Source organism: Pseudophryne corroboree, chromosome 3 (assembly GCF_028390025.1).
Source record: "Pseudophryne corroboree isolate aPseCor3 chromosome 3, aPseCor3.hap2, whole genome shotgun sequence".
Classification (NCBI taxonomy): Eukaryota; Metazoa; Chordata; class Amphibia; order Anura; family Myobatrachidae; genus Pseudophryne; species Pseudophryne corroboree.
Window position 1 is genome coordinate 610,425,649 of NC_086446.1, and position 288,358 is coordinate 610,714,006.

The following is a 288,358-nucleotide window of genomic DNA, read 5'->3' on the forward strand; positions in this document are numbered from 1 at the left end:
AGTACTTTATCAATGCTTGATAAATCTTGGCTTAAGATAGGCATGTTCAGTATATAATTTGCATCAAAAACAATAGTTACATACTATAGTACAGTGGTTTACAAACATAGGCCCAGATTTATCAAGCCTTGGAGAGTGATAAATAGCACGGTGATAAAGTGCCAGCCAACCAGCTCCTAACTGTCATTTCTCTTACGTCCTAGAGGATGCTGGGGACTCCAAAAGGATCATGGGGTATAGACGGGATCCGCAGGAGCTTGGGCACACTGAAAAGACTTTGACTGGGTGTGAACTGGCTCCTCCCTCTATACCCCTCCTCCAGACCTCAGTTAGACTTTGTGCCCAGGACTGACTGGACACTCACTAGGGGAGCTCTCCTGAGTTTCTGTAGAAAGACTTTGGTAGGTTTTTTATTTTCAGGGAGACCTGCTGGCCACAGGCTCCCTGCAGCGAGGGACTGAGGGGAGAGAAGTCAGAGCTACCTCTACTTAGTTAAGGGCTCTGCTTCTTAGGCTACTGGACACCATTAGCTCCAGAGGGTTCGATCACTTGGTGCGCCTAGCTGCTTGTTCCCGGAGCCGCGCCGTCACCCCCCTCACAGAAGCCAGAAGAAAGAAGCCGGGTGAGTATGCAGAAGGCAGAAGACTTCAGTGACGGCAGAAGACTTTAGTAACGAGGTACAGCGCAGCGCTCCATGCTCCCACACACTTCACCAACGGCACTCTCAGGGCGCTGGGGGGGAGCGCCCTGGGCAGCATGTTACTGGGTCTGGGACGCTGGCAGAAGGCTTTACGGTGCTTCGGCACCGGTTTTTTCGTACCCCCGCCGGCATTTTCAATTTTAGCGTGCTGAAGCGCGCCGGGAAGGGGCGGGGCTTAGCCGCACAGCTCACCAGCGCCATTTTCTCTCATCCGCGCCGCTGCATGAGACGCTGGCCCGGGACCTCCACGCTCCATTACAAGTAACAGTTTTTTGGTGCATAATTATTGTTCTTATTAGCAGCGCTGTCAACATATATTTTTTGGTGGGATATATGGGCGCTGGGGTGTGAGCTGGCATACTCCCTCTGTGTTTCTCTATCCAGGCTTCCTCGTGGGTCTGTCCCCTAGCTGAGGCAGTGTGTGTGTGTCTGTGTGTCGATAATCCATGTCGGCATGTCTGAGGCGGAGTGTTATTCCCCGGAGGAGGTTGCTGGGGGAACAGATGTGGGTCTGGAGTTGGCTCTGTCGGCGCAGCCGACACCTGATTTACTCACAATGTTAAGTACACTTAATACAAATGTGGCCTCTTTGTCTAAAAGGTTAGATAAATCGGAGTCTCCGACACGGGTGTGGAGGAAATCCATGGAGGATGCTTTGTCTCGGGTGCAGACCCCATCAGGGTCGCAAAAGCGGCCGTTTACCCAGTTGGTAGATAGGGATACTGACACGGATTCTGATTCCGATGTCGACTTCACTGAGGCTGCTTTACACCCGCGGTTAGTTAAGAGTATTCAGTACATGATTGTGGCTATAAAAGATGTTTTACATATTTCTGACGAACCTGCGGTGCAGGAAATAAGGATTTGTTTGTTCAAAGGGAAAAAACCTGAGGTGAAGTTTCACCCCTCTCATGAAATGAATACTCTTTGTGAAAAGGCTTGGGAGTCGCCGGACAAGAGGTGGCAGTTTCCCAAGAGAATTTACATGGAGTATCCTTTCCCCTCTGATGACAGGGAAAAATGGGAGTCGTCTCCGAATGTCGACAAGGATCTATCTCGTTTGTCTAAGAAGGTGGCACTTCCGTCTCCTGACACGGCAGCTCTCAAGGATCCGGCGGATCGCAAGCTGGAGACGTCTCTGAAGTCCATTTTCGCTAATACGGGTGCTTTGCTCAGACCTGCTGTGGCGTCGGTTTGGGTGAGTAGTGCTATTGCTAAATGGGCTGAGAATTTAGCTGCTGATATGGATACCCTTGATAAAGATAATGTTCTTTTGACTCTTGGTTATATCAAGGATGCTGCAGATTACCTGAAGGATGCGGCGAGGGATGTTGGTCTCTTGGGATCAAGAGCCAATGCCATGGCGATCTCGACCAGGAGGGCGCTGTGGATCCATCAATGGAATGCTGATGCCGACTCCAAGAGAGCTATGGAAGCTCTCCCCTTCAAAGGTAATGTCTTGTTTTGGTGACGGCTTGGCTGACCTGGTGTCTACCGCGACTGCGGGTAAGTCGTCTTTTCTTCCTTATGTTCCCACACAACAGAAAAAGGCACCGCATCAGCAGATGCAGTCCTTTTGTCCAAACAAATACAAGCGTGAAAAAGGTTCGTCCTTCCTCGCTTCAAAGGGTAGAGGAAGGGGAAGAAAGTCGCCTGCAGTCTCAGGCGCCCAGGACCAAAAGTCCTCCCCTGCCTCTACCAAGTCCACCACATGACGCTGGGGCTTCCCTGGGGGAGTCCGGACCGGTGGGGGGCCGTCTGCGGATCTTCAGTCAGGTCTGGGTTCAATCAGGCCTGGATCCTTGGGTCCTAGAGATAGTATCTCAGGGATACAAGCTGGAGTTCCAGGAGGTGCCCCCTCACCGGTTTTTCATTTTGGCCCTACCAATGTCTCTTCCGGACAGGGAGGTGGTGAAGGCAGCAATACAAAAGCTGTGTCAACAGAGGGTCATTGTTCCCGTCCCAACAGGGGGAGGGGTTCTACTCGAGCCTCTTTGTGGTACCGAAACCGGACGGTCCGGTCAGACCGATTCTGAACCTAAAATCCCTCAATCCATACTTGAAAATTTTCAAGTTCAAGATGGAATCTCTTCGAGCTGTGATTTCCAGCCTGGAAGGGGGAGATTTTATGGCGTCAGTCGACATAAAGGATGCCTACTTACACGTCCCGATATATCCTCCGCATCAAGCTTTCCTCAGGTTTGCGATACAGGATTCTCATTACCAATTTCAGACGTTGCCGTTTGGGCTTTCCACGGCCCCCGAGGATTTTCACCAAAGTCATGGCAGAAATGATGGTTCTCCTTCGCAAGCAAGGGGTTACAATTATCCCGTACTTGGACGATCTCCTGATAAAGGCGAGGTCCAAGGAACGGTTGCTGAGAAATATCAATTTGTCTCTGTCGGTTCTGCGACAACACGGTTGGCTACTAAATTTGCCAAAGTCTCAGTTGATCCCGACCACTCAGCTGCCCTTTCTGGGCATGATTCTGGACACGGACTTACGGAGAGTGTTTCTTCCGGAAGACAAAGCTCTGGAACTGCAGACGATGGTCAGGGAGCTTCTGAGGCCGACAAGTGTGTCGATTCATCAATGTACTCGGGTTCTGGGGAAAATGGTTGCGACGTACGAAGCCATTCCGTTTGGCAGGTTTCATGCCCGGGTGTTTCAGTGGGATCTGCTGAGCAAATGGTCCGGGTCTCACCTGCACATGCACCGGAAGATAAGTCTATCTCCCAGGGCCAGGATTTCTCTCCTGTGGTGGCTACAAAGTTCTCACCTCCTAGGAGGGCGCCAACTCGGCATCCTGGATTGGGTCCTGTTGACAACAGATGAAAGTCTCCGAGGCTGGGGCGCAGTCACCCAAGGAAGAAATTTCCAGGGGAAATGGTCGCTCCCGGAATCTTGTCTCCACTTAAATGTTCTTGAGTTAAGAGCCATTTACAACGGCCTGCTACAAGCAAACAGCCTTCTTCAGGGTCGGCCTGTCCTGATACAGCCGGACAACATAACAGCGGTGGCGCATATAAACTGTCAAGGAGGAACAAGGAGCAGGGCGGCTATGGCGGAGGCCACAAGAATCCTTCGCTGGGCGGAACAACACGTGAGCGTTCTGTCAGCAGTCTTCCTTCCGGGGGTGGACAACTGGGAAGCAGACTTCCTCAGCAGACACGATCTCCATCCGGGAGAGTGGGCTCTTCACCAAGAGGTATTTGCAGAAGTGACGAAGCGTTGGGGAATTCCGCTGATCGACATGATGGCGTCTCGCCTCAACAAGAAGCTTCCGAGGTATTGTTTCAGGTCCAGGGACCCTCAAGCCAGTGCAGTGGACGCCCTGGTAACTCCGTGGGTGTTTCAGTCGGTGTATGTGTTCCTTCCACTTCCTGTCATTCCAAAGGTACTGGGAATCATTCGACAGGCAAGGGTTCAAGCGATTCTTGTCGTTCCAGATTGGCCAAGAATGCCTGGTATCCAGATCTTCAGGAATTACTGGTGGAAGATCCTTGGCCGCTCCCTCTAAGAGAGGACCTGTTACTGCAGGGACCATGCGTGTTTCCAGACTTACCGCGGCTGCGTTTGACGGCATGGAAGTTGAGCGCCAAATCTTAGCTCGAAAAGGTATTCCCGGGGAGGTCATTCCCACTCTCCTTAAGGCGAGGAAGGAGGTTACGGTGAAACATTATCACCGTATCTGGAGAAAGTATGTTTCATGGTGTGAGACTAAAACTGCTCCTGCGGAAGAATTTCACTTGGGTCGGTTTCTCCATTTTTTGCAGGCAGGCGTCGATGCAGGCCTGAAATTGGATTCCATCAAAGTGCAGATTTCGGCTTTATCTATTTTCTTTCAGAAGGAATTGGCTGTCCTCCCAGAGGTTCAGACTTTTGTGAAGGGAGTGATGCATATCCATCCTCCGTTTGTGCCCCCTGTGGCACCATGGGATCTTGAAGTGGTCTTACGGTTTCTTATGTCTTCCTGGTTTGAACCTTTGCGTAAGGTTGAGTTAAAGTTTCTCACTTGGAAGGTGGTCATGCTGTTGGCTCTGGCGTCCGCCAGGCGAGTGTCAGAGTTGGCGGCCTTATCTCACAAAAGTCCGTACTTGATTTTCTATTCGGATAGAGCGGAATTGAGGACTCGTCAACAATTTCTGCCGAAGGTGGTTTCTTCGTTTCACATTAACCAACCTATTGTGGTACCTGTGGCTACGGATGCTGTGGCAGTTCCAAAATCTCTTGATGTTGTGAGAGCTTTGAAGCTCTACGTCGCCAGAACGGCAGTTACCAGAAAAACAGAGGCGCTGTTTGTCCTGTATGCTTCCAACAAGATTGGTCATCCTGCTTCGAAGCAGACTATTGCACATTGGATTTGTAGTACGATTCAGCAAGCTCATTCGTCAGCTGGGCTACCGGTGCTGAAATCAGTAAAGGCCCATTCTACCAGGAAGGTGGGCTCTCTTGGGCGGCTGCCCGAGGGGTCTCGGCACTTCAGCTTTGCCGAGCAGCTACGTGGTCGGGTTCAAACACCTTTGCTAAGTTTTACAAGATTGATACCCTAGCTGAGGAGGACCTCATGTTTGCTCAATCGGTGCTGCAGAGTCGTCCGCACTCTCCCGCCGCGTTGGAGCTTTGGTATAGACCCCATGGTCCTTTTGGAGTCCCCAGCATCCTCTTCTAGGACGTAAGAGAAAATAGGATTTTAGTACCTACCGGTAAATCCTTTTCTCCTAGTCCATAGAGGATGCTGGGCGCCCATCCCTGTGCGGACTGTTACTTGCAGTGTATTCTTGCTGGTTGCATTAGTTTACACACGGGTTGTGTATTTGTTGTTTCAGCTTGTTGCTGTAGTTAATTCATACTGTTATCTGGTTTACTGTTACTCCGGTTGTACGGTATGTTGTCGTGTGGGCTGGTATGTTTTTAGCCTTAGTTTAGACAAAAATCCTTTCCTCGAAATGTCCGTCTCTCCTGGGCACAGTTCCTATAACTAAGGTCTGGAGGAGGGGCATAGAGGGAGGAGCCAGTTCACACCCAGTCAAAGTCTTTTCAGTGTGCCCAAGCTCCTGTGGATCCCGTCTATACCCCATGGTCCTTTTGGAGTCCTCAGCATCCTCTACGGACTAGAAGAAAAGGATTTACCGGTAGGTACTAAAATCCTGGAGGTCATTCCGAGTTGTTCGCTCGCAAGCGGATTTTATCAGATTTGCTCATGCTAAGCCGCCGCCTACTGGGAGTGAATCTTAGCATCTTAAAATTGCGACCGATGTATTCGCAATATTGCGATGACACACCTCGTAGCAGTTTCTGAGTAGCTCCAGACTTACTCGGCATCTGCGATCAGTTCAGTGCTTGTCGTTCCTGGTTTGACGTCACAAACACACCCAGCGTTCGCCCAGACACTCCTCCGTTCCTCCGGCCACTCCTGCGTTTTTTCCGGAAACTGTAGCGTTTTTTCCCACACGCCCATAAAACAGCCTGTTTCCGCCCAGTAACACCCATTTCCTGTCAATCACATTACGATCGCCTGAACGATGAAAAAGCCGTGAGTAAAATTACTAAGTGCATAGCAAATTTACTTGGCGCAGTCGCAGTGCGGACATTGCGCATGCGCATTAAGCGGAAAATCGCTGCGATGCGAAGATTTTTACCGAGCGAACAACTCGGAATGAGGGCCCCTATTTTTTCAAAAACAGCCTTGGTACTTTATCACCGTGCTATTTATCACTCTCCAACGCTTGATAAGTGGAGGCCTCAGTCCCCAGGACCCCAAACAAGTCACCTAGCAGGTGCACAGGTGTATTCATTATTCATTGACCCATTTAAAAGATCCACAGGTGGAGCTAATTTTTGCACTTGTAGTTCTGTGAAGAGACCTGGAAAACATGAACTGTTTGGGGTCCTGAGGGCACATAATTGTGTATGGTAGTTAATCTTTAAGGGATGGTATATGAAAGAATTGGGCTCAATTGTGACTCGGACGTCTGGAGATGCTTCTCACAAATCTCAGAGACTGCGCAAGCGCTCACCATGCATGTGATTCTTGACTGAGCATATGAGGGCGGCCGGTGCGCTCTGTGCATGGCTGGAACTTTCCCACAGTTAAATGAGTATAGGCTGTGTGCTCATGTAGCCAGACTTCCATGCTTGTGTAAGGCGTGCGGACACAGATAGGACGCCTGTTTCGGATGGATCTTTTGCACCTAGTTTTGGTTGGGTTTACGTGCCAATACTAATGATTATAGTTGCAGCTGCAGACGGAAAAACAGTGTGGTACTATCTTCCACAGATACTCGCATTAGCAGACGCTTTGGGGGAGATTCAAATGTTTGAAAAGTCAGTTGGGAGTCTGTTTTTTCCTATCTAATAGAAGGAAAAAACAGACACCCAACCGAATTTTCAAACATTTGAATCTCCCCCTTTATGTCTGACTGAGAATCAGGCCCAATATATATTACTAATGATCAGAGGCGTATCTAGGGTAGGGCGAGTGGGGCACGTGCCCTGGGCGCCTTGGCAGGCCCAGGAGAGGGGGGCGCCGCCGCCGGCCAGGGCATCATGCCCCACTCGCCCCCGTCACGCCGAAAGCCGAAATGTGAGGGGAGGAGAGCGCACCGTCTCTCCCTCCCCTCACCGCCGCTGAAAGCCCTAGCAGCGCTGCTGTGTTTGGCCTCCGGCGGCGTTAGCCAATCAGAGCTTGCGAACCGGCTCCTGATTGGCTGCCGGTCCGCGAGCTCTGATTGGCTAGCGAACCGGCGCCACACAGCCGCCGGAGACCTGTCCTGGAGCGGTGAGGGGAAGGAGAGGCGCTCTCCCCTCACATAGAACAAGCGGCGCCGGTGACTCGGTAAGTGACCGGGAGGGAGGAGAGGGGGGCAGAGAGAGAGCACAGTGGGGCATGTAACTGGCACAGTGGGGCATGTAACTGGCACAGTGGGGCATGTAACTGGCACAGTGGGGCATGTATCAGGCACACTGAGGTATGTAACTGGCACAGTGGGGCATGTATCTGGCACAGTGGGGCAATGTAACTGGCACTGTGGGGCATGTATCCGGCACTGTGGGGCATTGTATCTGGCACTGGGGGGCAATGTAACTGGCACTGTGGGGCATTGTATCTGGCACTTCGGGGCAATGCAACTGGCACTGTGGGGCATGTGGTTCCGGTATGAATGGTCGACCATGTTATGGTCGACAGTCATTAGGTCGACCACTATTGGTCGACATTGACATGGTCGACATGGACACATGGTCGACACATGAAATGTCGACACATGAAAAGGTCGACATGCGTTTTTTTACTTTTTTTTGTGTCGTTTTTTGCGTAATGTGACTGGGAACCCCAATTAGTGCACCGCGTCCCCTCGCATGGCTCGCTTCGCTCGCCATGCTTCGGGCATGGTGCCTTCGCTTCGCTCGGCACAGATTACCGTTCCAATCGTAGTCCACGTGGATCGTAAAGTATGGAAAAGTTCCCCAAAAGAAAAAAAAGTTTAAAAAATCGTGTCGACCTTTTCATGTGTCGACCATGTGTCCATGTCGACCTAATGACTGTCGACCATAACATGGTCGACCATCTGAACGGATACCGGGGCATGTATCTGGCACTGTGGGGCATTGTATCTGGCACTGTGGGGCATTGTGTCTGGCACTGGGGGGCATGTATCCGGCACTGTGGGGCATTGTATCTGGCACTGTGGGGCATTGTATCTGGCACTGTGGGGCAATGTATCCGGCACTGTGGGGCAATGTATCCGGCACTGTGGGGCAATGTATCCGGCACTGTGGGGCAATGTATCCGGCACTGTGGGGCATTGTATCCGGCACTGTGGGGCAATGTAACTGGCACTGTGGGGCATTGTATCTGGCACTGTGGGGCAATGTAACTGGCACTGTGGGGCATTGTATCTGGCACTGTGGGGCAATGTAACTGGCACTGTGGGGCATGTATCCGACACTGTGGGGCATTGTATCTGGCACTGGGGGGCAATGCAATTGGCACTGTGGGGCATGTATCCGGCACTGTGGGGCATTGTATCTGGCACTGTGGGGCAATGTATCTGGCACTGTGGGGCAATGTATCTGGCACTGTGGGGCATGTATCTGGCACTGTGGGGCATGTATCTGGCACTGTGGGGCATTGTATCTGGCACTGTGGGGCAATGTAACTGGCACTGTGGGCCATTTTCAGTGGCCACACCCCGTCTGGTGTGTGGCCACGCCCATTTTTTCCCCGACGCACGCGCCTTCGGCACGCGCACATGCTTCTTTTGCTATGTTTTTTTTTTTTGGGGGGGGGGGCATTTTACATCTTGCCCTGGGCTCCAAAAACCCTAGCTACGCCTCTGCTAATGATGTTGGTAGTGGCTTAGGGCAAAGACGTGGAGTACAAAGACTGTTCGCACAGCAGGGAAGAGGATTAGCAGCGTTGTGCATTAGTTTAATGTACAGTATATCCTATTTTCTCTAACGTCCTAGTGGATGCTGGGGACTCCGTAAGGACCATGGGGAATAGACGGGCTCCGCAGGAGACAGGGCACTTTAAGAAAGAATTAGGAATACTGGTGTGCACTGGCTCCTCCCTCTATGTCCCTCCTCCAGACCTCAGTTTGAATCTGTGCCCGGACGAGCTGGGTGCACTTTAGTGAGCTCTCCTGAGCTTGCTGAATAGAAAGTATTTTGTTAGGTTTTTTTTTTATTTTCAGAGAGATCTGCTGGCAACAGACTCTCTGCTACGTGGGACTGAGGGGAGAGAAGCAGACCTACTCACTGTGAATAGGTCATGCTTCTTAGGCTACTTGACACCATTAGCTCCAGGAACGCACCCTTGGTCGTCCGATCCCAGAGCCGCGCCGCCGCCCCCCTCGCAGAGCCAGAAGCCGGCGTGAGAAGCAAGAAGACTTCGAAAGCGGCGGCAGAAGACTCCAGTCTTCATATGAGGTAGCACACAGCACTGCAGCTGTGCGCCATTGCTCCCACATTACACCCGCACACTCCGGTCACTGTAGGGTGCAGGGCGCAGGGGGGGGCGCCCTGGGCAGCAATTAAGTACCTCTTGGCATAAAAGAGCATATATACAGTTGGGCACTGTATATATGCATGAGCCTCCGCCATTATTTTACACAAATCGCGGGACAGAAGCCCGCCACTGAGGGGGCGGGGCTTCTTCCTCAGCACTCACCAGCGCCATTTTCTGTCCACAGCTCCACTGAGAGGAAGCTCCCCAGGCTCTCCCCTGCAGAATCACGGTAGAAAGAGGGTAAAAAGAGAGGGGGGGCACATAAATTTAGCGCAAAATCAGTGTATACAGCAGCTACTGGGTAAACACTAAGTTACTGTGTAATTCCTGGGTCATATAGCGCTGGGGTGTGTGCTGGCATACTCTCTCTCTCTCTCTCTCTCTCTGAAAAAGGGCCTTGTGGGGGTTCTGTCCTCAAATAGAGCATCTCCTGTGTGTGTGGTGTGTCGGTACGCTTGTGTCGACATGTTTGACGAGGAAGGCTATGTGGAAGCAGAGCAGGTGCAGATGAATGTGGTATCGCCGACGACGGCGCCGACACCCGATTGGATGGATATGTGGAAGGTTTTAAATGATAATGTTAATTACTTGCATAAAAGGTTGGATAAAGCTGAAGCCTTGGGACAGTCAGTGTCTCAACCCATGCCTGACCCTACAACGCAGAGGCCGTCATGGTCTCAGAAGCGTCCACTATCCCAAATAGTTGACACAGATATCGACATGGATTCTGACTCCAGTGTCGATGGCGATGATGCAAAGTTGCAGCCTAAAATGGCTAAAGCCATCCGCTACATGATTATAGCAATGAAGGATGTATTACACATCTCAGAGGAAAACCCAGTCCCTGACAAGAGGGTTTATATGTTTGGGGAAAAAAGGCATGAGGTGACTTTTCCCCCTTCACATGAATTAAATGAGTTATGTGAAAAAGCTTGGGAATCTCCAGATAGGAAAGTGCAGATTTCCAAACGGTTGCTTATGGCGTATCCTTTCCCGCCAACGGACAGGTTATGCTGGGAATCCTCCCCTAGGGTAGACAAAGCTTTGACACGCTTATCTAAGAAGGTAGCCCTTCCGTCACAGGATACGGCCACCCTAAAGGATCCTGCGGATAGAAAGCAGGAAGGGATCCTGGAGTCCATTTATACACATTCAGGTACTCTGCTAAGGCCGGCAATTGCGTCGGCCTGGATGTGTAGTGCTGTCGCAGCATGGACAGATACTTTATCTGAGGAACTTGATACCTTGGACAAGGATACTATATTACTGACCTTGGGGCATATAAAAGACGCTGTCCTGTATATGAGAGATGCCCAGAGAGATATTACCCTACTGGGCTCTAGAATAAATGCAATGTCGATTTCGGCCAGAAGGGTCCTGTGTACTCGACAATGGACAGGTGATGCCGACTCAAAACGGCACATGGAGGTTTTACCTCATAAGGGTGAGGAATTGTTTGGGGACGGTCTCTCGGACCTAGTTTCCACAGCTACGGCTGGGAAGTCAATTTTTTTGCCATATATTCCCTCACAACCTAAGAAAGCACCGTATTACCAAATGCAGTCCTTTCGATCACAAAGAGGCAAGAAAGTCCGAGGTGCGTCCTTTCTTGCCAGAGGCAGGGGTAGAGGAAAGAAGCTGCACAATACAGCTAGTTCCCAGGAACAGAAGTCCTCCCCGGCTTCCACTAAATCCACCGCATGACGCTGGGGCTCCACAGGTGGAGCCAGGATCGGTGGGGGCGCGTCTCCGACATTTCAGCCACCAGTGGGTTCGCTCACAGGTGGATCCCTGGGCTATACAGATTGTATCTCAGGGATACAAGCTGGAATTCGAAGTGAGGCCCCCTCACCGTTACCTCAAATCGGCCATGCCAGCTTCCCCCTTGGAGAGGGAAATAGTGTTAGCGGCAAATTCACAAATTATATCTCCAGCAGGTGGTGGTGAAGGTTCCCCTCCTTCAACAGGGAAGGGGTTACTATTCCACAATGTTTGTGGTACCGAAACCGGACGGTTCGGTCAGACCCATTTTGAATTTAAAATCCCTGAACATTTACCTGAAAAGGTTCAAGTTCAAGATGGAATCGTGCAGAGCGGTCATTGCAAGCTGGGAAGAGGGGGATTTTATGGTGTCTCTGGACATAAAGGATGCTTACCTGCATGTCCCCATTTATCCACCTCATCAGGAGTACCTCAGATTCGTGGTACAGGATTGTCATTACCAATTCCAGACGTTGCCGTTTGGTCTCTCCACGGCACCGAGAATATTTACCAAGGTAATGGCGGAAATGATGGTGCTCCTGCGAAAGCAAGGAGTCACAATTATCCCATACTTGGACGATCTCCTCATAAAGGCGAGGTCCAGAGAGCAGTTACTGATCAGCGTAGCACGCTCTCGGGAAGTGTTACAACAGCACGGCTGGATTCTGAATATTCCAAAGTCGCAGCTGATTCCTACGACGCGTCTGCCCTTCCTGGGCATGATTCTGGACACAGAACAGAAGAAGATTTTTCTCCCGACGGAGAAGGCTCAGGAACTCATGACACTGGTCAGAGACCTCTTAAAGCCAAAACGGGTGTCAGTGCATCACTGCACGCGAGTCCTGGGGAAGATGGTGGCATCATACGGGGCCATTCCCTTCGGCAGGTTCCATGCGAGGACCTTTCAATGGGATCTGTTGGACAAGTGGTCCGGATCACATCTACAGATGCATCGGCTGATCACCCTATCCCCCAGGGCCAGGGTGTCTCTTCTGTGGTGGCTGCAGAGTGCTCACCTTCTCGAGGGTCGCAGATTTGGCATTCAGGACTGGGTCCTGGTGACCACGGATGCAAGCCTCCGAGGGTGGGGGGCAGTCACACTGGGAAGAAATTTCCAGGGTCTATAGTCAAGTCAGGAGACTTGCCTTCACATCAATATCCTGGAACTAAGGGCCATATACAACGCTCTAAGTCAAGCGGAGACCCTGCTTCGCGACCAATCGGTGCTGATTCAATCAGACAACATCACCGCAGTGGCTCATGTAAACCGTCAAGGCGGCACAAGGAGCAGGGTGGCGATGGTGGAAGCCACCAGAATTCTTCGCTGGGCAGAGAATCACGTGAGAGCACTGTCAGCAGTGTTCATTCCGGGAGTGGACAACTGGGAAGCAGACTTCCTCAGCAGGCACGACCTCCACCCGGGAGAGTGGGGACTTCATCAAGAAGTCTTCGCGCAGATTGCCAGTCGGTGGGAGCTGCCACAGGTGGACATGATGGCATCCCGCCTCAACAAAAAACTACAGAGGTATTGCGCCAGGTCAAGAGACCCTCAGGCGATAGCTGTAGACGCACTAGTGACACCGTGGGTGTTCCAGTCCTTTTATGTTTTTCCTCCTCTTCCTCTCATACCCAAGGTACTGAGAATCATAAGAAAAAGAGGAGTGAGAACAATACTAATTGTTCCGGATTGGCCAAGAAGGACTTGGTATCCAGAGCTGCAAGAAATGCTCACAGAGGACCCATGGCCTCTGCCTCTAAGGCAGGATCTGTTGCAGCAGGGGTCCTTTCTGTTCCAAGACTTACCGCGGCTGCGTATGACGGCATGGCGGTTGAACGCCGGATCCTAGCAGAAAAAGGGATCCGGATGAAGTTATTCCTACGCTAATAAAGGCTAGGAAAGACGTGACGGCTAAACATTATCACCGTATATGGCGAAAATATGTTGCTTGGTGTGAGGCCAGGAAGGCCCCTACAGAGGAATTCCAGCTGGGCCGTTTCCTTCACTTCCTACAGTCTGGAGTGACTTTGGGCCTAAAATTGGGGTCCATTAAGGTCCAGATTTCAGCTCTATCAATTTTCTTTAAAAAAGAACTGGCTTCTCTGCCTGAAGTTCAGACGTTTGTAAAGGGAGTGCTGCATATTCAGCCCCCGTTTGTGCCTCCAGTGGCACCTTGGGATCTTAACGTGGTGTTGAGTTTCCTGAAATCACACTGGTTTGAGCCACTTAAAACCGTGGAGTTAAAATATCTCACGTGGAAGGTGGTCATGCTATTAGCCTTGGCTTCGGCGAGGCGTGTGTCAGAATTGGCGGCTTTGTCACATAAAAGCCCCTATCTGGTTTTCCATATGGATAGGGCAGAATTGCAGACTCGTCCCAATTTCTGCCAAAAGTGGTGTCATCTTTTCATATGAACCAACCTATTGTGGTGCCTGTGGCTACTTGTGACTTGGAGGATTCCGAGTTACTCTACGTAGTCAGGGCTTTGAAGGTTTATGTAGCCAGAACGGCTAGAATCAGGAAAACTGAGTCGCTGTTTATCCTGTATGCATCCAACAAGCTGGGTGCTCCTGCTTCAAAGCAAACTATTGCTCGCTGGATCTGTAACACGATTCAGCAAGCTCATTCTGCAACTGGCTTGCCGCCTCCAAAATCAGTAAAAGCCCATTCCACAAGGAAGGTGGGCTCTTCTTGGGCGGCTGCCCGAGGGGTCTCAGCATTACAGCTTTGCCGAGCGGCTACTTGGTCGGGTTCAAACACCTTTGCAAAGTTCTACAAGTTTGATACCCTGGCTGAGGAGGACCTTGAGTTTGCTCATTCGGTGCTGCAGAGTCATCCGCACTCTCCCGCCCGTTTGGGTGCTTTGGTATAATCCCCATGGTCCTTACGGAGTCCCCAGCATCCACTAGGACGTTAGAGAAAATAAGATTTTAAACCTATCGGTAAATCTTTTTCTCGTAGTCCGTAGTGGATGCTGGGCGCCCGTCCCAAGTGTGGACTTCTTCTGCAATACTTGTATATAGTTATTGCTTAAATAAGGGAAATTTTATGGTTGCATCAGGTTTATCTGATGCTCTGTTGTTGTTCATACTATTAACTGGGTAAGGTTATCACGAGTTATACGGTGTGATTGGTGTGGCTGGTATGAGTCTTACCCTGGATTCCAAAATCTTTTCCTTGTACTGTCAGCTCTTCCGGGCACAGTTTCCTTAACTGAGGTCTGGAGGAGGGACATAGAGGGAGGAGCCAGTGCACACCAGTATTCCTAATTCTTTCTTAAAGTGCCCTGTCTCCTGCGGAGCCCGTCTATTCCCCATGGTCCTTACGGAGTCCCCAGCATCCACTACGGACTACGAGAAATAGATTTACCGGTAAGTAAAATCTTATTTTTCTTTTGCAATATGTCCTTGAGGCGCAGATCCTAATGATGAAAAGTCTTTGTTGTAGCTTTTGATTCTAATTTATTAAAGATTTCTCATACAAACACTCGGAGGTGGCCATCATCTCACATATGGCTCATCAGTGAAGATCGTGCATAAACACTAGTAATGCGTTCCGCTTCCTCACACTGTTTATGCCAGTCTGTGGATAGTAACCCTTTTACTGTGTTCTATGGCTGATCAGAGCTGCGCTGATGTACTGTCTCTCTAGCAAAACACAGGTTGGATTAATGTTTTGAGATATATCCTATTTTTCTGTTGCTACCCATTTTACATTTATTAAATGTGTAGTTTGTGGCATCTTTACTTTCGCTAGAGTGCAGGAATGTTTTCTTGTTCAGAAATGTTAATAAAATATATTTTATGTTAATGCAATCGAAGTAGCCTGATGACTTACATAGTGGTGATGAAAATGCCGTGTGCTATATTATTACATTCAATTTGTCATTACTTATTAATGTACTCTAATATACATTTGCCATTTATGAAGGAGGCATACAATAGTAAAATAGATTTGGCTTAACGACACCACAGTCCTGATAGTAGCTGAGGCTAACTGGGCAGCAATGATGATGTTACACTGGACTATGGGGGTAATTCAGACCTGATCGTAGCAGCAAACTTGTTAGCAGTTGGGCAACACCATGGGGGTCATTCCGAGTTGTTCGCTCGCAAGTGAATTTTAGCAGATTTGCTCATGCTAAGCCGCCGCCTACTGGGAGTGACTCTTAGCATCTTAAAATTGCGAACGATGTATTCGCAATATTGCGATTACACACCTCGTAGCAGTTTCTGAGTAGCTTCAGACTTACTCGGCATCTGCGATCATTTCACTGCTTGTCGTTCCTGGTTTGACGTCACAAACACACCCAGCGTTCGCCCAGACACTCCTCCGTTTCTCCAGCCACTCCTGCGTTTTTTCCGGAAACGGTAGCGTTTTTTCCCACACGCCCATAAAACGGCCTGTTTCCGCCCAGTAACACCCATTTCCTGTCAATCACATTACGATCGCCAGAACGATGAAAATGCCGTGAGTAAAATTCCTAAGTGCATAGCAAATTTACTTGGCGCAGTCGCAGTGCGGACATTGCGCATGCGCATTAAGCGGAAAATCGCTGCGATGCGAAGATTTTTACCGAGCGAACAACTCGAAATGACCCCCCATGTGCACTGCAGGGGGGGGGGGGGCAGATATAACATTCGCAGAGAGAGTTAGATTTGGGTGGGGTGTGTTCAAACTGAAATCTAAATTGCAGTGTAAAAATAAAGCAGCCAGTATTTACCCTGCACAGAAACAAAATAAGTTTAACCCACCCAAATCTAACTCTCTCTGCAAATGTTATATCTGCCCCCCCCCCCCCCCCCTGCAGTGCACATGGGGGGTAATTCCAAGTTGATCGCAGCAGGAAATTTTTTAGCAATTGGGCAAAACCATGTGCACTGCAGGGGAAGCAGATATAACATGTGTAGAGAGAGTAAGACTTGGATGGGTTATTTTGTTTCTGTGCAGGGTAAATACTGGCTGCTTTATTTTTACACTGCAATTTAGATTGCAGATTGAACACACCACACCCAAATCTAACTCTCTCTGCACTGTGGGCTGATTACCACATGGTGAAAGTGTATTCCAAGAGGCTAATGCTGCAACCGCCATCCACTATCCGGGATCAAGCACCGCGCCGCCGGCTATGGAAGACAGCCGAGACCCGTTAGGACACCGTGCTATTGGCAGCCTCCTGACGAAGTGATACACAAAACGCGTTGGGGTGTGCCCTGCCAGACGATCTTTCTTCCAAGTGTACTGCTTACTCCGACTGGTCCCGTAACACGATGCCCTGATAGATTTTTATAAATAAATAAATATATATATATATATATATATATATATATATAGGAGAATAGGCGGCACTCAGGAGACTGTTCAAACGACTTTCTTTATTGAAGAGACATCCTACAATTGTTTCGGGCGTCAGCCCGTCGTCAGGGATGTACAACACAGTACTAACAAACATTATATACCCTCACAGAGACTTCCCACATATACAATTAAGTTGACTCACCTCACCTGCGCTCCTGCCCTCCGATCAGAACGCCACGCTGACCGCTGCTCTCACACACTGTGCAGCGGCTTCCGTGTAGCGGGCGACGTCATCGGAAGGCGCCCGCAGGGAGGGACAAGTCTACGTACTGAGGTTACCAAGGCAACAACAAAAACAACTTCATGCACGTGAGGCATCTCATCTACGATCTAAGAGAAACATAGATATTATGATGCAACCCAAGTGCATGGGCAGGTATTGACAATACAGATAAAAGATAAAAATACAAAAAACGAAAAACGAACCATGGGACACTATAGACAAACTGAGACCCAACATGTTATAAAATACATATAGGCATCGTTATATATCCAGAACCATCCCAAAAATAATTTCATTGAAAAGGAAACCAGTTATAGTATAATATGAATATTTCTAATATTTTCAATAAAAGCGGACAGCATACCCCAAGTGCCAACAATTAATTAGCCATTAATTATGACGTCCTAATAACGCCCAGCTAGAACTACAAAAAAACTATGTAGTCCATGCTGTTCATTCAACCCTTTCGGGGACAATGTATCCAACCTAAAAATCCACTGACTTTCTAGCTGAAGAAGTCTTTTACCTCTATCACCACCACGGATAGATGGTGGCACATGATCTATTATCTTGCTTCTAATGCTAGCGATATTATGCGACCGTTGGGCACAATGACGAGCCATAGGTTGATCACTAGAACCTGACTCAAGAGCGGCTCTAATTGCAGATCTGTGATTTGCCATTCTTTCTTTAAATTGACATTCTGTCTTGCCCACATAGTGAAGACCACATGGGCAAGACAGAACATACACCACATACCGGGAAGTGCATGTGAGCGGAAAATTAATAGAATATTTTTTACCTGATCTAGGGTGGCAAATAGAATCTCCCACCAGCATAGAGCGACAGGTAACACATCCTATGCACCTGAAACATCCAGGTTTACGTGACAGGAAATGTGGAACAGATTTTACTTTCATTAATTCCGTCACATCAATCTTAACTTAGAGATCTTTCAAATTTTTTCCCTTGGAATATGCTGGCATAATGCGAGTATTATAAAGACTCGAAAGGTCCTTATCAGTGTTTACAATAGGCCAGATTTTCCTGATTTCCTTGTTGGTTTTAAGACTAGCTTCTGTATATCTATTGACCCAAGGTATCCTTTGCTGGTCAACATCTATGGAAGCTTTACCTTTAAGAGAAACCTCCCTAGGGATTTGTATAACCCTCTGTTTAGTAGCCAATAGTAGTTCATTATCATAACCCCTCTGTTTAAACTTAGACACCATACCATCCAGAGCATGGTCAATTTTAGAGGGATCACTTGTGATCCGCCGTGCTCTAAGCATCTGCGAATATGGCAGACCATATTTCAATGAAGGAGGGTGGAAACTATCGGCTTTAAGGACAGTATTACGATCCGTCTCCTTGACATATAGGGATGTACAGATTTGGCCATCACTACATGCAATGTTGACGTCTAGAAAGTTAACATTAGTTGTGCTCAAATCATAAGTAAATTTCACAACACTAGAAGATGTATTATGCCTGTCCAAAAGATCACGTAAACATTCCTGAGAACCACCCCACACAATCAACAAGTCATCTATGTACCTGACGTACATGATGACCTGATGACAAGGCAACATCAAAAACAAAAACAACTTCATGCACGTGAGGCATCTCATCTACGATCTAAGAGAAACATAGATATTATGATGCAACCCAAGTGCATGCAAGTCTTGGATATCCAATGAATTGTTTATTGCATTAAAAACAGCACATCCTGTAGTGCCCCTATTTTATACCTTGCCTAAGCTCCACAAGAATAGTCAGACACCCCCTGGCAGACCAATCATTTCTGCCAGGGGTTCTTTATTTCAAACAATTTCAGTTTATTTGGATGCATTATTAAATCCATGCATCCAGCATACTGTTTCGTATCTTAAAGATACTAATGACTTATTGACACGGTTAAATGCTTTAGATTCACTTCCACCTGGTACAATATTTTGCAGTGCAGATGTTGTTGGGCTATATACCTGTATTCCCCACGATTTGGGGATATCAGCGGTAGCAGCATTAATTGAGAACAATCCCCATTATGTTGGTCCACCTATAGAATTGTTTTTGGAATTATTATCTTGAGTGTTGACCAGAAACTACTTTTTTTTCAACGGTGATTTCTATTTGCAGCGCCTTGGCTGTGCGATGGGGTCCAATGTGGCCCCATCGTACGCCAATGCGTTTATGTGCTGGATTGAAAAACCTCTTCTTTTGGACAATCCCTTCAGTCATCAGGTCATCATGTACGTCAGGTACATAGATGACTTGTTGATTGTGTGGGGTGGTTCTCAGGAATGTTTACGTGATCTTTTGGACAGGCATAATACATCTTCTAGTGTTGTGAAATTTACTTATGATTTGAGCACAACTAATGTTAACTTTCTAGACGTCAACATTGCATGTAGTGATGGCCAAATCTGTACATCCCTATATGTCAAGGAGACGGATCGTAATACTGTCCTTAAAGCCGATAGTTTCCACCCTCCTTCATTGAAATATGGTCTGCCATATTCGCAGATGCTTAGAGCACGGCGGATCACAAGTGATCCCTCTAAAATTGACCATGCTCTGGATGGTATCGTGTCTAAGTTTAAACAGAGGGGTTATGATAATGAACTACTATTGGCTACTAAACAGAGGGTTATACAAATCCCTAGGGAGGTTTCTCTTAAAGGTAAAGCTTCCATAGATGTTGACCAGCAAATGATACCTTGGGTCAATAGATATACAGAAGCTAGTCTTAAAACCAACAAGGAAATCAGGAAAATCTGGCCTATTGTTGTTATGATTCCAGTACTCCTGACCGGAGGAGATCTCATGGCAATGGTCAGAGTACTGGAAGGGAATGCTGGTTATGGGAGCGGGAATAGAAAATAGCCCCTGGCGCCCTAACTCCGTTGTCTCGCCCGTGCTGTAAGAAATCCCCTGCGAGACTATGGTTGCTTGAGCCCATGGCAGCCGCGTTTGAAGGGCGGATTAAGTCTGCCCAACTCCGATGCCCCCTCAGGTCTTAATGGGAGACAAAGGGAAATCCGAGACAGGGTGATAACAAGGGGCCCTCTGACTAAACAACCAGGCCAGGGGCTACAAGCTAACTGACAAAACCTAAAGTATGTGTGGAAACCCGCCAGGGAAAAGGACAACCAAAATCCACTTGTCCAATACTCCTACCCGGCACCGCCGGATACCAGAGTGGACCTGTGGAAGCGGAACCCTCCGCAAAATGCACCAAAACATAAATAATAAATAATAAAGCGGACAAGCCGCAACACACGGCAAGGCCGTGACTCACGAACACCACTGGATGTTATAAGGTGATTAGTCAGGACTCCAGGAATTAGATGACAAACTTCCGAGTTCAGAGCTTCCAATACTGGTATGACCGGATACAGCAAGACTGGAACAGACTCTCAGCAAACAAAGACAGCATGCAGGAAGCTATTACCGGCGTCTGTGAGAAGCCCTGGGAGTGTATTTAACAAGGAGTCCTCCAATCAGCTGCCAAAAGGCTGATTAGAATAAATGCCGTGCAGCTGCCTTGCTGCCCGGCCAGAGAGCAGGAGAAAACATTAACCCTTAAAGCCTAGCAACGGGGAACACGGTCCGCCAGTGGCGTCCCCGTTGCTAGGGTCCGTGCGGCTCAGCGCGCCCGGCGTCCAGCGTTGCCAGGGAGCCAGGGGCTGTTCGCGTACGGCGTCCCTGGTTGCTAGGCGCCGGGCCGCACCGACGAGCGGACCCCGGCGCCTAACAGTACCCCCCCTTGAGGAGGGGTCAAGGAACCCCTAAAGCCAGGCTTCCAAGGAAACTCCCGAAAAAATGCCCTCTTGAGCCTTGGGGCATGAAGATCCTTATCCAGGACCCAGGACCTTTCCTCTGGACCATAACCTCTCCAGTGAACCAGAAAATAGAGCCGGCCCCTGGACAACTTGGAATCGAGAACCTTCTCCACCAGGAACTCCTGTTGCCCCTGTACATCCACTGGAGATCTTCCCTGAGAGATCTTCCGAGGTAATTTATTGGAAGAAATGTATGGCTTCAACAGGGAGCAATGAAACGTATTACCAATCCGAAGAGATTTTGGTAAACGTAACCGGAAAGCAACTGGGTTAACTTTTTTAATGATATGAAATGGTCCAATAAATTTGGGTCCCAACCTAGCTGAAGATTGTTGAAGTCTAATGTTACGAGTCGACAACCATACCCTATCTCCCACCTTAAAACTGCAAGGACGTCGGAGCCGGTCAGAAAAAAATTTCTCTCGAAAGGCCGCTTTTCTGAGAGCAAGGTGCACTTTTTTCCAAATGGCTCTGAGATGGGAGGTTAAGGTTAGCGAGGAAACTGAGGAATGTTGAAAAAAAGAATTAGCTCTGGGGTGAAAACCAAAAACTGAAAAGAATGGAGACACGTTGGTGGAGGAATGACAAGAATTATTGTAAGCAAACTCCGCCAATGGAAGAAACTCGGACCAATCATTCTGGAGTTTAGCTGAATACAAACGCAAATACTGTTTCAATGATTGGTTAACTCGCTCGGTTTGCCCGTTGGACTGTGGGTGATAACCATATGTTAATGATAATCTCATCTTTAATGAAGCACAGAAACACTTCCAGAATTGTGCAATGAATTGTGGACCCCGATCAGAAACAATATCAGTGGGCAACCCATGAAGTCTGAAAACATGGCGGAGAAACAACACTGCCAATCCTTGGGCAGATGGCAGTCGGGGAAGGGCAATGAAATGAGCCATCTTGCTAAAACGGTCTACTACCACCCAAATGACTCTGCACCCAGCTGAAAGGGGAAGGTCCACCACAAAATCCATGGAAATATGAGACCATGGCCTGAGAGGGACATTCAAGGGCATAAGTTGCCCGATAGGCAAGGAACGGGGAACCTTATGCTGTGCACAAACCTGACATGAAGAAACAAACTCCTTAACGTCTTTAGAAAGACCAGGCCACCATACTGAGCGGGAGACTAACTCCAATGTCTTAGAGATCCCCGGATGCCCGGAAACTTTGTTATCATGGAACTCAGTCAAAACAGTTGCTCTCAAGAACTCAGGGACATAAAGACGACCAGCAGGAGTATTTCCAGGAGCTTGGTGTTGAAGCTGTTTTAACTGGGTAAATAAATCTTGTGTGAGGCCTGCCCAAATGACTGAAGATGGAAGTATGGGAGTAACAGGACTGTTATCATGAACCGGAAGAAAACTGCGTGACAGAGCATCTGCCTTGGTATTCTTGGAACCTGGCCTGAAAGTTATAATAAATTTGAAACGAGTAAAGAACAAAGCCCAACGAGCCTGCCGGGCATTCAGCCGCTTAGCTGATTCGATGTATTGCAGATTCTTATGGTCAGTCAATACTGAAATGGTATGTGTTGCTCCCTCAAGCCAATGTCTCCACTCCTCGAAAGCCCATTTAATAGCCAGTAACTCCCGGTTACCAACATCGTAGTTGGATTCAGCGGATGAGAATTTCCTGGACATAAAGGCACAAGGATGTAGTTCCAGAGTGTCCGGATCCTTCTGAGATAGGATAGCCCCCACTCCAACCTCCGAGGCATCAACCTCAACAATGAAGGGCAATTCTGGGTTGGGATGTCTGAGGACTGGAGCTGAGACAAAAGCTTGTTTCAAGGCCTGAAAGGATAACTCGGCTTCATGTGACCAGTTGGTAGGATCCGCTCCCTTCTTAGTCAGTGCAACAATGGGAGCAACCAGGTCGGAAAAAGAATGAATAAATCTTCTATAATAATTCGCAAACCCTAAAAAGCGCTGAATTGCTTTTAAGTTGGTGGGTTGCGCCCAGCTAAGGATGGCTTGGAGCTTCTTAGGTTCCATGCTGAATCCCCGAGGGGAAATAATGTACCCTAAAAAGGATACCTTTGTGACATGAAACTCGCACTTCTCCAGCTTGGCATATAGATGATTTTCACGTAATTTTTGAAGAACCTGACGCACCTGGGTAACATGTTGTTCAATTGATTCAGAATAGATCAGGATGTCGTCTAAGTAAACGACCACGAATCTTCCTAGAAAATCACGGAGCACATCGTTAATGAGATCCTGGAATACTGCCGGAGCGTTAGACAAGCCGAACGGCATCACCAGATACTCGTAGTGACCCGACTGAGTACTGAAAGCCGTCTTCCACTCATCTCCCGACTTGATTCGGATGAGGTTATACGCTCCCCTCAGGTCAATTTTAGAAAAAATCACAGCCGAACGCAGCTGATCAAAGAGGACAGAAATCAGCGGCAGAGGGTAAGTATTTTTAACTGAGATCTTATTCAGGGCTCTAAAGTCAATGCAAGGTCTGAGTGATCCGTCTTTTTTCTCCACAAAGAAGAAGCCTGCACTTAAAGGGGATTTAGATGGCCTGATAAATCCTTTCCCTAGGCTCTCCTTAACATACTCATTCATGGCCGCAGTTTCTGGCCCGGATAATGCATATAACCTTCCCTTTGGCAATGTGGCACCAGGAATTAGCTCAATAGCACAATCATAAGGCCGATGGGGAGGCAGAATGTCTGCATTGCCCTTGGAAAACACATCAACAAAGTCCTGGTATTCCACGGGAATGAGTTCGGGAATGGCAGCAGCTATTCTGACGGGAAACGTAATACATTCCTTATTACAGATGGTACCCCATTGTGAAATCTCCCCCGACTGCCAATCAATGGTGGGATTATGAAAGGCCAAACAAGGGTGACCCAGAACCACAGGAACTGCTGGGACTCCCATCTAAACCATGCATGGTGATAAAGTATGTGCGGAAACCCGCCAGGGAAAAGGACAACCAAAATCCACTTGTCCAATACTCCTACCCGGCACCGCCGGATACCAGAGTGGACCTGTGGAAGCGGAACCCTCCGCAAAATGCACCAAAACATAAATAATAAATAATAAAGCGGACAAGCCACAACACACGGCAAGGCCGTGACTCACGAACACCACTGGATGTTATAAGGTGATTAGTCAGGACTCCAGGAATTAGATGACAAACTTCCGAGTTCAGAGCTTCCAATACTGGTATGACCGGATACAGCAAGACTGGAACAGACTCTCAGCAAACAAAGACAGCATGCAGGAAGCTATTACCGGCGTCTGTGAGAAGCCCTGGGAGTGTATTTAACAAGGAGTCCTCCAATCAGCTGCCAAAAGGCTGATTAGAATAAATGCCGTGCAGCTGCCTTGCTGCCCAGCCAGAGAGCAGGAGAAAACATTAACCCTTAAAGCCTAGCAACGGGGAACACGGTCCGCCAGTGGCGTCCCCGTTGCTAGGGTCCGTGCGGCTCAGCGCGCCCGGCGTCCAGCATTGCCAGGGAGCCGGCGGCTGTTCGCGTACGGCGTCCCTGGTTGCTAGGCGCCGGGCCGCACCGACGAGCGGACCCCGGCGCCTAACAATTGTAAACACTGATAAGGACCTTTCGAGTCTTTATAATACTCGCATTATGCCAGCATATTCCAAGGGAAAAAATTTGAAAGATCTCTTAGTTAAGATTGATGTGACGGAATTAATGAAAGTGATCAAAGAGGACAGAAATCAGCGGCAGAGGGTAAGTATTTTTAACTGAGATCTTATTCAGGGCTCTAAAGTCAATGCAAGGTCTGAGTGATCTGTCTTTTTTCTCCACAAAGAAGAAGCCTGCACTTAAAGGGGATTTAGATGGCCTGATAAATCCTTTCCCTAGGCTCTCCTTGACATACTCATTCATGGCCGCAGTTTCTGGCCCGGATAATGCATATAACCTTCCCTTTGGCAGTGTGGCACCAGGAATTAGCTCAATAGCACAATCATAAGGCCGATGGGGAGGCAGAATGTCTGCATTGCCCTTGGAAAACACATCAACAAAGTCCTGGTATTCCACGGGAATGAGTTCGGGAATGGCAGCAGCTATTCTGACGGGAAACGTAATACATTCCTTATTACAGATGGTACCCCATTGTGAAATCTCCCCCGACTGCCAATCAATGGTGGGATTATGAAAGGCCAAACAAGGGTGACCCAGAACCACAGGAACTGCTGGGCAATGGGTAAGGAAAAACTCGATCTTTTCGGAATGAAGAGCTCCTACCGTAAGTAGTACAGGGGGTGTACAGAGGGAAATAACCCCATTGGACAAGGGACTCCCATCTAAACCATGCATGGTGATACACCTACCCAAGGCTAACTGAGGAATACCTAAGGCCTTGGCCCACGTTAAGTCCATAAAGTTCCCTGCAGCTCCACTGTCAACAAAAGCCGACACCGAGGAACAGAGGCTGCCAAAGGAAACTTTAGCTGGGACTAAAAGGGAGTTCTTCGAGGAGATAAGCTGCAGACCAAAGTGAACCCCCTCACAATTCACTTGGTCGAGGCGTTTTCCTGACTTGATCGGACAATTACGGGCAAAATGTCCCTTACCCCCACAGTACAAACAAAGACCAGAGTTTTGCCTTCTGGCTCTTTCTTCTGGAGACAGCCGGGAGAGACCCATCTGCATGGGCTTCTCTACGTCCTCAGGAATGGAAAATACACATGGAGTAGACCTGACAGGTGCTCCTTTTTCAGCCCTCCGCTCTCTGAGACGACGATCAATCTTAATAGAAAGCTCCATGAGTTTATCGAGAGTCTCAGGAGCGGGATACTGAAGGAGACTGTCTTTTATAGACTCTGATAAGCCGAGGCGAAACTGACTGCGCAGGGCTGGGTCATTCCAGCCACAGTCGTTCGACCAACGGCGAAACTCTGTACAAAAAACTTCTGCAGGATTTCTACCCTGTCTGAGAGTGCGTAACTGACTCTCAGCGGATGCCTCTCTATCAGGGTCATCATACAAAAGCCCTAAAGACCCAAAAAAGGCGTCTACTGATGACAACGCCGGATCCTCTACTTTTAAACCGAATGCCCAGGTCTGAGGATCTCGCTGGAGCAAAGAAATAATAATTCCGACCCGCTGAGATTCAGTACCTGAGGAGATCGGTCTTAAACGAAAATAAAGTTTACAGGATTCTTTAAAATTAAAAAACTCCTTCCTATCACCAGAAAAACGGTCAGGCAAGTGCATTTTTGGTTCAGGGACTACCCTTGGGGAAGTTCGTAAAAGATCTTCCTGCGACTTCACCCGAAGGGAAAGATCCTGAAACATCTGAGTAAGTTCTTGAATCTGGCTGACTAGGAGCTTACCAGGATTTGGCCCTAAACCTGTGGGATTCATGAGGCCGATAACTCTTACAAAACTGAATAAGGAAAAAATTAAACCCAGTTTAATTTTAGGTTTTGGTATGGCCGGTAATAATGTTATGATTCCAGTACTCCTGACCGGAGGAGATCTCATGGCAATGGTCAGAGTACTGGAAGGGAATGCTGGTTATGGGAGCGGGAATAGAAAATAGCCCCTGGCGCCCTAACTCCGTTGTCTCGCCCGTGCTGTCAGAAATCCCCTGCGAGACTATGGTTGCTTGAGCCCATGGCAGCCGCGTTTGAAGGGCGGATTAAGTCTGCCCAACTCCGATGCCCCCTCAGGTCTTAATGGGAGACAAAGGGAAATCCGAGACAGGGTGATAACAAGGGGCCCTCTGACTAAACAACCAGGCCAGGGGCTACAAGCTAACTGACAAAACCTAAAGTATGTGCGGAAACCCGCCAGGGAAAAGGACAACCAAAATCCACTTGTCCAATACTCCTACCCGGCACCGCAGGATACCAGAGTGGACCTGTGGAAGCGGAACCCTCCGCAAAATGCACCAAAACATAAATAATAAATAATAAAGCGGACAAGCCACAACACACGGCAAGGCCGTGACTCACGAACACCACTGGATGTTATAAGGTGATTAGTCAGGACTCCAGGAATTAGATGACAAACTTCCGAGTTCAGAGCTTCCAATACTGGTATGACCGGATACAGCAAGACTGGAACAGACTCTCAGCAAACAAAGACAGCATGCAGGAAGCTATTACCGGCGTCTGTGAGAAGCCCTGGGAGTGTATTTAACAAGGAGTCCTCCAATCAGCTGCCAAAAGGCTGATTAGAATAAATGCCGTGCAGCTGCCTTGCTGCCCGGCCAGAGAGCAGGAGAAAACATTAACCCTTAAAGCCTAGCAACGGGGAACACGGTCCGCCAGTGGCGTCCCCGTTGCTAGGGTCCGTGCGGCTCAGCGCGCCCGGCGTCCAGCATTGCCAGGGAGCCGGCGGCTGTTCGCGTACGGCGTCCCTGGTTGCTAGGCGCCGGGCCGCACCGACGAGCGGACCCCGGCGCCTAACAATTGTAAACACTGATAAGGACCTTTCGAGTCTTTATAATACTCGCATTATGCCAGCATATTCCAAGGGAAAAAATTTGAAAGATCTCTTAGTTAAGATTGATGTGACGGAATTAATGAAAGTAAAATCTGTTCCACATTTCCTGTCACATAAACCTGGATGTTTCAGGTGCATAGGATGTGTTACCTGTCGCTCTATGCTGATGGGAGATTCTATTTGCCACCCTAGATCAGGTAAAAAATATTCTATTAATTTTCCGCTCACATGCACTTCCCGGTATGTGGTGTATGTTCTGTCTTGCCCATGTGGTCTTCACTATGTGGGCAAGACAGAATGTCAATTTAAAGAAAGAATGGCAAATCACAGATCTGCAATTAGAGCCGCTCTTGAGTCAGGTTCTAGTGATCAACCTATGGCTCGTCATTGTGCCCAACGGTCGCATAATATCGCTAGCATTAGAAGCAAGATAATAGATCATGTGCCACCATCTATCCGTGGTGGTGATAGAGGTAAAAGACTTCTTCAGCTAGAAAGTCAGTGGATTTTTAGGTTGGATACATTGTCCCCGAAAGGGTTGAATGAACAGCATGGACTACATAGTTTTTTGTAGTTCTAGCTGGGCGTTATTAGGACGTCATAATTAATGGCTAATTAATTGTTGGCACTTGGGGTATGCTGTCCGCTTTTATTGAAAATATTAGAAATATTCATATTATACTATAACTGGTTTCCTTTTCAATGAAATTATTTTTGGGATGGTTCTGGATATATAACGATGCCTATATGTATTTTATAACATGTTGGGTCTCAGTTTGTCTATAGTGTCCCATGGTTCGTTTTTCGTTTTTTGTATTTTTTGTATTTTTATCTTTTATCTGTATTGTCAATACCTGCCCATGCACTTGGGTTGCATCATAATATCTATGTTTCTCTTAGATCGTAGATGAGATGCCTCACGTGCATGAAGTTGTTTTTGTTTTTGATGTTGCCTTGGTAACCTCAGTACGTAGACTTGTCCCTCCCTGCGGGCGCCTTCCGATGACGTCGCCCGCTACACGGAAGCCGCTGCACAGTGTGTGAGAGCAGCGGTCAGCGTGGCGTTCTGATCGGAGGGCAGGAGCGCAGGTGAGGTGAGTCAACTTAATTGTATATGTGGGAAGTCTCTGTGAGGGTATATAATGTTTGTTAGTACTGTGTTGTACATCCCTGACGACGGGCTGACGCCCGAAACAATTGTAGGATGTCTCTTCAATAAAGAAAGTCGTTTGAACAGTCTCCTGAGTGCCGCCTATTCTCCTATCTACAATTGGAACTCCTTCCTAGGGAGGGCACCGGAGCAGATGTCATGTAAGCAAGGGGAGTGCCGGCTGCCTGGATGATTTATATATATATATGTATATATATATATATATAGAACACGGCAATCTCCCAGCCAAAAGGTTTAGTTCAACTGGGTTTTTTTAGATGCCAAAAGGTTTACTTCAACGTTTCGGAACCCTTAGTCATACGTGTATGCTGTTCCTGACGACGGGACTAAGGGTCCTGAAATGTTGAGGTAAACCTTTTGGCATCTACAAACCCTGCAGTGGCGTGTGTTTTTCTCCATGGCTTGGAGATTACCTTGTTCTCTACAATCATTTACAAGGGCACACAGGTCCATTATAATCTAGTTACCGAGTGCTGATCCAGCTGTTTCTCTTCTCTTTCTCTCTCTCTCTCTCTCTATATATATATATATATATATATATATATATATATACCAAACAAAATCAGGTGGCACTCACAGACTTGTAGCTCAGTGGAAACAAACTTCACCCCGTGAAGATTTTTAATGAAAACAACAGGTAACGTTTCGGGGACGTGTCCCCTTTCTCAGACTGAGTCTGAGGAAGGGGACACGTCCCCGAAACGTTACCTGTTGTTTTCATTAAAAATCTTCACGGGGTGAAGTTTGTTTCCACTGAGCTACAAGTCTGTGAGTGCCACCTGATTTCGTTTGGTACATGTTGGTGGACTGGCATGTCCACAAGGAAGGGCACCACAGCCAGTTTATTTGGAGGAGTGCCGGGGCAGTCCCTGGATAGATAGTGATATATATATATATATATATATATATATATCTATCTATGTATATATATAAAAATAATAAATTTGGCACTAAGCCAGTATATATCACCAAATAATATATAAGTATATGCATATGTTTACACATGTATATGAACAGTTATTAGTCCATAAAATTTACTCCGTGGTGCAGTGCCCAGGAAAATCCACTAGTAAGGGACGGCTAAGCTCCTTGTTGTAGTCCACACCAGCTCTTTTTGTTTTTATTACATTTCATACGTGTGTGTGTGTGTAACACAGGTACTTGAAATAAGGACTCACAGGCATGTATTCCGGTTACAATACAGCGTCTGTACTGGTGGCAATCAGAAAAAATAAAAACACAAACATAAAAAGTCCTATCACTTTTTATGCTCCATCATCAATCCTCTTGCAGCCACACACATGCCATGCTCTCTGGCATAGCCAATATCCATAGTCCTTGGCACTGCAAACTGATCCCTGCTCACTGGCCCCTAATAGGCATCAGCACAATGCACTGTGGGTGTTTGGGAGTTTTAAACCCCTCTCCTGCACCTGACTTCCTGCTGTCTTTGGGTAAACTGGAAGCCCTAGACCTCTTTTTCTCCAGTTGCAGCATGTGCAGGACTTGTTTTCTTCTCCCTTAGAGGGAGCTGGTCCCACCAGAATGTGGGCAATTGTGGTGAGACACAAGACCTGTCACCACTATATATATATATATATATATATATATATATATATATATATATACATACACACACATACATTGCTAGCTATTAATGCAAAATGCTTAACTTTAGGGCAACACCCCATACACTTAGTGAGTGAAAGCAAGGCATGCCTGGGAGAGTAGAGTCTGATTGTTTCATTGGATTCCCTTCTTTGAAGAATGCCTGGTAGAGCTTCCTCCGAGTCCTAACCACCGCTGTGTTCAGCTCGGTGCTGTAGGCTGGACACGACCAGAATCATTCCTGCATAGGCTGCAGTACCAGTGCAGGGTCAGCGAGCAGCTCCATCCTGGGAGGCTCCCTAAGAGAGGGGGGCCTGGGTTACTCACCCCCAGTCGACCCACCCACCTTAATCTGGCTTTGTCCACAAGAATTCTGAAGGTCTCCTGTGGTAACTGGCACCAAGACATTAGCAGAAGATCCTTTAAGTCCTGTAACTTGCGAGGTAGTGTCACAGACTTAAACAACACTATAAGCTATGCACTCCAAATGAGGTGCAGCTCTGTACCTGGTGCTCGCTTGAAAACACCCCAATGAATAGGTAGAAAAGAAAAAATTGGGTAAAGCGCAATCTCTATTAAGGGTAAATGACATATGGTCTTTATCAACTTATCGTGATATGGTACAATATGGTCCAGATTGGTTCCTTAGCCACATAGTATGAATGAGTCAATAAAAAAACTCCTCCGATTTCCAAAGTCTTAAATAGACCATATATTCCACATGAATACGTCTCTTGAATAAATCCAGCAGTGGTGTATGTTCTCGTTATCTTTCATCCCTCTCATATTGTGATACTTTATTCACCCAAATATGCAGAGGGAGACAGAAAATGTCAACATATTGTAACACCGTTGTTAGCCGCGGCAGGTCTCGCCGGCGCCCGGCCGTTGCTTGGCAACGGGGCCGACGCGTCATGTCCGCCGCACCACCTCCTCCCCGCACAGCGCCTGGCAACGGAGGACGCTGTGCGCAGTGAGCCGCCGGGTCCTTGGCAACGGGGACGCCAGAGGCGGACAGCGTTCCCCGTTGCCATGTAATTTGTAATCCACCTGTCAGCTCTGGGTCGTGAAGCAGGGCAGCTGCATGACATCAGTAATTTAGGTTCTCTGCAGCTATTGGAGGGCTCCCTGTTATATTCTCCCTCAGTGCCTGACACAGACGCCGGTGATAGCTTCTGCTGAGCTGCTTCCTGCCTTGGCGTGTTCCTGTCCATAGTCCTGTGGTATTGTCTGTTCCTGATCCAGTTATCCTGTGTCTTGGCGTCCTTTGGTCTGTTGTCGGAATTCTACCTGCCCTCCAGTTCTGTGAACCTGTGTCTTCAGCTTTGGGGTTTCTTGTCCGTCTACCTGTATTCACACCGGTTTCGTGAGTAGCGGACTTGCCGCATCTTACGGCCTTGGCCGTAGCTTCTTGTTATATTTTGCGTGGGTTCTGCGTGTGCTGTTGTCGCCAGTACACAACAGTATTGTGTCGGCGTGTGGACAGCATTGCCTTTGTTGTAGTTCTGGCGGCTGTGCCGCGCATATTTCCTTTGAGTTCTGTAGCACCCCTTACTGGTTATTTCCATCTTTAGTTAGAGGTTCCCCTTGTTATCGCCCCGTCTCAGTTTACGCCTTGTCTCCAACTAAGACCGGGGGGCACTGGAGTTGGGCAGACCTAATCCGCCCTTCAAACGGGGCTGCCGTGGGCCCAAGCATACATAGTCTCGCAGGCGTAGACTGACCACGTAGGCGAGACAACGGAGTCAGGGCTGTGTAGGGGTTGCTGCTGGGCTCCGTTTCCATTGCAGCATTACGTTCCTGTGCTCGGGGCTTGCCCACCCTGAGTACCGAGTACAGTGAACGTAACAACCGTTTATTCAAGAAAACAAATTAAAATCTAGAAGTTGTGCAGCGTACCAGATGCAGTGGTGTATTTTGCACAAGTTTATGGTCAGCAATCAGGTAACCTCCCGGGAACGGAAATCCATCATGAGTGTCCTGGTCTGGGAATTCTGTCCTCCTCCTGTACTTCACTAACGCGTTTTGGCTGCCTGGAACCTTTATCAAGGTGTACTGAGCTACTGGGCTTATGGTTATATTTATCCCCCTTCCTAGTCTCTCATTGGTGGATCCGCTCAGGGGAGTGACTTCCAGTAGTTCTCACTTTAACAAGATCTGATTTGCTCTGTGGGTCTTACTGTTCTCTCTGTATTCACCATTGTTTATCAATCCTGAAAGTTTCATACAAGTGTTCACAGCATTTGTCTCTTAGCTGATGGAGATGCTCGAAGAGGATATGTGGGCAACAGGTATATCCGGAGTGAGGAAGCAGCAGGGCAGGGAGAGGAGATGCTGAAAGAGGTAAGACAGGCTGCCAAGCACAGAGGTCCTTCCTTCTCATCAGCAGTACACACAAGGACATGGGATTTATTCAACAGGTGTATTCATGTGGTGTATAATTATATGTGGGCTATTTGAGACTTTGGAAATTGGAGAAGGAGGTTTTTTTAAATTTTATTTTTATTGAAGCAATGCACATAACATTATCATTGTACAAAGAAAAGACAAGTTTCACCTTATGTTTGAACAATAAAACAGAAGTTATTACACAATGCCATCATCCCAAGAATTTTTTGTTATTGTCAGTCATAAAATATGGGGACAAACAGTAGCAAATCTTGTCCCTCACCACATAATTGAGCCTAAGGATGACATATAAACACAATCTACTTAATTGAATATTTCTTTCTAAATTTCTCAATAAGAAATTTTTGGCCTAGGGGTGCCGTGAAAAAAATTCTGATACTCTAGGGCGCCGTGATTCAAAAAAGTTTGGAAACCACTGAGGTCTTAACTGATGATCTTTTTCCCCAAAAACAGCTAAAAAATTGTTGGGTTTTTTTATGCGTGAATTAGGTGAAGAACATGAATTTATCCTTATCCAAAATGAATTTAGTTTAAAAAAAAACTGTATTTCCACAAAAATAATTTTTCTCAAACATCGGAACATCGGATGGGAAGATCTCTAACATCACAACGTTACTTTTTACACCCTAGACAGCTGCCAGGTACACAGGACGGGGCTGGGGTTGGCTTGGGGGAGTTGGTTTATGCTTTCCCAGTGCCTGCCATTGTCTGCAGCTGCTGGGTGGGGGGTCCTGCCGCGCTGACCGATCAGCAGTGATCGGCTGCACGGCAACACTGAGGGGAGGGTGCGGGGAGGCAGACGGACCTTCCAGGCCGCCACTCCCTCTGAGAGCAGCAGCGGAGGGAAGTTTTCCTTCCCTGCAGCTGCTAACACTATCTGACAGGTCGCATCCTGTGCAACCAGGTCAGATAAAGCACTTGCTGGTATGGTCACATCTGATGCGACCATGCCAGGCAAGTGGCTAAGTATTAACCGTAGAAACTAAACAGCTCATAGATAACGTATAACATTTGTTCCATGAGACTTCACAAAGAACATGAGTCATGATATGTGATATTATAGGCTCAAAATACATCATTAGTTATTAATTGAAACAATGAAAAAGAAAAATAGAATCATTTGTGCTCAATCCCCCCCACACACACACACACAAAGTCGAGAATTATAAGACAATTGGGGGATCACTCTCTATCAATCTGGACATATACCACACAGTGCTGGATAGTGAGCTGTGAATTTGTGATCTAATAACATTAGATAAGGTAGCAATGTGGCCTTCCCATACTACAAAAAATTGTTTCATTTTCTTATCTCTGTCCATTTCCACTCCCACCCATTCCATTCGGAAAAGGTAAAAGAGTTTGGTTTGAAATATGAATAAAGATACTGATTCAGGATGTATCCACACTTTGATGGCTTTACGAGCCGCAGCGCTTATTGCAAGCAGTAATTTTATGCTACCATTAGATATGTTATGACCACTTGGAAAGACACTGAAAAGCACCCACTCTGGGTTTAAAGACAAGTAATTTACTAGGTGTTCAGTTGAGTAGTTACGTATTTGCATCCAAAACCGTCGAATCAAAGGGACTAGCCAAAGACAATGTAAAAGGTCTGCATGTGGTTCACCACACTTCCAACAGTTATGGGAGTTGAGCGGCATGTCAGAAATTGTCTATGTGGGGAAAGGTATGTTCTATGAAGCACATTCAAACACATCTCTTTATATAGTGAAGAGGAGAGTGTCTTACATGATTTAAAATGGACCTGCAGCAGGTTGTCTATCTCCAGGTTAGGAAGGTGTTCTTGCCAACTGGATTCTGCCAATCTGCTGAGGAGAAGCATTCTATAATGGAGCTGGTGTAGTGTTGGGCTAGGAGACATGCTACTGGGTAAGCCGTTAGGACAAGAAATTTATTGGTGGCTTCCTGGAACACGAGTGGCCTTTGTGTCTGGTCATTGACAAAACTTCCAATACTAAGTACACCTCCCAACCTCCAAATATTAAAAGGGTAATGCCAGATACATTTCCTAAAGATGAAATTTAATTTGTTGAATATCTTTAGGTATAAGCATATAGTGTGCGTGGCCGGACCGTGCGGGGAGTGGCCTGCAGCGGCTGCGTGGCATCATACGCAGCCGCTGCGGGCCGGGAAGCGACGAGTAGCTCCCGGCCAGCACGCTAAAGCTGCGCTGGTCGGGAGCTACTCTTGAAGTGCAAAGGCATCGCCGCTGTGCGATGCCTTTGCACTTCTGTGGGGGGGGGGGGGGGACGGCACTGACATGCGGGGCGGACTAGCCCTGTGCTGGGAGTCCCCCCGCATGTCGGTGTGAATGATCGTATACGATCATCTCGGAATGAGGGCCTTAATCCCTTGAAATTGAATGTCATTTTGTAAAAAGACGTAGAAGGGGATCAATAGCCAAATTAAATAGGAGTGCGGAAAGAGGGCAACCCTGATGTGTTCCATGGTGCATAGTAATGGGATTACTGCAGTGGCCATTAACTAGTAGAGAAGTGGTATGGGATGTGTACAAGTATTGAATGGTTTTGATAAATTCTGGATGGAAGTTTCTGCGTTGTAGTACCGAATATAGGTGTGGCTATAGTACCGTGTCAAATGCTTTCGTGGTGTCGAGGCTCAACAAAATATTTTGAGCTTGAGACGACTGAGAAGATATGATAATTGCAGCTACTGCTGCTTGGACTACTTTAATGGAGTGTTTGTTTCAGACAAATCCAAGTTGGTGACATGTCAGAGTATGAAGAAGAATGGCTTGAAGCCTATCAGACAGAATTTTTGCGAATAATTTAATGTCCGTGTTCTGTAATGTAATGGGTCTGTATGAACCTACCAATTGGGGTCTTGATTAGGTTTGGAAGTCAGAATAGTGTGAGCCATTGTAAAGTGTTACATAGTAACATAGCATCTGAGGTTGAAAAAAGACAATTGTCCATCGAGTTCAACCTATTTGTGGTGTCCTATGCAAGATGATTTGACTAAAATTTCTGACTGATGCTGCTGTCAGCCATTGCATTTTATCCCTATTTATAGTAACTATAATGCATGACTATGCACCATACCCCTGGATATCCTTATCCAATAGGAATTTATCTAACCCATTTTTAAAGGTGTTGACAGATTCCGCCATTACAACTCCCTCGGGCAGGGAATTCCAAACACGTATTGTCCTTACCGTGAAAAAGCCTTTACGCCGTATTGTGCGGAATCTCCTCTCCTCTAACCTGAGCCAGTGTCCACGAGTCCTCTGTGTTGATCTAACCAAAAACAGGTCCCGCGCAAGCTCTGTGTATTGTCCCCTTATATATTTGTAGATGTTGATCATATCCCCTCTTAGTCTCCGCTTTTCCAATGTAAACATGCCTAGTCTTTCAAGCCTTTCCTTGTATTCCATCGTCTCCATGCCCTTAATTAGTTTGGTCGCCCTCCTCTGTACCTTTTCAAGCTCCAGGATATCCTTTTTGTAGTACGGTGCCCAGAACTGTACACAGTATTCAAGGTGTGGTCTCACTAGTGATTTATATAACGGGAGTATAATACTCTCGTCCCTAGCATCAATACCCCGTTTTATGCATGCTAATATCTTATTAGCCTTCTTTGCTGCAGTCCTACTTTGGGTACTACTGCTTAGCTTGCTATCTATGAGGACACCTAAGTCCTTTTCCAGTACAGAATCCCCTAATTTTACCCCATTTAGTAGGTAGGTGTAATTTTTGTTCTTGTTACCACAGTGCATTACCTTACACTTGTCTGTGTTGAAGCGCATTCTCCATTTGGCTGCCCATGCTTCTAATTTAACTAAGTCGTTCTGAAGAGACTCGGCATCCTCCTCTGTATTTATAGCCTTACACAATTTGGTATCATCTGCAAAAATTGACACCATGCTCTCTAGACCTTCTGTTAGGTCGTTAATGAAAATATTGAACAATAGCGGTCCTAATACTGAGCCTTGCGGCACACCACTTAGCACTTCAGTCCAAGTTGAAAAAGATCCATTAACCACAACGCGCTGCTTCCTATTATCTAACCAGTTTTTGACCCAAGTGCATATTGTGCTTCCTAGCCCTGATTCTTGTAGCTTGTATATAAGTCTCATGTGTGGTACAGTATCGAACGCTTTGGCAAAGTCTAAAAAGATTACACCCACGTCTTTACCCTGATCTAGGTTTGCGCTTACTGTTTCATAAAAGCCAAGTAAGTTGGTTTGACAGGATCTGTCCTTCATAAACCCATGTTGATTCCTTTTAATGACCTTATTGGTTTCAAGGAACTTCTGAATACTATCTCTTAGAATACCTTCCAATACTTTCCCCACTATAGATGTAAGACTAACTGGTCTATAATTACCTGGTTCAGCTTTACTTCCCTTTTTGAATATAGGCACTACTTCCGCTATACGCCAGTCTTTGGGAACCATACCTGATATAACTGTTGATGAGGAGTATGATGTTGTATAATATCATTGAACAATTCAAGTAAGGTAGGAGCAATATGTGGCTGGAAAATTTAGTAAAATTCATTATAAACACCCCGGGGGCTTGTGTAGCTGAAGCTTTGAAATGGCCTCATTAATTTCTAAGAGTGTTATGGCCCCACTCAAGGATTCAGATTGGGATTGAGTTATTGGGGGTAGATTAATCTCTCGTAATAGTGAATCATGAGCTTTCTTGTCAAAGGGAAGACTTGAATACAAATTGGTAGAGTTGGATTCAAAGTGGTTTAGAATAGTGGGAGAATCCGTGAGTAACTGTCCAGTATATTGATGTCTAAGGGCGGTCACAAAACGACGAGCTGATTGTTTTTTGGACATGGTTGCCAAGAGGTGGCTCGCCTTGTTCCCCCATTGAAAGTATTTAAATCGAGAGAATATTAAGTCCCTCTTAGCTTGGGGCAACAAAAAAGTCATTTAACCACTTGAGTGGTATGCCTGGAATATTTCCGGGCCCAGCTGCGCCGTGCAGACTGGCTACCCCGGAATTTTCTGGGGCATGCCACTGCTCCCTCTCCCTTCTCCTTGCCCTCTGCTCGGCTGGTGGAATTTGAAGAATGACGCGATCGCGTTGCAAAACTCCGCCTGTCATACAAAGGAGGGGGGTGGAGAGGATTTCAGTGCTGGCGAGCTAGTGCCCACCAGCAAATGCTACCCGGGGGATGGCCATCAGTGGGTCATCGATGGTGTAAAACCATCTGGAATGGATCCATTGATGGTTTTACCCATTGATGGTCATCCCTGCTTTATAGTACAAATGCGAACCAGGGTGCTTGGCTTAGTGGGTGTCAGGGGGCGGAGCACAAGCAGCACAACTACTATGGGCATTAAATTTAAGCAGCACTACTACTATGGGCATTACGTATAAACGGCACTGCTACTACTATGTAAAAGCAGCACTACTACTATGGGCATTACATTTAAGCGGCACTGCTACTATGGGCATTACATTTAAGCGGCACTGCTACTATGGGCATTACATTTAAGTGGCACTGCTACTATGGGCATTACATTTAAGCGACACTACTACTATGGGCATTACATTTAAGCGGCACTGCTACTATGGGCATTACATTTAAGTGGCACTGCTACTATGGGCATTACATTTAAGCAGCACTACTACTATGGGCATTACATATAAGCGGCACTACTACTATGGGCATTACATTTAAGCAGCACTACTACTATGGGCATTACGTATAAGCGGCGCTACTGCTATGGGCATTATGTAAAAGCAGCACTACTACTATGCGCATTACGTAAAAACGGCGTTACTACTATGGGCATTACATATAAGCGCCACTACTATTATGGGCATTACGTAAAGGTGGCACTGCTACTATGGGCATTACGTAAAAATGGCGCTACTGCTATGGGCATTACATATAAGCGGCACTACTACTATGGGCATTACGTAAAAGCGGCATTACTACTATGTGCATTTTTACGTAAAAATGGCACTACTGCTATGGGCATTACATTTAAGCAGCACTACTACTATGGGCATTACGTATAAGCGGCGCTACTGCTGTGGGCATTATGTAAAAGCAGCACTACTACTATGGGCATTACGTAAAAACGGCGCTACTACTATGTGCATTGCATATATGCGGCACTACTACTACGGACATTACGTAAAAGTGGCACTACTACTACGGGCAATTATGTAAAAGCGTCACTACTACTATGGGCAATTATGTAAAGGCGGCACTGCTACTAAGGGCATTACGTAAAAACAGCACTACTACTATGGGCATTACGGATATGGGGCACTAATACTGTGGGCATTATGTGTAAATGGCGTTACTACTATGGCCCTACATATAAGGGGTGCTACTACTATGGGCATTACATATAAGGGGTGCTACTACTATGGGCATTATGTATAAGGGGTGCTAATACTATGAGTGTTACATATAAGTGGCGCTGCTACTATGGGCATTATGTGAATAAGCGGTACTACTACTTGTTGTGTAATGTGAATACAATTGTGCTACTGTGTGGCGTAAATGGAAATGGGGGTACTAAAAAAGGGACAGACTAGATGGGCCAAGTGGTTTATCTACCGTCAAATTCTATGTTTCTATTGTGTGGCCACACCCATTCCTTGTGAGACCACACCCCTTTTCCCAGCACATGCTGTCCCTTTGTAAAGTATGGGAGAGCGCAAATTTATTGTTTGCAGGTGGGCGACGAACACCATAGCACCTGCCCTGGGTGGATGGTCAAAATAAGAGAATGCTTAATATTCACCCTTTTCCTGTCCCAGTGAGCAGGGAGTTTTGGGTAAGTATGGCTCAGAATGGGGGGATGTTTAGCATCTAGAGGGAGGGGGGCGAAGCACATTCAAAAAAATAAGACAAAACACAAAAAATACACATTGCTTTACACATTTTCTACATTTTCCAAACAGCATTAGAAACCCGGCAAGTGCCACAGAACATAATGGCACTTGCAGTAAATAATGAAACAGCAAGTACAAGGTAAGTATGAAGATTGAGTAGCTCCAACATGGACATATAACCTTTGAATGAAAAAGGTAGTTAAAGATAAGGATTAGTATTAGGCATTAGATATCAATAATTGGAGGGACTGCCAGGGCCAATCATGTGGTTAACGGGGGTAATTCCAAGTTGATCGCAGCAGGAATTTGGTTAGCAGTTGGGCAAAACCATGTGCACTGCAGGGGAGGCAGATATAACATGTGCAGAGAGAGTTAGATTTTGGTGTGGTGTGTTCAATCTGCAATCTAAATTGCAGTGTAAAAATAAAGCAGCCAGTATTTACCATGCACAGAAACAAAATAACCCACCCAAATCTAACTCTCTCTGCACGTTATATCTGCCCCCTTAGGTGTGCGCAGGGGGGGTGCCTGGTGCGCACAGGCACCCCCTAATGTCTGGCACCCCAATCTCACATGCCTGATGCAGCGATCGCCGAGCAGGCTTATTACTGTCCCCTCTGCGCTGCACCCTGACAGGACTGCATTACTGACCAGACGCCTGGGTTAATCAAGGGTGCCACTGCCACCGGCTTTCAAACTTTCGGCTCCACCTCCATGTACAAAAACAGCGAGATGTGATTACGTCATGCTGCTCGCATGACCACCCGTCACACCCGCCACATGCCCACCTCTCTCCTATGCTATGCCAACGCCAGCCACTGATGAGGCTCAGCATGCAGCTAGCGTTCCTCTTAGGAAGACAAATTCAATACTGGCAGGCGGTCGGCAGCAGCATTGACACGTAACACGTTTTTCCAGCAGCAGCAGTAGTACTAGTCTGTGACTGTCAGTGTCAGTGAGTGAGTGACTTGTAAGTAAGCTGCTGCACTTTGCAGAGAAAAGTGAGGGGGAGCCAGACCAGGCTGAGGAGGAGCAGGGGTGTTTGTTTGGTGCACACCACAACATCTGACAATGTATCTGCTTTATTAGGATTGGTACAAGGGTGGATATTTTATATTGCGTTGACCGTCAATAGATGGTGCTAAACACACCCAAAAGGCGGTGCTAGACACACCCCTCCGACGGTGCACCCCCTAATAAAATGTGCTGCGCACGCTTATGTCTGCCGCCCCCTGCAGTGCACATGGTTTTGCCCAACTGCTAAAAAAATTCCTGCTGCGATCAACTTGGAATTACCCCCAACATGTATTTTGGCTTCATTGGGGTCAGAAAAGAAAAGTATGCAATCATTATCTTGAATTTGCAGTTTTACTAGATACATTAGTGCGAATCATGTGTTATTTTCATGAAGTAGTTTGTAAACACTGGAAAATTCCTCCGTTTCTTTGCAACAGAGGTGAAAAATCTTGAAAAATTAGGATAAGCGTACAATTTACTTCCAGTCGGTAAATCTTACATAACACATGTTCCTTCATGCGAAAGAGATGTTTATTGATTCATTCATCCGATGTAGATAAGGAACCAATGTGGATAAGGAACCAATCTGAACCATATGGTACTGTGATGTCACATTAAGTTGATAAAGATCGTATGTCATTTAACCCCTGGTTTACCCTTAATAGAGGTTGCGTTTTAGCAGATGTTTTGTTTTCTACAAGGGCCTCATGCTAGCCATACATCAGACCAACTTTTCTCCAACACTCCAAACTTCCAACCATCCAACTTGTCTGTGCAACTAAAACAGTGCTCCACACATCTAACTAACTTTTCATCAGTGCTCCACACACTTAACCAACTTTTCATCAGACCAACCAACCTGCCAACTTCTCTCCAACTTGTGATGTCACCGAAGTAGGCGGACAGTGCCTGCCTACTTCTGCATGTTTTGAATAAATAATGTGTTTTTTTTAAAGGAAACAAAAAACTTTTGCATGTTTATTTTAATAAAATTGTGCTATTTTTTAATAAAAGTGGAGGATTTGGCATGAGGGCAGGTAACTGTAAGGATTAGGGGTGTTGGGTGTTCGCAGGGGGTAGAATGCAGGAAGGGGACACTATAGTGCTGCTGCCAGAGCTGCTGCTGGAGGCGGGGGCAGGGGAATCTGTGCTGCCACTCTGAGGTGGGTGCGGGCAGGGGAGACTGTTCTGGGGGATGCAGGCATGGGAGTCTATGCTGCGGTGGGGGATGCGGACAGGTGATTTTTGGTATTCTTGGGGTGGATGCAGGCAGGGAAGGAGCTAGATGTTGCTATATATATATATATATATATGTATGTATATATATAATATATATATATATACAGCAAGATACAAACAGTTCAAACACTGTGCTGTTTCTAGATGTTTCACATCGTTATTTAATACCACATTTGGACTTGATAAAATCACTCCACTCCTTATATCTCACTAGAGTCCAATACAAACAATAAGGAACCGCTGCTCCTCTCAATAAGATCCCGGAATCCTTTGGGTAATATACACCACTCTGCAATTAACACAATTTAAAAAACAAAAAGATAAAAATAAACTAAAAAGCTTTTAAAAACTTTTGTCGGTTTTACATATTGATCTATTGTTGGCAATAGCAGCAAATCTTCACAACAGAGTATCTCTTGTCCAGAAACAATGTTTCACTTTCACATAAATAATCCTGTTGGTCTATAATTAGCAATATCATCATGTCTTCACAATAAAGTATCTATTGACTAGAAACACTGGGGTATATTTACTAAAAATCGTATTTTCACGATTGAGGTTAAAGTTCAATCACGAATGACATCGAAAGTGTAAAGTTGCAACTTTTTGAATTTATTACGACTAATTTACTAAGCTGTCGTATTCTGCATTTTCGTATTTACCGATGTCGATGTCATTCGTATTTTTTTGCAGTGTTTTACGTGAGTGACTTGTAAAACACTGCCGACTTTAACACAATGAATATCGGCCGGATCTGTGAGATCCGTGCTGTGCTTCATTGTGTACCTTTATAAAAAAATAAATCATTGTTAAAATCTTTAAAAAAAATGCGTGGGGTCCCCCCTCCTAAGCAAAACCAGCCTCAGGCTCTTTGAGCCGATCCTGGTTGTAAAAATATGGGGGAAAAAGTGACAGCGGTTCCCCCATATTTAAACAACCAGCACCGGGCTCTGCGCCTGGTCCTGGTTCCAAAAATACGGGGGACAAAAAGCGTAGGGGTCCCCCGTATTTCTGAAACCAGCACCGGGCTCCACTAGCCAGATACATAATGCCACAGCCGGGGGACACTTTTATATTGGTCCCTGCGGCCCTGGCATTACATACCCAACTAGTCACCCCTGGCCGGGGTACCCTGGAGGAGTGGGGACCCCTTCAATCAAGGGGGCCCCCCCTCCAGACACCCAAGGGCCAGGGGTGAAGCCCGAGGCTGTCCCCCCCCATCCAAGGGCTGCGGATGGGGGGCTGATAGCCTTTTTATCAAAATGTGAATATTGTTTTTAGTAGCAGTACTACAAGTCCCAGCAAGCCTCCCCCGCAAGCTGGTACTTGGAGAACCACAAGTACCAGCATGCGGTGGAAAACCGGGCCCGCTGGTACCTGTAGTACTACTACTAAAAAAATACCCCAATAAAAACAGAAGACACACACCTTGAAAGTAAAAGTTTAATACATACATCCACACCTCCATACACACATACTTACCTATGTTCACACGAGGGTCGGTCCTCTTCTCCATGTAGAATCCATGGGGTACCTGTTGGAAAAATTATACTCACAAAATCCAGTGTAGTTCGGTCCTCTTCTCCATGTAGAATCCATGGGGTACCTGTTGGAAAAATTATACTCACAAAATCCAGTGTAGTTCGGTCCTCTTCTTTTCTATTTGTAATCCACGTACTTTGCAAAATAAAAAAACGGATACACGACCACGCACTGAAAGGGGCCCCATGTTTTCACATGGGACCCCTTTCCCCGACTGCCAGGAACCCCCCTGACTTCTGTCTAAGAGGGTTCCTTCAGCCAATCAGGGAGCGCCACGTTGTGGCACCCTCCTGATTGGCTGTGTGCTCCTGTAGTGTATGTCAGGCAGCACACGGCAGTGTTACAATGTAGCGCCTATGCGCTCCATTGTAACCAATGGTGGGAACTTTGTGGTCAGCGGTTGACCGAAAGTAACCTCACCGCTGACCACAAAGTAAAGTAAAAGTTTAATACATACATCCACACCTCCATATATTGTTTTTAGTAGCAGTACTACAAGTCCCAGCAAGCCTCCCCTGCAAGCTGGTACTTGGAGAACCACAAGTACCAGCATGCGGTGGAAAACCGAGCCCGCTGGTACTTGTAGTACTACTACTAAAAAAAATACCCAACAAAAAACAGGACACACACACCGTGACAGTATAAGTTTATTACATACATGCACACCTCCAAACATACATACTTACCTATGTTCACACGAGGCTCGGTCCTCTTCTCCATGTAGAATCCTCGGGGTACCTGTGAAAAAATTATACTCACATAATCCAGTGTTGCTTGTCTTCTTTGTATAATCCACGTACTTGGCAAAACAAAAAAATGGAAACCCGACCACGCACTGAAAGGGGTCCCATGTTTACACATGGGACCCCTTTCCCCGACTGCCAGGACCCCCCCTGACTCCTGTCAAAGAGGGTCCCTTCAGCCAATCAGGGAGCGCCACGTCGTGGCACTCTCCTGATTGGCTGTGTGCTCCAGTGTCTGTGAGGCAGCACACGGCAGAGATACAATGTAGCGCCTATGCGCTCCATTGTATCCAATGGTGGGAACTTTGCGGTCAGCGGTTGACCGAAAGTAACCTCACCGCTGACCTGGATGAAAGATGCAGGGGTGCAGCACTGGATGAAAGATGCAGGGGTCTTTCAGGAGTCCAGAAACTCACTGACCTTTTATACAGACACACTGATTACAAGCAAACAGATCACAGGTGAGGATGGTTACCTTTAGTATCCATTCAAACCCGTTTGTGTCAACTTGTGTGCATGTTATCAGGCCAAAATCTCCAGGGTATGTAAACTTTTGATCAGGGTCATTTGGGTAGTTTCTGTTTTCATTATGATTTAAAAAGAGTAACCACGAGTGAAAGAAAAGTTTGTGAGTTATCATTCATATTCTCTGACAAATGGCCAGAAAATCACAAATTCTGCTAGGGTATGTAAACTTATGAGCACAACTGTATATATATATATATATATATATATACACAGTATTTCTTTTTCAGGGTCCATATTCTCCACATGGATAATAATGGGGTGTAGGTGGTTGGAGAGGACTGGGCACCAAACAGTTAAAGCTTTGAAGTACCAGGATACTTCGGTCCCTCCTCCCCTATACCTCGGCCCCAGCCAAAGGTCAGCCTTTTTCGTTTGGTGCCGGAAAGGAGCCAGAGCTCTATTTTATGTTATTTTTTTCTTAAGTTTTAGTATAATTTTCTTAAGAGCTGGCAGCGCTAGGCATCCTATAGGACACCCGCGTTGTGGCTCAAGCAACCTCCCACCAGTGCCGCAACACTGGTAAGTGGTCCAGTGATTACGGCGGGTGCCACCGGAGCTCCGCTAGCACACTCCTCTGGGAACCCAGGCTGCAGCCGGACCCTGGGGTCATGTAAGGCAATTCCCTGCTTGCAGGGAATTGCGTAGAGTGCAGCCTTTTATCTCTGGTGCGGAGACCACCAGAGACAGCTGATATGGGAGTCTGATTCATCTGCAACCCCACTAGGCCACCAGGGCACATTAGGATGACATTGGAGACACTTAACGTCAGCATAGGGGAGGTGTGCTCTCCCACGATGGCCCCTCCCCTGGCTCAGAGCACGATCACATACAGAGGCTTCCCGCCTCTGAGCTGTTCCTCCCCACTCTCCACCCCCAGTAAGACACTCAGCATCTATTTTTAGGCAAGTCCACAACAACAAGTGCTCTGGAGAGGTCAGGTTCAGTCTCCCTGCATACCTCTCCCAGGGCCGGATTAAGCCTTGGGGGTGCCTGGGGCCAGATGGAAGTGGGGGTATATTTATTTGTGCATACCTCCAAACATGACCCATTCCAGGTCAGGAGGGATATGATGCTCTCTACCTGGACTTACCTGTTAATATATGATTGGTGTCACCTGTGTGGAACTACTTAACTGATAAGAAAGGTAATTCAACACAGGTGATAACTTAAGAAGAACGTCCAGGTAGAGATAATTTTGTCCCTCCTGGAATGGGTCATGTTGGGATGTATGGATTGTGTATTTTAAACTTAAACCAATGGTGTATATTAGATTTAAGCTAATAGTTTAATAATGACTGGGTACTGTTTATAGCTCCACCTAATTAAAAGACAACTGTTTTATAAAATGTTCTTGTAGTAGAACAAAGACAATTTAAACAACCTTAAAATACACATAGAAAATAAAACATATAATGTATCTTGTCACATGCAAGAATAGCAGCAGCCTCTGTACTACTTACACACTGGGACAGCACTCAGGAGGTCTCTCTCTACACCCTCATTAGATAACAGGTTACACAGGACCCAGATACCCAGACAGGGAGGAAGAGAAGATGGGATCACTGTATCACTTACAGCTTTTTCCACACTCCTACCTCTTCTCTGGTCAGAAAGATCTGTAGGTAGCTTATGAAACCTGATATTTCTGTGTCTCTGACTGGACTGCATACTGCCATGCTTGCATTCTAGCTGCTTAGTTCTGCTGCTGCATAAGAGGGAAAGCTAGTAATGTCAGTGTCCTCTGGCTGGGGGCACTCTGACAAAGGAGGACCCAGGGTACAGTATGCCCCATGCCAACCCTTTAATCTAGCTATGACCTCTCCCCAGGGTCAGGTTATACAGCATTGAACCTACTATCCTATTGAGGCTTGAGTAGTTGATTTAGGGCCCATTGCAAATAATTATATGCATTGTGTGTGACTTGTGCTAGCTTTGCTGAGTATACTGTCTCTGACTCTCCACTGTCAGTTATATCCAGATATGCCCCAGATACAGATATGCCCCCAATAGAACCATATACACATATGCCCCCTGTAGTGTCAGATACACATATGCTCCCAGTAGAGCCAGATACACAATGCCCCCAGTAGTTCCAAGAACACATATGCTCTATTAGTGCCAGATACACATATGCCCCCAATAATGCCAGATACACATATGCTCCCAGTAGAGCCATATACACATATACCCCAGTAGTGCCAGATATACATATGCCCCCAGTAGTGCCAGATACACAATGCCCCAGTAGAGCTAGATACACAATGCCCCCAGTAGTGGCAGATACACATATGCCCCAGTAGAGCCAGATACACATATGCCCCCCAATAGTATCAGATATACATATTCCCACACAGTGACTTGAGTCTCACTCACAGTTTGCAGTGCCACTGTACCAGCCCACTGAGCCCAGCAAGGAGGAGAGATGCGGGAAACCGAGCAGGCGAGGATCCGGATTGTCACTGTCTGTCAGTCATGCTAGCTGTACCTGCTACACAGACGCACGGCCCTATGCCGCCCGCCCGTTGCCGCCTAGCTCCCAGGGTCCTCTGCGTGCCATGCCAGCCGCGGGAGCTTTATCGTGCTGTGTTCCAGCAGCGCTGCAAATGGAGGAGGTGCCACTGAGCACATCCTGATGCTTAGCGGCGGACTTTAACCCTCAGTCAGGTGCAGCTTGCCTGACAAGTGCCGCAAAGCTGTTCTCGCTCCCCTCTCCGCCCCAAGGGGGTGCAGGGGCCTGTCCCTCCTAGTACCTTCCTATCTCTATATGCTGTTCGATACCCCCTAGTAAGTTTTCCCGCTGCCTGCGTGGAGTGCAGTAGTGACCCTCCTGGCCTCTCAGGCCCATTGCGCCCAAACTCCTCCGACTTTTGAAGATTCGTATTTTCTTTTATTTTCATGTATTGTTTATTTTGCTCATTTTATGAATGAAAATTTACAAAGGTTGTGGATATTTTGTGGAAATATGTAGGTTTATCCAGGGTGGCCTCTCAGGCACACTGCACCTTCAAATTTCAGTATTTTTTGTTTTACTTACTTTGAGGCTAATAAATTAATTTTTTGGAATCAGATTTCGAATATTCTCTCTTTGTACATCCTAATGAAGGTCACCGATAACTTTAAGAGCGTTAGAATTGAGTTAATTAGGTGCTAATGACGATTTTCTAACAATCGTCTGAACCCGGGAGTCCCAGAGGTGCGCCTGACGGAGGGTTAACAGTTATAGCCGTAAACACTGGCTATATTGTGAGCAGGATTACGGCATACCGGCAGCCAGATTCTTACCAGTACGCCATACCTGAGCGTACCACCACACTTACAGGGCTGGGTACACCCTGATAGTGGCAGCTGCACCTGATTAGACCTGCTGCAGCGGCCAGCGCAGTGTAAAAGGAGGAGGCCACATATAGAGACATCCTTTCGTTTTTTTGTTAGATAAAGCCAGTGGCGCCCTCCAGGGACTGGATGTAAGCCAGTCACATGAATAATTTATTGATGTGATAAAGCTTAACTTGCAATTCGACAATGCTATCTCTATCACTGTCTGTCTGTCTGTCTGTCTATCTTTCATGTAACATTTAGGTTAAAATAAGTTTACCATATACTGTGAGAAATGACCATGTATCTGAATATGAATAAAGAATGTACAAAATTCTAAACGATTCCCATCCTAAGAAAAATGGTACAGTATTTATACTGATATTTTATCTGAGTACATTTCTATATCCAATAACATTAATGTGATATATATATGATTACTAAGTGCAAGGATATGGCTATTTTTTTTACAACAGATAATAACAGCAGACCTATTGGCATTGGATTTTTTTACAATTAATAATGTGCATCTTTGGAATATTAAAAAGATGATCTGCATTCCTAATATAGGGGGTTATTCAGGTTTGTTAGCAAACCAAAAAAACACAGTAATGGGCAAATCCATGCTGCACTGCAGGTGGGGCAGATGTAACGTTCAGAGAGAGTAATACCCCTTTCACACTGACAGTAGCCGGGTCGCACCTGGGAATGTGTACACGGATGCTTTCCAGGTGCGACCCGGCTTGAGACCCCTTCAGACTTGCGGCCCAACCTGGCATATTGGCGGGTTGGTGACATCACCGCTGATGTTACCGGAGGTTGTGTTTGGAGATAATCATCTCCAAGCACCGCCTCCTCCTATGCAGAGAACGGGTGCCTTGACCCGGCATACCCGTTCATGCACCGCATCCTGAGACGATCCCGGATTCAACCCTGGTCGAGACCTGGGATGAAATATCGGGACGCTCATCCCGGGATATTGTTCCTGTACCCTTTCACACTGAGCAATTTTCCAGGTTGATGCCATACTTACCGATATTCTGGCTGCTCTCTGCGGAAGAGAGCAGCCAGGTCGGCTCAGCGGGCAGGCAGGGGAGGCTGTGCTGTAAAGGAGGGGGGGGGCGGAGGCGGGACAGGGGCGGAGCAAGGATGAGATGGGGGCGGAGCAAGGGTGGGGTCACTGTGACACCTCATTTAAGCCACGCCCCCCGCTCTGTAATGCCGCGATCACCGGCATTACACTGCAGGGGGCGTGGCTATGATGACGCGATTCAGCAAGAATCGCGTCATCGACTGCCTGGACCGCCCACTTTACACACTAAGTGGGCGAACAGGCAGGGGGGACCCCGCAAATCGGGAGACTTGCCTGCTCTTCCGGGGGGCCGGGAGGGTCACCCGATTTTCGGGAGCCTCCCGGCCATTCCGGGAGAGTAGGCAAGTATGGTTGATGCCTGTTCATGTGCAATAACCCGGGAATATTTTGTTAGTCTGAAAGGGGTATTAGATTTGTTTGGGTTATTTTGTTTCTGTGCAGGGTAAATACTGGCTTCTTTATTTTCAATTGCAATTAAGATTTCAGTTTGAACACACCCCACCCAAATCTAACTCTCTCTGCACATGTTATATCTGCCCCACCTGCAGTGGAATGTGGTTTTGTCCACTAGCGTGCTTTTTTTGGTATGCTAACAAACCTGAATAACACCAACTAATTAGATGTTTTGCAGTTCAGTAATGATATAATAACATGGCATATATCTTCTCACATGTAAATTAATATTTCCCAATGAATACACTTGTTTGCCATAGACATGTATGCACACTACCCATATACAGATGGCTGATATGTCTGCAGTAGCTGTCTCATTCTGTATATCTGTAGAACTTTACAGTGACCTGGCTCTTACTTCGTGTTACTATAGCAACAAGCCAGTGTTTCCATGGTTAACACCTACACCTACACTAGTTATTGGTTAATTCTCAAAAAGTTATTCAAAATTTGAGTCTCTATTTCTTCCCTAGCAGGTGACTAATATCTCGTTGTGCTACTGTACCTGCACACTAATCTGTGGATTTAGAGTTTAACAAAAAAATGAGAGAATCCTTCTTATACATTGGTCCAATTTATTAATCAATGAAGTCCCAGCAGCAAGAGGTTTAAATGTATTTTTGTTTTCCTAGACATTATAATTATTTATGTTAAAGTGCCATGTCATAAACCTGGTGTGGCAACAAGTATTAGAAAACAATGAGGAGAAAAAGCAGGTACACTATGCCCAATTAATGTTTTCAGAAATTGGAAGGCTGCTAACTAGGGGTTAAACCACTTCCCCCTTAGATAAAATATCTAATACAGCGGTTCTCAAACTGTGGGTTGCAACCCCAAAGTGGGTCTCAACCATCTCAGCATGGGGTCGCGCTGATGAATCCTCAGATCTTTCAGCCAGTGATCCCAGCAGTCTGAAATAAGGTTACAGTGACTGTTACTTCAAACTACTCCAATGACTGGCTGAGAGATCTGAAGAGATCCCAGTGATCATCCTCTCTAATCCCACACCCAGCACAGTGCACAGACTCTCCTGTGATCCCAACCAGTTGTGGTTCTGCACAGGGCCGTCTTTTCGTATGGGCTCAATGGGCTCTTGCCCAAGGGCCCCAGGAGTATAAGGGCCCTAGGTTGATAGCTGAGGATTCCCTCTTTCCAGGGGTACCAGATTTTTGAAAATCGGCCCTATGGAACCGGAGATATCCGACTTGAAAGCAGTGGTCCCAGAGCCGGCCCTAACCAATATGATGCCCTAGGCAAGATTTTGGCTGGTGCCCCCTAGCACCACCGCTGGTTCCACCTCTGACCTTGCACCTCTTTCCCAGCACCATCACCCCTCACCCATAGCAGTCCTCATTTTGGTGTTTGTACCCCCTATATTTTAAATAGGAACAGTTCGCACATTTGGTGCTCAGCCCAAAAAGGGGTGTGTTTTTGCTGGCAAGGGGCATGGCCACACAATAGTAACCCCAATTCCAATTACGCCACACAGTACTGCAACTTTATTCACATTTGATCATGCGATAGTGTCCATATTTCATATTACATCCCACAGTAGTATCACTTTACCTTATAAACGTTACTCCTCACAGTAGAGCCCCTTATTCACATTACATCAAACTGAATTGCTCCTTATTCACGTTACACCACACCATATTGCTCTTTATTCACATTAGACAACACAGTAGTGCCCTTTCTATACGCAACGCCACATAGTAGTGCACCTTATTTACATAGGTGGTCATTCCGAGTTGATCGCTCGCTGCCGTTTTTTCGCAGCACAGCAATTAGGCTAAAATCGGCATTTCTGCGCATGCGCATGGGCCACAGTGCGCACGCGCAAAGTAATTTCACAACAAACTAAGCAATTTTACACAGGTCAGAGCGATGCTTTTCAGTAGCTCTGCTGATCGGTGAGTGATTGACAGGAAAGGGGCGTTTCTGGGAGGTAACTGAGCGTTTTCTGGGAGTGTACTAAAAAACGCAGGCGTGTCAGGTAAAAACGCGGGCGTGCCAGGGGAAACGGGGGAGTGGCTGGACGAACGCAGGGCGTGTATGTGACGTCAAACCAGGAACCAAATAGTCTGCAGTGATCGCAATCTAGGAGTAGGTCTGGAGCTACTCAGAAACTGCAGGGAAATATTTAATAGCAGAACTGCTAACCTTTCGGTCGCAATTCTGCTAAGCTAAGATATACTCCCAGAGGGCGGCGGCTTAGCATTTGCAATGCTGCTAAAAGCAGCTAGCAAGCAATCAGCTCGGAATGAGGGCCATAATGCCACAGAGTAATGCCCCTTACACATATGAGACACATTATTAATGTCCTTATAAACATAATGCACCTTACACATTATGACAACCTTTATTAATGCCCTTTTACACATAATGTCCCTTACACATATGCCGCACATTATTAATGCCCTTATACACATAATGACACACATAGTGCCCCCTACACATTTGCTGCACATTATTAGTGCCCCTATACACATAACACACATACAGTAGTACCCTGTTACACATACTGTATGCTGCACATTTTTAATGCTCTTATACACATAATGACACACATAGTGCCCCCTACTCATTTGCTGCACATTATTAGTGCCCCTATACACATAATGACACACATACAGTAGTACCCTGTTACACATATGCCGCACATTATTACTGCCCTTATACACATAATGACACACATAGTGCCCCTTACACATATGTTGCACATTATTAATGCCCTTATACACATAATGACACACATAGTGCCCCCTACACATTTGCTGCACATTATTAGTGCCCCTATACACATAATGACACACATACAGTAGTACCCTGTTACACATATGCCGCACATTATTACTGCCTTTATACACATAATGACACACATAGTGCCCCTTACACATATGTTGCACATTATTAATGCATTTTTACATGACACACATAATGCTCCTTACACATATTCCAAACACTACTGCACAACCAACCCACTCACATGCACACAGCACTCACACTGCCACTAACACTGTGACCTCTGCCTCTGCTTGGATACAGATGTGTCCTCATAAATCTTGCCTCAATGCTAACGTCGGGCACCTTTTTTATGAAAATGCATCTTATTTGCATTGCTATGTGGCTAGGATGCACAAGCACCTTCTGCTGATTAAAATGATATGCAGCATGCCTATATACTGTGTGAGACTGTGGCTGTATCTGCATATGAAATGCTACACACAGAATATAGGCATGCCGCATATCATTTTAATCAGCAGAAGCTGCTGATGCCCCTAGGCATATCAAATGCCCTAGGCAATTGCCTAGTTTGCCTATGCCTATGGCCGGCTGTGAGTGGTCCCCATCCAAGCCTGTTAATTGCTCTTCCTAGTGTCAAAGTCAAAAATATTACATAGAGAGAACATACAAACTGCACACATTTAAGTCGCTATACTTGCAAATATGCGCAGCGAGCACAGCAATATATGGTAACACACGCATTTACACGGACATGGCACAGAGATGGATTCGACACTTATTTCATACAGTACATAATTATAGTAATATCAAGCACCAGACATCATGGAGATTTAAAATTAGCTAATGAATTAATGTCATGAATGTGTATTATTTGAACCGAACCAGATAAACCCGTCATGTTTACTATTGAAACAAGCAGATTGGTGTGTAGATTAATTTGATACTTGTTATGAAGTTGTGGGACATTGCAGCGGATAGATATGAGTATATGTATAAAAGCTAAAATCATTTTGTTAGAACAATAAATGATACAATGAACAGGGAACTCAAGCCAACCCTTTTGGCAGTTTTCAGGGCTGAACCTGATCAGCATATACATAAGAGAATAGTAACTGAATTGTGCAAGAGAGACCCCTCCCCCAGGAACTAGTCAAACAGGAAAGTAGTTCCTGGCTAGAGAAGAGGTCAGGGTTCAGTTGCTTGTGATCTCAGAGGACAGATGTACTGTAGCTACACTCAGAACTAAGCTAGCACCCAGCAGCATGGCTGGTTCATGCCCAGGACTGACCTCCAAGCGAAAGGCTAAGTATTGAATTCACATGGCTAGATAAGGAAATATAGACAGATGGCTTTAAGGTCAATGGTGCTGGTTTAATTAGGATATTGTAACTTGTTTGGGAATCTGTGATGGTAGCTGGGACATTAGACAACCTGTAGCATAGCATTTGTGGTATTTGTTTGCCTATGGTGATTTAAAATAGATTGTGCTGGTTTGTTATAATATATCTTGTCAATCATGAATACCGCCATGCAGTTACTTGTGAATATGGGTTTTGTAGCAATGGCATGCTGGGATGTGTGGTTACATTGTGATCTGGTGATTCATATAACATGGACTGTAGGCAATAAACGAAGTTTGTTTGGAATGTGAAATTGAATAAGATGGTTCTAGGAAGTTGGATTGGAATGTGAAATTGAATAAGATGGTTCTAGGAAGTTGGATTGGAATGTGGAATATAATTAGTTGGATTGGAATGTGGAATATAATTAGTTGGATTGGAATGTGGAATATAATTAGTTGGTTTGTAGAAGATGGCTGCTGCTGGGTGTTTTCTCCTCCCCCTTTGAACCATGTGTTGCAGTCTTTGGAATCATGGGAGTTTTCCCAAAATGGAGTCTAGCTTCTGTCCCATGCGGTACCATTGTGTTGTTGCTGGGTGTTGTGTATATAGGGACAGTCAGTATGGGTAAGCTCAAGTATTCTCTCCACAAAGATTCTCAGCATTGACTAACTGCGCAGCGATTGTTTCTCACATGTGTGGGTTTCTCTGCAACCATATTGCCTTTATTGTTATTGTAAGCCTCTCTCTCTCTCTCTCTCTCTCTCTCTCTCTCTCTCTCCTTCCCCTTAAAAGTACTTGTGTCTTTTATTGTATTTTATGTGTAGTAACTTGGTTAGATATTCTGTGTTATTTTGGTAGTGTATAACTTGTATTTGTTTATTCTTTTGCAATAGAACGTTCATTTAAGGTGTTAGATCCTAAGACCGGTATTTGATTGATTATTATATTGCACAAAGGTTCTCAGAGCGTCATAGTCGCTCATACAGCTTTTAAGCTAACAAGGTTACACTGCATTACATCTACACATTATCACTGCACAAATGTTTACAGTATAAGTACATTCCTTAAGGTATAGTTAAGGGCGTACCCTTGCGGTACCTTTTGCGCCAATTGCGTACTGTGTCTCTTAACCTTTTAAAGTGTTTTAAATAGGATAAATATTATAGACATTGTCACTAGCCAGATATCTTGGGTTCTGTCTGACTTAAGGGGGTACTGACGGGAGAGATGTGTGCTGAGCGATCTTAACACAGACCGCTCAGCACACATCTCTCCTCCCGCTCAGCACAGCGCGGTGTGCTGAGCGAGGGGACGGATGGACGGGGGGCCGCTCACTTCACACAACGGTGAAGTGAGCGACCCGCTAGATTGAGCCTGCATGCAGGCTCAATCTAGCACCGGCGATAGCGATGCGCGGCCCCTATCGCTGGGGGGCATACAGACGGCAGATCCCTGCTTAAAATCTAAGCAATCTAGTCAGATTGCTTAGATTTTAAACACTGATCTCTCCATGTGTACCCCTCTTTAGAGTTTTTCTGAGGGTATAATCCAAAAGCTGGGACTCTCCCCTTTTGGTGAACAGTGGCACCTTGTCTCTACTATTCCCAGAACCAGAGATATCAGCCTTCCAGCAGCTGGTCCCTGCTCCAGCTCCACATGCCTGGTATGCAGTTTTAGATTTTCGTTTCTGGATTGCTCTGGGTCCTGAACTCTGATCCCCAAGTTCCCAGAACCTTCTGAAAGTTGTGACTCTCTAGTTTTTTATCCCATTCAAAGCTAAGAAATATATTTTCAGAAACTTGAGATACCTGCAGTCAAGCAAGCTGCCCTCCCAGTATTAAGCCCACTCCACTATCCACCCCTCCCCTACATATTAAAAAACCCCTACCACCCTGGAAGTCATGTACCAGGGCCCTTTTATTCAGTCCAATGCCCCCTTCTACAGTTTAGCCCCATCTGTGCAGTAAAGGAGTAATTAGCAGAGATTACTGCTCCAGGTCCTACATGCTGAGCGGAAGATAAAACACCCCCTACAGCCCGCGGGACATCAAAGCTGCTGCTGATATCATCCCCGCCCCTACCCCTACCGCTGTAGGATGTGTAGGGAGCCCAGTGCATTGCTGTGCCCAGGGGCCTACACTGCTGCTAAGACGGCCCTGGTTCTGCAGCTGCTGCAGAAGCTGACAGCCAGCGCTGACAGAGAACCACAGTCAGACTCAAGGGAGAGAGCTGCCAGCGAGCAAGACTCTCTCTGAGTGTGTCAAAAAGTCATAAGTAAGTGCAGCCAGTGTTTGGGGGAGGAATGGAGGTGGAGGATAGAGAAGTAGCAGCATTTCTCTAACGTCCTAGTGGATGCTGGGGACTCTGTAAGGACCATGGGGAATAGACGGGCTCCGCAGGAGACTGGGCACTCTAAGAAAGATTTAGTACTACTGGTGTGCACTGGCTCCTCCCTCTATGCCCCTCCTCCAGACCTCAGTTAGAATCTGTGCCCGGCCAGAGCTGGGTGCTTTTAGTAGGCTCTCCTGAGCTTGCTAATAAGAAAGTATTTTAGTTAGGTTTTTTATTTTCAGAGAGCTTCTGCTGGCAACAGACTCTCTGCTACGAGGGACTGAGGGGAGAGAAGCAAACCTACTAACTGCGGCTAGGTTGCACTTCTTAGGCTACTGGACACCATTAGCTCCAGAGGGTTCGAACACAGGATCTTAACCTTGGTCGTCCGTTCCCGGAGCCGCGCCGCCGTCCCCCTCGCAGAGCCAGAAGACAGAAGCCGGCAGAAGCAAGAAGACATCGAAATCGGCGGCAGAAGACTCCTGTCTTCACATGAGGTAGCACAGAGCACTGCAGCTGTGCGCCATTGCTCCCACACTAACCCACACACTCCGGTCACTGTAGGGTGCAGGGCGCAGGGGGGGGCGCCCTGGGCAGCAATTAAGTACCTCCTGGAAAAAACAGCATATATACAGTTGGACACTGTTATATGCATGAGCCCCCGCCATTAATTTTACACAAAATCGCGGGAGAAGCCCGCCGCTGAGGGGGCCTTCTTCCTCAGCACTCACCAGCGCCATTTTCTCTCCACAGCTCCGCTGAGAGGAAGCTCCCCAGGCTCTCCCCTGCACGATAGAGAGGGTGTAAAAGAGAGGGGGTGGCACATAAATTTGGCTTAAAAACAATATATACAGCAGCTACTGGGTTAACACTAAGTTACTGTGTGATTCCTGGGTCATATAGCGCTGGAGTGAGTGCTGGCATACTCTCTCTCTGTCTCTCCAAAGGGCCTTGTGGGGGAACTGTCTTCAAATAGAGCATCCCTTGTGTGTGTGGTGTGTCGGTACGTGTGTGTCGACATGTCTGAGGTAAAAGGCTCCCCTAAGGAGGAGATAGAGCAAATATGTGTGTGAGACGGTGTCTCCGTCGACAATGCCGACACCTGTTTGGATATGTGTAAGTGCTGAGGTGAATTTATTGCACAAATGATTAGAGAACAGACAGGAAATCTACCCATGTCTGTCCCTGTGTCACAGAGACCTTCAGAGTCTCGCAATGCTCACTATCCAAAATAATAAACACTGATATCGACAGGGAGTTTGACTCCAGTGTCGACTACGATAATGCAAAGTTACAGCCAAGATGGCTGAAAGGTATTCAATATATGATTATTGTAATAAAAGGTGATTTGCATATCACTGATGACTCATTTGTCCCTGACACAAGGGTACACATGTTAAGGGGAAGAAAGCTGAGGTAAATTTCCCTCCTCTCATGAGGAAAAAGAGTAGGAATCTCCAGACAAGAGACTGCAGCTTCCCACAAAAAATTCTCAGGCAGTATCCTTTCCCCACTAGGGCCAGGATGTGTTGGGAATCTTCCCCTAGGGTGTCCTGTTTGCACAGAAGATAGCACTAGCCATTCTCAGGGATCCTGCAGATAGCGTGCACATTCTAGTATACTACTCAGACCGGCAATTGTGTCGGCATGGGTTTATAGCGCTGTGGCAGCGTGGACAGGTACCTTAGCAGAGATTGAGACCCTAGTATGCATATACATATATATATATATATATATATATATATATATATTAAAGATGCTGTCTTAAGTGATTGATAGATAGATAGATAGATAGATAGATAGATAGATAGATAGATAGATAGATAGATAGATAGATAAAACATGCCCAAAGAGACATGAGTATACTGGGTCCTAGAGTCAAAGCTATGTCGATTTCTGCTTGACGTGTCCTGTAGAATATGCAATGGACAGATGATGCCGACTTAAGAGGCATGTGGAAGGCTGAGGATTGTGTGGAGAAGGGTTCTCGGACCTGGTCTACACAGCTATAGCTGGTAATTCTGATATTTTGCCTTATATTCCTGCACAGCCTAGGAAAGCACGACATTATCAAATGCAGCCTTTCGAATAAAGAAACAAGAAAGTCCGAGGTGCGTCCTTTCTTGCCAGAGGCGGGGGCACAGGAAAGAAGCTGCACAACACAGCTAGTTCCCAGGAACAGAAGTCCTCCCCGGCCTCTACAAAAATCCACCGCAAGGCGGAGCTAGGCCCGGTGGGGGCACGCCTTCGTCAGTTCAGCCACAAGTGGGTTCACTCCCTGTTAGATCCCTGGGCAATAGATATTGTGTCTCAGGGATACAAGCTGGACTTTGAGAAGATGCCCCCTCACCGACGGCCCTGCCGGCTTCCCCCCACGAGAGGGAAACAGTGTTAACTGCAATTCATAAATTGTATCTTCAACAGGTGGTGGTCAAGGTTCCCCTCCTTCAACAAGGAGGGGGTTATTATTCGACCATGTTGTAGTCCCGAAACCAGACGGTTCGGTCGGACCCATATTGAATTTAAAATCCCTGAACATATACCTGAAAGGGTTCAAGTTCAAGATGGAATCGCTAAGAGCGGTTATTGCAAGCCTGAAAGGGGGAGATTTTATGGTGACTCGGGACATAAAGGATGCATACCTTCATGTCCCCATTTATTCACCTCATCAGGCGTACCTCAGAATTGCGGTACGGGATGGTCATTACCAATTTCAGACGTTGCCGTTTGGTCTCTCCACGGCCTTGAGAATATTCACCAAGGTAATGGTGGAAATGATGGTGCTCCTGCGGAAGCAAGGTGTCACTATTATCACGTACTTGGACGATCTCATAAAAGCGAGATCAAGAGAGCAGTTGCTGAACAGCGTATCACTTTCTCTGGAAGTGAAACGGCAACACGGCTGGATTCTATATATTCCAAAGTCGCAGTTGGTTCTTACAGCTCATCTGCCTCTCCTAGGCATGATCCTAGACACAGACCAGAAAAAGGTTTATCTCCCGATAGAGAGAGCTCAGAAGCTCGTGACACTGGTCAGGAATCTATTAAAACCAAAACAGGTGTCAGTGCATCACTGCACTTGAGTCCTGGGAAGGAGGGTGGCATCATTCGAGGCCATTCCCTTCGGCAGGTTCCATAGGAGGACCTTCCAATGGGACTTACTGGACAAGTGGCCCGGATCACATCTTCGGATGCATCGGTTAATCACCCTATCCCCCAGAGCCAGGGTGTCTCTCCTGTGGTGACTGCAGAGTGCTCACCTTCTCGAAGGTCGCGATGATAGAAGCCACCAGAATTCTTCGCTGGGCGGAGAATCACGTAAGCGCACTGTCAGCAGTGTTCATTCCGGGAGTGGACAACTGGGAAGCGGACTTCCTCAGCAGGCACGACGTCCACCCGGGAGAGTGGGGACTTCATCAGGAAGTCTTCACGCAGATTGCAAATCGATGGGAACTGCCACAGGTGGACATGATGGCGTCCCGCCTCAACAAAAAGCTAAAAACGTATTGCGCCAGGTCAAGGGACCCTCAGGCGATAGCTGTGGACGCACTAGTAACACCGTGGGTGTTCCAGTCGGTCTATGTGTTTTCTCCTCTTCCTCTCATACCAAAGGTGCTGAGAATTGTAAGAAAAAGAGGAGTGAGAACAATACTCATTGTTCCGGATTGGCCAAGAAGGACTTGGTACCCGGAACTGCAAGAAATGCTCACAGAGGACCCATGGCCTCTGAGTCTCAGACAGGACCTGTTGCAACAAGGGCCCTGTCTGTTTCAAGACTTACCGCGGCTGCGTTTGACGGCATGGCGGTTGAACGCTGGATCCTAGCGGAAAAAGGCATTCCGGATGAAGTTATTCCTACGCTGATAAAGGCTAGGAAGGACGTGACAGCCAGGGCCGTCTTAACAGTAGTGTAGGCCCCTGGGCACAGCAATGCACTGGGCCCCCTACCCATCCTCCAGTGGTAAGGGTTGGGGGTGCTATCGGCGGCAGCTTTGATGTCCCGCGGGCGGTAGGGGTTGTTCTAACTTTCGCTCAGCATGTAGGACCTGGAGCTGTTATTTCTGCTAAATACTCCTTTACTGCACAGATGGGGCTAAACTGTAGAAGGGGGGATTGGGCTGAATGAAGAAGCCCTGGTACATGACTTTCAGGGTGGTAGGAGGTGTTTAATACACAGGGGAGGGGTGTATAGTGGAGTGGGCTTAATATTCATAATTTTCCGGGGGGGGAGGGCAGCTTGCTTGATTGCAGATATCTCAAGTTTCTGAAAATAGATTTCTTAACTTTGAATGGAATAAAAAAACTAGTAACTCCCACCTTTCAGGAGGTACTGGGGACTTGGGGATCAGAGTTCGACAGCCAGAGCAATTTACTAATGAAAATATAAAACTGCATATTACACATGTGGAGCTGTAGCAGGGACAAGTTGCTTGAAGGCTGATATCTCTGGTTCTTGGCTTAGTAGAGATAAGCTGTTAGTGTCCACCAAAAGGGGAGATTCCCAGCTTTTGGAGAATAGCCTCAGAAAAAACTCTAAGTCAGACAGAACCTGAGATATCTGGCTGGGAAGAGCAATTAACAGGCTTGGATGGGGACCACTGCTTTCAAGTTAGATATCTCCCATTCCCCAGAGCCGATTTTAACAAATCTGGCACCCCTGGAAAGAGGGGACCCTCAGCTATCAGACTAAGGCCCCTATACTCCTGGGGCCCTTGGGCAAGAGCCCATTGAGCCCATATAAAAAGACGGCCCTGGATCTTCCGCTAGGCAAGTGAGGCACATGCCTAGGGGCATCACTTTCGTGGGAGGGCACACAAGGCTGATGAGGCCAGGTGATTATTATTATTATTTTTTGTTGTCATTATGACTTTTTTATATTTTATTATGCAATTGATGGGAGTGAGACAATGGGCAGAACATTGTGATCTGGGAGCTAGTAGTGGAGTGAGGTTGGAATTTCTTTGGTGGCCTCCAGGCATCTAGACTGGCTCCAAAATGATGGGCGCAGCAACATAATTGGGAGGGGGGGGGGGGGGGGTTGGAGGCGACGGGCGATAACGTGCCTATGTTGTCAGAATGTCCAGAGGAATGACTGGTGCAATCCTATAAATAGTTAATGTACAATAGAATGAATGTTGCAATGTCAGAACCATGAGCAGATGTAATTTAGACACTCCAGACAACCACTAGCGTAACTAGAGGCTTGGAGGCCCTGGCAAACTCTCAATGTAAGCCTCCTATTTAATTTCTATAAACCCTTAGGTATACATGTTTTCTCATAGCCAAATTATTTCTGTATCGAGCATATTACAAATACATGATACAGCACAGCAAGATAGTGTCCAGGTCGGGCGCTACCCGCTCAGCAAAGGGGTGCAAAGCAGGTAGGCGCCAGGCAGGAGAGATCCTCACCCTGTCTGTATCCCTGGGCTGCGCCTGGGCCCCCTGCTGTTGCCGGCTGCTGTGCCTGGGAGGGAGGCTGGGAGCTGCATGTTGCAATGATAATGGGTGGGAGGGCAGCAGCAGCGCAATGGCAGAGGCAGGCGGGCACAATGTCCTGGCTGCATGAGCCCCCCCCCCCCCCCCCCCCCCCTGCTGGGCCTGCCACGGCACCCAGGGAATGTGTACTGCTCAACCCCCCTTAGTTATACCTCTGCTTTAATGTTACATGTAATATTTGTGACGGCTGTCTGACCCCTTGCATTGGCAGGGTTGTTTCACAGCTGCTGCTGCTGCTCTCTGGACACAGCACTCAGCTTCAGTTGCCCTTCCTGTATAAGCCTTCCCCCAGACTCCCATTGGCTAGTTACACAGGAGTCTGGGCAGTGGCAGATCCAGGGGGGGCACTCGGGCCCCTGCCCCCCCTGTCATTCGTGGCCTCCATCCCCCGTCCCCTCCCGGCGCCGCACAGGGAGATGACGGGCGCCCGCTGACGTTGTGTTACCAGCGGGCGCCTGTCTCCCTGCACAGCGGCAGCCGGAGGCAGGAGCTCAGTACTGAGCTCTGGCTTCCGGCGCTGTCACTGTGCGGCGTGCGCTATGGGAGAGACGTCAGTCATGACGTCTCTCTCATAGTACTGACTGAGGAGTGGACGCCAAGAGGAGGAGGAGGACTGCAGCGGTCTGGAAGCGGGAACGTGGCTCGGTAAGTATGATGTTTTTTTTCTTCCTTAGTGTATCTACTGGGGGCAAACTATGGGGGGACATTACTACTGGGGGGACATCAACAAGGGGCATTACTACTGGGGGGGACATTACTATTGGGGGCAAACTACTGGGGGCATTATTACTGGGGGGCATTACTACTGGGGGGTCATCTATTGGGGGCATTACTACTGGGGGCAGCCACTGGGGGACATTTTTACTGGGGGCCATCTACTGGGGGCATTATTACTGGGGGGCATCTACTGGGGGCATTACTACTAAGGGGTCATCTATTGGGGCAAACTCCTAGGGGGCATTACTACTGGGGGCAAACTACTGGAGGACATTATTACTGGGGGACATCTACTGGGGGCAAACTACTGGGGGACATTATTACTGGGGGGCATCTACTGGGGGCAAACTACTGGGGGACATTATTACTGGGGTCCAACTACAAAGGGGCTAACTACTGGGGGCATACTACAGGAGGGCATTACTACTGGCGGCATAACTACAGGGGCATTACTACTGGCAGCTTAACTACAGGGGCATTACTACTTGGGGGCTAAACTACAGGGGGGCCAAATTACTGGGGGCATAACTACAGGGGCCAAACTACTGGGGGATAACTACAGGGGACAAACTACTGGGGGCATTACTACTGGGGGCTAAACTACAAGGGGGGCATAACTACAGGGGCTAAACTACAATGGGGCAAACTACAGGGGGGCATTACTACTGGTGGCTAAACTACAAGCAGGCAAACTACTGGGGGCATTACCACTGGGAGGCTAAACTAAAGGGGGCAGGGGAAAACTACTGGGGTCATAACTGCAGGGGCATTACCACTGGGAAAAAAGGGGGGCCTGGACTGCACACCCTAATACTAAATAAATTTATTTAATGTGATAGTATTAGGAATGTTAGGGACCCATGTGATGAAGTCACCTGGCCGCGGTACATGGGCCTGCATATTTGCGCAAATGTGTGCTAAGAACTTCAATTATACTCCATGTTAATTGTGAGAGTTTATTAAAATTATTTTTACTATCAGTATTCTTAGTGCTAGGAGTGTGCATCTGCATCTCTCTTCCTCCAGCATAGTATTAGAAGCCTCAGCATGATAGCACCTCTTGAAATCTCTAGTATTAGGGTGTGCAGTCCAGGCCCCCCTTTTTTCCTCTATATTTGTGTATATATTGTACACTGGAAGGCAAGGCTTCCTTCCTCTGGTATTGGCACCCCTCCCATTTACCCTCAGGTGTTTTAATTAGCTAGGTTCCTGCATTTCAGATCACACATTGAAAGGGCACTATTTAGAGGTAAGTCCTGTATAAATTTATTTAATGTGATAGTATTAGGAATGTTAGGGACCCATGTGATGAAGTCACCTGGCCGCGGTACATGGGCCTGCATATTTGCGCAAATGTGTGCTAAGAACTTCAATTATACTCCATGTTAATTGTGAGAGTTTATTAAAATTATTTTTACTATCAGTATTCTTAGTGCTAGGAGTGTGCATCTGCATCTCTCTTCCTCCAGCATAGTATTAGAAGCCTCAGCATGATAGCACCTCTTGAAATCTTTAGTATTAGGGTGTGCAGTCCAGGCCCCCCTTTTTTCCTCTATATTTGTGTATATATTGTACACTGGAAGGCAAGGCTTCCTTCCTCTGGTATTGGCACCCCTCCCATTTACCCTCAGGTGTTTTAATTAGCTAGGTTCCTGCATTTCAGATCACACATTGAAAGGGCACTATTTAGAGGTAAGTCCTGTATAAATTTATTTAATGTGATAGTATTAGGAATGTTAGGGACCCATGTGATGAAGTCACCTGGCTGCGGTACATGGGCCTGCATATTTGCGCAAATGTGTGCTAAGAACTTCAATTATACTCCATGTTAATTGTGAGAGTTTATTAAAATTATTTTTACTATCAGTATTCTTAGTGCTAGGAGTGTGCATCTGCATCTCTCTTCCTCCAGCATTACCACTGGGGGCATAACTACTAGGGCGCTAAATGACTGGGGGCATTATTACAGGCAAAATTACTACTGGGGGCAATACGGGCATTGCATAAGGGGCACCACTACTATGGGGTCTTTATAAGGGGCACTACCAGTACAGTGGACATTGCATAATGAGCGCTACAACTGTGGGCATTGTATAAGAAGCTCCACCTCACATGCACCAAAGCCGCACGCAAATGTACTTGCCCCTTCCATGGTGCCCCCCCCCCCCCCCCCCGTCATTTTCTTCTGGATCTGCCCCTGAGTCTGGGGACATGCTTATGCAGGTAGTAGAAGCTGAGTGCTGCTTCCCGAGTGCTGCGGCGGTTGTGTAAAACACACAATGCTGCCGATATCTAGCATTATCGTATCATTTTATTAGAGGTGACAACTCTAATTGAAGTACAATAGATAGGAACAGTAGGACGTGCTGAGACTGGTACTTGAATTATGCTATAAACTGGAACAGTATGGGACTTTTAATGCACCATTACAAGCAGTAAGCTGGAACTAGTGTTCAGACTTAGAGGTGCACTTGAAGTTAGGAACAGCAAGACGTTCTGAATAGGTCTTATACAGTAGCAATGGGAGCCGTACTGTGGAGCCAAACACTGAGTATGGCAGTCATAGAGGACATACAGGATCATAATAAGTTGTACTGGCAACGGATGATGCACCTGGTGGGATTTAAATAGGACATGCTGGCTGCTGGTTGGTCGCAGGGGGTCATATGTAGCAAGGCTGGTTGTGGACTGGATAGACTGTGATCAGTAGACCTTGAACAAGATGGTGGCGTGCATGTCTCACTGGCGCCAGGGTAGATGCTAGATCCAAGTGGCCTAAAGGACCTATGATGTCAGGGGGAGGAGCCACATCACCAGGGGGAGGAGCTAGGCCAGCGGGATAGTTCCTCTACTATCAACACCACCAACTACTACTTTAGTAACCCAGTGGCGAGCGGCGCGAAGAGTGGAGAGCGAAGCAAGCCCGCGAGGGTACATTTCGGGTACGGTGTTTGCCTGTGGCCCCTCCCCCTGGGGACGTGGTTCCGCCCCTGGTGACATCAGAGGTCCCTAACCCAACTTGGATTTAGAACCAACCCTGGCACCAGCTCCTAATGCAGTGCTTCTATAAAATCTATCCTGCAGACAGGTGAATGATGAATGTTATGAAACACCAATGTTTAGTACAGATGTGGGCTCTGTTGGGCTAATTTGTGGCATGCATTGGTTGTATAACTCTTTTGCTGTGCTATTTGCATTTTGCTATTTCTTATAGTAATAGGTGCAACACACAGCTATTGCTAGTAAACATCTGTGCGTGGAGTGTGCAAGGGCTACATGGCCACATTGTATCAAAAACTATATGTGTATCACAATGCCCAACTATAATAACAAACCCAGCTCGATGGGCCATTCCTTCCTGCCACCCTATAATAGAAACCTGCAAATGTGTACTTCACCTGTTACCCATCTTACATGACTTGTAGCTCACTATTACATTATGGGTGTTCCCTCAGAGTATTAGTGATTATACTAAACACATGTATCCATTACAAACAGAACTAGGTATAAACATTGTATCTGGTAATACAATTGTATCCATGTGGCAGATACAGCGGCACAGGTATCAGTTGTTGGCGACTCCTTGTTCAGCACACTGGACAGCAACCATGCTTTGTCAGCGTAGAGACACCTCGCTATACCAGAGCTTTTCTCTGGCTACTGCGCAAATATGCTATTCTTCAAGCTGCTGCGCACAATGGCGTGCCTAGCTGCGATGTTACAAGGAGGCACTGCGCATGTGTGATTCGCACTGTCAGTCTCTGGGCGGAATCCTCGTACACAGAAGGAAGGTGGCGGCCGGCTGGCATCTTGCTGAGTGAGGTGAGCTTATCAGCCGGTGGTGCTGGGGATCCTGGGCATTACCAGTCATCAGGGGACGAGTAATGTCGCTGTACTTCCAAGCCGTCTTGGGGTGCACGGTAACTGCAGACAGTATGGAAGCACAATTGCATTTCTTGTAGAAGAACTATAACCATCCCCGGTATGTGGAAGGGCTTTATCAACAAGGGGCCATTGCGAACGGTAGAAGGGCGGGTAATTGCCACAAGCGGAAATTCTGTGTCCCGGTGACTTCAGGAGTGGCCTAGGGGTGGCTCTTATACAGGAGGTCTCATGTAATTCTGTTAGAATGGAAGGAAATGCTGGAACCCCACCCAGCTAACTACTACTGTAATATTATAGGAAAGCTAGAAGTTTATCATTCATATTTTATGTTTAATTTAAACCATAGGAACTATAAATCAGGCTTTCATGCTCTCAGTGGTGTTGGAATAGTTTATTTCTCTAAATGTAATCATTAATAATAATATAATAATAATTATAATAATTATAATAATTTTATTTATATAGCGCTCTTTCTCCAATAAGACTCAAGGCTCTTAACAGATACATAGCATAATATAGTACAGGAAATAATAAAGTACAGAACAGCTTTTCATAAAATACAGAAGCATGAAGATACTAAAGAGACATTATGGAAATGTTTGAGTAAACTTGGTGATTACAGTCATATTAGTATCATAGTAAGGAATTGATACTAGTACAATTAGCCATAAGTAACAGACAGATAGCTGCTGATGCAGCTCATGTGCTGGATACTAAGTGAATTTACATGGGGTTATCAGCACTTTCGCAATACATTTAGCAACTCACTATTGTGACAATTACTTGAATACAATTGTATCTTCCTGCAACAGGCAGACAACTGCCCAGGCAGCTCATGTGCTGGATTCTATGTGTGACAATTCTTTAAATACAATTGTATCTTTCTGTAACAGAGAGCTGCTGATGCAGCTCATGTGCTGGATTCTATGTGAATTTTCAGGGTGCTATCAGCAGTTTCGCAATACATTCAGCAATTCACTATTGTGATAATTATTTGAATAATTTAGCATCTTCCTGTAGCAGACAGACAGCTGCTCAGGCAATTTATGTGCTGGATTCCATGTGAAATTTCATGTTCCCCGAGTTAACATATCGTATACCTGCAATATATCTAGAACTCATTTCATTTGTATTTTTCTGAATATTCTTATATTACCTATTCAGGTTTTATTATTGCTTTGATTCATATGGGATACCTGCAATATATCCAGAACTCATTTCAATTCATGATTATTTGATATCTTTAATGTGTTTTCAGAAATTGATGTAAAGGTTATTTCCTTACCGTATATTCAATTACATGACATACCTTAGTAATTAGGACATACCATTCCTCTTACTGCTCCACCACAATTCCTATGTGGAGAAGTTTGTATGTGTTCCCGCCACTATAAATTTTCTGTGTGGGGTAGCATGCGGGGGGATGCCCAGCACAGGGTAAGTCCGCCCCACATGCTGGGCCCTCCCCCCACCCCCCGCTAACATGCGAGTGCGAGTGATCGCATGTTAAGGGAAGACCTCTGACTGCGCCTGCTTTGTCTGGACTGCGCCCCCCCCCCCCCATGACACAGCGCTGCCTCAAAAATTTCATGTTGACGCCCCTTCCCACCCCGCAAATGCCTATGCCTGTCAGTCTGCCGTCGAATCTCACTGTGTGCGCACGCGCAGTGCGGCTTCTGCGCGTGCGCACACTCCAGAAGGGCTTCAGTGTGTGACGTTCCATGCTGAATTAGACCCTTAGACCCAACCATCGGTCGCACCATTTGAAAGTTGTATTGGCCCCATGTTAGGTGCAGATTGTCCATCAGAATGTAGCCTCCAGTGTGGGCGATTATGAATCATGTGAATAAAGGAAGATTTTAAAAACATTTCTAAGGCCGTGTGTCTCAATCGCAACTGCGACTCTGTGCGCATACGTAGTGGAAAAAATCATTTCTCATACGTCCTAGAGGTTGCTGGGGACTCCGTAAGGACCATGGGGTATAGACGGGATCCGCAGGAGACATGGGCACACTATAAGACTTTGAATGGGTGTGAACTGGCTCCTCCCTCCATGCCCCTCCTCCAGACCCCAGTTAGATTCTGTGCCCAGGAGAGACTGGACACACACTAGGGAGCTCTACTGAGTTTCTCTGAAAGACTTAATGTTAGGTTTTTTATTTTCAGAAAGACCTGCTGGCTACAGGCTCTCTGCTTCGTGGGACTGAGGGGAGAGAAGTCAGACCTACTTCTTCTGAGTTAAGTGCTCTGCTTCTTAGGCTACTGGACACCATTAGCTCCAGAGGGTTCGATCACTTGGTGCGCCTAGCTGCTTGTTCCCGGAGCCGCGCTGTCAACCCCCTCACAGAAGCCAGAAGAAAGAAGCCGGGTGAGTATTAGAAGAACAGAAGACTTCAGTGACGGCAGAAGACTTCAGAGTCTCAGAGGTACCGCTCAACGGTCGCGCTGCGCGCCATTGCTCCCACACACCAACGGCACTACAAGGGTGCAGGGCGCAGGGGGGGTGCACTGGGCAGCAACATACCTCTCCATTGAGCCTGGCTAAACATGTATACAGTGCATAGGCACTGTATACGGACCCCCGCCAGTATAAAACGCTAAAATAATAGCGGGGCTGAAGCGCGCCGAGAAGGCGCGTGGCTTAGGCCTCACACCATGATACAGCGCCATTTTCTCCACAGTTCCCGCCAAAGCACTGTGTACAGCTAGCAGTGTAAACGAAGGGGGGCACAGTGATTTAGTGCATTATAGAATAAAATATAGCACTATCTTAGATAATGGGTGTGTAGTCATTGAGTTGTGCATAAGTGTCTGTGTTTTCCCTGTCAGATATACCCACTATAGTTTTTTAGTGCATATGTGTCGACATGTGTGAGTGCTCTGTTGCAAACAGCTATGGGAATCTCTGTCGGCATCGCCGACTCCTGTTGGTACTTGATTCAGTAGATGCAGTGTCAGCAGGTCGGTAGTGGTATGCTTTTCAAAAGTAAACACTATATGGGAGACACAGTAGTATGTGGGTGACCCTGTCGGCACCAACTGTTATTACTGGGTGTAAATTAACATGCTGTAACTAACTTATACCTGTATATATATTTATATGTATATGTATGGTACGGTTCCATGGGCCTGTAGCTCGAGCACAGACATGGTAGTATTTGTGGGGGAGTGATACTAAAATTATATATGTATACTTCCCTCGGACCCCTCGGGGTCGCAAGAATGTTATTTTGCTTGGTTACTACTCCCTGCTGTCGACGAATACTAGGTTTTCTGTCGACCATAAGGTTTCCTGGTTAGATCCACAACTTGAGCATTCAGTACATGGTCATACACATTCAGAACACATTAATGTCACTAGGGACCCGGCGGTTCTGGACAATCTGCTTATATGTATGATAGATATATATATATATATATATATAGGATATGTGTGTATATGTGTATTACAATATGTATATTCATATTACGATTTCTAATGAATGCTGAAGTAAAAGTATTCCTTCTCATGTGCTGGTCGCTCTGTTGATAAAGCTCTAGGTCGGCCGTGACGAGTTGGTCTCAGATCCTCACAAGGAGTCCGAGTGTTTATTCTTTTCCCGCCGCGGATAGAATACTGTGAAAGTCAACTCCTGGTCGGCACGGGGCCCTGTCACAAAGGATCGTATACAGGAAGCTAAGTTATATTTTATTTATATGCTTTGAATTTATTTGCATTACATGCGCATGGGGGAGTGCTTGTATTCGGAAAGGCATCCGATAGAATTACCCTAGAGAGAGAGGGGATGTTTCTTATGTTGGTTCTTCTCTATAACATTGCGGCAGGCTGCCGTGCGTATACAGGAGGTGTGACCGGGGGAATGCTGAGGCTGACTCCGAGAGATACTGGAGTTTTTCCCTGTGACGGTGTACCGCTGTTTGGGGATGCCTCAGTTAAGTCATTCTCGGCGGATACAACTGGTAAGTCTACCTTCCCTCACAACGGTTGGTGACGCATTCTTTTGTGGGATGCAGTCATTTTAACCTGTTCAATACCGTTCTTTTTTCCCTTTCTGTGCAGATAGTGGAAGGTGAAAAGGTAAGAGCTCTGCAGCCTTGTTAGGTTCGCAGAAGCGGATATCGTCTTCTGTTTCTACCACACCCACCGCATGTCGCTGGGTCTATCTGGCTGGAGCCCACACCGGTGGGAACTCGTCTAATACTCTTCAGTCAGTCCGGGAATTGACTTGGACCTGTTAGTTAATAATAGAACCCAAAGGGGGACATACTGGAGTTTACAGATGATTCCCCTCACTGATTTTTCAAATAGATCTTAGTGATTCCCCTCTGGAAGGGGAGGTAGTATGCGACGCCATATCAGAGTTGCGTCAGGTTCAGGACATTGTCCTGCCGTCCCTGTAAATAAAAAGAAACAAAGATTTCTACTTACGTAGTTGAACTACAGGATGGAATCTCTCAGGCCAGGGAGCCCCAGCACGTAAAGGTAGAAAAGGGTTTAAATGCGTTTTTCTCCGCATTCAGCTTACCTGGGTTGATATCCAGGATTGTCTCTGCCATTTCACTGGAGTGATGGCAGTATGATGGTTTTCTTTCAATAGTAGGAGCCATTGTTATTCTGTACTGAGACGCTCTCCTGATTACGGCGAGGTCAAGAAACAAGTGGTCCAAATCGTTGTTTCTCTCTGACTGTTCTTCAACACAGGGAATGGCTAATGTTCCCAATGACGCAGATGTAGGAGGTGGGTATCAGAGTAGATACTGAACGGTTGAGGTTTTGTTTTTTCCTGTGGAAAGAGGTCTCAGGATCCAGAGTCGGATCAGATTTGCAGTGACAACCCATCAATATGTTCCGCTGATGAAGAAGATGGGTGCGGCCTAAGAGGCCTTTTCGGTGAGCAGGTCAAATGCCAGAGTGGTTTTCACGGGACCAGTTGGACATGTGGTCCTGGTCTCACCTGCACATGCACCGGAATATAATCCTAATGGTCAGGATATCGCTCCTGTGGTGTCTGCACAGTTCTCACCTCCTAGAGGGACGAATGTTTGGGGTCCAGGATTAGATCCTGGTGTCCATGCATGCAGATCACCGAGGCTGGGGAGCAGTCTTTCCAAGGGAAGTATTTCCAGAGGAAAAGGTCAAGCTGGGAAGCTTGTCTGCAATAAGCTTTCTTGAATTAAGAGCTATTTTCTCCTTCATCCACTAGGGGCCACTGGAGTGTAGTTACAATGGGGAGATAGTAGGTGGTATTGGTAGCTGGCACTTTAAAAATTCTCACACTGTGGCTAGCTCCTCCCCTACTATCTCCCCTCCAAGCCAGTCTTAGTTAAGTGCCCGAGGTAGCTGGTTCACTTGGGTTTAGCTGAAGAATTTTCTTCTTTTTTCTTTATTATTTTATTTTTCTTACACACACTCACAGACTGGCAGCTCTGCCACTGCCAGTCTGCACCGTGGGAGCTGCCGGCGGGGTCCCATCGCAGCTGCGTGCGGCTAGGGATGGGCCCCGGCTGAGGGAGACACTGAGCTCTCCTGAGTTGGCGGACACCGCTGCGTGCGGCGCGTGTCGCGGCCACTCCATCCAGCAGAAGATTCCGGCAGCATGGCAGCGGTGAGTATCAAAAATGGTCGGACACCGCTGCGTGCGGCTTGTGTCGGGACCACCCCACCACAGAAGATTCCGGCTGGACGCCGCTGCGTGCGGCGTGTGTCGGGGCCGATCCACCAAGAACACAGTGGTGAGTGAAGTATACTTTATTTGTGGTGGCTATGTATGTTTTTAGAGCAATCTGTTTATTGTTGTACAACCCACTCCAGAAGGGCTCTCTGGGGCTGTAATGTACTTTATTGTATCCTTACCTGTCCTCCTCATGGAGAAACAGACAGGATGATTGGGGGAGGCTGAGTATGGTTTATACAACCCTGACTGAAAAACGGGTGTGTGTCATTCTGATAACCCTCTGCTCCCCCAGCTCCCCGCACCCCCCGCACAGATCCCCACTCAGCGCGACTCACAGAGCCGGCACAGGGATCCCGCTCGAGCGCAAAGCAATGTTTAAATTTGGCGCCTTGTACGGAGGGGGCGGAGCTAAGTCCCGCTCTGTAGAGCGAGCTCAGCGCTCCCTGCTCCCAGGCGGCGACTCGCGCTCTGTTCAGCGCAACACTCCCCGGCGGCGGCTAGCAGATACAGGGCTCTACTAGCGCTGTATAGCGGGCTCAGCGCTCCCCGGCGGTGACTCGCAGGCCCAGCGGAGGGTACAGCTCGCTTCCCGCTTAGTTTTGCAATAAGGCGCCATAGCCGGGGGGCGGAGCTAACTCCTGCTCTGTACAGCGGGCTCAGCATTCTCCGCTCCCCGGCCACTGTTATAGTGTAATAGGCATTTATGTGAGTTTAATGCACATGGTGCTGGGGAGAATGTGATATAGTCAGAGTGGCTCAGCACTAATCCAGTTATCCACTATATAGATTTTATCGCATAGCCCAGAGGAGTTTCACTCTGGCGGCCATTTCCTCCCTGCACAGACCTGGCTTCATATTTGCAGTGTCTCCTATAGCCCAGTGGGCTAATCTTGCATACTCAGAGACAAATACAAATAAAGTCCCAGGTATATTAACAGTTAACCCGCTTTACTCAGTGGGCTCCCAGGTCTCCCCATCGCTAGGCAACAGCTCTGGGATTTGTAACTTTTCGATACTTCAGGCTGCTGAAATATAGATACATTCCTCCTGCAGTAGAGTCCTCTACCCAGCATTTTCCTACTTGCAAATCAGGGAACCTGCTCTATTACAGTAGCTGGGACTCAGCTCAATAATAATTAAAAGGATCTACTGTGCAGTATTTATTTACCTACGGTGTGTGTGTATATATACATATATAGTTATGTTTGTGCATGTATATATATAGATATATATATTTAGGTGCGTGTAGGTATGTATATAGATAAATCCATAAAATACCAGATATAGGGGATAAAAGCCTACGGCCACACCACCCTGAACACGCCCGATCTCGTCTGATCTCGGACACTAAGCAGGGTCAGGCCCGGTTAGTACTTGGATGGGAGACCGCCTGGGAACACCAGGTGCTGTAGGCTACTTCCGCAATGTTTTCTAATAACAACATCTTGCACATAACATTTTCCCCCATCTTTCTCACAGGCTGGTCACCATTTTGAAAAGCCAGCGGAACCTCAGAGAAACATCTGGTGCACCTTAATTAGCGGTACACTAAATACAGGGCGGGGTGTTGCCTTCCCTTTATTATTCCTTCTTGTCACTAGTTACTAATGCTATTTGTAATTGTGGAATGCGTGTAAGGCATCAGACAAATAGCGCTGCGGCTCAGTACGCTAGTAGCGGGTATCTGAACAGGGGTTTGAATCCAAACAAAACTTTAAGGAGAACTCCTATAGCCTAGGGCTAAGACTCCTGTCCCACAGCGCAGCGTTGCTGGTTCAGGTCTCCGCTGCTCCAGAAAGTTTATTTTAATCGTATCGGTCACTACACATTATAGTGCAGACCTTACGTAGGGCTCTGTTTATTTAACCCACCTTTTCTCCTTTCGTTTGTCTCTCCTGGGATAGTCGAAGAATTCCCTCTGAGGTGTGAGGTATGCGGCGGAGCCATCTGCTTCGCCCTCCACGCACCTGCACACCCCTGTTTGATCAATGATGCAGGTAATGTCACTATTATCCAGACAATAGCTCATCAGGTAAGCCCTTGGACTTTGGTTTCCAAGGTCACAGGATCAAATCACAGCGGGACCAAACACACCTTTCCAAAAATAAACTTTGCTAACATTCCATGCATTACTGATGTCTGTTTTCTGTGGATCTGAACCAGTGTCTCAGAATATACAGGTACATAATACAGCAGTTCATCTGATACTGCAGGTAAAGGAGGAGGACACGTCAAGTCCATCAGGGTTCCACGCCATTGACGAAAATGACAGCGACTGGTTCAGTTTCGGATGAGCTGGGCAGGCTCCGGTAGGCGGCCGACAGACACCCGAATACACAATATCAGGTATCAAACAAGGTTTGTTTTCCTATCTTTTCCCCGCAGATGGCAGGAGATGGTATCAGAACCTCTCTAAGGTATACACCTCGGTGTATCGCCGGTCCATCAAGCCGCCGTTTTCCTGAGGCAACCTTGCTCAGGGATCCATCGACATATGCGGCAGCATGGTTCTACCGTATCCGGAGCAGGTAGGTTGGGGAACAATTGTCCTCTAGGTTACAGGATGCTTCGCATCAGGATCAATTGATACTTTGATACAGGTCAGAATCACGATTCTGCTTTATGTTCCTTGGAGGTCTCCATGTCTACAGACTCGGACCCTGCATCTTCGCTTGGGCTGTCTTAACCCGACGACCTCTGGGGCTGCGACAGTGACAAGTAAACATGAAATCCTACGGGGCAGATGGTTCTGGGGAAGGAACTTTCTGCAGGATTTCTTGAACCAATGGAGGTAGGTCCACTTTGATTTCTCCTACTACTGCCCCAGCTCCAAGACAGACCTTTACTGGTCTTCCCTTTAGATTTTTTCGTGCCCTTTCAGGTTTTTGACTCCACACGGGTGATATCTTCGTCGCCAGGGGTTCTCAGGGTAAAAAGGCTGAAGCAGAGGTTCAACATCCTCAGTCCAGTCTGATTTTATGTCATCCTATACACCCATTACACCTGCAGGGTCCCAGGGTAGGCGCAGGTCGATGGGAGAAGGCTTGGGCGGTTACAACCGTCTCAGGAGTCCCTCGGCATGGGTCGGCTGATTTACGATGACAAGAGAGTCATACTGCAGGCTGCGCTCCATAGGTTTCTAACCGCAAAGGGTGTTGATCCCTGTTTTACACATATCATTTGAATTAGGACAGTTCTCAGGCCTTTGTTTTCTTTTCACGTTCCGAAGCCAAGTGGCTCGGACAGGCCTATTCTGGCCTTACAATCCTTTTAGTCTGTGATTGCTAGTTTAAACAAGAAAGGGAGTTTTACGTGTCCCTTGTCTTCAGAGATGCCTGTTTACTGATTTCCGTTGGACAGGCTTTTCTCAGATTCCCCCTTAACAGGATTCTCATTTTCACTGTAAGTCCTTTACTCTTCTCTCTTCCGCTCCCACAGAGTTTAGGAAGATAACAGAATAACTCTTTTTCAAGGGCAGTGGGTGACGTTGGTTCCCTAATGGGACAATTTACTGCTACTATCCCACTCTGTACATTAGGTGGCTTCTGAATATCCGGAGGATCCACGAGCTTCTGATTCGACACAGATCCAATTTATGCTCCGCATAGACGTTTCTCAACACGGTCCGTCAGAGGTTTTTTTTTTTTTTTTTCATTCCTCGGCACCAGAGACTCTATTTCTTCAGTCAAGTTGCGACGTAATGAGTGGTCGCCTCCATTCCTCTCGGAACGTGGGACAACAATCTTGTTTCCAGATCAAGCCACCAGGTCAGACTCCTGGGTGAGGGAACATGCCCCGGAGTTTTGTCAGCTGGTCCGCTGTGGGCGGAGATTTCGGATCGACCTCAGGGCGTTCTGACTGACTCTTTAACCCTTTATTACTCTCGGACGGCAGTAGCCGTGGAGGCCCTCAGGGCTCCGGGGAGTTTTCTGGTTATTCTATCCTGCCTCCTTTTCTATTTCTACTTCATGTTCAGTAACACAGGAGGGGATTATGCGTGCTAGTCCTCTCGGTGGCGCTGGTTGGGCCACGCATGACTTGAAGATACAGATACGCCTGTTGTCAGTAGAGGAGCCTTGGCTCCTACCTCGACTGGACTGTCTACTTCAACAGGCTCCTTTTTTTTTTCTCCTTGTTCAATTTTACACTGGTTTCGGTTACCCGTGTGACTGTTCACGAGACCTCAGAAGGGAGGAGTTCCCTAGTTCGGTTAGGCCTACTGGGCTCCGATTTCAGAAGTCTATTACCTCTTCTCGCTTTTGCCACTTTGGGAAAACTTTATGGAACATAATGAAGATAAAAGGGGGTTTTTCCCCCTTCTTCCAGTTACCATTCATCTTTGGTTTCTCTGGGAGGTTTTTTGCTCCGCTGCGCTTCAAACCACACTGACCGGAATTTTAGGTCTCTGCCTTTTTCGCTTTTCTTCCAAATGAGATTAGCCTAGCGGCCGTAAGTTCGGCCTCTTGTTCAGGGAGTACTCTATTGGCAACTCCCCGGGCTCGGCTTCGGCCTCAGCGGTCGTTTCTTCCAGAGGGGAGGTCCATTTTTCATATAAATCTGACACTAGTGGTTTTCAATCCTCTCTGAATGTTGTCAGGGCTCGTCAACTCTCTCTACAGAGGTCTCAGGCTATTCGATGAAGTGTTTTTTCTTCTTTGCTCTGGACGATGCTCCCGTACTAAATAGCCGGGGCCCCAGCATATGCTGGACAGTTGGATACATCTGATCATCAGACAGTCTTCTTGGCGGTTACTAGGGAACCTCCGTTTTCCAATTCAGCGCGCTTTACGCGCATTGTAAGACCTTCGTGGGCAGCCGCCCGCGGGGTCTCCATGAATATTTTGTCGGGCGGCTACTTGGTCAAACCGACATTCGTTTTGTCAAATTCTACAAGTTTGACACTTTTACGGCCTCTGCATCACTGTTTGGCCGAGCAGTTTTTACAGGACTCTCAGCGCTTTCCCACCCGTTTTTTGGGAGCTCTGGGACGTCCCCATTGTAACTACACTCCAGTGGCCCCTAGTGGATGAAGGAGAAATCAGGATTTTGGTACTTACCGATAAATCCCTTTCTCCGATTCCACAGGGGCCACTGGACGCCCGCCCAGCGCTGTTTCTCCTGATTTTTGTTTGATTAACGATTGCAGATCACCATATGACTGCTTGTTGGGTTCAGGCTAGCCTGGTTTTTTGTCAGGTTCTGTTCCAGGTTTAGTTTGTGTTCGCCTGGTTTACAGGGCGTCGTTAACCTCCTCTACCTTACGGTTTGTTTATTACAGCTCTCCTCGGGCACAGTTTAACGTAGACTGGCTTGGAGGGGAGATAGTAGGGGAGGAGCTAGCCACAGTGTGAGAATTTTTAAAGTGCCAGCTACCAATACCACCTACTATCTCCCCATTGTAACTACACTCCAGTGGCCCCTGTGGAATCGGAGAAAGGGATTTATCGGTAAGTACCAAAATCCTGATTTCAACGAACATATTCTTCGTGATCTGCCCGTGTTAATTCTGTCGGACATCTTGACAGCAGTGGGGTAAGTAAGCCGCTAGGGAGGAACAAGGAGCAAAGCGGCAATGGCAGAAGCCGCAAAAGTTTTCTGCTGGGCGGAAAGACAGGTAAGCGCTATATTAGCAGTCTTCGTTCCGGATGTAGACGACGGAAGAAATAGATTTCCTCTGCAGACGCGATCTCCATCCGGGAGAAATACAGTCGTCATCGAGAAGTTTTCACAGAAGTGACAAGTCTATGAGGAGTGCCTCAATTGGACATGTTGGCGTCTCGCCTCAACGAGAGACCTCAGGGATATTGTTCCAGGTCAAGGGACACTCAAGCTATAGCAATGGACGCCCTCGTGACACCTTGGGTGTTTTCAGTCGGTCTATGTGTCCCCTCCACTTTCACTCTTTCTGAAGGTGATAAACGTAAGAAGAACAAAGGTTCAGGCGATCCTCATTGTTCCGGTCTAGCCAAGGAGGGCTTGGTATCCAGATCTTCAAGATTTACTCATAGAAGATCCCTGGCCTCTTCCTCTACGTGAGGAACTGTTACAGCAAGATCCGGGCGTGTATCAAGACTAACAGCGGCTGCGTTTGACGGCGTGGCGGTTGAACGCCATATCCTAGCCCGAAAGGGTATTCCCAGTGAAGTCATTCCCACACTTCTTCAGGCTAGAAAAGAAGTAACGGCAAAGCATTACCACCGTATTTGGATAAAATATGTGTCTTGGTGTGAATCCAAGAAGGCTCCTACGGAAGACTTTCAGCTGGGTCGTCCTTCTCCATTCTTTGCAAGCAGGTGTGGATGCAGGCCTAAAGTTAGGCTTCATTTCAGTGCAGTTTTGGCCTTATAAATTTTCTTTCAAAAAAGAATTGGCCACCTTTCCGGAAGTTCAGACTTTTGTGAAAGGAGTACTGCACATCCAACCTCCATTTGTGCCCCCATTGGCACCGTGGGACCTTGACGTGGTGTTGCGGTTTCTTGTGTCACACTGATTGGAACCTTTATGAAAGGTTGTGTTAAAATTTCTCTCTTGGAAAGTGGTCATGCTATTGGCATTGGCGTCCGCAAGGCGGGTGTCGGAAGTAGCGGCTTTGTCTCACAAGAGCCCCTGTTTGATCTTCCATGTGGATAGAGCGGAATTGAAACCTCGGATAATAGTTCTGCCAAAAGTGGTTTCTGTGTTTCGCAGAAACCAGCCTATTTTGATGCCTGTGGTTACTTAAGCATTGGCTGATTCAAAGTCTCTCGATGTAGTCAGGGTTTTGAATATTTATGTTGCCAATTTGGCTCAGATTGGGGAAACAGAGGCTCTTTTTGTCTGGTATGATCCCAGCATAATTGGGGTGCCTGCGTCTAGGCAGTCTGTTACACGCTGGGTCTGTGATACGATTCGGCGTGCTCGTTCTACAGCTGGATTGCCATTACCGAAGTCGGTGGAGACCCATTCTACTAGGAAGATGGGCTCTTCTTGGGCGGATGCCCGAGGAGTCTCGGCGGTTCAACTTTGCCGAGCGGCTACTTGGTCGGGTTAAAACACTTTTGCTAAGCTCTATAAGTTTGATACCTTGGCTGATGGGGACCTCATGTTTGCTCAATCGGAGCTGCAGAGTCGTCCGCAACTCTCCCGTCCGGTCTGGAGCTTTGGTATAAAGCCCATGGTCCTTACGGAGTCCCCAGCATCCTCTGGGACTTATGAGAAAATAGGATTTTAATACCTACCGGTAAATCCTTTTCTCTTAGTCCGTAGAGGATGCTGGGCGCCCGTCCCAGTGCGTACTGTGTTTGCAGTTATTGCTTATGGTTACACTCTTGTGGTGTTTCTTTTCTGTCAGGCTGTTGCTGACGTTGTTCATGCCATGGCATGTGGTATCTTATTATTGGTTGTGTTGACACACAGGTTGTGTTACATATTCTCTCAGCATGTGGCTGTGTATTTTTCATGCCGTTGGCTGGTGTTCTATTGAATGCCACGTTCTGCAGCATGTTCGAGGTGTGAGCTGGTATGACACTCACCGTGTTTAAACAATAAATTCTTTCCTCGAAATGTCCGTCTCCCTGGGCACAGTTTTCTAACTGGGGTCTGGAGGAGGGGCATGGAGGGAGGAGCCAGTTCACACCCATTCAAAGTCTTATAGTGTGCCCATGTCTCCTGCGGATCCCGTCTATACCCCATGGTCCTTACGGAGTCCCCAGCATCCTCTACGGACTAAGAGAAAAGGATTTACCGGTAGGTATTAAAATCCTATTATAACTGCATCTGCATCCAACTCGGAATCAGGCCTTTAATATTTTAGAGCCTCCAAATACTCACAGCTTTGTAGATGTATGGATGATACTACTTTGGGAATACTATGGGTAGAAGCCGCCACCACACAGCAAATGCTGAGACCCTGTGGTTACCCTAGGTGGTTGCTAGAGGGATTACAACTGGAAAACTAAGATTACAGGCAGTATTGATATTAAACAGGTCAAGTGAATGATAGACAACACAGTAATAAGAAAGAGCTAGATAATGATCACAGTCAGTGTTCGACTAATAAGATACAAACAAAATTGATACTAGAAATGTGATAACAAATCTGGGAATAACTGAGGCAGAACTGAGATGGTAATGGAAGACTTTATTACAGGATATGTGTGTAAAGGTGCTGCACTGCAAACAGTCACAAGTATACAAGTTATTGTATATTCTGTTGAGAGAATTGACCTGAGTAGATGGGAGCCAGACTGGACAGGTAATAATGCAGGTAACCAGGGTGAGCAGGTAGCAGGACTGTAGTCACAGGAAACGGGACTGGTCTATTAATTATATGGCAGGTATTGCTGGTGCAGGTAACAGAATAGAAGCATCAGTATATATATATATATATATGAGAGTATGCACAGGTAACAGGACTGAAGAGACAGAAGACAGGTCTGTATAATGAGCATACACAGATACAGCACTGGGAGGTGGTTTGCACATTAATAATAGATGGTGTCAGTGAGTCAGGAGCAGAATGATTACCAGGCATTGGCAAGGAGTCTGGGCTAGGACAGGAGCCAGATGAAGCAAGGGGATCGCAGAAAGAGGAGAGGGACAAAAGCAGAGACAAGCTGAAAACCTGAGGAGCAGCAGAAGTTCAAAATCCCTACGGGTCCTGGTGAGTATTTTAACCCTAATCCTAACCCTCCCCTCCCGCAGCCTATCCCTAAACTACCCCTCCCTCAGCCTAACCCTATCCTTTCCCCTAGTGCCTAACCCTAAACCTAACCCTAACCCCAGTACTTACTGGTGGGATTCTGATCATCAGGATTTCATCCCCTGGGATCCTGACCACATCCCCTTCAGACTGCTGGAGGGCGGTTAATGCTATGGGTCTTCAGCGAAGAACATTTGCATTTGCAGAGGAATGTCACCAATCTTGCAGATTCTGGAATTTAGGAAGCAATATTTTTAAGGTGTACATTGTATTCATAGCTCTAACCTTTATTAATTGCTCTTATGCATTAATTGCTTTGATATAGTATAGTGCTGTGTGATACCATTCTAGATTTGAGGTGGGCACAGTTGCAAGTTTTGCATTGGGGACCTTAGAAACTTATTCCTATGCTACTAATATATAGTGTATTAACCTATCCGGAACCCGAAAACTACTAGGTATAAAAGGCAGCTCAGTAACACCATGAGGTATTTCTACTTAAAGTCTAATTTATTTATTTAAAATATATATATATATTGATTGTGCGCATACATACACAGGTGGAGTATAATTATTAGTCCACCGGACTATGTACGCACAGAATCAATTTTGGGCGCAAAACAGTTTTCCACAGAGCTGTATTAGAATAATATTACCATTACACACAATTAGAAACCATGCAGCTCCCACAACGTAGTCTGAAATGTCCTACTATTAGCAAACATACAATAATTTAAACCAAGGGAGCGCAAAAATATTCCATATTTATTATAAAAACACAGTGGATATAACAATTACAAGTTATTTAAAAAGCTAAAAATTGCACTATCGGATTTAGACTCTCCAACCATAAATCTCTTATGGGATCTCTAATATTGTGATCACACCATATACCTGCAATATTCCCTTTTTCACTTTCCTATGTTAGCTGTGAGTAGGAATATCAACAGATAAGGAATGTCATTTGTATCCAATTATTCCATGCGCATTTTAAACATCATTTGATAATGACAGTCTGATTAGATGTTGAATAGTGTATGTCACACAGTCCCAGATAGTATTTAGGTTCTCACCCTTTTCAGTGAGCGGTATTGCGCTATGCTCCACCTCCGTTAAACTCAGTCTCTGAGTGTAAGTCCATATACCGGTATCTCTAATGCCGTGTTGAGAGCAATCAGCTCCGGCCAATGCAGGCTTTAGCGAACCCACCAGGCGGGTATTATCAGCGTGTTTCCCTGTTACCTCTTGGTCGCTGGATGGTATTACGGCTCCGGTACCTATTGCAGATATGGCATAACAAGGAGGGAGGGCGCTTTCTCCGCAGCAGTTGTATAGAGTTTTGGATGGCAGTCTGTCTCCAATATTAAGTGTCCTTTAACGCGTTTCTCCGTTCTTAAGCAATAACGGTTTCATCAGAAGACTCAGAGACTGAGTTTAACGGAGGTGGAGCATAGCGCAATACCGCGCACTGAAAAGGGTGAGAACCTAAATACTATCTGGGACTGTGTGACATACACTATTCAACATCTAATCAGACTGTCATTATCAAATGATGTTTAATATGCGCATGGAATAATTGGATACAAATGACATTCCTTATCTGTTGATATTCCTACTCACAGCTAACATAGGAAAGTGAAAAAGGGAATATTGCAGGTATATGGTATGATCACAATATTAGAGATCCCATAAGAGATTTATGGTTGTAGAGTTTAAATAGCTTTTTAAATAACTTGTAATTGTTATATCCACTGTGTTTTTATAATAAATATGGAATATTTTTGCGCTCCCTTGGTTTAAATTATTGTAATTTCTCTAACGTCCTAGTGGATGCTGGGGACTCCGAAAGGACCATAGGGAATAGCGGCTCCGCAGGAGACTGGGCACAAAGTAAAAGCTTTAGGACTAGCTGGTGTGCACTGGCTCCTCCCCCTATGACCCTCCTCCAAGCCTCAGTTAAGATTTTGTGCCCGAACGAGAAGGGTGCAATCTAGGTGGCTCTCCTCAGCTGCTTAGAGTAAAAGTTTAAATAGGTTTTTTATTTTCAGTGAGACCTGCTGGCAACAGGCTCACTGCATCGAGGGACTAAGGGGAGAAGAAGCGAACTCACCTGCGTGCAGAGTGGATTGGGCTTCTTAGGCTACTGGACATTAGCTCCAGAGGGACGATCACAGGCCCAGCCATGGATGGGTCCCGGAGCCGCGCCGCCGGCCCCCTTACAGATGCTGAAGCAAGAAGAGGTCCATAAATCGGCGGCAGAAGACTTTCCTGTCTTCATAAGGTAGCGCACAGCACTGCAGCTGTGCGCCATTGCTCTCAGCACACTTCACACTTCGGTCACTGAGGGTGCAGGGCGCTGGGGGGGGCGCCCTGGGAAGCAATGAATTTACCTTATTTGGCAAAAAATACATCACATATAGCTCCTGGGCTATATGGATGTATTTAACCCCTGCCAGTTTTCCAGAAAAAAGCGGGAGAAGAACCCGCCGTGAAGGGGGCGGGGCCTATCTCCTCAGCACACAGCGCCATTTTTCCCACACAGCTCCGCTGGTAGGAAGGCTCCCAGAATCTCCCCTGCATCCTGCAACTACAGAAACAGGGTAAAAAAGAGAGGGGGGCACTTATTTGGCAAAATAACAGATATAAGCAGCTATAAGGGATAGACACTTATTGTAAGGTTGTCCCTATACATATATAGCGCTCTGGTGTGTGCTGGCAAACTCTCCCTCTGTCTCCCCAAGGGGCTAAGTGGGTCCTGTCCTCTATCAGAGCATTCCCTGTGTGTGTGCTGGGTGTCGGTACGTGTGTGTCGACATGTATGAGGAGGAAAATGATGTGGAGGTGGAGCAATTGCCTATAATGGTGATGTCACCCCCTAGGGAGTCGACACCTGAATGGATGGCCGTAATTAAGGAATTACGTGACAGTGTCGGCACGTTACAGAAAACTGTTGACGACATGAGACAGCCGGCAGCTCAGTTAGTGCCTGTCCAGGCGTCTCAAACACCGTCAGGGGCTATTAAACGCCCGTTACCTCAGTGGGTCGACACGGACCCAGACACAGACACTGACTCCAGTGTCGACGGTGAAGAAACAAACGTATTTTCCAGTAGGGCCACACGTTACATGATCACGGCAATGAAGGAGGTTTTGCACATCTCTGATACTGCAAGTACCACAAAAAGGGGTATTATGTGGGGTGTGAAAAAACTACCCGTAGTTTTTCCTGAATCAGATGTATTGAATGAAGTGTGTGATGAAGCGTGGGTTACCCCCGACAAAAAACTGCTAATTTCTAAAAAATTATTGGCACTATATCCCTTCCCACCAGAGGTTAGGGCTCGTTGGGAAACACCCCCTAGGGTGGATAAGGCGCTCACACGCTTATCAAAACAAGTGGCGTTACCGTCTCCAGAAACGGCCGCCCTTAAGGAGCCAGCAGATAGGAGGCTGGAAAATATCCTTAAAAGTATATACACACATACTGGTGTTATACTGCGACCAGCAATCGCCTCAGCCTGGATGTGCAGTGCTGGGGTGGCTTGGTCGGATTCCCTGACTGAAAATATTGATACCCTGGACAGGGACAATATATTATTGACTATAGAGCATTTAAAGGATGCATTCCTATATATGCGAGATGCACAGAGAGACATTTGCACTCTGGCATCAAGAGTAAGTGCGATGTCCATTTCTGCCAGAAGAGGATTATGGACGCGACAGTGGTCAGGGGATGCGGATTCCAAACGGCATATGGAAGTATTGCCGTATAAAGGGGAGGAGTTATTTGGGGGCGGTCTATCGGACCTGGTGGCCACGGCAACGGCTGGGAAATCCACCTTTTTACCCCAAGTCACCTCGCAGCAGAAAAAGATACCGTCTTTTCAGGCTCAGTCCTTTCGTCCCCATAAGGGCAAGCGGGCAAAAGGCCACTCATATCTGCCCCGGGGCAGAGGAAGGGGAAAAAGACTGCAACAGACAGCTTCTTCCCACGAACAGAAGCCTTCCCCCACTTCTGCCAAGTCCTCAGCATGACGCTGGGGCCTTACAAGCGGACTCAGGCACGGTGGGGGCCCGTCTCAAGAATTTCAGCGCGCAGTGGGCTCACTCGCAAGTGGACCCCTGGATCCTGCAGGTAGTATCTCAGGGGTACAAATTGGAATTCGAGACGTCTCCCCCTCGCCGGTTCCTGAAGTCTGCTTTACCAACGTCTACCCCCGACAGGGAGGCGGTATTGGAAGCCATTCACAAGCTGTATTCCCAGCAAGTGATAATCAAGGTACCCCTCCTACAACAGGGAAAGGGGTATTACTCCACGCTGTTTGTGGTACCGAAGCCGGACGGCTCGGTGAGACCCATTTTAAATCTGAAAGCCTTGAACACTTACATAAAAAGGTTCAAGTTCAAGATGGAGTCACTCAGAGCAGTGATAGCGAACCTGGAAGAAGGGGACTACATGGTGTCTCTGGACATCAAGGATGCTTACCTCCATGTCCCAATTTGCCCTTCTCACCAAGGGTACCTCAGGTTTGTGGTACAGAACTGTCACTATCAGTTTCAGACGCTGCCGTTTGGATTGTCCACGGCACCCCGGGTCTTTACCAAGGTAATGGCCGAAATGATGATTCTTCTTCGAAGAAAAGGCGTCTTAATTATCCCTTACTTGGACGATCTCCTGATAAGGGCACGGTCCAGAGAACAGTTAGAGGTCGGAGTAGCACTATCTCAAATAGTACTACGACAGCACGGATGGATTCTAAATATTCCAAAATCGCAGCTGATTCCGACGACACGTCTGCTGTTCCTAGGGATGATTCTGGACACAGTACAGAAAAAGGTGTTTCTCCCGGAAGAGAAAGCCAGGGAGTTATCCGACCTAGTCAGGAAACTCCTAAGACCAGGCCAGGTGTCAGTGCATCAGTGCACAAGGGTCCTGGGAAAGATGGTGGCTTCTTACGAAGCGATTCCATTCGGCAGATTCCACGCAAGAACTTTTCAGTTGGATCTGCTAGACAAATGGTCCGGATCGCATCTTCAAATGCATCAGCGGATAACCCTGTCTCCAAGGACAAGGGTGTCTCTCCTGTGGTGGTTACAGAGTGCTCATCTCCTAGAGGGCCGCAGATTCGGCATTCAGGATTGGGTCCTGGTGACCACGGATGCCAGCCTGAGAGGCTGGGGAGCAGTCACACAGGGAAAAAATTTCCAGGGCTTGTGGTCAAGCATGGAAACGTCACTTCACATAAATATCCTGGAACTAAGGGCCATTTACAATGCCCTAAGTCAGGCAAGGCCTCTGCTTCAGGGTCAGCCTGTATTGATCCAGTCGGACAACATCACGGCAGTCGCCCACGTAAACAGACAGGGCGGCACAAGAAGCAGGAGGGCAATGACGGAAGTGGCAAGGATTCTTCGCTGGGCGGAAAATCGTGATAGCACTGTCAGCAGTGTTCATTCCGGGAGTGGACAACTGGGAAGCAGACTTCCTCAGCAGACACGATCTTCACCCGGGGGAGTGGGGACTTCACCCAGAAGTCTTCCACATGATTGTAAACCGTTGGGAAAAACCAAAGGTGGACATGATGGCGTCTCGCCTCAACAAAAAACTGGACAGATATTGCTCCAGGTCAAGGGACCCTCAGGCAATAGCTGTGGACGCTCTGGTAACACCGTGGGTGTACCGGTCAGTGTATGTGTTCCCTCCTCTTCCTCTCATACCAAAAGTACTGAGAATCATAAGAAGGAGAGGAGTAAGGACTATACTCGTGGCTCCGGATTGGCCAAGAAGGACTTGGTACCCGGAAATTCAAGAGATGCTCACGGAAGACCCGTGGCCTCTACCTCTAAGACAGGACCTGCTCCAGCAGGGACCATGTCTGTTCCAAGACTTACCGCGGCTGCGTTTGACGGCATGGCGGTTGAACGCCGGATCCTGAAGGAAAAAGGCATTCCGGATGAAGTCATCCCTACCCTGATCAAAGCCAGGAAGGATGTAACCGTGCAACATTATCACCGTATTTGGCGTAAATATGTTGCGTGGTGCGAGGCCAGGAAGGCCCCTACGGAGGAATTTCAACTGGGTCGATTCCTGCATTTCCTGCAAACAGGACTGTCTATGGGCCTCAAATTAGGGTCCATTAAGGTTCAAATTTCGGCCCTGTCGATATTCTTCCAAAGAGAGCTGGCTTCTGTTCCTGAAGTTCAGACGTTTGTCAAGGGAGTACTGCATATACAGCCTCCTTTTGTGCCTCCAGTGGCACCTTGGGATCTCAATGTAGTGTTGGGATTCCTAAAATCACATTGGTTTGAACCACTCACCACTGTGGACTTGAAATATCTCACATGGAAAGTGGTAATGCTGTTAGCCCTGGCTTCAGCCAGGCGTGTATCAGAATTGGCGGCTTTATCCTATAAAAGCCCTTACCTAATTTTTCATACGGACAGGGCAGAATTGAGGACTCGTCCTCAATTTCTCCCTAAGGTGGTTTCAGCATTTCACTTAAACCAACCTATTGTGGTGCCTGCGGCTACTAGGGACTTGGAGGATTCCAAGTTGCTGGACGTAGTCAGGGCCCTGAAAATATATGTTTCCAGGACGGCTGGAGTCAGAAAATCTGACTCGCTGTTTATCCTGTATGCACCCAACAAGCTGGGTGCTCCTGCTTCTAAGCAGACGATTGCTCGTTGGATTTGTAGTGCAATTCAGCTTGCACATTCTGTGGCAGGCCTGCCACAGCCAAAATCTGTAAAAGCCCATTCCACACGGAAAGTGGGCTCATCTTGGGCGGCTGCCCGAGGGGTCTCGGCTTTACAACTTTGCCGAGCAGCTACTTGGTCAGGGGCAAACACGTTTGCTAAATTCTACAAATTTGATACCCTGGCTGAGGAGGACCTGGAGTTCTCTCATTCGGTGCTGCAGAGTCATCCGCACTCTTCCGCCCGTTTGGGAGCTTTGGTATAATCCCCATGGTCCTTTCGGAGTCCCCAGCATCCACTAGGACGTTAGAGAAAATAAGAATTTACTTACCGATAATTCTATTTCTCATAGTCCGTAGTGGATGCTGGGCGCCCATCCCAAGTGCGGATTGTCTGCATTACTTGTACATAGTTATTGTTACAAAAATCGGGTTATTGTTGTTGTGAGCCATCTTTTCAGAGGCTCCTCTGTTATCATGCTGTTAGCTGGGTTCAGATCACAAGTTGTACGGTGTGATTGGTGTGGCTGGTATGAGTCTTACCCGGGATTCAAAATCCTTCCTTATTGTGTACGCTCGTCCGGGCACAGTATCCTAACTGAGGCTTGGAGGAGGGTCATAGGGGGAGGAGCCAGTGCACACCAGCTAGTCCTAAAGCTTTTACTTTGTGCCCAGTCTCCTGCGGAGCCGCTATTCCCCATGGTCCTTTCGGAGTCCCCAGCATCCACTACGGACTATGAGAAATAGAATTATCGTTAAGTAAATTCATATTTTATTTATTTATGAACAGTTACTTACTGTATATAGCCTCAGGACATTTACAATTCGGACCAAAACCGTGATAAAACAAGACTGGGGAATAACAGACAGACAAGTAAGAGGGCTCTCCTTGCAAGCTTACAATCTGTAGATGCACGATTAAAAATATTGGGGCTAATTCGAAGTCAATCGTAGATGTGCTAAAGTTAGCACATCTACAATCATTTACTCTGACATGCGGGAGGACGCCCGGCACAGGGTTAGTCGACCCCGTATGTCAGGCCCTACTCCCCCCCCCTACACACACACACACACACACACACACACACACACACTCGTACAAAAGCAATGCACAGTGGTGATGCTTTTGTACCTGATAAGCAGCTCCCTGCCAGCGCTGCTCCTGCGCGCTGGCAGGGGGCTGACCGCCGCGTCCCCCAGCTAACGCACCCCCCAACAGTCCGTACATCCCTCCGCTGTCCGGACCGCGCCCCGCAGAGGCGATCGCACCAGTGAGATGCTTTTTCATCTCACTGGCTGCACATGCGCAGTGCGCCCGCCGCACGTGCGCACCGCACATAGTAATTCAGACTACGATCGCTGCCGCTGTAGCGATGCAGTCCGAATTACCCCCATAGTTTGGTATCGTTAATAAACACTGACAATTATTTATGTAACAACAGTTACTTATCTGACATTTTGGTTGATTAGATGCAATCTATTTAGCATCTACTTTCTCCTTGGTGTTTTCATTGGTTAAACTGTTCTACTCCACAGTTTAAATGTCTTTCCAGATCAGAGACCTGTGTTGTCGCAGATATACAGCATTTTAGGGCTAATTCAGTAAAGATAGCAAATTCTGCTAATCAGCAGAATTTGCTGTCCTTTGGATCGTATGCTGGGGGCCGCCCATCGCTGGCCCAGCATGCTCACCGGCGCCTCACCCCTTGATGAAGCAGAAATTGCAAGAACCTCACAATTTCTGCTTCATCGTAAAAATTCTTCATGCCTCCTGCCGGAGCAGCTAAGCAGGAGACCGGGCGTCATCTTACCCATCGCGGCAGCTGCATGGGTCATCACGCAGCCGCCATGATCACGCCCACGACACACCCTCATTCGCACCGCCCACCGTCCGTGCTGCCCCGCCCCCGCAACGCTCCGTCTCCTCCCTGATTGACAGGCAGAGGCGATCGCTTTTTCTGCGGCCCCCCCACAGAAAGTGCGGGCGCATGCGCAGGACGGGTGTGGGGCCATCGTAAAAATTCCGGATGGATCGCGATTTGCGATCAAACCTGAATTAGCCCCTTTATTGCCTTCACAGTGGAGTCACAGTAGCATTTGAACAATGCTTTTTTTCAGGTTGGAAAAGAGCAGCGTCTGTAAGAAAACATTAAAGTAAAGGTGCAGCGTTCCTCCCCGGGATCAATTCAATTCATACTGTAAAATTGGCGTTGCTTATTAGATCTGCAGTCATTAGGTCACCACTAATGGTAGACATGCATTAGGTCGACAGGGTCTAAAGGTTGACAAGGTCAAAAGGTCGACATAGGATAGGTAGAGAGTAGGAAAGATTGACAGGGTCAAAAGGTCGACATGTAAATGGTCGACACAAAAAAAAAGGTAGACACAATTTGAGGGGGAGGGGAGGGGAGGGGATTTGGTCGTTTTGTCACTTTTCTGCCACAATCAAGCCTATTTAGTGTACCACGTCCCCTCACCATGCTTCTGGCAAGGTGCAGGTTACTATTCCCAATCGTAGTCCGCATGGATGGTAAAGTATGAACAAGTTGAAAAAAATAAAAAACAGATTAGAAAAACTTGTGTCTACCATATGTGTGTTGACCATTGTCTTGTCGACCTTTTGACCTTGTCGACTTAATGCATGTCTACCATTAGTGGTAGACCTTTTTAATGTAGATCCGGATACCCTGTAAAACACTGTCTGCAATCTCTTTTAAGGGGTAATTTTATCATTGTGACCATATGAATGCCTTTTGCTGATACATAAGTGAATCCTTGTAACAGTTTTCTGACTTTGTATGTTTTCCGTCCTTGATAAGTGTATCCTGCAGTGACATCACAGCTCTGTGTGCAATGATTGTGGCAGTAAGCTACAGCTCCCATCAGCCATAAACACTGTCTCCCCTGTGACACCAAGCTGTCTGGAGCCTGGTTGCATCAGCTGGTGTTTGAATCCTGCACACAGCTAAAGCTATCTCAAAATGGAATATAAAGCGGAAAGCCAAACAGCTCTAGACTGCATAGAAGTGTCTGTTAGCCAGCTTACAAGTAACAGGTTTTATTACAGAAAATATGTATGTTCTGCTTTTCCACCACCAGGAAGGAGACATTTTGAAAGATAAAGTGGCCAAAGATAAAGTACCAGCCAACCAGTTCCTAACTGTTATTTTTCAAACACATATGGGGTGGGCTGTTACGACCTTGGACTGCACACCCTAATGGTGGGCCCATATTTTTTGCCCCAAAAGTATGCCAAGTACCTCGATTTTTCACCATGTTGGATTGCAGAGTTCACTACAATTATTCTGATAAGAGTGTGCATCTGCATTACTTATTCTTTTTTTTCTTTTTCAAACACAGTCTGTAACATGGCAGTTAGGAGCTGACTGGCTGGTACTTTATCTCCGTCCACTTTCTCTCTCCAAGGTTTTGTAAATAAACCCCATGGTCCTTTCTCTTGTTGAAGGAGGCATGGAGGTGTGTACACTGGAGGAATGTCTGTAACTAAGTTGTATTTTCCTTGTACAGATCACTGTAGTACAAAGAGAGTGACCACCCTGCATCACCATGACTCAGTTCGGAGCAACAAGGAACCCTGTAAACTGGGTTTCCCACATCACAGCAGCTGTTGTTTCTCAGCCTGGTACTGTACATCATTTTCATTGCACCGATATGGAAAGAAACCCTGAAGAGTTATGTTTTTGGTTTATAAATCATTGCTACAGCAATTGTATTATCCATAACCCTTTGCTGATCTTTATATTGCGAAAAGGGGCAAGTCTTAGGGGTAAATGTATCAATGTCCTGTAGGGGCGGTGCAATAGCACAGATGTGTACAGCTCTATGTACAAGCAAATATCTGGATTTAGGGGGTCATTCCGACCTGATAGCACGCTGCCGTTTTTCGTAGCGCAGCGATCAGGTCACTACTGCTCATGCGTATGCACCGTAATTCACAGACACGTCGTACGGGTAGCAATAGAGAAGGGAAATGAGGCTGCGCTGTTAGAGGAAAGACCTTACCTTTGAAAAAGCTGCAAGGTTTATGCAGCGAAACGCGTCAGTCATTTACCCTTGGAACAGGACAACCTTGAACTGGACCCGAACCAGCCCACATCACGTACCAGACATCCAGTGGAGTCCTAGAGAGGCACCATCCTATCTCCGCAACGCATGAGGTACCCACCATACATGGGATTTTGCACTTATCCTCTAGCGGCATATGGAACTCTAATTTGGACTCTCTACAATACCATCTGAAAGGGACTCTCTACAGTGAAATTTACTGGACATAATATCTATGGGCAAAATGTGGAACGGATCCTAGAGAACACAAAACATTAGTCCTGAATCACCTCCAGGGGTAAACTCTATCCATCCTATATAATTGGCTAAATCATTTCCTGCTTATAATTGGCTTATCTTGCACATAATACTGCTTTTTAAAGAGTTATTATTGTTTTAATAAATTGTTTTTAAAAGTTATACACATAGTGAATGGTACTGTTCTTTCCTCTAACAGCGCAGCCTCATTTTCCTTCTCTATTGCTACCATACAGGGAGTGACTTCCCTAAAAATTGGCTGCTGCTTAGCTAAGCACCTCGCCTCATAGCGCCCGAATACCCTAGGGTACTTTTTTTCTCATCTCTACGTCGTACGGGTACAAAGCGGATCGTTGCTGTGTGATGGATTTAACGAAGAATCCATTCGCACGGGCGATCGCAAGGAGATTGACAGGAAGAAGGCATTTATGGGTGTCAACTGACCGTTTTCTGGGATTTTTTTGAAAAACGCATGCGTGCCCAGGCGTTTGCAGGGCGGGTGTCTGACGTCAATTCCGAGACCGGACAGGCTGAAGTGATCGCAAGGGCTGAGTAAGTTCTGAGCTACTCAGAAACTGCACAAACTATTTTTGTACCGCTCGGCTGCAAAAGTGATCGCACCCTTGCACAGCAAATATACACTCCCATGTGGGTGGCAACTATGCGTTCACACGGCTGCAAAAAGTAGCTAGCGAGCGATCAACTCGGAATGACCCCCTTAGTTCTTTGCACGTAATGTGGATGCAGTTGTGGCGGACTTGTGTGCAGCTCTGAATTGCCCCAGTATCCGCTGTGGTGCCATCACTTGCAGTGCCACATAAGCAACTGCTACAATTGTTGTCCCCTTTTAATCAAAGTATTAATAATTGTGCCACAATTGTTATTAATAATAAATGTGCCCTCACTGTTTTTTTAAATAAATAAGTTCCCAATTTGTTGATTCATTTATTAATGTAGGGGCCCCAAAGATATTTTTATTTAATTTTGCTCCCCTTATATTTTTCTGTACTGGAGTATAATCTTCTGGTGGGACCTCCATTGGGGGTGGAAGTGCATGAGGTGCCGATTTATAAGCAGTTATATTCACATGGTCGACCATGTTATGGTCGACAGTCATTAGGTCGACCACTATTGGTCGACATTGACATGGTCGACATGGACACATGGTCGACACATGAAAATGGTCGACACATGAAAGGTCGACACATGAAAAGGTCGACATGAGTTTTTTTTTAACTTTTTTTTCTTTTGGGGAACTTTTCCATACTTTACGATCCACATGGACTACGATTGGGACGGTAAAGTGTGCCAAGCGAAGCGGCAGCGGAGCGAAGGCACCATGCCCGAAGCATGGCGAGCGAAGCGAGCCATGCGAGGGGACGCGGTGCACTAATTGGGGTTCCCAGTCACTTTACGCAAAAAACGACACCAAAAAAAGTTAAAAAACTCATGTCGACCTTTTCATATGTCGACCTTTCAGGTGTCGACCATTTTCATGTGTCGACCATGTGTCCATGTCGACCATGTCAATGTCAACCAATAGTGGTCGACCTAATGACTGTCGACCATAACATGGTCGACCATTCATACCGGAACCATTTATAAGACCACCTCTGAGAAGGGGGTATCATGGGACCTATGGTGGGAGTGTGTGGGAGGTGCCGATTCACTGTGTCGGGGGGTGAGGCGACCTTATCCATTGATCCTGCAGCTTCAGTGACAGTGACAGCAGTGCACATCCCCAGTCAGTATATAGTAATTGTGTCATATAACTGTCTGGATTCATACATTATGAAGCCAAAGTACATTTGTGCTTTAAGGAACGTGTTTACTCTTGGACAGGGCTCCGTTTATTTCACATATATTTTGATATTTTCTTAACTTACAAATGAATGATCTCTCTGCATATATATGACACTTATGTATTGAATATTCAGTCATTTAGCTCTGTATGTAAAGATGGATAAAAACGTTCTCTTTGGGGGCTGGGGGGGGGGGGGGGGGGATACATGACTTCTGCATACAGGCCCACTGCATTTATAAAATGCCTTTGTGTAGACTGCTTTAAACCATTAGATACATAGCTTGTTGATTATTGGATACATTTGTCTATATTTTATATTGATTAAGCAATGTGATTAAATATTCTCATTATATACATGAAATAGTATCATTGTCTGTGATTATCTTGTATCCAAGCAGCGAAAGACCCAGCTGTGGTTGAGAGGAGAAATCTGCTGAACATGGCTAAGCTCAGTATAAAAGGCCTTATTGAATCGGCTCTGAGCTACGGCCGTACCCTGGATTCAGATTACCCTCCTCTTCAGCAATTCTTTGTTGTGATGGAACATTGCCTGAAACATGGACTTAAAGGTGCAGTATATAACTGAATCCAATATGACACATTGTCCTGATGGATGTATTTACTCGTAATGTACCCATGACCTTGCAGATCATAGTAATGAACTGAGATTGATAGATAGATAGATAGATAGATAGATAGACACAAGCAGACATACTGGACATATTATAGTGTAGGTATACATACAACCTAAAATCGAGAACATTTATGTCTCCGTAGCATACAAACTTCTACCATCATCATCAACAACTTGTAAACTTAATCCAGGCTATTGATATGCAAAAATATGCTTTCTAAATTATAATGTGTAATAAATTTGTGTCACCCAAAATAACTTGCATCACAAAGAGGTGTGATAAACTTGCATCTGTGCTGTGCTTGTACATCAGTTCTCCTCACCCACCAGGTCCCAACACTGTAGCGGCACATGACATCGGTCGCACTACGGCATCAGGCTGTCAGTGATATACCGTTTGGTGGTGGGGAGGGGTAAAAACAGTAATCGCTGACACCACATCATGTAAAGACCTCAGCCGAGGAAGGTGTGGTACAGAAGATCTACAGTGTCTAGGTAGACAGTCATTAGGTTTACCCCATATGGTTGACATGAATTAGGGCAACAGGGCCAAAAGGTTGACAGGTAAAAGGTAAACAGTAGGAAAGATTGACAGGTACAAAAGGTTGACATGACAATGGTCAACACATAAATGGTCGACTCGTTTAAAAAAAATAATTGTGTGTCATTTTGTATAATTTGTCATATGTGACCACAATCAGTGGAAACGTGTACACCTCGCGGGTTCACTTTGTGCGTGGTGGATCACTCCGTTACCGATTCACTAGCCACAGGTTACTATTCCCAATTGTAGTTCACATGTATAGTAAATCAAGCATTAGTTGGGAAAACATGTAAAAAAAAAACCTTGTGTCGATTTGTGTGCCGACCATTGTTATGCATATCAACTTTTCATCTGTCAACCTTCTGTACTTGTCAACCTAATGCATGTCGCCCTAGACACTATCGACCAATCATCTAGGTACCAGCTGAGGAGAAAAACGGAAGCTTAACAATATGGCTTCCAAATAATATATATATATATATATATATATATATATATATATAAGATAATGTGATGGGCGGCACTCCAAAGGATTTTCAATAAATCAAACAGCTCACCAGGCCGATTAGCGTTCAACGTTTCAGGTGTCTTTATTTACACCTTTCGTCAGGATACAAAACTTACAGAACAAACATACCTTTTATAACACCAGACACGTGAGACACGCCTCGTCCCCTCCGCTTCCGGCCCCCGGCGCCGACGTCATAGACGCCGTCCCCTACTGCTACGTAGAGGGTAAGCTGAATGGTTGTCATAACAACAATGTTAAACAGAGCTTTGGACGCACTACGTCCAGCTCCTGTAAGCCGCTCTAACCCCGCCTAATGGGCGGAGGTAGTTGTCATAGCTACCAGTCTGACACACCGCAACACGCCGGGCAGCCAGAGCACAAAGCCCGAGGCAAACCATGTGTAAAACACACCGCTAAACGCGGCAACCCATTTCCCATAAAGCACTGATGGAATTGGATGACATCACATTCAATCCTAGTTGCTTCAATCAAAATAGTGCATAAACTAACACCAACACCAAAGACCAGAGGGAACAAAAGATAATAGTACTCAGACAAAAGTGATTACTTCACCAAAGCAGTATACTCTATGTCTTGACACAACCTTACTGAGGTCCAGGCATTTAAATTAGAGATACAGGTGAGTACCATTAGGGTTCAAATAGAAAATCAACAGACAAGATGTAATTTCATTTCCCAAAACATGGGAACATATTGGTATCAATGATTAAACATTAATCAAGTACAATAATCTAATACTGATCCAAAGCACGCATATGAACTAAGTATACGGATTATGCAGACTAAACAGATAATTTAAGCGTAATAACCCTAATGGCAACCCCTGAAAATAGGCATGCAGAAATAAAGGGGTAGAAAAATACAAACAGAATATTCATAAAAAGCATAGAAGGGAGAGATTTTCATTTAATCCTGATGGAGCAACCGTGTTGAACTCAAAGATCCAACGTGCTTCCAGCTGTAGTAATTTCTTGTTCCGATCTCCTCCCCTAGGTAAAGGGGGGACATAATCAATGAGTTTGTAACGTAGGGCAGCCATCGTATGTCGCGCCTCCCTAAAATGTCTTGCGACAGGCTGTTCAATCTCTTTTCCTTCCAAGGCTTGTCTTATGGCCGACCTATGTTGTGCTGCCCGTTCTCTAAAGGTGCAGGAGGTCTTGCCAATGTAGGCAAACCCACAAGGACATTTAATGATGTAAATCACGTATTTAGACGTGCAAGTTAAAACATGTTTAATGGGAAACTTCTTTCCTGAATGTGGATGTTGCACCACCGGACCTACTTCCAGGTACCTGCATGTGGTGCAACCTATGCATCTGTATGAACCTGTTTTTTTTGTAAGGAAATGTGAACGTAACTCCCTTTTCTCTGCCGTGGTGTCATTATGGACCAGCCAGTCCTTAAGGTTGCGTCCCCTCCGATGACAGTTCAACACCCTATGTTGGTTCAAAGATGGTAAGGACTTATCTGTCTTGATGATTGGCCACAGTTTTCTAACTTTCTTCCTCACTATTTTGCTTGCGGTATTAAAGGTAGTAATTAGCGGAAGTACCTTCTCTGATGTTTTTTCTTTCCGCTGTAGACATTGAGTACGTGGAAGTGCCAATGCCCTTCTTTTGGCACTTTCAAGATCCTCAATTGGGTAACCTCTCTCAAGGTATTTCCCAATCATTCTATCCAATTCCAACTCACACTCATCTTGATTACTAATAATACGTCTCGCGCGAAGAAATTGTGAGAAGGGTAAGCCCTTTTTCATTGCCGTGGGATGAAAGCTGTTAGCATGTAGCAACGTGTTTTTATCCGTAGGTTTATGATAAACCGTTGTCTGTAAATGGTTCCCCTGTCGTGTAATCTGCACGTCTAGATAGTGAATAACGTCAGCACTGCACTCGTACGTGAATTTGATGTTCGCATCCAGATGGTTGATGGCCTGCATCCGTTCCTTGAATTCTTCTGGAGTGCCAGCCCAGATTAGAAGCAGGTCGTCTATGTAGCGTGTAAAAAGTATTAATCCCTCTGCAAAAGATGGATTCTGTAGGAATAGGCGTTTCTCTATATTCAACATATAGGCATTCGCGAAGGCCGGAACTACATTACTCCCCATGGCACAACCGAGCCGCTGGAGATAAAACTGTCCATCAAAATAGAAGAAATTCCGAGTGAGTGTCTTCTCCAGTAATGCAAGAAAAAATCCCACATCTGGCCCTTTATAATTGGAGTTGTCAGACAAAAGGGACCTAACGGCCTCAATACCCTCCAAATGAGGGATATTCGTGTACAAACTCACTACATCCACGCTTGCCAAAGTGCATCTTTCCGGAAGCTGCGTAAGTTTCTGTAGTAATAGTAGTAGTTGGGTTGTATCCAACAGGACCGTAGGTTCCGCTTGAATAACAGGCTGTAGAAAACCATCCAGATATTTAGAGATGTTACTATAGAGGGATCCGCGGGCCGAAATTATAGGGCGTCCCGGGGGGGCGTCCAAATTTTTATGGACTTTTGGCAGCGTGTAGAGAAGTGGTGTAACTGGATGATCAACCGTCAGTGCTTTCAAGGTTTGTTTGTCAATAATGGCATCTTGGTGAGCTTGTGTCAGGATCATGTCGATCTCTTGCTTGAACCTAATCGTAGGATCTGAACCTAACTTGCAATAAACGGCTTGATCATTTAATTGACGATAGACCTCTGCATTATATGCTGATAGATCTTGCAGCACTATTGCTCCCCCCTTGTCGGCTGCCCTTATCACCACAGACCTATTCTTGCTCAGGTCTTGCATTGCTTGAAACTCCCCTTTGGAAAGATTGGAAGGTATTCTGGATGGTTTGCTGGCCTCATAATCTACACTACTTTCTAGCATGCGAGCATAGCTCTTAATGGCTGCATTATGAGTTTGTGGTTCAAACGTAGATATGGGCCGTATGCAATGTTTACTGGGCACACCTTCTTCCACAGAAGTGTCTTTCCCGTAGAATTCCTTTAATTTAATATTTCTCTGATGTTTCCAGGAGTCGACTTTCCACTCAAAACGGTTAAACTTAGTCACTGGAACAAAGGATAACCCCTTGTTAAGTAAAGAGGTTTCATCTGCAGATAAAACATGGGAGGAGAGATTAATGATGAGATCACCTTTCGGTCTTAGCGTTTTTCTCTGCCTCTCCCCTTGCTTGCTCCGCCTTGTTTTGCCGCGGCATCTTTTCGTGGGGCAACTTTTGCCCGAGTCAACGCCCCTAAAGGGGGCTTACCAGAGTTGGAAGTTGTCGCCTGATCAGAGTCGGTGGCCGAGCTGTCCACAGCTGACCCCTCAGTGTCTGTCAAAAACTTCCTCGTGTTACGTCTGGGAAAGTACTTTTTACTTCTTGCTGGAAATTTCCCTGTAGCCCAGGGATACACTGTCTGATCTTCATAATCCTTGTTTACAGTCGCCAGTTTCGTTTTTTTATATTTAATTAGCTCTTGCCTATGGGAGTCAATTTTGGCTTGTAATTTATTTAGCCAATCACCCTTGATGTCATTCACTAGGAGATGTTTAGAGACGCGTTCTATCTCATCAATTTTGGATTTGGTTTCATTCAAAATTCTAGTGGATTCCTCCACAACCAAAATCATCAGATCTAGTGAGCACTTGTTCAATACTGCTGCCCACCTCCTACAAAATTCAGGGTTAGTTCTTCCAATTGTGGGGATATTTTTTATCCTGAATCCCCTGGGTATTTTCCGTTCCCTATAATAATCAGAGATAGTGACCCCATGTAAATGGTAGTCAATCTCTCTTTTGCGTAGCTTTAATAGGGAAAAATAGACATCCTCTACAGATTCTCCTCCTACTGTAGCCTGAAAAGTATCTTTTACTAATACTGCTTCAGCTTCTGACTCTGAAAAACTGAGCAAGTCACCTGTGGGTAAATTAACAGCATGAAAACCCAGAGACTTAGAGATACCAGCACCTGCTTCCATATTGAATTAATCTATGCACTACTGTGCATTCAAATAGTCCCACCTGGCAAAAAGTTCAAAGTGATAAACACACACATAAATCCCAGCACTGACGTTATTCACACATATAGTAGCGTGGTTGCCATGTCGAAAAAGTACTTGTACATCCAAGCCTTCCTTGAACAAAGACAGTTATGACCGGCACTCCTACAGCAGAGACCAAATACCTGGGTGCCTTCCCGTGGCACTGCAAGGCCCAGCAAACAGGATAATGTGATGGGCGGCACTCCAACGGATTTTCAATAAATCAAACAGCTCACCAGGCCGATTAGCGTTCAACGTTTCAGGTGTCTTTATTTACACCTTTCGTCAGGATACAAAACTTACAGAACAAACATACCTTTTATAACACCAGACACGTGAGACACGCCTCGTCCCCTCCGCTTCCGGCCCTCGGCGCCGACGTCATAGACGCCGTCCCCTACTGCTACGTAGAGGGTAAGCTGAATGGTCAGTGAGGAAGAAAGTTAGAAAACTGTGGCCAATCATCAAGACAGATAAGTCCTTACCATCTTTGAACCAACATAGGGTGTTGAACTGTCATCGGAGGGGACGCAACCTTAAGGACTGGCTGGTCCATAATGACACCACGGCAGAGAAAAGGGAGTTACGTTCACATTTCCTTACAAAAAAACCAGGTTCATACAGATGCATAGGTTGCACCACATGCAGGTACCTGGAAGTAGGTCCGGTGGTGCTACATCCACATTCAGGAAAGAAGTTTCCCATTAAACATGTTTTAACTTGCACGTCTAAATACGTGATTTACATCATTAAATGTCCTTGTGGGTTTGCCTACATTGGCAAGACCTCCTGCACCTTTAGAGAACGGGCAGCACAACATAGGTCGGCCATAAGACAAGCCTTGGAAGGAAAAGAGATTGAACAGCCTGTCGCAAGACATTTTAGGGAGGCGCGACATACGATGGCTGCACTACGTTACAAACTCATTGATCATGTCCCCCCTTTACCTAGGGGAGGAGATCGGAACAAGAAATTACTACAGCTGGAAGCACGTTGGATCTTTGAGTTCAACACGGTTGCTCCATCAGGATTAAATGAAAATCTCTCCCTTCTATGCTTTTTATGAATATTCTGTTTGTATTTTTCTTCCCCTTTATTTCTGCATGCCTATTTTCAGGGGTTGCCATTAGGGTTATTACGCTTAAATTATCTGTTTAGTCTGCATAATCCGTATACTTAGTTCATATGCGTGCTTTGGATCAGTATTAGATTATTGTACTTGATTAATGTTTAATCATTGATACCAATATGTTCCCATGTTTTGGGAAATGAAATTACATCTTGTCTGTTGATTTTCTATTTGAACCCTAATGGTACTCACCTGTATCTCTAATTTAAATGCCTGGACCTCAGTAAGGTTGTGTCAAGACATAGAGTATACTGCTTTGGTGAAGTAATCACTTTTGTCTGAGTACTATTATCTTTTGTTCCCTCTGGTCTTTGGTGTTGGTGTTAGTTTATGCACTATTTTGATTGAAACAACTAGGATTGAATGTGATGTCATCCAATTCCATCAGTGCTTTATGGGAAATGGGTTGCCGCGTTTAGCGGTGTGTTTTACACATGGTTTGCCTCGGGCTTTGTGCTCTGGCTGCCCGGCGTGTTGCGGTGTGTCAGACTGGTAGCTATGACAACTACCTCCGCCCATTAGGCGGGGTTAGAGCGGCTTACAGGAGCTGGACGTAGTGCGTCCAAAGCTCTGTTTAACATTGTTGTTATGACAACCATTCAGCTTACCCTCTACGTAGCAGTAGGGGACGGCGTCTATGACGTCGGCGCAGGGGGCCGGAAGCGGAGGGGACGAGGCGTGTCTCACGTGTCTGGTGTTATAAAAGGTATGTTTGTTCTGTAAGTTTTGTATCCTGACGAAAGGTGTAAATAAAGACACCTGAAACGTTGAACGCTAATCGGCCTGGTGAGCTGTTTGATTTATTGAAAATCCTTTGGAGTGCCGCCCATCACATTATCCTGTTTGCTGGGCCTTGCAGTGCCACGGGAAGGCACCCAGGTATTTGGTCTCTGCTGTAGGAGTGCCGGTCATAACTGTCTTTATATATATATATATATATATATATATATATATATATATATATATATATATATATACACCATAGAGACAGAGGGGTATATTTACTAAGGTCCCGATTTTGACCGAGATGCCGTTTTTTCTTCAAAGTGTCATCTCGGTCATTTACTAAACTCAAATCTCGGCAGTGATGAGGGCATTCGTATTTTTTTTGAAGTCCAACAAAAAAAATACGAATGAATACACCATCGGTCAAAACGCGGCTGTTTAAGTATGAATCTCGGTCATTTACTAAGAAGTGCAAAGCCAAAAAAAAAAAAAACACTGCCGTGAAAAAATACAACTCGTAAAAAAGTGCTAAAAAAAAACAGACCTGCTTTTTTGAGCCGTGATTGGATAGGCATGCACGGATCCATGAGATCCGTGCATGTATATCAGTGGGAAGGGGTGGGAAAGTGTTAATTTTTGGAAAAAAAATTGCGTGGGGTCCTCCCTCCTAAGCATAACCAGCCTCGGGCTCTTTGAGCCGATCCTGGTTGCAGAAATATGGGAAAGAAAATGACAGGGGTTCCCCCATATTTAAGCAACCAGCATCGGGCTCTGCGCCTGGTCCTGGTTCCCAAAATACGGGGGACAAAAAGCGTAGGGGTCCCCCGTATTTTTAAAACCAGCACCGGGCTCCACTAGCTGGACAGATAATGCCACAGCCGGGGGTCACTTTTATATAGTGCCCTGCGGCCGTGGCATCAAATATCCAACTAGTCACCCCTGGCCGGGGTACCCTGGGGGAGTGGGGACCCCTTCAATCAAGGGGTCCCCCCCCCCCCAGCCACCCAAGGGCCAGGGGTGAAGCCCGAGGCTGTCCCCCCCATCCAATAGGCTGCGGATGGGGGGCTGATAGCCTTTGTGAAAAGTGATTGATATTGTTTTTAGTAGCAGTACTACAAGGCCCAGCAAGCCTCCCCCGCAAGCTGGTACTTGGAGAACCACAAGTACCAGCATGCGGCTGAAAAACGGGCCCGCTGGTACCTGTAGTACTACTACTAAAAAAATACCCCAATAAAGACAACACACACACACCTTGAAAGTATAACTTTAATACATCCATCCACACCTCCATATACACATACTTACCTTATGTTCCCACGCAGGTCGGTCCTCTTCTCCAGTAGAATCCATGGTGTACCTGTAGAAAAAATTATACTCACATAATCCAGTGTTTTCGACTCCTCGGTAACTCCTTTTGTAATCCACGTACTTGAAAAAATAAAAAAACGGATACCCGACCACGAACTGAAAGGGGACCCATGTTTTCACATGGGACCCCTTTCCCCGAATGCCAGAAACCCACTCTGACTGATGTCTAAGTGGGTTTCTTCAGCCAATCAGGGAGCGTGGCGCCTATGCGCTCCATTGTAACCAATGGTGGGAACTTTCAGGTCAGCGGTTGACCGAAAGTGACCTCACCGCTGACCTGAAAGTTCCCACCATTGGTTACAATGGAGCGCATAGGCGCTACATTGTAACACTGCCGTGTGCCGCCTGTCAGTCAGTACAGGAGCACACAGCCGATCAGGAGGGTGCCACAACGTGGCGCTCCCTGATTGGCTGAAGAAACCCACTTAGACAGAAGTCAGAGTGGGTTTCTGGCATTCGGGGAAAGGGGACCCATGTGAAAACATGGGGCCCCTTTCAGTGCGTGGCTCGGGTCTCCGTTTTATTTTTTTAATCAAGTACGTGGATTACAAAAGGATTATCCGAGGAGCCTGGTACCCTGGATCTGGTGAGTATAATTTATTCAACAGGTACCCCATAAATTCTACTGGACAAGAGGACCGACCTGCGTGTGAACATAAGGTAAGTATGTATGTATGTTTGTGTGGATGGATGTAATAAAACTTTACTTTCAAGGTGTGTGTGTATTGTCTTTTTTTGGGTATTTTTTTAGTAGTAGTACTACAGGTACCAGCGGGCCAGTTTTTCCGCCGCATGCTGGTACTTGTGGTTCTCCAAGTACCAGCATGCCGGGGAGGCTTGCTGGGCCTTGTAGTACTGCTACTAAAAACAATATCTTACACTTTTACAAAAAGGCTATCAGCCCCCCATCCGCAGCCCATTGGATGGGGGGGACAGCCTCGGGCTTCACCCCTGGCCCTTGGGTGGCTGGGGGGGGGACCCCTTGATTTAAGGGGTCCCCACTCCCCCAGGGTACCCCGGCCAGGGGTGACAAGATGGATATTTGATGCCACGGCCGCAGGGCACTATATAAAAGTGACCCCCGGCTGTGGCATTATCTGTCCAGCTAGTGGAGCCCGGTGCTGGTTTTAAAAATACGGGGGACCCCTACGCTTTTTGTCCCCCGTATTTTTGGAACCAGGACCAGGCGCAGAGCCCGATGCTGGTTGCTTAAATATGGGGGAACCCCTGTCATTTTCTTTCCCATATTTCTGCAACCAGGATCGGCTCAAAGAGCCCGAGGCTGGTTATGCTTAGGAGGGGGGACCCCACGCCATTTTTTTTACAGTTTTACAGTGCTTATTTAAAAAAAAAAAAAAATGAACCCCAGCACGGATCACACAGATCCGGCCGAGATTCATTTAGAAAAAGTCGGCAGTGTTTTGCTAATCACTGCCGTAAAAAACTAAAAAAAAAAAACACGAATGACATCGACATCGGAACAAAAGAAAATGCAGAATACGACAGCTTAGTAAATTGGTCGTAATAAATTCAAAAAGTTGCAGTTTTACACTTTCGATGTCATTCGTGATTATTCTCCCACCAAATCGGGAGAATTACGAATGTTAGTAAATATACCCCAGAGTGCGCTATACAATGCAACTGGTTGAATATTATCACTTCCAGAATCAAGGGAGGGATTTCTCTTGAGTTCTTTTTCCTTTAGAAAACTCCTGATTGAGGCCTAAAGAGAAACCCTCTCACCAGAAAGAATCACCCGACAAAAATTCACAGTTTAGTAAAATTAAGGCTTTATGTAAAATATTTATTCCATAATCAGAAATTATAAGATATCATAAAACAATGTTACAATTGTTTAGTACACATCAAGAATGCATGAGGTGTTATAATGACAATCCTCCTCACCTTAACGGTGTGAGCTCTTGGAGGAATAGTCACAGCATAAGGGATAGTGTACAATAATTGATAAATCCTACGCGTTTCGTCCAGTCGGACTTCTTCATTGGTGAAATTTTGTCTAAAAATACAATGTATGCGATTCCATTACAGATGTCCCTATTAGAATGTCTTTATTTTGTAGTTATTACTTTGGAATCTCTTATATCCCAAGCAGAGTTGGACCCAAACATTCGCCTTAAAGCGATATGAAGGTTGCCATGTTGGAAAAGTAATGGAAACCGTGAATAGTGGTAGAGACAATTTATCACCGTTTATATAAATATATCTCTAATGATTGACGACAACCGGAATCAACGGTTAAAAACCAGAAACTGAATGACACTTCTTCCTGACATAAACTGATAAACTGATAAATCAGCACGCCAGCCTTGTGTGAGTTTACAGCATTCAGGAAGGAGATCTCCTTCCTGAATGCTGTAAACTCACACAAGGCTGATTTAGGTCTTATTCAAGTGCTAACCATTGGATTGCTATCACGCATTATTGGTCCTGTATGCACTGGATTGTCATATATCATTGATCCTGTATGCCAAACAGTTTATCAGTTTATGTCAGGAAGAAGTGTCATTCAGACACTGATTTGTCTGTATTACAGGGTGTATATTTGCCCAACTCTATTCATAATGGTGGTATTTGTGGGGTGTCTGGATTCCTTCAACATAAGGCTATCAGCCTCATCTATTCACTAACTCATACTATGGCAGATCGGGAGGTACAGTACTGCTAATAGGAACCAGGGAAAAGGCAGTTTGGGTATCCGGTCAGAATATCGATGGCGAGAATATCAACATGTTCTGAATGTTGGCAGAATGTGAACAAGGGCATTAGGTCAATATGTTCATAATAATGGCATTAATCATGTCGACACCAGAATATCAACATTACATTTTAGTGCTATTTGTAGGGTAAGGATTAGGCTAAAGTGTCAAAAAATATTACATTGACATTCTGGTTCCAACATGTTAAATATCAACATTATGATCATGATTAGTGAATGTCAACATTTTTTTGTCTACCTAACATTCATGTCTATATTCAGAACATGTTGTCATTTTGGTTACGACACTCTGAATGTTGACTTTTCATACCCCATCCATGAGTTTGTATGTAAGCTCAGTAAATCCAGATTGAAAGTGAAAAGTGTAGGGTGGGGTAAGTGCATTGTGGGAAATTTAGCATCAAGAACTTACTAGAATAAGGCATGGGGAATATCATATCCTATAAGTTGGTCTCCACGTCTACGCAGTGCCTCATGTGGTCATCAGCGGGTGCCCAAACTGATTAAATTAGATGGGTAGCTAAATATTATTTTTGAAGGCAAAAACCTCCATCCCTGATGTGTCTATAGAACTCCCAGGGCACCAGCCCAGCTACAAGAAATTGGATATCCATTTTTGAATGTCTCTAATAGTAGATGATGGACTCTCACTGGGAGTGTTTGAAACAGATTAACCTCAGCAAAAGGTTAATTTTCACCGCAGCCACTTTACCTATCTAGGATATGCTGTCTAATACGTCTATCTATCCAGTATATATAATACATTTAGAGCACAGGTCTGGTTTTAAGGAGCAGATCAAGAGGAGATAATTAGTTGAAAAAAGTTTTTTGTAATGGTTGGCTTTATAGATTCCTCAAATATTTCATTTTTTGAGATTGCCATTTGAAATTAGACTTGTTTGACCGAAGCTGTTGGACATTGAGGGTAAATATTAAGGGGATGTAGTTATGTGACCAGCTTGTAGCGCTCCGCTCCCCTCCCCCCCCCGCCGACATTCCAGCGTCGGTATACTGACTGGCGGTCACCCATTCGACACCCCATATTGAGAGTAAGACAGTCTCAACGGTAATCTCTGATAAGCAAAGCTAACATTCATGTTGACATAATTTCCACTATAAAGAGTGGGGATTGGGGGGTGGGGGGCAGATGTACTAAAACTTGAAGAGTGATAAAATGGATAAAGGTAAAGTACCAAACAATTAGCACCTGACATTTTTCAAACACAGCCTGTAACATGACAATTAGGGTCTGGGAGGCTGGTACTTTATCTCTCTCCACGTTATCGCTCTCCAAAGCTTGTATATCTTGCTACAGATCACAAAAAGAACACTGAATATGACTGAATAAATTCCATAACTACTGCATGGGTTACAAGTAGTGTGCAACTTATTTGCAAATACTTTGTCTTGTTTGCAGTGAGAAAATCATTCCTTAGCTTTAACAGAACAATATGGGGCCCTTTGGAGATGGTGGAGAAACTGTATCCTGGAGCTGAGGAAATAGCAGCCAGTGTGAGAGATTTACCTGGGCTCAGGTGTGACATTTTATGTTGCTTAACAACCTGTTACAGTGTGCTTGTTCTGTAGAAGCCTCACTTGCTGTCTTACTGCTTTTAGAATCTTAATATATTATTTTAATTCTAGGACACCTCTTGGTCGAGCTCGAGCCTGGCTGAGGTTATCGATGATGCAGAAGAAGTTGGCAGACTATCTGCGTTGCTTAATTATGCGCAGGGATCTTCTGAGGTCTGCCACTCGTTTCAAGAACTTATTATTAAATCAGTTGTTTATAAATCAAAGTCAAAAGTCAGCTATTGAGGAACATACATTAGTTGGAACTCCCATCATTTTAGAACAAAAAACATGGACATACAGTATGAAATGTGTTTAATGCATGACAGCCAGCCCATGCTTCCTGTTGCATGCTTCACATACTGATACAGTTATAGAATGATCATATTCTCTTTAACTCTGTGAGTTCACACATATCGGTAATATAGGAAAAATAGGAATTTAATACCTACTGGTAATTCCTTATCTCGTTGTCCATAGTAGATACTGGGATAACATTAGTACCATGGGTTATAGATCGGGTCCATTGGAGCCTGGCACTTTAAGAAATCATTAGTGTGTTTTGGCTCCTCCCCTCTATGTCCCTCCACCAGACTCAGTCTAGGAAAACTGTGCCCGAGGAGACGGACATACCAAGAGAGAAGAAAATACAAGGAAAGCGGTGAGGTAACGAACCAACACACGACAGTAATAAAAGATAGCAGCGCTAACCAGAACAGAGGATAGCCATGCTAACTATAACAAGGATAGCAACGCTACCCAAACATGTACAGGGACAGCAACAGCAGACCCAACCAAGAACACTTACAACCAGGCAAGCAGGAACATGAAGCACTGAGGCAGGCATACAGTATTGGACTACGAGAAAAGGAATTACCGGTAGGTAGTAAATTCCTATTTTCTCTAACGTTCTAGTGGATACTGGGATGACATTAGTACCATGGGGAAGTCCCAAAGCTCCCAGGACGAGTGGGAGAGTGCTGAGACCCCCGCAAAACCGCCTGACCAAACTGAAGGTCATCTCTGACCAAGGTGTCAAACCTATAGAACTTTCTGAACGTGTTTGAACCAGACCAAGTAGCTACACGGCACAACTGTAAGGCTGAGACACCCCAGGTAGCCGCCCAGGAAGAACCCACCAACCTTGTGGAGTGGGCCTAGATAGAACTCGGCAGCGGCAATGCTGCCGAAGAATATGCTTGTTGAATGGTCAACCTGAGCCAACAAGCAATTGACTGCTTAGAAGCAGGACGACCAATTTTGGTAGCGTCATAAAGGACAAAAAGCGGATCAGATTTCCTGTGATGAGCCGTCCTCTTGACGTAAATTTTCAAAGCCCTCACAACGTCCAGGGACTTTGGAGCAACTGATGTGTCAGCCAACACTGGAACCACTATTGGCTGATTTACGTGAAAGGCCGACACCACTTTTGGCAAAAACTGCGGGCGAGTTCTGAGTTCCGCCCTATCCATGTGAAATATAAAAAACGGGCTCTTACAGGATAAGGCCCCCATTTCTTACACACGTCTTGCAGAGGCCAAAGCCAGCAACATGACAGTCTTCCAAGTTAAATATTTAAAGTCCACCCTTTGCAAGGGTTCAAACCAGTCCAACTGGAGAAAGGTCAAGACCACATTTAGATCCCACCGAGCCGTGGGAGGGACAAAAGGTGTCTGAATCTGAAGAACACCTTTCAGGAATGTCTGTACTTCCAGCAGTACCGCTAGTTGTTTCTAGAAGAAGATAGAGAGAGATGAAATCTGAACTTTGATGGAGCCCAACCTTAGGCCCTTATCAATGCCTGCTTGAGGAAGTGCAGAAAACGGCCCAGTTGAAACTCCACAGGAGAATATTTTCTAACCTCACACCACAAAACATATTTCTTCCAGATACTTTGGTAATGTTTTGACGTGACCACCTTACGGGCCCAGACCATAGTGGAAATAACCTTGGATGGGAGACCTTTTCTGTCTAAAATCTCCCTCTCAACTTCCAAGCCATCAAACTTAGCCACAGTAAGTCTGGATAGACGAATGTTCCTTGTTGAAGAAAGTCCTTGAGAAGCGGCAGAGGCCAGGGTTCCTCCAGAGACATAGTCAGGAGGTCTGCATACCAGGCCCTTCGAGGCCAATCCGGTGCAATAAGAATTGCCTAAACACTTTCCCTTTTGAGTCTTTTTAGAACTCTGGGAATGTGAGGGATTGGAGGAAACAGGTACAGCGCCTTGCTAAAGTATTCACCTCCCTTTGCATTTTTCATGTTTTGTTGCCTCACATCTTGGAATTAAAATGTATTGTTTGAAGGTCTGTATCATTTATTCATAGAACATGGCTACAACTTTGAATATGTTTTTTTTTTATTGTGAAGCAAACAACAAATAGGACAAAATAACAGAAATCTTCAGCGTGCAATACTTTTCACCCCCCCTTAAGTCAGTACTTTGTAGAGCCACCTTTTGCGGCAATTACAGCTGCAAGTCGCTTTGGATAAGTCTCTATGAGCTTGCCACATCTTGCCACTGTAATTTTTGCCCATTCCTCAATGCAAAACTGGTCCAGCTCCTTCATGTTGGATGGTTTCCGCTTGTGAACAGCAATCTTCAGGTCTGACCACAAATTCTCAATTGGATTGATATCTGGGCTTTGACTAGGCCATTCCAACACATTTAAATGTTTCCCATTAAACCACTCCAGTGTTGCTTTAGCAGTATGCTTCGGGTGATTGTCCTGCTGGAAGGTGAAGCTCCATCCCAGTCTCAAATCACAGGCAGACTGAAACAGATTTTGCTCAAGAATATCCCTGTATTTAGCACCATCATCTTTCCCTCGACTCAAAACAGTTTCCCAGTCCCTGTTGCTGAAAAACATCTCCACAGCATGATGTTGCCACCACCATGTTTCACTGTGGGGATGATGTTCTTGGGGTGATGGGATGTGTTTGCTTTGCGCCAGACATAGCGTTTTCCTTTTGTGGCTGAAAAGTTAAATTTTAGTCTCATCTGGCCAGAGCACCTTCCTCCATACATTTGGGGAGTCGTCCACGTGCCTTTTGGAAAACTCAAAACGTGCCTTCTTATTTTTAACACTAAGTAATGGTTTTTTTCTGGGTACTCTTACATAAATCCCAGCTCTATGGAGTGTACGGCTTATTGTGGTCACATGCGCAGATACACCAGTCTCTGCTGTGGAACTCTGCAGCTCCTTCAGGGTTTCCTTTGGTCTCTGTACTGCCTCTCTGATTAATGCCCTTCTTGCCCGGTCTGTGAGTTTTGGTGGCCGGCCCTCTCTTGGCAGGTTTGTTGTGGTACTATGTTCTTTCCATTTGAAGATGATGGATTTGAAGGTGCTCCGGGGGATCATCAAAGAGTTGGATATTTTTTTATAACCCAACCCTGACTTGTACTTCTCAATAACTTTGTCCCTGACTTGTTTGGAAAGCTCCGTGGTCTTCATGGTGTGATGCCTCTTGCTTTGTGGTGTTGCAGCCTCTGGGGCCTTTCAGAAAAGATGTGTTATACTGACAGATCATGTGACACTTAGAGTGCACACAGGTGGACTTCATTTCACTAATTATGTGACTTCTGAAGGTAATTGGTTGCACTAGAACTTTTGAGGGGCTTCATAGCAAAGGGGGTGAATACATATGCACACCTCAATTTTAAAATTTTTATATATAAAAAATATTTTTTATATACATTTTTCTCATTTCACTTCACCGACTTAGACTATTTTGTGCATATCCATCACATACAATTCAGATTTAAAAAAAATTAAGTTACAGGTTGTAATGTACAAAATAGGTAAAAAGCCAAGGGTGGTGAATACTTTAGCAAGGCACTGTATACAAACTGGTAAGTCCACGGCGCCATCAGAGCGTCCACTGCTGCAGCCTGCAGATACCTCATTCTGGAAGAGTAACGATGGAGCTTCTTGTTGAGACGAAAAGCCATCAGGTCTATCTGTGGATAGCCCCATCGGTGAACCAGCTGTTGAAACAACTGAGGGTGAAGGCCCCATTCTCCCGGATAGAGGTCGTGCCTGCTGAGGAAGTCCGCTTCCCAATTGTCCACGCCTGGAATTAATATGGCTGAGATGGCTTTTGCATTTGCCTCCGCCCAGAGGATTATCCTTGACACTTCTCGCATTGAGGCCCTGCTTCTTGTTCCTCCCTGTCGGTTTATGTACGGCACCACCGTGGCGTTGTTCGACTGCACCTGGATGGCTTGATTCCGAAGGAGATAGGAGGCTTGCAGAAGAGCATTGTAAATTGCCCTGAGTTCCAGGACATTTAGTGGGAGTGTAGATCCCTGACTCGACCACTTTCCCTGGAACTGGGCCCCCTGGGTCACAGCACCCCAACCCCGCAGGCTGGCATCAGTTGTCAGTAGAGTCCAAGACTGGGTACTGAAACTCCAATCCTCCATAAGGTGGGAGACTTGTAGCCACCATAACAGGGAGATCTGTGTTTTTGGCGACAGAGCTATATTCTGGTTCCTGCGCAGGTGAGACCCTGACCACTTGTCCAGCAGATCCAGCTGGAACGGACGTGCATGAAATCTGCTGTACTGGATTGCCTCGTAGGAGGCAACCATCTTGCAAAGATGAACTGAGATCTTCCGGGGTCTGAGCACCGAACGGACCATAGCCTGGATAGTCAAGGCCTTGTCCATTGGAAGGAATACCTTCTGAGACACCATGTCCAGTATCTTTCCCAGGAACTGAATTCTTTGTGATGATTCCAAGTGAGACTTCTGGAGATTTAGGATCCACCCATGGTCCGCAAGGAGGCGAGTAGTCAAGTCGATGCTGTGTAGCAGACATTCCCTGGACACCGCCTTTATCAGGAGATCGTCCAAATAGGGGACTATGTTGACTCCCATCCTGCACAATTGCAGCATCATCTCCGCCATGACTTTTGTGAATACCCTTGGAGCTGTGGAGAGACCAAAGGGTAAGGCTGATATTGGAAGTGGTGGTCCAGTATAGCGAACCGGAGGTAAGCGTGATGAGGAGGCCATATGGGGATATGTAGGTAAGCATCCTTAACATCCAGGGACACTAGGAACCCCCCCTTCTCCAGACCGGAGACCACTGCTCTCAGGGACTCCATCTTGAATTTGAACAAACGTAGATACGGGTTCAAGGATTTTAGGTTCAAGATGGACCGTAACAAACCATCTGGTTTCGGTACAACAGAAAGGCTGGAGTAAAAAACCCTGTTGTAGAACGGAGGAGACAACAACCCTCGTTTGTAGTAGTTTTTGAATGGCGTCTTGCAAGGTAACCCTTGCTATGAGTGAAGCTGTATGAGTGAAGCTGGTAAGCCAGACTTGAAGAATCTGGGAGGAGGTAGTGCTTGAAATTCCAACCGGTACCCCTGGGATATGAGGTCCCTCACCCAAGGATCCCGGCAGGACAGTGCCCACACATGGACGAAGTGTTGAAGGCGAGCACCTACCTGAAATTCGCCCTGCTGCTGGGGCCAACCGTCATGCGGAGGGCTTAGTGGATGAGGTTCCGGAGGCCTGGTCCAGATATCCAGCAGCCGCTGGTTTACGGGACTTGCCACGAGTTCCTCTAGCAGCATTTGAGGCACCTCTGGCTCTGCCTCTGAATCTGGCCACACAAAAGGACTGCAGAGAGGGCCCAGGGTAGGGACATCTAGCAAGAGGTGTAGCCGACGGCAGCTATGTAGACTTACCCGCAGTCGCCTGAGAGATCCACTTGTTCACTTCTTCTCCAAACAAGGCATCCGCTGTAAAAGGAAGATTCTCTACACCTTTCTTAGAATCAGCATCCACTGACCAGTTTCGCAGCCACAGAGCCCTGCGAGCCGAGACTGCCATAGCTGTGGTATGGTCATTTATGAGACATAATTCTTTAATAGCCTCACTCATAAAATATGCAGCATCCTGGATATGATGCAGTAGTGTAAAGATCTGTACCTGAGGAAGTTACGAGTCAAACCCCCTTATTATATTATCAGACCATTTACCATTGCCCTAGAATCCAGCCGCAAACTATAATGGGCCTTTGAGCTACGCCCACTGCAGTATAATAGATTTGAGAGTAGTCTCAATTTTGCGGTCAGCTAGGTCCTTGAGAAAGATAGCCCCAGGTACAGGCAGTACAATTTTACGTAAACAACAATGAATGGAGGCTGCGCTGTGATACAATGTTAGAAGTGAGCAATATAAAAGTGCAATTAAGGAAATACTCTAATTAAGCAATTTAATAAAAAATACATAATATATAAAAAACATACATGACACATGTACATATTAAAAAGGTATGAATTCATACACTGTGCTGTGATATGATTACCCTTCATATACGTCTGGAACTAGAAGAATTGATGTTGGAGTAGTCCGTTCCTATTGGGTCCCCTGTATGAATTTGACCCAGGCAAAAGTAATGTCCCATAAGCAAATAAGAGTCCAGTGGGAAATATTCACCATTAGAGGGAAATTTGCTCCAAATGTCACTTTATAGTGGGTTCCTCATGCATCACGGTGTAAGTATTGCTCCATTAAACTTGATCTCTACCTGAGGCAGTTACGAGTCAAACCCCGTTATTATATTATCAGACCATTTACCATGGCCCTGGAATCCAGTTGCAAGCTATAGTGGGCCTTTGAGCTACGCCCACCGCAGTATAAATAGATTTGAGAGTAGTCTCAATTTTGCGGTCAGCTGGGTGCTAGAGAAAGATAGCCCCAGGTACAGGCAGTACAATTTTACGTGAATTTTACTGGACACTGAAGTATCCACAGACGGTGGATTTTCTCAAACTTTCCTATCCTCAGGAGGAAAAGGAAAAGAATTTATTAACCATTTAGGAGTTTGGAATTTCTTGTCAGGATTGACCCACGCTTCTTTAGAAAGGGAGTTTAATTCCTTTGATATGGGGAAGGTGGCAGAGGATTTTGGTTTTACATTAAAAAACAATTCCTCTTCTGGTTCTGACTCTTTATCCAGTATGTTGAGGACTTCTCTAATAGCATAAATCAGGGCCTCAACCCCTGGGGTCAAAGAATTGTCATCTTCCACGTCTAACTCTCAGACTGGAGCACCTGTGGGAGTGTGCGTTTATGAGAGACCACCAGAGGGGGCTGAGGAGCCTGTCTGTGGTCAGCAGCTTTAACCAAGAAATCATCTACAGATTGTTTAAGTGTCTGCCTTTCCTGTCTGGCGGTAGCCAACTCTGTATTAATGTTAGTAATCATGGTTTTGAATGAATCTAACCACTCAGGTTCCTGCACACTACTACCCTGTGAAGGGAGAGAACACTGGGTACACAGGAGAGAATCCCCTGGGTAAGGTGTAAACTTAGTGTTACATGAAGGACACACAATCTTTTTCCCAGACATTCTTATAGCAGAAAACACACAGAGATAGGTGAATACACACAGTGCAGTAACAACGCAGGTAGTGAAACAGCACAACAACCGCAGACAGGCCGAATGGAGTGACACAGAGATGATTTGGACCAGCACACAATACCTCAGTGAGAACAGTACTCCGCTAGGTATACTTATATATATATACATATATATATATATATATATATATATATACATACACACACAGATGGAGCCCTCCTCATCTATCCCTTTAATAGGATTAACTTAGCACAAGTCTGGAGTCCGCAGCGGGCACTGCAGCTCGCAGCCCAGTGACTAATTTGTCACCGGGGACCCGCTAATCGGGACCCTGGTGTAATCACTCACCGCACCGCGTCTTCTTACTTCAGCATCTGTTAGTGGTGGCGGCATGCTGCCGGTGTGTGCGCACACCCTGGGGGTATATGAAACAGCGCCTCAAGAGCTTAGTGTCCTGTCGGCGGGGATACGAACCATTAACTCTATAGAAGTTGGTTTGGTCTCCCCCACCTAAGTCCCATGACGCAGGCTGACTGGTTGCCAACCAGTGTTGCCTGAAAAAAACAAACTAAATAACATTTTGAAGAAAACTCTCTGGAGCTCCAGTGGAATGCACCCGGCTCCTTGGGCACATTTTTCTAAACTGAGTCTGGTGGAGGGGCATAGGGTGAAGGAACCAGCACACACTAATGATTTTTTAAAGTGCCAGGCTCCAATGGACCCAATCTATACCCCATGGTTCTAATGTCATCCCAGTATCCACTAGGACTTTAGAGAAATAGTATTTTCTTGTTAAATACTGTAGCAGAAAACACTGGGGGAAACTATTGTGGGTATACCACAACACATGGGAGCCACTGTGATAGCTGAGAAAAATGGCATACCTGGGCTTTCACCAGGACATCCTGCTTGCACAGTCATGCTCATGGCTAGAAATCTACATATCTGCATTGGTGTGACGGTAGCATTGAGCTTGTTGACGAATATAGTTGTTTAGCAGATACTGATCAATCATTGCATTTACAATGATGCGTAGTCTGATGCTACCATGACAAATATGCAGTTTCAGCCTTTATATACATACATTACACACATCGTTTTTTTTCTTTCTTTTAGTGAGTTTTATGAAAATCATGCAGTAATGATGGAAGAGGAGGGCACTGTCATCGTTGGGCTTTTGGTTGGGCTAAATGTAATTGATGCCAACTTGTGTGTCAAAGGAGAAGACCTGGATTCACAAGTATGTTACACATATTATAGTACTTCTACAGTATGTGCGTACTTATCTAATATGATATTGCATGCTGTTGTTGGATACAGGGGCCTTTAGCGGGCCTTTGTAGCTGAACCACATACTTTTACCGCTTTCTTTACACAATCCTGCTTTGATGTTCAGCTTAGGATGGGTGGTTTACAGTAAGAGAAGTAACAATGTAGAATTTGCTACTTGTAGCGTTCAGTTAATTAGAAGTAAAGGTTTCTTATGTCTCGTGATTATGATGAGATGTGGCAGCCTTCTTCCTTTAAATATGTGTAGGGCATCATGAGTTCTTTATATGTATGAAATGTCATAGTTAATTCATGGTTTTATTTGTACATATGTTTTGGTAGGTTGGGGTGATTGATTTCTCCATATATCTAAAATCAGAAGAAGATGATCATGACAGAGAAGGAAGGTAACAATGGAAATTGTTTCTCTTTTCATATATTTCTTTATTCAGCAGGCAAATTAGCACAGATATATCACGGCAGTTTATAATACCAATTACAGTTATTAGTCTACATCTGCAAATATCTTTATCAAATCACAGTGTCATGTATAGAGAACTGCTCGGGGGAGTTTTTAGCTGAAATATAGACTTGGTGGAGGTTAAAAAAAGGTTCTAGTTGGGTGGAAGTTAGGAGATGTCAGCCGCACCTGCTGTAAGGATTACAGTTGGAGTATTGGTCCCAATAAGGATAGTACGGTAGGTTAGGGGAGTACGTGACTGAATAATACATTGATTTTTGTTACATTGTTGGCAAACTCTAATCTGGACTTCCTGTTTTTGTGGCTCACCAATGGTTTACATCTTGTGGTGAACCCTCTATATTCACTCTTGTGAAGTCTTCTCTTGATTGTTGACTTTGACACATATACACCTACCTCCTGGAGAGTGTTCTTGATCTGGGCAACTGTTGTGAGGGGGGGGTTTTCTTCACCAGGGAAATAATTCTTCTGTCATCCACCACAGTTGTTTTCCGTGGTCTTCCGGGTCTTTTGGTGTTGCTGAGCTCTCCTTTTTAAGAATGTTCCAAACAGTTGATTTGGCCACACCTAATGTTTTTGCTATCTCTCTGATGGGTTTGTTTTGATTTTTCAGCCTAATGATGGCTTGCTTCACTGATAGTGGCAGTTCTTTGGATCTCATATTGAGAGTCGACAGCAACAGATTCCAAATGCAAATGTCACTCCTGGAATCTACTCCAGACCTTTTACCTGCTTAATTGATGATGAAATAACGAGGGAATAGCCCACTCCTGTCCATGAAATAGCTTTTGAGTCGATTGTCCCATTACTTTTGGTCCCTTAAAAAGTGGGAGGCACATATAGAAACCGTTGTAATTCCTACACCGTTCACCTGATTTGGATGTAAATACCCTCAAATTAAAGTGGAAAGTCTGCAGTTAAAGCACATCTTGTTTGTTTCATTTCAAATCCATTGTGGCGGTGTATAGAGCCCAAAATATGAGAATTGTGTCGATGTCCCAATATTTATGGACCTGACTGTATATATCTGTTAGTGTGATCGTAATTAAGACTTTAAAAGTAGGACGTAACTGGTCTCAGCACAGCACAGTGGTGATAGAAAACATGTTTATAGGCTGATTCAATGTCAATCCATATTGTAGCGCCATGTGCTGAGTGCATCTGGATGCTTTATAATAATTCTCCATGTACGGAACACTTCGGATTTCTGCTTGTTTAAAGAAGACATCATTGGGGTAGTAGTTGGAAGGTTTTTGGCCAGATACAGTAATCATGGTGGTACAACCCAGTCTATCTATGATATCAAAAGTATGCTAGTTTTTTGGCAAAATACAATTTATTGGTTTCCATCAAGGTGTTGGAAGTTGACTGAGATCAGCTGGATTGGGTACCACTGCACAGTGGTTAACATTGCTGTCTCACAATAGTGGGTTCTCTAGTTCAATAAACCTGATCAGGGCACTATTTGTGTTCAGTTTGTATGTTCTAAACATGTTTGTGTAGGCTTCCTTTGGGCACTTTGGTTTTATCCCACACTCCAACATGTATTTGTGCTGAAGTCTCATATTAGTGTGGCACTATATAAAATCACATATTAAGTATAGGATGTGGATATTCCTAAAGATTTTAAATATTTGAAGTTTGGAAGATTCAAAGTTACTTAAAATACATGTTTAATGATATTTGGACATGTTTAGATCCAGGACAGATTTGTGTATATTTATTTAATAAAAGATATTATTTTAATGTAAAATTTTGGAACTCAAGTAAGGGAGGGATGGCAATCGAGTGAGCGAAAGCAATTCACAATTGTGTTCTTGTGAGCCCACTCTGATCCCAAAGATGTATTAGTTCTTATTGTAGCCACTAGAGGTTCTACAACTAGAACAAAGTAATGGGTTGCTCTTACAGATGGCATTAGATATATAGGTTTTAGTTTAACCACTAGAAGTTCTGTAACTAGAACAAAGTAATTTGCAGCTCTTATAGATGGCATTAGAAATTTTATATGGGGATATCAAGAACACACTGTTGCAGATGATTTATGGTATGAATGCTAGTCAAGAGAAATCTGCAGTAAGTTGGGGTTTATGCCCTTATTGTGGGTGCCGCGAACACATTAACACATAGTTCCGGGAACTTATCCTGAAATCTATGGGTTAACACACATTAGCCGCAGATTTACCATGCAAGGAAAAAGGCATACAAGCACTTTTCCTCTCGCTGTAATTACAGCGGCTAATTGGATCCAGCACTAATTGATCTGGTTGCCAAAACTTAGCAAAACATTTAAAATCAGTGAAATCGGGCTATAACTTGTACAATGGCTTATGTATTACTATGATTTTGGTGCCTGTAGAGATCAGATTATATTGACCGACTTATAATATTGTACACCTGGATCAGGTGCTGGTGGGGATTTTATTTTTTTGTATAAACTGTTTTTATTAAACTCGGTTCATAAGAAATTGGACATATACAATAAAGTGATCAATATTCTTTACAAAACCGAAGTCGTGTATAATTTTTTTAATAATGCATAACAAAACCAAGAAGAAAGAGAGAAGAGGAGGAAAAGGAAAAACTAGAGGAAAAGCCACAATATGAGTAGAAAAAACAGATAAGGACAGTAAAGAAATAAAGGGGATGAAGAAAGAAAATAAGATTTTAAACCTACCAGTAAATCTTTTTCTCCTAGTCCGTAGAGGATGCTGGGGACTCCGTAAGGACCATGGGGTATAGACGGGCTCCACAGGAGACATGGGCACTATAAAGAACTTTTAGTATGGGTGTGCACTGGCTCCTCCCTCTATGCCCCTCCTCCAGACCTCAGTTAGAGAACTGTGCCCAGAGGAGATGGACAATATGAGGAAAGGATTTTGTTAATCTAAGGGCAAGATTCATACCAGCCCACACCAATCATACCATATAACCTGGAATACACGCAACCAGTTAACAGTATGAACAAAAAACAGTATCAGTCAAAGACCGATTCCAACTGTAACATAACCCTTATGAAAGCAACAGCTATATACAAGTCTTGCAGATGCAGTCCGCACTGGGACGGGCGCCCAGCATCCTCTACGGACTAGGAGAAAAAGATTTACCGGTAGGTTTAAAATCTTATTTTCTCTTACGTCCTAGAGGATGCTGGGGACTCCGTAAGGACCATGGGGATTATACCAAAGCTCCCAACCGGGCGGGATAGTGCGGATGACTCTGCAGCACCGATTGAGCAAACATGAGGTCCTCATCAGCCAGGGTATCAAACTTGTAGAATTTAGCAAAAGTGTTTGAACCCGACCAAGTAGCTGCTCGGCAAAGCTGTAATGCAGAGACGCCTCGGGCAGCCGCCCAAGAAGAGCCCACCTTCCTAGTGGAATGGGCCTTTACCGAATTTGGTAACGGCAATCCAGCCGTCGAATGAGCCTGCTGAATCGTGTTACAGATCCAGCGAGGAATAGTCTGCTTAGAAGCAGGAGCGCCAACTTTGTTGGCTGCATACAGGACAAACAGAGCCTCTGTTTTCCTAACCCTAGCCGTCCTTTGCTACATAAATCTTTAAGGCCCTGACTACATCCAGGGACTTGGAGTCCTCCCAGTCCCCTGTAGACACAGGCACCACAATAGGTTGGTTCATATGAAATGAAGAAACCACCTTAGGTAAAAATTGAGGACGTGTCCTCAACTCTGCTCTATCCACATGGAAAATCAAATAGGGGCTCTTGTGGGACAAGGCTGCCAATTCGGACACCCGCCTTGCCGATGCCAAGGCCAATAACATGACCACCTTCCACGTGAGAAATTTTAATTCCACTGTTTGAAGAGGTTCAAACCAGTGAGATTTCAGGAAATTTAACACCACGTTAAGGTCCCACGGTGCCACTGGGGGCACAAAGGGGGGCTGGATGTGCAGCACTCCCTTCACAAACGTCTGGACTTCTGGGAGAGAAGCCAATTCCCTCTGAAAGAATATAGATAGGGCCGAAATCTGTACCTTAATGGAGCCTAACTTCAGGCCCATATCCACTCCTGTCTGTAGAAAGTGGAGAGACCGGCCCAGATGGAAATCTTCCGTAGGAGCATTCTTGGCTTCACACCAAGATACATACTTCCTCCAGATATGGTGATAATGCTTTGCCGTCACCTCCTTCCTAGCCTTTATCAAAGTAGGGATAACTTCCTCCGGAATACCTTTCCCAGCTAGGATTCGGTGTTCAACCGCCATGCCGTCAAACGTAACCGCGGTAAGTCTTGGAACACACATGGCCCCTGCTGTAACAGGTCCTCCCTGAGAGGAAGAGGCCACGGATCTTCTGTGAGCATTTCCTGAAAATCTGAGTACCAGGTCCTTCGAGGCCAATCTGGGACAATGAGTATTGTCTGCACTCTTCTTTGTCTTATGATTCTCAATATTTTTGAGATGAGAGGAAGAGGAGGAAATACATAGACCGACTGAAACACCCATGGTGTCACCAGGGCGTCTACTGCTACTGCCTGAGGGTCCCGAGACCTGGCACAATACTCCAAAGCTTTTTGTTGAGGCGTGACGCCATCATGTCTATTTGAGGAATTCCCCAAAGACTTGTTATCTCTGCAAAAACTTCTTGATGAAGTCCCCACTCTCCCGGATGGAGATCTTGTCTGCTGAGGAAGTCTGCTTCCCAGTTGTCCACTCCCGGAATGAAGACAGCTGACAGAGCGCTTACGTGATTTTCCGCCCAGCGAAGAATCCTGGCGGCTTCCGCCATCGCCACTCTGCTCCTTGTCCCGCCTTGGCGGTTTACATGAGCCACGGCTGTGACGTTGTCTGATTGAATCAGAACCGGTAGGTTGCGAAGAAGATTCTCCGCTAGTCGTAGGCCGTTGTATATGGATGGCCCTCAATTCCAGTATGTTGATGTGTAGACAAGCCTCCTGGCTTGACCATAGTCCCTGAAAATTTCTTCCTTGTGTGACTGCTCCCCATCCTCGGAGGCTCACGTCCGTGGTCACCAGAACCCAGTCTTGAATGCCGAATCTGCGACCCTCTAGAAGGTGAGCACTCTGCAGTCACCACAGGAGAGACACCCTGGCCCTGGGGGACAGGGTTATTTTCTGATGTATTTGTAGATGGGACCAGGACCACTTGTCCAGAAGGTCCCACTGAAAAGTCCTCGCATGAAACCTGCCGAAGGGGATGGCCTCGTAGCCTGCCACCATTTTCCCCAGAACCCGAGTGCATTGATGAACAGACACTCTTTTTGGTTTTAGCAGGTCTCTGACCATGTTCTCGAGATCCTGGGCTTTTTCCAATGGGAGAAAAACCCTCTTTTGTTCCGTGTCCAGAATCATGCCTAGGAATGATAGCCGAGTCGTTGGAACCAATTGTGACTTTGGCAGATTCAGAATCCAACCGTGCTGTTGCAGCACTTTTAGGGAGAGCGACACGCTCTTCAGCAACTGGTCTCTCGATCTCGTCTTTATCAGGAGATCGTCCAAGTATGGGATAATTGTGACTCCCTGCCTGCGCAGGAGCACCATCATCTCTGCCAATACCTTGGTGAAAATCCTTGGGGCCGTGGAAAGCCCAAACGGCAACGTCTGAAACTGGTAATGACAGTCCTGTACAGCGAATCTCAGGTACTCCTGATGAGGGGGGTATATGGGGACATGAAGGTATGCATCCTTTATGTCCAGTGACACCATCAATTCCCCCCCTTCCAGGCTGGATATCACAGCTCGGAGCGATTCCATCTTGAATTTGAACTTTTTCAAGTACAGGTTTAGGGATTTTAGATTTAAAATGGGTCTGACCGAACCATCAGGCTTCGGGACCACAAACAAGGTTGAATAATACCCTTTTCCCTGTTGGACCAGGGGAACCTTGACCGCCACTTGCTGTTGACACAGCTTTTGAATTGCAGCGAACACTACTTCCCTCTCCGGGGGTGAAGCTGGCAAGGCCGACTTGAAAAATTGGCGAGGGGGCACCTCTTCGAATTCCAGCTTGTAGCCTTGGGAAACAATTTCCATCACCCAAGGATCCACGTCTGAAAGAATCCAGATCTGGCTGAAAAGTCGAAGGCGCGCCCCCACTGGTGCGGACTCCCTTAGGGGAGCCCCAGCGTCATGCAGTGGATTTTGTAGAAGCCGGGGAGGACTTCTGCTCCTGGGAACTAGCCGAAGCAGGTGTCCTCTTTCCTCTAACCTTACCTCTGGCAAGCCCCGACGTCTTCTGGATTTATGCGACCGAAAGGACTGCATCTGATACTGTGGAGTTTTCTTTTGCTGTTGGGGAACAAAAGGTAAAAAGGTAGATTTACCCGCAGTACCTGTGGCAACTAGGTCCGCGAGCCCCTCCCCAAACAACACTTCACCCTTGTAAGGTAAAACCTCCATATGCTTCTTCGAGTCTGCATCACCCGTCCATTGGCGGGTCCATAGAGCTTGTCTCACAAAAATAGCCATGGCATTGGCTCTGGAACCCAGCAGCCCAACGTCTCTTTGTGCGTCCCTCATATATAAGACTGCGTCTTTAATGTGGGCTAAGGTTAATAAAATGGTATCTCTGTCTAGGGTAGCAAGGTCAGCTGACAAGGTATCTGTCCATGCTGCAACTGCGCTACATACCCATGCCGATGCTATTGCCGGTCTGAGCAAAGCACCCGTATGTGCATAAATAGACTTCAAAGTAGTCTCCTGTCTGCGATCAGCAGGATCCTTGAGGGCTGCCGTGTCCGGAGTCGGCAGCGCCACCTTCTTGGACAGGCGCGTTAAAGCCTTGTCCACCCTGGGAGAGGATTCCCAACGTACCCTGTCCTGTGCAAGGAAAGGATACGCCATAAGAACCCTTTTGGGAATCTGCAGTTTTTTATCTGGAGTTTCCCAAGCTTTTTCAAATAACTCGTTAAGCTCATGAGCTGGGGGAAAGGTTACCTCAGGTTTCTTTTCCTTATACATGCACACCCTCGTATCAGGGACAGAGGGGTCATCAGTGATATGCAAAACATCTTTTATTGCAATAATCATACACTGAATACTTTTTGCCACCCTTGGGTGTAATTTTGCATCATCATAGTCGACACTGGAGTCAGAATCCGTGTCGGTACCAGTGTCCACTATTTGGGATAGGGGACGTTTTTGAGACCCAGAAGGGCCTTGTGACCCAGTCCAATCCGTGGATTGACTCCCTGCTTTCTCCCTGGACTCTGCTTTGTCCAGTCTTTTATGTAATGAGGCCACACTCGCATTTAACATATGCCACATGTCCATCCAATCATGAGTCGGCGTTGCCGACAGAGACATACCACACATCTGCTCCACCTCCTCCTTGGACGAGCCTTCCGATTCAGACATGCCGACACGCACGTACCGACACCCCCCCACACACAGGGATCTATCTATAAGGGGACAATTCCCCAACAAGGACCTTTGGGGAGACAGAGAGAGAGTATGCCAGCACACACCCAGCGCCAAAATGACACTGGAATAACCCAGATAGCGCTTTTTATATATATAATCAATGTTATACACTCACTGCGCCTTAAACATGCCCCCCCCCCCCTCTTTTCAGCCCTCTGTCACCGAGTTCAGCAGGGGAGAGTCCGGGGAGCCAGCTTCTCTGCAGCGTTCTGTGGAGAAAATGGCGCTGTTAGTGCTGAGGGATCAAGCTCCGCCCCCTCCAGCGACGGGCTTCGGTCCCGCTTCAATATTCAAAAAATGGCGGGGATCTCTTCATTTACTGTCTCCGCAGCCTAATGTACCCTTTTTTGCCAGACCAGAGCTTTATTGCTGCCCAGGGCGCCCTTCCTGCACCCTGCACCCATCAGTGCCCGTTCTGTGTGTGTAGCGTGTGGGAGAAATGGCGCGCAGCTTTACCGCTGCGCGCTTACCTCAGTGAAGATCTGAAGTCTTCTGCCGCCTTGAAGTCTTCTTTTCTTCTTATACTCACCCGGCTTCTATCTTCCGGCTCTGCGAGGAGGACGGCGGCGCGGCTCTTGGACGAACGGCGGGGTGAGACCTGCGTTCCGACTCCCTCTGGAGCTAATGGTGTCCAGTAGCCTAAGAAGCAGAGCCTATCATTTAAGTAGGTCTGCTTCTCTCTCCTCAGTCCCACGATGCAGGGAGCCTGTTGCCAGCAGTGCTCCCTGAAAATAAAAAACCTAACCAAATTCTTTTTCAGAGAAACTCTGGAGAGCTCCTCTGTAATGCACCCTATCTCCTCTGGGCACAAAATCTAACTGAGGTCTGGAGGAGGGGCATAGAGGGAGGAGCCAGTGCACACCCATACTAAAAGTTCTTTATAGTGCCCATGTCTCCTGCGGAGCCCGTCTATACCGCATGGTCCTTACGGAGTCCCCAGCATCCTCTAGGACGGAAGAGAAAGGGGACCTGAGAACCAGCGAGACAAAATTAATAAAGGTTGAATGAACAATCTGCTCTTGCATCTGGAAAGTGTGGCCTATGCTAAAAGGCGAATCCACTAATCTATGAAGCTGGAGGACGAATATTTGAGTGTGTATGGAATTAGTGCAATAGGGTGCGCTTCAAATAAATCTAATACGTGGCCAATAAATTGCTTAGGTTTGAGAATAAAATATCATACTTCCCTTAATACTTCACATATGCAAATGAGGTCCTTAAAGAAGTTCCATATGGAAAAGAGCAGATAAAAAAGCATATAGTGTAGTATATTTGTGTAGGGAAGATTTATTACACTGACATTCAAGATACAAATAAAACAAGTAAGATACACATAAAAACTAATAATCCTTCTCTAAAATTAATAATTCCCCAAATGGAGGGTGATATGGGTGGAGGATTACCAGAAGAGAGTGTATAGTGGGCGTTTCAGATGTAACCTTAGGGTAACTGGCTCCGGAACCTGGTTCCCTCATCCACGTCACAAACGTCTGGTCAGCCTTTCCCCTTTCCGCAGTTCATCCAAATCTCCAGTCTCCTGCTGCTACGCGTTTCGGGATCAACCCTTCATCAGGCAGTGAGAGTGGAGTGTACAGATATCCTATTTATGCCCTTAGTGAGATTCATTTCCGGGTCAGGGATCATGTCTGAAACCGGATAAGGAATACATGGTTCTTTTGGTTTTAACTTAAATAGTCCAATCAGTTTAACACATAACATGCATATATCTTATAATACATATTTAAAACTTTAAATTGCCACAGGATTATGTGTTTTAAAAACCGCGTTTGCAGATCTTTGAACCGTCATCCAGTATGAATCTCACTAAGGGCATAAATAGGATATCTGTACACTCCACTCTCACTGCCTGATGAAGGGTTGATCCCGAAACGCGTAGCAGCAGGAGACTGGAGATTTGGATGAACTGCGGAAAGGGGAAAGGCTGACCAGACGTTTGTGACGTGGACGAGGGAACCAGGTTCCGGAGCCAGTTACCCTAAGGTTACATCTGAAACGCCCACTATACACTCTCTTCTGGTAATCCTCCACCCATATCACCCTCCATTTGGGGAATTATTAATTTTAGAGAAGGATTATTAGTTTTTATGTGTATCTTACTTGTTTTATTTGTATCTTGAATGTCAGTGTAATAAATCTTCCCTACACAAATATACTACACTATATGCTTTTTTATCTGCTCTTTTCCATATGGAACTTCTTTAAGGACCTCATTTGCATATGTGAAGTATTAAGGGAAGTATGATCTTTTATTCTCACACCTAAGCAATTTATTGGCCACGTATTAGATTTATTTGAAGCGCACCCTATTGCACTAATTCCATACACACTCACATTGATACTTTGGTAATAGGGATTACCTTTGGTGCAAAGGGGGTAGCTGCTTTGGTTCAAAGTTGGCGCCATATTAGCTCTCTATACTTTCTATACAAAATGGAGGACGAATATTGTCTAAGTAGTTTCTGTATAATGGGGTACCCTTGAATTCCAGCCAAGGTGACCATGTTGTAGAGAAACCGGAAATATTGCCTGTGGAAAATGATATAATGTCTTCCATCTCCATATAGTAGTCAATTCTCTTAAACCATTCTCTCACAGATGGGGCCCTTGTCGATTTCCAGAGGGTAGGTATGACTGCCTTAGCAGCGTTGTTGAGGTGTCTAAGTATCGAGTGTTTGTATGTTGTAGTGTTAGCTGTGGTGACGTTTAGCATCCAGAAACCAGGATCTCTAGGTACTGCGCCCTTTAATATAGATTCAGCACATTTAAATAGGTCAGACCAGAAGGTAGAGAGAGATGGGCATTCCCACCAAATGTTTAGAAAGCTGCCTAAGTCAGATCCGCATCTCCAACAACATTTGGATATAGTAGGGTACATTTTATGTAATATTACCGGAATCCTATACCAACGGAAAATGACCTTATAAAGGGTCTCAAGCGTTGCCAAACACAGAGAACTTGCGTGAGTATTGCGAAATATTGCCACCCAATCTAGGTCAGAAACCAGACCCTGTAATTCTTTTTCCCATGCCCTTACAAATGAGGGTGGGTTAGGAAAAAGATTTTCAATAAGAGTAACATAAAGTTGTGAAATAGTATGTGTAGGGGGTTGGGGATCGACACATTGAAAGGTTGTGAGATTTCTTGGTAGTTTAGTATTTTTGCCAATTGAAAAGAGTAAATGTCGTACTTGTAAAAATTTCCAGAATTCAGAAAGCGGTAAAGGCCATAGTGTTTGAATGTCAGAGAATGAGCGCAACCCTCCTGGGCCTATCAATTGACCTACTCTAAAAATCCCCGCCTCTGCCCATAATTTAAAAGAGACAGTGTGAAGACCTGGGGGAAAGTCAGGGTTATAAAGGAGGGAAGTCAAAGGTGATATTTTAGAGGAAATGTGTGGAAGTAAGCGTAGCTTCTTCCACATGTTAAGTGTGGGAGTAATAGTAGCGTGATCTATTTTTGGTAGGCAAGGTAGCCACGGAGCAATCTCAATATAGTGAGTAAAGCTTTTTTCCTCTAGGGAGACCCAAAGTTTAGTGTCCTTTGCACGAGTCCAGTCTAGGACTCTGTTTAAAAGTACGGCCTGATAGTAGCCGTGGATGTGAGGAAGCTGCATGCCACCCATGTGCTTCCGTCGGAAGAGGATATCATGTTTGAATCTGGTGTGGGATCGTCCCCAAACAAATTTGCGTATAAGACTTTGAATTGCGTGGAGCCATGTAGTGGGAATATGGATAGGAAGTGTTTGTAGGAGATATAAAATTTTTGGGAGGGAATTCATTTTAATTACATTTATCCTACCAAGCCAAGACAGATGTAAGGAGCGCCATTTCTTTTTTTTTTTTCAAAAATGTTTTTATTGCAAATTTGACAAGAAACATCAACAAAGGTGAGCACAGTTATCCATTGCAAACATTTTCTAACATTTTCTGCCTCTCGATGTAACAACATAGATATACATAGTGAATTTTACGTTGTAGAAGTATATCATTGACATTAGTGAACAATAAAATTACTATCACTATCACAGTCTCTTGGTTACTTTCGTTATAATTTATCTGCATACAGTAGACAATATTAGCTTAACATCTGATTAATAGAAGTTAGAGAGAACAGAGAAAGCGGGAAGGGGGGGAGAGAGAGCAAAGAAGGGGGAGTAAGGGGGGAAGGGGAGTAAAGCCATGCGCGTCCGAGCCATTCACCACGTCTAAATCTAAAGTGATTGGTGGGTCTTGTATGAACAATCTAGTCTCATACCAAATGGTCATACGAAAACATTTATGTATTTGCCTTCTAGTTTCAATGGGTAAAGTGTCTATATAACTTTCCCACACTGAAAAGAAGTTCTCAATTTGGGAGTCCTTATGAAGTGTGGTTTCAGTCCATTCAAGTTTAAACATTTGAAATAATTTTTCTTTAAACATGGTGAGGCACGGGGGTGTGGGAGATATCCATTGCTGTAGTATGCATTTTCTGGCTACCGAAGAGACGAACAGCAGCAATTTTTTGCAACCGACTGAAATTTTTGGGGAGTTTGGCAAAAGTCCAAAGATTGCCCAATCTGGGGTCAATAATAGAAAGTTCACCAGGTGATTAATTGCAAATTGTCTTATCGCCATCCAGAAACGCTGAATCATGGAACATTCTTACAAACAATGGTATAAGGTTGCTTCAGGGCAAGCACATTTGTGACAAACGGATGTGGTGCTCATACCAATTAAATTACACCGGTGGGGAGATAGGTATCCTCTATAGAATATCTTAAAAAACATGTCCTTGTAGGATGTAGCTGAAATTGTTTTTATAGAATACAATAGACTTTTCAAAATATCCTCTTCCTTCAAATTGGGAAAGTGTGTTCGCCATTTTGTGATACCCGTTTGGAACTGGCCAGTATGATAAGGCAGCCTTAATATTCTGTAGAAGTAAGTTATGGCTTTTGTGGAGTAACTCACATTTAGAAAGGCATCATCAAGCGGATTACGCCAGTCCTCCTTGTTTAATAACTTTAATACTTTATTAGTGTAATGCTGTGCCTGGAGGAAGGCCAAATTGCACACTGGCAAAAAATCATATCGAGATTTTGCTTGTACATAAGTAAGAGGTTTTTTTGTTTCCAAATTGCAAGGTGTCTGACTGAGCGTAATCCTTGTTCATGCCATGATTTAAATGGTTGTGTTGCCAAGCCATGTTGGAAGCTGACGTTGCCCAAAAAGGGAAGATGTAAAGAATATAGAGTGTGAAGTTTAGCTAGGAGCGCCATTTCTGATAATCCGTACGTAGAGAGTTTAATAGTGGAGAGTAGTTTAAAGAAAACAATTGGGAGAGATCCCGAGAGATTTGTACGCCCAGATATTTCAATTTGGTGTCATGCCAAGAGAAGGGGAACGAGTGTTTCAGGTTGTCGACTATAGTCCCTGGGGTATTGAGATTCATGGCGACCGATTTAGAAAAGTTGATTTTAAAATTTGAAAGGTCCCCAAATTCATGAAATTCTGCGATCAAGTTTGAAAGGGAGACAACAGGGTTGAAGATCAGGGCTAGTAGATCGTCCGCAAACAAAGCAAGCTTATATTCTTGATCACCCATCTTTAAACCTGTAATGTTCGGGTTAAGTCATATTGCTCTAGCCAGAGCTTCTATACATAATACAAATAGTAAAGGGGATAGCGGGCACCCCTGTCTGGTAGCGTTGGAAATTTTAAATGGGTTCGAGAGTGAGCCGTTAACCTTAACCCTCGCCGTGGGGGAATTATATAGGGCCAGGATTCTATGGAGGCAGGTACGGCCAAGTCCCAGATGTCGTAAGACACCAGTCATAAATCCCCAATCAACCCTATCGAAAGCCTTCTCAGCATCCGTTGAAACCAGAATTGAGGGTGTTGAGGATTGTAGAGCGTGATGCACCATATTGATAACTTTAGTAGTGTTATCTTTGGCTTCACGCCCTAGGACAAAGCCAACCTGATCTCCATGAATCAGTCTGGGAAGGAGCAATTTTAGGCGGTCAGAGATCAGCTTGGCAAATAACTTCAAATCAACATTTAATAAAGGAATGGGTCTGTAGCTAGGACACAAACCTGGGTCTTTACCCTCCTTAGGAAGAACGGTGATGTGAGCTTCCAGTGAATGTGCTGAAAAATGAACTGTGTCAGAAATTGAGTTGAAAGCACGTGTAAGCAGAGGGGCAAGTGTGTCTTTGAAAGATATGTAGTAAGCTATGGTAAATCCATCAGGGCCTGGACTCTTACCCGACGGGGAGGACTCAATGGCTTTAACCACCTCTTCGACAAGAAAGGGCTCGTCGAGAAGTTCTGTCTCATCCTGGGTCAGGGTAGGGTAGTCTACCAACTTTAGGTAATCTGTGACCGCCGTACTAGGGGATTCCAAAAGCAGTGATCCAGCATTACTAGAGAGGTTGTATAGTTTAGAGTAGTATGACTTAAATGATTCCGCTATTGCGGGTGTGTTGTTATGTGTTTGACCAAGCTCGTCTTTGATAGTGTGAATGAAGGTGGTGGCTCTCTGTTCGCGGAGGGCCCTAGCCAGAAGTCTCCCGGGTTTATTGCCCCATTGATAGTGACGACTCCGGCATTTGCTATATGAAAGTATAAGTTGATCACGAAGAAGGCTATTAAGAGAAGCACGAGCTTCCTCTAGTTCAACACAATAAGTAGGAGATCTAGATAGTTTGTGGGACGTTTCCAATGATTTAATTTTGGCAAGGAGGTCTGCTTTCTTTTGTGTGTTTTGTTTTTAAAAAAATGAGCCCAGTTGTATACAGGTACCCCGTAGTACACATTTGTGAGCTTCCCACACTGATAGTTTAGAAATAGCTCCTATATCATTAATTTCGATATAGTTATCTATAGCTGATTCTAGTTGAGTTTTACAATAGGAGTCTTGTAGGAGTGTGTCATTAAAACGCCACGTCAACTGTGTCTTCGGGGATTGAGGGAGGGAAAGCTGCATGGGATCCGGTCTGAAGATCGACAGTGTCTAGGTCGACAATGTTTAGGTCGACCACTATAGGTCGACAGTCACTAGGTCGACATGGATGGAAGGTCGACAGGGTTCCTAGGTCGACATGTGCTAGGTCGACAGGTCTAAAGGTCGACATGAGTTTTAAAAAAAAAAAAATTTGGGGGGGGATTTTTTCATACTTAACGATCCATGTGGACTACGATTGGAACGGTAAAGTGTGCCGAGCGAAGCGAAGGCACCATGCCCGAAGCATGGCGAGCGAAGCGAGCCATGCGAGGGGACGCGGTGCACTAATTTGGGATCCCGGTCACTTTACGAAGAAAACGACACCCAAAAAAAAAAAAAAAACTCATGTCGACCTTTAGACCTGTCGACCTAACACATGTCGACCGAGAAACTCTGTCGACCTTCCATCCATGTCGACCTAGTGACTGTCGACCTATAGTGGTCGACCTAAACATTGTCGACCTAGACACTGTCGATAAAACGAACCACACCCAGCTGCATATAAACGGGAGCATGGTCGGACCAAGTTATTGGTCCTATAGAAACATCCGATAGGAGATGTAGGTAGTGGTGATTCAAGAATAGATAGTCTGTCCTAGAATAGGATTGGTGTGCATAGGAGAAATAAGTGTAATCTAGATCTGTTGGATGGGAAAGTCTCCAAACATCCATAAATTGATAATCTAGAAGGGTACGCCACAACTTTCTATAGTCCTTCCCAGATCTATATGTTAAGTTTTTGGAGGTGTCTTTTGTCGGGTCTAAATGCCAATTTAGATCGCTCCCTACCACCACTATTCCTTCTAAAAGGGGCTCAGCAGACTCAAGTATAGAGGAAATGAAGGGCGGTTGTTTTGTATTAGGTACATATACATTTAAGAAGGACTAGGATTGGTAATAGATTTTACATTTGACTAACAAACCCCGCCCCTCCACCAGTTTATGGGAGGAAACATTTGTAATAGGGAGATGTCTGGCTATTAAGATCGCCACACCCAAAGTTTTCCCAGAAGAATTATTTGACATAAAAACGTAGGGATAGTAATGGCACTTGAGTGAGGGGACGCTCCCAGATCTAAAGTGTGTCTCCTGTAAAAGGGCGATGTCTACCTTATCGTCTCTGAGACATTTGAGTAATTTCGACCTCTTCTCAGGTATATTTAGTCCTTTAACATTAAAAGTAGCGATCTTTAAATTGTTGTGGCCTATCATGGGATTAAGCATATACGAGGACATACAAGAGAAAGGATCGGTTCACTGGTTCCCAGGGTGAGTAAGAGAAAAAGAAGGAGAAGAGTAAGAAATAACAACTGAGACGTAGTGCATTGGAAATATAAGTCAAAAAGACAAAAAACGAAAACAAGTGGTAATGAAAGATAGACTGCAGTTGGGCCAAGAGTGGTTTCCAACCAACTCCTGGTCCAATAAAATCGGAAATGCAGCGTATAGGGGATAGAAGGGGGCCAGAGGCCGCGACGACAAATTTAGTTAACTTAGATAACATTGAGAATGAACAGACACCAAACAGGATACCTAGCGTAAGGGAAATTCCCGACACAAACAATTGTGTTAAACCAAAAACATATCTAAACAGCAGTAGAAGTTGAGCCTCTATAAGGCGTTGCATTCAGTGGGAAAAAATATAATATAGACAGCTCTAGCAAACCATGTACTAAAATGTAACAAGCAAAAAAGCATCTAATAAGCTATGTCATAGAATGAAAGCAGGTAATATTCCAGCAACGATCAGTCTTGTAATGGAGGTTCAAGGCACTTCTGCAGGTTGAGACTGTAATGGGGATTTGCGCCTTCTCCTCGAGGTGGAGGGTTGTTGCCAAAGGTCATCTTTGGATGGGAGTTGTGGGAGCTCTAATTGACCATGGAACGATTCCCAGTCAGGGAGCTCAATTGGTTGGAGACCGATCGAGGAGAGGAAGGTAGGCAAATCGGCCGGTTTTTGGAGAGTGTAATTTTTGCCGTTGTGCGTGAGTTGTAATGAAAAAGGGTATCCCCAGCGGTACTTTAAGTCTGATTTTCGCAGGGCATCAGTGAGTGGTTTCAATGCCCGACGTTGTTGAAGGGTAGACCACGCCAAACCGGGAAATATTTGAATCTTGACCCCATTGAAGACAACACCATGGAGCTGGCGCATTTTCCGCAAGATGTCTTCCTTTTGCGTATAGTAGTGGAGGCTACATATCACATCTCGGGGTTTTTCTGTAGGAAGGCCCTTAGGTCGCAGTGATCGGTGAGCTCTATCAAAGAGAATATCAGAGTCAGGGTTTAGGCCTAGAAGCTCGCCGAAGATCTTTGTGAGGACGTCAACCAGGTTGGACGGTTGAATATCTTCAGGAAGGCCTCTGACCCTAATATTGTTCCGCTTCCCACGATTATCCAAGTCCTCGAGGCGGGACTTGAGAGAGTGTATTTCTAGCATTTGGTGGGAGATGACTTCTTTGAAGCGAGAGAGAGCATCGATTGTCACAGACTCATGTTCCTCTAGGGAATCGGTGCAGTTGGCCAATTGGTCCATATCAGTTTGGATAGTGGCAACCTCTTGCCGGATGGTTGTGAGAAGATGATTCTCCAGAGATTGGAAGTCTTGTTTTGTAGGTAGCGACTTGATATGTAAAAGTATCTCACTAATCTCCCTATTGGGAAATGAGTCCAGTGTAGAGGGAGTGCCTTCAGAGCTAGACATGTTTCCTGAAGAGATGGAGGAAGATATGGCGTTAGGTGTAGAGCAGCGAAGAGCGGGGTCAGGAGTAGTTGGGGAGTGAAGAAACTGGCAAAGGTCAGAAGTTGATCTCCCGGTGCCTTTCGGGGTCCCCTCCGGCTTAGTTTTAGATTTTTTGTTTCTCACCATAGAGCAGGCCAAGATAATACCGTATTATTGGTCTAGATCAGGATGATATGGTGCGCATTGAATCAGAGTGTCATATGATGTAGATAGTCGTCGTAGCGAACTGGCCCCCACGTGGCTCAAGCTAACGCCATCAGTGCAGTTGTGGCATGGGGACAATCAAATCCTGGGCCTCCACATAATACAAAATATCACAGATAGAGACTGCAGGGTATACAAAAGGACATGGAGTAAAGCGTCTTTTCAAAAGTTAGAGAAATTGTCCCTGTGCAGTGTCACAACTCAGGCCACCACAAGGTGGAGCACTTCTCCTATCAGTGTGTGGCAGAGTGAGGATCACCAGCAGTAGCAATTGAGGGACAAAGATAAATAAAAAACCAAGTGAGAAAGACTTTCAAATGTAAAGTGTGGCAGAAAGCACCTTTAAGACTTCCTATTTGTGGGCAGCATACTGTTAGTGGAGGGTAGGTGCCACACAGTATAATTTAATATATGCCCCACTGTTGAGAGTTAATGGATGAGTCCCCAGGGCAGGCTAGAGGTATAGTTGCAGGGAGGGTTATGTATAAGCAAGATGGCCGCCGGGCGTCCCAGAGCAGGCTCGCGGTAGCCCCAGACCAGACTCACCGCGCATGTGGTAAGGAGGCCTCCCTCTATACAGAACAGCGGTAGCCGGGTCAGGAGCGGGTGAGGCGAGGGTCCAGCCGCAGCGGGGGGATCCGGCCGGGCTGGAGCGGAGATCGAAGTCCCGGTCTGGGGTGCTCTGGGAGCTCTGGTGGCTGTTCCCCGATTCCGCGGCGCACGCCGGACCACTCCAGGGGGGGCCAGGAAGTAACAAGGGTACAGCAGGAGGTGTTCAGGCGTCCCGTGTAATTAGACGGCAGGGGGAAACGCCAGATAGGGGAGAGCGCGCAGGATCCGTGTCCTCTCTCTCCAACAGCCAGGCCACGTCCCCCCTGGTGGGGATTTTAAACATTTAGGGGTATATTCAATTGAAGTCGGATCCATTCCGACATTCATTTGTCGGTATGGATCCGACCTGGGCTATTCAATGCTATCTCAATTCGACTTTTAGGAAAGTCGAATTCAGATGCGGGAGGGGAGACGGGGGAGAGCCGCGGGCAGACGGGGGAGAGCAGCGCTATAGCAGCGGCTAGCGCTGCTCTCCCCCGTCTGCCCACGGCTCTCTCCCCTCCCCCCCGTCTCTGCCTCTCCCAGTCCCCGCATCACAGCCGCCGCCCACGGCAGCGTCCACCCGGCTCTAGCAAGCAAGGTCTCGCTTGCTGGAGCCGGGTGGATACTGCTGTGAGCGGCGGCTGTGACACATCCTCCGGTGCTGCTCTCCCCGTCTCCGGCGCGGCTCTCCCCGTCTCACTTCGACTTTTTTAAAAGTCGAATTGAGATGTTGGTTTTGGCCCCGTTTTCGACACAAGCACACGGATCGGCAGCTATTCCGCCGATCCACAAGCCTTTTGACAAGTTGAATTCCTCGACTTGTCGAAAAATTTGGGGTTAGATTGAATAGGTCGGAACCCCTTCCGACCTAAAAAAAGTCGAAAACTGCCGTCTTTTCAACAGACGGCAGCTTTCGACTTCAGTTGAGTATACCCCTTGATCTATATTGATGTCTGTATATAGAAATACCATATATATATATATATATATATATATATATATATATAAATACTGAGTTAGTGGTGAACTGGAAAGTTACAGTAATTACATATTAAGTGATAGTGATAAATGGGATGTCCTGCAAAAAAGTGGCATTGTGAGTGGATCTCATCTGTCATGTTAAGGTTGAACTCTTGTTGGGACCACCTGACTGACCTTCTAGGCATTCAATTGGTTACTTAATATTATCAGGGCATGAGTGTGGGGTTAGGGAATTTGAGAGAGATCAAGATTAATAGTCGTCTTTCATGTTCTGACGATGAGTTATGAATCATTTTAGTCTGCACTATCTTTTTAATCAATTCAAGGTTTTCTGGGGGTCTGAGTGAGAAAATCAAGAAGTAAACGGAGGTTAAGAAGTAAAGCCAGTGTCCTAGTTTCCATTTCGAGGGTCTTGCATGCAAGGATTTTTCTGGGGACTTGCCTAATTTTGGGTCCATAACAGTTTTAGAGTCTTTATTATAAATTATAATAAGATTAACCTTCCTGGAATCTACACATACCATTGACTCTGAGCAGACTGTTTGGTGATGGTCTTATATGGTGCGGCGTACAACAATATATAATGCCTGCTACAATTCACTAACAAACATTAGGGGGAATTCAGATGCGGGTGATATCCCATTTTTTAGAGAAAATTTTTCACTTTTCATGAAAAGTGGTTATCGGCCAATTCAATTGCAGGTGAAGTTAACACGCAATAATTCTCCATGGGATTTAACGCAAATGTTTTTCACCACCTCCTAAGTAGGTGCAAAGTTGGGGAAAATCACTATTTTAATGTAAAAATGTTGGCTCAGAACTAGAGATGAGGGGGTTCGGATTTACTTGGTTCTTTACGCCAGAATTATCGCCATTTCTTATTTTCTGGATTTTTCTTATTGGCTAACCAAAACATGTGATGTCCGATAGCCAATAAGGAGATTCATGTAAATCCGAGTAAATCCGTGTAAAACCGGACCTGCTCATCTCTACTCAGAACCACTGGGACACCCTTCCTGATTAATTAACCACTTAGAATGCTTTAATTATCTCAATTTTGCCATTACTGACATGTCACTTTTGGGGTGAAAGCGTGCAAAATGCAGGAAAATTAGTTAATTGATGTGGACAGGTATGTGGGGGCTGCCCCATTTAAGTAGAGAATTTATCTTGCAAAAAAACACTTGCATTCTATAATTTTTTCAGACTTTTAGAAAACTGCTTATACAGGTTGAGTATCCCTTATCCAAATATCAAAATCCCACATTTCTTGGTCCCCTACTGAGATAATGACATATATATATATATATATATATATATATATATATATATTGTATATATTATGTGTATATATATATATATATATATATATATATATATATATATATGTATATATATATATATATATATATATATATATAGGTCATCTCAGTAGGGGGCCCAAAAATGTGGTATTTAGAATTTTGGATAAGGGATACTCAACCTGTAACAGCAAATTTGGCACAATTTAAGATCCTTAAGTACTTTTATTATGGTCACTATTAGACTTCTATACTTTTATCCAATATTAGTTTGTCTTTTTTGGGGGTACAGGCAGATTTCCCCATTTTTATCTATACATAATATGTGTAAAACCAGAAAGAATTATCGGGTGAAACACTTAACACCTGACAATGCTAAATTCCCTTGTCGTATAAACAACCCTTTATGAAGCTAAGAACACTGTACGCTGTTTACTTAAGAAGTACCGTAATGGTACGCTAGTTGCGTAACGATCGCTCAGCCGTAGGCGAGACGCTCAAGCGTCACGTTCGCTCACGGCCCAGCGATCACAGGACACGTTATTGGCTATGACTAGAGTAATGATTCGCTATGGCGTAGCGGACGCTCGAGACCACGAGGAGATCACCAGCGGCGCAGACGCTCACAACGCTATACCTTTATGTCTAAACCTTATACCAATGAAATACACGGAATACCTTAATGTGAATACAGGGTGTAAGTGCAACCTTGTGTAACCTGACTAACTACAAAGCTGCTTGAGCGTCACCGACGCTCAAGTGAACACTTAACACTATAGGAAATACACAGATACTGGTTTAGGGTCCAAAGCCTATTAACTGTATTATATCTAGTATACTTGTAAAAAGGGGATAACAGTACAAATGATACACTACAATATAACAAAGACTTCCTAACCAAAATACAATACTATCTAATACAATACAATACTAGTCTAGGGGAGATACGAGAGAAAGAGAAGGGAAAGAGAGAGAGAGAGATGAGATGAGAGAAATTGGCTCACAGAAAGACAATGATTACGGAGAGAAACTTACGCACAAGGGTAAACGATCGCATGCGCCTGGACATCCAGCACCCGATTTTCAGCAATGAGAACCGTTGAAGAGTGAGAGCTGGATGTGGTCGGCCTGCCTATTTATGCCCCACACACAATGCAATCCTACAGTCCCTACAATCCCATTGTCCATTGGACGTCGGAATTCGGCCCTGCATCATAACAAAAGGTCATAGGTTGATTCATACAGGTGGGCTGTGACGATTTCAAACAGCTCAGGTGGGTGGGGAACTAGGTTTCCCGCCGCAAACCTGAGTATGAGTAAATAGTAGAAATGGACATAAACTTCTTATGTCCATAACTATTCGCACGAGCGATTAATATGCTCCAAACCAACACCGGAATATTGCTAATTAAATACTCTTCCGATGGGTACCAAACACTGCTGTATGATTCCTGTTAGACCCTTCGTACGATACAAAGAGGGATTCCTTAGCTCAGGGACCTTCTATATTAACCAAACTTTCAGAAACTATCAAAGGGATCATGATCTATAAACTACATTAATTGTGAAAATATGTAACGAATGAGTCGCACGCTACGACTACATAAACTCTACCGTAAATACGCATACCGCGCCTGCGAGTGCACGCTATTGCGGGTATGCGCCTTCACGGGAGAGCGTACGCATGCGCAGCACGGACCAGTGTGCGGTGCAAATATGGCAACGTGCATGGGGATATTTTTCTGACTTTGAGAGTCCACCCTTTGGCAGTCAATAATAACTGCCACCTTCTAAAACATTTCAAAAGGAGAAAAATATATGTCAGGGGTTAATTCATTTCCATGGTTGGGTGAGGGAGGAGAGAGGAGTAGGTGTGAAGAGGGTATGACCTAGTGTGATAGCAGAAGCATGTGTGTATGAATCCATGTTTGGGGGGTCATGTATCATCGTGCCGTACGTGTTGTACATCAAGCTTCGAGGTATTGCAAAGTATACATTTGAATTCCTTCTTATCCTGTGGTACAGGTCTGTGGATGGGCTGTCAAACTTTACAGAGCTCTTTTCGGATTTTGAACAAAATGGGGAGCACATTTTAGTTGATGATACATGAATGGGGGAGGTATGTGGTTGCTGATATCTGTGCCTGTATTCCCTATCGTCTATGTGTGTCATTACCTGAGGGTTGTAGAGATGAAGATAAAGAACACTTATGGAAAATGCAATGATATTCTATGTCAGGGAAATGTACATCTGTCGTCGAAGTTGTGTTCGGTATCTGTTGAGAGTCGTCTTCTTTGCGCTGTATTGCTCCTTGGGCATGAGCAAATAGCTTTGTCTGAGCCATCAGATTTACAAAAAAAATGTTGGGCTAGCGTGAGTTTAAAAGTACTAGGGAAACTGGGGATCCATGGCAAAGTTCATCAAGTGTCCATTTCTCAAGTGGTCAAAACTTCATCTTTGGTGCTTGTCTGTTGTCTGTATAGCGTCTCGTCAACTTCCTCGTCCAAGGGGGTCTTTGTATCTTGGAGAAAAGCAGAAAAACAGGTGAAAGAAACGGACCGTATAATCGCATTTTCATCCCATCCTGGTTTCTATCATTGGGTCATAAATCAAATCCAGGTTAATTACAGTTTCCTCGCTCCTCAAGCTCATCACTTTTGTACTTTGTTTGCACCTCATTAAAGCCTGCCCGCATCTAAATATCAATCCAATCGATATAACGACACCCAAGATACATAGTAGAAACTTTCCAACATCCATTATGACTCCTTGAGCCCAGTCCCCCAAACCGGAGAACCAATTTCGCGGGTTCAACCATGACACCCAACCAGTCAGCTCATTACCTACAGCAGCAAGGGTGAGATTGTGTTTTCGACGAAATTCCCACTTTAATTGCAGAATATCGTCCATCTTTTGGTCTATGACCTCTACCGGATCCTCGGTGCTATTTGTGATATACGTGCAACACTTTATGCCGTACTGTGTTGCCAATGTAACACAATATCCGCCTGTTACTGCTGTAAGATAATTAAGAACCATCCTATGCTGAACTAGTTCTGTTTTATAAGCTTGAAGTTCTCTTCCAGTGTATCTAAACGTGTCATCATACATTTCAGTGATATTATCTAACAAATTGGCGAGTGCGGAAATGTATCTATAATTCATCACTCCTCGAGCGGTGCGAGTAAAATCTAACGCTACCAGAACCTGAATCCCGGTGGATTCATGGATAAGATCGGAGGCCGGATGCTCTAACCTTTCTGACAGTTGTCTTTTAACTCGGTGCTCGTAATGAGTGTGAGTATAAGGAGCTTGGGCACCACGGTGTATGTCCTTCATTTTGTCATGTGTTACAGTCATCACTTCAGGCAATACTTTTCCAATATAACACAATCCTTCAGAGTTTGGGGCAAGCCACTTGTACGCCTTTCTCCCGCATATGAAATATGCGTCATCGGGGAGAACATATGGGACGGAGAAGGACATGACCATGTTACAAACCTTCCAGGTGAAATCTCCTGACCCTAATTCTTCCATCTGCTTAATGCACGTATCAGTTTGTACGATATGTGCACAGTATCCTGGTGATACCTCTCCAACTCTAGTAATCCTATTTCCTAAGGTATATCGATACCGAAAAGATTTTCCTCTACTGGCTATGTGGCGTACCAGCTCTGTATCTGTAGGCATTCTATCTGCTCTGTGTGAAAAGGTCATGGTAAGGTTGCTCCATGACACTTCCCAATTTCCCGGTTTTCTGGGATTGGAGATATTGAAACATAAGAGGGACCTATCCACATGGTATTGGTGGAGCTTCAAACTAGGAGGGCTGGAGATATTAAACCTCCGGTCCACCGGTCTCCCACCATTTAGCTCAAGTACCTCCCCTAACGTTAAAGGAAATGGTACTAGCCCTGATTTGCTGTGACCCTGAGGTACTTGAGAGCATACCCAACAATCTGTTTGGTTTAACACGTTACCCACTAAAGAGTGATAGTCACTCAATGGATGCCGGTCTATATGGATATTAAAACTAGATTGGCATTTCTTTATGCATCCATCTTCAACCAGATTATCACAGAGCCTACAGATACAATTTTCTTCAGCTAACAATCCATCACAATTTCTTCTATCGGATCGTTTTCTGATACTCGCCTTTGCTTGTTGGTTTGGTTGATCTTGGAAAACTACGCCTCCATCATCATAATCGGAACCCATTCCAGAACCTCTCTCGACCTCTATGGTACTCTCGCCGGAACAGACTGCTCTGGTCAACATCATGGTTAACATCAAAATCCGGATCACAGTCTCTTGGGGCAAGTCCATCTTTGAGGAGGAAATAGAGAAGAATGAGAAGGGGGAAAAAAGAAATTTCAAGGAAGAGGGGATGGGAAGTGGAGAAAAACAATAAAAGGGAGAAGGGAGTCGACAACTGCTTTCGGTCTTCAAGGCTCAGGTGCCGCCTCAGTCCTCCTGGAACAGACACTCCAGTGATACAACCTCTACCGTCTGTTCCTTATCACGGGACTTCTCTGGATCAGCAACCTTTTTGCAGTGGGATGAATGGACCCAAGTCTCTCTCTCTCAGCCACCTTCAATGCTGTGGTGCTAGTCAATAAGACCTGGTATGGTCCTTCCCATCTATCAATAAGACAACCTGAGCGTAGAAAATTTCGTATCATTACATAATCCCCAGGTTCAATGTCATGACAATTACTATCTGGTAAATCAGGAATCACCAACTTCAGATTATCATTTTGATTCCTCAACTGCTTACTCATGTTAATCAAGTACTTTACAGTTACTTCATTGTTACATTTCAAATCATCCTGAGGGTTAATCATGACATGCGGTTGTCGACCAAACAAGGTTTCAAAAGGAGACAGATTAAGAGGGGACCTGGGAGTGGTTCTGATGCTATACAAAACAATGGGTAAAGCTTCTGGCCACGTCAATCCTGTCTCTGCCATTACTTTACTCAATTTATTTTTAATAGTGCTGTTCACTCTTTCGACCTTCGCACTCGCCTGTGGACGGTACGGAGTGTGCAGCTTGCTATCAATTCCCATCAACTTACACATTCCTTGAAAGACATCACCTGTAAAATGGGTACCCCTATCACTTTCAATGATTCTAGGGATACCATATCTACATACAAATTCCTGCACAATTTTCTTAGCTGTAAACATAGCGGTATTTGTAGCTGCTGGGAAAGCTTCGACCCAATTCGAGAAAACATCTATACAAACAAGTACATATTTCAAATTTCGACATGGGGGTAATTGAATGAAGTCAATTTGTATTACCTGGAAAGGGCCGCCGGCTGGTGGGATATGGGATGGTTCTGTAGGTATTGCTTTTCCAATATTCTTTCTCAGACAGGTAAGGCATGACATTGCTCTTTTACTCGCATGAGAGGAGAATCCTGGGGCGCACCAGTATGCTCTTACCAATTTGCACATCCCCTCCTTGCCTAGATGAGTCAGCCCGTGAGCTGCTTCAGCCAGACATGGAAGGTATGCCCTGGGGGCCACTGGTTTACCATGTCCATCCGTCCAGAGCCCTGAGGACTCCTGGCCATATCCCTTTGCCTTCCAGACTGCTCTTTCCTGTGTGGAACACAAATTCTGCATCTCACACAACTTTTGTGTGTTGATGGTATTAAATACCATCAGTTGTGTGGTGTCTGTCTGTATGGGGGTAGCAGCTGCAAGCTTTGCGGCTTCGTCTGCTCGGCTGTTACCAAGGGATACTGGGTCTTGGCTATATGTATGTGCTTTACATTTGATAACAGCCACTCTGTCGGGTTCCTGTATCGCTGTTAGAAGCCTTTTTATGTGAGCTGCATGCGCTATCGGTGTACCAGCCGCCGTCATGAAATTTCTGAGCCGCCATAGGGCTCCGAAATCATGGACTACCCCGAAGGCGTATCTAGAATCGGTGTAGATATTGGCTGACTTACCCTTAGCCAATTCACATGCTCTGGTTAGGGCGACCAGTTCAGCAACCTGGGCTGAGTGAGGTGGGCCTAGCGGTTCCGCTTCTATGGTGTCTTGGTCATCTACGACTGCGTATCCAGTACACAAGTCTCCCGAGTCTGACTGTCTATGACAACTACCGTCCGTGTAGAACGTGAGTTCTGCATCTTCCAGTGGGTTGTCACTGATGTCAGGCCTTGCGGTGAAATTTTGGGTCAAATATTCCATACAATCATGTGTATCTCCCTTTGCATTAAATCCTCCTTCCCCATCACTCTCACCTTCCACCCTTTGTGTCTGACCAGGCACACCTGGGAGAAATGTTGCAGGATTTAATGCGCTGCATCTCCTTATGGTGATGTTTACTGGGGCCATTAATGCCAATTCCCATCTTGTAAACCTTGCTGATGAGACGTGTCTGGTTTGGGCAGAATTCAATAAGGCAGATACCGCATGCGGTGTATGGATTGTGAGGTTGTGGCCTAGCACGACATCTTCGCTTTTCGTCACTAGCAATGCTATCGCCGCAACGCTACGCAAGCATGTGGGGAGGGATCGCGCTACCGTGTCTAGCTGGGCGCTGTAGTATGCGACTGGCCTGCTGGCGTCACCGTGTTTTTGGGTTAGTACACCTGCTGCGCACCCAGCACTTTCTGTTCCGTATAGTTCAAAGGGTTTCCCATAGTCTGGCATACCTAGTGCTGGTGCCTGCGTTAGGCACTGTTTGAGTCTCTCAAATGCTGTTTCGGGTTCATCTGTATGCGAAATCCGATCAGGTTTGTTTGAAGAGACCATTTCCTGCAAAGGTAACGCCAATATGGAAAACCCTGGGATCCAATTACGGCAATACCCACACATTCCTAAAAACGTCCTGATCTGTTGCTGGGTTTGTGGCAGTGTCATGTCTCTAATGGCTTGGATTCTATCAGCGGTCAGGTGTCTCAGTCCTTGTGTTAGACAGTGTCCCAAATATTTTACCTTAGTTTGGCATAATTGTAACTTGTCTTTGGAAACCTTGTGACCTGTGTCTGAAAGATGAAACAGGAGCTGTTTCGTATCCTTCAGAGATGCTTCCAGTGAATCTGAACACAGTAATAAATCGTCCACATACTGTATCAATACTGATCCACTGTCTGGTTGGAAAGACTGTAAACAATCATGCAAAGCCTGAGAAAATATACTTGGACTATCTATGAAACCTTGGGGTAGCCGAGTCCACGTGTATTGGACTCCTCTGTATGTGAATGCAAACAAATATTGGCTGTCAGGGTGCAGAGGTACCGAAAAGAAAGCGGAGCAGAGGTCAATAACAGTGAAAAATTTGGCAGTGGGAGGAATTTGCATTAGGATGACAGCTGGATTAGGCACTACGGGGAACTGACTCTCAACTATTTTGTTAATCCCCCTTAGATCCTGCACTAGCCTGTAACCCCTCCCCCCACTCTTTTTAACAGGGAAGATGGGACTATTGGCTGTGCTGGACGTTCTTACCAGAATGCCCTGTTGCAGCAAGCGTTCTATTACTGGGAAAACTCCTAACTCCACCTCTGGCTTCAGAGGATACTGTGGGATTTTTGGAGCTATCCTACCATCTTTTACTTGTACAACTACTGGAGCTACGTTTGCCATTAATCCAGTGTCCTGTCCATCTTTTGTCCAAAGTGACTCTGGTATCTGAGATGTCATCTCTTCTACTTGGGATGGGTTCCTATTTGTCATAATGGAATGTGACATTAATTTTGATGGGGAGTCTAACATGTCTCGTACCTCCTGAGCGTGATTCTCAGGTATGTCCAGGAATACACCTTCAGGAGTACAATAAATGACGCAACCCATTTTACATAGTAAGTCTCTCCCCAGGAGATTAGTTGGTGCCGATGCAGCCAGCAAAAAGGAATGCTTGGTATGCAAAGGCCCTATTGTAATCTCGGCTGGTTTGCTAACAGGGTAGTGCTGGACTACTCCTGTTACTCCCATGGCTGGAATTGTCCTACCAGTGGTTCTCATGCCCACTGTCGAATTTATCACTGACTTGGCCGCCCCTGTGTCTACAAGAAAGTTTAAAGTTTTACCAGCTACATTGATTGCAATCTCTGGTTCGCTTCCAAGACTGGCAATCAATTTAACTGGCTGCAGATTACAGGTGTGGCCACACCCCTATTGGGTATGCTGACCTCCCTGAATCCCATTGGCAGCAACTACTTGTGGGGGAGTTAGCTGGGAACTACCAGAGGCCTGCCAGTCTCTGTTCGGGGGATATCTTTTTGTTTCCCCTGTATGTGGCTCAAAACTCCGCCTCTGTGGACCCTGCTCCCAATGTCGTGTGTTGTGTTGTTGTCTAGGGGGTTGAAAAGATCTTTGTACATTCTTTGTTCTACATTCTCGTGCAAAGTGTCCCGGTCTGTTACAAGAAAAACATGTTATTACACTTGCCTTACCCACAGGATTCGGTGGTACATACGCAGGCTGCCTTGTGGTCAGCGCCTGTATACTTACGGACATCAACTTATCACTTTGCGACTCCCTGTGTCTAGTGATGTTTTTGTCGTGATCAACAGCAGCCTCTCTCAAGGTGGACACTGACAGACCTCGCCAACATGGTTGTGTGGTCTGTACCCTAGCCTTTAATGTTTCTTTCAAACCATCCATCAGTACAGATACTGCTACTTCTCGATGGTTTGGGTTGGTCTTAATGTCTTCTATACCAGTGTATTTTGCCATTTCTGATAGTGCCCGGTGGAAATATTCTGCTGCCGTTTCGGACTCCTTTTGCTTAATGGAAAATATTTTATTCCATTTAACAACGGCTGGGAAATACTCCTTTAGCTGTAAATTTATCCTTTTTACATTATCCTGGTCGTACACATCTGTAAGCGGTACATCTTTATCTAGTCCACAATCAGCCAAGAATTTAACTGAGTCGACATTGGAAGGTAAGCAAGCTCTTAGCACTATCTGCCAATCCTTATTATTGGGCTCTAAAGTGTTTCCTAGATCCCTGATGTATTTTTGGCTTGCCACTAAATCTTTTCTGGGGTCTGGGAATTCAGACACTATGGTCCTCAATTCCATTCTAGTGAACGGGCAATACATGGCAATGTTCCTGACGGGTGTGGCTCCTGATGCATCTGTTTTCCCATTGGGAACTACTATCACCTTTACAGGAGCAATTCTAACAGCCTCATTCTGCGTAGATTCTACAACTTGTGGTACAATTGTTTCAGTGTAGTGCATGGTGCCGTACTTACCCGTTGACACGACCTCACCTATCCCTCCGCTAGGGGCCTTCACTAATCTCGTGGGTGGTGCAGTTCCCACTGTGGTTTCTGATATGGTGGCCGCTAGAGAGAGCGCTGAAATTGTTGCCGAATCTTCTTCTTGATCACACTCCTGAGGAAGGTTCAAAACAGGGTACATCTTGCACGGGTTAATACTTGCATGAGTTATTTGGTTAACATCATTAACATTTACAGGGTTACTAAGAGTTTGTGTTTTACAACCCAGTGCGTTTCTCTCCGTAATCAACTTCTCTCCTGCAATGTATGGTGGAGGTGGAGCTGTGGCTATCAGCTTCCTGACTGCCCCAGATCCCGCCGCCAGAGCCAAACCTCTCTGTATCTCACCTTCCTGGTGCCATAACTGTAAGTAATCATGATGCTGAATTCGTCTCTTTGATGATTTTACGAGACATATCCTCCTCCTTAAATTTTGTAACACGTCTGGACTGAAGCTACCTATTCTTGGGAATTTGTCCCTGTCTTGTACAGTCATTCTCTCCCATTCATCACATAAAGATTCGGTGTGACTTCCATATTTTTCACACATTACATATCGTGCCGACCCAACTGGTCGGTTCACAGAATCAACCTGAACCAGGGTTGATCGCCCCCTACCTGAGCAACTGGCCCCCATAGTCTGCAGGTGTTGCTTAGTCCTCCTTGGATTTCTGTATCAAGGTTTTCAGCAAGCCTTTACAGACAACCAAATTACTCCACAGTAGGCCGGCGGTGGCGGTTTACCGAGTACCCCACTCACTCGCCCACCTCGACCAATACGACCTGATCACACCGATATGGTGCTGGCGTACTCGATACAGGGCCCCTATGGAACCTTCAGTTTACTGGAACATATGAGGGTTACCCGCAGGACACTTACTCTTTCCAGTAAAGGTGGGGTTGTTAGATAGTTCCTGAGTGACCAGCGAACTTCCCTTCCAAAAATAAAAAAATTACACAAATCACGTCAGAATGTACAGATAGCGTTTGTGACCACTTTACTCTAATGGTATTAGGTCAGATTACTAACTACTGCACACAATTACGTGCGGTCCAATCGTTCAGTACATAAGCACTACTTGTCATGTACTGAAAGATCAATGGAATCGATGTTTCCGGCCGCGATTCCTTCAGCAAGAGCTTATGGCCTATATGGGTTCTGCACCAACACCCCAGGCGTTGTGCCACTGGACTTTTATAGCGGACCTCTTAGTACCTTACGACCTCCTGGTCTTGTTACCTTCTGTTAATGACCTCCTGGTCTGTTACCTTATGGTCCGCTATACTCTAATGCTCAAATATTATTTAACCAGGGATGCCTCCCTAGCCACCATATATGTCACTTACACGTGTGTCCCTTGACGAGTACCCGACTTTCCTTTTGGTTCCACCTTAAAGTTATATAAACTTTTGTATACAAAACCACACTCACTCAACATATGTACACTTTTGTTTCTATATCTATTTCTGCGCAGAAATTGTCTTCAGTCCAACAGTGTTACTAATTAGGAGCAGGATCTGTTAAACTAAATTTCAGATTTTTCCAAAAATAGATTTGCGTTATTTACCGCTGTGCGTTACTTATCGCCTTTGCGCTAATTATCGCTTTGCGCTAATTCAACTTTTCGTGACTTGAGCTACGTTGCGTAATCAGACGCTACGTTGCGTAATGTACGCTGCGTGCGTCTGCCGTTTGGATTGCGTACGCAAGTCTTTTGTTAGGGACACGTGTACGCAAAACAAAGATCCACCGTAACACAATTTCTACCTTTATCAATGTAGATGATCCCTGATCATCTACCGCACACCACACTGACTGTCTTATCTCCCAGACAAGCCGTGTGTTGGTCTATACTTTAACTATTACCTCTACTATGAAATAACAGCAAATCTCTTTTTGCACTTTCTATCAACTATAAAACTTGGCAAACAGGAATAGTGATATACGAAATTTTGAAAAAGAAATGCAGATAAATGTATGTGTGCGTGTATACGCAAGACAGAAGAGAAATAAAACAGTTTTAAAAGACACAAGCGTTTTGTTCTTACTTCCGGTTCCCGGATTCCTTCAGCACTCTTTATCTAAGCGAAGCAGACGCTTATCCCGTCAGCACTGCGAGACAACCTCCCACCCTTTGCTGGGGGGATAATGTCTGCTGATCTACCTAGTGCAGATATGAGAAGGATAGGACGAGTCCCCAATTGACAATGCTAAATTCCCTTGTCGTATAAACAACCCTTTATGAAGCTAAGAACACTGTACGCTGTTTACTTAAGAAGTACCGTAATGGTACGCTAGTTGCGTAACGATCGCTCAGCCGTAGGCGAGACGCTCAAGCGTCACGTTCGCTCACGGCCCAGCGATCACAGGACACGTTATTGGCTATGACTAGAGTAATGATTCGCTATGGCGTAGCGGACGCTCGAGACCACGAGGAGATCACCAGCGGCGCAGACGCTCACAACGCTATACCTTTATGTCTAAACCTTATACCAATGAAATACACGGAATACCTTAATGTGAATACAGGGTGTAAGTGCAACCTTGTGTAACCTGACTAACTACAAAGCTGCTTGAGCGTCACCGACGCTCAAGTGAACACTTAACACTATAGGAAATACACAGATACTGGTTTAGGGTCCAAAGCCTATTAACTGTATTATATCTAGTATACTTGTAAAAAGGGGATAACAGTACAAATGATACACTACAATATAACAAAGACTTCCTAACCAAAATACAATACTATCTAATACAATACAATACTAGTCTAGGGGAGATACGAGAGAAAGAGAAGGGAAAGAGAGAGAGAGAGAGAGAGAGAGAGAGAGATGAGATGAGAGAAATTGGCTCACAGAAAGACAATGATTACGGAGAGAAACTTACGCACAAGGGTAAACGATCGCATGCGCCTGGACATCCAGCACCCGATTTTCAGCAATGAGAACCGTTGAAGAGTGAGAGCTGGATGTGGTCGGCCTGCCTATTTATGCCCCACACACAATGCAATCCTACAGTCCCTACAATCCCATTGTCCATTGGACGTCGGAATTCGGCCCTGCATCATAACAAAAGGTCATAGGTTGATTCATACAGGTGGGCTGTGACGATTTCAAACAGCTCAGGTGGGTGGGGAACTAGGTTTCCCGCCGCATACCTGAGTATGAGTAAATAGTAGAAATGGACATAAACTTCTTATGTCCATAACTATTCGCACGAGCGATTAATACGCTCCAAACCAACACCGGAATATTGCTAATTAAATACTCTTCCGATGGGTACCAAACACTGCTGTATGATTCCTGTTAGACCCTTCGTACGATACAAAGAGGGATTCCTTAGCTCAGGGACCTTCTATATTAACCAAACTTTCAGAAACTATCAAAGGGATCATGATCTATAAACTACATTAATTGTGAAAATATGTAACGAATGAGTCGCACGCTACGACTACATAAACTCTACCGTAAATACGCATACCGCGCCTGCGAGTGCACGCTATTGCGGGTATGCGCCTTCACGGGAGAGCGTACGCATGCGCAGCACGGACCAGTGTGCGGTGCAAATATGGCAACGTGCATGGGGATATTTTTCTGACTTTGACACACCCATTTTGTAATTGGACTGCATGATAAGTTAACACCCACATACCGATGCTAAGTGAAATCAACAGGTGATATGCACCACAAATTAACTCCCGTGAAAATGTATCACTTTCGCCTGAAATTGAATTCCCCCCATTGTCTCACCATTTTTGCTGTCTTTACATAAATCAGAGACAGGTCCTATAATTTTTGTTACATTGTCTGTGAAAATCCATCTGTAATGGTCTGAGCTGTGTCATGGGGGTTGTGGACAAAATCCCGACATTCAGAATCCCGACAGAATGCTGGCAGCAGGATTCCAAATGTGAAAATGTTGTCAATCTTTGGTAAGTATCCTACGGCTAACCCTAACAACAACAACCCAACTCTAACCCAAACCTTCCACACCCCTCCCCGCCACCTAACCCTAACTGTACTTCCCCACAGTCTAACCCTGACATACTACCCCCCCCCCCCTCCCTGGTAGCCTAACCCTAACCCCCCCAGCCTAACCCTAACCATACTACCTCACAGCCTAACCCTAAAACCCCACACACACCTCCTCCGCAGCCTATCCCTAAAATCCCTCCCCCACCCCTCCAGCAGTCTAACCCTAACCCTCATTGTTACCGCTTCAAGTTATCAGCATTTTCACCTGTTTCACCCTGTTGGGATCCCACCGCAAGTATTTTGATGTTTGGGATTGTGACCGTCAGGATGCCGACTACAGCCCAAGTTTCCAATTAACTGACTGCAGATCTTTGGTATTGTAATGGAGTGTCACTGAAAAACAAATTAATTGTTTTTTAATATTGTTTGGTGATTTACTGGCGACAACAATTAGATGCATTTTGTTTTTAAAATCACCTCCAGAAATCTCAGCTTGGAGGAACCTGAATCTTGATCCAGTTTAACAGATACAGTAGGTATTTAATTGCAGACATTTTCACCCGTTTTTTAATCCATTTTCACCCATGCCATTTCAAATTTTTTTGTGTGGAATCTGCATGGGCAAATTCGCCAAAACGTGTGTATCAGCGGCGAATTCGCCGATACACATGGTTTTCGACAGTGCCGGATTTTCTGACCAGTCGAAATAACGGCACGGGCATTGAATAGGTTGAATGTAGATTCAAGCTAAAAACAGGCAAAAATGCCTCTTCTTCGACTGGTTGAAAAGACAGCGCTAATTGACCACCCCCCACCGCATCTATGCTCCTGAAGCAGGTTCATGGCTATTTGGATGTCACGTAGTAATTATTTGGACTTAGCTTTTGGAGGATATACTGTGTATCTAGATAAGTTAAAATCTGAACAACTTGTAACAATAATTTAGGACATTAAATGAAAGTTGACAGACCAAATGGAAGCATTCTGCACTAGAACCTATTGCCTGTAGAATAAGATGAGCAGTGTCTTCCAGACAAAAAGTTGAGATGAATGAAGACGGTAGCCCCTATCAGGTTAGTAGGATGGACTTTTCATTACCATCACCAAAAATTCAGAGGGAGATGCTGACTCTCTCCAGATCGATTTATTTAAACTGGACTCATGGGCAGCAAAATGGAGAATGAGTTTCAATACAGACAAGTGTAAGGTAATGCACCTTGGTAGCAAGAACAAAAATAACACCTACATACTAAATGGGGTGATTTTAGGGGACTCCGTACTTAAAAAAAGATTTTGATGTTCACATAGATAACAAACTTAGCAGCAGCACCCAATGTAGGATAGCAGCAAAAAAGGCAAGCAAGTTACTAGCATGCATAAAGAGGGGTATTGATGTAAGGGATGAGAGTGTTATACTCCCACTATATAAAGCCCTAGTGAGGCCCCATCTGGAATACTGTGCACAGTTCTGGGCACCTTACTACAAAAAGGATATCCTGGAACCAGGAAAGGTTCAGAGGCGGGCAACCAAACTGATTAAGGGGATGGAGACGCTGGAATACCAGGAAAGACAAGCAAGGTTTTCACATGTTCACACTGGAAAAGAGGAGCTTAAGAGGAGACATGATCAACATTTATAAATAATTAAGGGGACAATACACAGATCTTGCGGGGGATCTGTTTTTGGTAAGACCAACACAGAAGACACGTGGACATCCGCTTAGGTTAGAGTAGAGGAGATTCCGCACACAGAGGTGGAAAGGTTTTTTCACAGTAAGGACAATACGAGTTTGGAATTCTGGGGTAGATGTATTAACCTGGAGAAGGCATAAGGAAGTGATAAACCAGTGATATGTGCAAGGTGATAATGGCACCAGCCAATCAGTTCCAATATGTAAATGAACAGTTTGGATCTGATTGGCTGGTGCCTTTATCACCTTGCACATATCACTGGTTTATCACTTCCTTATGCCTTCTACAGGTTAATACATCTGCCCCTCACTGCCTGAGAGAGTAGTGATGGCAGAATCGGTCAATACTTTTAAGAATGGGCTAGATAAATTCTTAATGGATAAGGATATACAGGGTTATTATGGTGTATAGATTACGTACTATAGTTATAATAAAATGAGGAAATACAACACAACGGATGACTTTATCAACAGATAAAATTAGTCCTGAAAATAATACAGAGTAGGAGAACACAAATAGGTTGAACTCGATGGACAACTTGTCTTTTTTCAACCTCATAAACTATGTAACTATCACACTGATTTCTGGCTAGTCCAGGAAAACTGGGTGTAGTTCCATAACTCGCAGAATTTGCAGCTAGACAAATAAGTGCATTTGTGTACATAACAAAGCTCTATGCGCCTGCTTATTATGATCTCCCATAAATGAGATTTAATGTCATCCATTGTGTATAATATAAAAATATTATATAGGAATTGATATATAAGAAATTTTAAGAGTTCAAACGGGTGTGGATCATTAGATCGACAGTGTCTAGGTCAACAATATTTAGGTCGACCACTATAGGTCGACAGTCACTAGGTTGACAGGGTCAGAAGGTCGACATGTTCTAGGTCGACAGGTCAAAAGGTCGACATGAGTTTTTTATGTTTTTTTGTGTCATTTTCTTCGTAGAGTGACCAGGAACCCCAATTAGTGCACAGTGTCCCCTCGCATGGCTTGCTTCGCTCGCCATGCTTCGGGCAAGGTGCCTCGCTTCGCTCGGCACAGATTACCGTTTCAGTCGTGGTCTACGTGGTTTATTAAGTATGAAAAATAATAAAAAACAAACAAACATGTCGACCTTTTGACCTGTCGACCTAGAACATGTCGACCTTCTGACCCTGCCGACCTACTGACTGTCGACCTATAGTGGTCGACCTAAACATTGTCGACCTAGACACTGTCGATCTTCAGACCGGATCCCGTTCATACATATGAAACACACATAGAAAGTAAATGAAGATCGACTGGATCAGGCAGGAAAGAGGACTCATACATGTCAGCAGAGATATTTTATTTGTGACTTTTGTTTTTTACTGTTAGTTGGGCACATACTAAAAATCTCTTTGGTTTTATGGGATCTGATGTATTGTTAGTGGAGTGTATCCTTTTTTTTAGATCTCTTCCTCATTTTACGCATTTACAAAGATCACGTTTATATGTAATGAACTGTTGCTGTTATTCTTTGTGACTGTTTCTTATCAGGCCTGTATTTATGCAGAGGTCACTTACTGTAGGTCTGGTCCTTATGTGATGCTTTTGTTATTCTTAATTTCTAGATTAATATTCAACACTTACATGTTATAATCATTAATAAAAATAAAATAAACATGAGCTTAGTTTGGGAAATATATTTCCATGTATTTATTTGCTGCAAATGCAAAGCACTGGGCATTGGAACCATGGAGAACTGAAGAAGTGGGGGATGGGAAGGAAATGGGGCATCTCAATACATTGCCGAATGGTGGCACAAAATGTAAATCCCAGGTCGTTGGGCATGGGAAGGAAATGGGGCATCTCAATACATTGTCGAATGGTGGCACAAAATGTAAATCCCAGGTCGTTGGGCATGGGCAGGAAATGGGGCATCTCAATACATTGCCGAATGGTGGCACAAAATGTAAATCCCAGGTCAGCTTCCTATGATCACTTATAAATGTACAATACTGCCCACTCTGCATGCTATGACACTGTGCATTGGCGTCACAAGCCGGGTGCGGGGGGTGCGGCCTGCATCCGGGTGTGACGCCTAGAAGGGGTGACACCACACTGTGGCTCCTCCGCAGTGACAGGAGCCGAGCGCTGCAGTGTGAAAGTCTGCTACAGCACCCGGCTCCTGTCATAGCAGAGGAGCCAACAGCGCTGCAGACAGTCTCCGGGGGCAGCCCAGTACAGCCCCCGGAGTGACGTCCCCACGAGGCCATGCCCCCTTTGTTAAAGGCCATGCCCCTTTTTGCTGCGAACGTGCTTCTCGGCGCGCTGGGATATGAAGGGTGCGCACCGGGTGTCACCACACCCGGTGACGCCACTGACACTGTGCATCTAGCCATAGCTGTCTGTCATCAGTATTATACAATGTCCTAAAACATTTCTCTCTCTCTTAGAAACGTGCACATTTCTGCAATACTGGACCAGAAGAACTATGTTGAGGAGCTTAATAGGCAACTGAAGTAAGTTTGGGACTTAGAAACAACTCTGTGTCAGACAGGAACAATGGCCCTCATTCCGAGTCGTTCGCTCGGTATTTTTCATCGCATCGCAATGAAAATCCGCTTAGTACGCATGCGCAATATTCGCACTGCGACTGCGCCAAGTAATTTAACAATGAAGATAGTATTTTTACTCACGGCTTTTTCATCGCTCCGGCGATCGTAATGTGATTGACAGGAAATGGGTGTTACTGGGCGGAAACACGGCGTTTTATGGGCGTGTGGCTGAAAACGCTACCGTTTCCGGAAAAAACGCAGGAGTGGCCGGAGAAACGGGGGAGTGTCTGGGCGAACGCTGGGTGTGTTTGTGACGTCAAACCAGGAACGACAAGCACTGAACTGATCGCACAGGCAGAGTAAGTGTGGAGCTACTCTAAAACTGCTAAGTAGTTTGTGATCGCAATATTGCGAATACATCGGTCGCAATTTTAAGATGCTAAGATACACTCCCAGTAGGCGGCGGCTTAGCGTGTGTAACTCTGCTAAATTCGCCTTGCGACCGATCAACTCGGAATGAGGGCCAATGTTTACGGGAATTATATCTTTGTACAGCTCCTGTTAGTTGTGTATATCTTTCTTTTATATGCACCCACACTGCTAACAAAAATATAGTAATGTAGATATTGGGCGCTAGACCAGTATGAATCAAATCTATAGCATTAAATGCGAAGTCAGTGCAGTGAAAAGAGAGTATTTAATAATCTGTGAATAAAATAGACATAATAGCAAAAAAATAGGATTTTAAATACCTACCGTTAAATCCTTTTCTCGTAGTCCATAAGGATATTGGGGACAAAATTAGTACGATGGGGTATAGACGGGTCCAAAGGAGCCAGTGCACTTAAATTTCTTCAACTGGGTGAGCTGGCTCCTCCCACTATGCCTCCTCCTACAGGTCAGTTATAGGTAAAAACAGTGCCTGAAGGAGAATGACATACTTGAGAGAAGGAACATAACAACAAGAATGCTGGTGAGATTTATACACCAGCACGCCAAAACATAACCGGACAGCAATGGCTGGCAACATTAACAGCAACAGCTGAACAGGTAACACATAACAGAGAACCTGCAGAAGTAACCGTACAGAGGCGGGCGCCCAATATCCCTTATGGACTACGAGTAAAGGATTTACCGGTAGGTATTTAAAATACTATTTTCTCTAGCATCCATAAGGGATATTGGGAACCAAATTAGTACGATGGGGATGTCCCAAAGCTTCCAGAACGGGCAGGAACATGCGGAGACTGCTGCAGCAGCGCCTGCCCAAACTGGGTATCCTCTATAGCCATGGTATCAAACTCGTAGATCTTCACAAAGGTGTTTTTATCCGACCAGGTAGCAGCTCGGCATAGTTGCAAGGCCGAGACTCTGCGGGCAGCCGTCCAGGAAGAGCCCACTGACCTTGTAGAGTGGGCCTTCGGAGACTTAGGAACAGGTAAGGATGCCAACACATAGGCCTGTTGGATAGTAAGCCTAATCCAACGAGCAATGGACTGCTTTGAAGCAGGACAACCCTTTTTCTGCACATCATAGAGCATGAACAAGGAATCCGTCTTCCTGACCCGAGCTGTGCGTTTTACATAGATCTTCAACACGCGCACCTCATCCAAAGACTCCGGAGGAGCCGAAGCGTCATAACAAGGTGGAACCACAATAGGTTGATTCAGATGAAATGCAGAGACAACCTTCGGCAGGAACTGCTATCTAGTCCGGAGCTCTGTCCTCGTAAAAAAACAAGTATGGATTTTTACACCATAAGGCCCCCAATTCTGAGACGTGTCTAGCAGAAGCCAGGGCCAACAACATCACTGTCTTCCATGTGAGGTACTAGTCTTCTACTGTCATCAGAGGCTCAAACCAGGAGGGCTGTAGAAATTGCAACACCACATCCAAAGCCCAGGGTGCCGTAGGCAGCACAAAGGGAGGTTGTATGTGGAGCACCCCTTGTAAGAGGGTTTGAACTTCTGGCAAAACAGCCAATTTCTTCTGAAAGAAAATAGAAAGAGCTAAAATCTGGACCTTAACGGAACCCAGACATAAGCCTTTATCCACACCAGCCTGCAGGATTCGTAGGAAACGTTCCAAGTGAAACTCCGCAGGCGGATACATGCGTTCCTCGCACCAAGAGACGTATTTCCTCCAGATATGATGATGTTTTGTCGTCACAGGTTTTCTGGCTTGCACCATAGTGGCAATGACCATTTTGGAAAGCACTTTGTGAGCTAGGATATTCCGCTCAACTTCCATGCCGTCAAACGAAGCCGCCGTAAGTCCGAGTTGTCAGCGGCCGGATTCTCACCTCCGGCCGGGGGTCCAGAGTCTCGCCGTTCTGACGGGTGGTAGGGCTGCGGCGCCGGGATGCTGCTGCGACGCGGGCCTCTGGCGCGTCTGTCCGGCGGCTGGGGACCTGAGGCGCCGTGCAGGGAGTTGCTGCGGCAGAGGGCTCTGGCGGGGGTGTGGCTTCTGGGAGGCAGGGAGATCAGTCTGCATACTGACTCCCTGTAATGGTGTGTGTGTCCTCTCTGCTGGGGGATGCCATATTGGAGACCAAGGAAGCCAATTAGCCCCATTCTGTGTCCAGCCAATCCATGGCCGGCTTCCCTTACAAAAGGGGGCTAGCCCAGAGTAGAGGGCCAGTGCTTCAAGTTGCTTACTTGTGTAAGGTGCTCTAGCTCTGTGCTCCCAGGTTGCTTCAGGTTGTTCCAGGTGCCCTGGTTCCGGGACACTCAGGCCGCAGAGGAATCCCGGCCGCTACGGGACCTCTGCAGTTTTCAACTCCTTCGTCTTTCAAGTCACAGTTCATCATTCCACAGCTCGTTCACTCCAGCCACGTCTTTCAAGCCACAGGTCATCATTCCGTAGCTCGTTCACTCCAGCCACGTCTTTCAAGCCACAGATCATCATTCTGCAGCTCGTTCACTCCAGCCACATCTCTCAAGTCACAGTTCATCATTCTGCAGCCCGCAGTTCTTTTCTTCAGTGACTACTCATTGACTCCTAGCTCAGACTACATCTTCCATTGACCTTTGTCTCCTGAGAAAGAACTATATCCAGCCCCCTCGTCTTCTTCATCCGCAGGCGGTTGCTTCCTCGGGCAAGTCTCAGTCGCTGGATCCTCAATTCCCGCCGAGCATGACACGGGTAGATGAACGGTCCTTGCTGAAGAAGATCCTTTCGTAGTGGCAGAGGCCAAGGGTCTTCTGCGGACATGTCCAGAAGAGTTGCGCACCACGCCCTTCGGGGCCAAATCCGGATTGCTTGGACACACTGATGTCTGATTCATTGGAGTACCCTTGGGATCAACGGAACCGGAGGAAATAGGTAGACCAGCTGGTAAGGCCAAGGTGATGTCAGTGCATCCACTGCACTCGCCTGAGGGTCCCTGATTCGCGAGCAGTAGCAATGAAGCTTCTTGTTGAGGCGAGACGCAATCATGTCGATCTGCGGGTATCCCCACCTGTCGACAATCTGTTGAAACACCTGAGGATGTAATCCCCACTCCCCCGGGTGGAGGTCGTGGCGACTCAGGAAGTCCGCCTTCCAGTTGTCCACTCCCGCAATTAAAATTGCGGACAGTGCTCTTGCATGTCTTTCCACCCAGAGAAGTATTTATGACACTTCTCGCATGCAGCCCTTGCTTTTTGTCCCTCCTTGTCGATTGATGTCCGGCGTTGGCGTTGTCCGACTGAACCTGGATTGCCCGATCCCTGAGCAGAGGGGAGGCCTGAATCAGAACATTGTATATCACCCGAAGTTCCAGAATGGTGATCGGGAGTAGGGCCTCTTGGGCAGACCACCTGCCCTGGAACTGTGCCCCCTGGGTGACAGCTCCCAACTCTTGTAGACTCGCATCCGTCATGAGGAGGGTCCAATCCTGAAACGTCGACCTTCCAGTAGGATGGAAAACTGCAACCACCACAGGAGCGATATCCTTGCCTGGGGTGACAGCTGAATCATTCGATGCATCTGGAGATGTGAACCGGACCACTTGTTCAGGATGTCCATTTGGAAGGGTCTGGCATGGAACCTTTGGAACTGTATCGCTTCGTACGAGGCCACCATTTTTCCCAACAACTTTATGCAAAGATGAATGGAAACTCAAGCAGGACAGAGAACCATGTGAACCATCTTGTGAAGTGTTCTCACCTTGTCCTCTGGGAGAAACACCCTTTGAGCTACAGTATCCAGTATCATACCCAGAAACAGGAGCCGTTGAGACGGTTCCAGTTGAGACTTCTGTAGATTGAGGATCCACCCGTGGTGAGACAGGAGCTGGATAGTGCGATCTATATGGAGCAGTAGAAGCTCCCTGGAACATGCTTTTATCAGGAGATCGTCCAGGTAAGGGACAATATTGACCCCCTGGACTCTGAGCTGGAACATAATTTCCGCCATCACCTTCGTGAACACCCTCGGAGCTGTAGACAGGCCGAAGGGCAATGCCTGAAACTGGTAGTAATCATTCAGTAGGGCGAACCGTAGATAGGCCTGATGAGGAGGCTAAATTGAGATATGCAGGTAGGCATCCTTGATATCCTGGGATACAAGGAATTATTGTTGTTCCAGGCCATTGATCACCGCTCTCAAAGATTCCATCTTGAATTTGAAAACCTTAAGGTAAGGATTCAAGGACTTCAGATTCAAAATGGGTCTCACTGACCCGTCTGGTTTTGGTACCACAAACAGACTGGAGTAGTAACCTTGTCCTTGTTGTAGTAGGCGTACTGGAACATCGACCTGGGACTGGACCAACTTGTCGATGGCCAGCAGTAGCGTAAGACGCATATTTTCCAAAGCTGGCAAGCCTGATTTGAAAAATCGTTGGGGAGGAGCACAGTTGAACTCCAGCTTGTAACCCTGAGAGATAAGGTCCCTTACCCAGTCATCTTGGCAAGAACTGACCCAGATGTGGCTGAAGTGACGAGATCCCCTCGGTGTGGGTGGGCACCGTCATGCTGAAGTCTTAGTGGAAGCTGAACTGGAGCTCTGGTCCTGAGAGCCGGCAATGGCTGGTTTCTTAGGCTTACCTCTGGAGTCTCTAGCTGCATTGGAGGCACCCCGGGCCCTAGATCGAAATCTGGAGGACCAAAAGGACTTAGTAGATGGTCCTGGGTAGATACGTCTAGCAGGTGGAGCCCCTGGAGGGAGAAACATGGATTTCCCAGCAGTAGCTTTGGAGATCCATGCATCCAATTCCCCTCCGAAGAGCCATTCACCTATGAAGGGAAGAGATTCCACATTACGTTTGGAGTCAGCGTCTGCAATCCACTGACGCAACCATATGGCTCTGCTAACAGACACAGCCATAGCAGTTGTTATAGCCTGTATATTCCCAATCTCTTTTAGGGAGTCACAGAGAACTCTTGCCGTGTCCTGAATGTGTTTAAGTAAAGTTACAAGGCCCTATTGAATTTGAGTAGCCCATGTACTGTATGAATGGCATGTGTCATCCAGCAACCAGCAATGACTGACCTTTGAGCTACACCTGCAGCATTGTAGATAGATTTTAGAGTGGTTTCTATTTTCCTATCCCTGGGTCCTTTACCGTAAAGGAGCCCGGAGCAGGGATCAACGCCTTTTTGGAAAGACGAGAGACTGATACAGCCACTGCTGGAGATTCTTCCCAGAATTTCCTGCCTTCAGGGGCAAAAGGGAAGGTATTTAAAAACCTTTTGGACACCTGATATTTTTTATCTGGATTTTTCCAGGCTATTTTAAATAAATCATCCAATTCTTTAGAATCAGGAAACGTGACAGTCAGTTTGTCTTGAGGGAGGAAAAATTACTGCTGATTAGTAGAATCTTCCAGGGGGAGCTTTAACATGTCCCGTATAGCCAATATAAGGGGTTCAGTACCTTGCGTAGGGGTGGATAGTGCATAACTTCTGTTTTACCATATTGAATAAGAAAAACAGGTATAATACACATAAAACACAGCCTGAAATACAAAACAAGCCTTCCTATTGCATGTGAGAGGAGACATAGGAGAGAAGACACCAGTGCATCCAGCGCTGCACAGCCCCAGTGAGGCTGTCAGCGTTTTTATAAGTAAACAACAATGATACTGTAATATGAAAAATCCCTCAGAGGGATGTTACTTGTGCACACTCTAGCGGCTCTCCCCCTCTACACCCGGTACCAGTGACCCAGGCACTGTAATGGAGGAGCTGTTGAGGCTGCTGCTGCTATGCAGAGGAAAGCGCCAAAATTCCGCTGAGCCCGCTTTCTTGTAGCTCTGCCCCCTGCCATGGCGCCGGAGCTACTGTTTTATATTTATACTGGCCATGTCTCCCTATGTTGTATCCTCACATAAATGCTTGGTACAATGCCTTTTAGCCAGTCTCACGCAGGGGCTAAAGTAGGTCCCCCCCCCAGGAGGGTTCCGTACGCCTCACCCGCGCTTCAGCCGCACAGTGTACCGGGGGACCCCCCCTAGCGGGGTCCCCGGCTTGTACTCACCACCGATAATCACCTTCAGGCAGCGTTACGGCTGTAACACACACTCCGGTTTTTCCCGGATGGCAAAAAGCCGGACAAAGTTTGTCCGGCTTTTTGCCATCCGGGAAAAACCGGCAGAGTCTGTCACACAGGACGGCTTTGAGCCGTGTGTGATGCTGTGCGCATGCGCAGCATCAGACACGGCTTCAGAAAAAAACGTGTGTGAAAGCTCCCCTTCACACACACGGTTTACTGGCTGCAAAGACGGCCCGGCGCCCGCCCGGCAGCCGGACCTTCCAGTGGTGAGACCCGGCTGCGGGCCGGGGCCGTGCAGTGTGAAGGGACCCTACCCCTCACACTGTTAACTACAATGCCGACACGGGGAAAAAGCCGTCTGGCTTTTTCCCGGCCGGCAAGAGCCGGGTAGTGTGTTTTAGCCCTTAGGGGTGTGCGGCATGCTGTGGCTGCTGACAGCCAAGGCAGCAGGGGAAGCGGCTCTGCACCTCAAGAGGCCGGTGACCGTCTCCCACCTAACTCCCATGGTGCAGGTATGCTGTTGCCCAAACAGCATACTGAGAGAAATAAAACTTTTAAAAGAAATTGTAGAAAAACTCTGGAGCTTGCAGAGTGTGCATCCTCTCCTGAGGGCACTTTTTTCGTAACTGAGATGTAGGAGGAGGCATCAAGGGGAGGAGCCAGCACACCCAGTTGAAGAAATTTAAAGTGCACTGGCTCCTTTGGACCCGTCTATACCCCATTATACTAATTCTGTCCCCAATGGGCCTAATTCAGACCTGGTCGCATGCAGGACGTTTTTGCACTGCTGCGACCAGGTGATCGCCGCCTACAGGGAGAAGGGGGTTAGGGATGCTCAGGGCTGCGTACGCTTTTGCAGAGACTGCACAAACCAAAAGCCGGCTGTTAACATGCGATCCAAAGGATGCAAATTATGCTGCTTAGCAGAAATGGCAATTCTTACTGAATCAGCTCATTAGTGTGCGACGTAGGATCAGGCCTAGGATGAATGGCAGTAGTTTCAGTGATACAGTCAAGAGCCATGGTTATGTCACACCACAGAACCAACAGCTTTTTTTCCCGCTCACTGTCCAAGCCAGGACATCCATGGGTTCATTCCATGCATGTGGAGGTATGCCTTACTAGCAGGTGTTGCACAGTGACAGTTTCATTGTCTGTTTCAGTTCTCAGGTTGTTTTCTATATTCTGTTGTTGTTTTGTTGTTGCAGTAAATGTTGTTTTCCCAATAAGAACACATGGGGCAGCCAATAATCATGGGAATACAAACTGTCCAGTAGCAGCCAGTGTAATCATTGGAGGCCAAAGCAGCCATATTGTGGGCAAATCAGGCATTCATATAAATTCACTAGAAACCAGTGATATTTATGATGCTGCATTTTCATGAATACTGGTTTAACTCACAAATCAGCTGCTTCCACTGTCTCTAGGAAACAGGTACCATATAACATTTATAAAAACTGTATTGTTTAAACAACAAAGAATATAGTTACTTTCTCTGAAAACAATGGTTCTCCACGATTTCAGATGACATTTGTTCTAAAGTGATTTCTTGGAAAAATAAAAAAAAATCCAGGGTGAAAAGTTTCCAAGCACCCAATGAAATGTACTTAAATAGTAAGATCAGTATTAGACAAAATGTAAAGGGCGTCATGAACTATTATTGAACACATAACAGAGTGGTAAGTGACTAAGGCTGGGTACACACTAGGATGATATTGGTACAATTTGTCATACTGAAACAAAAACTTGTGCATATCTTCTAATGTGTATGCCCAATTTGCTTCTGGTCGGCCTTGTTGCATGGCCAGCCTGAAGATATTAGGCTAAATGTAATAGAGTGCGATTTTGGAAAATGTGCAATTTTTACTGCAAATTCGCACGTTTTCTGAAAATCGCAAATGTAATAGGATGTGATTTTGGACAAATTCGCATCTTTTTACTTATTCCAAAAATCGCAAGTGTGAAAATCTCATCCAGATGTTTTCCGATTGAAACACTGAAAATCACAAATATAATAGGATGCGATTTTGACACTTAGACATAAAACCTTACCAAAAATCGCCAGAATAATAGACCACAGGATTCCCACCTTAGAGTATAATGGAAAGTGCGCTCCTCCATTATACACTATGGCCTCCGCATGACTGACAGGCCGGGACCTGCCAGCCAATCAGGAGAGCGCTATGACCTGGCGCTCCCTGATTGGCTGGCAGCTCCAGAAGTGAGGGGAGTCACGGGGGATCCCGACATCCTTTAGTTCGAGGGTCTGGGTTCTTTGCGCTTTTTTTTTTTTTTTTTAACCCATGGATGCCTACTGGAAAGAAGAGGACTAGACACAAAGTGGGGTAGGTGAGTATTTTATTTTTATTTACAGCGGTCGTGGATGCTACAGGACAAGTGGACGTGAATGGCTACGTTGGATGTAGGTAAGTATATGTAACTGTGTGTATGTACAGTATGTGAGTGTGCAAGTATGTTTTATTAAAGTTTTACTGTCACGGTGGGTGTTTATTTTAAGATTTATTTTGTTGTAGAACTACAGGTACCAGCGGGCCCGTTAATTCCCTGCATACTGGTACTTGTGGTTGTTCAAGTACCAGCATGTGGGGGAGGCTTGCTGGGACTTGTGGTTCCACAGCAAAAGACAATATTCTGTTTTTTACACTTTTAAGGGCTATCAGCCCTCCATCCACCGCCGAGGGATGGGGGGGGAGGGGGGGGAGACGGCCTTCATCCCTGGCCCTTGAGTGCCTGGAGAGGGAGAACCCCTTTATTTTAGGGGTCCCCACTCCCCCAGGGAACCCCGGCCAGGGGTGACTAGTTGGGGGGAGTGATGCTTTGGCCGCAGGGACCTATATAAAAGTGTCCCACGGCTGCGGTATCATCTCCCTGGCTAGTGGAGCCCAGTGCTGGGGGGGGGGAAACCCTACCTCTTCTGTCCCCCATATTTTTGGAACCAGGACCGGTCCAAGAGCCCGGTGCTGGTTGTTTAAATACGGGGAACCCCCAATCAATTTTTTCCTGTATCTTTGCAACCAGGACCGGCTCAAAGAGCCCAAAGCTGGTTATGCTCTTGGGGACAACCTGCACGTCGTTTTTTTTTTACATTTTTAACACTTTCTTTACTTTTACAGACATGCTTCTGACTAATAAAAACATGACCTAAAATCTGCATGTTTTTATTACTAAAAATCGCATGTTTCCTTTACTAAAAATGGCAAATAATCGCATGCGAATTCCGTTTTAACCTTAAAATTCGCACCCTATTACCTCTAGCCTATTGTGTGCGATCCGGTGCACTGTAATGAAGGATGGAATGAGAGATTGTTCCATCATTCATTACAACGGGCAGTGTGTACGGGCAATCTGGCATGGTTCAGGATGAAAGGAAATCATACCGACCTTCAGCAAGGCTGCCCATTGTTCTACCTGGCCTGAGATATAAGTGGGGCCTCAGTTGTAAACAGTGAGCTGACTCTGTACAAGACATGTTTGATAATTCACCGACCTCTTGCACAGTTTGAACCTAAGTGGGGTGACCTCAGCTCCCATCTGTATCAAACAAGCCTGAAGTATTATAACAAACTGACATGATATTTCTTGCTTCCTTGCAGTGGCACTGTGAGCAGTCTCCATACAAGAATTGATACAATGGAGAAGTCAAACACAAAGCTTATTGAAGAGGTAATGCTTTTAAAACCAAAATGCGAAAACCCCTTTTAAACCAGACTTTTGGCCCGGAAAAAAAAGATTGTAATGCCAGCTAATGACCCTAGTGAAATTGATATGATCACTATTGGGCATGAAACAAAATGTGGTTATGAGAAAGATGAATAACCTACATGTGTTGTCACCCGGAGGCGCCAAGTGGAGGGTGGTGGGGTACTGGTTACCTGAGCCCAGGCTTGTTGGATGAGCCTGGGAAGGGTCACTGGTCAGCTACTGAGGGGGACATTGCACCCCTTTGTAGCGCATAGTATTTTTGGGAGGAGGAGGGCATGGACACGCCTCCCCGATTTGGCCACACCCACCTGAGTACCCAGGCCTCATTCAGCTCTCGACAGCCCTGCAGTCATCTATCCACCACACTAATGGAATGCATCACCTGCTCTATTCCTCAGCTTAAATGTGCACACCTTAACATAATGTGACAGGAATCACATAGAATGAAGTAAAATCCAAGATAAGTTCTATTCTCACCACAGGCAATTGCAGGAATCACAGGATAGGTTAGTTCTTTAAAGCCAAACAATGTTCACATTGTTCACAGAGTCTTCAAATACAGCAAACACAATTCTTCAGTAGACCCTAAGGTCCAGGACCCCTAACAGTAACCGCACCTTGCCTATCACCTGGGCAGCTTGTCCACCATCAGGAGCAATATTCTTTGTGTCTGAAGCCCTTTTACCAGCAACTGTCTGCAATCAGCTGCTTCTCCACACTGGCCTTACGAAATTTCTGGCCTGGATTCTCTCCGGCCACAAACATACCTGCAGTATTGCACCCATGTCCGATTTATGCTCATAATAATTATGTCATAATAATGTTTTGTCTGCATTCATAATTCAGCATTCATTATCTAGACATCATAGTGTTGAAAGATACAAAATGACAACAAGCAAAATGTCAACATGTTCAGAATGTCAATATGAAAATTGTCAACACTGACTAAATGCATTGAAATTGTTGACTGGTATATAATGACGACACCCAATTTTCAGCCTAACCCTATCTCCTAACCCCAAAATTTTTACAGTGGTGATATTTGGAAGGTTTTGACATTTTAGACATGTTCACATTATGACAGTCGACATACTAACTACATACCATATAAAAACAGGAAATATTTCCTATCATGAAGGACAACAAGTTGTGAAATTCACAAAACCGAATACCATTATATCAAATATGGATTCCCTTTGCCCATTTCCTGAAGCTGGGAGCCATATAGTGATATGCAGGGCCGGCTCCAGGCATGTTCGACTAGAGCGGCCGCGCGGGGCGCCACCCTTAATGGGCGCCGCGCGCTGGTGCCACCATAGTCATACCTGGAGCCGGCCCTGTACGCTGCAGCTCTCCCCGCCGTCCCCGGCCTTTGACTGTGTGTGCGCTGCGTGGCGCCGGCGTCTGATGTCAGACGCCGGCGCCGCGCAGCGCGCATGTAGAGCGCTCAAGCGGCCGGGAACACTAACAGACAGTCGGTGCCCTCAGACGGCAGCACTTCCCCTCCCAGCGCCGCCGCAGGTATTGTGGGGATCATCGGGCACTGTGTGGGGGCATATCTGTCACTGTGGGATCATCTGCACTGTGGGGGCATATCTGTCAGTGTGGGGTCATCTGCACTGTGGGGGCATATCTGTCAATGTGGGGGCACTGGCACTGTGCGGGCATATCTGTCAATGTGGGGGCACTGGCACTGTGTGGGGGCATATCTGTCACTGTGGGGTCATATCTGCACTGTGGGGGCATATCTGGCACTGTGGGGTCATCTGCACTGTGGGGGCACTGGCACTGTGTGGGGTCATATCTGTCACTGTGGGGGCATATCTGCACTGTGGGGGCATATCTGGCACTGTGGGGTCATCTGCACTGTGGGGGCATATCTGGCACTGTGGGGTCATCTGCACTGTGGGGGCACTGGCACTGTGTGGGGTCATATCTGTCACTGTGAGGTCATATCTATACTGTGGGGGCACTGGCACTGTGTGGGGGCACTGGCACTGTGTGGGTGCATATCTGTCACTGTGGGGTCATATCTGCACTGTGGGGGCACTGGCACTGTGTGGGTGCATATCTGTCACTGTGGGGTCATATCTGCACTGTGGGGTCATCTGCACTGTGGGGTCATATCTGCACTGTGGGGTCATATCTGCACTGTGGGGTCATCTGCACTGTGGGGGCACTGGCACTGTGTGGGGTCATCTGCACTGTGGGGGCACTGGCACTGTGTGGGGTCATATCTGCACTGTGGGGGCACTGGCACTGTGTGGGTGCATATCTGTCACTGTGGGGTCATATCTGCACTGTGGGGGCACTGGCACTGTGTGGGGGCATATCTGTCACTGTGGGGTCATATCTGTCACTGTGGGGTCATATCTGCACTGTGGGGGCATTTATGTATCTGGCACTGTGGGGGCATTTATGTATCTGGCACTGTGGGGGCATTTATGTATCTGGCACTGTGGGGGCATTTATGTATCTGGCACTGTGGGGGCATTTATTTATCTGGCACTGTGGGGGCATTTATTTATCTGGCACTGGGGGCATTTATGTATCTGCACTGTGGGGGCATATATTTATCTGGCACTGTGGGGGCATTTATTTATCTGGCACTGGGGGGATTTATGTATCTGGCACTGTGGGGGACTGGGCACTGGCACTGTGTGGGTGAATATCTGTCACTGTGGGGTCATATCTGCACTGTGGGGTCATCTGCACTGTGGGGGCACTGGCACTGTGTGGGGTCATCTGCACTGTGGGGGCACTGGCACTGTGTGGGGTCATATCTGCACTGTGGGGGCACTGGCACTGTGTGGGTGCATATCTGTCACTGTGGGGTCATATCTGCACTGTGAGGGCACTGGCACTGTGTGGGGGCATATCTGTCACTGTGGGGTCATATCTGCACTGTGGGGGCATTTATGTATTTGGCACTGTGGGGGCATTTATTTATCTGGCACTGTGGGGGCATTTATTTATCTTGCACTGGGGGCATTTATGTATCTGCACTGTGGGGGCATATCTGCACTGTGGGGGCATATATTTATCTGGCACTGTGGGGGCATTTATTTATCTGGCACTGGGGGCATTTATGTATCTGGCACTGTGGGGGCATATCTGCACTGTGGGGGCATATATTTATCTGGCACTGTGGGGGCATATATTTATCTGGCACTGTGGGGGCATATATTTATCTGGCACTGTGGGGGCATATATTTATCTGGCACTGTGGGGGCATTTATGTATCTGGCACTGTGGGGGCATTTATGTATCTGGCACTGCTGGGGGGCATATCGGCACTGTGGGGGCATTTATTTGGCACTGTAGGTGCATTTATGTATCTGGCACTGCTGGGGGGGGCATGTCACGTGTATCTGGCACTGCTGGAGGGCATGTCACGTGTATCTGGCACTGCTGGGGGGCATGTCACGTGTATCTGGCACTGCTGGGGGGCATGTCACGTGTTGCTGGCACTGCTGGGGGGCATGTCACGTGTAGCTGGCACGGCTGGGGGGCATGTCACGTGTAGCTGGCACGGCTGGGGAGCATATCATGTAGTGTTCCCGCTAGGCGTCTGTGGCTAGGCAATGTGTCTCAGTGCTCTGCCTGGCGCAATGTGTCTCAGTGCTCTGCCTGGCGCAATGTGTCTCAGTGCTCTACCTGGCGCAATGTGTCTCAGTGCTCTGCCTGGCGCAATGTGTCTCAGTGCTCTGCCTGGCGCAATGTGTCTCAGTGCTCTACCTGGCGCAATGTGTCTCAGAGCTCTGCCTGGCGCAAAGTGTCTAACGTACTCTGCCTGGCGCAAAGTGTGTAGGAGGTTCTACCTGGTGCAATGTATATTAGCTGCACTACTGTGTGGTGTAATACAAATTGCCACTATTATGTGGCCACGCACCTTCCCCACGAAGCAACTGCCCTAAATTTTTGATGCGCGCCTTCGGCGCGCACTGTCCATGCTCTAGCATATGTGTAGGTGAGCACCAAGCATTACAGTATGTACAGAATTTCGCCCTCCTAACTTAAAAATGTGCCCTCCCTGTGATCAGCACCCTGCCCTAAAAAGTGAGCACTATCATGTGTAGCTGGCACTGCTGGGGGGCATATTGTGTGTAGCTGGCACTGCTGCGGGGCATGTCATGTGTAGCTGGCACTGCTGCGGGGCATGTCATGTGTAGCTGGCACTGCTGGGGGGCATATTACGTCTATCTGGCACTGCACATTATGTGTATCTGCCACTATACTGGAGACATTGTGTGTAAGGAACACTACTGTGGCTGTTATGTGTAAGGCTGCTAATTGTGTGCGTAGAGGGGGTGTGAAAATATATTTATAGTGTGATAATATGAGGTCACGCCCACTTTCCAGGAGGCCACACCCACTTTTCCTGGAGCGTGCGCGCCGTCGGCGCGCGCATAGGGTTTCGGGGGAGGGGGGGGGGGGGGGGGGGCGCTTTTATATTTTCTCGCTCAGGGTGCTAGTAGGCCTGGAGCCGGCCCTGGTGATATGTGCTTGCTCTCAGTACGTCCAGTCATCTACAGTAGAGCAGGATAGAAGTGTTTTATTTACCTGCATTTAAGAGGGCTGGGTGTATTGTGTCATTTTCTGTTCCAAACTCCCTGAAGGATAGTTCCTGGAATTAGGATATGGTTGGGCCACTCCTGCAGAGGGACTTCCTGTTTGATTCAGTGAAAAATGGGGGTGGGCATTCAGAACTATACAACTGCTTTAAGTGACTACTGTAAAACAAACAAAAGGTTGTGACAGAGCTGATGTATTCAAATATGCACTTTTAATTGATACCTATATAAAAATACGTACAACACCAATGATTAATGTACCGGCCAGTACTTACATCAAAATATATATATATATATAAATAAAACCCAAAAAATAAATATAAATATATATATATATATATATACAGTGTATATATATACAGTGTATATATATATATATATATATATATAATATAAAGGACATGTACTATAATACTATAAAATAAATTAATCAGTAGACACATTAATTATATATGCATTTCTTTGCATGTGGGTCGTTAACGCCGACAATAAAGGTTAAAGTCCTTATTGATGCTGTTAGTATCATGCAAACGTGTACTTTATGCAAACTGATTAGTACTACATGCGTGTTTCCTACTGCAGCTAATTAATAAGCATCATACTGATTTGTTAGAGACATTTCAACTGTATCTAATTGCCTGATATTTTCAATGCACATGTCCCAATATGACCCAAGCATGCAGGGGTTAGTACTTGCACTTTAGCAGTCCTTATATCCGGTCTACGCCGTTCCGTCTGTTTGTCTCCTGGCTGCTTGATTAGCATTGCAGCCAAAGCATGGTGCTTACAGCAACCTTCTCTCGGGGCTATGAATACTCATTTTTTAACATCATTTACTAACCCTATATAATAAAAGGCTAACTCTGCTCCTCACCTCTACAGGGGAATTCAAGTGTTTTGCGCGCCGGCGGCCACTAGATGGCGCCCAACAGAGCAATTCAAATGTTGCTCCGTTTTGGCATGCACAGCCGCCGGCGCTGACCTTACTGTTATGTTGTTCCGTCATTTTGACGGGCTGGTTACTATTCTCTATAAAATTAATATGAGCCTCAGTACAGCAGACACCTGCCCTATAATTGTTATTTCTAATGTATTGAGGAGCCATTACCTGGGACATTTTTTACTTGATCCATTTGTTTTTTAAATCATGTTTTACTTTGTTTTTTTAGCATTTAAAGTGTAACATTTTTGTTTGTATTTTAGTTAGCTATAGCTAAGAACAATATTATCAAACTCCAAGAAGAAAATCACCAGTTAAGGAGTGAAAATGCCATGCTTTTCCTGAGAGCTCATCATCAACTAGAGGTACATAATTCAGTTCACCATTGTTCACTGCAGGGCAGCTCCTACTCCTCTCAGCCTTTCTCAAGCAACAGCGTTGGGTGCTTGGGAGATCCTCATAGGAACGCCCCCCTGCTGTCTTCTCACAGAACAGTCTACTGAAAAATATATATATATTTTGTTATTAAATTAATACCCATAATTGAGTTTTACATACATTGTAAATAGTTTTAAAGTTCTAATTAATTCATTAGAAATTTATATATATATATATATATATATATACATACAGTTGTGCTCATAAGTTTACATACACTTGCAGAATTTGTGATTTTCTGGCCATTTGTCAGAGAATATGAATGGTAACTCACAAACTTTTCTTTCACTCATGGTTAGTGGTTCGGTGAAGCCATTTATTGTCAAACAACTGTGTTTACTCTTTTTAAATCATAATGACAACAGAAACTCCCCAAATGACCTTGATCAAAAGTTTACATACCCCAGTTCTTAATACCGTGTATTGCCCCCTTTAACATCAATGACAGCTTGAAGTCTTTTGTGGTAGTTGTGGATGAGGCTCTTTATTTTCTCAGATGGTAAAGCTGACCATTCTTCTTGGCAAAAAGCCTCCAGTTCCTGTAAATTCTTGGGCTGTCTTGCATGAACTGCACGTTTGAGATCTCCCCAGAGTGGCTCAATGATATTGAGGTCAGGAGACTGAGATGGCCACTCCAGAACCTTCACTTTATTCTGCTGTAGCCAATGACAGGTTGACCTGGCCTTGTGTTTTGGATCATTGTCATGTTGGAACGTCCAAGTACGTCCCATGCGCAGCTTCCGGGCTGATGAGTGCAAATTTTCCTCCAGTATTTTCTGATAACGTGCTGCATTCATCTTGCCATCAATTTTGACCAAGTTTTCCCGTGCCTTTGTAGCTCACACATCCCCAAAACATTAGAGTTTGAACACTGCTGATTGGCATTCTCAATTGCTTGGATATCTTTTTATATCCTTTTCCTGTTTTATACAGTTCAATTACCTTTTCCCGCAGATCCTTTGACAATTATTTTGCTTTCCCCATGACTCAGAATCCAGACACGTCAGTGCAGCACTGGATGAAAGATGCAAGGGTCTTTCAGGAGTCCAGAAACTCACTGACCTTTTATACACACACACTGATTACAAGCAAACAGATCACAGGTGAGGATGGTTACCTTTAGTAGCCATTCAAACCCGTTTGTGTCAACTTGTGTGCATGTTATCAGGCCGAAATCTCCAGGGTATGTAAACTTTTGATCAGGGTCATTTGGGTAGTTTCTGTTGTCATTATGATTTAAAAAGAGTAAACACAGTTGTTTGACAATAAATGGCTTCACCGAACCACTAACCATGAGTGAAAGAAAAGTTTGTGAGTTATCATTCATATTCTCTGACAAATGGCCAGAAAATCACAAATTCTGCTAGGGTATGTAAACTTATGAGCACAACTGTATATATATATATATATATATATATATATATATATATATATTTATATTAAGTGGCAGCCAATCTGATGAACTTGATGGCACTTTAACACCTCATGGTGCATAGTCTGTACCATATATTTTGAAGCTACTCATGTGCTTTGGATGTCTATGATGTGGTGCTTTCCTAATATTAAGGATGTTTCACTCTTCTTATGGAGCTGCGTAATTATTACTTATATATACCTTTGTCTTATGGATATACCTAACACGGATATGATTAAGGCTTGTCTTGAGAAAGATTCAGTGGATGAATCGAAACGTCCACTGATTCAAGGCATGTATTTAAATTAATAAAATGTATTTTACTCACAAGTCTTATTTCAATCGGAGAATGCCCCTCCACACCCCTTGAAACATTTAGTATATATGTGGACCCACTAGCAATATTGGAATCCACTGGGAGCACCCCAACAGTTGAACTGTATTGATGTGAGTGCAGGATTCTTGTGGATGGATATATATATATATATATATATATATATATAAATCCACAACAGAGGAGCACTCACCAGTCTTCAAAGCAGTCTTTTTCTTTATTTTCAAAAAGTCATGAGAAAAGGGGGTATCGACGTTTTGGTCCCAAATGGGACCTTTGTCAAGAGTTATCTATCTTATATGGAAGTCACCCCAGCATATACTCACAAGGCCAGAGTGTGGACTGTTTGTAAATTTTATATATATATATATATATATATATATATATATATGCAAATCAGATGCTTGGTTGCATAGGGAGAGGAATCAGTAGCAGGATAAAAGTGATAATGCCACTGTATAGGCCGTTGGTACTGCCCCATCTGGAATACCGTGTCCAGTTCTGGAGACTATGGCCCTCATTCCGAGTTGTTCGCTCGCTAGCTGCTTTTAGCAGCATTGCACACGCTAAGCCGCCGCCCTCTGGGAGTGTATCTTAGCTTAGCAGAATTCTGAGTAGCTTGACACTTACTCTGCCACTGTGATCAGTTCAGTCAGTTTCGTTCCTGGTTTGACGTCACAAACACACCCAGCGTTCGCCCAGGCACTCCCCCGTTTCTCCAGCCACTCCCGCGTTTCTCCCAGAAACGGCAGCGTTTTTTCACACACACCCATAAAACGGCCAGTTTCCGCCCAGAAACACCCACTTCCTGTCAATCACACTCCGATCACCAGAACGAAGAAAACTCCTCGTAATGCCGTGAGTAAAATACCTAACTTTTGAGTAAAATAGCTAAGCGCATGCGCTCTGCGAACATTGCGCATGCGCAGTAAGCGACTAATCGCAATATAGAGAAAATCGGCAACGAGCGAACAACTCGGAATGAGGGCCTATATCTCAAGAAGGATAGAAATACATTAGAGAGTGTACAAAGAAGGGCAAGTAAAATGGTGCATGGCCTACATCACAAAACTTACCCGAAAAGGCTAAAAGATCTTAACATATATTGTTTGGAGGAGAAAAGGGAAAAGGGGACATGATAGAAACTTTCAAATATATCAAGGGTCTTAACAAAATTCAGGAGGAAAACATTCTTCAAAGGAAGAGAAGTATTAGAACTCGAGGACATACACTGAGACTGGAGGGGGGGGTTCAGGGGAAATTTTCGGAAAAATTACTTCACAGAAAGGGTAGTGAATAAGCGGAATAGCCTCCCATCAGAGGTGGTAGAGGCTAAGACTATAGAGCAATTTAAACATGCTTGGAATAGGCATCTGAATATCCTTACAATGAATTAAAGTTCAAAAAGGGTTGAGATTGCCTAAAGGATAAAAAAAAAGGGGCAGAGTAGATGGGCCAAGTGGTTCTTATCTGCCGTTAAATTCTATGTTTCTATATAATTATCCATGAATCCGCACTCCAAGCGCCATCAATTCACAACAGGGCGGTGCTCCACAAGGGCCAATTTGACCCGTAATCTAATGAACCAGGGCAGTAGGCACTCACCATAAATAGCAGGTTTTCAAAATGTATTAGTTACAAATACATTCCTCAAATGGTTTGTTAGCGTTTTGGTCAGAGCGTGACCTTTATCAAGACATCACAAGATAGTACTGGGATCAGAGGCAAGTGTGCACCTATCATCCATGTCCCACAGGTCCCCTGTTTAAAGTAGCTAGCAATAATTAGTTCCTCCAACCATCATTTAGTGGGCACAGTACACCGGAAGCACCTCAAAAGCACTATTGTAAATGTCAACAAGCCAAACCGTTCGGTGTCATAGCACCAATCATGCCAGATATATACACATACGAAAAATGAACAAAATACCAGCAAGGCAATACAGAAAACAATTTATAAACTCAAAAACGCGCCGCGACCGGAAGTTGTGTACGTTCCACGATCGTGGAACGCATCACGTGACTGGACATTACGGTGGCAATAACATCAATACGGCTAGCCGGAACACCAAAGACTTGCCGGAACTAGCATGCATTCCACTCTTGTGAAGCGCATCACGTGACTGGACGTCATGGACCCTTATAACGACCCCGCTGATGTTAAATCTTACACATGTAAAGAAGTAACAAAATACCTATATTTAATACATAATTCTATTAATACATAAAAAACGGTATATCGGTATGTAGAGAGATATTAGAATATAGATATCAATATATAGTACAATAGGGAAGTAAGTGGAAGATGCCTTGTGGCCATATTGGAAAAGGGCATGGTATAATTAGATCATGTTTTGAGGGGTAAATTTATTATACTGTAGTAGATCTCAGTTTAAATTACCAAATTTGCTGGTACTGCTAAATCGGAGGGAGCGTGTCGGACATATCCCACATTAATAACAATCCAAATTTAAAAGACATACACAATGACGAACAATACCAAGACATATGTAAACATAACATATAACAAGGCCACAATATAGCCCACAATAAAAAGTCATATTAATCACAAACAAACATAGAATGCAAAAAGAGGGGGGGAGTTTTTTGTTGTTGTACTTGACGCAAAAAAACACTAGAGAGAAATTCAAAAAGTCACATGAATTTGTTATCTATCACTGTTCATCTCAAAAAGATGTTGTATGAATTATGCTCATTTAAACTCCTTGGAACTAGGGTGTCTAGCTGGTAGATCCATCGAATTTCATGTTGGCGCAGCAGTTTTTCCCGGTCCCCACCACGTGGGAGAACTGGGATGTGATCAATAAGCATGCATTTAAGATTTGACACAGAGTGTCCTTCAGATAAAAAGTGTTTAGCCACAGCTTTGTCGGTGTCTTTAGTTAGAAGTGCAGTGCATATTAAATAACGATGGTTTGCCATCCGGCCTCTGAAACATCTGGTCGTCATACCCACATAATAGTGCCCACATGGGCATATGACAATGTAGATGACAAAGTCCATCTTACAGTGTAGCTGATGACGAATAAAGATCTTATTTCCACTGTGCGGGTATCGGAAATACGTCCCAGTCATCATTAACCTGCAAGTCGCACAGTTTTGGCATCTGTAGCAACCAGCCTTCCCTTTTGATAGCCATCGGCCTGAGTGTTCTTCAGGCTGTAGCATCGGACGCATTAGCCCGATGATCTCCCCTAGTGAAGGGTCCATGGAGATTATCGGCCAGTGCTTTTTAAGGACTTTTTTTGTCCGCATAGAAGCAGTGTCATAAGTAGACGTGAAAATCATTCTCCTGGGGTCAACTGATCGTCTTGGCAATTTTACCTGCTGTGAGTACCTACGTCTGGCTTTTCTTAAGCATCTAGAGATGGTCTTCCGAGTGTAGCCAAGATCCAGAAAATGGTAAAATGGTTTACAATTTCATCAGTCTGGGTTTCAGTGTTTACCAGAGACGTATTATAGTGCAAGACGTGCATAAATTGTGAGATCGAAAGGGACGCCTTTAAAGTGCAAGGGTGGTGGCTCTTAGCATGCAAGATAGTGTTACGGTTTGTTTCTTATCGGTACAATATAGAGGTCAACCGGCCACCTTCCAGAGTAATTGTCACATCTAAAAAGTTAAGTGTCTTGTGCTATCTGGTAAGTAAAGCGTATTGGACTGTCAAGTGTGTTCAACATCTCAACCATCTCCCTAAATTCTGCATTCATGCCCCTCCAAACAAAAAACAAGTCATCAATATAACATCCAAAATAAAGAATCTTGTTTTTATAATGTAGCAGTATATACATATATCCATAATTATGCATGTAAAGGTTGGCGTAAGAGGGCGCCAGATTCGACCCCATAGCCGTCCCCAACAATTGAAGAAAGAATTCTTTCCCATAGGTGAAATAATTCTGGGTCAGTACCAAGTTAGCCAATTCCAAAAGAAACTCAGTAGGGGGACCATTACTCGGAAGACCATCTCTAGATGCTTAAGAAAAGCCAGACGTAGGCAAAACTGCAGAGACGATCAGTTGACCCTAATAGAATGATTTTCACGTCTACTTATGACACTGCTTCTATGCGGACAGAAATATATGTTATGGTAAGAACTTACTGTTGATAACAGCTTTTCTCCTAAGTCCGCAGGTTCCACAGGACCAAATGGTCAAAGCTTTTCGGCCTCCTAGCATGCAACGGGCCCGTCCATATATCCCGCCTCCTGGCTCAGGCAAATCAGTTGTTTTCCAAGCTCTAGACAGAAGCATCATGTAGAGCCCTACTCAGGCAAGAAGAACACACATGCACACCCTTCCGTACAAGATGAAAGAGGTTAGTGAGTAAAAGGAGCCTCAAATCAGGTGCGTCAGGGTGGGATCCCAATGGAACCTGTGGACTTAGGAGAAATACTGTTATCAACGGGAAGTTCTTACCATAACGTATATTTCTCCCACGGTATCCACGGGATAACATTGGGATGTCCTAAAGCAATTTAGTGGTGGGAACGCTCTTGATTAGACAGGAGAATCCTATGCCCGAATTCAGCATCCTGAGAAGCAAAGGTATCAAGGCATAATGTCTATTGAATGTGTAAATGGAGAACATGTGTCTACCTAGCATATATATTCTGCTAAAACAGCACATTGTGCTGTCCCAAAAAACCTACCTTACAAACAGGGAGATCAGCTTGAGAATACACTTCTAAAATTTTCATCCGAAGCTACTTCACCAGTGTCTGCTTATCCGCTGGCCATCCTCTCTTGTGAAATTCATAGAGAACGAAGCGAGTATCTGTCTTTCTGATGGCACTGGTACTACGTCTAATGCTGCATCTTCAGCAGCAGAGTCCGGCCCTAGAAGACTGAGACTACATTTTCTTCATTAAGATGGAATTTAGAAACCACCTTAAGAAGATACCCAGATTTGGTTCAAAGAACTGTTCTATCTGGATACAAAATTCAGAAATGGAGGATGGTATAACAATGCCCCTAAATTTGAAATTCTTCTAACTGAAGCAAAAAGTCAGTAGAAAGAAAACTTTAGCTGTCAACCATTTAAGATCAAATCTTTCAAGTGGTTCAAATGGGACAACCTAAAGGGCCTTTAGGACTAACCTAAATCCCAAGGCACTGTAGGAAAAACAAAACAAGGTTGAATGTGTCGCATTCCTTGGAAAAAAGTGTGCATGTTCTGAAGGATAAAAATTTTATTTTTGGAACCATACAGTTAATGCTGACACTTGTACTCAAGGATGTCAGCCATAACCTTTATGCACTCCTGCCCGAAGGAATGCTAAAACTCTGAAAAACCAAGGATCAAATCTTTGATCCCTACACCATGGAATATAGGCTTGCCATATTTGGTGATTAATGCAAGCTGAGTAAATTTTCCTTGCACTGAGCATAATTACCTGTTGTGAGAGTTCTCTTGCCTTCAGGATGGAGGCCTCGAGAGTCATTTCATCAAAGACAGTCCATCCAGGTGTTTGTGATGACCAGGACCCTGGGACAGTAGATCTGGCCATTGAAGGAGTAGAAATGGCGTATCCATCGACATCCTCTGTGTATCAATGTCTTCTGGACCAAGCTGGAACTATTAGTATCACAGCACCCTTACCTTGTCTTACCTTTCGTATCACCCTGTATCACAAGGCAATATGTGGGAACACATAAACCAGACAAATGTTGACAAGTCATCCACAAGATCGCTCTGGGATTTGTTCTTGACCCATATGGGGGTCAGAGTTTTTAAGACCTAGGGGTGTAAGTCCATACGTTTACCTGAAAGTCAAGTTGACTGAAAAAATCTCCCCAGTTTAGGACTGCCGGAATGAGTACTGCGGACAAGGCTGGATAATGAAGTTCTGTCCACTTCAAAGTGTGACTTACCTTCTTCATTATGTTCTGGCTGTGAGTCCTCCCTGATGGTTGAGGTACGCCACTGCCATTGCATGTCCGAGCGGATTCGATCTGGATTAACCAGAAGGATATTCTTTGCCTGAATAAATGCAATATATATGGCTTGAGGTTCCAATATATTTATTGGCAGGCAACATTTCTTCCTTGGTCCACTGCCCCTGAAAGCAACTCCTTCCTTATACTTCACCCCATCCCCACAGGCTGGCATCCATTGTCAGAGTTGCCATCTGATACCAAAAGGAGCTTCCTTTGACGAGGACAGGTTGTCCTAGGTATTGACCGCCTAACTTCCAGAGGAAGACCATAATCTGCACTCTGCTGCGCCTGAGGATAGAATGGCTTACATAGCACTAATTAGCCCAGGTGTGTCCACTTAGCTGACCGTCCAAAGTCCTCAGCATGTGTAGACTGTGTAGATGTTGTATCATGTCTTATGTGAATTACTTATGACCAGCCTATTCAGGCTGCCTTTATTAAGAGGCTGCCATTTCCTAGGTGGATAACCTCCGAATGAAGATTGCTTGTAAGGGTTTATTAACCATTAATAGGATCACCTATCGCTGGTATAGGGGCTGACACCTGCTCTGCTACATTGGATAATGTCTGTGCAAAGTAGCCCATGAAGATTCAACTAGAACCTGTGCCTGCCTCGGTTATTTCAGAGGCTTTGGACAAGTAAACCATTTTGCACATTACCTCATTGAACCAGTCCTGATAGGTTACCTTAGCTCTGCAAGACCACATGAAATGAGTGTTGGTGCTGCTGTGGAAAGTTGTATTTTCCTCACCCTTGCCGCCCTTAGACATAATAAATAAATCACACACCTTTACAGTTTTATTACACAATTTGTGACTGTAATCACTTTAAAATTTGTTAAAGTGACATACAATCCAACCCTACCCTGCTTTGCACCAGCATTGAAGATCAGAATACACAGAAAAACTGACGGAATTTTATAGCAAAGTCAGCAATCACACTAGCAGTCAGTCACAGGTTATACATTAGCATAATAAGCAATATGAGCACATAATCAACTACAAATACATTTCATGTATGTAGGAGAAACATATTACTGCATTACCTTATATAGGAGTTTTAAACGTATTCCGTTGCACAGCAAAAGAAAACCACAGCAATAGTTCTTAGACTCATATGCATCAAGCTCTTTATTTAACTATTCGTACTCAAAGGTAGAGACGGGGGCCCTCAATCCGAGTTGATCGCTCGCTAGCTGCTTTTAGCAGCAGTGCACACGCTAAGCCGCCGCCCTCTGGGAGTGTATCTTAGCTTAGCAGAAGTGCGAACGAAAGAGTAGCAGAATTGCTACTAAAAAATTTCATGCCGTTTCTGAGTAGCTCCAGACCTACTCCTATCTTGCGATCACTGCAGGCAGTTTAGTTCCTGGTTTGACGTCACAAACACGCCCTGCGTTCGGCCAGCCACTCCCCGATTTCTCCAGCCACTCCTGCGTTTTTGCCTGGCACGCCTGCGTTTTTTAGCACACTCCCTGAAAACGCTCAGTTACCACCCAGAAACACCCACTTCCTGTCAATCACTCACCGATCAGCAGAGCGACTGAAAAGCGTCGCTCGGCCGTGTGTAAAATTGCATAGTTTTGTGTGAAAGTGAGCGTGCGCCCTGCGGCCCATACGCATGCGCAGAACTGCCGGTTTTTAGCCTGATTGCAATTCTGCAAAAAAACGTCAGCGAGCGAACAACTCGAAATGACCACCTTTGTGCTGTATTACCCAGCTCGGTAAAGTGGGATACAGGAAGACTCACCCCACTACCAGAACCGATCAACACTTTTGCAAACTCTGAGTGGATCCAGACGCTACTAGTGTACACTGCCACTCCATGAACCTATAGTGAACAGAGACACCCAAGTGAACACTGACGCACCAGTCATACAGCCGCCTATGGTGCGACTGGGTCCCCTTAGTACACAGTGTCTCAGATGGAAGCAGGAAAACAGTTCATGGCGGGAGACTTGGAGGAAACTGGTCATGAACCAGGGGAAGGAGCGACCAGGGAAGCGTCTGACTCACCACTGCTGACATTAACCCTAGGGATAATGGCCTCATACTACCCCTGGAGCCTATGATCCTTAAGGCCTAGCGCTGGTGTGCTCTCGGTGGCAGCCGCGTCAGCGACTGTTTGGTAGTCTCATCCCAAAACATTGCGGCTGTGTCCCCCTCCAAGCGGAACTGACGCCTTACTTTCTCCCCGTGCTCCGGCCACAGCCTGGTAACGTCTGCTGGACCTGCTAGTATATCCAACACAGACGCCCACCGAAACAGCACTGTACTCATGGGTAAGCATTGTCGCGACCCGGCGGGGAGTTGTTGGAGCGACTCTTTCTAAGGTACGTATAAGACGCTTTTTTGAATGATCACTCGGAAAAATAGTAAGACTATAAAAATAAAATAAGAAAGCTTATGGCTGCTAAAAAAACAGCAGCCCTCTGACCATGGTCTGGCTCCTGCCGCACCAAACAAAAAACTGGTTTTCCTGAGCCAGGAGGCGGGATATATGGATAGGCCCTTTGCATGCTGGGAGGTCGAAAAGCTGTGACCGTTTGGTTAAATCCGCTGTCGCTCCACCATATCCCAATGTTATCCTGTGGATACCCTGTGGACCCTGCAGGAGAAAAAGTCCTTAAAAAGCACTGGCCGATTATCTCCACGGACCCTGCACTAGTGGAGATCAGTCCATGCCAGCCCATGTGTGCCTATCAGAAAGGGCCGAATTTGAAGAAGCTGCTAATGCGCTCGATGCTACATCCGGAAGAACACTTATGCCAATGGCTATCAAAAGGGAAGGCTGGTTGCTACAGATGCCCAAATTGTGTGACTTGCAGGTCAATGATGACTGGGATGTATTTCCGACACCCACACAGTGGGAATAAGGTCTTTATTCGCCATCGGCTACACTGTAAAATGGACTTTGTCATCTATATTGTCATATGCCCATGTGGGCACTATTATGTGGGTATGACGATCAGATGTCTCAGTGACTGGATGGCAAACCATTGTTATTCAATACACACTGCGCTTCTAACTAAAGACACCGACAAAGCTGTGGCTAAACACTTTTTATCTGTAGGACACTCAGTGTAAAGCCTTAAATGCATGCTTATTGATCACATCCCAGATCTCCCACGTGGTGGGGATCGGGAAAAACTGCTGCGCCAACGTGAAATTCGTTGGATCTACCAGCTAAACACCCTAGTTCCAAGGGGTTTAAATGAGCATAATCCATACATCTTTTTGAGTCGAAAAGTGATAGATAACAAATTCATGCGACTTTTTAATTTTATTTTTATTTATTTCTAGTGTTTTTTGGTGTCAAGTGCAACAAAAAACTCCCCCCCCCCCCCCCCCCCCCTTAATTTTGCATTCTGTGTTTGTTTTTGTGATTGATTTTACTTTTTATTGTGGGCTGTATTGTGGCCCTTGTTATATGTTATGTTTACATATGTATTGGTATAGTATGTCATTGTGTATGTCTTTTAAATTTGGATTGTTATTTCTCATACGTCCTAGAGGATGCTGGGGACTCCGTAAGGACCATGGGGTATAGACGGGATCCGCAGGAGACATGGGCACACTATAAGACTTTGAATGGGTGTGATCTGGCTCCCCCCTCTATGCCCCTCCTCCAGACCTCAGTTAGACTCTGTGCCCAGGAGTGACTGGACACACACTAGGGGAGCTCTACAGAGTTTCTCTAAAGACTTTATTGTTAGGTTTTTTATTTTCAGGGAGACCTGCTGGCTACAGGCTCCCTGCATCGTGGGACTGAGGGGAGAGAAGTCAGACCTACTTCTTCTTAGTTCAAGGGCTCTGCTTCTTAGGCTACTGGACACCATTAGCTCCAGAGGGTTCGATCACTTGGTGCGCCTAGCTGCTTGTTCCCGGAGCCGCGCCGTCAACCCCCTCACAGAAGCCAGAAGAAAGAAGCCGGGTGAGTATAGGAAGATCAGAAGACTTCAGTGACGGCAGAAGACTTCAGTAAAGGAGGTACAGCGCAGCGGTCGCGCTGCACTCCATGCTCCCACACAACCAACGGCACTCACTGGGTGCAGGGCGCTGGGGGGGGAGCGCCCTGGGCAGCAAGTTACTGATGGTCTCAAAACTGGCAGAAGACGCATATTAGGTGCCCGGGCACCGTGTACCATACCCCCGCCAGTATAATGCAGCGGTCGCGCTGCGCGCCATTGCTCCCGCGCCGGCGGCTTTACAAGTGTGCCGGGGGCGCGGGGGGGCTGGGGCGCCCTGGGCAGCAGTATATACCTTTTTAAGGGTGAAAACGCATTATACAGTGTGTAGGGACCCCCGCCGGCATAAAAATGCTATATTAATAGCAGGCTGAAGCGCGCCGAGAAGGGGCGGGGCTTAGCCCTCACAACACGTTTCAGCGCCATTTTTCTCCATGTCCCTGCCATAGCAATGAAAACAGTGCAAACGTGGGGGGGCAGTGTTTAGTGCTATATAGTCGACAATATAACACTATTTGAGATAAATGGGCTTGTAATCTGTGTGTTGTGCATGTATCTCTGTGTGTTCCCTGGTCAGATATACCCACTATAGCTTTTTAGTCGACATATGTCGACAGGTGTGAGTGCTCTGTCACAAACAGTTATGGGGATCGCTGTCGACATCGCCGACGCCTGTTGGTACTTGATTCAGTAGATGCAGTGTCAGCAGGTCAGTGGTTGTTTGCTTGTCAACAGTAAACACTGTATGGGAGACACAGTGGTATGTGAGTGACCCTGTCGGCACCAACTGTTATTACTGAGTGTAAATTAACATGCTGTAACTGCCTTATACCTGTATATATATTTGTATGTATATGTATGGTACGGTTTCTTGGGCCTGTAGCTCGAGCACAGGTATGGTAGTAGGTGTGGGGGAGTGTTATAAAGATTATATAGGTATACTTCCCTCGGACCTCTCGGGTCGCCAAATGGTTATTTTGCCTGGTTACTGCTCCCTGTTGTTGACGAATACTAGGTTTTCTGTCGACCATAAGGTTTCCTGTTAGATCCACAACTGGGGCTTTCAGTACATGGTCATACACATTCAGAACACATTAATGTCACTAGAGACCCTACGGTTCTGGACAATCCGCTTATATGTATGTTTTATATATATATATATATATATATATAGGATATGTGTGTATTTGTGTATTACATTATGATTTATAAGGAATGCTGAATTAAAAGTATTCTTTCTCATGTGCTGGTCGCTCTGTTGATAAAGCTCTAGGTCGGCCGTGACGAGCAGATCCTCACAAGGAGTCCGAATGTTTAATCTTTTCCCGCTGCGGATAGAATACTGCGAAAGTCAACTCCTGGTCGACGCGGGGCCCTGTCACAAAGAATCGTACACAGGAAGCTAAGTGATATTTTATTTCTGTGCTTTGGAGTTATTTGCATTACATGCACATGGGGTAGTGTTTATATTCGGAGAAGCTTCCAATAGTATTACCCTAAAGAAAGTGGGGATGTTTCTTATGTTGAGTCTTTTCTATAACATTGCAAGACATGCTGAGGCTGACTCCGAGAGATACTCGAGTGTTTCCCTGGGACGGTGTACCGCTGTGTGGGGAGGCCTCAGTTCAGTCAATCTCGGCGGATACCACTGGTAAGTCTAACTTCGTGAGTTAGATTCCCTCACAACGGTTGGTGACACATTCTGTTGTGGGATGCAGTAATTTTAACTGGTTTGATACCCTTCTTTTTTCCCTTTCGGTGCAGATTGTGGAAGGTGAAAAAATAAGAGTTCTGCAGCCTTGTTAGGTTCGCAGAAGCGGATGTCGTTTTCTGTTTCTACCACATCCACCGCAGGTCGCTGGGTCTATCTGGCTGGAGCCCACTTCGGTGGGAACTCTTCTTCTACTCTTCAGTCAGTCCGGGAATGGACTTGGACCTGTGAGTTAATAATGGAATACAAAGGGGGGACATGCTGGAGTTTACAGATGATTCCCCTCACTGATTTTTTGAATAGATCTTACCGATTCTTCTCTGGAAGGGGAGGTAGTACGCGATGCCATACCAGAGTTGCGTCAGGTTCAGGACATTGTCCTGCTGTCCCTGTAAAAAACAAAACAAAAAACCAAGGATTTCTACTTACGAAGGGGGCTCCAGCAACTAAAGGTAGAAAAGGGGTTAAATGCGTTTTTCTACGCATTCAGCTTGCCTGGGTTGATATCCAGGATTGTCTTTGCCATTTCACCGGAGTGATGGCGGTTTGATGGGTTTCTTTCAATAGTAAGAGCTATTGTTATTCTGCACTAAGACACTCTCCTGATTAAGGCGAGGTCAAGAAACAAGTGGTGCAAATCGTTGTTTCTCTCTGACTGTTCTTCAACACAGGGAATGGCTGTTGTTCCCATTGATGCAGATGTCGGAGGTGGGTATCAGAGTAGATGCTGAACGGCTGAGGTTCTGTGTTTTCCTGTGAAAAGACTGAGGATCCAGAGTCGGATCAGATTTGCAGTGACAATCCATCAATATGTTCAGTTGATGAAGAAGATGGTGCGGTCTAAGAGGCTTTTCGGTGAGCAGGTCAAATGCCAGAGTGGTTTTCACGGGGCCAGTTGAAAATGTGATCCGGGTCTCACCTGCACATGCGCCAGATTGTAATCCTAATGGCCAGGAGATCGCTCCTGTGTTCTCTGCTCAGTTCTCACCTCCTAGAGGGACGAAGGTCGGAATCCAGGTGGAGATCTTGGGGTCCATGCATGCAGATCTCTGAGACTGAGGAGCAGTCCTTGCAAGGAAAATATTTCCAGAGGAAAAGGTCAAGCTGGGAAGCTTGTCTGCAATGAGTTTTCTTGAATTAAGAGCTATTTTCAGTGAACATATGCTTAATGATCTGCCCGGGTTAATTCTGTCGGATGACTTGGCAGCAGTGGTGTAAGTAAGCCGCTAGGGCGGAACAAGGAGCAAAGCGGAAATGGCGGATGCCGTAAAAGTTTTTCGCTGGGTGGAAAGACTGGTAAACGCTATATTAGCAGTTTTCGTTCCGGATGTGGACGACGGAGAAATAGATTCCTCTGCAGTTGCGATCTCCATCCGGGAGACATACAGTTGTCATCGAGAAGTTTCACTGAAGCGAAAAGTGTTTGAGGAGTGCCTTAATTGGACATGTTGGCGTCTTGCTTCAACAAGAGATCTCAGGGATATTGTTCCAGGTCAGGGAGCACTCAAGCTATAACAGTGGACTTCCTCGGGACACCTTGGGTGTTTTCTGTCGGTTTGTGTGTCCCCTCCGTTTTCACTCTTCTGAAGGTGATAAACGTAAGACGAACAACGGTTCGGGCGATCCTCATTGTTCCGGTCTAAACATGGAGGGCTTGGTATCCAGTTCTTCAAGATTTACTCTTAGAAGATCCCTGGCCTTTTCCTCTACGTGAGGAACTGTTACAGCAAGATCCGGGCGTGTATCAAGACTTACCGCGGCTGCATTGACGGCGTGGCGGTTGAACGCCATATCCTAGCCAGAAAGGGTATTCCCAGTGAAGTCATTCCATTTTTCTTCAGGCTAGAACAGAGGTAACGACAAAGCCTTACCACTGTGTTTGGAGAAAATATGTGTCTTGGTGTGAATCCAAGAAAGCTACTACAGAAGCTTCAGCTGGGTCCTTCTTCTCCATTCTTTGCAAGCAGGTATGGGTGCAGGCCTAAAGTTAGGCTCCATTCGAGTGCAGTTTTGGCCTTATAAATTTTCTTTCAAGAAAGAATTGGCAACCTTTCCGGAGGTTCAGACCATTGTGGAAGGAGTACTGCACATCCAACCTCCATTTGTGCCCCATTGGCACCGTGGGACCTTGACGTGGTGTTGAGTTTTCTTGTGTCACAATGATGGGAACCTTTATGAAAGGTTGTGTTAAAATTTCTCTCTTGGAGAGTGGTCATGTTTTTGGCTTTGGCGTCCGCAAGGGGGGTGTCGGAAGTAGCGGCTGGGTCTCACAAGAGCCCCTGTTGATCTTCCAGGTGAATGAAGTGTAATTGAGAAATCAGATAATAGTTTTGCCAAAGGTGGTTTAGGGGTTTCGCAGAAACCAGCCTATTTGATGCCTGTGGTTACTTAAGCATTGGTTGATTCAAGGTCTCACGATGTAGTCAGGGCTTTGAATATTTATGTCGCCAATTTGGCTCAGATTGGGGAAACAGAGGCTCTGTTTGTTCGGTATGCTCCCAGCGTGATTGGGGCGCCTGCGTCTCTGCAGTCGGTTACACGCTAGATCTGTGATCTGTTTCGGCGTGCTCGTTTCTGCGGCTGGATTGCCGTTACCGAATTCGGTGGTGACCCATTCTACTAGGAAGGTGGGTTTTTTCTTGGGCGGCTGCCCGAGGAGTCTCGGCGGTTCAACTTTGCCGAGCGGATACTTGGTCGGGTTCAAACACTTTTGCTAAGCTCTACAAGTTTGATACCCTGGCTGATGGGGACCTCATGTTGCTCAATCGGGGCTGCAGAGTCGTCCGCACTCTCCCGCCCGGTCTGGAGCTTTGGTATAAACCCCATGGTCCTTATGGAGTCCCCAGCATCCTCTAGGACATATGAGAAAATAGGATTTTAATACCTACCAGTAAATCCTTTTCTCTTAGTCCGTAGAGGATGCTGGGTGCCTGTCCCAGTGCGTACTGTCTGCAGTTATTGGTTATGGTTACACTCTTGTGGTGTTTCTTTTCTGTCAGGCTGTTGCTGACGTTGTGCATGCCATGGCAGGTGGTGTCTTATTATTGGTTGTGTTGACACACTGGTTGTTACATATTATCTCAGCATGTGGCTGTGTATTTTTCATGCCGTTGGCGGGTATTCTATGGAATGCCACGTTCTGCGGTATGTTCGTGGTGTGAGCTGGTATGACACTCACCGTATTTAAACAATAAATTCTTTCCTCGAAATGTCCGTCTCCCTGGGCACAGTTTTCTAACTGAGGTCTGGAGGAGGGGCATAGAGGAAGGAGCCAGTTCACACCCATTCAAAGTCTTATAGTGTGCCCATGTCTCCTGCGAATCCCGTCTATACCCCATGGTCCTTACGGAGTCCCCAGCATCCTCTACGGACTAAGAGAAAAGGATTTACCGGCAGGTATTAAAATCCTATTTAATGTGGAATATGTCAGACACGCTTCCTCCGATTTAGCAGTACTAGCATATTTGGTTATTTAAATCGAGATCTACTATAATAAATTTACCCCTCAAAACATGATCTAATTATACCGTGCCCTTTTTCAATATGGCCACCATGCATCTTCCTCTTACTTCCCTATTACAGGTTGAGTATCCCTTATCCAAAATGATTGTAACAGGGTTGAGAATTCCAATGCTCCCCCTCGACAGGACCTGTCAGCAGCATTCCTTGGAAGACTATTACAGGTTGAGTATCCCTTATCCAAAATGCTTGGGACCAGAGGAATTTTGGATATCGGATTTTTCCGTATTTTTTGAATAATTGCATACCGTAATAAGATATCATGGTGATGGGACCCAAGTCTAAGCACAGAATGCATTTATGTTTCATATACACCTTATACACACACCCTGAAGGTCATTTTAGCCAATATTTTTAATAACTTTGTGCATTAAACAAAGTGTGTGTACATTCACACAATACATTTATGTTTCATATACACCTTATACACACAGCCTGAAGGTCATTTAATACAATATTTTTAATAACTGTGTGTATTAAACAAAGTTTGTGTACATTGAGCCATCAGAAAACAAAGGTTTCACTATCTTACTCTCAAAAAATTCCGTATTTCGGAATATTTGGATATGGGATACTCAACCTGTATACTATATATTGATATCTATAATCTAATATCTCTCTACATACCGATATACCGTTTTTTTATGTACTAATAGAGTTATGTATTAAATATAGGTATTTTATCACTTCTTTACATGTGTAAGATTTAACATCAGCTGGGCTGTTATAAGGGTCCGTGACGTCCAGTCACGTGATGCGCTTCACAAGAGTGGAATGCATGCTAGTTCCAGCTAGTCTTTGGCGCTTCAGCTAGCCGCATTGATGTTATTGCTGCCGTAATGACCGGTCACGTGATGCGTTCCACGATCTTGGAACGTACACGACTTCCGGTTGCGGTGCATATATGAGTTTAGAAATTGTTTTCCGTGAATTGCCTTGCTGGTATTTTGTTCATTTTTGGTATGTGTATATATGTGGCATGATTGGTGCTATGACACCGAACGGTTTGGCTTGTTGACATTTACAATAGTGCTTTTGAGGCGCTTCCGGTTTACTGTGCCCACTAAATGATGGTTGGAGGAACCAATTATTGGTGGCTACTATAAAGAGGGGGCCTGTGGGACATGGGCGATAGGTACAAACTTTTGCCTCTGATCCCAGTACTATCTTGTGATGTCTTGACAAAGGTCATTCTCTGACCGAAACGTTGACAGACCATCTGAGGAATGTATTTGTGAGTACCTAATAAATTTTGAAAACCTGCTATTTATGGTGAGTGTCTACTGTCCTGGTTCATTTTATATATATATATATATATATATATATATATATATATATAGACAGAGGATGTAGGCGGCACTCGGAGACTTGCACAATATTAGTGAAAACAGTCAGGTGAGTTTTATTGAAGTCAACGTTTCGGGGGACGCACCCCCTTCCTCAGGACACAACACACTAATGTGTTGTGTCCTGAGGAAGGGGGTGCATCTCCCGAAACATCGACTTCAATAAAACTCACTTGGCTGTTTTTCACTAATATTGTGCAAGTCTCCCAGTGCCGCCTGCTTCCTCTGTCTATATTGGGGCTCACCCCCCTGGGAGGGCACTGGAGCTCATACCCCAACGGGGAAGCCGAGTGCCGGATTCATCCATGGACTATATATATATATATATATATATATATATATATTTATAAAATTGAGTAGGATAGGTTTCGAAAAGATATTCTAGGCCTAATTAAGTCCTAAAAAATTTGACAATTATAGAGACAATTAATTACAAAAAAAAATAATTGAGTGATTAAATAAAAGGGTAAACTTTCAGGACTGCTTTCTTCAGGTTGAGAGTGTAATTAAAGGTGTAGAGCCATACTGTGTAATCTGGCTTTGTACAATATGGCAGATATGGACCAGTATAATACCGTGAGAGGAGGGGGTATATTAAATAAGTGTACCTCCCCTTTTTGTCTACTTGGCTAAAGAATTTAATTAAGTCACTTGGGATCATATTTTTACTGCGCTGATAGGATTTTTAAAAATTAAAATATACATCACAGAAATATTTGTCCTTTTAACAGTTTTGGAGAAAACATCAAAGTTTCCCATATTTCTTTACTATTTACAATTGATCAGAGCCTTTTAGATGTTATAATATAAATGCACATACTGTATGTCCGATATCATATGATTAGAGGGGAGGGAAATATAGCTCAATAGATCCCAGTAAAGATTCTACTACATAATTCAACCACTTTGGTTTTGTTTCAGTTCAGTAACTAAGGGGTCTATTTACTAAGCCTTGGAGAGATCTAAAGTACCAAACAACCAGCTCCTGTAACCAACCAACCAGCAGCCTGTAACATGGCAGTTAGGAGCAGATTGCTGGTACTTTATCTCTCTTCAGTGCTTAGTAATTAAACCCATCTATCTCTGTATAACTGTAATTATGATGTTATGAAAAAGGTGACACTTAGGCGCGTATTCAATTGGCTGCAAAAGGACCTCGCACTCAATTTTGAATTAATGCGGCCAAAAACTTGTGTTTGGGTTAAAAAAAGTTAGTAAATATAAAAGAAATTAGTAATATGGGGTATTTTACTAAAGGGATTTACTACTGCAATATTTTCTCACATCTCCTAGATATGAAATGTAACATTCAGAGATCTTGATGGATAATACTAACATACAGACTACATTTCTGTGGTTTATACACAGGCAGCAAAGGCTGGCATTGAAGCTGAACAGATGTACAGACAACATTCAAGACATGGTCTGAGTGAAATCTTTACTGACATCTGTACTCATCACGAGGAACTGCAAATGAGACAGGTGGGTCTGGGATAGCATAGTGTGCCACACAATCTCGCCTGTGTTACTGTTCTGGTTCTAGCACATACAACCAATAAAAGACTACAGGAAATAAAGTATAGATTCTGATTTCAGCTTAATTTAGTTTCTTGGGTTATTTTAATTGACTAATAGGTTGCCTTTTTTTCTCATATTGTATTGTTAGCAATTGTTGTTAAATACCGACAGCTGTTTCGTTGGAACCCCACCTTCCTCAAGGGCCCTTGAGGAAGGTGGGGTTCCACCGAAACAGCTGATGGGCTAACACCGTTGAACATGCTATTAGGACATGATAAGTACCAAGTTACTTCTCACTGGAAATTTTGATGCTGTAAATTGTTTACTGCTATTTTGTGAATATTAAGCACTTCATACTTTAAACCGGGATCCAGTCTCTAGGTCGACAGTAACTAGGTCGACCACTATTGGTTGACGGTAACTACGTCAACAGGGTCTCTAAGGTCGACATGTTCTAGGTCGACATGAGTTTTTCACAATTTTTTTCATTTTTTTAAACTTTTTCATACTTAACGATCCACGCGGACTACAATTGGGAAGTGTCCCGCTCGCCATGCGAGGGGACGCGGTGCACTAATTGGGGTTCCCAATCACTGTACGGAGAAAACAACACCAAAAGAACATAAAAAACTCATGTCGACCGTTTGACCTAGAGACCCTGTCGACCTGGTTACTGTTGACCAATAGTGGTCGACCTAGACACTGTCGACCTAATTACTGCCGACCTTCCATACCACACCCCTTTAAACCTGGTGGCGTGCTGGATTCTTTTTGGCTTAGTGTTATGCTGAAAGCAGGCTGTAATGCATGTATTATGGAATTGCAGCACCCTGAATTGTGAAGACAAGAATGTGTGCAATTTCTGACTTCTATACACACACATACATATACTGTATATATGTGAGACACACAGAACATACATAAATACACCCACAGAGCATAATTACAAACACACACAGAACATACATACATACACATAGCAGCTTGTCCTTGATGTGTGTAGCTGTGGGCCTCCTCCTTGACCGTACGTGCTGGGCTGCTGGGTGGGATTGACCCTCCCTCGCTCTCATTCCCTCTGGTAAAGCTGCCTGTAATGGAGGTGTTCTGCCTGGCAAATAACCAGTTCAGCAGTCAGCACTTCTGAGGAAGCCACCTGATGCACAAGCACTGACAGCTGAACAGTCAGTGGTTCTGATTGTGGGTGACCCACGACTGGTGCAGAGACAGACACAAGGCTAATCCGTCAGAGAACACTCAGAAACTCCCCCTGCATGCACCACTGTACACATTGCAATTGTACAGTAAACAGCACCTACACCGCTATCTAATGGCCGTGAGTGGTAATGCAGTAGCCCTTTCTCTTCTGAAAAAGTATTTCTCTTTCCTTATGTTACCCTGGGATCCTTGCAATTTCTCACCCTTAAAGGACTCAGATGCTGATATTGTGAAAGTAAGGGTGCAGCATGAAATGGAACTTGCTGTGAAGTTGTTGGAGAAAGACATTCACGAAAAGCAAGGCGCTCTCATTAGTCTCAAGGAACAACTGGAGGACGTTAAGGCAATAAACTTTGATATGTATCAGAAAATGCAGGTATGGAGGTCACAGTCACAGCTTCCTCATACTCCCTCACTTAGTATAATAGTAGCTGTCTGGCAACCACAACAGGTATTAGCACTTAGATCTTAAAGTAAGGTTGCTGCATTCTTCACAACTGTTAACCCTGTCTGCTACAGAGAAGCTGAAAACTTTAAATGTTTTTGAATCTCAGTTTTATATATATATATATATATATATATATATATATATTGTTGTGAAAAATATATATAAGACCTGTCTCGCGCTGACACTATGTGGAGCTACACCTTAGGGAAAATACCCCCTGTTAGATGGGGTATAATAGTTATGAACAGAAAAAAGGAGTGTTTCCCCAGGGAGCTAGTGATTCTACTAGGTATGTCAACAAATTTATCACTTATAATAAAATAGTCATAGGAAATAGACTTATTTATTTTTAAATAAAACTCAGTAAGAAATGAGCTGTATCACATTAAATCCAAAAAGACAATCAATGTTCCATACATATAATGATGTTGGTAACAATTCAATTCAATCATATGTCAGTATACAATTGATCTTCCTTGAAGAAATGACAAAATCGCTGTCTTAACCCAGACAGCGATTTTGTCATTTCTTCAAGGAAGATCAATTGTATACTGACATATGATTGAATTGAATTGTTACCAACATCATTATATGTATGGAACATTGATTGTCTTTTTGGATTTAATGTGATACAGCTCATTTCTTACTGAGTTTTATTTAAAAATAAATAAGTCTATTTCCTATGACTATTTTATTATAAGTGATAAATTTGTTGACATACCTAGTAGAATCACTAGCTCCCTGGGGAAACACTCCTTTTTTCTATATATATATATATATATATATATATATATATATATATATATATATATATATATATAGGCCAAATTGAGGAAACTACATGACCGGGTTGGAGCATCTCCTAAACGGCAGGTTTTTTGTGGCTTTCCCTGTATGCAGATGTTAGTACCTACCAAAAGTGCTTCAAGTAGGGGAAACCTGTGATCTGGTGACATGGTAGTGGGTACCAAGGACTTATTAATGTGAGTAGGGAGCAAAGGCTAGCCCAGCTGGTCCTATCCCACAGTAGACATACTGTAGCACAAATTGCAGAAAAAGTGAATGCTGGCTATGGTAAAAAGGTGTCAGAACACAGAGTGCAGTGCATTGCTGTGTAGAGGCAGACCTGTCAGAGTGTCCATGACCCCTGCCCACCACTGAAAGCACCTAAAATGGGCACGTGAGCGCAAGAGCTGGACGATGGAGCAATGGAAGAAGGTGGCCTGGTCTGATGAATAATGTCGCACACATCATATCATATCAGTATCAAATATTGCATATCAATTACTCAGCACAGTCTCCTGGTGCATTTTAGTCACATTGCATTGCATCTACAGTAAGATGCATTCTCGGCAAAAAGATGCCCAACACTAGCAGAATCTCACAGGACCTAGCATGCCAAGAGAGGCTGTTTTTTGTGACTGCGGCAAAGATGAGGACACATCTGTACATACTTACCTTAACTTATCTTGCTGCAAAAAGGTAGGAAAAGCATGTTAGAAGTGGGGCTAGAACCACAACAGTAGACAGATATAAAGTCATATTAGTTATGTGGAACTGAGATCTGCAACCAAGGCCAGCGACAGAGGGGGTCTAAGGGTACTCCCGTACCATGCCCCGAGATTCAGGAGCACATAAACAGAGATACATAACTTTTTACATTGTGCGCATCGGCCTCCTGCAACTTAAGTAAGCCGGCAACCTCTTCCCTTGACACTGCAGCATATGGTCCTGTCCAGGCGTCTGTACTGACTCGTGTCACGCATATTATGAATGACGTTGCGGCATAGCATGGTAATTACACATGCTGCACGTCCTTCTGTTTCTTCCAGCCACCGCGGCCCAAGCCAAGTAGAGGGGCAGCACAGCAGAACACAGGGGCTATTTCAGGCAGCTGCAACCTGATCACTGTACCGCTACCTACAGACACTCTTCCTGTCTGGCCTGGCAGTCCACTGTCCCACCCAGCAGCCTGTCTGAACTAACTGGTGTGGCACTGTAAAGGTGCATACACATGGTGAAATATTGACTATCTCCGATTTTGACTTTTGAGATTTTCCTTGAACTCCCGAGCCCAGAAGCACTGATTTTGACTATGTGCGGTTTTGACTAAGTGTTAATCATAGGCGTGCGCAGACGCCGACACGGGGGTGCCGCTCCGCACTTTCCCCCTCTGCCAGGTATCTGACTGCCTCCTCCACCCCTGGCTCTGGGACATAAGACTGCTCACCTGAGCTGCCCAGGTGAGCAGTCTATGTACTGGAGGGGGACAGTAGACCATAATGTGGCGGAGGGGAAAATACTGGAACGGCACCTCATGTCGGGCACGCCTATGGTGCCAATTTTGACTATACTTTGTACTAGATTGTACACTATATAGTCAAGATTGACTTGCCTCCACAGTCTATCTTTCCTTGCAATACCGACCCCACGGGAGTGTGCATTGGTATCGCAAGCTGCCTAACAGTGCGATTTGCACTAACTTTCCTTGCAATTTTGACTATATAGTCAAAATCGCAAGGCTAAATCTCACTGTGTTGTACACACCTTAAGTCACAGTGTAATTTTTATTTTTAGATATCAATGTATGGGGGCCCCAAGATTTCTGTTGCCGGCCTTGCCAGCAACTGTGGCCACACTTACCCACTTACAAAATTGGGTTAAGTGGTAGATTCACTTGACTCCTCGTTGTAACAGTAGTTTGTGTCTTTCATTATCATCACCAAGTCATCGGTAGTACACGGGCTAGGACCATGCTGTGATAGGCTTGGTAGAACTGATGTTACTTTGCAAAGTGTTGGATCACAGGTATAACCTTAGTCAACATTTGGGCAGTTATTGCCCTTTTGGAGAACAACTACAGTCACAGGAACATCTGTCCGAGCTAGCTGGGACACAACTGTAATTTCTCTTCCTGCCAACCCTACCCGAGTGTAAGAATTTATGTCACAGTATTACAGAGGGGTCTTACCAAGGTGTGGATTTCCTCCAAATTCTTGGCAACCAGCCATCTGATTTTCCTTTTGATCTACAATGTCCCCAAGTTCTATAAAGATATGGTCTACCCCCTGGGTAGGCTATATATGCCAATCAGTAGCATCACTGATTACTACCTGCAACCACTTGTTCAGAATATGACCTAATAACTGTAAGTCTCCACATTGGTTACTTATACAATTTTGTTTCCATTGTAGTACCAAACATATATAGTACCCTTTAGGACAGCATAATAATATATATATATATATATATATATAAATTGCAAATCAAATGGACATCTTTAAACTACACTACTGCAATAGCATCGGGAACATTAAAAAAATGGAAAAAAAAATCCAAAAATGTTTTGATTTAAAAAAACCTGACCTTTTCCTGGCATAGAACCTTCAGCAAATGGTTCACAATATATTGCAGAATGCTTGTTTTCCACAAGCAATAGAGATTGTTATGTAGGGTGCGAATACTAACATCTCTACATATACCAGTAATCAGGCCAATTTTGCTACCTGTTTCTTAGCACGCCGTGTAACAGCGCTTCATCAGTATACGTGATGATGGTGGGGTTTATGTGCACGCCTACCTTATTATATGCGTGATTGTATAGGTTCGTCTTTTTTATTTTTTTATAAATGCTAAATATTTTTATTGTGCGTTTAAACAAAATAATATGTATGAAACATCACAATATGCAACAAATAAAGTCAAATTATAAATGGCTCTATCCATGAATAAATCTCTCATTCATTCTGGACTGTTGGCAAGAAGCCACATAAACATTTTTTATAAAAATTACAACATACAGGGGTAAATGTATAAAGCAGTGATAAGACTGGAGAAGTGAGCCAGTGGAGAAGTTATCCATGGCAACCAATCAGATGCTCTGTATAATTTTATAGTATGCAAATTATAAATGTTACTTCAATGCTGATTGGTTGCCATGGGCACCTTCTCCACTGGCTCACTTCTCCACTCTTATCACTGCTTATCATTTACCCCATAAAGTAGTATAGACTTAGCAATAGGATTCTATATTTGGTTGTATGTAAACGTTCATTGTTAAATCAATGCTTTGTGATCTTTTTGTATAGCGTTCAGTAGAGGATGGCAAGGAAAGAGATGGAAATGAGAGACTGGATGCGATGTCCAATCAAATGTCAGCTGCCATGAAACCTCTGGAACACAGGTAAGAGATGTATTATATTAGCACTCTATCATTATCTATTTTTTTGTAAAGCACAAACATACTCAGCAGCGTGGCATAGTGTGGCCAGAAATAAATAAATCTAAGTGCAAGGGTAGCAATACAGAAGGAGGTCAGAGAGAATGCTCACTAGAGCTTACAATCCTATGATGTACGTTGGGTTTTCTGTTATTTATATTAATGTTCTGTTCAACTGACTGGATTTGTCACAGTCAATTAACAATTTCTAACTGAGACACATGCACAATATTTCCTGTATATCAGACTTGTCATTTTCACGTTATCTCCAGAGCTTTGATAAATGTAGCCCTAGAGTTCCAAAAGCTATATTCTCTTTTGTTTTTTTAAATCTTTTTATTTCTAGCAACAGTAAATATACCCAAACAGTCTTGAGTAACCATATAGATTAAATGTCATAGGATCAAGTAGACGCAAGTGTCAACAGTGAACAGCACAAGAAAAACATGGTTAGAGACAAACCTGAGTAACATAAGTATTTTAGCTAAAAAATGTAAAATAACTAAGCACACAAATCAGAGTAGAGCCACGGAAGATACAATAGTTGCATAATAAGGAAACATGTGTGTTCTCTCCTATTCTGTGGTTTTATAAATATTGTGCAACTAGGTTTGGGGAAACAGAAAGGATGGGGGTGAAGGTTGCAAGCTAGACTGAGGATGAGGTTTTATGCTGGCCATACATTAGAACAGTATCATTCTAACCAGCCAACTCATTAATAATCTGGCAGTGTATGGAGCATACGATAATCAGCAGTTTGCTCCCACACACAGAATATCTTGAGATGGTTTGCTATACAAATGGGATCAGGCAATAAAGCTTTTGTTTAACAGCCGTGATAATGAAGCTAGGAAGCTTACTCCCAAAGTTAGGTGCTAAAGGGGGATACTGACGGGAGAGATGTGTGCTGAGCAATCTTAACACAGACCGCTCAGCACACATCTCTCCCACCGCTCAGCACAGCGCAATGTGCTGAGCGAGGGGGGAGACGGACGGGGGCCACTCACTTCACACAGCGGGGAAGTGAGCGACCCGCTAGATTGAGCCTGCATGCAGGCTCAATCTAGCACCGGCGATAGCATCGCTATCGCTGGGGGGCATACACACAGCAGATCTGTGCTTAAAATCTAAGCAATCTGATCAGATTGCTTAGATTTTAAACACGGATCTCTCTGTGTGTATCCCCTTTTAGTGATAAAACATGTTGTGAATTAAAAAAACTTGTTGCAAATGATAAATGGTGCTCCAGCCAATCAGCTTCTGTCATGTTTTCAGCTCATGTCATGTGTTTGAAAAATGACCTTATTGGCCTGAGCACAATTTATCCTACACAATGAGTTTTGTGACTCATAGATAAATGAGCTCCTCAGATGTTCAGGTGCAGTCTCACCATATTACTGGACCTGTATCCCAGATCCTAATGGGATATAAAGATAATATTTTATTACAGTAATTGTGTGGTGTTGAGAGAAATGCAGCAATGTCAGAGTGGAGGATGCACCATTCTCATTTACTGTCACTAAATATATTACAATGAGGAGCTAATCTGAGACAAACAGAGGACTATTCTGCTTATTGTGTTAGGTGCAATAATTAACCAATGGTGGAGGAAACCGGAAGGAAGTAAATGACACTATTTATGTCATGAGTTACTCACAGAGCTGATCCTGTGTTTCATTTGCCTCAATTTATGTCATGTGAGGAAAATTATTTTATGCTTAGCCTCTTTGGAGCTAGATGCTGAATACCACCCTTGTAGTAGATATAACATTACTTTAATGGGTTACTAGTACTACTGAAGTAAGGCAAAATGTTTTGTCTTGTAGAGTTTTCTAGCAAGATGTAAAAACCAGGCATCCTCTGGCTGGGGGTCATGTGACCAAGGCATTATGTACCTGTCAGTGATTAACTCTATTGTATGATTTGGAACAATAACATTTAATGCAGAAAAAACGCTTCTCTTAGTTGGAACAGATATTCCAGTATGTGGTGCTAACCCGGAATGTGACCTTAGGAGAGGTGTATTCTTTGTAAGTGACTCACTATATGTTTAACCTTTCCAATAGCATACAGTACTTTACAATAATAGTAGCAGTAAAATGCTGCCAGTGCCTTTTGTGTTAGTATTGTACACTACGTATTGTAGAAACTGGTGCCTATTTTGCGGTTTCAGTGTTTTACCTATAATACAGAACACTACAGCAATGTATGTACAGCCCAATGAACACTCTGAAGGGCATTTTATTCTGGTGCTCCGGACTTACAAGGAGCACTAGTGTAACACATACTGCTACCATATTATCCCTACAATTGCTATGTACTTTGAGTATGCTTTTTAATAACATTAAGATGCTTACTAACTCTTAGTAAAAGCTCTTCTTTCCTTTTAGTTAGAAAATAGGATTTTGGTACTTACCAGGTAAATCCTTTTCTTTGAATCCATAGGGGGCACTGGAGTACTCTAGGGATATGGACGGTTCCACAGGAACTAGGCACTGAATAAATTAAAATTTGAGAGTACTTCCCCCCTCCATATCCCAGAGTACCTCAGTGTTTTTTTACTGAGCCGAACAGGAGCTATAGAGGTTAATGGAGAATTACATATAACAAACGGACAACAATAAAGTTGACACATAACGTTACTGACAACTATCAGTTGACACCAACCCGATAAACTTGCTAATTTGAACCAGTCGGTTACCATAAGATCCCCTTAACTTACCACAAGCCAGGTAAAACTGCTCTGGGTGGGCGTCCAGTGCCCCCTATGGATTCAAAGAAAAGGATTTACCTGGTAAGTACCAAAATCCTATTTTCTTTTTCACCCACTAAGGGTAACTGGAGTACTCTAGGGACGTACCAAAGTTTCCCCCCTGGGCGGGAGAGCTGTTTGGCACCTGTAACACTAGACGACCAAAGCTAGATGCTGATGCCGCAAAAGTATCAAACCTGTAAAAGCGCACAAACATATGCACTGAAGACCATGTAGCCGCACTGCAAAGCTGTGTCGTAGAACTCCACGACCAGCTGCCCATGACATTCCCGAAGAACGTGTGGAATGAGCTATTACTGATGTAGGCGGCTGTAACCTAACATGAAGGTAAGCCTGACGTATGGTCAGTTTTATCCATCTGGATAAGGTCTGCTTAGAAGGTGGCCAACCCATCTTGGCCGCATCATAGAGAATAACAATGTATCCGTCTTAGGAACTGCAGACGTTCGGAATACATAAACGCGTAATTCGCGTACCACAACCAAAATTCCAGAATCTCCTGTTAACACAGGAACTACTATTGGATGATTGATGTGAAAAGAGGACCCTACTTTTGGCAGGAAAGCGGGATTCGTCTAAAGTTCCGCTCTGTCATTATGAAACACTAAATACGGTGGCTTGCATGACAAGGCACCCAAAACTGAAACCCGCCCTGCCAAAGCTAAGGCTAGGAGAGAAATTGTTTCCCAAGTGAGAACCTTAATATCCACTTGTTGTAAGGGTTCGAAACAAAAAGACTATAAGAAATCTAAAACCAGATTCAAGTCCCATGGCGCAGTAAGTGGAGTGAAATGGAGGCTGTACTTTGAGGACACCCTGCATAAAGGTGTGTACCGACGGCAATAGAGCCAATCTTCTTTGAAAATAAATTGACAACACAAATATCTGCACCTTTAGTGTGGATAAACGCCGACCTCCATCTAACCCCATCTGTAGACATAACAAAAGAAGGGATAACTTGAAAGATGATGTCGGAAACTTCCGAACTTCACACCAACCTATATAGGCACGCCAAATTCTGTAATAATGATCTGCCGTAACCGGCTTCCTAGCTCGTAACATGGTTGGTATAACCTATTCTGGAATGCCCTCTCTTTTTAAGAGGGCTGTCTCAACAGCCACTCCGTCAAATGCAGCCGCGCTAAATCGGAGAAAAAGAACGGACCCTGTTGTAACAGGTCCGGACGCAGTGGGAACGGCCAAGGAACGTCCGCGAGTAGACCGCGGAGATCCGAAAACTAAGCTCTCTGAGGCCAATGAGGCGCCACTAGTATGACTGTGACGGACTCTCTTTTGATCCGTTTTAGCAACAGGGAGCAGGGGAACACGGTGGAAACAAATACAGGAGACTGTATGGCCACGTGATTGTGAGAGCATCCATCGCCACTGCCTTTGGATCTCTCGTTCTGGACACGTACTGGGGCGTTTGATAATTGTGGCGAGATGCCATCAGGTCCACTTGCGGGTAACCCTACTTCTGGACCAGCATGTGAAACACTTCTGGATTTAATGCACATCCTGGATAAAAATCCCGGCAACTGAGATAATCCGCCTCCCAGTTGTCCACTCCCGGAATGAATACTGCTGACAAAATCACCTCGGCCCAATTGAGGACTCGAGCTACTTCCCGCATTGCCATGCGGCTTTTCGTTCCTCCTTGTTTGTTGACGTATGCGACCACCGTCGCATTGTCTGACTGCACCTGAACAGCCTGAGCCTGCAGCATGTGCACTGCTTGTCGTAGCGCATTGTAAATTGCCCGGAGTTCCAGGACATTTATAGACAGCACTCTTTCGTGATCCGCCCAGAGACCCTGGAGCTGAAAATTTTGAACTACAGCTCCCCAACCTCTGAGACTCGCGTCCGCCGTGAGAATTATCCAATTCCAGGCGCCGAACCGTTTCCCTGCGGTTAGATTCTGTACCTTGAGCCACCAGAGTAGAGACACCCTGGCCCTTGGAGACCACCTCACCCTGCGGTGAATCTGCAGAAGCGAGCCCGACCATTGTTTTTGGCATGCATTGCAGGCAGACACTGTACTCGTTAGGCCACAGCCAACCATTGCGAGCACATCCAGTTAAAAAGGACGTGAGTAAAGTCTTCCGAACTGAAGAGCTTCGAAAGCCGCCACCATTGTGTCTAATAGGCGAATGTACAAATGAACCGAGACTGTGCGAGGCTTGAGCACTAATTGTACCAGATGACGAATGACCTGTACTTCAGTTCGGGTAGGTAAATTCTTTGATTTACCGTATCGAGAATCATACCTAGGAATTGAAATCGTTGAGACGGAATCATTCAGGAATTCGCGTAGACAATGGTAGGAAATCAGATTCCCCCCCCCCCCCACTTGGTCTGCGATCTACTCTCGTTTGGAACGTAGCCAAAGTGGACGTTGTGCGCCACTAGCGAAGCTGAAACGCAAGAACCAACTGCCAACTTCACAGATGCTGTAGGCAGCAAGAAGTGTAAGGTGGTCTTTATTTAGGGCAAACCTGAACTGGAGCGCCCTGCCACTACAGCCTTGTTACCTCAAACCCTTACCAAAGCAGGGCGAAGCAACAGCCCTACTGCTGTGTAGGGTACACTCCGATAGGTAGTTAAACGCCCAATAATTGCAATTGTCTCTCATTGGAAATTGTTCAGCCTTCGCTGAGAACCTGACGTACTGGCCTGGTGCTATGAGGGCTGGCGGCGAATCGACCGCAACAATCTAGCTGAAACAGTAAATTTTCCCTTCTCAGGCAGTACATGCGCCCGCATTCCCCTCAAAGAGGACCGGTAAGGGTCTGTCTGTGCAGTCGAATTTGTCCGACACACTGTGTGACCAACTCTGCAGCGAAGCTGCTTGTTTGATTATGCATTAGACTTAGTGATCATGTACCCCGACCAGTAAGTACACCACGGAAGTAATCTGTGTATAAACCTGCATTATCGTGCATGTGGTTTCCAGCAATAGTGAATCTTCCTGTAGAGACATGCTGTCAAAAATAATTAATAAATTAAATTCCTAACAAGCCCCCGCTCCCCCAGAGGCTGAGTGTTGTAGGGCAGCAACTTCCAGCAAAGACCCAGGAAGTAACATTAAAAATGGTGTCCTACCATGTTTTTTTTTTTTTTTATTATATATATTACACCTGTTAAACCAGGATCTGAACCAGTGTCCATGCAATCACAATGTTCACTGTGGGCAGGAAGCCTAACCACTTGGCTACAGAGCCACCTGTTTAAATAATAAGCAAAGCTGCTATTTAAACATCAACTCTGGTGATGAAATGGTTGCTGTAGTGCCTTGCAATCCAGATGGTACCTGAACCCACAATCCCTGGTTTAGGAGGGCAGTGTCCTATCCATTAGGCCACTGGGGATCTGGGGAGGTGAGGCCTGAACTCACAATGTTTGCAGTGCTCAACAGATACTGTTTAATAAGCACTGTGTGCCGATGTAGTCTTGCTTATTGCAAAATAGATTTTTAATGTCAGCATATTATATATATATATATATATATATATATATATATATACACACATACATATATATATACACACACACACACATATACAACAATGTATATTCACACATACTCAGACCTTATAAATATATATATGTCATATATGCATACATACACACATACATATACACATACACATACATACACACATACATATATCCAGATATATCCTGATTCAGAGGTATAATAATTCTTAGAAGTCTGAAACTAAATGTGACCACTCACAGGCTTAAAAACCTGAGAAGTCTGCTGCTTAACCGCAGCTTAGTTAATGGGTCTCGTATCCAGTGTGGCGTGGCTGTAGATTTAAAAATACCTACAGCACCTTGTATTCCCAGGTGGCTAACCAGGCCCAACACTGCTTAGTTTCTAAGATCAGATGAGATATGGCGTATCCAATTGTGGTGTGGCTAAGTGAATTAAGCAAAGCTGCTGCAGGTGAGCCTGAACTCACAATGCTTGCAGTGCTCCACAGATACTGTTTTATAATCACCATGTGCTGACCAATTGTATAACACATCTTACTTTACAACAGTAAACAAAGCCAGTATTTGGCTGACCACAGCCATGATTCAGATTTGCAGTCTTTGGGATAATATCATTATAAACAGTTATGATAAAAATAATAGTAAGAGAAGTGAGTGTAGAAGACAATACAAAATACAACTTGCGCGACTCAGTAAATAGCACTAAGGTGTCTCTATAAATATATATCTGGCCAAGTGCAGTGCACGCCAGCAATATGCCTGATCCCAAATTCCCCTTAACACCCCTGCGCCTTCAATGGAGGAGAGATGTAATACAGGAAATTCTGGAAATACAACAGGAAAAACAACAGGAAGCATGGTTAAATATGTCCTCATGCTCACAGTATAACACAAAGTGCAGACTTATAATTATGTAAGCAGATTTAATAAACATACTATGTTGCATTCAAACCTGGACATACAACATGTATCCTGTTTAACAAAGACTTAATAGCCTATTGTAATACATATGCAGCGCTGCTGTATTCTAGAAACATACTTCTTTTATCAACAAGAGTTGAACATGAGATTTTATCCAGTGACCCTGACATTTCTGTGTGCAGGGAACATCACTGTGGCAGCAAAGTTACTCACTAGGCTATGGAGCCTGCCTTTTACAATAACTCTCATTTGTGTGCCCCCCCCTCCCTCCCGTGCTCCGTGTACCGTTCTCTATACACGGAGCCGGGCTATGGTGGAGAGGGTGCCGGAAGCAGCATCGAGGGCCGGGGAGCGCGCTGCATAGAGCCGTGGAGCGGTCTATGCATAAATCAACGTGGCCGGCGCGGCTCAGAGCGGCAGGGGGACACAGCATAAACAGCGGCGCTGGAAGCGACAGCGGGCGGCTGAAGGCAGCGGCAGCGGGCGGCGGCCACACACACACAGTATCCCACACAGCGGGGCAGCAGCGTGAGCTGACCGCCCCGTTCAACATACCTGGACCCTGTGGTGAGGGCTATGACGGGGCTTCTCTGTAAGTTCCGTCCAGCCTTTACTGCAGGTTTTAGTCCTGCACGTGGTGGTGAGGGAGCTCTTTCAGAGAGGTCCGACACCCACAGCTGCTTCAGCAGCTTCCACTATCCCGGACCCTCGCCTTTCTGGAAGGGGGGAAGGGATGTGGAACATTGAAAAATCAAAAATAAATCCAATAATTGTGGAGAAACTCCACAGGCCTAGTTGCTCGGTGAGCACCGAAAAAACACTGAGGTACTCAGGGATATGGAGGGGGGAAGTACTCTCAAATTTTAATTTATTCAGTGCCTAGTTCCTGTGGAACCGTCCATATCCCTAGAGTACTCCAGTGACCCCTAGTGGATGAAAAAGAAAAGAGGATTTTTGGTAGTATCCAATAAATCCATTTCTCTAAATCACTGGTACACCATGGGGTGTATGTAGCAGCCACTGTCCTAAAAGAGGCACTTCAGCTCACTAAACAGATATCTGCTGTCTCCTCATACAGGTGTTTGGCTTTCAGGTTCATGTTTTTTTCTCATACATCCTAGAGGATGGTGGGGATGCTTCAAGAACCATGGGGTATAGACGGGATCCGCAGGAGACATGGGCACACTATAAGACTTTGATTGGGTGTGAACTGGCTCCTCCCTCTATACCCCTCCTCCAGACTCCAGTTAGATTATGTGCCCAGTGAGACTGGATGCACACTGAGGAGCTCTCCAGAGTTTCTCAGAAAAAAGACTTAGGCTTATTATTTTCAGGGAGACCTGCTGGCAACAGGCTCCCTGCATCGTGGGACTGAGGGGAGAGAAGCAGACCTAATTCTCTGAGTTCAAAGGCTCTGCTTCTTAGGCTACTGGACACCATTAGCTCCAGAGGGTTCGATCACTTGGTGCGCCTAGCTGCTTGTTCCCGGAGCCGCGCCATCACCCCCCTCACAGAGCCAGAAGCTGGGTGAGTATAGGAAGATCAGAAGACTTCAGTGACGGCAGAAGACGCGTTTGAGGTACCACGCAGCGCGCCATGCTCCCACATATGTACGGCACTGCAGGGCGCAGGGGGAGGGGTGCCCTGGGCAGCATAGGACCCTCAAATAGCACTGGCAGAAGTGGAAACAGTGCCTAGGCACTAGTTACGGGACCCCCTCCAGTATAAATATGAAATTCAAGCGGGACTGAAGCGCGCCACGAAGGGGGCTTAGCCCTCACAGTTCTGACCAGCGCCATTTTTCTATTCACAGAAAGTTGCAGAGACAATGAGCCTGGCCTCCCACACTACTGTACAAGTAACAGGGTGCAAAACCGGGGAGGGGGGGGGGGGAGTGATTTGGTGCTAATTATTTATTTATAAAAGCGCTAACAGGTCTGGGCAGTCTTTTTACTCGCTTCAGTACCGGGATAGGCGCTGGGTTGCGAGCTGGCAGAACTCCCTCTGTGTCTCTCATACAGGCTTTGTTGTGGGTCTGTCTCCTATAGCCCCAGTGTGGTTGTCGGTACGTGTGTGTCGACATGTCTGAGTTCTCTTCCCAGGAGGAGGCTGGAGTGGGGACAGAAAATACTGTGAGAGTGACCGTGTCGGCACCGCCGACGGATGATTGGGTAAATATGTTGAGTGTTTTAAATGCAAATGTGACTCGGTTGACTAAGAGGTTTGATAGATCTGAGTCTAAGAGCTAGACATGGAGGAAATCCATGGAGGATGCTTTGTCACAAGCTCAGACCCCTTCGGGCTCACAGAAACGTGCATTTACCCAGATAGCTGATACAGATACCGACACGGACTCTGATTCCAGTGTCGACTATAGTGATGCCAGATTAAATCCAAAACTGGCTAAGAGCATTCAGTACATGATTGTGGCAATAAAAGAAGTGTTGCATATAACAGAGGACCCTGCTGTCCCTGATACAAAGGGTCTGTATGTATAAAGGAAAGAAACCTGAGGTAACGTTTCCTCCCTCTCATGAACTGAACGCGCTTTTTGAAAAGGCTTGAGAAAATCCTGATAAGAAGATACAGGTTCCCAAAAGAATTCCAGTGGCATATCCGTTTCCGTTTGGGGACAGGGAAAAGTGGGAGTCAACCCCCACGGTAGACAAAGCTTTATCGCGTCTATCCAAAAAGATGGTGCTTCCGTCTCCTGACACGGCAGCCCTAAAAGATCCTGCGGATCGTAAGCAGGAAAATACACTAAAATCCATTTATGTCACTATGGGTTCGCTACTCAGGCCGGCCGTTGCTTCGGCATGGGTGAGTAGCGCTATTGAAAAGTGGGCAGATAACTTGTCATCTGAGATAGATACCCTAGACAGGGATAACGTGCTTTTGACTGTGGGTCATATCAGGGACGCTGCAGCTTACTTAAAAGAAGCTGTAAGGGATATTGGCCTTTTGGGATCAAGGGCCAATGCCATGGCAGTCTCAGCTAGGAGAGCATTGTGGATTCATCAATGGAATGCTGATGCTGACTCTAAGAAGGCGATGGAGTCGTTACCGTTTAACGGTAGTGTCCTGTTTGGTGACGGCCTCACTGACCTGGTGTCTACGGCTACCGCGGGTAAGTCGTCATTTTTACCTTATGTTCCTGCACAACAGAAGAAAACGCCTCACTATTAGATGCAGTCCTTTCGGCCCAATAAATTAAAAAAAGGACGAGGGTCCTCCTTCCTTGCTGCGAGAGGAAGAGGAAGGGGAAAAAGGTCACAAGCTGTGGCAAGTTCCCAAGAGCAGAAGTCCTCTACGGCTTCTACCAAATCCACCACATGATGCTGGGGCTCCTCTGCAGGAGTCCGCACCGGTGGGGGCACGTCTCAGACTTTTCAGTCAGGTCTGGGTGCACTCGGACCTGGATCCTTGGATAGTAGAAATAGTAACCCAAGGATACAGATTAGAGTTTCAAGACGTGCCCCCTCACTGACTTTTCAAATCGACCTTGCCAGCTTCTCTTATAGAAAGGGAGGTAGTATGCGCTGCGATACTAAAGTTGTGTCAAAATCAAGTAATTGTCACGGTACCCCCGTCACAACAGGGGGAAGGCTTTTATTCGAGCCTGTTTGTGGTCCCAAAGCCGGATGGCTCAGTCAGACCGATTCTGAACCTAAAATCCCTCAATCTCTTTCTAAAATAATTCAAATTCAAGGTGGAATCTCTCCGAGCAGTGATCTCCAGTCTGGAGGAGGGGTATTTTATGGTGTCGGTCGACATAAAGGATGCCTACTTACACGTCCCCATATATCCTCCACATCAGGCTTTCCTGAGGTTTGCTGTTCAGGATTGTCATTGCCAATTTCAGACGTTGCCGTTTGGTCTGTCCATGGCATCGACGATTTTCACCAAGGTGATGGCGGAAATGATGGTTCTCCTGCGCAAGCAGGGAATCACAATTATCCCGTACTTGGACGATCTCCTCATAAAGGCGAGATCCAAGGAGCAATTGCTGAAAAATGTTGCCCCTTCACTGACGATTCTGCAACAACATGGTTGGCTCCTAAATTTGCCAAAATCACAGTTTGATCCGACGACAAGGCTGTCGTTCCTGGGTATGATTCTGGATACAGAATTACGGAGAGTTTTTCTTCCAGTGGAAAAGGCTCTGGAAATACAGAACATGGTAAAACAGATTCTGAAACCAGCAAAGGTGTCAGTTCTTCAATGCACTCGGTTGCTGGGGAAGATGGTGGCGGCCTACGAGGCCATTCCGTATGGCAGGTTCCATGCCAGGGTTTTTCAGTGGGACCTGTTGGACAAGTGGTCCGGGTCTCACCTGGACATGCACCGGAAAATAATTCTGTCTTCCAGGACCAGAATCTCCCTTCTGTGGTGGCTGCACAGTTCTCACCTTCTGGAGGGAAGCAGGTTCGGGATTCAGGATTGGATCCTGGTGACCACAGATGCAAGCCTCCGAGGCTGGGGAGCAGTCACACAGGGAAGAAATTTTCAGGGAAAGTGGTCAAGCCAGGAAGCTTGTCTGCACATAAACATTCTGGAATTAAGGGCCATTTACAACGGCATTCTGCAAGCAGAACATCTTCTTCGAGGTCTGCCTGTCTTGATTCAGTCAGACAACGTGACAGCAGTGGCGTACATAAACCGCCAGGGCGGAACAAGGAGCAGAGCGGCAATGGCCGAGGCCACGAAGATTCTTCGCTGGGCGGAAAGACATGCCAGCTCTCTGTCAGCAGTCTTCATTCCAGGAGTGGACAACTGGGAAGCAGATTTCCTCAGCAGACACGGTCTCCATCCAGGAGAGTGGGGTCTTCATCAAGAGGTCTTTGCAGAAGTGACAAGTCGTTGGGGAATTCCTCAAGAAGACATGATGGCGTCCCGCCACAACAAGAAACTTCAGAGATATTGTTCCAGGTCAAGGGACCCTCAAACGATAGCGGTGGACGCCCTGGTGGCACCGTGGGTGTTTCCGTCGGTATATGTGTTCCCTCCACTTCCACTCATTCCAAAGGTGATAAGGATTATAAGAAGAACAAGGGTTCAGGCGATACTCATTGTTCCGGATTGGCCAAGAAGGGCCTGGTATCCGGATCTTCAGGAGTTGCTCGTAGAAGATCCCTAGCCTCTTCCTCTTTGGGAGGACCTGTTGCAACAGGGGCCGTGCGTGTATCAAGACTTACCGCGGCTGCGTTTGACGGCGTGGCGGTTGAACGCCAAATCCTAGCCCGAAAGGGTATTCCCAGTGAAGTTATTCCCACACTTCTTCAGGCTAGAAAAGAAGTAACGGCAAAGCATTACCACTGTATTTGGAGGAAATATGTGTCTTGGTGTGAATCCAAGAAGGCTCCTACGGAAGAATTTCAGCTGGGGCATTTGCTCCATTTTTTGCAAGCAGGTGTGGATGCGGGCCTAAAGTTAGGCTCTATTAAGGTACAGATTTTGGCCTTGTCGATCTTTTTTCAGAAAGAATTGGCTTCCCTTCCAGAAGTTCAGACCTTCGTGAAAGGCGTACTACACATCCAATCTCCATTTGTGCCTCCTGTGGCACCGTGGGATCTTAATGTGGTATTGCAGTTCTTGCAATCGCATTGGTTTGAACCTTTGCGTAAGGTTGAGTTAAAATTCCTTACTTGGAAAGTAGTCATGTTGTTGGCCTTGGCGTCCGCAAGGCGGGTGTCTGAGTTGGAGGCTTTGTCTCACAAAAGCACCTATTTAATCTTCCATGCTGATAGAGCGGAGTTGAGAACTCACCAGCAATTTCTGCCAAAAGTGGTTTCATCATTTCACGTGAACCAGCCTATTGTGGTGCCAGTGGCTAATGACGCCTTGGCGGAATCGAAGTCTCTCGATGTGGTCAAAGCTTTGAAGATCTATGTCGCCAGAACGGCTCAGATTAGGAAAACAGAGGCTCTGTTTGTCCTATGGGCTCCCAACAAGATTGGGGCTCCTGCTTTTAAGCAGACTATTGCGCGCTGGATCTGTAATACGATTCAGCAGGCTCATTCTACGGCAGGATTGCCGTTACCGAAATCGGTGAAAGCCCATTCTACCAGAAAGGTGGGCTCATCCTGGGCGGCTGCCCGAGGGGTCTAGGCGTTACAACTTTGCCGAGCTGCTACTTGGTTCGGATCAAACACCTTTGCGAAGTTTTACAAGTTTGATACCGTGGCTGAGGAGGACCTCTTGTTTGGTCAATCGGTGCTGCAGAGTCATCCGCACTCTCCCGCCCGTTCTAGAGCTTTGGTATAAACCCTGTGGATCTTGAAGCATCCCCAGCATCCTCTAGGACGTATGAGAAAATAGGATTTTAATACCTACCGGTAAATCCTTTTCCCTTAGTCCGTAGAGGATGCTGGGCGCCCGTCCCAGTGCGGGCTGTATCTGCAGTTTGGTTATGGTTACGCTCATGTTGCGTTGAGTTCAGTCAATCTGTGACTGTTGTTGGTCATGCCGTTGCATGCATTGTTGTTGAATGCCATGTTGTACGGCGTGTTTGAGGTGTGAGCTGGTATGTATCTCACCTTAGTTTTAAAATAATTAAATAAATCCTTTTCCTCTAAATGTCCGTCTCCCTGGGCACAGTTCCTATAACTGGAGTCTGGAGGAGGGGCATAGAGGGAGGAGCCAGTTCACACCCATTCAAAGTCTTATAGTGTGCCCATGTCTCCTGCGGATCCCGTCTATACCCCATGGTTCTTGAAGCATCCCCAGCATCCTCTACGGACTAAGAGAAAAGGATTTACCGGTAGGTATTAAAATCCTATTTTATTTTATTTTTTTTAAAGTTCACATTCTTTGTCAGGTGTCAAACATGTATATAAAATTGGTGTTAATTCTGTTTGTATCCTCTGCTATGGGATATTGGAGGTAATTCAGACCTGATCGCTAGGCTGCATTTACGCACAGCGGGCGATCAGGTCGCGTCGCACGGGTACAAAGCGGATTGCCGCTCAGCGATGTGTTTGTGCAGAGAATCCATTTGCACGGGCATTCGCAAGATTAACAGGAAGAGGGCGTTTGTGGGTGGCAAATGACCGTTTTCAGGGAGTGGTTGGAAAAACGCAGGCGTGTCCAAGCATTTGCAGGGAGGGTTCCCGACGTCAGTTCCGGTCCCGGACAGGCTGATGTGATCGCAGCAGCTGAGTAAGTCCTGGGCTGCACAGAGACTGCACAGGATCAGTTTGTACTTCTCTGCTACACATGTCTTTGCACACTTGTACAGCTAAAATACGCTCCCCCTGTAGGCGACAACTATCTGATCGCAGCAGTGCAAAAATCGCTTGCTAGTGATCAGGTCTGTAATAGGCCCATTGACTTTAGCTATGCTGTCTGGTACACCTTCCTCTTGGATAATGCTTTGAGACTAGTAAAGGGACAGTTAGGCGCTTTGTCCTACTTTTCATAATATTGTTTCTAAAAGCAAGAGTGCTCCATACACTGCCAGCATTATGTCTGCCTCTTGATACTTAGCTTGCGAAGAAATCTAAGCAATATACTTGGGTGTCATGCTGTACCTTTCTTTCACTGTCCATAATACTGTAGATTTTCGTTGTCATAATGGCACATGGTTTCCAGTGAACAAGGGTTCCTTTGTGCATATACCATTTAGTTTCCCAAGGGAATATAGCTTCATCAAAGCAGCCTCTGTTTCCTCCCTATATGAATGATTTGGGACATTTTTGTCCTACAGTAGGTTGAACATAATTTTAATTATCTGTGGAACTTAAAGTTATAAAATAACAAATGTATTCTTGACAAGAACAAAGCAATGCAAACATGAAACAATCAGAATTGTTTAGAAGTTATAGATGTTATATGTGTACGTTGCTAGCTGCACTGTTCCTAATTTTGTAGAGCTACTGAATATGCCTGGTGCTGTATAGATAAATATAAACATTATATGTATGTGTGTATATTATAAAGTTGTCATAAATCTACATTACAGTAATACTTGTTTTTTCTTTCTTTTTTCCCCACCTCCCACACTTGATGCATTTCATCTACAAAAGTGATAAAGAGGCTTTAAACCAGCCTAGAAACATTGATATACCCTACATGAAGGGTGCAGAATCTGCCCCACAATATAAACTAATTAAAGATATATCATTCTAGCATTGTATAAATAACATTTATATACTTAATAAAATAGACATTTTATTGATCTTTATAGTAAATAACAGGTAGAACAATGTTTGTTATACTTATAAGTTTGTAATACATTATTTTAAAATAAAAAGTACCTGTTACATATGAATGTTAGAAATCTGTACATGTTTATGATGTATAATGTATTAATGAATTAATTGTTATTTAATACTCACACAATAGTAAAGAGTATTTTCATATTGTTTGGACTTGTGTTTTTTTTTTACTTTTAAATCAATTTTTGCCCTAGCTACACCACTTCATAGGAAAAGAAAGATTTGCTCTAGTGACAAGATCAAATATTTAGCCAACTGAAGTGAAATTTTAATTATTGCAGTTGTAAGTCTTACATACATCTATACTTTATAGACTTAAAATATGACATGGACCCAGAGCACAGGCCCCCTTAGAAAAACATGCAAGGCATGCTGGTAAGTACATGGCGTTGCATGAGATGAAATGAACAGTACTAACAGCCCCAGCAGCTAATCCCTGCAATATAGCCATGTACACTCTACATTTCTACATTAGAACTCGACAGTTCTTTATCTACTGAACTCTTCCACATACTGCATTGTCACTCATGAAATCTTAAGCTGGGTACACACTACATGACGTGTGTACCCAGTGATGTCCTCAGCAGTGGGGCAGGAATCGGCAGGTACATACGGCAGCAGTGCCCTCGACGGCGATATAACCCGTCAGACATGCATGCATGGCCGACGGGCGATGTTGCCGACGCCACATAGTCAGCTAAATAGTGCATACACATTAGACAATATCGTGGACGATGTGTCGGAATGGAGTACATTGTCCACTATATCGTCTAGTGTGTACTCAGCATTACTTATCGATGTAGCCTGCAGAACATTTTCATTTTGTTTTCCTCTGTAGATAAGTTAACTTCCAACCAGAGCATTACTTTATTGCTAAATGCAAATTCATGTATGTACAGATATTTGAAGTTAAACATTCACTGTAATATAATATAATTTTTAAATTAACCCTATTTATTAATGGAGATAGATTGTTTTTTTTTTAAGGGCACCCTATGTAGGCTGGATAAGTGGTCAGCTTTCAGAACGGTCCGCTAGACTGGTACACCACACCAGTTATGCCAGGGTACCGAAAAGCTAGGAAGCACTTTAAGTGATTAATAGTTCTGATCATTGTATAACCATTTTATTACACATACCATTGCTGTAAATGTACCTTTAATTCAAATCAATAAACTATACCGTTACACATGAAGTTTATCATCACTTTCATGTGTTCGATTTCCCATGGCATACTAAAGCCAAATCGGGAAAGCAAAGCTAAAATAGGTCTGCTCATTAGCCTGAAGGTACACACACACTAGTGCGATTTTGGCCGATTTCATCCGATTCCATCATTTTGTGCTGATAAATCGGATGAAAACTGGCAAATCGCATATGTTTTACTTCCGATCCGATGCGCGGCCTAGTGAGGATCGGAGCCCCTAGATCGGACATACTGCACTAAAGATACTGTATATCATACCAGCAGCCTTGGCTGGGGTCACATACAATACATTGTATGCAAAAGGACTGCATACAATGTATCATATGCAATCCTACCACCGGGAAGCTGCCAGGCGGTTCAAGGGTGATCGTATTCAACCTCTTCCCTCCAACAAGTCGGGTAAGTGTATGGCCAGCTTAAGAGAGCAGAACTAAGCGAGTCGGTCATAAATTGAGTACTTTACTCATTACCCAGATCATATTGCCGAAATCACAACACTATGACATTTATTACTTATAAACCTTCTACTGTAAGGGTTAAAGAAGTCAGACTCTTTAACCCTTACTTAAATAATCATTTCCAATAACCATTTCAATGCTCACATTTACAGGTTAGTCCAAAAGACTCAGATGTCACACACCATCCAAGAACATGCTGATGGGGAATGTGGCAGATTTATAATTAAGGAACATATCTCAAAATGATACTTGCTATTATACAACACATTGATCATTTCAAATGATACTTTCAATGATAGTGCTGGTATATAAGCGCTTCTGATTCAGTCCAACTTTGCGCGCTGCTTCTGAATTCAGAGTGAGGTGAAATATGAACAAAGTCAGACACAGCTCTACTTATTCTGTCTTAAGGCCCATACACACTTGCCGATAAAATGAGCGACGTCGCTCATTTTCCCCCTCCCCGAGCGACGTCGCTCATTTTATCGGCAAGTGTGTATGCCGCCAGAAACGGCAGATGTGCGGCCCCGCGGGTCGGCAATGATCGTCGCTGTCGGTAGTGCATGCATGCAGGATCTGGACTGTTGTCCACGACCTGCATGTAGGGCTGGCGGAGGCGTGATGTCACTGAGCGATATGAGCGGTCATATCGCTCAGTGTGTACAGTCGGCCGCCGACCGGCTGGCCCGGGAGGGGAAACATTAGACAGAGCGACATTGTCTAATGTGTACGGACCTTTACAGTGTAATAAAATGCTCTATTGTTATTCACAGCAACAGTGTTCATAGTATTTAATTGTGTTGGTTGCAATACTGAAAATATTGTCCCTCATTCCGAGTTGTTCGCTCGCTAGCCGCTTTTCGCAGCAGTGCACACGCTAAGCCGCCGCCCTCTGGGAGTGTCTCTTAGCTTAGCAGAATTGCGAACGAAAGATTCGCAAAATTGCGAATAGACAGTTCTTAGCAGTTTCTGAGTAGCTCGAGACTTACTCCTACATTGCGATCAGTTCAGTCAGTTTCGTTCCTGGTTTGACGTCACAAACACACCCAGCGTTCGCCCAGACACTCCCCTGTTTCTCCAGTCACTCCCGCGTTTTTCCCAGAAACGGCAGCGTTTTTTCACACACACACCCATAAAACGGCCAGTTTCCACCCAGAAACACCCACTTCCTGTCAATCACACTCCGATCACCAGAACGAAGAAAAAACCTCGTAATGCCGTGAGTAAAATACCAAACTTCTTAGCAAATTTACTTGAGGCAGCCGCAGTGCGAACATTGCGCATGTGCAGTTAGCGGAAAATCGCACCGATGCGAAGGAAAATAACGAGCGAACAACTCGGAATGAGGGCCCTTGCTTTGAAGTTTGCAAATCTTCTGTTCACAGCAGCTTGAGTCAGCAGTACAAATTTTTTGCTCAGTGCCATTAAGAAAAAAATGTTTTGGCATGTATTATGTAAGAACAAGTCAGGTGTTTGCAGATGCACATTCAATCTGATTTTAGCAGGGCTGAAAAGGGTCTTTATATGCAAAATATACATTTTTATATATGAAGCACGTAGGCATTACATATTGTTCATGGTTATTACCTTAACATTTCACTGCAGCTATTACTCAAAAAAGGTATTTAGTTTCACTAACTTTCTAACCACTTCCCCTCCTGATGTAGGTACAGTAACTTCTCTAGTTTTTTGCTGGGTACACACTGCACAATGGCCCTCATTCCGAGTTGATCGCTCGCTAGCTGCTTTTAGCAGCAATGCAAACGCTAGGCCACCGCCCTCTGGGAGTGTATCTTAGCTTAGCAGAAGTGCGAATGAAAGATTAGCAGAACTGCACAGGAAAAATGTCATGCCGTTTCGGAGTAGCTCCAGACCTACTCCTATCTTGCGATGACTGCAGTCTATTTAGTTCCTGATTTGACTTCACAAACACGCCCTGCGTTCGGCCAGCCACTCCCCCGTTTCTCCAGCCACTCCTGCGTTTTTTAGCACACTCCTTGAAAAGGCTGAGTTGCCGCCCAGAAACACCCACTTCCTGTCAATCATACTACGAACACTCGAGCGACTGAAAAACGTTGCTCGAGCTTCTGTAAAAGTGCAAACTTTTGTGTGAAAGTACTTAGCGCATGCGCGTTGCGTACCATGCGCATGCGCATAAATGCCGTTTTTTCACCTGATCGCTGCGCTGCGAAAAACGGCAGCGAGCGAACAACTCGGAATGACCACCAATATACAGTATAATCCGTTTTATGGAATGGATGATCTATCGTTTCCAGATGTGTACACAACAACACCACGCTGACCCCGCAGCACAGCGGATGCCTGACATATCAGCACACACCTGGCTGTGTGTACGGGCGACCGGCCGGCCCCTTATACACTTGCTGAAGGGACTGACATCTGAACTGGGCAGGCAAATTCAAATGCCCACGCAGTTGTGATGTCAGCGCAAACACATTGAGCAGCCGACAGGTAAGTGTGTATGCTTAACAGAAATGTCTGCTCAGTGGGCAGATAAACGGGCTGCAGTCACATCCTGCGTATACCCAGCCTTCGGTTCTTGAGCTCCTGTTAGGTGATTGTGTCCATTGGTAATTGCCCATCATTAGTAAATAATGCAGTTCAATCAAGTGTATAAATAAGTCCTGTTGTCAGTTTGGTAAGTATATGCAATTGGTACCACTAAATAGCACACCAATAAAACTAGAAATTACAATTCATTTGAAGATATACAGTGTATCCGTAAAGTATTCACAGCGCTTCACTTTTCCCACATTTTGTTATATTACAGCCTTATTCCAAACTGGAATAAATTCATTTTTCCCCTCAAAATTCTACATACAACACCCCATAATGACAACGTGAACATTTTCTTTTGAGATTTTTGCAAATTTATTAAAAATAAAAAACTAACAAATCATATGTACATAAGTATTCACAGCCTTTACCATGAAGCTCAAAATTGAGCTCAGGTGCATCCTGTTTCCACTGATCATCCTTGAGATGTTCCTACAACTTAATTGGAGTCCACCTGTGGTAAATTCAGTTGCTTGGACATGATTTGAAAAGGCACACACCTGTCTATATAAGGTCCCACACTTGACAGTGCATGTCTGAGCACAAACCAAGCATGAAGTCAAAGAATTGTCTGTAGACCTCTGAGACAGAATTGTCTCGAAGCACAAATCTGGGGAAGGGTACAGAAAAATATCTGCTGCTTTGAATGTCCTCCATCCAGTGGCCTCCATCATCCATAAATGGAAGAAGTTCGGAACCACCATGACTCTTCCTAGAGCTGACCGGCCATCTAAACTGAGCGATCGGGTGAGAATGGCCATAGTCAGGGAGGTGACCAAGAACCCGATGCTCACTCTGTCAGAGCTACAGAGAAGGACAACCATCTCTACAGCAATTCACCAATCAGGCCTGTATGGTAGAGTGGCCAGAAGGAAGCAACTCCTTAGTAAAAAGCACATGTCAGCCCTCCTGAAGTTTGCCAAAATGCACCTGAAGGACTCTCAGACTGTGAGAAAAAAAATTCTCTGGTCTGATGAGACAAAAATTGAACTCTTTGGCGTGAATGCCAAGCATCATGTTTGGAGGAAACCAGGCACCGCTCATCACCAGGCCAATACCATCCCTACAGTATACGTCACGTGGTTTAGGTATATCTATAAACGGGATCGTTATCTTCACGGCTTATATAATAGATTAACTAGAATTTCCTTTTAAATTATGCATTATATGGTTGTTATGCTTTCCGATCACGTGATCGGAACTTTTATATTAGGTCCCAGTAATTTTATATGGATTTTTTAATTCCCACACTGATTTGGTGGGATAGAGATTGCACGAGTTATAAAGTATATTTTTGTTGTTGCACATAATTCCCACACTGATTTGGTGGGATAGAGATTGCACGAGTTATAAAGTATATTTTTGTTGTTGCACATAATGTAATGGTTCTTTGATCAGGGATGCGATCGGTTTTCGCAATCGGCCTGTTCCGTTTGGTTCAGACTTGTTGCTATTATGTTGCGGACCTGAAGCAAACAACCAAAAAACCTTGTTTGTTTGTGTATAGGCTTACCACTATCTGTATAAGCTATAATGGCTGCACCTGTATCAAGTAGGTGTGTGTAATTAGTACATGAATAAATATCGATGTATAGGAAGAGGATGGTACTTCTTGACAAAGGGGAGTGAACACCCTGAAACGCGTTGACGCCGTCCTTTGCTCTGATTCCAGGATCTGGAGGATCGGTGATTCGAGTGCTCGGATACCATACACTTACCTGTCTGTAGCCGGTTGTGATGAGTGCAATATTACAACAGCCACTGAGACCCAGTTTCCTGTGAAGTATATGAAGTTTTCTGTGTGTCTTTTGTATCGTTTTTTTAATATCTTTTTATATTAAAATATCCTGTTTGTGGACACGAGCCTGCTGAACCTGTTGTTTGAGAAAACCTTGGAGTGAAAGCTATACAAGGGAAAAGATACCTTTATGGGAACACAAGGCAGAATACCAATGTAAGTGTCCACGATTCATAGGTGTCTATGTGATGAAAGTTGGAAAACCTTTCGGTGTTAAAAGATACCTTTATGGGTACGCGGAACAGAAACATTCTGTAATTGTTCTTCTTATGTGAAAGATAAAGCAGTGAACGCTTGACCTACGGAAGACTGCTCTCTTCCTCTGATTCCAAAGATTAGCGCTGGTTTCTGGTTATTATTTTTTTGCATCCCTACAGTGAAGCATTGTGGTGGCAACATCATGCTGCGGCAATGTTTTTCTGCGTCAGGAACTGGTAGACTAGTCAGGATAGAGGGAAAAATTAATGCGCCAATATACAGGGACATTCTTGATAAAAACCTGCTCCAGAGTGCTCTTGACCTCAGACTTGGGTGACTGTTCATCTTTCAGCAGGACAACGACCTTAAGCACACAGCCAAGATATCAAAGGAGTGGCTTCAGGATACTCTGTGAATGTCCTTGAGTGGCCCAGCCAGAGCCCAGACTTGAATCCGATTGAACATCTCTGGAGAGATCTGAAAATGCCTGTGCACCGACGCTTCCCATCCAACCTGATGGAGCTTGAGAGGTGCTGCGAAGACGAATAGGCGAAACTGCCCAAAGATAGGTGTGCCAAGCTTGTGGCATCATATTCAAAAAGACTTGAGGCTGTAATTGTTGCCAAAGGTGCATCAACAAAGTATTGAACAAAGGCTGTGAATACTTATGTACATGTGATTTTTTTTTATTTTTAATAAATTTGCAATATCTCAAAAAAGAGGATTTTGGTACTTACCGATAAATCCATTTCTCTGAATCCACTCGGGGACACTGGAGTTAGACAGCTGGGGTGTGAAGAATGCAGACCGGAGGTAGCACAATGTAGCAATAAAAAAATAAATGCACAGCTGGCTCCTCCCCCTTCATACCCAAATCCCTCCAGTTTCAAAAACTGACAGAGAGAAGAGGGAACATGAAAAAATTAAGTCATACGGGAAGGAAGGAACCAACCATACCACAATGTCAAAGAGCAACCACGAACTACAAAAAAAAAAATTAACCAACATGTTTGAACCTATATAACAAAAACACGCAGGCTGACAGCACCCAGGTGGGCGTCCAGTGTCCCCGAGTGGATTCAGAGAAATGGATTTATCGGTAAGTACCAAAATCCTCTTTTCTCTATCATCCACTAGGGGACACTGGAGTTAGTCACCTGGGGACATCCCAAAGATACCCCCATGGGTGGGAGTGCTGTCCGAAGCCTGTAGAACCAAATGACAAAAATTGGAATCCCTAGATGCAAAGGTATCAAATTTGTAGAAACGAGTGAACATATGCACTGATGACCACATTGCCGCTTCACAAAGGTGGGCAGTGGATGCTCCTCTAGCCGCCGCCCAAGAAGCCCCAACTTATCTCATGGTATGAGCACCCACTCCAAACGGGACTCTTTTACCCTTTGAAACATATGCTTGCTTGATGGTTAACCTTATCCATCTAGCTAAGGTCTGTTTAGAAGCTGGCCAGCCCCTCCTGGGACCATCATACAGTATAAACAAAGTGTCTGACTTCCTAATGGAACTCGTAGCCTGTACATATACCATAAGGCTCTGACCACATCCAGGGAAAGGTCCCCCTCTGTCAATCCCTGGAAAGATGAGACCACAATTGGCTGGTTTATGTGAAAACCACAAACCACCTTAGGTAAAAACTCTGCCTTTGTACGGAGCTCCGCCCTGTCTTCGTGAAAAACTTGGAAGGGACTTTTACATGACCAGGCCCCCAATTCAGATACCCTTCTTGCTGATGCTAAAGCAAGGAGCAAGACTGTTTTCCAGCACACATATTTTAGATCTGCCCGTTCCAAAGTCTCAAAAAGGTCAGATCTCAAAAAATCCAACACTAAATTTAAATCCCATGGAGCCGTGGTAAGACGAAAAGGTGGTTGAATTCCCAAAACTCCCTGTAAAAATGTCTGAACCTACTGCAAGGACGTCAGCCGTTGCTGGAAAAAAATTGAAAGGGCTGAGACCTGCATTTTCAAAGATCCCAACCGTAATCCTCCATCCAAAACCTGCTTGGAGAAACCTCACCAATCTAGTAAGGCGGAATTCTCTGGGGTTCCTACCCTTAGGCTGGCACCAGTCCATGTATTTCTTCCAGATCTTATAGTAGTGTGCCGCAGTAACGGGCTTCCTTGCTGCTAACATGGTAGGAATAACTGATTTTGGGAAAGCTTTTTCCCTTAGAATCCTGGTTTCAAGAACCATGCCGTCAAACATATGCGGTTCAGATCTGGATGTAGAAATGGGCCCTGTGACAGCAGATCCTCCCTCTGCGGCAGTCTTCAAGGAACGTCCGTCAGAAGTCTCTTCAGATCAGAGTACCAACTTCTGCGAGGCCAGTCTGGCGCTATTAAAATTACCCACGCTCTTTCCTGTTTCACCTTTTTTTAACACTCTTGGCAATAAGGGAAACAGTGGGAATATGTATAACAGTTTGTAGGTCCAGTGAATTGCTAGCGCGTCCGCCGCCTCTGCTGCTGCTGGATCCCACGTCCTGGCCACATATCTCGGAAGCTGCCAGTTGTTTCGAGAGGCCATTAGATCTACCCGTGGTAATCCCCACCGTGTTACCACTGCGTTGAAGACCTGGGGTTGTAGACTCCACTCTCCTGGGTGCATATCCTGACGGCTGATATCTGTCTTCCAATTGTCCACTCCTGGAATGAAGACTGACAACAGAATTATGTTGTGTTTTTCCGTCCAAGACAGAATCTTTGTAGCCTCCCTTAAGGCCATGCGGCTCTTTGTTCCTCCCTGGCGGTTTATGTATGCCGCTGCTGTCACATTGCCCAATTGCACTTTCACGTGTTGAGCTCTTACTAGGCTCTCTGCTTGAAGAAGTGCATTGTAGATGACACGTAGTTCCAGTACATTTATTGGTAAGCTGCTCTCCACGGTGACTTTCTCCCCTGAAACTGATGGTTGCCTAGTACTGCACCCCATCCTCTGAGACTGGCATCCTTTGTCAAAATTATCCAATCCCAGATTCCAAACCTTTTTCCCATTCTTGTGAACCGACCACCAAATTAACGAAATCCTGGCCTGAGGTGACAAACAAATACATGCCTGCCCCTTGAGCAATCAGATTTAAGTAAAAAGGTCTGGAATGTAGTCTGCCGTACTGGATTGCTTCAAAAGATGCCACCATTTTTCCCAGAAGCCGTATACAAAGATGTAGAGGCACCATCTGATTTTGTAAGACCTGTCAAATAATTTCCTTGATGTCTCGAATCTTGTCTTCCAGAAGGAACACTCTCAACAGTATTGTGTCTAAAATGAGACACAGGAGTTTTTGAAGTTCACAATCCAACCGTGTCTAATTACAATCTGATAAGTAATCCAAACATCTTGGATCAATAGTTCCTGGGACGGAGCCTTGATAAGAAGGTCATCCAAATACGGTATTATTGTTATCCCTAATGATCTCAATTTCGCTACCATGATCTTTGTGAAGATTCTCGGGGCCGATGATAGGCCGTACGGTAGAGCTCTGAACTGGTAATGATTCTTGTCCACTGCAAACCTTAAAGAAGCTTGGTGTGGTGACCAAATTGGGACATGCATTTAAACATCCTTTATGTTCATCGACACCATGAATTCCTGTTGTTCCAGGCTCGCAATGATAGACTGTATCGATCCCATTTTGAATCTGTAAACCGTCACGAATTGAGTTAACACTTTTAAATTTAGGATTGGTCTTACTGAACCATCTGGTTTTGGTACTACAAAAAGATTTGAATAAAAGCCCGTTACTCTTTGTGGAACTGGCATAATTACTTTCGTCAGAAGTAATTTTTGAATAGCATTTAGTGCCCTCGCTCTTTAAGGGCACAGAGGTAGGCCTGTAGTAAAGGGACTGACTGTGAGGTTGGATTAAAACATCTATTTTGTATACCTGGGAGATAATATTGTTGATCCAGACTTCTGAGGAGGTTTCGGCCGTGCGCCCACCTTGGGAGACCGTCATGCCACGGTCTTGTCAGCAGGCTTAGAGTCCTGTTTTCGGGCTGTGGACTGGGAACGGCCTCTGCCTCTGTTTCCACGAGTTTGTCCACAAAAACCTCTGCCTCTGGGGGCCTGGTTTAGTAGCCTGTGTGGAAAGACGTGCTGTCCAGGGGCTCCTGCTATATCCCTGTATAAAACTACTTATATATCCCCCAGCCACGCTCCGATCCCTCACGATCAATCCCCCCCCCCTCCCTACCTCCAGGAGTGCAGTGACTGCGGAGCCGGGAGAGGCACTAGGCCTCTCTGCAGGTTGCGGCCTGCCTCCCCCATTCAGCCCAGGACATACATTTTCTGGCCTGCTTGCTGGAGGCTCTGTCAGATCCCTCCGGCCCGCCTGACCCCTTCCAGGACCCAGCAACATCCGGAACAACTCCCGCCGCACTCACCGCCAGTGGAGTGGCTTACTTACACCCGCTTCGGTCCCTCGCAGCAGCCGCGGCTCTCCCCGCACGGGACGGGCCCCCGCCGTCTTGATTCTGGAAGCCTCCTCCACTACCTCATCTCCCGGCGCCGCACCTCAGGTGGTGCTGCCGGGGACAAGCAGCCCTGTCTCTGGGGAGACCCGGAGAGTGTGCCTTCGACTCCCGCCCACGCCGATTCGCAACGGGACCTGGCGACGCCTGCGGCCTAAACGGGGGGTGACGGCTGAGGGGAGGTAAGCTTCACAGCGACAGGCTGGTGCCCTCAGCGCTCCCCAATTGCTGCTCCCCGATCTGCTTTGCTTACCCCAGCCAGCAGACACCACTGAGAGGTGCTGCATCAGACCCCCCAGGGACACCAGAATCCCCCTGCCTGTGCCACATACTGATCTGGATTAAGTGTTGCATTACACTCTGGCCCCAGATCCACGTCTGCACCCCGGCCTTGATTCCCACCCGTCTCCCACGTGTTCTACTGCCTCCCTAACCCCTGTAGCTGATCCCAGGTGGTGCACGGGGAACACCAGTAGAGTTCCAGCAGATCAAGGCACACCCACCCCCTGGAGGCTGTTGCTTCCTCTCCAGCTAATCGGAGGCTCCCGTGAGTGCAACGGACGGCCCACGTTCCCTGACCCCTACCTCACGTACACCTTGACCTCCAACACCCGGTAGAGCCGTGCGTGCTTTACAGCTCCACACCAGCTACCTGGCGGAGAGCATTCCCACACACAGCAATGCTCGAGAAGCCCGCAACTGTTTGAGATGACTACCAGTCCTCATGTTCCACTGATCACACCATAACTCAGCCCTCCAGTGGTTCTTTCTCCGGCTGTTCGGTAGCCTTACTTCATTTACCTACTCCAGTGCTTTGTTTTATCTTCCTTCATTCAAACCCATCTGCCGAGGTACAACCATGTCTAGATCCAACCCGAATACAAGAAAACGTGCGGGTACAGATATTACCCAACATTTCACTAAAACCGAGCGACAAGCCCTCCCAACCCTCAGGCCCTCCCTCTCCTAGCCTATCCTCATCCGATAGAGACGGCCCGTCCTCCTCATCCATTCTATCGACCAAAGAGGATATCAGGGCCTTGCAATCGCTCATAATGGACTACAAAGAATCGCTGGAATCCAAATTGGACAGAGCGGTCACCTCAGTTAGATCAGACATCTCATCTCTGTCTTCCAGAACCTCTAAATTGGAATCCAGACAAGATGTTCTACAACAGGATCACATGGAAACTGTCAGGGATATAGATCGGAGCTGCGTGCCAAAAACGAGGATTTGGAGAATCGCGAAAGGAGAAACAATCTCCGAATCCGCAACATCCCAGAGTCCATTCTTCCAGCGGCTCTCGAAGCATACCTACAGAAGCTGTTCTCCACCCTTGTGCCAAGTACAGACCCGTGGGAACTGCCCTTGGAAAAAGCTCACAGGGCCCTCCGACCTAGACCTCGTGATGGCGATCCCCCTAGGGACGTTATAATGTGCTTTCTCAGCTTCAAAGACAAAGAGCTGATTCTCCTCCCGACCCGGGGCAAGCCACACATAATGTTTGAGGACTCTAAGCTGCAGTTCTTTCAAGATTTGGCCCCCTCTACCATACTTAAAAGGAGAGAACTCAGGGTCTTAACCTCCGCACACGCGGGATCCGCTACCGCTGGGGATTCCCCTTTAAACTTCTGGTCGACTACAACAGTAAAACGATTGTCATCAAAGACCCGAGAGAAGGAGGAGACTTCCTGTCACACTTGGAGGACTCAGACCCGCCAATCGGGCAGAAATCTAACTCTCGTCCGCCCTGACCACTTTTACACCAGCGGTTACATGGACACTCTTCTCGTTAAACTGCCCTAATACCCACGTTGACTATTTTACCTATCTCAGTTTATCACCCTGGTTGCTCCGTATGCCTACTGTATATTGTTTGCCCCCACTTTTCTCAGCCTACCTTGCTAACCCCACCACTCAAAGCCCCGCGGCTATATCTATTTTATTAGGTCTGCCCACGTGGCACTTGCTACCGCATATCGGCCGCTAATGCTTAATTGTGCATAGGCGCCAGGATGTTTAGTTAAGAATTTCTAGTGATTTTGTTTCTATTACCACGGTATTGCTATTACTGCGATCAATGTTTGGTTCTGTATGCCACTCCCCTGTTAAATGTTCTTCACACACTGGTTCATACGCCTCACAGCCTTTACTGTAAATTTCACATAGACCACTACTGGAGGGACGTGTTTCCCCACTACTTTTACTTACCACATAAGCTCACACTATTGCTTTCTAGCGCCTCGACCCGCCTCTCCACCCTTTCCCCTCCGTGGAGGGAGCACGATCGCTACCCGACGCTCCTCCACTTCGGATCCTTTGATCCTACTTTCTGTGCCTGTTCCTTCTCGCTGGTCGTAAGGAACCTGCATAGACTCCCCCCCCCCCCCCCCTCCTTTTTTTGACACCCCCTGGTCTTGGTGTCCCTGAATGCCAAGGGTCTCAATACCCCCAAGAAACGTTCGTCCCTGTTCCGCTCTCTTCAAGCTCTTAAAATAAGAATTTACTTACCGATAATTCTATTTCTCGGAGTCCGTAGTGGATGCTGGGGTTCCTGAAAGGACCATGGGGAATAGCGGCTCCGCAGGAGACAGGGCACAAAAGTAAAGCTTTCCGATCAGGTGGTGTGCACTGGCTCCTCCCCCTATGACCCTCCTCCAAGCCAGTTAGGTACTGTGCCCGGACGAGCGTACACAATAAGGGAGGAATTTTGAATCCCGGGTAAGACTCATACCAGCCACACCAATCACACCGTACAACTTGTGATCTAGACCCAGTTAACAGTATGATAACAGCGGAGCCTCTGAAAAGATGGCTCACAACAATAATAACCCGATTTTTGTAACTATGTACAAGTATTGCAGATAATCCGCACTTGGGATGGGCGCCCAGCATCCACTACGGACTCCGAGAAATAGAATTATCGGTAAGTAAATTCTTATTTTCTCTATCGTCCTAGTGGATGCTGGGGTTCCTGAAAGGACCATGGGGATTATACCAAAGCTCCCAAACGGGCGGGAGAGTGCGGATGACTCTGCAGCACCGAATGAGAGAACTCCAGGTCCTCCTTAGCCAGGGTATCAAATTTGTAGAATTTAGCAAACGTGTTTGCCCCTGACCAAGTAGCTGCTCGGCAAAGTTGTAAAGCCGAGACCCCTCGGGCAGCCGCCCAAGATGAGCCCACCTTCCTTGTGGAATGGGCATTTACATATTTTGGCTGTGGCAGGCCTGCCACAGAATGTGCAAGCTGAATTGTATTACACATCCAACTAGCAATAGTCTGCTTAGAAGCAAGAGCACCCAGTTTGTTGGGTGCATACAGGATAACAGCAAGTCAGTTTTCCTGACTCCAGCCGTCCTGGAACATATTTTCAGGGCCCTGACAACATCTAGCAACTTGGAGTCCTCCAAGTCCCTAGTAGGTGCAAGGCACCACAATAAGCTGGTTCAGGTGAAACACTGACACCACCTTAGGGAGAGAACTGGGGACGAGTCCGCAGCTCTGCCCTGTCCGAATGGACAAACAGATATGGGCTTTTTTGAGAAAAAACCACCAATTTGACACTCGCCTGGTCCAGGCCAGGGCCAAGAGCATGGTCACTTTTCATGTGAGATGCTTCAAATCCACAGATTTGACTGGTTTTAAACCAATGTGATTTGAGGAATCCCAGAACTACGTTGAGATCCCACAGTGCCACTGGAGGCACAAAAGGGGTTGTATATGCAATACTCCCTTGACAAACTTCTGGACTTCAGGAACTGAAGCCAATTCTTTCTGGAAGAAAATCGACAGGGCCGAAATTTGAACCTTAATGGACCCCAATTTGAGGCCCATAGACACTCCTGTTTGCAGGAAATGCAGGAAACGACCGAGTTGAAATTTCTTTGTGGGGCCTTTCTGGCCTCACACCACGCAACATATTTTCGCCACATGTGGTGATAATGTTGTGCGGTCACCTCCTTTCTGGCTTTGACCAGGGTAGGAATGACCTCTTCCGGAATGCCTTTTTCCCTTAGGATCCGGCTTTCCACCGCCATGCCGACAAACGCAGCTGCGGTAAGTCTTGGAACAGACATGGTACTTGCTGAAGCAAGTCCCTTCTTAGCGGCAGAGGCCATAAGACCTCTGTAAGCATCTCTAGAAGTTCCGGGTACCAAGTCCTTCTTGGCCAATCCGGAGCCATGAGTATAGTTCTTACTCCTCTACGTCTTATAATTCTCAGCACCTTAGGTATGAGAAGCAGAGGAGGGAACACATACACCGACTGGTACACCCACGGTGTTACCAGAACGTCCACAGCTATTGCCTGAGGGTCTCTTGACCTGGCGCAATACCTGTCCCGTTTTTTGTTCAGACGGGACGCCATCATGTCCACCTTTGGTATTTCCCAACGGTTTACAATCATGTGGAAAAAACTTCCCGATGAAGTTTCCACTCTCCCGGGTGGAGGTCGTGCCTGCTGAGGAAGTCTGCTTCCCAGTTTCCATTCCCGGGATGAAACACTGCTGACAGTGCTATCACATGATTTTCCGCCCAGCGAAAAGTCCTTGCAGTTTTTGCCATTGCCCTCCTGCTTCTTGTGTCGCCCTGTCTGTTTACGTGGGCGACTGCCGTGATGTTTTTCCCACTGGATCAATACCGGCTGACCTTGAAGCAGAGGTCTTGCTAAGCTTAGAGCATTATAAATTTACCCTTAGCTCCAGTATATTTATGTGGAGAAAAGTCTCCAGACTTGATCACACTCCCTGGAAATTTTTTCCTTGTGTGACTGCTCCCCAGCCTCTCGGGCTGGGCTCCGTGGTCACCAGCATCCAATCCTGAATGCCGAATCTGCGGCCCTCTAGAAGATGAGCACTCTATAACCACCACAGGAGAGACACCCTTGTCCTTGGATATAGGGTTATCCGCTGATGCATCTGAAGATGCGATCCGGACCATTTGTCCAGCAGATCCCACTGAAAAGTTCTTGCGTGAAATCTGCCGAATGGAATTGCTTCGTAGGAAGCCACCATTTGTACCAGGACCCTTGTGCAATGATGCACTGTTTTTAGGAGGTTCCTGACTAGCTCGGATAACTCCCTGGCTTTCTCTTCCGGGAGAAACACCTTTTTCTGGACTGTGTCCAGAATCATCCCTAGGCACAGCAGACGTGTCGTCGGGATCAGCTGCGATTTTGGAATATTTAGAATCCACCCGTGCTGTTGTAGCAGTATCCTAGATAGTGCTACTCCGACCTCCAACTGTTCCCTGGACTATGCCCTTATCAGGAGATCGTCCAAGTAAGGGATAATTAAGACGCCTTTTCTTCGAAGAAGAATCATCATTTCGGCCATTACCTTGGTAAAGACCCGGGGTGCCGTGGACAATCCAAACGGCAGCGTCTGAAACGGATAGTGACAGTTCTGCACCACGAACCTGAGGTACCCTTAGTGAGAAGGGCAAATTTGGGACATAGAGGTAAGCATCCCTGATGTCCCGGGACACTATATAGTCCCCTTCTTCCTGGTTCGTTATCACTGCTCTGAGTGACTCCATCTTGATTTGAACCTTTGTAAGTGTTCAAAAAAATTTTTTAGAATAAGTCTCACCTAGCCTTCTGGCTTTAGTACCACAATATAGTGTGGAATAATACCCCTTTTCTTGTAGTAGGAGGGGTAATTTAATTATCACCTGCTGGGAATACAGCTTGTGAATTTTTTTCCCATACTGCCTCCTTGTCGGAGGGAGACCTTGGTAAAGCAGACTTCAGGAGCCTGCGAAGGGGAAACGTCTCGACATTCCACTCTGTACCCCTGGGATACTACTTGTAGGATCCAGGGGTCCTGTACGGTCTCAGCGCCATGCTGAGAACTTGTCAGAAGCGGTGGAACGCTTCTGTTCCTGGGAATGGGCTGCCTGCTGCAGTCTTCTTCCCTTTCCTCTATCCCTGGGCAGATATGATCTTATAGGGACGAAAGGACTGAGGCTGAAAAGACGGTGTCTTTTTCTGCAGAGATGTGACTTAGGGTAAAAACGGTGGATTTTCCAGCAGTTGCCGTGGCCACCAGGTCCGATGGACCGACCCCAAATAACCCTTTATACGGCAATACACCTTTGTGCCGTTTGGAATCTGCATCACCTGACCACTGTCGTGTCCATAACATCTTCTGGCAGTTATGGACATCGCATTTACTCTTGATGCCAGAGTGCAAATATCCCTCTGTGCATCTCGCATATATAGAAATGCATCCTTTAAATGCTCTATAGTCAATAAAATACTGTCCCTGTCAAGGGTATCAATATTTTTAGTCAGGGAATCCGACCAAGCCACCCCAGCTCTGCACATCCAGGCTGAGGCGATCGCTGGTCGCAGTATAACACCAGTATGTGTGTATATACTTTTTATGATATTTTCCAGCCTCCTGTCAGCTGGTCCTTGAGGACGGCCCTATCTATAGACGGTACCGCCACTTGTTTTGATAAGCGTGTGAGCGCCTTATCCACCCTAAGGGGTGTTTCCCAACGCGCCCTAACTTCTGGCGGGAAAGGGTATACCGCCCCTAATTTTCTATCGGGGGGAACCCACGCATCATCACACACTTTATTTAATTTATCTGATTCAGGAAAAACTATGGTAGTTTTTTCACATCCCACATAATACCCTCTTTTGTGGTACTTGTAGTATCAGAAATATGTAACACCTCCTTCATTGCCTTTAACGTGTGGCCCTAATAAGGAATACGTTTGTTTATTCACCGTCGACACTGGATTCAGTGTCCCTGTCTGTGTCTGTGTCGACCGACTAAAGTAAACGGGCGTTTTAAAACCCCTGACGGTGTTTTTGAGACGTCTGGACCGGTACTAATTGTTTGTCGGCCGTCTCATGTCGTCAACCGACCTTGCAGCGTGTTGACATTATCACGTAATTCCCTAAATAAGCCATCCATTCCGGTGTCGACTCCCTAGAGAGTGACATCACCATTACAGGCAATTGCTCCGCCTCCTCACCAACATCGTCCTCCTACATGTCGACACACACGTACCGACACACAGCACACACACAGGGAATGCTCTGATAGAGGACAGGACCCACTAGCCCTTTGGAGAGACAGAGGGAGAGTTTGCCAGCACACACCAAAAACGCTATAATTATATAGGGACAACCTTATATAAGTGTTTTCCCTTATAGCATCTTTTTTATATATTTCTAACGCCAATTTAGTGCCCCCCCTCTCTGTTTTAACCCTGTTTCTGTAGTGCAGTGCAGGGGAGAGCCTGGGAGCCTTCCCTCCAGCCTTTCTGTGAGGGGAAAATGGCGCTGTGTGCTGAGGAGATAGGCCCCGCCCCTTTTTCGGCGGCCTCGTCTCCCGCTCTTAACGGATTCTGGCAGGGGTTAAATATCTCCATATAGCCTCCGGAGGCTATATGTGAGGTATTTTTAGCCAAAATAGGTATTCATTTGCCTCCCAGGGCGCCCCCCTCCCAGCGCCCTGCACCCTCAGTGACTGCCGTGTGAAGTGTGCTGAGAGGAAAATGGCGCACAGCTGCAGTGCTGTGCGCTACCTTTAGAAGACTGAGGAGTCTTCTGCCGCCGATTCTGGACCTCTTCTTACTTCAGCATCTGCAAGGGGGCCGGCGGCAAGGCTCCGGTGACCATCCAGGCTGTACCTGTGATCGTCCCTCTGGAGCTGATGTCCAGTAGCCAAGAAGCCAATCCATCCTGCACGCAGGTGAGTTCACTTCTTCTCCCCTAAGTCCCTCGTTGCAGTGATCCTGTTGCCAGCAGGACTCACTGTAAAATAAAAAACCTAAGCTAAACTTTTCTAAGCAGCTCTTTAGGAGAGCCACCTAGATTGCACCCTTCTCGGCCGGGCACAAAAATCTAACTGGCTTGGAGGAGGGTCATAGGGGGAGGAGCCAGTGCACACCACCTGATCGGAAAGCTTTACTTTTGTGCCCTGTCTCCTGCGGAGCCGCTATTCCCCATGGTCCTTTCAGGAACCCCAGCATCCACTAGGACGATAGAGAAAGCGGGAATAGTATTCATTCAAGAAACTCACTTTAAATCCCGGTCACATCCAACCCTGACTACTAAGCGCTATCCAACGGCTTTTTACTCCTCAAGCCAATCGAAACACAATGGAGTGGCCGTTTTGATTCATTCCAAAATCCCATTCACACTACACTCGTCTCACGCAGACACGGATGGCCGATATATCATTCTGACGGGCACACTCGGACAATTAGAATGCACGATTGCCACTGTTCACGCCCCCAATTCCGGGCAACCCTTCTTTTTCAATTCTTTCTTCGCAGATTTGACTAAAGTCAGAAAAGGTTATTTAATATTAGGGGGGGACTTCAACACTGTTCCAGACATCGACCTGGATAAATCTTCTGGTCAGTCCCGCCCCCAGCGTGACTCATGTTCCTTAAACAAACATATCCACGAATCTGGCCTCTTCGATGTATGGCGGGCCCTCAACCCAACTGCTAGAGACTATACCTTCTTCTCGATCCCGCACCAATCATACTCTCGAATCGATCTTTTTTTTTGCGGCACACAGGTCTCTAAGCACGTAAAGGACTCCTCAATTATTCCCAACTCTTGGTCGGACCATTCCATCATCACTGCCACCTTTGACATTCTCGACACCCCGACAACTCGCCCCAATTGGCGATTAAACAAGACACTTTTGACAATCCCCGAGTTCCAGGAAAAAATCAATTTAGCAATCGCTGACTATTTCTCTTTAAATATCACTGATTCTTCTTGCACCCCATTAATCTGGGAAGCTCACAAAGTCGTCATCAGAGGGCACATTATTAGCTATGCGTCAGACAGGAACAGGGATCGCAACCAAAAAAATATTGTCCCTTACAGTTGAGGTCCACACCTTAGAAACCCTACATAAACAACGACCCTCATGGTCTCTATATTCACAACTCACATCTACCAGGGCTGCATTAAACGCTTTACTAGCCGAAAAAACTGAGCACTCACTCCGCTGGCTGAAACAAAAATTCTATGAGAAAAGCAACAGCCGATTCGCTACTGGCCAGCAGATTGAGGGCCCGGAAGGCGCACACTGCTATCCCGGCTATTAAAGACGAGAATGGCTCTCTTCAATATAACCCAAAGACTATTAACTCTCTTTTTCAGACTTATTACAAGCGACTCTATAACTTGCCCGACACTTTATCTTCTTTGGACCCGACTCACCCCACGATTTCTGACTACATAACGTCCTCCGATCTGCTCCGTATCAACCCAAATACCTCTTCGGACCTAGATGGACCTATTACCCCTGAAGAAATAAGCCTCGCTATCAAAAGCCTAAAACCATCTAAGGCCCCAGGTCCGGATGGCTATCCGATGTCTTATTATAAGACTTTTCAACCCGCACTACTACCTCACCTCAAGACAGTATTTAATCTTATTCTAGATGGGTCTCTCTTCCACCCCCACACTACTAAGGCTGTCATTACCGTGCTTCCAAAACCCAATAAAGATCCCCAGCTTCTCTCTAACTACCGGCCCATATCACTTCTGAACTCTGATCTGAAAATCTTCGCCAAAGTACTGGCTAATAGACTTAATCCTATTCTTCCCTCGCTCATACATCCCAATCAGGTGGGCTTCGTCCCGTCCAGACAGGCACTTGACAATACAAGGCGGGTTGTGGATATCACTCACCACATTATTCTTCACAAGATCCCGTCCCTGACTCGTGCCCTGGACGTAGAGAAGGCCTTCGACAGGGTCTCATGGCCCTTCATGCAGCAGTCTTTACAACGTTTTGGCCTTCAAGGTAAATTTCTTCAGGCCATACAGGCCTTGTACCAGAATCCCTCAGCATCGGCCCATACCAACAGCCTACTATCGGACCCTTTCAAAATTTCAAACGGAGCCCACTATCCCCCATATCTTCGCACTTGTCATTGAACCCCTCGCAAACCGCATCCGGGCCAATCCTGACATCTCGGAAGTCTGTGTCATCCATACCCAATACACCATCTCCCTCTTTGCCGATGATATCCTTCTGACTCTGACAAACCCGACTATTTCCCTCCCGAACCTCTTCAGAGAACTATCCATATATGGCAACCTCTCGGGATACAAAATTAACCAGACAAAATTTGAAGCCCTCTCCTTACACATTCCCAAACTAATCAAGTCTCAATTACAAAAGAATTTAAACTTTTCCTGGCGCAGACACTCCCTCAGGTATCTAGGGGTCTCCATCACTAAATCCTACAGTTCTCTTTACAGGGCTAATTATCCCCTACTCATCACATCAATCCTTAATGATATCCATCAATGGGAATCTTACTTTCTCTCTTGGGTAGGGCGCATTAACGTAATAAAAATGAACGCCCTTCCCAAACTTCTGTACTTGTTCCAGACGCTTCCAATTCCGATTCCCTCCCAGACTCTTAATACTCTCCAATCTTCCTTGTGCAAATTCATTTGGAGCCATAAAAAGCCTAGAATCTGGCGGGATATCTTAGCTAAACACTCTCGGAACGTTATTATGACGTGTCAAAGTCGAAAAATATTGTAACGCATACATGATGTACTAACCACACACACATGCCCGCTGCGCGTGCACTTGTTCCGCCGTGCGTGCACATATCCGCAATTTGCGTATGATCGCTCCCGCGGACCTGCCCGTGGTATGGGTATTTACGGCGGAGTTTGTGAGCGCATAGAGGGTTATCAGAACATTACATATTTAACCCAAATAGTGCACATTGTACACATAGCCCCCTGCACCACATCAGAAAGAAATAGCTGTTTAAAATGGTTACAGAACAAAGAGTTTCACCTTTACAGGATAGGAGGGGACAGAACAAGGTTACAAGGTGGTGTTTGGTATCTGGTGTTGGTTTGAGGAAGATCGCATGTTCCTGAGGATAGTTAGATGCAGAAGCAGAATATAGGTTTAAACTGTATTTACTGTATATTATGTATGCGGGGGGAATCCAGAGGAGACCACCCACAAGAGCAGTTGAGAAAGACATCGCCCACCTATTCAAACAGACCTATGACCTCTCCTGTACTGTAAATGACCATCCCTGTGTCCAATGAACAAAGAGACTACAGTATCCATTGTGTTATGTTTTGGATGAAGTGAATAAAGAGAGCCTGCAGCAGGCTTGGTCACACAAGACTCTGAACGCTATCTACCTGATGAGCGGAGGACTGGTCCAGGTTGCGCAAGCGAATATTCTCACGTATGTACATTGACTGTAGCCATTATTCTGTTGTAGATTTATCTTGTTAGCCTTGTAGAGTATAATTTGTACTGTAATCCCCTTTCAAATAATCCACTGTGGCGTTAGAACCCAGCGGTTAACTACATATCGGTGTTGTGTCCTCATTTCCCTGCTAAGGTTTAAAGTGTATTTAACTGTATAAGGTTTAAGAGTGTATTGATAAGGTGTGTACGCACTGCAGGTACTTTATACCATCAGCGCTGCGTAAGGTTTAAGGTTAACATCACTGCATTGCATTGCTAACAAGGTTTAAAGTTTATCAAGAGTGTGTGCACACGCTGTGCGTACTTTGTACTCCAGCGCGGCGTGTGTACGCTAAGTCCGTACAACGTACGGGACTCTGTACGCAAATAGCGTACAAAGTGCGTAGCATGTATCTTAAGTATAGCGGCCGTAGCGGCTCCATGGTAAGAGTGTGTTTAAAGGTATAGCTTTATGGTGTAAGATAATATCGACATTATCAATTGGGAGCTCTCACGGGATATCACGTTCTTAATGATGCACTGTACATTACAAATGCGGCTGTAATTGACCGGCTAATGATGGACGCATCGCAAAATGCTGACGAAAAAACATCCACGTTAATGTATTGTTGTGGTATCAGTAAGACGCTGATATGAAATTTCAAGGGACAAGGCGTTTCTCATAATATTTAAGATGCTAAAATGTATTTTTATTGTTGCAAAACAAGGTTAAAATGAGTCATATTGTGTTTGATTCAGATTGGATTGCTTATCTGTTAAGTAGGGTTAAAAGTAAATTTAAAAGTCGCTGCAATAGCCTTGATATAGTGTTTTTTTTTTTAACTCAGGCCTAAAATAACTTCAAGGGCTTGCATGGTGTGTGATTTCTTTGTGACAAAGGAAGCCGCATGGTCTGTCCTCCATTTTGGACTAACCACATGGCCTGTCCACCATTTTGTGTAACCCTCATGGATGTGGAAGGGGGAGGAGCAGCGGCCATGTTGGGAAGGTCATTTTTCTAAATGGCTGATTTTCAGTCTGCTCAAGAATAATCATCTCTCCCTGGTCACAATCAATCACCATTTATGAGTTACCAATGCATTTATTTAACCAATGCCATAGTCAATTACAAATAGTTTCAGATGGGGCTTAATGAAAGTTAATAGTAAGATGAATACTTGATGTAAGAACGACACACAGATATAAACAAAGTTTTTTTTTCTTTTACCTCTAAGATTTAGCTAACTCTGCTTACTATAAGATAGCCATTGAACTGCAAATTAACCTGTGTAACTGCTTTTTCTTAGCAGTGAACAACCCTCTTGAACAGGCAGTCAAAAAGCACACAGCATTGATATGCAAATTAGAGACTTTAAAGGAAATGCATTCATTTCAGTAGGTGTGTACTGTGTGGGGGTTCTATGAGAGTCAAGTGATATATATTATATAAATATATATTATATATAATATTATAATTATGTGTATATTTATATCAGTGTATGTTCTGCAAGATAGCTATCCAATCTGAATCATACCATTTGAATTATTGATTATTACTAGATTCATTTAGACCTGTGTAAAAGACGGAGAAATTTGTTGCTATTTAGTTAAAAATATAGACTAAAATATTAAGGAAGTAAAACGTAAAACACAAACACAGCCTGGCCTAGTAGTAAAGGTTTATACAGAAGAAACTGTGTGTTGTGTTAAGTGAGCAATTATAATTAATATCGCTTACATTTATAGAAGTGTGGGATTTGTACTACTGCGGATGTACGGTCTTTGTACACGTGTCTCGGACAAAGTACGGGACTGCGTACGCAACGTAAAGACATATGCACGGTCACGTGTTTACGCAACGTGCGTAAGGGTACGACCGCTAAGTACAAATTACACAATAGCATTGTTTAGTTTAGGCGCGGGACGGTAGCCACGCGATAATAGCACAAATTGCTCAGTGTCCAAGATTTAGTTTAAATAAAACCTTTTCTACTGTATTACCTCTGGGGAAGGCTATCAGTCAACAGGAAAGGATATTTTTCTGATCAGAAAACTATAGAGTGTTAGTGTGGGCTGAAAAAGGTGGGAATGTATTGAACCCCGCTTGGTGGACTGGGTGAACTTGGTGGACTTGGTGAATTTGGTGAGCACGGTCTAGGTCAGGCATGTCCAAACTGCGGACCTCCAGCTGTTGTGAAACTACATATCCCAGCATGCCCTGACACAGTATTGCAGTCAGAGAATGCTGAAGCTGTGTCAGGGCATGCTGGGATGTGTAGTTTCTCAACAGCTGGAGGGCCGCAGTTTGGACATGCCTGGTCTAGGTGAATACGTGCAACAGAGTGTGATAAAGTTTTTTTAAGGTGTTGTTTTCTTGGTATTACACTCCGGCTGTTTTGGAGCACAGTGTGAAGACTCCAGTGATCCTACAACTTATAGATAGCAAGTGTCTATAAGCGGTACGATTGGACCACATGGTTGTGTGAGCAATACGTGGCGCAACGTGATTCGAAGTTTTGCATATTTGTGCGTAAATCTCGTCATCATACGCGTTGTGTAGAGCACATGCAAGCGTGATTTGTGTAAACTTTGTCTTTTAGGCAGATATTCACTGGGTACGGTAAGTTACTCCTAAAGGCCCAGGGGATATAGGCCGAAGTAGGGCCTGCATTAGCGGAGCAGAAAAAGTTAGTGGAAGAACTGTGAGGACTTCCACCGTTACTGTGTTTGGAGCATTTTAGGAAGTTTTTCTGTTTTAAAAGGGTCCACAATGGGAGCCAAGTGCACAACACAGGGACATTCCTCAGTCAGGGTTCAGACAGCAGAATTGAGACCAAGAGGGTCAGCTCGGTTGGAAATGTGGGGGAAGTATGGTCCCCACACTGAGACCTTTTGTGATGAATGGACACGAATGACTGTGGGGGATAAAGCATCATTTCCTAAGGTAGGCAGTTTTGAACCAGAGGTATTGCAGAATTTAAGGGTTAGGATATGTCTGATAAAATCCCAAAAGCAAAGGGTCAGACACAAACTGTTTACATTTATGGCAGCAAGAGGGCGATATGCAAGAGAAATTAACATATGCAACCGGTTCCAAACCTAGCGGGAATGAGAACACAAACACACCATTGTCAACACAGGTCGAAGGGGAACAGAAGGCTACAGTCAATGATACATCCGTAAATGATAGTAATATGAAAGAGCAATGTATTAACCCTAACTTTTGCAAAATGTATCCTGTTTTGAAGTCTCTCCAAGGTTTTAGGTCACAGGAAGATGAAGGATTCAGCCAAATCGCAGCTCTCCTCCAAGCAGTCATGTTGCAGGAAACTCAGGTGGGACCTGTCCAACCAGGTAGTGCAGTAACAATATTCCCCAATGAAAGAACGGGTGAGGTCACAGCTACCGGTAAGTATGAGACAGTTCATTGCACAGAAACAACACCACACAGTAAACAGATTAGGAACGGAATGGTAGGATTACACCCTGTCTTGGGAATAGTAACTCCCAATGGGGGAACCGATAGACAGGAAGTAGTCCTCACCAGGAATAATGCAATGTATTGCCCGTGGCCCAGAGATGAGCTGCGATCAATCATTTCAGAATTCCCCGACCCTCGGAAGCATTTAGCCAAATGCCAGAAATTTATCAGAGATCTGGGTAATGTGTATGAACCGACAAACCAACATTGGCGGACATTTTTGAAAACAGGCCAACAATCAGGAAAATATAGAACGAATTAATAGGCAACTAGAGTTGTGTTTTCCCACTGAGTGGAGAAGAATTTTCTCCATAAAACAGAGGGAAAATGAAATGACATCTGAATATTTCCACCGAGCACTGCAGGAAATGGACAGCTACATGGGGGTATTTGATGCAGGGAACGATACGAATTACAGAGAAGTGGCTGTGTCTGTGCTAATGGACGGACTCGACCAGACAGTGAGGGACAAAGTACAAACATCTTTTCCTAATTGGAGAGAGGTCACAGTAGCTTGCCTTAGAGAGTGCGCAATTGAACACCATAGGAATATTGCTAGGCGTAGAAAACAACAAGAGGAGAGGCTGAGGATTGAAAGTATGCAGGCTCTTACACCAAAGTCTCATCAGCCCAAACCCCAAAACCCTAGTAGTAACAAAAGACCGAAGATATGTTACATTTGTAAAAATGAAGGACATTTTGCTAGAAATTGTATGAGTAGTAGAGCACATAGCCAATATAGACCCCTAGACAGAGTAAACAAGCCACGTTATTAAACACATAGACGGGATCAAGGGACATATAGTAAAAAATCATGATACAGTATAGAAAAACACAGATTCGGTTAATGGGAAGAACAGAATAAATGCAACTTTACCCTTTTGACAGAATTTACGGAGATTAGGAGGAGGCTTCTAAACTTCTGCTTCTCTCTCTCTAGCAGAAGTGACCTCTAAGTAATTTAACAGGGGTTTTGTTAGAGATGGTATACTTATAGAGTGCTCCCACCCAGGAAGCACAAAATATGTTAAAATACCCACGAAGACTAATATTGCATTTCACTGTTTTAGAAGCATGTCCATCACAGGTAGAGGAAATTATCTCAAGGATACCGGGTTCCCTATGAACTTAGAATGGACAAGACACTGGATTGATGGCTGGAATAGTCCCAGTAGAGATATAACACACATAAAATTTTTTAAGGGGAACAGACCGATTAGGGAATCATTCCCCGTAGTGCCCAATCCAGATGTCAAACTTTGTAAAATCTTCTTTGTTACTAAACTCTGTGAGTTGTCTTCAAAGTTTCCTCTTCATCTCTGACGGTCACCGACAGGATTACAGCTCAAACGTCACATGTCTACTCTGTCTTTTCAGAGGTCTGCCCAAACCCAGTATATCTCACCAGCATCACTGTGCCTGGCCATGCACAAATGGTTGAGAGTGGAAATACTGGTGAAGGGAGACTGTGCATAGATACCGATAGACATGATGGTGTGACAGCCTGAATGTGAACGCAAATCTGACAAATTTTCTTTTTATTATTTCCTCTCTCTTTTTCATTTTCCACGGATGGTTTACTTCACACAACTGATAATACACAACAGTTAAACACATTGTAATGCAAGATTTATGTTCCCTACAGAAAGATCGTTGACTCGGAGAGAACATCGTACCACTGGAGTGTCTGTTCCGGGAAGGTGGAGAGGCAGTACTGTTGAGACGGCACCTGAGCACGGAGAACAACAAGACCAGAGGCGGTTGTCGCACCAGTTTTCTTTTTCCTTTTTTTATTTTCTCCATTTCCCTCCTTTCCTCCCCCTTCTTGTTTCCTTTCTCTCCCCTTAACAAGATGGACTTACCCCAAGAGACTGCGTTCCGGGTTTTCCTGTTAACCCTGTTGTTGACCAGAGCAGTCTGTTTCGGTGAGAGTACCAGAGAGGTCGAGAAAGGATCTGGAATGGGTTCTGAGGGCGAGGACTTGATTTGTAGAATTCCAAGAGCAACACATCACTCGAGCAAAGGCGAGTATCAGAAAACGATCTGGTAGTCAGGGAATTAGGAGGCACTGTGAAGGGTTATTGGCTGAGGAAAATTGCATTTGTAAATATTGTGAGAACATAGTTGAGGATGGGTGCATCCAGAGATGTCAGTCCAGCCTTAATATCAACATGCACCGTCATCCATTGAGTGACTACCACTCACTAGTGGGTAAGGTTTTAAACCAGACAGAATGCTGGGTGTGCTCACAAGTACCTCAAGGTCAGAGCAAGTCAGGATTAGTACCGTACCCTTTAGCAATAGATGAGGTACTCGAATTACGGGGTGGGAGACCGGTGGACAAGAAATTTAATATTTATAGGCCCCCTAGTTTGAAGCTCCACCAGTATCATGTAGATAGATCCTTAGTGTGTTTCAACATTTCCAATTCCCGAAAGCCGGGAAATTGGGAAGTGACATGGAATAACCAGACCATGGCATTTTCGCACAGAGCTGATAGGATACCCGTAGACTCTGAACTTATACACCATATAGCCAACAGTGGAAGGTATTTTCGGTATAGGTATACTCAAGGAAGCAAGACCATGCGGGTTGGAGAAGTATCACCAGGGTACTGTGCGCATATCATACAGCCTGATACGTGTACTGAACAGATGAGAGGTAGGGATAGGATTTTTCACTTGGAAAGTTTGCAATATGGTAATGTCATATTCTGTCCCATATGTTCTCCCTGATGATGCTTATTTCATATGTGGGAGGAAGGCGTATAAGTGGCTTGCCCCAAACTCAGAGGGATTGTGTTACATTGGAAGAGTGTTGCCAGAGGTCATGACCATAACCCATGATAAGATGAAAGACGTTCACAGCAGTGCTCAAGCTCCTTATACTCATACTCATTATGAACACATCGTTAAGAGACACCTCATAGATAGGACAGAGCACGTAGCCTCTGATTTGATCCACGAATCCACCGGGATTCAATTCCTTCTCGCATTAGATATCACCCGTACTGCCAGAGGAATTATAAATTATAGGTATATCCATGCGCTAGCGAACCTGATAGATAATATCACTGAGATGTATGACGACACCTTCAGGTATACGGGTAGGGAGTTGCAAGCTTACAAAACGGAACTGATCCAGCACAGGATGGTCCTCAATTATATCACAGCCGTGACGGGTGGGTACTGCGTCACTTTGGCAAGTCAATATGGTGTGAAGTGCTGCACGTATATTACAAAGAGCACTGATGATCCAACCGAGATCATCGATTAAAAGATAGACGATATCTTGTAGTTGAAGTGGGAGTTCCGAAGGAGACACAACCTTACCCTGACTGCTGTGAGTAATGAACTGACCGGCTGGGTCTCATGGTTGAACCCACAAAATTGGTTCTCAGGATTAGGAGAATGGGCTCAAAATGTTAGTATGAGTGTAGGGAAGTTTCTCCTTTGTATCCTGGGAGTCGTCATAATTATTGGTTTGATATTTAGGTGTGTTCGAATTCTAACGCGGCACAAGCGCGGCACAAAATTGATGAGTCTAAGGAGCGGGGGCATTGTTACAGCAGCAGATTTAATTTACGACCTATCCATAGAGACAATGTTGTGATAAGGATTGCAAATGAATTCCACGACCCGTTTCTTTCACCTGTCTTTCCTTTGTTTCCCCCTCAGCAAAAATACACCCATCCGGAGAAGGCTTCGATCAACACCCAAGAATGATTACGCAAATGTTATGTGAATGTATTTTTGATATGTGTCTTATCTTCATCTCTACAACCTTCAGTTAGTGACACACATAGTCGACAGGTGATATCCATATATATTAGCATTCACATATGTTCCCCCTCCATGTATCAGCAACTAAATGTGCACCCCATTTGTTGGAACAAGAAGCCGAAAAGAGCTCGGTAGTGTTTGTTGGCCCACTTACAGACCATTAATACAGGATGAGGATTTAATGTATACTTCGCAATACCTCGAAGCTTATCTAGAACATATACGGCACGATGATACATGCCCCTCAGACATGAATTCATACACACATGCTTTTACTATCTCACTAGGTCATACATTTCCCACCTACACCTCTCCTCCTACCATCCAATCATCTGTAGATATTGTATTGTATATTTTTCTGTTTAATGTTCAGATAGTGGCAGTTATTGTTGACTGCCAAAGGGTGGACTGTCAAAGTCGAAAAATATTGTAACGCATACATCATGTACTAACGACACACACATACCCGCTGCGCGTGCACTTGTTCCGCCGTGCGTGCACATATCCGCAATTTGCGTATGATCGCTCCCGCGGACCTGCGCGTGGTATGGGTATTTACGGCGAAGTTTGTGAGCGCATAGAGGGTTATCAGAACATTACATATTTAACCCAAATAGTGCACATTGTACACATAGCCCCCTGCACCACAGCAGAAAGAAATAGCTGTTTAAAATGGTTACAGAACAAAGGGATTCACCTTTACAGGATAGGAGGGGACAGAACAAGGTTACAAGGTGGTGTTTGGTATCCAGCTGTAGGGTATTTTAAGGGAAACATTCTGGTGTTGGTTTGAGGAAGATCGCATGTTCCTGAGGATAGTTAGATGCAGAAGCAGAATATAGGTTTAAACTGTATTTACTGTATATTATGTATGCGGGGGGAATCCAGAGAAGACCACCCACAAGAGCAGTTGAGAAAGACATCGCCCACCTATTCAAACAGACCTATGACCTCTTCTGTACTGTAAATGACCATCCCTGTGTCCAATGAACAAAGAGATTACAGTATCCATTGTGTTATGTTTTGGATGAAGTGAATAAAGAGAGCCTGCAGCAGGCTTGGTCACACAAGACTCTGAACGCTATCTACCTGATGAGCGGAGGACTGGTCCAGGTTGCGCAAGCGAATATTCTCACGTATGTACATTGACTGTAGCCATTATTCTGTTGTAGATTTATCTTGTTAGCCTTGTAGAGTATAATTTGTACTGTTATCCCCTTTCAAATAATCCACTGTGGCGTTAGAACCCAGCGGTTAACTACATATCGGTGTTGTGTCCTCATTTCCCTGCTAAGGTTTAAAGTGTATTTAACTGTATAAGGTTTAAGAGTGTATTGATAAGGTCTGTACGCACTGCAGGTACTTTATACCATCAGCGCTGCGTAAGGTTTAAGGTTAACATCACTGCATTGCATTGCTAACAAGGTTTAAAGTTTATCAAGAGTGTGTGCGCACGCTGTGCGTACTTTGTACCCCAGCGCAGCATGTGTACGCTAAGTCCGTACAATGTACGGGACTCTGTACGCAAATAGCGTACAAAGTGCGTAGCGTGTATATTAAGTATAGCGGCCGTAGCGGCTCCATGGTAAGAGTGTGTTTAAAGGTATGGCTTTATGGTGTAAGATAATATCGACATTATCAGACGTGACCAGGTTGAGTCAAATGGTTGCCTGGCACGCCCCAAAGCATACTAAAAGATGGGTTGACCTGGAGAGCGATCTATCGGGAGTCCCATCGATCTCATACCTGCCTTGGCTCCCTGGAAAACAACGCTCCCCACACCACTGCATCTCACCCACAGTAGAATTGACACTTACACATTGGCGGAACCTGAACAAAAAGTTAAAATCGTCTACCCACCCCTCCCCTTTGACTCCCATCTGGAGCAACCCAGCATTTCCCCCGGGACTCTCTCGGGGAATGGCCCGCCCTTGGATCTTGGCAAGTGTTACTAGAATCCACCATTTCACAGGGACGCACTCCATTAAATCATTCTCCGATTTACAAACTACATACGATCTACTTCACTCTCTATTTTATCAATATCTACAATTCCGCCACTTCCTTTCTTCTCTACATATACCATTCCCCCTATCGGTCCCCTCACCTTTCGAGAGACTCTGCATTTATATCTCTACTGACAGGGGCACTATCTCTCCTCTCTACAAAACCACCCTCAATCCTGAACCTCCCCCTCTCGAACCGCACGAGCTAGCGTGGGAAACGGATTTAGGGTATCACCTCGGGGAAGAAGGTTGGGATACAAGCCGCACTACGATCTCACACTGCTCCATCAGCGTGGCCATCCGCGAAAATTCATACAAAATATACACAAGATGGTATTTGGTACCAGATCGGGTGCATAGGATCTATCCGGACACCTCCGACCTTTGCTGGCGGAACTGCGGTCAAGTAGGCACGTTTTATCATGTTTTGTGGACCTGCCCGGTAATTGTTCAGTATTGGGCGATGGTCCACAGGCTACTCTCCCGGTTAATTGATTTGCCAGCTCCTCTTTCACCCGCAAACCTCCTCCTTAGCACACCACCCGATTACATTTCCAAAGACTCAAAAAGCCTGACCCTCTTTATCTCCTGCGCAGCCAAATATCAAATAGCGCGTAATTGGAAGAACCCCGAAGCTCCCAACCGCCAAGCACTTACGAATAGAATCTGGTTTGTCGCAAATATGGAGTATATTACCAGACTACGTCAAAACACAGTACAAAAATTCCACTCCATCTGGCTCCCCTGGTACAGATATCATGACCACCCCCTCCCTGGATTAAACTAATTATGGACTCCATTCTACAATTGTTACCCCTTCCCCTATACCCCCCCCTCCCTTTTTTTTTCATCTTCTCTTCCTCAGACCCCCGACTCTTCGGAGAATCTCTCCTTCCCCTTTATTTTCTCCCTTCTTCTATATCACTTGATCACTCTTTTCTGATCCTCACTTCCCACATACTTTACCTACCCACTTCGCTACATACTGCCTTCACCACAGCTCGGAACCCCTCGACCCCACTCCTCTTTCTGTTCCTGCATCTTTCTACCCCCCCCCCCCCCTTCCCGAAAACGTCTTACTACATATGTCTCTTGTTTCTATACACAACGATTATCACACCCAACGCTTTTTCCTTTTTACTAGAGAAACTTTTTGTATCTGTATTCATACCGGCCTTCCGGTCACCTGCTAATTCTTTATATATTTACTGCGCTCTTTTCAACTGAATTGTATGTTTCTCTCTCAAAACAAAAATTTATATGATTTAAAAAAAACAAAAACAAAAAAAACCTCTGCCTCTGGCATGAAAGTCCTAAATGAATTAAACACCAGATCAGAGTAGTTTCTTCTTACCGGTGGCGTGCTTCTAGGATACGTAGTAGTCAGAAACATAGATTTTCCCACCATGGCCTGTGAAATCCACTTGTCCAATTATGCAACAAATAAAGCTTCCCCCACAAAGGGGATCGCTTCCACTGCCTTCTGTGAATCTGAGCCCACCTGCAAATCTCTGAGCCAGAGAATCCGTCTGGCAGATATAGCCGAAGCTGAGATGCATGATGCTATCCTGCTAGCATCCTTTGTAGCTTGGCAAATGTAAGTAGCCAACTCACGGATATGTTCCGCTAGTCAAAATATTTCTTCCTGATTATTGTCTTCTGCCACTGCTCAAACTATTTGCCCAGCCCAAGCGATGATAGCCTTATTAACCCGTGCACTGACAATCATAGGTCTCTGTGATGCTCCTGCAGCCACAAAGATGGACTTAAGGGCCGTATCCAACTTACAATCTGGCACATCTTTTAGTGTAGTCACATTCCGTATTGGTAAGATTGTCTTTTTTTTTTTACAATCTAGCCAGAGACGCAGCCACAAAAGGTGGCACCTCCCATTTGGACATGACTTCCTTAGGTAGGGGATAATTAACTGTGAACTTTTTGGGTAATTGGAAGCGTCTATCCAGCTGTTTCCATGCTTCTCCCATCTGATCCTGGAGTATCTGAGGAATTGGAAATACTGCCGCTTGCGGTTTCTGAGACTCAAACAGATCAAAAACTTCAGGTTCCTTTATCTCCTCTTCTTTTAAGTTAAGGACTTAACAGCCTCAGTAAGGGATTCTAACCCTTTGACTTCTGAGTTCTCCTCCTGAGGACGGATTTCAAATACCTCAACTGACTCCGTCTCTTCCTCGTCCGCCAAGAGACCCTCCTCCTCTTCTGCCAACACTTGTGCTCTTCTTCTCCTCACATTTTGAACACACATTACAAGTTTTTGTGGTCTTGGTTGGTGCTTTAGACGCCATGTTAAACACACACACACCAACCAGCAGTGCTTTCACCCTGTCAGTATACATGGAGAAAAACCGTAGGGATATGGGGAGCACTTAAAAATTGGAGTCACATAGCTGGAATTGCATATTATTATTATTTTTTTTACCAGACAGACGTTTACAAACCCCGCACAAACTGAGACAGCTTCGGTTGTAACAGGGTTGAGAATTCCAATGCTCCCCCTCCACAGGACCTGTCAGCAGCATTCCTTGGAAGACTATTACAGGTTGAGTATCCCTTATCCAAAATGCTTGGGACCAGAGGAATTTTGGATATCGGATTTTTCCGTATTTTGGAATAATTGCATACCATAATGAGATATCATGGTGATGGGACCTAAATCTAAGCACAGAATGCATTTATGTTACATATACACCTTATACACACAGCCTGAAGGTCATTTTAGCCAATATTTTTTATAACTTTGTGCATTACACAAAGTGTGTGTACATTCACACAATTCATTTATGTTTCATATACACCTTATACATACAGACCGAAGGTCATTTAATACAATATTTTTAATAACTTTGAGTATTAAACAAAGTTTGTGTACATTGAGCCATCAAAAAACAAAGGTTTCACTATCTCACTCTCACTCAAAAAAGTCCGTATTTCGGAATATTTGGATATGGGATACTCAACCTGTATATAAGTTTTTATTATCATAAACAAAATTCAGTGAGATCTTTAACCAACAGTGCTCATATATTCCCTGCTTCTCCCTGTTTAGCCCAGAGCCAGCGCAAATAGAGCTCCCTCCATCATTATACATGTTCTGTGGGAAGACATAAAAATCAGATATGGCTGCTGTTATTAAGCCTCAATCTGCAGGACAGAGTGCTCCTTATATCTCCGCCCCCTTCACTGTAATAATGCCCGCTCTAACAGGGCACCAAAAGGTGAGGCAGAATGGCTGCAACTGAAATTTTACGTTCACTTCGCTGCTTCCACTGCCTTGCAGACAGGAAAACCTCAGCCTCTGTATGCCTCTGTGTGCTCAGCGGGTGGCGTGACTCGCAACCCTACTACTTGCACATGTACTTTACATTGCTGCGACTCCCGCAATGCTCCCCCCACCTCCACTGGATGCGCGCCCGCAGACTCACCCTGGGCCACTATATGACCCGCACCGCCTGACCACCGCTCCGGAGCTGCGCTGCTAGCTGGCGCAGTGTATCCAAACCACTGCGCCCGACAGAGTAGCCTATCGCCTGAATCTCCTAGTTTTACGAGCCGCGCTTCCCAAGAGCTACCCACTGTTTTGTAGATCTCCTGAGTGAGCGGCTGATCCCTTCCAGTGGGATCTTTGTCTCACATGTACTTCAAAAGTACCTTAGTGACAACCTGCACCCTCCTTTCAGTCAGGTGGGATCAGGCCACTGAATTATTTAAAGAAAAAAACTTTTATGGCGCAAGAGCTCCTTTCCTGTGCGTCTACCTCCTAGCACAATTTTACAAACTGGAGGGGTTGGGGGGCGTGAAAGGGGAGGAGCCGGCTGTGCATAATTTTATTACTACTACATTGTGCTACCTCTGATCTGCATTCTTGACACCCCAGCTGTATAACTCCTGTGTCCCCTAGTGGATGATAGAGAAAAACTTTTTTCACATTGGGGGTCATTCCGAGTTGATCGCTAGCTGCTTTCGGTCGCAGCGCAGCGATCAGGCTATAAATCGGCACTTCTGCGCATGCGTATGGTACGCACTGCGCACGCGCAACATACTTTCACAAAAACCGATACAGTTTTACGCAAGGTCTAGCGACGCTTTTCAGTCGCACTGCTGATCACTGATTGACAGGAAGTGGGTGTTTCTGGGTGGAAACTGACCGTTTTTGGGGAGTGTTTGTAAAAATGCAGGCGTGCCAGATAAAAACGCAGGAGTAACTGGAGAAACGGGGGAGTGGCTGGGCGAACGCAGGGCGTATTTGTGACGTCAAAACAGGAACTAAATAGTCTGAAGTGATCGCAAGGTCTGCAGCTACTCTGAAAATGCACAATTTTTTTTTTTAGCAGCGCTGCGTTCCTTTCGTTCACACTTCTGCTAAGTTAAGATACACTCCCAGAGGGTGGCGGCTTAGCGTTTGCACTGCTGCTAAAAGCAGCTAGCGAGCGAACAACTCGGAATGAGGGCCATTGTCATTATGGGATAGTGCGTGCAGAATTTTGAGAGAAAAAAAATAAGAATTTACTTACCGATAATTCTATTTCTCGTAGTCCGTAGTGGATGCTGGGAACTCCGTAAGGACCATGGGGAATAGCGGCTCCGCAGGAGACTGGGCACAAAAGTAAAAGCTTTAGGACTACCTGGTGTGCACTGGCTCCTCCCCCTATGACCCTCCTCCAAGCCTCAGTTAGGATACTGTGCCCGGACGAGCGTACACAATAAGGAAGGATATTGAATCCCGGGTAAGACTCATACCAGCCACACCAATCACACCGTACAACCTGTGATCTGAACCCAGTTAACAGCATGATAACAGAGGAGCCTCTGAAAAGATGGCTCACAACAATAATAACCCGATTTTTGTAACAATAACTATGTACAAGTATTGCAGACAATCCGCACTTGGGATGGGCGCCCAGCATCCACTACGGACTACGAGAAATAGAATTATCGGTAAGTAAATTCTTATTTTCTCTGACGTCCTAGTGGATGCTGGGAACTCCGTAAGGACCATGGGGATTATACCAAAGCTCCCAAACGGGCGGGAGAGTGCGGATGACTCTGCAGCACCGAATGAGAGAACTCCAGGTCCTCCTCAGCCAGGGTATCAAATTTGTAGAATTTAGCAAACGTGTTTGCCCCTGACCAAGTAGCTGCTCGGCAAAGTTGTAAAGCCGAGACCCCTCGGGCAGCCGCCCAAGATGAGCCCACTTTCCTTGTGGAATGGGCTTTTACAGATTTTGGCTGTGGCAGGCCTGCCACAGAATGTGCAAGCTGAATTGTACTACAAATCCAACGAGCAATAGTCTGCTTAGAAGCAGGAGCACCCAGCTTGTTGGGTGCATACAGGATAAACAGCGAGTCAGATTTTCTGACTCCAGCCGTCCTGGAAACATATATTTTCAGGGCCCTGACTACGTCCAGCAACTTGGAGTCCTCCAAGTCCCTAGTAGCCGCAGGCACCACAATAGGCTGGTTCAAGTGAAATGCTGAAACCACCTTAGGGAGAAATTGAGGACGAGTCCTCAATTCTGCCCTGTCCGTATGAAAAATTAGGTAAGGGCTTTTATAGGATAAAGCCGCCAATTCTGAGACACGCCTGGCTGAAGCCAGGGCTAACAGCATTACCACCTTCCATGTGAGATATTTTAAGTCCACAGTGGAAAGTGGTTCAAACCAATGTGATTTTAGGAATCCCAAAACTACATTGAGATCCCAAGGTGCCACTGGAGGCACAAAAGGAGGTTGTATATGCAGTGCCCCCTTGACAAACGTCTGTACTTCAGGAACTGAAGCCAGTTCTTTTTGGAAGAAAATCGACAGGGCCGAAATTTGAACCTTAATGGACCCTAATTTTAGGCCCATAGACAGTCCTGTTTGCAGGAAATGCAGGAAACGACCCAGTTGAAATTCCTCTGTAGGGGCCTTCCTGGCCTCGCACCACGCAACATATTTACGCCAAATACGGTGATAATGTTGTACGGTTACATCCTTCCTGGCTTTGATCAGGGTAGGGATGACTTCATCCGGAATGCCTTTTTCCTTCAGGATCCGGCGTTCAACCGCCATGCCGTCAAACGCAGCCGCGGTAAGTCTTGGAACAGACAGGGTCCCTGCTGGAGCAGGTCCTTTCTTAGAGGTAGAGGCCACGGGTCCTCTGTGAGCATCTCTTGAAGTTCCGGGTACCAAGTCCTTCTTGGCCAATCCGGAGCCACGAGTATAGTCCTTACTCCTCTCCTTCTTATGATCCTCAGTACCTTGGGTATGAGAGGCAGAGGAGGGAACACATACACTGACTGGTACACCCATGGTGTTACCAGAGCGTCCACAGCTATTGCCTGAGGGTCCCTCGACCTGGCGCAATACCTGTCTAGTTTTTTGTTGAGGCGGGACGCCATCATGTCCACCTTTGGTTTTTCCCAACGGTTCACAATCATGTGGAAGACTTCTGGGTGAAGTCCCCACTCCCCCGGGTGGAGGTCGTGTCTGCTGAGGAAGTCTGCTTCCCAGTTGTCCACTCCCGGAATGAACACTGCTGACAGTGCGATCACATGATTTTCTGCCCAGGGAAGAATCCTTGCAACTTCTGTCATTGCCCTCCTGCTTCTTGTGCCGCCTTGTCTGTTTACGTGGGCGACTGCCGTGATGTTGTCCGACTGGATCAGCACCGGCTGACCTTGAAGCAGAGGTCTTGCTAGGCTCAGAGCATTGTAGATGGCTCTCAGCTCCAGGATATTTATGTGAAGTGATGTCTCCAGGCTTGACCACAAGCCCTGGAAATTTCTTCCCTGTGTGACTGCTCCCCAGCCTCTCAGGCTGGCATCCGTGGTCACCAGGACCCAGTCCTGAATGCCGAATCTGCGGCCCTCTAGAAGATGAGCACTCTGCAACCACCACAGGAGAGACACTCTTGTCCTTGGAGACAAGATTATCCGCTGATGCATCTGAAGATGCGACCCGGACCATTTGTCTAGCAGATCCCACTGGAAGGTTCTTGCGTGGAATCTGCCGAATGGGATTGCTTCGTAAGAAGCCACCATTTTTCCCAGAACCCTTGTGCATTGATGCACTGAGACTTGGCCTGGTTTTAGGAGCTTTCTGACTAGTTCGGATAACTCCCTGGCTTTCTCCTCCGGGAGAAACACCTTTTTCTGGACTGTGTCCAGGATCATCCCTAGGAATAGAAGTCGTGTCGTCGGGATCAGCTGCGATTTTGGAATATTGAGAATCCAACCGTGCTGGTGCAGCACTATCTGAGATAGTGCTACCCCGACTTCCAACTGTTCCCTGGATCTTGCCCTTATCAGGAGATCGTCCAAGTAAGGGATAACTAAAACTCCCTTCCTTCGAAGGAGTATCATCATTTCGGCCATTACCTTGGTAAAGACCCGGGGTGCCGTGGACAATCCAAACGGCAGCGTCTGAAACTGATAGTGACAGTTCTGTACCACAAACCTGAGGTACCCTTGGTGAGAAGGGTAAATTGGGACGTGTAGGTAAGCATCTTTGATGTCCAGAGACACCATATAGTCCCCTTCTTCCAGGTTTGCAATCACTGCTCTGAGTGACTCCATCTTGAATTTGAACCTTTGTATGTAAGTGTTCAAGGATTTCAGGTTTAAAATTGGTCTCACCGAGCCGTCCGGCTTCGGTACCACAAATAGTGTGGAATAGTACCCCTTTCCCTGTTGTAGGAGGGGTACCTTGATTATCACCTGCTGGGAATACAGCTTGTGAATGGCTTCCAATACTGCCTCCCTGTCTGAGGGAGACGTCGGTAAAGCAGACTTTAGAAAACGGCGAGGGGGAGACGTCTCGAATTCCAATTTGTACCCCTGAGATACCACCTGAAGGATCCAGGGGTCCACTTGCGAGTGGGCCCACTGCGCACTGAACTTCTTGAGACGGGCCCCCACCGTGCCTGAGTCCGCTTGTAAAGCCCCAGCGTCATGCTGAGGACTTTGCGGAGGCGGGAGAGGGCTTTTGTTCCTGGGAACTGGCTGTTTGTTGCAGCCTTTTTCCTCTCCCTCTGCCACGGGGCAGAAATGAGGCGCCTTTTGCCCGCTTGCCCTTATGGGGCCGAAAGGACTGCGCCTGATAGTATGGCGTCTTCTTAGGTTGAGAAGCTACCTGGGGTAAAAATTTGGATTTTCCAGCAGTTGCCGTGGCTACCAGGTCTGATAGACCTACCCCAAATAACTCCTCCCCCTTATAAGGCAATACTTCCATGTGCCTTTTAGAATCCGCATCACCTGACCACTGCCGCGTCCATAAACCTCTTCTTGCAGAAATGGACAGCACGCTAACTCTTGATGCCAGTCGGCAAATATCCCTCTGTGCATCACGCATATATAGAAATGCATCCTTCAAATGCTCTATAGTCAATAATATACTGTCCCTATCAAGGGTATCAATATTTTCAGTCAGGGAATCCGACCACGCCAGGCCCGCACTGCACATCCAGGCTGAGGCTATTGCTGGTCGCAGTATAACACCCGTGTGAGAGTATATACATTTTAGGATATTCTCCAGCTTTCTATCGGCAGGTTCCTTTAGGGCGGCCGTATCAGGAGAGGGTAGTGCTACCTGTTTAGACAAGCGTGTGAGCGCTTTATCCACCCTAGGGGGTGTTTCCCAACGTGCCCTATCCTCTGGCGGGAAAGGGTACGATGCCAATAACCTTTTAGGAATTATCAGTTTTTTTTCGGGGGAAACCCACGCCTCATCACACACTTCATTTAATTCCTCGGATACAGGAAAAACTACAGGCAGTTTTTTCTCTCCAAACATAATACCCTTCTTAGTGGTACTTGTATTATCAGATATATGCAATACATTTTTCATTGCTTCAATCATGTAACGTGTGGCCCTAGTGGAAGTCACGTTTGTCTCCTCATCATCGACACTGGAGTCAGTATCCGTGTCTGTGTCTGCCATTTGAGGTAACGGGCGTTTTAAAGCCCCTGATGGCGTTTGAGACCCCTGGACAGGCACAAGCTGATTAGCCGGCTGTCTCATGTCGTCAACTGTCTGTCGTAAGGAGCTGACACTGTCACGCAGTTCCTTCCACAAGCTCATCCACTCAGGTGTCGACTCCCTAGGGGGTGACAACTGTATAATAGGCAATTGCTCCGCTTCCATCTCATTTTCCTCCTCAAACATGTCGACACAATCGTACCGACACACCGCACACACACAGGGAATGCTCTGATAGAGGACAGGACCCCACTAGCCCTGTGGGGAGACAGAGGGAGAGTATGCCAGCACACACCAGAGCGCTATATATATACAGGAATACCACTATCAAGTGTGCTTTTCCTTTATAGCTGCTGTTAATATAAAACTGCGCCAAATTAGTGCCCCCCCTCTCTTTTTTACCCTTTTCTGTAGTGCAGGACTGCAGGGGAGAGTCAGGGAGACGTCCTTCCAGCGGAGCTGTGATGGAAAATGGCGCCCGTGTGCTGAGGAGATAGGCTCCGCCCCCTTCTCGGCGGCCTTTTCTCCCGCTTTTTTGGTAATTCTGGCAGGGGTTAAAATACACCCATATAGCCCTGGGGGTTATATGTGGTGTATTTATGCCAGCCAAGGTGTTTTACATTGCTGCTCAGGGCGCCCCCCCCTAGCGCCCTGCACCCTCAGTGACCGGAGTGTGAAGTGTGCCTGAGTAACAATGGCGCACAGCTGCAGTGCTGTGCGCTACCTTGTTGAAGACTGATGTCTTCTGCCGCCGATTTTTCCGGACCTTTTCTTGCTTCTGGCTCTGTAAGGGGGCCGGCGGCGCGGCTCCGGGACCGAGCTCCGAGGCTGGGCCTGTGTTCGGTCCCTCTGGAGCTAATGGTGTCCAGTAGCCTAAGAAGCCCAATCCACTCTGCACGCAGGTGAGTTCGCTTCTTCTCCCCTTAGTCCCTCGATGCAGTGAGCCTGTTGCCAGCAGGTCTCACTGAAAATAAAAAAACTAAAACTAAACTTTTCACTAAGAAGCTCAGGAGAGCCCCTAGTGTGCACCCTTCTCGGCCGGGCACAAAAATCTAACTGAGGCTTGGAGGAGGGTCATAGGGGGAGGAGCCAGTGCACACCAGGTAGTCCTAAAGCTTTTACTTTTGTGCCCAGTCTCCTGCGGAGCCGCTATTCCCCATGGTCCTTACGGAGTTCCCAGCATCCACTAGGACGTCAGAGAAATAGGATTTGAATTACCTACCAGTAAATTCTTTTCTCGTAGTCCATAAGGGATATTGGGGGAATCTAGTATGATGAGGTATAGATGGGGTCCAAAGGAGCCAGTGCACTTTAAATTTCTTCAACTGGGTGTGCTGGCTCCTCCCCTCTAGGCCCCCTCCCACAGGCAGTTATAGGTAAAACAGTGTCCAAAGGAGAAAGGACATACTTGAGAGAAGAAACATAAAGCACACCACTAACAAAACGACCAGCAACAGCTGAACAGGTAAATATATAAAAGACATACTTGCCTACCTGACCCTCTCCATGAGGGAGAAAATGCTGTGTTCCTGGACTTTCCTGGTAAAGTCTGATTGCCATCACCTGTGGTGAAACACCTTTATTATCAATTAACTAGCTCACCACAGGTGATGGCAAGCATACATTACCAGGAAAGTCCAGGAACAGAGCATTTTCTCCCTCATGGAGAGGGTCAGGTAGGCAAGTATGATAAAAGAACGTGCAGAAAGTCAACGCACTGAGGCGTGCGTCCAATATCTCTTATGGACTACGAGAAAAGGATTGTTGCGCGGCATGGTTGAGGTGTGAGCTGGTGTGTGTCTCACCATTAGTATTAAAGTAAATCCTTTCCTCGAAATGTCCGTCTCCCTGGGCACAGTTACTATAACTGAGGTCTGGAAGAGGGGCAGAGAGGGAGGAGCCAGTTCACACCCTTTGAAAAGTCTTAAAGTGCCCATGGCTCCTGCAGAACTGTCTATACCCCATGGTCATGAAGTGGACCCCAGCATCCTCTACGGACTAGGAGAAAAGGATTTACCAGTAGGTATTAAAATCCTGTTTTCTAGGCCCCTGTAGTGGAAGCCTCAGTGATTTGTAAGATCTGCTTAAAAGCAGCTCCCAGGGCAGGGACATCAACTTATGAGGGAGAAGTCAGTATCACATGGGCCCTCATTCCGAGTTGTTCGCTCGCAAGGCGATTTTAGCAGAGTTACACACGCTAAGCCGCCGCCTACTGGGAGTGAATCTTAGCTTCTTAAAATTGCGAACGATGTATTCGCAATATTGCGATTACAAACTACTTAGCAGTTTCTGAGTAGCTTCAACCTTACTCGGCATCTGCGATCAGTTCAGTGCTTGTCGTTCCTGGTTTGACGTCACAAACACACCCAGCGTTCGGCCAGACACTCCTCCGTTTCTCCAGCCACTCCCGCGTTTTTTCCGGAAACTGTAGCGTTTTTATCCACACGCCCATAAAACGCAGTGTTTCCGCCCAGTAACATCCATTTCCTGTCAATCACACTACGATCGCCGGAGCGAAGAAAAAGCCGTGAGTAAAAATACTATCTTCATAGCAAAATTACTTGGCGCAGTCGCAGTGCGAACATTGCGCATGCGGACTAAGCAGAAAAACGCTGCGATGCGAAGAAAAATACCGAGCGAACGACTCGGAATGAGGGCCATGATTCAGAGTCTGACCAGACTGGATGCTCCCCCTCATCAGATGAAACATCAGAGAGGCTAGTGGATTGTGAGGAGGAAGCAGCCCGCTTAGAGGACCTGGAGTAGATTTCTAACCAAAGACTGATTTAACTGCTGCAGCTTGGTAGACAAATTTTCCGCCCAAGGCGTATTTACTGTAGGGACAACTTGTGGCGGCAGTGGCACCAGATGTCCCATGGGGGGGCTCAACGGTCCAGAGTCCCCAGGGGGGTAGTGAACATAGCCCAGGGTGGCTCCATTGTAGTTACAGGAGCTGCAGGCTGACTGGGAGGTGCATGACATTTATAACACAAACCATCACACAATACTTCCCCCTCACGTAAACCTAGGGTGCATACCTTGCAACTTACAAGAGCCTCCAGAGTTTTACTACCCTTATTGTTAGACATTATAATAAAGCAACAATCAGGCTATTAGTATGATGAAGACCGACAAAGTACACAACCAGCGTCAGTACACAAACTTGTGAACTAAATCCTGTTGTATGTGCATGTAACACAGTAAAATATCTGTATAGCGATAAGAACCGTGTACACTATATTACAGGACCCTGACGCACCTAGTCCCTTCGGGTACAGAATATAGTGATCGCTACCTTATAGGCCCTACACACTGGCCGATTTTTAGAAAGATATGAACGATCTCGTTCATAAATGAACGAGAACTCGTTCATATCTTTCAGTGTGGAGACTCCAGCGATGAACGATGCGCGGCCCCGCGCTCGTTCATCGCTGGTCTCCCGTCGGCTGTGCATGCAGGCCAATATGGACGATCTCGTCCATATTTGCCTGCACTTCAATGCAGCCGCGTGACGGGGGGAGTGAAGAAACTTCACTCCCCCCGTCACTGCCCCCCCGCCGCCGGGTCGCTCGTCGGCCGTATCCGCCGTCGGGCAGCTCGACGGCGGGTCGGCCAGTGAGTAGGGCCCCTTAGATGGGATGAAACCATACAGCAGATAGTCACAGGCAATGCAGAGATTATTATAGGCACAATAGGACTGAACTAGTATATATGTATACAACAGCGTGGTCCTAGACTGGAGGAATATATCAGAATACTCGTACAATAGATTCTGTAATAGGTACTCTTAACTAACGCTGTCTGTAACAAGACATGTAGAGTACTCAAGTGTCTAAAGTCTCAGCGCTGTGTACAGGCGGCTTTACAGGGGAGACCTTGCCCTGCTATACCAGTGATAAGCAGCAACTATGCTCAGAACATGGTGCCCAGCATCTGTCAGAAACTGAGGGAGAGTGTAAACCCCTTTTCTGTATGAGCCATAGTATTTTGTTAGATCCTTGTGGTCTTCTGATACACCTAAAAGGAGTGTTTGAGAGGAATAGTTTACCAGCTTGTTTTTAGCAGTGGTTCACAAACTTTATTTTTTTATCACGGCACCCTAGAATATCAAAATTTGTTTCATACCACCCCTAGGCCAAAAGTTTAAGAACTTCCCATAAACAAAGTAAAGTAAATTGTGTTGATATATCATCGTTTAGGTTTATGGGGTAAGGGCAAGATTCACTTCTGCTTGAAAACATTTTATAATTGGAGGTACAACATTGGTTTTGCCTATTACAATGACCATAAATAATTTGAATCCAAGGCCAGGCAATCCCAACCTCAATTTAAGGAACACTAGTAACCAAGTTTTAATGATATCCATGGTTCATCACAGGTGACTTAATTAGTACCTCAGTTAGTTTGATTTAACCATCTTTGCTGAAGCCTGGATATCCCTGAAACCTGCAGTTAGGTGTGCCTTGAGGACAGAGTTTGTGAATGCTTGTTCTAGACCACAGCACCCAGGAGCAGCTGTATTAAGCCTGGAGAAGTGATAAAACAGGATTTTAATACCTACCGGTAAATCCTTTTCTCCTAGTCCGTAGAGGATGCTGGGGTCCACTTCATGACCATGGGGTATAGACGGTTCCACAGGAGCCATGGGCACTCTTAAGACTTTTCAATGGGTGTGAACTGGCTCCTCCCTCTATGCCCCTCCTCCAGACCTCAGTTATAGGAAGACGGACATTTCGAGGAAAGGATTTACTTTTAATACTAATGGTGAGATACATACCAGCTCACACCTCAACCATGCCGCACAACATGGCATTCAACATAACACACGCCAACAGGCATGAACCAATTACAGCAAACATGCTGAAACTAATAAAACACATGTGTAACTCTAATAAACAAAACTGCAGGTAAAGTACGCACTGGGACGGGCGCCCAGCATCCTCTACGGACTAGGAGAAAAGGATTTACCGGTAGGTATGTTTTCTCATACGTCCTAGAGGATGCTGGAGTCCACTTCATGACCATGGGGTTTATACCATAGCTCCGGTACGGGCGGGAGAGTGCGGATGACCCTGCAGCACCGATTGACCGAACTTGAGGTCTTCATCGGCCAAGGTATCAAACTTGTAGAATTTTGTAAATGTGTTTGACCACGACCAAGTAGCTGCTCGGCAAAGTTGCAATGCCGAGACCCCCCGGGCAGCCGCCCAGGATGAGCCCACCTTCCTAGCCGTAGTATGAGCGTGCTGAATCATACCTCTGATCCAACGCGCAATAGTCTGCTTGGAAGCAGGACACCCAATCTTACTGGAAGCATACAGGACAAACAAAGACTCTGTTTTCCGTATTCAAGCTGTTCTAGCGACATTAATCTTCAAAGCCCTAACCACATCTAGAGACTGACTCAGTGAACGTGTCAGTAACTACTGGCACCACAATAGGTTGGTTTATGTGAAAAGATGAAACCACCTTTGGAAGAAAATGTTGACGAGTTCTCAACTCTGCCCTATCTTCATGGAACATCAGGTAAGGGCTCTTGTGAGACAAGGCCCCCAATTAAGACACCCGCTGTGCGGATGCCAATGCCAAAAGCATCACCACTTTCTAAGTGAGAAACTTCAACTCTATCTCTTGTAGAGGCTCAAACCAATCCGATTGAAGGAACTGCAACACCACATTAAGGTCCCATGGTGCCACTGGAGGCTGTATGTGCAGAACCCCTTTCACGAAGGTCTGAACCTCTGGAAGAGAGGCCAATTGTTTTTGGAAGAACACTGACAAGGCCGAAATCTGGACCTTGATTGATCCTAATCGGAGGCCCGCATCCACACCAGCCTGCAGAAAATGGAGAAAACGTCCCAACTGAAACTCTTCCGTAGGAGCCTTCTTGGATTGACACCAAGACACATATTTTCTCCAAATACGGTGGTAATGTTTCGACGTTACTCCTTTCCTGGCCTGAATAAGGGTGGGGATGACTTCCTTGGGAATACCCTTTCGGGCTAGGATCCGGCGCTCAACAGCCATGCCGTCAAACGTAGCCGTGGTAAGTCTTGATACACGCACAGCCCCTGCTGCAGCAGGTCCTCGCGAAGAGGAAGAGGCCGAGGATCTTCTATGAGAAACTCCTGAAGATCTGGGTACCAAGCCCTCCTTGGCCAGTCTGGGGCAATGAAGATTGCTCGAACTCTTGCTGTTCTTATGATCCTGAGCACTTCTGGGATCAGCGGAAGTGGAGGGAAGACGTATACCGACCGGAACACCCACTGGGCCACTAGTGCATCCACTGCTATTGCTTGAGGGTCTCTCGACCAAACAATATTTCTGAAGCTTCTTGTTGAGACGAGATGCCATCATGTCTACTTGAGGAACTCCCCAAAGACTTGCCACCTCTGCGAAGACTTCTTGGTGGAGGCCCCACTCTCCTCGATGGAGATTGTGTCTGCTGAGGAAGTCTGCTTCCCAGCTGTCTACTCCCGGAATGAAAATTGCCGACAGAGCTCTTACATGTCTTTCTGCCCAGAGGAGGATCTTCGTCACCTCTGCCATTGCCGCTCTGTTTTTCGTTCCGCCCTGCCTGTTTATGTACGCGACTGCTGTTACATTGTCCAACTTGATCTGCATGGGATGATCTTGAAGAAGATGTACCGCTTGTTGAAGGCCGTTGTAAATGGCTCTCAATTCCAGCACGTTTATGTGAAGGCAGGCTTGACTTTTTTCCTTGGAAGTTTTCCCCCTGAGTGACAGCTCCCCAGCCTTGGTGACTTGCATCCGTGGTTACCAGGACCCAGTCCTGAATCCCGAACCTGCGTCCCTCTAGTAGGTGAGAACTGTGTAGCCACCACAGGAGCGAAATCCTGGCTTTTGACGACAGGATTATCTGCTGGTGCATATGTAGGTGGGATCCCGACCACTTGTCCAACAGGTCCCACTGGAGTACTCTGGCATGGAACTTGCCAAACTGTATGGCCTCGTAGGCCGCTACCATCTTCCCCAACAACCATATGCACTGATGGATCGACACACAGTATCTGTTTTACCATTCGATTTCCAGAGCCTTTTCCACTGGAAGAAATACTGTCTGAACTTCTGTGTCCAGAATCATCCCGAGAAAAGACAATCTTGTCGTCTGTTCCAACTGTGACTTTGGATAATTTATGATCCAACCGTGTTGTTGGAGTATTGGCAGGGAGAGTGTGATGTTTTGTAACAACTGCTCCCTGGATCTCGCATTTATCAGGAGATAGCCTAGATAAGGAATTATATTGTCTTCTTTTTGACGCAGGAGAACTATCATCTCCGCCAACACCTTGGTGAATACCCTCGGCGCCGTGGAGAGACCGAAAGGTAACGTCTGGAATTGGTAATAGCAATCCTGAACGCGAATCTCAGATAAGCCTGGTGAGGAGGATAAATGGGAACATGCAGGTAAGCATCCTTTATGTCTACAGACACCATGTAGTCCCCCTCCTCCAGACTGGAAATCACTGCCCTCAGTGATTCCATTTTGAACTTGAATCGTTTCAAGTAGAGATTCAGATTTTGTAGGTTTAGGATCGGTCTGACCGAGCCGTCCGGCTTCGGAACTACAAAAAGGCTTGAATAAAACCCCTCCCCTTGTTGTGACACAGGTACCAGGACTATGACCTGATCCTGACATAATTTTTGGATTGCCGCTGTTACTGCTTCCCTTTCCGGAAGAGAAGCTGGCATGGTCGATTTGAAAAATCGGCATGGGGGAAGATCTTGAAACTCCAGCTTGTATCCCTGGGACACTATTTGTAACACCCAGGAATCCAGGCCAGACCGAAACCAACCTTGGCTGAACAGTTTGAGACAAGCCCCCACCCAAGCGGCCTCCCGCAAAGGAGCCCCAGCGTCATGCTGAAGATTTGGCAGAAGTAGGGGTAGACTTCTGCTCCTGGGAACCTGAAGCTGCTGTGGACTTCTTTCCCTTTCCCCTACCTGCAAAGAAGGGGGAACCTCTCGCTTTTTTGTATTTATTGGGCCAAAAGGACTGCATGTGCGGGTGATATGTCTTTTTTGCCGGTGCAGGCGCAGAGGGCAAAAATGTCGACTTAACTGCGGTAGCCGCCGAGACTAACGCATCCAGTCTATCGCCAAATAAGGCCTCACCTTTATATGGGAGAGCCTCCATATTTCTTTTGGAATCTGCATCCGCATTCCACTGGCGAATCCACATTGCCCGCCAAGCCGATACTGCCATGGTAGCGGCTTGTGAACTCAAGAGTCCAATATCTTTCATCGCTTCTAGCATGTATGCGGCAGCGTCTTTGATATTCCCTAACTTAAGGAGTATCTCATCTTTATCAATCGTGTCAATTTCTGATGACACGCTTTCTGACCATTTTTCAATAGCGCGACTCACCCACGCGCAAGCAATTGTGGGCCTGAGCAGCGTACCATTGGCAACATAAATGGATTTTAATGTAGTTTCCAATTTCCGGTCAGCCGCCTCCTTTAGTGAAGCTGTGTCAGGTGCAGGGAGAATTACCTTCTTTGTCAACCTGGACAGTGCACTGTCCAACACAGGGGGTGACTCCCATTTTTTCCTGTCCTCTACCGGGAAAGGATAAGCTATTTGAATTCTCTTGGGAATACTAAATTTCTTTTCGGGATTCACCCACATCCCTTCAAAGAGAGTATTAAGCTCGTGGGAAGGAGGGAAAGTGACCTTAGATTTATTTTCTTTATAGAAATAAGCCTTCTTCTGAGGTACCGGCGTGGCTTCCGTGACTTCCAGAACTTCCCTTATAGCTACAATCATATATTGTATATTTTTTGCCAATTTATGATCTATTTCCCTGGAGTCACTATCGTCAACACAGGAATCAGTGTCTGTGTCGGTATCAGTATGCACAATATTCACAAATGCTAGGGTATTCAATTATCCGTAAATTCGCGGCAATTTTTCGGCCGAAAATTTTTCGCAACAATCGGGCGAAAATGCTCCGTTTTTCTACCTATTTAATTCCAAACGGGTTTCACATGAAAATTCTTGCAGTGAAAAGTGCAGGTGAAAATGGGGAAATCAGCCTGTACCCCAAAAAATGCTAAACATAGGAAAACAGAAGAGAAGTGTATTAGAGATCACATTAGAGAGTTTTTGGGGACTTAAATTGTGTGAAATGGCTGTTATATGCATTTCTCTAACGTCCTAGTGGATGCTGGGGACTCCGTCAGGACCATGGGGATTAGCGGCTCCGCAGGAGACAGGGCACAAAAGTAAAAGCTTTAGGATCAGGTGGTGTGCACTGGCTCCTCCCCCTATGACCCTCCTCCAAGCCTCAGTTAGGTTTTTGTGCCCGTCCGAGCAGGGTGCAATCTAGGTGGCTCTCCTAAGGAGCTGCTTAGAAAAAGTTTTTAGGTTTTTTATTTTCAGTGAGTCCTGCTGGCAACAGGCTCACTGCATCGAGGGACTTAGGGGAGAGAAGTGAACTCACCTGCGTGCAGGATGGATTGGCTTCTTAGGCTACTGGACACCATTAGCTCCAGAGGGAGTCGGAACACAGGTCTCACCCTGGGGTTCGTCCCGGAGCCGCGCCGCCGACCCCCCTTGCAGATGCCGAAGATGGAAGAGGTCCAGAAGCAGGCGGCAGAAGACTTTTCAGTCTTCCTGAGGTAGCGCACAGCACTGCAGCTGTGCGCCATTGTTGTCAGCACACTTCACACAGCGGTCACGGAGGGTGCAGGGCGCTGGGGGGGCGCCCTGGGCAGCAATGTATAATACCTTTTTATGGCTAAAAATACATCACATATAGCCCCTGGGGGCTATATGGATGTATTTAACCCCTGCCAGGTCTCAGAAAAACGGGAGAAGAAGCCCGCCGAAAAGGGGGCGGGGCCTATTCTCCTCAGCACACAGCGCCATTTTCCCTCACAGAAATGCTGGTGGGAAGGCTCCCAGGCTCTCCCCTGCACTGCACTACAGAAACAGGGTTAAAACAGAGAGGGGGGGCACTGATTTGGCGATATGACTACATATATTAAAATGCTATAAGGGAAAAGCACTTATATAAAGGTTGTCCCTGTATAATTATAGCGTTTTTGGTGTGTGCTGGCAAACTCTCCCTCTGTCTCCCCAAAGGGCTAGTGGGTCCTGTCCTCTATCAGAGCATTCCCTGTGTGTGTGCTGTGTGTCGGTACGTGTGTGTCGACATGTATGAGGACAATGTTGGGAGGCGGAGCAAATTGCCTGTAATGGTGATGTCACTCTCTAGGGAGTCGACACCGGAATAGATGGCTTATTTAAGGAATTACGTGATAATGTCAACACGCTGCAAGTCGGTTGACGACATGAGACGGCCGGCAAACATATTAGTATCTGTCCAGGCGTCTAAAACACCGTCAGGGACGTTATAATGCCCATTTTACCTCAGTCGGTCGACACAGACACAGACACGGACACTGACTCCAGTGTCGACGGTGAAGAAACAAACGTATTTTCCTTTAGGGCCACACGTTACTTGTTAAGGGCAATGAAGGAGGTGTTACATATTTCTGATACTACAAGTACCACAAAAAAGGGTATTATGTGGGGTGTGGAAAAACTACCTATAGTTTTTCCTGAATCAGATAAATTAATTGAAGTGTGTGATGAGGCGCGGGGTTCCCCCGATAGAAAATTATTGGCGGTATACCCTTTCCCACCAGAAGTTAGGGCGCGTTGGGAAACACACCCTTAGGGTGGATAAGGCGCTCACACGCTTATCAAAACAAGTGGCGGTACCGTCTCCAGATACGGCCGCCCTCAAGGAGCCAGCTGATAGGAGGCTGGAAAATATCCTAAAAAGTATATACACACATACTGGTGTTATACTGCGACCAGCGATCGCCTCAGCCTGGATGTGCAGCGCGGGGGTGGCTTGGTCGGATTCCCTGACTGAAAATATTGATACCCTTGACAGGGACAGTATTTTATTTACTATAGAGCATTTAAAGAATGCATTTCTATATATGCGAGATGCACAGAGGGATATTTGCACTCTGGCATCAAGAGTAAGTGCGATGTCCATATCTGCCAAAAGATGTTTATGGACACGACAGTGGTCAGGTGATGCAGATTCCAAACGGCACAAAGATGTATTGCCGTATAAAGGGGAGGAGTTATTTGGGGTCGGTCCATCGGACCTGGTGGCCACGGCAACTGCTGGGAAATCCACCGTTTTTACCCTAAGTCACATCTATGCAGAAAAAGACACCGTCTTTTCAGCCTCAGTCCTTTCGTCCCCATAAGCATATCTGCCCAGGGATAGAGGAAAGGGAAGAAGACTGCAGCAGGCAGCCCATTCCCAGGAACAGAAGCCTTCCACCGCTTCTGCCAAGTTCTCAGCATGACGCTGGAGCCGTACAGGACCCCTGGATCCTACAAGTAGTATCCCAGGGGTACAGATTGGAAAGTCGAGACGTTTCCCCTCGCAGGTTCCTGAAGTCTGCTTTACCAACGTCTCCCTCCGACAGGGAGGCAGTATTGGAAACAATTCACAAGCTGTATTCCCAGCAGGTGATAATCAAAGTACCCCTCCTACAACAAGGAAAGGGGTATTATTCCACACTATATTGTGGTACTGAAACCAGAAGGCTTGGTGAGACCTATTCTAAATCTGAAATATTTGAACACTTACAAAGGTTCAAATCAAGATGGAGTCACTCAGAGCAGTGATAGCGAACCAGGAAGAAGGGGACTATATGGTGTCCCGGGACATCAGGGATGCTTACCTCCATGTCCCAATTTGCCCTTCTCACCAAGGGTATCTCAGGTTCGTGGTACAGAACTGTCACTATCAGTTTCAGATGCTGCCGTTTGGATTGTCCACGGCACTCCGGGTCTTTACCAAGGTAATGCCCGAAATGATGATTCTTCTTCGAAGAAAATGGACGACCTCCTGATAAGAGGAAGGTCCAGAGAACAGTTGGAGGTCGGAGTAGCACTATCTCAAGTAGTTCTACGACAGCACGGGTGGATTCTAAATATTCCAAAACCGCAGTTGTTCCGACGACACGTCTGCTGTTCCTAGGGATGATTCTGGACACAGTCCAGAAAAAGGTGTTTCTCCCGGAGGAGAAAGCCAGGGAGTTATCCGAGCTAGTCAGGAACCTCCTAAAACCAGGAAAAGTGTCAGTGCATCTTTGCACAAGAGTCCTGGGAAAAATGGTGGCTTATTACGAAGTGATTCCATTCGGCAGATTCCACGCAAGAACTTTTCAGTGGGATCTGCTGGACAAATGGTCCGGATCGCATCTTCGGATGCATCAGCGGATAACCCTATCTCCAAGGACAAGGGTGTCTCTCCTGTGGTAGTTACAGAGTGCTCATCTTCTAGAGGGCCGCAGATTCGGCATTCAGGATTGGATGCTGGTGACCACGGAGGCCAGCCTGAGAGGCTGGGGAGCAGTCACACAGGGAAAAAATTTCCAGGGAGTGTGATCAAGTCTGGAGACTTTTCTCCACATAAATATACTGGAGCTAAGGGCAATTTATAATGCTCTAAGCTTAGCAAGACCTCTGCTTCAAGGTCAGCCGGTATTGATCCAGTGGGACAACATCACGGCAGTCGCCCACGTAAACAGACAGGGCGGCACAAGAAGCAGGAGGGCAATGGCAAAAACTGCAAGGATTTTTCGCTGGGCGGAAAATCATGTGATAGCACTGTCAGCAGTGTTCATTCCGGGAGTGGACAACTGGGAAGCAGACTTCCTCAGCAGGCACGACCTCCACCCGGGAGAGTGGGGACTTCATCGGGAAGTTTTCCACATGATTGTGAACCGTTGGGAAAGACCAAAGGTGTACATGATGGCGTCCCGCCTGAACAAAAAACTGGACAGGTATTGCGCCAGGTCAAGAGATTTTCAGGCAATAGCTGTGGACGTTCTGGTAACACCGTGGGCGTACCAGTCGGTGTATGTGTTTCCTCCTCTGCTTCTCATACCCAAGGTATTGAGAATTATAAGACGTAGAGGAGTAAGAACTATACTCGTGGCTCCGGATTGGCCAAGAAGGACTTGGTACCCGGAACTTCAAGAGATACTCACAGAGGACTCATGACCGCTGCCGCTAAGAAGGGACTTGCTTCAGCACGTACCATGTCTGTTCCAAGACTTACCGCGGCTGCGTTTGACGGCATGGCGGTTGAACGCCGGATCCTAAGGGAAAAAGGCATTCCGGAAGAGGTCATTCCTACCCTGGTCAAAGCCAGGAAGGACGTGACCGCACAACATTATCACCACATGTGGCGAAAATATGTTACGTGGTGTGAGGCCAGGAAGGCTCCACGAAGAAATTTCAACTCGTCGATTCCTGCATTTCCTGCAAACAGGAGTGTCTATGGGCCTCAGATTGGGGTCCATTAAGGTTCAAATTTCGGCCCTGTCGATTTTCTTCCAAAAAGAATTGACTTCAGTTCCTGAAGTCCAGAAGTTTGTCAAGGGAGTACTGCATATACAACCCCCTTTTGTGCCTCCAGTGGCACTGTGGGATCTCAACGTAGTGCTGGGATTCCTCAAATCACATTGGTTTAAACCGCTCAAATCTGTGGATTTGAAATATCTCACATGGAAAGTGACCATGATGTTGGCCCTGGCCTCGGCCAGGCGAGTGTCAGAATTGGCGGCTTTGTCTCACAAAAGCCCATATCTGATTGTCCATTCGGACAGGGCAGAGCTGCGGACTCGTCCCCAGTTTCTCCCTAAGGTGGTGTCAGCGTTTCACCTGAACCAGCTTATTGTGGTACCTGCGGCTACTAGGGACTTGGAGGACTCCAAGTTGCTAGATGTTGTCAGTGCCCTGAAAATATCGGTTTCCAGGACGGCTGGAGTCAGGAAAACTGACTTGCTGTTATCCTGTATGCACCCAACAAACTGGGTGCTCTTGCTTCTAAGCAGACGATTGCTAGTTGGATGTGTAGTACAATTCAGCTTGCACATTCTGTGGCAGGCCTGCCACAGCCAAAATATGTAAATGCCCATTCCACAAGGAAGGTGGGCTCATCCTGGGCGGCTGCCCGAGGGGTCTCGGCATTACAACTCTGCCGAGCAGCTACGTGGTCGGGGGGAGAACACGTTTGTAAAATTCTACAAATTTGATACCCTGGCTAAAGAGGACCTGGAGTTCTCTCATTCGGTGCTGCAGAGTCATCCGCACTCTCCCGCCCGTTTGGGAGCTTTGGTATAATCCCCATGGTCCTGACGGAGTCCCCAGCATCCACTAGGACGTTAGAGAAAATAAGATTTTACTTACCGATAAATCTATTTCTCGTAGTCCGTAGTGGATGCTGGGCGCCCATCCCAAGTGCGGATTGTCTGCAATACTTGTACATAGTTATTGGTACAAAAATCGGGTTATTATTGTTGTGAGCCATCTTTTCAGAGGCTCCGCTGTTATCATGCTGTTAACTGGGTTCAGATCACAGGTTGTACAGTGTGATTGGTGTGGCTGGTATGAGTCTTACCCGGGATTCAAAATCCTTCCTTATTGTGTACGCTCGTCCGGGCACAGTATCCTAACTGAGGCTTGGAGGAGGGTCATAGGGGGAGGAGCCAGTGCACACCACCTGATCCTAAAGCTTTTACTTTTGTGCCCTGTCTCCTGCGGAGCCGCTAATCCCCATGGTCCTGACGGAGTCCCCAGCATCCACTACGGACTACGAGAAATAGATTTATCGGTAAGTAAAATCTTATTTTTTTTTTAAAAATGCAAAAAAAGAGGATTTTGGTACTTACCGATAAATCAATTTCTCTGAATCCTCTAGGGGACACTGGAGCGTTCCTTAGATATTAAGGGTGTGAAGTTTGCAACCGGAGGTGTGGCACAATCTCAAATTAGAATTGTCTGCACAGCCGGTTCCTCCCCCTTCACATCCCTCCTCCCTCAGTTTTGAAAATTTGACTGAGAGAATAGGACATGATACTGGAGCACATGGCGAGGAACCGAACCGTACAACATATCAAACAGCATCTAAGAAACGTCTTTAACCGAAAAACACTGTTTTTACGAACTGTTTGAACAAGAACTATGACACAGCAGGCCAACAGCACCGAGGCGGGCGTCCAGTGTCCTCTTTTCTCTTTCATCCACTAGGGGACACTGGAGCGTTCCTTAGACATTAGGGGACGTCCCAAAGTTAATCCCCCCGGGGAGGGAGTGCTGTCGGTGGCCTGCAACACGAAACATCCGAACTTAGAATCTTTGGACGCAAAGGTATCAAACTTGTAAAATTCGCGAACGAGTGGGCTGAGGCCCACGTCGCCAGTCTTCAAAGTTGAGTAGTGGAAGCACCTCTGGCTGCTGCCTATGAGGCCCCCACTGAACGGGTGGTATGAACACCCATCTGAACCGGAAACTGTTTGCCACAGGAAATATAAGCTAGCTGAATGGCAAGTCTAATCTATCTAGACAAAGACTGCTTAGATGTTGGCCAACCCTTCTTAGGCCCATGATATAGAACAAACAAATGGTCCAACTTTCTGAAGGACGATGTAACTTGCAAGTATGCCCCTAAAGTTCGGACAACATCCAAGGCCACGTTCCCATCTGCGAGACCCTGGAAAGATGGGACCCTAATTGACTGATTTACATGAAACCCCCGAAACAACCTTAGGAAGGAAATCTGCTCTTGTACGGAGTTACGCCCTACTCCCAACTCAGAAAACCGCCTGTCCGAAACCAAGGCAAGCAATAATGTGACCTTCCAAGAGAGATAGTTCAAGTCTGTTCTTGCTAACGGCTCAAAAGTTGGTGATCTCAAATAGTTCAACACCAAATTTAAGTCCCCTGATGCAGCAGGAGGACGAGAAAGGGATTGTATCCCCAGAAGGTTTGAATCCCTTCTGTTGAAATAGAATGGAGAGAGCTGAAATTTGAACTTTCATAGAGCCCAGCCTCAGGCCTACATCTAGACCTGCCTGAAGGAAGAGCAGAAGCCTATATAAGTGGAAGTTCGTCGAATACCACCCACGTTATTCACACGAGTCCATGTACCTCTATCAAAACCTGTAGTAGTGCATGGCTGTGACCAGCTTCCTAACGGCAATCATCGTAGGAATGGCCCTCTTGGTATCCCTCTATTCCTTAAGATCCGGGTTTCAATAGCCACTCTGTTAAACGCGGCCCATTCAGGACTGGGTGATGAAACGGTCTCTGAGATAGCAGGTCCTCTCTCTGAAGTAACTGCCAAGGATCTTCCGCTAGTAACCCTTGCAGGTCTGAGTACCAACTCTGGCGGGCCAATCTGGTGCGACTAGAATCGCCCACACTCGCTCTCGTTTCAACCCTTTCCGAACCTTGGGTATGAGGGGAAAGGTGGAAAAAAGTAAACCCCCCTGTAACTCCAAGGAAGTGTTAATGCGACCACTCCTTCTGCTGCTGGATCTCTTGTCCTGGACACATATCTGGGCAGCTGGTTTTGTTGAGACGCCATGAGGTCGACTTGAGGTATACCCCATCTCCTCACCACCATGTTGAAAATCCGTGGATTCAGGCACCATTCTCCCGGTGCATGTCCTGGCGACTGAGATAATTCCTGCAACGCCATTTTTCTCTTTGTTCCTCCTTGACGGCTTATGTAAGCCGTCGTTGTGACATTTTCAGACTGTATCTTTAAGTGTTGACCCATGACTAGGTCTTCAGCAAAAGAAACGCATTGTAAACCGCTCTCAGCTTGAGAATGTTTTTGGGCAGCCTGCTCTCCTGTAACGTCCATCTGCTCTGAAACTGACGTCACTCTAGGACTGCACCCCCCTAACCTCTGAAACTGGCATCCGTTGTGAGGATCACCCGAGTCTAAATGCCGAACCTCTTACCTGCCGCGAGATTTGTGCGTAACAACCACCAATATTAGCTCGGTCTTGAGTAAAAGTCAAAATAAGTGCAAATCCCTGGCAATGAGGTTCAACTGGAATGGCTGGGAGTGAAGTTTGCTGCACTGCAGAGCCCCCAAAGACGGCACCCACTTCCTGAGAAGTTGTACCCCAGGTGTAGAGAAAAGTCTGTGCCTGTAGCACCCGAGTTACCAGTCTCTGTACGGATCTTGCTATCTAGTAGGACTACACTCAATTTTACCCTGTCCCAGAAGAGACCCGGAATTTTGACCTCTTAATTGGCATTAGGTTGAATTTCAGAAAATCACAATCCAGCCATGTTGAGTGAGAAAATTATGGGTCGTCCTCATTGATCAGCGTTCCCTGGAAGATGGATTGTATCAGCAGATCCTCTAGATAAGGTATGATCGTGACTCCTACCAGGCTCAAACTTGCAGCCCTTATCACCCTGATTCTTGTAATAAAAGGCTCGGGGTTGAAGGATCGAATGGTAAGATCCAAACTGGTAATGATTTTACACCAGTACTAATCCCAAGTATTCTTTTAATAGTCCAATTCGGAATATGAAGGAAAGTATCCTCCATGTCCAAAGACACTATGACTCCCCCAGGGCCTGGGCCTGCATTGGATTGATTCCATTTTGAATCTGCAGGCCGGTAGAAAACTGGGCCACAAAACTTTAATTTGAGCATCAGTGTGACCGTCTGTGGGCGCGACCAACAAGATTCGAAGAGACTCCCTTTTCTCCGTGAGAGTAGGGATGTTGAAAATAAGTGCGCGCCCCGCTGGCTAAAGAAGTCGGGGGTTCACTCATCGCCGGTGGACACTGTATTCGGTAGGCCACAGCCAACCATTGTATAGCAATTTTCGAATGTTAGCGGTACTGCCTTCGCCTTTGAACGGAAAGACAGCCTAGTCGTTGTCAATATCTATCTTGACTATATGGAGAGCAACCCTGTTGATACAAAAAGCTCTACTCAAGTCTCAGGTCCGGTCTCCCTAGACCTTTCCAGCCCTTACCCCCCAAAGGAGGTCCAAGGTGAGTTCGTGTAACAACCTATTATCGGCTATTGGGAATAGTCTCCCTTATTCGAGACTCCCCCAGCACGAATATAATGATCCAGAATAACTGCTACCGCCTATTCGCATAGTTCTCTGGTAGGCAGGAGAACTGATTCTCCTCCACATGTCTGAGGTTCTTTGGCTCAAGGAACGCTTCCCCTCCAATCCGGTAACTACATTCACTTTACCAAAACACGTAACTCATAGGTTCGTGTGAGAAGGTCCTGCAACCCGAAGGTGGAGTTCCCTGTCAATTCCTACCTATAGACGACCCTCTTTTTCAGTGGGACTGTAATATTAAAAATGTCCCGTTAACAGACTAGGCAGGGGTGAGCCCACCATCGTTATGGGATTCGTGCTCTTCTGTGGAATATGAAATTCTGTTAGTCACAGAAACCATCGAGAGATATACCGAAGATCGGGATGGTAACCTCCCTAGCAGCCTGATAAGTATATGTGGTATTAAACTCTCGGATATGCTCAGCAAGGCAAAAAATATTATTTGGGAATTAGGAAGTCTTTACTGGCCACCTAAGGTATTTACGCCTAACAGTCTTCTGTTATGCGAGCCCGCACTCCTTTCCCCACTCCAACAATGGGTAGGAAAGGAGTATCTTTACCGTGTTCGGCCATCCTGTTATACCCATGCAGATGGGAGTATTTTAACCATGAATTCCTCCCAGCTATGGATGGGTTCGCAGCCCATATTCAACCTCAAAATATCTGTCAGGTTATGTTTTCTGAACCTTGACGGCTTACTGTTCCCTGGTGTGTGCCCATTCTCAACTGTCGCGCACCCCAGGGTTGTTAACCTTAGTGCCCATTTATTGGAGCAACCAAAGTAATCCTTGCGGTCCCATTTACCTTAGATAACTATATACATACCAACCTAGCCGGACTTTCACCTACTAGAATAGGAGGAGAAATGGTGTAGACATATTGGGAGCTTAGAAGAGTATTTTCAACCAGCTGGAAATCTTCTTTCTAGCAAAAAATAAGATTTTACTTACCGGTAAATCTATTTCTCGTAGTCCGTAGAGGATGCTGGGGACTCCGTAAGGACCATGGGGAGAGACGGGCTCCGCAGGAGACATGGGCACTTTAAGAAAGAATTTAGTTCCTGGTGTGCACTGGCTCCTCCCTCTCTGCCCCTCCTCCAGACCTCAGTTAGAGAACTGTGCCCAGAGGAGATGGACAGTACGAGGAAAGGATTTTTGTTAATCCAAGGGCAAGATTCATACCAGCCACACCAATCACACCGTATAACTTGTGATAACAATCCAGTAAACAGTATGTCAATAACATATCATCAGTTCACGCCCGATGCAACAATAACGTAACCCTTATTGAAGCAATAACTATACAAGTATTGCAGAAGAAGTCCGCACTTGGGACGGGCGCCCAGCATCCTCTACGGACTACGAGAAATAGATTTACCGGTAAGTAAAATCTTATTTTCTCTAACGTCCTAGAGGATGCTGGGGACTCCGTAAGGACCATGGGGATTATACCAAAGCTCCGAAACGGGCAGGAGAGTGCGGATGACTCTGCAGCACCGATTGAGCAAACATGAGGTCCTCCTCAGCCAGGGTATCAAACTTATAGAATTTTGCAAAGGTGTTTGTACCCGACCAAGTAGCAGCTCGACACAGCTGTAGTGCCGAGACCCCTCGGGCAGCCGCCCAAGAAGAGCCCACTTTCCTAGTGGAATGGGCCTTGATCGATTTAGGTAACTGCAATCCTGCCGTAGAATGCGCCTGCTGAATCGTGTTACAGATCCAGCAAGCAAGAGTCTGCTTTGAAGCAGGGCCGCCAAGCTTGTTGGCTGCATACAGAACAAACAGTGCTTCTGTTTTTCCGACTCTAGCCATCCTGGCTACATAAATTTTCAAAGCCCTGACCACATCAAGGGACTCGGAATCCTCTAAGTCCCGTGTAGCCACAGGCATCACAATAGGTTGGTTCATATGAAAGCATGAAACCACTTTTGGCAGGAACTGAGGACGTGTCCGCAATTCCGCTCTATCCATATGGAAAACCAGATAGGGGCTTTTATGTGATAAAGCCGCTAATTCCGACACTCGCCTAGCCGAAGCCAGGGCTAATAACATGACCACCTTCCAAGTGAGATATTTCAACTCCACCGTTTTCAGTGGTTCAAACCAGTGTGACTTTAGGAAGCCCAATACCACATTAAGGTCCCAAGGCGCCACCGGAGGCACAAACGGAGACTGAATATGCAGTACTCCCTTAACAAAAGTCTGAACTTCTGGGAGAGAAGCCAATTCTTTTTGAAAGAAAATGGATAGGGCCGAAATCTGGACCTTAATGGAGCCTAATTTAAGGCCCAAATCCACTCCAGTTTGTAGGAAGTGAAGGAAACGGCCCAGATGGAATTCTTCCGTAGGAGCATTCCTGGCCTCACACCAAGAAACATATCTTCGCCATATACGGTGATAATGTTTTGCTGTTACTTCCTTCCTAGCCTTTATCAGCGTAGGGATAACCTCCACCGGAATACCTTTTTCCGCTAGGATCCGGCGTTCAACCGCCATGCCGTCAAACGCAGCCGCGGTAAGTCTTGGAACAGACAGGGACCCTGTTGCAACTGGTCCTGCCTTAGAGGAAGAGGCCACGGATCTTCCGTGAGCATTTCCTGCAGATCTGGATACCAGGTCCGTCGTGGCCAATCTGGAACAACGAGGATTGTTCTCACTCCTTTTCTTCTTACTATTCTCAACACCTTTGGTATGAGAGGAAGAGGAGGAAATACATAGACGGACCGGAACACCCACGGTGTCACGAGGGCGTCTACCGCTACTGCCTGAGAGTCTCTTGACCTGGCGCAATACCTCTGCAGCTTTTTGTTGAGGCGGGACGCCATCATGTCTATCTGTGGCAGTTCCCACCGACTCACAATCTGTGCGAAGACTTCTGGATGAAGTCCCCACTCTCCCGGGCGTAGGTCGTGTCTGCTGAGGAAGTCTGCTTCCCAGATGTCCACTCCCGGAATGAACACTGCTGACAGTGCACTTACATGATTCTCTGCCCAGCGAAGAATCCTGGTGGCTTCCGCCATTGCCGCTCTGCTCCTTGTGCCGCCTTGGCGGATTACATGAGCCACTGCGGTGATGTTGTCTGACTGGATCAGAACTAGTTGGTCGCGAAGTAAGGCCTCCGCTTGACGTAGGGCGTTGTATATGGCCCTTAGTTCCAGGATGTTGATGTGCAGACAAGTCTCTTGACTTGACCAAAGACCCTGGAAATTTCTTCCCTGTGTGACTGCTCCCCAACCGCGGAGGCTTGCGTCCGTGGTCACCAGGATCCAATCCTGAATGCCGAATCTGCGGCCCTCGAGAAGGTGAGCACTCTGCAGCCACCACAGGAGTGACACCCTGGCCCTGGGGGACAGGGTGATCAACCGATGCATCTGTAGATGTGATCCGGACCACTTGTCCAACAGATACCATTGGAAAGTCCTCGCATGGAACCTGCCAAAGGGAATGGCCTCGTATGAGGCCACCATCTTTCCCAGGACTCGAGTGCAATGATGCACGGACACCTGTCTTGTTTTCAAAAGGTTCCTGACCAGAGTCATAAGTTCCTGGGCTTTTTCTATTGGAAGATAAACCCTTTTCTGGGTCGTGTCCAGAATCATGCCAAAGAAGGGCAGACGAGTTGTAGGAACCAACTGCGACTTTGGGATATAGAGAATCCAGCCGTGTTGTTGTAACACTTTCAGTGAAAGAGATACGCTGTTCAGCAACTGCTCTCTTGATCTCGCTTTTATGAGGAAATCGTCCAAGTACGGGATAATTGTGACACCCTGCTTGCGCAGGAGCACCATCATTTCCGCCATTACCTTGGTGAAAATCCTCGGAGCCGTTGAGAGACCAAACGGCAACGTCTGAAATTGGTAATGACAGTCCTGTACCGCAAATCTTAGGTACGCCTGATGAGGTGGATAAATGGGGACATGAAGGTACGCATCCTTTATGTCCAGTGACATCATAAAATTCCCCCCTTCCAGGCTGGCGATGACCGCTCTTAGCGATTCCATCTTGAACTTGAACCTCTTCAAGTATAGGTTCAGAGATTTTAAATTCAATATGGGTCTGACCGAACCGTCCGGTTTCGGAACCACAAACATGGTCGAATAATACCCCCTTCCCTGTTGAAGGAGGGGAACCTCGACCACCACCTGCTGAAGATACAATTTTTGTATTGCATTTAACACTATCTCCCTCTCTAGGGGGGAAGACGGTAGGGCCGATTTGAAAAACCGGCGAGGAGGCACCTCTTCGAATTCCAGCTTGTAACCCTGAGACACAATTTCTATTGCCCAGGGATCCACCTGGGAGTGAACCCACATGTGGCTGAAATTCCGAAGACGCGCCCCCCACTGGCCCCGACTCCGCCAGCGGAGCCCCAGCGTCATGCGGTGGATTTTGCAGAGGCCGGGGAGGACTTCTGTTCCTGGGAACTAGCTGTATTGTGCAGCTTCTTTCCTCTGCCCCTCCCTCTGGCAAGAAAGGACGCACCTCGGACTTTCTTGTTTCTTTGTGAATGAAAGGACTGCATTTGATAATGCGGTGCTCTCTTAGGCTGTGAGGGAACATAAGGCAAAAAATTTGACTTTCCAGCCGTAGCTGTGGAGACCAGGTCCGATAGACCTTCACCGAACAATTCCTCACCCCTGTAAGGTAAAACCTCCATATGCCGTTTTGAGTCGGCATCACCTGTCCATTGCCGAGTCCACAGGACCCTTCTGGCAGAAATCGACATAGCGTTTATTCTAGAACCCAGCAGACTAATGTATCTTTGAGCATCTCTCATATAAAGAACAGCGTCTTTAATATGCCCCAGGGTCAATAAAACAGTATCCCTATCTAGGGTATCAAACTCCTCTGATAAGGTATCAGTCCATGCCGCTACTGCACTAGACCCAGGCCGACGCGATTGCCGGTCTGAGCAAGGTACCTGAATGTGTATAAATGGACTTCAGGGTACCCTCCTGTTTGCGATCAGCAGCATCCTTGAGGGTAGCCGTATCCTGGGACGGCAGGGCTACCTTTTTGGATAAGCGAGTTAAAGCTTTGTCCACCCTAGGGGAGGATTCCCATCGTAACCTGTCCGTTGGCGGGAAAGGATACGCCATAAGAATCCGTTTGGAAATCTGCAGTTTTTTATCTGGAGATTCCCAAGCTCTTTCACATAACTCATTCAGTTCGTGTGAGGGGGGGAAAAGTTACCTCAGGTTTCTTTCCCTTATACATATAAACCCTTGTGTCAGGGACAGGGGTTTCCTCTGTGATGTGCAAAACCTCCTTAATTGCTATAATCATATATCGGAGTGATTTAGCCAACTTTGGCTGTAACTTTGCATCATCGTAATCGACACTGGAGTCAGAATCCATGTCGGTATCTGTGTCAACAATTTGGGATAGTGGGCGCTTATGAGACCCTGACGGTCCCTGCGACATAGGATCAGGCACGGGTTGAGACCCTGACTGTCCCAATGAATCAGCCATGTCTAATCTTTTATGCAAAGAATTAACATTATCATTTAAAACCTTCCACATATCCATCCAATCAGGTGTCGGCGCCGTCGGCGGAGACACCACATTCATTTGCTCCCGCTCCTCTCCCATATAGCCTTCCCCATCAGACATGTCGACACAAGCATACCGACACACCACACACACAGGAAATGTCCTTTCTGAAGACAGTTCCCCCACAAGGCCCTTTGGAGAGACAGAGAGAGAGTATGCCAGCACACACCCCAGCGCTATATAACCCAGGAATAACACAGTAACTTAATGTTAACCCAGTAGCTGCTGTTAATATACTTTTTTGCGCCTAATTATGTGCCTCCCCCCCCCCCCCTCTCTTTTCATCCCTTTTCTACCATGTATCAGCAGGGGAGAGCCTGGGGAGCTTCCTCTCAGCGTGCTGTGGAGAAAAAATGGCGCTTGTGAGTGCTGAGGGAGAAACCCCGCCCCCTCGACGGCGGACTTCTGTCCCGCTTAAATTTTATTTCTTTAGCGGGGGCTCCTACATATATACAGTGCCCAGCTGTATATATGTGTTTATTTGCCAGAATGAGGTCTCAAATGCTGCCCAGGGCGCCCCCCCCTGCGCCCTGCACCCTAACAGTGACCGGAGTATGTGTAGGTGTGTGGAGCAATGGCGCACAGCTGCAGTGCTGTGCGTTACCTCCAGTGAAGATCACGAAGTCTTCTGCCGCCTGTGAAGTCTTCTTGCTTCTCATACTCACCCGGCTTCAGTCTTCCGGCTCTGCGAGGGGGACGGACGGCGAGGGTGAGATCCTGCGTACCGATCCCTCTGGAGCTAATGGTGTCCAGTAGCCTAAGAAGCAGGACCTAGCTTCAGAGAGTAGGGCTGCTTCTCTCCCCTCAGTCCCACGATGCAGGGAGTCTGTTGCCAGCAGATCTCCCTGAAAATAAAAAAACCTAACAAAAAACTTTCTATCAGCAAACTCAGGAGAGCTCACTGAAAAGCACCCAGCTCCTTTGGGCACAGAATCAAACTGAGGTCTGGAGGAGGGGCAGAGAGGGAGGAGCCAGTGCACACCAGGAACTAAATTCTTTCTTAATGTGCCCATGTCTCCTGCGGAGCCCGTCTCTCCCCATGATCCTTACGGAGTCCCCAGCATCCTCTAGGACGTTAGAGAAATAAATAATTAATATAAATACTCATTCAACTATCACCCACAAGACCGACCTTGTTGGTACAGAAAGAGTTGAACTGGGTGACCCTATCCGATGCTCCCTTCTCCGCCGGACCTGTCATCAGTGTCCGTTGGAGGCATTATATGATCTTTTAATGATATAATTAGATGGACTGTTCTAGGTTTGTGCATTTTATGTTAAATTTGCACCCCCACAAAATACATGTCAGTTGCATTTCATCTTTATAATAGGCAATGGAATACCGTAACTTTATGACGGGAACAAATGTACACTGGATTCAAACAATAGCCTTGTTGCAACCCTCGTATGCCCACTGTGATTCAGTGCCGAGGTTAGGGTTGATATCCAGTTGGTTCCATTATTTTCACAGGATCTGTGTAGTAGAAGTCCTTGAAAATATATATATATTTAAAAACATATTGAAAATCCTCTGCAACAGAGTCCTATCAGAAGTCACCAGCAGAGGGATTATACTTTATTGTAAAAACCCCTCCCTCTGTTCTGACTGGTCAGGGATATGGCTCCACTAATGGGGGTGTATAGCTTCCCATAGTCAGCAACTTGGCGCCACTTATCTCTAAAAAGATGGCCGCCACTAAAATTTTGTGTGCACATCATTACATTTCCAAACTCTTGGAAATGCCTTCCAACGTATTCTGTGCGCGCTGCTGGGCCCCTGCCGTGCACACCTTTCCCCCCTCTTGTCAGCGCTTCGGCTCCCTCCTAACCTGTTTGTAAAATTAATCACCTGGAGGTTGAGGGATTAGAACTAGTGGTGCTGAGATGCTGAGCGGGAGCCCTAACCATTGGACTACCGGAGCTCCACCAGCACGCCGTGTCCCCTGCCGCGTCTCCCACCCGTCCTCTCCCCTCGCCTCTGCCGGCGTCAGAAAGGGGAGGGAGATTGCGTGCAAGGCTGCGGCCTTCAGCCGCGGAGTAACACGGAGCCGGAGGAGGGAGGGGGAGACCACGCGAGGCTGCGGCTGTCAGCAGCAGACTGACACTAAGCCGGGAGAGGGAGGGGAATGCTACGCTGCCAGACTGCCCGCCACAAGAGTCAGTGAGTCGGGGGCAGCAGCAGTGGAGGGAGTGCAGCGGGGGACATTTGTTACAGTGCCTTGAGGGAGGCGGGTAGCGGGGGATGCCTGAAGACTTGTGCCGTCCCGGTCTGTTGTTGAGAAAATAAAATAAATATGCTACACTAACCTCCTGTGGGGCCATGTTAAAAACAATCAGCTACTGTACTCACAGTTGGCGCCTGTAAGGAGATGCAGACCCCATTAGTCGGAATCATTGTCTCCACTCCTGAACTTTGTCCCCCTTTTATTAGGGGGACGCAGCCTTTTCATCTGGTAAAGCCTGCACCCCCTTTCATTTAGGTGGGATCGGGCATTTACCATATTTTCTTTTGTAACCTGCACCCTCCTTTTAGTTAGGAGGGATTGGGCCAGTATAAAAGAGAAGAAAAAAATAAGAATTTACTTACCGATAATTCTATTTCTCATAGTCCGTAGTGGATGCTGGGGACTCCGAAAGGACCATGGGGGATAGCGGCTCCGCAGGAGACTGGGCACAAAGTAAAAGCTTTAGGACTAGCTGGTGTGCACTGGCTCCTCCCCCTATGACCCCCCTCCAAGCCTCAGTTAGGATACTGTGCCCGGAGGAGCGTACACAATAAGGAAGGATTTTGAATCCCGGGTAAGACTCATACCAGCCACACCAATCACACCGTACAACTTGTGATCTGAACCCAGTTAACAGCATGATAACAGAAGGAGCCTCTGAAAAGATGGCTCACAACAACAATAACCCGATTTTTGTAACAATAACTATGTACAAGTAATGCAGACAATCCGCACTTGGGATGGGCGCCCAGCATCCACTACGGACTATGAGAAATAGAATTATCGGTAAGTAAATTCTTATTTTCTCTAACGTCCTAGTGGATGCTGGGGACTCCGAAAGGACCATGGGGATTATACCAAAGCTCCCAAACGGGCGGGAGAGTGCGGATGACTCTGCAGCACCGAATGAGAGAACTCCAGGTCCTCCTCAGCCAGGGTATCAAATTTGTAGAATTTAGCAAACGTGTTTGCCCCTGACCAAGTAGCTGCTCGGCAAAGTTGTAAAGCCGAGACCCCTCGGGCAGCCGCCCAAGATGAGCCCACTTTCCGTGTGGAATGGGCTTTTACAGATTTTGGCTGTGGCAGGCCTGCCACAGAATGTGCAAGCTGAATTGTACTACAAATCCAACGAGCAATAGTCTGCTTAGAAGCAGGAGCACCCAGCTTGTTGGGTGCATACAGGATAAACAGCGAGTCAGATTTTCTGACTCCAGCCGTCCTGGAAACATATATTTTCAGGGCCCTGACTACGTCCAGCAACTTGGAATCCTCCAAGTCCCTAGTAGCCGCAGGCACCACAATAGGTTGGTTTAAGTGAAATGCTGAAACCACCTTAGGGAGAAATTGAGGACGAGTCCTCAATTCTGCCCTGTCCGTATGAAAAATTAGGTAAGGGCTTTTATAGGATAAAGCCGCCAATTCTGATACACGCCTGGCTGAAGCCAGGGCTAACAGCATTACCACTTTCCATGTGAGATATTTCAAGTCCACAGTGGTGAGTGGTTCAAACCAATGTGATTTTAGGAATCCCAACACTACATTGAGATCCCAAGGTGCCACTGGAGGCACAAAAGGAGGCTGTATATGCAATACTCCCTTGACAAACGTCTGAACTTCAGGAACAGAAGCTAGTTCTTTTTGGAAGAATATCGACAGGGCCGAAATTTGAACCTTAATGGACCCTAATTTGAGGCCCATAGACAGTCCTGTTTGCAGGAAATGCAGGAATCGACCCAGTTGAAATTCCTCCGTAGGGGCCTTCCTGGCCTCGCACCCCGCAACATATTTACGCCAAATACGGTGATAATGTTGTACGGTTACATCCTTCCTGGCTTTGATCAGGGTAGGGATGACTTCATCCGGAATGCCTTTTTCCTTCAGGATCCGGCGTTTAACCGCCATGCCGTCAAACGCAGCCGCGGTAAGTCTTGGAACAGACATGGTCCCTGCTGGAGCAGGTCCTTTCTTAGAGGTAGAGGCCACGGGTCTTCCGTGAGCATCTCTTGAATTTCCGGGTACCAAGTCCTTCTTGGCCAATCCGGAGCCACGAGTATAGTCTTTACTCCTCTCCTTCTTATGATTCTCAGTACTTTTGGTATGAGAGGAAGAGGAGGGAACACATACACTGACCGGTACACCCACGGTGTTACCAGAGCGTCCACAGCTATTGCCTGAGGGTCCCTTGACCTGGAGCAATATCTGTCCAGTTTTTTGTTGAGGCGAGACGCCATCATGTCCACCTTTGGTTTTTCCCAACAGTTTACAATCATGTGGAAGACTTCTGGGTGAAGTCCCCACTCCCCCGGGTGAAGATCGTGTCTGCTGAGGAAGTCTGCTTCCCAGTTGTCCACTCCCGGAATGAACACTGCTGACAGTGCTATCACATGATTTTCCGCCCAGCGAAGAATCCTTGCCACTTCCGTCATTGCCCTCCTGCTTCTTGTGCCGCCCTGTCTGTTTACGTGGGCGACTGCCGTGATGTTGTCCGACTGGATCAATACTGGCTGACCCTGAAGCAGAGGCCTTGCCTGACTTAGGGCATTGTAAATGGCCCTTAGTTCCAGGATATTTATGTGAAGTGACGTTTCCATGCTTGACCACAAGCCCTGGAAATTTTTTCCCTGTGTGACTGCTCCCCAGCCTCTCAGGCTGGCATCCGTGGTCACCAGGACCCAATCCTGAATGCCGAATCTGCGGCCCTCTAGGAGATGAGCACTCTGTAACCACCACAGGAGAGACACCCTTGTCCTTGGAGACAGGGTTATCCGCTGATGCATTTGAAGATGCGATCCGGACCATTTGTCTAGCAGATCCAACTGAAAAGTTCTTGCGTGGAATCGGCCGAATGGAATCGCTTCGTAAGAAGCCACCATCTTTCCCAGGACCCTTGTGCACTGATGCACTGACACCTGGCCTGGTCTTAGGAGTTTCCTGACTAGGTCGGATAACTCCCTGGCTTTCTCTTCCGGGAGAAACACCTTTTTCTGTACTGTGTCCAGAATCATCCCTAGGAACAGCAGACGTGTCGTCGGAATCAGCTGCGATTTTGGAATATTTAGAATCCATCCTTGCTGTCGTAGTACTATTTGAGATAGTGCTACTCCGACCTCTAACTGTTCTCTGGACCGTGCCCTTATCAGGAGATCGTCCAAGTAAGGGATAATTAAGACGCCTTTTCTTCGAAGAAGAATCATCATTTCGGCCATTACCTTGGTAAAGACCCGGGGTGCCGTGGACAATCCAAACGGCAGCGTCTGAAACTGATAGTGACAGTTCTGTACCACAAACCTGAGGTACCCTTGGTGAGAAGAGCAAATTGGGACATGGAGGTAAGCATCCTTGATGTCCAGAGACACCATGTAGTCCCCTTCTTCCAGGTTCGCTATCACTGCTCTGAGTGACTCCATCTTGAACTTGAACCTTTTTATGTAAGTGTTCAAGGCTTTCAGATTTAAAATGGGTCTCACCGAGCCGTCCGGCTTCGGTACCACAAACAGCGTGGAGTAATACCCCTTTCCCTGTTGTAGGAGGGGTACCTTGATTATCACTTGCTGGGAATACAGCTTGTGAATGGCTTCCAATACCGCCTCCCTGTCGGGGGTAGACGTTGGTAAAGCAGACTTCAGGAACCGGCGAGGGGGAGACGTCTCGAATTCCAATTTGTACCCCTGAGATACTACCTGCAGGATCCAGGGGTCCACTTGCGAGTGAGCCCACTGCGCGCTGAAATTCTTGAGACGGGCCCCCACCGTGCCTGAGTCCGCTTGTAAGGCCCCAGCGTCATGCTGAGGACTTGGCAGAAGCGGGGGAGGGCTTCTGTTCGTGGGAAGAAGCTGTCTGTTGCAGTCTTTTTCCCCTTCCTCTGCCCCGGGGCAGATATGAGTGGCCTTTTGCCCGCTTGCCCTTATGGGGACGAAAGGACTGAGCCTGAAAAGACGGTATCTTTTTCTGCTGCGAGGTGACTTGGGGTAAAAAGGTGGATTTCCCAGCCGTTGCCGTGGCCACCAGGTCCGATAGACCGCCCCCAAATAACTCCTCCCCTTTATACGGCAATACTTCCATATGCCGTTTGGAATCCGCATCCCCTGACCACTGTCGCGTCCATAATCCTCTTCTGGCAGAAATGGACATCGCACTTACTCTTGATGCCAGAGTGCAAATGTCTCTCTGTGCATCTCGCATATATAGGAATGCATCCTTTAAATGCTCTATAGTCAATAATATATTGTCCCTGTCCAGGGTATCAATATTTTCAGTCAGGGAATCCGACCAAGCCACCCCAGCACTGCACATCCAGGCTGAGGCGATTGCTGGTCGCAGTATAACACCAGTATGAGTGTATATACTTTTAAGGATATTTTCCAGCCTCCTATCTGCTGGCTCCTTAAGGGCGGCCGTTTCTGGAGACGGTAACGCCACTTGTTTTGATAAGCGTGTGAGCGCCTTATCCACCCTAGGGGGTGTTTCCCAACGAGCCCTAACCTCTGGTGGGAAGGGATATAGTGCCAATAATTTTTTAGAAATTAGCAGTTTTTTGTCGGGGGTAACCCACGCTTCATCACACACTTCATTCAATTCATCTGATTCAGGAAAAACTACGGGTAGTTTTTTCACACCCCACATAATACCCTTTTTTGTGGTACTTGCAGTATCAGAGATGTGCAAAACCTCCTTCATTGCCGTGATCATGTAACGTGTGGCCCTACTGGAAAATACGTTTGTTTCTTCACCGTCGACACTGGAGTCAGTGTCTGTGTCTGGGTCCGTGTCGACCCACTGAGGTAACGGGCGTTTAATAGCCCCTGACGGTGTTTGAGACGCCTGGACAGGCACTAACTGAGCTGCCAGCTGTCTCATGTCGTCAACAGTTTTCTGTAACGTGCCGACACTGTCACGTAATTCCTTAATTACGGCCATCCATTCAGGTGTCGACTCCCTAGGGGGTGACATCACCATTATAGGCAATTGCTCCGCCTCCACATCATTTTCCTCCTCATACATGTCGACACACACGTACCGACACCCAGCACACACACAGGGAATGCTCTGATAGAGGACAGGACCCACTTAGCCCCTTGGGGAGACAGAGGGAGAGTTTGCCAGCACACACCAGAGCGCTATATATGTATAGGGACAACCTTACAATAAGTGTCTATCCCTTATAGCTGGTTATATCTGTTATTTTGCCAAATAAGTGCCCCCCTCTCTTTTTTACCCTGTTTCTGTAGTTGCAGGATGCAGGGGAGATTCTGGGAGCCTTCCTACCAGCGGAGCTGTGTGGGAAAAATGTCGCTGTGTGCTGAGGAGATAGGCCCCGCCCCCTTCACGGCGGGCTCTTCTCCCGCTTTTTTCTGGAAAACTGGCAGGGGTTAAATACATCCATATAGCCCAGGAGCTATATGTGATGTATTTTTTGCCAAATAAGGTAAATTAATTGCTTCCCAGGGCGCCCCCCCCCCAGCGCCCTGCACCCTCAGTGACCGAAGTGTGAAGTGTGCTGAGAGCAATGGCGCACAGCTGCAGTGCTGTGCGCTACCTTATGAAGACAGGAAAGTCTTCTGCCGCCGATTTATGGACCTCTTCTTGCTTCAGCATCTGTAAGGGGGTCGGCGGCGCGGCTCCGGGACCCATCCATGGCTGGGCCTGTGATCGTCCCTCTGGAGCTAATGTCCAGTAGCCTAAGAAGCCCAATCCACTCTGCACGCAGGTGAGTTCGCTTCTTCTCCCCTTAGTCCCTCGATGCAGTGAGCCTGTTGCCAGCAGGTCTCACTGAAAATAAAAAACCTATTTAAACTTTTACTCTAAGCAGCTCAGGAGAGCCACCTAGATTGCACCCTTCTCGTTCGGGCACAAAATCTTAACTGAGGCTTGGAGGGGGGTCATAGGGGGAGGAGCCAGTGCACACCAGCTAGTCCTAAAGCTTTTACTTTGTGCCCAGTCTCCTGCGGAGCCGCTATCCCCCATGGTCCTTTCGGAGTCCCCAGCATCCACTAGGACGTTAGAGAAATAAATAAAAAAATAATAAATAAATCTTCAGCTTTAAAGCTATACAGCGAAACGTGCACGTCGGCGTTTCAGCTGGTCTTCCACACTCCTAAATTTAAAGCAAATGGTGTAGATTCTAATTTAGAAAGATAGTTTAAATAGACCTCCACTGACGCCCCTATGAAATGTGACTACTAGAAATGATGGCAAGTGTCAGTGGCGGTCATTAGGGAGTCAGGAGATTATATGTAATTTACCCAGAGAGCATTATGACTAACTGATCTATATGTGCTGTGGCTGATAGCAACAATACTGTGTGGTTGCGTATGGTACCTGTCATTGTGTAACACTCAGAATACAATCTGTCAATAGAATCAAATGTCATAGTAGCACTACTAGGCTGACTTATCCATTAAGCACTTATGTGTGAATGTTACAACTTGACATAGATTAACAAAGTAGCCAAATACCAATCCTGTGCTACAAGTGAGTGAACACAGGTGGCTACAGTATCTTAATGAGACAGATCAGATACATATTATAGAAAATAGCCTGTATATTCCGATACAATTTATTCAACCATAGATACAGACTGAGAAAAGTACACTTATTTAGTGAATCTCATATCTGCGCGAAATACAGGCTGTCTCAATACTTTAGTGAGAATATCAATGTGTAGTATACAATGGCAACCGCATGACTGATTGGTTCGCTATCTGTAGATACACGCAGGGTTATAGGACAGATATATGATTGATTGGTGGATTAACAATTTCCCATACTAGGGACAATTACCCCTGCTTTCACCTGATAAATATTAATGATACGGTATATGAGATTAGTGTGGATAAAATCTCAAAGCAAAGAACGTTCTAAAGTTATAGAGCAAAAGTGAACACACAGTAAACAAAAACACACCATATCCACAGCAACAACTTATTGTGATCAACGGGTCCCCACATTTTGAATGGGTTAATTCATGGATTCCACAAATACAATAAATATTTCAAATTTATGAAACCGATATATATGATATATGAAATCCTTTGAATTATAATTACTGGCCCTCTGTATATTCAAAGTTATATCACATTGTGAGAATCTGTCAATTAATATAAGTCAGACTCCCAGGGGCTCCATCAATAACCTTACTCCCACACCTGCAGGAGTAACAGTGGAAGTACCGCTTTTTAAATCTCTTCACATTTATATTTCCTTTTTTTCACTTATATGTTTGTATGTATTGATTTTAACCTCTATGTTTTGCTGTGTAATCCCCACATAAAGGGGGCATATTAGAAGGTGAAGCAATAAAAGCTAAGTTTTAAATAATTAAAATTTATACATATTTCTTTAGTGCGCATAATTAAGCAACTACTTTTGGTTTCTCCTTTTTGTCCTACATTATACTTGAGTTGCATATAGGCCGCACCCCCACACTATCATCTCTATTATCAGAGTGATACATTCTAATGGGGTTCTACTGGTTGATATAATCCAATTAGTTTACTGACTGTAAAGTGTGCAGATACATCTCTTTTTTTACTTCTGTGTCCCTAAAAGGGTTTCCTCCGGGGAGGAACTCCCTACCTCTGACATGTATTACACACGTGTACAACACACACTGGGACTTATGGGGACAGACCCACAGTAAAATCTGTCAGAGGGACACAGTTTAGGAGCATCCAGTTCACAACCCCAGTGCCAGTATCTAATGCCTGTGAACACAGAATGCCCACTGACATGCAGCGCTTTTTACACGGTAAAACACTTGTAAAGCACCAAATTCGCTTGTGCCCCCCCCCCCCATTTTGCACCCTGATACTTGTAGTCAGAAGTGGAGGACCAGCGAGGTCTCTGCAGCCTGAGAAAGAAAATGGCGCTGAGCAGTGTGCTGGCTGCCTGAGGAAGAAGCTCCGCCCCCACAATGGCACGTTTTTACCTCAGAGACTTTGCTTAATATTTATACTGGCGGGGGTAGGGCTGTGCCTGGGCATCTTATGCCCCCTTTTTGCCAGTTTATAGAGGTGTTTTTGCTGCCCAGGGCGCATCCCCCCGCACCCTGCAGTGCTTGTGTGTGTGGGCAGCGATGGCGCGCTGCGCTCCCGCCAGCCGCGCGGTACCTCAGCGGTCACTTTACTTTATAGAAGATCTGTCTTCTTCTACTCACCTGTCTTCTGACTTCTGGCTCTGGGAGGGGGGTGACGGCGTGCTGTAGGATTGAGCATCTAGACATGGCTAGCGTTCAGTACCCTTCAGGAGCTAATGGTGTCATGTCAGCCAGAAGCAGAGCCATGAAACTCTTCAGGAAGTTGGTTCCTACTTCTGCCCCCTCAGTCCCACGAAGCAGGGAGACTGTTGCCAGCAGTTCTCCCTGAAAATAAAAAACCTAACATAAGTCTTTTCAGAGAAACTCAGTAGATCTCCCCTGGAGTGCATCCAGTCTGCCTGGGCACATTTCTAAAACTGAGGTCTGGAGGAGGGGCATAGAGGGAGGAGCCAGTTCACACCCATTGAAAAGTCTTGAGTGCCCATGGCTCCTGAGGAACCACCCATACCCCATGGTCATGAAGTAGACCCCAGCATCCTCTAGGACGCATGAGAAAGTGGAAGTGATTTTTCAAACCCAGCCTGTAACTTGATAGTTAAAAACTGACTGGCTGGTGCATTATCACCTTCCACTGAATCACTTCTCCAAGTTCAATACATCTGCCCCACAGTTTGGGAACCATTGATGTCTAGTATTTCAATAAAGCTTTACTTAATGTGATTTCAGCACATCTGCTGTGGGGTGTGCTCAATGAAACATGCAAGTCATTTACATACCAACAGCATCCCATTTCTTTGCACATTTACAACTGTCTATTTGACATGGGTTGATTTAAAATTGTACCTCAATGGTGCTGAAAGGATATCAACGGCAGTGGATCAAGTATTTCACAGCATTCTAGTAGTGCAATATAAGGATTGTAGTAGCAGGCATGACCCAAAAGGCGCTTATTTATACCAACTTATCTTCCATCACTGTAACAGGCAATGAATTGGGCAGAGGGAAGCAATAAGCCAAATTTATGTAAAGACAGACATTACATGTCACTTGATAATTAGGAATGTATTGATTTAAGTCCTAAGGTTTGATACCACCTAGCCATATCTGTTGCGACTTAGCAATGCAAATAAATGTAATACTACATATTTGAAATGATACTGCCCTACATAAAAAGTTATTCTAGCATAAGGTGAACATCTATTGTAAGTCATGTGGTTCAATGCTCATGGAAGTCAGGTCACCATTTTATTACAACGGTATTATTGGTAAATCTACACTCCATGATGCTCTTGCAGATGCTGTAAAAAAAAATTATTGAAAACTAAAACTATAAAGATCAGGGTCATTAACAAAATGCTTAATGCTTTAAGTACCATAAAGGCAGCTTCCTTGATAAAAAAAAATAAGAATTTACTCACCGGTAATTCTATTTCTTGTAGTCCGTAGTGGATGCTGGGAACTCCGTAAGGACCATGGGGAATAGCGGGCTCCGAAGGAGGCTGGGCACTCTAGAAAGATTTATGACTACCTGGTGTGCACTGGCTCCTCCCACTATGACCCTCCTCCAAGCCTCAGTTAGGACACTGTGCCCGGACGAGCTGACATAATAAGGAAGGATTTAGAATCCCGGGTAAGACTCTTACCAGCCACACCAATCACACCGTACAACTCGTGATACTATATCCAGTTTTACAGTATGAAAACAACTGAGCCTCTCAACAGATGGCTCAACAATAACCCTTTAGTTAACAATAACTATTTACAAGTATTGCAGACAATCCGCACTTGGGATGGGCGCCCAGCATCCACTACGGACTACGAGAAATAGAATTACCGGTGAGTAAATTCTTATTTTCTCTGACGTCCTAGTGGATGATGGGAACTCCGTAAGGACCATGGGGATTATACCAAAGCTCCCAAACGGGCGGGAGAGTGCGGATGACTCTGCAGCACCGAATGAGAGAACTCCAGGTCCTCCTCAGCCAGGGTATCAAATTTGTAGAATTTTGCAAACGTGTTTGCCCCTGACCAAGTAGCTGCTCGGCAAAGTTGTAAAGCCGAGACCCCTCGGGCAGCCGCCCAAGATGAGCCCACCTTCCTTGTGGAATGGGCATTCACAGATTTTGGCTGTGGCAGGCCTGCCACAGAATGTGCAAGCTGAATTGTACTACAAATCCAGCGAGCAATAGACTGCTTAGAAGCAGGAGCACCCAGCTTGTTGGGTGCATACAGGATAAACAGCGAGTCAGATTTTCTGACTCCAGCCGTCCTGGAAACATATATTTTCAGGCCACTGACAACGTCTAGCAACTTGGAGTCCTCCAAATCCTTAGTAGCCGCAGGCACCACAATAGGCTGGTTCATGTGAAACGCTGACACCACCTTAGGGAGAAATTGGGGACGAGTCCTCAATTCTGCTCTATCCATATGGAAAATCAGATAAGGGCTTTTACATGATAAAGCCGCCAATTCTGACACTCGCCTGGCTGAAGCCAAGGCCAATAACATGACCACTTTCCACGTGAGATATTTCAGATCCACGGTTTTTAGTGGCTCAAACCAATGTGATTTTAAGAAACTCAACATCACGTTGAGATCCCAAGGTGCCACAGGAGGCACAAATGGGGGCTGAATATGCAGCACTCCTTTCACAAATGTCTGAACTTCAGGTACTGAAGCTAGTTCTTTTTGAAAGAAAATCGACAGAGCCGAGATCTGTACTTTAATGGAGCCTAGTTTTAGGCCCATATTCACTCCTGCTTGCAGGGAATGCAGAAATCGACCTAGTTGAAATTCCTCTGTTGGGGCCTTTTTGGCCTCGCACCATACAACATATTTCCGCCATATGCGGTGATAATGCTTTGCCGTAACATCTTTCCTGGCCTTAATAAGCGTAGGAATGACTTCTTCCGGAATACCCTTTTCCTATAGGATCCGGTGTTCAACCGACATGCCGTCAAACGCAGCCGCGGTAAGTCTTGGAACAGACAGGGACCCTGCTGTAGCAGGTCCTGTCTGAGCGGTAGAGGCCACGGGTCCTCTGAGAGCATCTCTTGAAGTTCCGGGTACCACGCTCGTCTTGGCCAATCCGGAACCACGAGAATGGTGTTTACTCCTCTCTTTCTTATTATTCTCAATACCTTTGGTATGAGAGGCAGAGGAGGGAACACATAAACCGACTAGTACACCCACGGTGTCACTAGAGCGTCCACAGCTACCGCCTGAGGGTCCCTTGACCTGGCGCAATATCTTTTTAACTTTTTGTTGAGGCGGGACGCCATCATGTCCACCTGTGGTTTTTCCCAACGGTTTACCAGCATCTGGAAGACTTCTGGATGAAGTCCCCACTCTCCCGGGTGAAGGTCGTGTCTGCTGAGGAAGTCTGCTTCCCAGTTGTCCACTCCCGGAATGAACACTGCTGACAGTGCTAGTACATGATTCTCCGCCCATCTGAGAATTCTTGTGGCTTCTGCCATCGCCATCCTGCTTCTTGTGCCGCCCTGTCGATTTACATGGGCGACTGCCGTGATGTTGTCTGACTGGATCAGCACCGGCTGGTGTAGAAGCAGGGATTTTGCTTGATTTAGGGCATTGTAGATGGCCCTTAGTTCCAAAATATTTATGTGAAGGGAAGTCTCCTGACTCGACCATAGTCCTTGGAAGTTTCTTCCCTGTGTGACTGCCCCCCAGCCTCGAAGGCTGGCATCCGTGGTCACCAGGACCCAGTCCTGTATGCCGAACCTGCGGCCCTCTAGAAGATGGGCACTCTGCAGCCACCACAGTAGAGACACCCTGGTTCTTGGAGACAGGGTTATCAAGCGATGCATCTGAAGATGCGATCCGGACCACTGGTCCAACAGGTCCCACTGAAAGATTCTGGCATGGAACCTGCCGAAGGGAATTGCTTCGTAAGAAGCCACCATCTTTCCCAGGACCCGCGTGCAGCGATGCACCGATACCTGTTTTGGTTTCAGGAGGTCTCTGACTAGAGATGACAACTCCCTGGCTTTCTCCTCCGGGAGAAACACTTTTTTCTGGACTGTATCCAGAATCATACCCAGGAACAGTAGCCGTGTCGTCGGAACCA

General features: G+C 46.0%; 1 protein-coding gene and 1 non-coding gene across 5 annotated transcripts; both read left to right on the plus strand.

Annotated features, from left to right (window-relative positions):
• The first annotated feature begins 63,608 nt into the window (after positions 1-63,608).
• Positions 63,609-210,378, plus strand: RUFY2 (RUN and FYVE domain containing 2). 4 transcript variants are annotated; one of them, XM_063961579.1, is made up of 14 exons: positions 63,609-63,652; positions 90,424-90,538; positions 93,418-93,591; positions 106,133-106,250; positions 106,360-106,461; positions 114,785-114,908; positions 115,280-115,344; positions 152,997-153,062; positions 163,190-163,259; positions 169,076-169,177; positions 188,865-188,978; positions 190,441-190,605; positions 194,766-194,860; positions 210,113-210,378. In XM_063961579.1, the coding sequence occupies exons 2-14, from the start codon at positions 90,463-90,465 to the stop codon at positions 210,213-210,215; spliced, it is 1,374 nt and encodes a 457-aa protein (XP_063817649.1). In that variant the 5' UTR covers positions 63,609-63,652; positions 90,424-90,462; the 3' UTR covers positions 210,216-210,378. The 4 variants fall into 4 exon arrangements, with proteins under 4 accessions (XP_063817649.1, XP_063817648.1, XP_063817651.1 ...); XM_063961578.1 differs by lacking the exon at positions 63,609-63,652 and adding an exon at positions 65,699-65,782; XM_063961581.1 differs by lacking the exon at positions 63,609-63,652 and adding an exon at positions 65,699-65,782 and having other exon boundaries at positions 93,421-93,591; positions 210,113-210,376.
• Positions 72,817-72,935, plus strand: LOC135066325 (5S ribosomal RNA). The gene has a single exon (XR_010252575.1). It is a non-coding gene; the product is annotated as a 5S ribosomal RNA (ribosomal RNA).
• Positions 210,379-288,358: the final 77,980 nt, after the last annotated feature.

Coding starts and splice junctions, on each gene's coding strand:
- RUFY2 (XM_063961579.1), top strand. CDS start 90,463: ATGACTCAGTTCGGAGCAACAAGGAACCCTGTAAACTGGGTTTCCCAC. Junction 90,539..93,417: donor AGCTGTTGTTTCTCAGCCTG/GTACTGTACATC, acceptor CTTGTATCCAAG/CAGCGAAAGACCCAGCTGTG. Junction 169,178..188,864: donor GAGCTCATCATCAACTAGAG/GTACATAATTCA, acceptor GTTTATACACAG/GCAGCAAAGGCTGGCATTGA.